This window comes from Pholcus phalangioides, unplaced genomic scaffold (genome assembly GCF_987345545.1).
Source record: "Pholcus phalangioides strain wild (caught in Gottingen) unplaced genomic scaffold, Ppha-v1.0 ptg000032l_1, whole genome shotgun sequence".
Lineage (NCBI taxonomy): Eukaryota > Metazoa > Arthropoda > Arachnida > Araneae > Pholcidae > Pholcus > Pholcus phalangioides.
Window position 1 is genome coordinate 9,094,441 of NW_028301622.1, and position 288,358 is coordinate 9,382,798.

The window sequence follows — 288,358 nt, forward strand, 5'->3', positions numbered from 1 at the left end:
CATGGCGCTTTTACGGCCGTATTCACCGTCCAGGTTCAGAACGCGATCCAGGTTCTAAACCGCGTTTCACCTCAAAATTGGTATTCACCACCCCTGAATCGAGATCTACGGACCAGCTTTTCGAGCCTGAAACTGAACCTCCGATATCGGTGATCCAGCAGGGTGGATCGAGTTTCAGCGCATGCGCAGTGAACATTATCATCGCTGCAAACACAAACATCGACATAGTAATGGCGGTCGCGCTGAATTGTTATTACGATGACCCAGAATGAAATAGGGAATTTAGAATAATTTATTAATTATAAGGTGATGAGTGACCGCGTTTAGGTATTAAATATATGTTAAGTAATTATCCCCGATCAATGAAAGCTTTCAACTACTACTTGAAGCCATCAACAAGTGACGAAAGAAGGTGAGTAATGATACTTTTCTATGATTTCCTTCAAATCTGAACTTCATTCGCTAACAAAATGATCATTATCAAATAATGATTATTTAATAATATGAGTAATATACTCATGTATTGATATTAATGACAAATTCGTCTTTATGGTACCTGAAACAGGGTCGTAGCGGGCAGTGCCGTCTTAAGAACACCATGGGCCCCCGCGCCAAGTGGCCTTTCTGAGGATCTACCAGGTAAATTACAGAAAATTTCAACCAAATCTCATTTTTGTGAGGCCCCTCTTCTCTCGAGGCCCCCGGGCCGTGCCCGGGTAGGTCCATCCGTTAAGACAGCACTGGTAGTGGGCTCTCTCGATGCAGACTTTTTTCTTGAGTGGGGGCCCCTGAAAGTATTATTATGTAAAATAAAGTGTACATTTTTGTGAGGGCCCCCATTCTCTCGGCCCTTGGGAAGTGCTCCGGTTGCCCCAACTTATTTACGGTCCTGCCCTAATACTGCCCTGATACGAGAAATTTTTCTGTGGTCCTACCTGGTAAATTCTAGAAAATTTCAACCAGATCTCATTTTTGTGGGGCTTTTTTTTCTCTTGAGGAGCCTCGTACATTAAGAACTCGCAAAATGTACTAGGCAAAAGCGATCATTACAGTAGTGCATTTTAATTCCTAAACAAAACAATATTCGACAACACTCTAAAATATAGATTTGTGTATGAAATGTTTCGTCTCTAATATGAAAATATTTATATTAATGCCAAGCAAAATATATTACCTTTTTTTAGCTTTTACCTCTTGGCAGGAATATATTTTGCTGCTGTGTGTAAACATGACATTTTCCTTCTATATTCAGTCGATCTCGCTTATAACATTCCCATGTATAATATTTTCCTGCTTAGTACTCAAATTAATTTTTTATTAAGATTTCCTGTTTAAAGCATTTTCCCCGCTTACATTTTTCATGGTAATTTTTTGAATAAAAAACCCTTTATAAGCAGAATCCACAGTATTTGCACAAATGAAAACACGTGCACAACAAAAAATATTTTCTGTGATGCACTCTTATTATCCAAAATCATATAATTATCAGCTCATTTCATTCTATTTGTGCATCAGTATTTTGCGTATAATTATCAGTTCATTCGTTTATTATTTACAGTTAAACCTCACTACAATGATACTTGATATAAAAATAAATCCCTCTACATCAATATTTTGAAAGTCTTGTTTGGAAATTCCTATAGTATAATGTTAAACTGCTGCCACTCGATTACAGATGTGAGATGAGAATATTAATATGAGAAATAACTTGAGAATAATTATTATTTTTGATAAGAATATTTCCCAGTAATTTATAAAAGTAGTCTTTCCAAAGAATATTCTCTAGGATATCATTTATAATTATATTATAAATAACTGGAGAATATTCTTGTTAAGAATAATAAGAATATTCTCAAGTTATTTACAATGGTAGTCCTTCCAGAGAATATTCTCCCTCGTGACAATATTCTCAAGAATTTTACATCTCTAATCTTAATACAACAGCAATCCCTTTACAATGATATTTTTTCTTGATTTGCAGAATATCATTTTATCGAGATTTTAGTGTGTGATCATACCTTTCGTGCTCAAAACAACAATTCAAAAATTCATGAAATTACTTTTTGGAACCTTATTTATGTGCAGTTCATGCCAGCATTGGGCAATGATTGAGTGAAATTTATAATATTTAAGTAATCTATCATTACATAACTAGTACCACGTGATTGCTGATTACATGTGCTTTATTCGTATTATGCAGTATGATTTCACTGTATTTGAAATCACAACACATGAGTATAATTTGCTTCATTCTTTAGGGAAATTTTTTTTCATGAAAACTATGTTTTTAATTTTTCAGATGAAACAAGTATTTGGGAGCAAAAGTAGGGTAAAAACACATCTATGATAAAATGTGGCCACTGAAGACGAGCTGACTCAATCATGGAAGAAAATCTCAATATTTATTTACAATGTTTGTGTGTGTGTTATACGTACCATTATTTTTTTTAGCAATCTCAAATACTTCCATATAAATATGAATAAATTATTTTGATAATTGATTTGTTGTTATTTCTTAAGTGAGGAAAATGTTAGCTTTTTCTTACGTAGTTTGAATTTGTGCCTTAATTATGTTCAAGTTACAGTGTAAATTTTGAAAGTAACGAATTTCTAGATTGTGATTATCATGTAAATACAGTATATATTTTTAAAAAAATCCAGATTTAACTACCAATCCTGCTAGTAAAAAGAGGGATGGAAAATGATTTTGTTGATGAATAATGACGTTGAATCTATCAATATATGTCAAGTTTTTTTTTAATTTTTAGTCTTGGCTGTTAGTTTACCCTTTAGTTAAACATGATTCAAAGGCAATGCATTTTACACATTAAAAAAAAAAATTGTCTATACACTAATGCTTGTATTGGCTGTCAGATTTGAAACTTTGTTTACAGATTTTTTATTTTTAAGAATCTTTCAGCTTCAAGGACGTCCTTTCAACTTATATTTAATAATATAATGAACTGTTTTGAACTGAATCTAACTTTTTATGTAAGCTAATCAAAAAACTGGTTGGAACAGTTTTTTGTTGAAAAGAAAACTGTTGGGTTTAGCATTTTATACATTGAGAGGGGGCACATCTTGTGTGTAGGAAGGATTGCATGCAACTATCATACAAGTTTCAACAAATTACAAAAAATCAGTCTCAGATATTAACTTATTTGGCTAATAGGAAATATAGCTATTAATGTTCAGTAATTTAATATTCAATGTGCATCACAAGAATTACTATTAGCACTAGTGCTAATTACTATTAGCATGAAAAAATTTTTTGGAAATCAAATTCACTGAATTTTGTACTTTTTCATTTTAATATGTGTATCTAAAAATTTGATTTCAGGTACAAAAAAATCATAATTTAAAAAATATTCAGATAAAAATTATTTTTTGATAAATTTCCAAATTTATTAGTATTTTTTAAAATATAAATTTTACGCAATTGCGACCGTCCTTTTTTTCCTTCATTTCATTCACGATTAATAAAATTTGTATGTGCTGATACATTTTTTTTTTCTTCAAAGCAATGAAAAGCGCATAAGCTGATTGTACGTGCGATATATAATTTATCTAATCTGAGAATATTAGCAATTCCGTAGCTAAATGAAAAACCATTATTATAGATATAGCGGGAGTAGGAAAGAAATGGAATTTCCATTAAAAAGGGGATGATAAAACCATATTTTGCTTATGGCAAAAAAAATTGTTGAAAAAAGTAAACACAAGAATCCAATCGTTGAGTTTTCTACTTCATTAGAAGATCAAAAACCCTTCATCCAATCAGCGTCGGATCTACTCTCACCAAGCTAATATACGCCAAATACTCGCCAACTGGAACGAGTTTCACTTGATACGCACTCGAGACCAAGGTTGGTGCTCGAGACTCACTGGTGAATGCCAAATTCGTTCTAAAACAGCGTAAGGCCGGCGTTACACTATAAAAGTTTGATAAAATTTTCTTGTATAAAACTTGGCAAAGATCTTTTACAAACTTTGTATTCAATTTTTTTTTTTAATTATTTTATAAAGGAAATGGACCACATTACACTATATAAAAGATTTATATGAAATTGTTTTTGCAAAAGTTTTCGTCCGTTTGTCAGTCTTCGTGAGGCTGGTATTACACTATAAAACTTTGATAAAAATTCTTTCATAAAATTTGAAAAATGTAACCAATAAACACATCTGTTACATTCGAGCGAATTTAACTGATTCGCCTATTGGTTGCATTTTTGAAGTTTTATAAACGAACTTTTATCAAACTTTTATAGTGTAATCCCGGCCTTAGTCTTGTGCTGTTGCTGGTAGTAGTTATGGATGAAGAAATTGTTTTACCATTTGCTATAGGAAATTTATCATTTGCAACCTCTGTAATGGCCTCGGTTTTAAAAAACATGAAACTTATGTGGATGATTGTATTGGATGGAGTAATTTGCGGAAGAAGCTAATTATTTTGATGCATTACATCTTTAGCTAGGAACGCAATTTAATGAATAATGAATATGTCAGTTTATGAAGAAGTTGAGGAATACAACGCTCAGAGTAAAAGTTTAGCGACTAAATTGCCCGTGTTTCATCATATTAATAATTTCATCATATTGCGTCTTATATGTAACGGTAAAATCCCAAAGACTCGGGTTTTACCAAAGCAAGTTGGTGAAAGTCCAAAAAACGCTTGTAAACGTTTTCATTTCGGATTTTTACGGAGTCAAAGTCCGTTTTAAATGAATCAGTTGATCACCACGAACTTATTAGTTCCTGATGATGATTAGTTTATGAATAATAATTCATTAATTATAAACAAATAATGAATTAACAAACGAAATAACCACCACGATGAGTTTTGTATGCTATTTAAGTGATTGATGCTCATAATTAATTTACTCCTACCAGTTAAAGCCCGTTTTAATTAATTTAACATCATTAACTCAATCGTTCCCCCAACCATCTTGATTAATTAATAATTGTTTAATAATTATAATTACTAGTGTGAATGATACTTATTGATGAATTAATAGTAATAAGTATTTAAGTAAAACTTATTTCGTGATGAGATGGCGCGCGGGGGTGCCGGAGATACGGGGGGGGAGGCATGGGGGGCATTGCCCCCCCCAGCATCAAAGATGAAGTCGACTAATCTAATCCATATATGTATAGATGAATTGACACATCATCATCATCGTGCCCCCAGACTTCCAAGTCTATCTCCGCCTATGATGCCGAGTGCGCTTTGCCCACTGATCCGCCTCTCCACGCATTGAGCGCATGATGACCCCGCACCCCTCTGGAAATGTCGGGACCCTAACTAATGGCCTTGAATACAAGTGAACCTAAACCTGGATGAAATGAGTAATTTTGTGGGAAGCGAAATAATCTAGTTGATCTATAGCAAAAGAAATGAAATTTCAAATTTATGGATTCATTACTTTTTTATTTCGTGAAGGGTTCGTTTTTCGGATACGGAATTTTGTAAAGCGGACCCAAATTTTGGATGAACAGACCCCTAGTAAGTGTAAATTTTTGTGCGCCACATTCGGCTCGGAGTCCTGGGACAGTACCCCGATTGCCTCAGCCTAGTTATAGATTCTTGCGTGTTTTTTTTCAACAATAAATATGATAGAAAATCAAGGGTTTTTTTTTTAATCCAAGAAATACACACGGAAAAGAATCTTTTTTTCTCCCCAGAGAAGGGAGTGGCAAGTGAGAGGAGAAGGTAACGTAGCAACTGGGCCGCAAATAGGGGGGGAGCAGGCGGGTCTGGAGCCCCGGGCGCTGAACCAGAAGGGGGTGCCGAATTCACCCTTTAACTGCTTCTACATTACAAGGGGCGCCAAAATGCCGACTTGCCCCGGGTGACAAAATATCTAGCTGCGGCCCTGCGTAGAAATAACAGGTTTTTGAAGAGTTAATACGTCACAGTGCGGGATAGGAAGTGCATCAGCATAACTCTTTTATCAAACATTGATGAGGAGGCAATATTTGATAAAAGATTTCCCACCTGATATTGGTTTACTGTCAACTATCTCAGATGATAATGAAATAAATGTATCATCTATATGAACCAACAAATCCAGTGATGTGTCAGTCGAGCCCGGATATAGGGAAGTGGCACGTGAAAAAAATTCGACAGATCCGATATTCGTGAAAACCGATACAACGTAAATATTCGAGTTTAATGAAGAAAACGGACTGCTCAACCTATTCGCGATAATGGAAGAGGTGGTCCTCGAACAGACTTAAAAATTTAAGAAAATTAAAATGAAAATTATTTATGTATGTGTCACGAACATTAAAGATGTTCACGTAGCTTTTGAATAAAATATTAATACCCGTGTACTGCAAGTCAGTTGTTCTCAAAGTGTGAGTCGCAGCTTCTATGGGTGAGTCACCAGCCTTCATCAGAGCCAAACTATCTATATTGATGTGTAACTGTTCAGTAGTACTGTTGAAGTAGTACTTCAAGTATTAAGAGAGCCGTGGGTAAACCGTTGACTGAGACAAGGGAGCCATGGAATCATGGCTGTAAGTGGTCCATTGAATTGTTATCAATATTTCAATGGTTCTAACGTTTACGAAGACTTTCTTTCAAACCTAGCAAAACTCTGGTCTATCGTCATGGGCAAGTTACTACCGAATGAGTTGTGCCGGAAATGTGGGAGTGTACCTAACAGTCTGAGTGCCTATCTAGTGTTGTCTGATTTTCCAGTGCTGCCATCGATATTTTAAATTTTGAGTGAAGCGTAATGATTGAATATTTGTACTGTTGTAGGACTGTTGCTCTCAGTGGCGCGACTTTTTAACGTGAGATCGATTAGCCTTCAGGGCTCAAAGTTGAAAATCAACCAACGCTGTGGTGCATTGGCTTACGAAGAGTGAGGAACTCTGACACAAATCTGTAGTTACGTCGATCCTTCTTTGAGTGGTTATATGGGAATGAACAAAATCAGAGCGTTGCGTTATCTAAAGCTAGAGATCGCCATCTAGCTATCGCGTTGACAAAACACACCCGACGTCGATTCTCGCAATAGTACGGTAGTGCTTCAGAGAGATATTCGGGCTTTTTTCTTCAAATACAACTTTCGATTTTATGGAACTTAATCCATTGAAAAAAAAATCGATCCACCAGTGTGGCTCCCCAAAGAAAAACTTGGAAACAACCCCGCCCCCTAAAATTTGAGGACTCGTAGATTGTCACCCACGACATGTAAGTCGTGGTAGCCCGGTCGATAAGATGCTCGCCTAAAGTACCAAAGGATGTTTAGAGGTGTCGCGAGTTCGATACCCAGTTCGTCCTTGTCAGAAAACTTTCCTGACACAGGGGTACAACAAAAAACGGCGACTTGACCGTAGCAAAAAATTGCTACCGCAGGGAGTCCCCCATCGAGGGGTTAGCGCACCAACCCCTCGACGAGTATAAAAAAAAACAAGCCTGCCGTTCGGAATCGGCAATAAATTGTAGGTCCCGGTCTAATTAGCCCTCGTGTGCAGAAAATGACCGTGGTGCGACAAAAATGATCAATGACATGTAACCTTCATTGACCCATCCAACCTCAATCTTGCTATAACCCATGTCTGTATAACTTAAGAGCATCATAAGGCCCTGGGCATGGCCCCCCACATCCTGAAGCAGGGCCCCTAGGCTGGGATCTTTCACGTTCCCCTTTATGATGAATTTATAGTTGAAAAAACAAAAAAATGATGAAAATCATCCCGGGCTCCTGGGCTGGAGCATTGTTAGTCCACCCCTTGTGGGGGCCACGGCCCCAGACCGAGTGATGTTATAGGGCTCCCACTACCTGATTGCAAGTACCAGAAGTATAGGGCCTAATTTACATAAATACTTTACTTTCGGAAATAATATACCATTTCATATATACCAACCAAATACCATAACCCAATTTCATATTTTCTTATCCCTCTATTTCTCAAACAATCATCACTCGAACTCCTTCCCCCCCCCAACTTGTCATTAAAGTCAGCAAACGCGAACCCCCCCCCAACTTGTCATTAAAGTCAGCAAACGCGAACCCCCCCCCCCCCCACCACGAGTGGTGACGTATTACTTGAAAATATGAGACCCCTTGTATCCCATATATATAAATAGGACCATTCGTTATAACGATATATTCAACATTATTTTAGTATTGCATTGCAGGTTCACTAGGACGGAATTGAATTCGTTATAACCGATAAGCATTCAACTGTTTGTTTCTGTTTTTGTAGGCTGATGTTCACATATACGGTATTAAGATATTTGTAGCTCCCACTGACTACCTTACAACTCATTTTCTAATTTCTTTATGAAATCATAAAGTATACCCTATACGTAAACTTCAGCAATTGAAACTGCAGTATAGAAAGCATCAGCATTAATCTTTTTTCAAATATAGGTAAGAGAAGGCTAAGTTTGATAAAATAAAACTTGATAAAGAGCGACTTTTATCGAAGTTGCCCATTACACTATGAAATTTTTTGTCAAACGTATTTTATAACTGATCTTTGACAAAGAACTTTCATAGTGTAATACCGGCCTAAGACACGCATTGCGAAGGTTGTGGATTCGAATCCCACTAACTCGACTGAGGCTTTTTTGTTTTTCTCATTACTAGCTTCGTTTTTTTAATGTATGATTAAATGTGATTCATTCATATCACCAGTATCCAATCAAAATAAGCATGCTTTTATAAATAAATGTTCTATTTATATTATGTCTGACATGATAGAATCAAAACAGGATGAATCTTACTTGTTTTTTTAAAAATCATATTAAGTTATTGTCAATAGTACACAGCCCAAGAAATTTTAAGGATCAAACCCCCGTTAAAGCAGAAAAAATACAAATAGAAAAAACATAAAACTTAATTGTTTCAATATTTAAATTGCAAAGGTAATTAATAAACTAAAAAAGTAAGGGTTTTAACGCAGATTTCGCATTGAATAGCGAGTATGAAATGACTTATAAAATTTATTTTTTTGTTTCATAGATTTTTTTTTTAATTATAAAAAAATCCATGTTTATAATTTTTTTGAAGGAAAACTCATTTGTTCTTGATGATTATATCCTCGTAACAGAAATTTTATGTTAAGTTTACGTAACAGAATGCACTTCTTTCAAATGTTCTCTGTAATCACAAAATGTTCTAAACTTTGCAGAACAGTTCTCTTCAAAGCAAGAAATGGAACCTTCACATAAAATTTTGTGGACATTTCTCACGTGTTTCCTTAATAAGAGGGGAGGGGGATTTACTTTTGAAATCCTTTTTTACAGACGCCACAAATTTCTCTCGCCAACATGACATACAAGTCCTTTATAGAACTAGAAACCTTGATACAAGTCGCCAAGCAGGACAAGTCACCGCTAAGCGAGGAAGGGAGGGGAATCTCCCTTTTTGGTGACGTCAAAATGATGCTTTTTGATTGGTTGCTGGTTTTGGGTCTACCGCAGGCTGCAGACGCACGTCGTTTCAGGACCGTGAGTGGTGAATACGGTCGTTAGTGAAATTTCTAGCAAGCCAAAATAGCGCTAAAGACGCCAAACGGGAAAGCGCCGTTGCTAATGCGCTATTCTCGATGGGCAGTTGCTTTACCTAAAAGTAAATAATAGAACCGTCCGACGTGAAGTAGCCAGTGTTCTTCTCGTGATCGGTGGACTATTACATTGTCAATCACGGAGCTATAAGTCAGCTGACCATATTTTCCAGAGAGAAATACGGAAAAGTGGGATTTCAAATACGGGAAAATACGGTACATTGCCAATTATTGCCAAGAACAACGCTAAATATGCACAAAGTTGACAAATATTGCTGAAATTACGGAAAAATTGCAATGGCGGGAAACGAAGCGTTACTGCGAATTGCAGTGGATTCAAATGAATTCCACGAAATAAAACGTTCAACGAGACAAATGTGGGAGATTAATGTTCTTATATATAATTGCAATTATCATAATATAATTTACAAGTTGAAAAATAATTTCAATTTTTGACTTCAATAAAGAATAAAAATTCAAGTAGGCGTAGGGTGACCATACGTCCCGTATTTCCCGGGACAGTCCCGGTATTTTCTGTTTTTTTGGCTGTCCCGACTTTTTGGCAAAAGTGTCCCGGTTTTTCCCGTATTTTTCACGAAGCCTATTTGAATTTTTGTTCTTTATTGAAGTCAAAGATTGAAATTATTTTTGAACTTATAAATTATATTCTGATAATCACAACTATAAATGAGAATATTAATCTCCCACATTTGTCTTAGTGAACGTTTTTTTTCGTGGAATTAATTTTAATCCACTGCAATTAGCAGTAATGCCGCATTTTCCGCCATTGTGATTTTTCCGTTACTTCAACAATATTTGGCGACTTTGTTCGGTTTTGGCGTCATTTTTGGCAATAATTGGCAACGTCCCGTATTTTCCCGTATTTGGAATCCCAATTTCCCGTATTTCTCTCGAGGAAGTATGGTCACCCTAAGTAGGCGTCATGTAAAAATCGGGAAAAACCGGGACGGCCAGAAAAAAAGAAAGAAAACCGGGACTGTCCAGGGCCGTCTCTATGACTTGACTTTGACTTGTTTTACGTCCTTTTGTACCAACCTAGGGTTTTAGGACGGGTAGAAAAAATAAATATACAAGGTTAATGTGTTAGTTTGTTAGTTTTTTAGGGTATTAAAAAAAATTTCGATACATCAACATATATGAAAAATACCATACATTTAGAAAATTATAAAATAACTGAAACATATATATAACTATACACATTTATTTTGTATATACCACCTATACAAAACCCATACCGGTACACAGCCTTATCACAAATTGTACAAATATTAAATCAAATTCACAATATATACAGCACAAGAAATTTTCTCGCATCAAACCAAATAGCTACATACAAGAAAAACAATCATACTTGTATGATCCAACATAATTATTCATAACAAAAATCACAATACATTTAGCAAAAAAAAAAAAAAACCAAAACATAAACAAATGTATTATAAAAAAATATATACAAGAATTATAACGATGTTTGCAAGACATGAGTAGATGGAAAAACAAATCAGTGATATTTACATCAGATTAATCAGGGACTTGAGGGGAAGAAGAAGAGAGAGAAAAAAAAAAAAACTTGACCATTCAAAAAAGGATGTATATCAAAATTTGAAAAAAAAAAATCAGAATCTATTATATTTAGATAAATCTGCTTTCAATCCTTTGACAAATAATTTTGGAGGAGCAATAAACATAGCTCTCCAATTACAATTCTGATTATTTCTTATACCAATACTTTGGAAAAAGGTATTGCGATATTTATTCCAATGTTTGCATATAGAAAAGAAGTGATCATTTGATTCTTGATCATCACAATAGTCACATTTCGCAGAGTCTTTCTGATTAATTCTGCACAGATAACCATTAGTTGGGGCTCTGTTTGACAATAATCTGTAAAATAATGTTTCATATTTTCTCTTCGTAAAGTAAGGTGAATATTTATTAATAGTATTAAAAAAACATGATGTAAGTGGATAAAGAAACTGATATCTGAAATATCGTTCAATGTGGATGTTCCAAGACTTCTCAAGCGAATTCAGCACATCTTCAACATATGCAAAATCTGGAAAAGTAGGGTTTGCATTATTAGCAGCAGTTCCAGCCAGTTTATCTGCAATTTCATTGTAGGAGATATTCTTGTGACCTGGTGACCAGACAATTGAAATTAATTTTGCCCTGCTAGAAGCATCTATTAAAGAGAGATGTGTAGTAAAGATGGCTGAATGTGACTTTGGATTTACGGAGGCTAATGCAGAAATTGCTGTCTGATAATATAACATAGTAACGTTTTTCAGATATAAATTTTGAAGCAGCAACAGCAATGGCAAGACACTCAGCTGTAAAAACAGAAGAAGAGTCATGAACTGTAGGGGCCGTCTCTATTCAACCGTAGGACTGTCCCGGGAAATACGGGACGCATGGTCGAGCAAGTGACCAACATCGGTGTTGTCAATCAAACTTCCCGTGTTTTTCACGAGGAAATATGGTCAGTGAAATCGAAGCTCAATTGTTGTGCCTGGGATCCTGGCAATACTAAATGTACATGATATCTTTTTTTTCCCTCAATCCCAATCCTAGAACGTAAAGAGCATCAGACAAGGATAAAAAACATCCCATTGGTTTATAACAGATGACGTAACAGTGACGGATTTCCTGGAAATCCCAATATCCGAAAAATGCACCAATGAGCGTTGTTGGCGACTCTATCGCGTAGGTTTGATATTAGTGAATCTTTGATGTTGACGTTTTTTGTTGGTCCCTTTAATTATTTTTCGCTTGAACGCCTCTCTATTCATTCGATGTAGGGCAGGTCGCTGAGAGTTTTTTTTTTAAAAGAAATTATTTCCTTGCCGGAAAAATTGAAAAGATAAATTCTTTTCGGGGTTCACCTAATGCAGTTGGCAAACTGCATTTCTCATCCGAAAAATAATCACGGCGGTCCAAAAGATGTTTAAGTTCGGTAGCCGTAAAGATGTAAACATTGAGTACAAGTGCACGATCCGATTACTAGATGACACGGAGGTGTTGCAGTGCGACATCAAGGTAATGACATTTGTTAAGTATTGTTTCAAATATTGTTATAGTAATAGCGTAATAATGTAATCGGTGTAAAATGGTAGGGCATGTAGGTCTCGGCGATGGAGTTGCATTGAGTGGTGGTGGTTCCGCTCTGATTATCCTACGGTTTGATAGAGGAAATGGTGATGGATTTCACATGATTCTATCCTCCATTTTAACGGAAAACCCATGTATGAAGCATGTTGTGAGTCATTAAAAGTGTGTGGGTGAAAGGTTTGTTGGAATCTCGTGGACCCCCACACTCTGAAACTTGATCTCTAGTCAGTGACGCATGGGCTCATCCGCCACCACACAAAAATGTAATCTGGGAATTGACCAGCTAGGGCCTCAAAAGAACCACTTGGCCTGGGGAACACTGACTCTAGCAGAAAGCATAAGCACAAAGCTTGTTACGTCACTGAAGCCGCCCATTTCACCTATAGTCATTGGGTATACTACAAAAAAAGTAAAGATTTTGCATATGCCAGACTCTATATCTAATGACTACAGGTGAAGTGGATGACTTCAGTTACGTCAAGTCTTCACTTGGTAAAGGCTTTCTGCTATAGAAGGTGTTGTCAGGGAGCCTATGATTCTCATAAGATGGCCCTGGGTGCACTTTGCAAGAAAACAGTCATACCTGTGCAGGGGGCCTCAGAAAAATCGCTTCAGGCGAGAGCCTATGATGCTCTTGAGACCACCCTGGAGCTATTAGCTGCATTGAGAGGCTGCCCATGTAGTCACATTTAATGCATGCATATTAAAGCCGGGTCCTTGCTCACAGCCCTCGAAAATTGATTTTTGAAGTGGAGCCGTGCTTCTTAGCTGGTGGCATCTTAACACATGAGCCTATTCTGAGGTGTTGAGTGCAGGGGGGGGGGGGGCACTCATGAGAATACATAATGTAAACATTTTTGAAAGTAAAGATGTTTCGTGAGATAGGGGGAGCCTCAGAAAAATCGTTTTGTCCGTAGGGCCTTAAGAAGTCCAGGATTTTTCATAGGTTCCTTGATAATAAATTTACTGAGTAAAAAAAATTGAAAACATCAGTGAGATTAATGCTGGATAGATTAATGGTCTGTTTACATGAGTCAAGTAGTTGACTGAATTTTAAGTCGTACAGTGCTCAAAAAACTGACCCAGCATAAGTAATCAAATAGTCAGTGCTTATTCGATAATACAAAACTGAACCCACAGACACATGCACATAGAGTCTACTTAACTAAAAAAATAGAATCTGTGTGTGTTCTGGTCTACTTGACAACTAAATGACTGTAAATGGCCCTTAATGTCTGCATACATTTTAAAGTACTTTGATGGCTTAAAATTTAATTAGCTATCAGACTACTTGATGTGTTTCATGAAACAGGCCTTGAGATTCCATAAGCAAAGTTGCTACCAAATTAATGATTTGCAATTGCGACAATGTTTCAGCTTCTTGGCAACTCAGAATTGTTTGTTTGCCAAATATCTGCAATAGTAGAGCCAGTGATGCTGCAGGTGCTTGAGCAGCCACAGTAATTTGTGCCATGGGTTTGAGCAACCTCAGAATTGATTCACTTATATATTACTTTATTGCACACCTACTCTGGTGATATCACCACATGGTAACTTACTACTGATAGAGTTGAGTCAGAAATGAAAGCACCATCTATCAGTGATCTCCTCAGGTTGGTGGAGAAAGAACTTGCTATCTACGTTCTTTCTCCAGGATCAAACCCATGGACTTGATAGAAACATTCATGGTTGTAGATGAGCATTTTACCACAGCACCACTTGGGTGTTCTACTTTTATGCTAAATGTTAATTAGAAAAAGGATGTCCTCCCCTCAGAGCCGCAACTAGATACTTTGTCAGCTGCGGCAAGCACTCATTCTTGCCCCCCATGTAATGTAGAAGTTGTTGTTGAAAGGGGGAAATTTGTGCTCCCTCCCCCATAGTCCAGTACCCTGAGCACTAGACCAGCCAACTCTCACTTAGTTGTGGCCCTGACTCTACTCATTAATAGGCAAGGACTGCCCACCATTTCAATTTAGCAACTTTCTCATTAACATTGTTCTCGCTAACTGAAATTTGACACCACATTCAACCAACACCGTAAATCTCAGGTCCTATGGTCAGCGCTGGACCTTGAATCCTGCAAACTACGTGGATGCAGGAGGTGCCAATGATATTTTATCACCAAAATATTATTTGCTTTCACTTGAAAAATTCCAGAGCTGACCCTGCATATTATTGGCAACATTCATTTCAAAATATTTCACTGTGACTAATTACAGTAAAACCCCTCTTTTGTAGATCCTGCAAATGGGGGGAAAAAATTGTGTGTAAATGGCGGGTGACCTTTAATCAGGCATTTGATATGCATACATAACTGAGATTATGACAAGGAAAATTATTATTAACCCAGGAGAACGTGCTGCGTGAGATTTTCTCTCGCATGCTTAATTTGCTTCCTGCTCAAAACTACAAAAGTTTAGAGTTTCCGCTCTTGTCTAGCTGGTAGTGGGGAGTAGTAGTAGCCTGGCACAGACATCTTGATAATCAGTGTGCTTCAAGTGACGGCAAGGATCTCACATGTGAGTTGTTGTGCACTAGCAAACTGGGTTAAGGCCGTAAAAGAGGGGTGACCATGAAAGAGTTTTACTGTATTTCATTCCTTGTGCAAGTCAATGGTAATATGATATTTTTGAATTTTCAAAAAACTTGTCACCCCCTCCCCCTAGGTTGTGACCCTGGAGGGATATACCTAAGATATGTCCCTCTCCTGTTGGTTCTGTTTCTACACCAAGTGTTTTATTGATTTTTTTTTTTCAGTGGGGCCAGAAAGGTCAGACACTGTTGGACTTTGTATGTGGTGCTTTGAATCTCATTGAAAAAGATTACTTCGGTTTGCGATATGTGGATACACATAATCAAAGGGTAAGTTAATTTTGATTTAATTGAGTACTTAATATGTAATTTTCTGACATGCGAAATAGCACTAGCTGAAATTAAAGAAACATTTTCATGCTAACCACATATTTCTATCAAAATTTTCAAATATTGAACTTTGTATTTAATCAGCGTGCATCGATTCGATAAAAAATTTTGGAGATTTTTGCACCTATAGTCCCTCCTCCTCAAGGATTCTGTGTTCTGGACTCTACCATGAAGCTGGGTTGGAAGAGATTTTGACAACTCGATAAGTCTATTGGCAAAGTTCTGGCATTCATTCAGTGCACCTATAACCCTGTTTACATATGCAAGATTGGAGGTTCCTTTGGTGATTATTACCTTCGTGGCAACTTTTTTTCCTCGTAGGGAAAAATAAAAGAAAGATGGAGAATCCTGAAAAGAAGTCTATCTTTTTTGCTTAGGAATGGTGGGTGGCTTCGAGCTCCTCTCCCATAATCCTTTGTTCCATGAAAACCACTGTAGCTCTTTTGTCAGCCATCTTTAGCCAACCACTTCCATTTAATTCATGTGACCAGTGATCAGGGGCGTAGCCAGAAATTTCATTCGGGGGGGGGGAGAAGTGATAGAACAATAGATTTGGTCATCTTTTTCCCTTTCTTCGATCACTTTCTCACATTTCAGGGGAACCAGACTCCCAAGTTCACCCCCTTGCTACGCCCTTGCCAGTGATGACTTCTGAAAAGAAGGTGGGGGGGGGGGAAAGAATACCATCATAACTAAACTGTAAATGGGTTTTAGCTAAAATACCTGTTATTGGTAACTCCCAGGATATTTTATTATCCATGTAAATGGGGTTTACAATAACTTTCCATGGTTGTTTGGCGTACATTTATTTGTATTCATATATAATGTTAAAAAAATAAAACCAAAACACAGTATAGGCTTCCCCCCAACCCCATTGGAGCGATGGCATCAACTGATGAGCTATTGGGGCAGCTGCAGATTGGAACATCATTGTAGATGGACAGTCATTGGTCAGCTATTCATCAACAATGCTGTGCAATATCTGAGCAAGGCATATTATGTAAAGCCTGTGGAGAAACAAGTAATTTAATTTTGTGCTGTCCTCAGGCTCAGTTCAGTTATCATACTTAGAAAATACATTGGCAAGTCCTGCCAGAATTTTTTTTTGCCCAGGTTGTCAAACATGATTGGTTTATAATTAATTATGATGTTGAAGGATGTATTAAGTCGCACCACTAATAACTATATGTTGTGATGTAACTCACGATATTTTAGATATTGCATGGGAAATACCTCATGTCTACGACGCGGCCGGAGATGTAAACGAACTATAGTTTGTTTCAGGTTAACTTTGCAGTGAAGAGGAAGCTACGAGGGAACCGCATCACTCGTTGCTATGACAACGAAAGCCTCTTAACCTATGTATCGATGCGCGGCCTCGGTAAGGTATGGCAGATTCTCGCCAATCTCGCAGAAAAAAATATTTTTTACGTGTAACGTAATGCTTGTAGAAAAAATTGCAGTCAGTTAGTGACAAAAAATTAGCTAATGAAAAAAAAAATCATTGTCGATACTTTCAGAAATTAAAGTGCGGTTTTTGAAATCATTTTTTTTTATTGAAAAGTATCTTAGTAACTCCTATTAACCCGGTTTTCACATTTGAATTTGGGAATAGCCCCAAATAATAATAAAAATGATACGGAAAAATTTAGAATTCTTTTACTCACTTTTCTTGCCGAAATTTCCATCGCTCACACACCCGAACGCATATACGTCGATGCCACTTGTTATCACTACAGTTTTAGTCATTTTTTACGGATTCCCATTCTATGGAATCCTCACTCGAAGTTGTAGAACTATCGGATTCTCTATTACTTATTAATTGTTGTTGCTCCAAAATGTGTTCCATCTGCAATCCAAAATTCCTCTTCTTTTTCAATTATTGCCAAAAAGATACAACTGTCACAGAAGAAAAAAATACACTGCAAGCCTAAACCATTGTGGGTCTCTCTCTTGCTTATTTATATTTATCTGGAGAGACACTGAAGAGGGCATCTGGAGAAACAGGCTCTGCTGTGGGGGAGATGGCGTTGGTGTGGGTGAAAAAGAGACATTACTTATGTCAACACCCTCCGCTATCGGCTATTGGAATTCAAAAACCACCCCTATCCTACGAACACGGCGATAAAAAAAATTAGGGGTGCCTGGAACCGTAACCTACACCCATAAAGAGAGCCTCTCACAACGGTATCGGCGCTGTCGTGAAAGAGGGACACTTCCTGTAATCTGTGAGTGAATATCTGAATTCGTTGGAGGTTATTTTCGGGAGAAAAAAAAACTAATTGAATATTCGTCTGGGTGTGTAGGCCTATAAACTACATGCAAAACTGAATGAAAAATTGTATCGGAAAAAAATCAACAAAATGACGATATAATATATAATAACTGTGCAATCAAAAAAAAAAAAAGCACGATAGTAATATTGGCGGGGAAAATTTCTTGGAAATCGCGCCAAAATGTTCTTGAGCTCGCCATGGATTTTTGATAATGGTAACCAATATTTTTCTAATTTAAAAATTTTAAACGAATATACATTGGTTCAAAACTGTATTTTTTCAGTATTTTTTACAAAATCATAAAAAAATTTGAAATATTGTATATAAATGATCATCATAAACCTCCGATGTATGGGAACTATATTTTTCGGTGAAGGAATACACTCTCTACCTTTCTCTCCACTGCAAAGTTAACCTGAAACAAACTATAGTTTCGTAGCACGACATATTATATATTACTAGGAAATTATGAACAGGACATTGCAAAAATAATAATAACCTTTCCAATTAGAGAATTACAATTTAATCTTATTTATTCATTGAAAATTACTTCGACACCGTGAATTTCACTAAACTCGATACAATTTATATTCAACATGAGCACTCTCACTCCACCAAATTAAACACACAATAATTATATATATAGTTTGAATCACTCACCGTCATCTCAGGGCAAGGTTTCTTGCGTCCCTTACATTGAGGGATCTCAACCTGGGGTTAAGAGGAGAGAGAGTGAATTAACGACTTTTCAAGCGTGGCATGTTGGTCGTCCAACCTCCAGCAATACTCTCTCGCAAAAGCCTCGTGTATTCCCAAACCAAGTTGGTGAAGATCCCTGCTATTGGTCAAAGGCAATCGCCTGATTTCTGTAAGGGTTTTTCATTGGCCCAGAGGCACAATGTCTGTCTGTAGAGTTGTGATGGTGTTATGTAATACATACTTATTCAGTGCTCAAGTGCGTCTTAGAAATACCTGGTGAGGGAAAGGGGAGCACACGTGTTGCATCCCATGCATGTATGTATGTATGATGTGTGGTTTGTGGTTTCTCGATGGGAAGGCGAGAGGGGGAGAGAGTGTAAGGTGCACTCGTGACAATGATTACCCCTTCCTCTGAAAACAGCACCTGATGTATGCTGAAATGTATGTCAGAATTTTATCTGCCTTTTTTTATTGGGTTTATCATTTAATGACTAAGTACCAAAAAATTACAGATTTTGTTCCAATAATCGGGGTGATCTAAATCCTCAAAAAGGTTATGCATACTGCATGAATCCAACAAAAAAATACTTGGATGAATGTTAGACTATTTCAGAAATAAACCTATTGGTGTGAAAAAAAAATTGCATGGTCATTTTAACATCACAAATTGGGATTATGAGCCGTTTAATTATTATTTTATTGATAGTATTTTCCCCCTCTAAGTATTGGTTTTGTTTCTGTATTTTTTAGCATTGGCTGGATCCAACAAGATGCGTCATGAAGCAAGTGAAAGGTGAATGTGAAATTTTTGCTTTATGAATTGCAGGGGGCATCTCACCTGGCACCCCCTAAAAGCCCTCCTCGTGGAGGGGGACTGATTTTGGGATCAACCTGATTTTTCACCTGTCCGAAGCCCCACACCATTATCTACACTGCAAAATATGCTTGACCTGCTTTTAAAGAAATTTTTCAGTTTTATTGGTCCAGAATTTAATAGTGGTTAAATTTTTTAATTAATCCAAATTTTTTTTAATAGAGTTGAACCTTGTTCTAGAGTTACTCGAACGCCAAAATACCTACTCCAAGGTTCCCGGGATGGAAACTGGGGGGGAGTGTAAAGAGGTTTTGGTGCTCCAGGCCCTGGAGAAGGGAGAACCTAAATTCTTTCTTTACCTTTATTTAACTGCTTTCAAAAAGTGATTAAGTATTTAGAGGGAGGCGGCCCCCCCCAAGTCATCAAATTTGAGGAACGAGTGGGTGAAGAAAAAAGAAAATGAATGAGTAGAATGGGAAAAGGATGGCAAAACCATGAATCTGCCAGTGGCGGGGGAGGGGGGGGGGAGAAGGAATGAAACTGTACACTTGTCCTAAGTCATAGAGTCCATTGTTGTTTCTGGTATTACGGCCCAAGGCCCTGCCTGTTCCCGCAAGTTTTCTTAACAGTTCCTATGTCAAGGGATGGCTCAAAAGAGTGACAGCATGTGGTGTTGTGACTTTTTATTATTCTATTATTCCAAAATTTCAAAAATTTATGTTTCTAAACAAAAACTTAGGCTGCTGCCTAGCTGCCCCCTGATGAATTGGACCACAGCTTCTTATCTCAGAACTTTAACATTTATCACAAGTTTATTCTGTTTTTCTCTTAATAAACAAACATCAAATGTTAAAATTTTGACCATTAATTAATCACATTTTCATGCGTTAGTTGTGTGTGATGAATATCCATTAAGGAATTTCAGCAAAACCTCGCTATCAATTCAATTTTTTTTTTTTTTTTACTATGATATGTAAACATAGAAGCGTTCCAGACCCTGCCATATGAAGTCAGCTTGAAAGAGATCTTGGAATTGGGATAAGTCTGGTGGCAGGGTTCAGAAATTTGTGTCATGTCAAGAAACTAATCTGAATCTGATCATTCTTGTTCTTTTACTGATTCATTTTCAAAGACATTAAAAAAAAACATATATATAAGCACATTTCATAATAGGAAAAAATTATATTTCAGGAATGAATCCCATTGTTTTTTGTTTTCGGGTGAAGTTCTATCCTCCAGAACCTCATCGTCTTCGAGAAGAAATCACAAGGTAAATATACTTTACTTCTTTCTTTTTTGTGTCAATTCCATACACTGAACATGTTAATTATTCTGTAAATAATTATTACAAATCTGGAGACACATTTTTTTGTTGTAAGAGATGTATTTCAATATTCCAGAGCTGCCCTTTGGGGTAGCGATAGGAGTGGTCACACCGGGCTTCATGGAGAGGGGCACATTTAAAGTAAAAATAATTTCTTTCGTAAATTCTGAACATTTATCAATTCTGGTAAAAACAGCCCTGCAATATCCTACTCTACTAAGAAATATCCAATTATGACCAATCATTATGTTTGAAAATTACTTTACCATGTGAACTGTTAAACTTCAGGGGGGAATCAGACCCCTCCCCAAGTTCCTCCCCCATGCTATGGCCTTGGTTTATTATTCCATATTTTTCATTTTTCCCCTCCCCAACTCACATATAAAATTTTAAATTTTTATGATTAACACATTTTTTTTCAAACTGTAAGGTGCCCTGGATGCATGAGATTCTTCCGATTTGTATAACTCTTTAATTATAAGCTTCTTTTATCACTAATTTCATTAAAAAAAATAAAATTTGGGGGATCGATGCATGTAAATTTTGAGGAGTCAGGAGCGCTGCTACTTTTTACAGCTGAAGTGTCTCTTTCAAAGCTGCTTGTATTGTTTGCAAAATGAGGCAGCATTGCTCGCAGCATACCCAAAGGATACATCCATTGGTATAATTGAAGCAGAGATGAGCATGAACAATCATTTAAAAGAAGCAATGATGTAAATGCAGATTGCGAGTCTTTTTTTTTTTGTCACATTCACCAGTGCCTCTGTCACTGCTTGCTGCACTTCTTCAGAACTTGAGAATCTTCTTTATTGAAGGAGAAAGGAAAAAAAGTCACATGGGGAATGATCAGGGGAATGAGATGGTTGTAGAAGTATTGGAATGTGATATTTTGAAGGGTAATCTGACACCAGGAAGGATTTGCGACCCACCACATTGTTGTGATGGACCCACGACTTGATCTTCCAAAGATCTTGTCACTTGCATCTCACCGAATCATGCAGACCTTTAAGGACTCGCAGTTCCCACCTGGTATCAGATTACCTGTCAAAATATCACATTCTGATGCTTTGCAAACAGCTTATTTTCATGATCTTGTCCTATGTGACATTTTCCTATTTTCTTGGATAAAGAAGTCGTTTAAGGGACAACGATTCTCAAGTTTTGAAGAAGGTGCAGTAAGCAGCAATGAAGGCATTAGAGGATGTGTCAAAAAAACACTCACAATCTGCATTTACATTTTTGTATGAACAATGGGAAAAATGCATAATTGCACAGGGTATTATATTACTTCGAAGAAAATACCAAACAAACACATTCCATCTGTATTTATTCTTCCTTAATAAAATAAGTCTTAGAACTTTTCGAACGTAATAGTATGTGCACAACTTTGAATATTTTTTTTATGTACATAGATTGAGAATTGTCTTAATTTCTGAAAGTTTATTAGCATCATAGATTCTTTGATTTTAACCTTTCAGGGAGAAAGTTTGTTTCGAATCACTTAGTTATGAACTGTATCTTCTAATTGAAGAGAATCTTAAGACCTTCCAGTAAGGAATGTATTGTTTTTAAAAAAAAATTCAATTTTATGGTAATTTCATTCCAGGTATCAAGTGTTTTTACAGCTGAGGCGTGACCTTCTTCATGGCCGCTTGTATTGTTCTCAGAATGAGGCAGCATTGCTCGCAGCATACATAATTCAATGTGAGTATTCACCTTATGCAAGAACAAGTGATCAATCATTTAGTTATGGGTAATTTTTATTTTTAAGTCAAATTCCTTATGTAACTTTTCAAATGCCTTTTTTGTCGATTTTGTTTTTTATTCTTTGTTTACCAGTCATTTGAATGTCAATTTTTTTAAATAAAAAATAGAATTTTATTTAAATATTTCTCTTACATCTGCAGACATTAGACAAACTTCTTGCCACCTTTCACATGTTTCTTATCACCATGGGGGGAAGGGGAAATAAATTTTTATGTGGATACAAAAAATGTTACTTTACGTGTTGAAAGTTTTGTTTTGAAAATTCTATCAATGTTGTTTTCCATATGCAGCTGAATTGGGTGATTATGACCCTGAAGAACATCCACCTAATTATGTGAGTGACTTCAAGCTACTTTTAAAACAGACTCCTAGACTTGAAGAGAAAGTCACAGAAATTCATCAGTCACAGCTCAGGTATATATTGTTCATCACTTTATTTAATTTTGCAATGAAAATCGATATATATTCTAGGGGGTTCTGACCCTGCCACCTGTGGCAGCCAACCACCCTCCTTTTTCTCTTCTCAACATATATGTTTATTTCGTCTGACTTCATCAAAGTGCTATGAAAAGTGACATGTCAAAGCACCAGCTTACTGATGAATTTTACAATAATAAAGGGGAAAAAAAAAGCAAATTTGATTCATCAAGTACCTCTAGAAAACGCCATGGGAGTCCCCAGACTGGAGCCCTGTTGGACCACGAGAAATTTTCACTTGTATTTATTTTACCAACAAATAAATTCCAGGGGCCCCCAATCAAGGACGTGGGACCCAATTCGCAGAATTTTAGCAGAGCCCAGACTGGATTTATCTTGGGTTTCCAATGTTGTAAATTTTACAGTGTGAAACAAAAAAACAGACTGATCCAGGGCCCCCAAAATGAAACCTGTTAACTACCACATAGGGCCACCAACCCAGAAGCTCGGACATACCCGCTGTGGGGGCCATGAAAAATTTTCACTTGTATTCAACTTACAGACAAATAAATTCACGGTCCCCCAATCAAGGACTCTGGACCGAATTCGCAGAAATTTAGAATGCAATTCATCCAGGGCCCCCAAAATGAAATGACATCCCCTCTGTAGGGTCACAAATTTTTCATTTGTATTAATTTTAAAACAAATGAATTCCAGGGCCCCAACCAATTTCCTGGGACCCAATTCGCATAATTTTAATGGAGGCTCCAGACTGGATTCATCTCAGGCTTCCACCGTTGCAAATTTTACGATGTTAAACAACAAAAATCTTTGAGACTCATTCAAGACCCCTGAAATGAAACCTGTCAACTTTCCCATTGGAGCCCGACCTGGAGATTTGTCGGACATCCCCCCGTGAGTGTCACAAGTTTTTATTTGTATTTATTTTAACAATGAATAAAATCCAGGGCCGCCCAATCAAGGAGCTGGGATCCAATTCGGAGATTTTTTTGGGGCCCCCAGACTGGATATATCTTGAGCTTACGTAATTGCAAATTTTTCAATGTTAAAGCAGGAAGAAAACAATGAGATCCACCAAAGGCCCCTGGGAATGAAACCTTTTAACTTTTCCATGAAGGTATATGTGCAACGCCACTCCTTGGGAACCCTGACCCTGTGTGTTGCGAGCACTGGTGATGTACATATATATATCACCAGTGCTATATATATGTATAATATACATATAGATACCTCTTGGCATGGCCTCCACAAGGGCCGGAATGATTCTTACCACTTTTTGATTTTTCACACTATGTTAACCCGTTCTGGTTTGAGACCGTTCTCGTTTTCCACTGCGTTGTGTATTTATATAAAGTACTACCCAGGCAAAAGTTTACGCAAAGTAGTCATGCATGAGATGCTGGAAATTAATAGTTTATTTACACTGTAGTTAATTGAATTAATGCCATTTGTATTTTTATATTACCATCCTTATTAAAAAAATTAATACATACTCCAAAAGTAATTCACAAATTCTTTTGTTGGCCCCCAAAACAATTAAATACGAAAACCTACACTGTAAGTCACATATAGGAGAGAGAATATAATCCATGCATCACTCACCATGTTCATTGAGAGATCCCTCTCCACTTAGTAGCTCATAGCAGCATTGCGTCTCGAGCCTTGATTTCCAGAGCTTCACACACTCCAGTTCTGAAATTTGTGTGACCACTTTCATTCTACTTCTCTGTTACTCCCTTTCTCTCTAATTACCTGTATCCAGATTTTCTACTGCCATTTATGATTTTGTAACGGACGTCCCAGTCCCTTAAAAATTCCACCCATTTGATTTGATATTTTACCCATCTCTAAGATTCTATTCGTTTCTTGAAGGTTTATTCATAAGATTAGCCATTGCAGATCCATCCCTAATTTCTTTGTCCATCCAAATCTCCCTTCAGTACCCGAGAACCCCCAGCAGCCATTACCTAACCTTGAACCTACTCAATCTTTCTCTTCCATTGAAGCTTCCCATGACTAACATACTCGGCATTTTAGATCCTCTGTTATACTTTAATTGCACTCCCTTAAATAAAGGGATTCTATTTCTACTTAAATGGCCATCTATTCTCAACTGTGTAATATTAGATCTCAAGATCTTCAACTGTGTAATCCAGGGCTCTTAAAATTTCAGGATTTTCTATCGGATGGCTGATACTGGGGAAAAAAATTTACATTAAAAAGAAAATGCACTATCTGATCATTTGTTATGGTGCCCCTTTTCTCCTGATGCCCTAGGCACGTGCTTATTCTGCTTAATTTCTAATCCAGCCCTGCTAATGATTGTGGCCATTTTAATAAACATTGAATGATCGTGATCAGGGAAAAATGACCAAATAAGATAAAAGAAAATTCTTTGTGCAAATAATTTTTTATAAAGGAATGTCTAGACATATAACGTTTCGCTCCTTTGTTGTGTATGAATTTAAGGGAATTCTGAGCAGTACTCATTATTCAGCACCAGTTAGAAAAATTTATTGTGCTTGTTTTTCTAGAAATTTATTAGTTTATTGCTAACATATCTTTGTTTGAGAAGACATTTTCAAAAAAAAACCATTTTGAACATTTTGATAGTGAATGAAATTGTATTTTCATCATAGATTGGCTCTAAAATCTGACTACTATGTATCATTTATTTCAGGGGACAGGTGCCAGCAATGGCAGAGATAAATTTTCTTAGGAAAGCTTGTCTTCTAGACACATATGGGGTTGACCCTCATCCTGTAAAGGTATGACAAAGTACAAAATATACGAGGTTTTTTGGGATATTTTAAAAATATTTCTTTACAAATTTGACTATAGTAATTTGATGCCCTTTTAAGTAGCAGCTATCACAGGCCCCATGGGGGCCAGAGGTTATGCACCTCTGCTTCAATATATGCAGAGCTCTCACTCGTCCTACTTTTTGGTAAAATGCCCTACTTTCTCAGTTTTGTCCTACTTTCCCTACTTTTTTATCAAAACCTATCAACAAAATTTTTATAATTGATTTTCATTGAGGTGGGAATCATCAATAAAATGACAAATAATACAAATGTAGTAGATTGAGAAATTGTATCTTTTTAAAGTAATTTTGGGGGGATGTATGTGGACCATTTGGTGATTTATTAATTTTTCATGTGCTTAGTTTCAGGGTTCAACAAGTAGAGTAGTCATTGCAAGCTTCTATCTCAATAAAAAAAAATTTAGTGCTTTCTATACTTCATGGTCTTGGGCAGTAACTAACATTCATCATTCAAAATTATGGTGCACATTTTGTGTATAGGTGGAACAACAGTTTGCATAACAAAGCAGTTAGGTACATAGACCTACTTTAGGTTATGTGACTCTGATAATACCCAATAGCATTCAATTGTCTTCTGTATTTTTAGGGCCTGTAGAGGCATAAAAAATATTTCCAATGCTCAGCAAAGAGCTAGAAATGGAAGTGCTTCATTGGTCAAAAACGATTACACTGGCACATTGAACACTAAAATTTAAACAAATCCTTTTTTAAAAAAAGGGATGGACAAGGGATAAAAAAAGGCAGTAAAGCCATCTGGTCCACCTTGACTTATTTATTTTGACTTGACTTTCAAAGTATAGCATGCATTCCGATTAAAAGCAAGAGGCCATTTCAAAGTACTGCCATTTTGTGTGCAATTAATTATCTTGAACATTCAAGTACTCTTCAGGGTCTGATATGTCATTCATGTTGCTAGAGGTTGTATGGCTATTAAAATTAAAAAAAAATTAACATTTTACACACTCCCGGTGTGCCCAAAAACCCAATTAGAAAGTTGTTGCCCTGTCTCTCATGATGCCAGCTGAAAAAATTTCACGTTTCTAAGTGCAGTATTCAGATATTCTAATTGAGATATTCGAATTTTTTTTTACTTTTTTAATTTGAATATCTCAATTAATATTGCACTTAGAAATGTGAATTTTTTTAGTTGACATCATGAGAGATAGGACAACAATTTTCTAATTCAGTTTTTGGGCACACAGGGACTGCATAAAAAGTTATTTTTTTATTTTAATAACTTTACAACCCAGTTGTAACATGCATGACATAAAGTACTGAGTACTTTGATATTTGGATGTTTTTCCAATGGAAGTATGACTCTAGGATCAACAGTTTGCCAATAAAATGCCATACATCCTGTATAATGTGTGAAATAAAATTGCAGCGATTTCATGTGAAGTTACAGTAGATAAATTTAATGAAGCAATTTTCATGACAAGATAAGCAGACCAATCGCTTGAATTCATATTACGATTTTGTTCCCACCCAATCAGAGAACTTTGACCGCTTCTTGAGCATTATATGCTAAAGCTTTTCTTCAAACAATTCACATTGTTAACTTCATTTTTGTATATTCCAGGACCATAAAGGCAATCAAATGTATCTAGGAATAAATCATAATGGTATACTCACATTCCAAGGGAGCCGAAAAACACACCATTTCAAGTGGTATGTAGATATTTGATATGATTTCAAGTTAAATTTATGAGAAATGCTTGGGTAAAAAGTATTATTGACTGTTTGTGCAAAGGGTTGCTTCTCTAGAATTAATATCTTGTGTGTCTTGAGTGTCCAAAGGGAATAAAAATTATATAGTCTGTGTGTGATCCCGATTTAACTAATTTCTTAGAAATCTCTGTGCATATATTTGTGTCAATGTCAGATTGGAGGTGTGCTTTATGCATATGCCAAATGTGACCAGGCGTCTGTCCAGCCAAAATTTGGGCCTGTTTTCCAGACCCTTCACAAAATTCTGTATCTGAAAATTTAATACTTCACAAAATAAAAATTTGTGAAACTATGATTTGGTATTTCATTTTGTGATTTGTTAACTATCTTATTTTGGTTCCTATAAAATTACTCATTATTCACAAAATTAAGAACTCTTTTCACAAAAGTAAGGAGAAAATTTTCATAAAACAGGAACCTACAAAAATCTGGGCAGACCCCCTGATGGTTCTAATCGATTGAAAGATTTGTGAGATATTTTTGAGGCATTTCACTAAATCTTTGCACCTTTTGAGCTAATACTTTTAAACACGTATATTTTATTATGTGCACACATTGGCATGAAGACAAACACACTACTAAAACAGTTCTTGTCTATTCAATTATTTCATAGGAATGACATTCAGAAAATCAACTATGAAGGGAAAATGTTCATCGTCCATTTACTTTTCAATGAGGTAACCCCCATGCCAGATTTTAAATAAAAACTATTCTGTTATTATATTATTATTTTTACATTAAATGCTTGTAATGATGCACTTGTTGTGACATCGAACTGTCTGACAACATTGAACATTACTATTTCATTTTTACTTCATGCTCACAGGACTCAAGGACAAAAGTGAGGAATTTATAGATTGTTATGCATTCTAAACATTTTGCTATCAATATTTCAATGATCTGTTTTGTTTTTAAATATCTGTCTATTCAAAATGTATTAGATATTATATGTGGTTTAACACAAATTAAAGTAGTGATAGGTGGGCCATATAGATGTAATTCAGAATCATTCAAACATTGCTTAATAGGGAAATCATGCTCATGCACGTGCAACATAGATAGAAATGTTGAAAAAATAATAATAATAAGCTCGTACCAATAACAGTCCAGAAGAACTTTTTCCAATTCTAACTTGAATCTCCTTATCCATACCACTATTCATAGAAATATTTTGGTAATTCACCCCAATAGAACCATTATTTTGTCTTTTAATGCTTCTGTGGTGTGAAATTAGTTTACATATATCAATATTCTGTATAGTCGATGTATATCTTTTACTCACATATATTCATTTATAAGGTTACCTCTTCCCATCATACTTGAGCACCACCAAAATGACAATTTTTAAACCTGTATATATATATATGCTGACAAATTGGTTGTTATTTAGAAACTCAGAGATGTATTGTCTCTTTCTTCCCATGATCAGAAAAAACATCTTATCGGTTTCAAGTGCCCATCACATGGCGCATGTCATCATTTATGGAAGTGTGCTGTTGAACAACGGTACTTTTTCACGTATGTATATGAATTGATCATTGATAATTTTATGGAGGTGTCATTATTATATTTATCAAATCTGAATACATGTTAGTTCCAAGTTTGATTTCATACTACAGTGCCATATATTTTTCTATGCCGAGTTTCTTCATATAACTGTCTCTTCATAATAATTTTTCAGTTGCCATAAAACTTTCACACTAGTTCATCAATGTAGATGTAAATAATTACATATATAGCATTTATGTTTAAGTTTTTATAAGTTGCCTAAGTTTTTATGTTTCACTACCTTACAATTTTATGTAGGATGAATTCTTCAAGTGAAGTTCCAAATATAACCACCGGTGGAGGATTGTTTTCCAGAGGCTGTAAATTTAGATACAGGTACATTAATTTATAATTGTTTCTAAAAAAATTGAATTCATTTCAACCATATATGGCATAATATAATGTAAGTGGGCTAATGTAGAAGATGCACCAGACTGTGGAAATTTTTTTACACATGTGATATTCTTTATAACTGATATGCAATCAAACAAAAAAATTTAATGTAACAAACCTCTCACCCACTCATATGCTGTGAAGCAAAGGATTATCATCAGGGAATTATCATGTTTTGTTTAGCACTAGTTGGAGTTATGACAGGAAATTCAGTAGAAAGTAACAAAGTTACAACCCATCATTGCATTGCGGCAAGTTTCATTTGTCCAAATTTCAGAGGGAGATACATGGTCTCATATCAGTCCTTTAACTTGCCATTGTGGTGGTCGAGTGGTCATAATGACGGATTCGCATCATAGGGGTCTCGGGTTTGAACCCTCCGAGTCTAGTTAAACAACTTTCAAGGTGTTCTTCTCCATAACTTAATTTTAAAAACTTTGTGCATTAAAATGCCCTGGGTAGTGTAAAACTGGTTCACAGAATGCCCGAGCTTATGAGCAGAGCTTTATGGGCTGTGTAGGTAGAAACGAACCAGTGTTTTACCAGGATGGGGGAGGCCATGCCAGAAGGAACAGCTGTACAGTGGGATCTTAAGGGTTGAATTAGTCAGGGCGATAGGAGTTTATTCTTTTCGGAGGAAAAAGGTCAATGAGAAGAATTAGTTTAGAAGACTTTGTACCAAATAAATGTAAACCAATTACTCATGAGCACCATGGTGCACTTTAAAACTTTTAAGAATGCTGGAGAACACGGAAGGTATTGACAAGTTATTTTTCAAAGCAATGCATTTAAAACAATTTTTGAAATGTTCTAATAACTTTTAATTTTGCAATACATTAACACTACTACACATTCTCCGATGTACTTGACAGGTATGCCTGTGCATGCATACTGTAACATCAATTGTCAGTTTTTTTTCTATTGATTAGAATCTACAGTAGCAGGTACTGTGAAGTCATGTTTGATCACAACAGGGGTTGGTTGACTTTTTTTGTAGGGTCCTGTTTTTGTGAAAATGGTGATTCATTTTGTGGGAAGCAAAATAATCTATAACATTCATTTTTATTTTGTGGATGATCTGTTTTTTGGATCTAGAATTTTTTGAAGGGTCCGTTTTTCAGATCCAGAATTTTTTGAAGGGTCTAGAAAACAGACCCAAATTTTGGCTGGACAGACCCCTGCACATTGTCGTAAATTTTCATGGCTTTCAGCAGCTGATTTTATTTGGTGAAGCATAAGAAATCTGGAACATAGAGGAAAACTACATCTCTTTAAAATAGTATTTCCCCCTCTAAAAATCTGTTCAGATTGAAACGGGATGATTCATTTCTACCAAAACAACACAAAATGTAAAATCATTCGAAATATTGCCAAATTATGAATAGCGTATATCACTGCTATAAACTTCTTTTCTTATCAATGCTCATAAGTATTTTCACATCTGTGTAAACATGTCGAACCAGTTTAAATTTATATGGTTCCTAATTTTTGATTGCAGTGGTCGTGTGGAGAAAGAAGTGGTTGAGGATACAAAATTGATCAAAAGGGACCAACCACATTTTAATCGTATGTTGACAAGGCCTCCATCTTTCCGCAAGCAGGCTGATGGTGGTTCGCCATCATCTTCCCCAAGGAAACTACCAAAAGGTAATACTTTACATATTTTTGATGAGAAAATATGTCATTGGATATGATTTTATTTACATGTTTGCTGTGTGACTGTCTATCTAATTTTCAGAGGTTTATGTACTAGAGAAACTGTAATGATGAATGTTATGTGCTTTATGAGTGCTGATGTGTATGGGAGAGATTCTGAGGTTTCAATAGAACATTGCAGATTGTGCAGAATGAATCTTGTCTTCATTAACTGAAGAGTTCGGCTGAACAATGGTCTATGTTGTGTTTTTCCAACTTTAGAGGAGAGGCAATGAAAGTCATTGCCGAAGCAGGGAATTTTTTTTTTTTTGCCTGAAAGTAGCATAGACTGTTATTCTGTCTGGGAAGGTAACTTAAGAAAATGAGCACAATAGCAACATAGACTGTTGTTCCAATTATAGAACTCACGATTGCAGCTGTGTAAAGTGTCATAGCAATGGCATATGCTGGTTTCTGCAGGAACTCACTTGAGTAACGTGTAATGGAAGCTATGTGAAACATTTAGTCAAAAAACTGATTTCAAGTCTAAATTTAATATAGATCATTATTCTGACAAACCCTTCAATTATTCTTATTTTATTTTTGAGAATGTACGACTCTGCATTAAATCAGATATGCTCAAGAATATCTGATCAAGCTTTCCACATTTTTTCTCAAACCAGTAGCAGCTGAAAGCTGTGTTGCAGGTTTGCGCAATCACTACTTTTAGAGGACATAAAAAATAGTACTGACTTCAAATTATATTATTACTTTTTTATCAATTTGTAGGTTTTATTTGAAAAATTAGAAAAACTCATATACAGTAGACACTAGACTATCTGGCTTGATATCATCCGGTTTATTTTGTGATTTTGCATGCGCTGAAGCATTTTCAACAGGTACACACACAGCTTAGAGAGAACAGTGCTGTGAACTACCATTGCCTTGAAAACTAAAAATTTTTTTAGGTTGAAAAGATTTTTGCGGGTTTAATGTCTCCTCTTCACCTTTTTCATGATTTCCGATTTTTAGAGGAGGATAGAAGCAATAGAATAATTATCTTATATGTCAGTGTTAGCAGGACCGGAACTAGGCGGGGGTAACTTCTCTGGTTGGCCAATTTTAGGTGGGAACACAAAACACTTGTTATAAAATGATTGAATTTTAAAGTGGTGGGGCAGCAAAACAACCTAAAAATCCTAGTTCTGGCCCTGGTTTAGGCCAGGATTACACTAAAGTTTTGTAAAAGTGCTTTTATAAAACCTAAAAAATACAACAAATAAACTGATCAGTTACATTCGAGGAAATGTGGCAGATCAGCTTATTGGTTGTGTTTTCAGGTTTTATAACAGCACTTTTACAAAACTTTAATAGTGTAATCCCGGCCTTAGACATATAAAATTTTTTATGTAGTTGTGGTTAAAATGTTTTTCACTCAACCACTTTTCCCATGTTTTGTTTTCCTGTGCAGCACTCTGTAATGATGTAGTTCATGCTAATCATTCCACTCCAAATACATACAACAACAATGTCACTGGATCAAAAAACTCTGATACTGTTATGACCTCAGAAAACGACATGGCTGCAGTTCCTGGTCTCAGAACATTAGATGAGGAGGATGCGGAAGCAGCCGATATGAATTCACGAGCAACTTTTGACGAGATGTCATCTACCGATGATCACACAATAGACGGAAGTGTGGGAACCATATCCGGAAACGCTGTGATCCACAGAGTCAATCAAGGCACTGACACGGAAGGAGAAAGCTTGTACAGCGACGAGGAAAATCTGGATGCCCCACAGACAACTCAGAACACAGTCCAATCACCGGCAGCATGCATCGAGGACTTCCTGCCTCCTCACATAAAGCTTCCAAAGAGACGTTTCCCTATTCCATCATCATATCCACTTCCACCACATGTCAATATTGTGCGAGTGTTTGTGCTAGCTAGTTTGTTTGTGTTGCTATTGCTCTCGTGCCTTCTCATTGTCGTGATGGAATCCGATTCATCGCTGTTCAGCGACATACGCAAAGTACCGGAGATGATCGTCCTGCGGCGTGAATACTACGAACCAGTTAAAGACTATGTTGTCAGTAATGTGAATTTCCTGTTCAAACGATAAATCATGCTATCCGTCGGAGTCGAGAAAGAATCACATTCTCAAAAAACATTTTTTTCCTTTTTTTTTTTACAAAATCTCCAGTCAATGTCTCTCTCTCGAATATCAAGGGCTCAAACATACTTCTTCTCCCTCCTCCCACTTCCTCTTCTTCGCACATTGAGCCTTGTGTTTTTTTTTTTTTTTCACTGCTGTGCGGATTTCTGCGTGATGTTTGTTGAAACTTTGTGTATGTCTACGTTTTGTTATTCGATGATGATTGTAGTTATATAAAGAAGTTATATAAGTGTACGATATATAATATATGTATGTCATATGTTTTGGTTTTGGTACGCAGCTGGATGTTATCTGCAAATTGTTAACGTAGCAAAAACGTTTTTTAAACTTTTATATGTATTTATAACCCAGTGAAGACTGAACATTGTTTTATTTAATATTTATTAAGAAAAGTTTAACATCTTTATATATTATATATATATATTGGTATATATACATATTGCTTTACCACCGTAGTAGGAATCTGTCTCGTAGTTCTCATCGTATATTCATTGAATTATATGAGTATTTCTCTTTTATCATCAGTTCCTCGAATGTGTGTAAATCCACATTCTCCCTAAACTATGTTTTTATAATTGATACTTTGCATGTTTTTTCCAAGATAACATTCCTATTCATGTTTTTTTCCACTTTAATATATATTTTTTGATGATTTTATTCAGAATGTTCCGATATTATCAAGAGGCAGAAGTCAAATCGATGGATTCTTAAAGCTTTTAAAAGTCATCATTCTATGATCTCTATAGATAGATCTGGTGTGTTGGACCAGAGAGGGCACATATTTCACTCTTAAACCTCTCTTTCAACATTACAAGTGGGGGTGTGTTTTCCTCAGCTGACCAAGCATCTAGTTGCGGCACTGAGTGGAACCCTATTTATACTCCCTTTCCTTTTATGTGTCTGCTTATTGATGTTCTATGGATTTTGGAATATTTTATTTATAACTACTCATTACCTCAAGTATACCTCGTTTTTTTATCAACTTAATCCACAAGTCCTTAATACCACAAAGTCTTTGGGGGGAAGGATCAGGCCCATATATTCAGGATTGTTTATACTCCTGTGCATTTAAGTATTTTACTTCCTTCATGCCCAACCACCAAACGTTTTTGCTAAAGGCACAAAATATCAACTTTAATAATGAAAATAAGACATAAAAAATAAGATATTTTCAATTAATCTTTACGTTCAGGCCTCAGAATAGGCAAGTATGTTGACCTTGCAATAGCGCTATGAAAATTGAAACACATTTTCGACCTATTAGAGTCCCTAAAAGTTTATAGATATTTAGTTAAAAATATATTTAGATGAAAACAAGTTTTTGGTAAATATATAAAATCAAAAATATAAGCATATTGAACAAAAACATGAAGCTTAAAGGGGAGGGGCCAATATTACCCCTGTAAGGTGTAAAAATATTTTGGCATAGTGGAGAATTTGCAGAATGGACTGCAAATTTCTGAATGCGTTAATTGCTAGCACCTCTCAATTGAGCTATAATAAACTTCAGCATATTTTTTGAACCAAAAATTTGCCATCTCTCAAATTTTGCAGCTCTTCAATGTGATGACCACATAACGTCAAAATTCCGCCATTTTCATTTCAAATAGGGTCTGTCTCAATGCATGGGCTCTACCTGGACCTCAAGAGAAAAGGAGTAATCAAAAAAAATTAAATCTAGTTGAAATTTTTGAGAGAGCATATATATTTGCAGGGGTGGGCCTTAGAAAAATCACCTGGTCCAGGGGTACATGACATAGCTGCCAAGTCTCCGGATTTTCCGGGAGGCTAAAGAATTTCTATTTCATCTCTCAAAAAATTCTTATCTTCAGAATTTCAACCGTGATTGTAAAAAGTCCCTACTTTTGGGGGAAAAAATATTCGTAAGGAATTTACTCGGGAAAAAAACAGTTGATTTTTTTTATGCCCCGAATTGTCACAAGCGTAATGTAAATTGTCACCATTTTGTTAAATCACAAAAAATATTTAATTTTGAAGGTGTGGGAATGGACAAAATTAGCCACCAGCGTCAATGCGACCTTTCCACTTCTGAAATTAGCGAGATGATTTGTATCTGCTTTGACTATATTTCCCATTCAGTCTATACGTTCCATTTCTGGCCGAATGGCATGTTTTTTTTTGTTCGCAAGATTCGATTTCAGTGGTAATGACAGGTAATTTGACCTACTGGTTGGCGACTTGGTGCTAATCAACAATGGTTTGCAGGATGTCACGTTTCTGTAAAGTGAAAAAAATCCCTACAATTTTACTTTTATTAATGAAATATCCTTTTGTTGTTTTTGAAAATCCCTTTTATATTTACTTTTGTGCAGAATTTGGATGCGCACGAAAATCTCATTCTCCAAAGTTAGCAGCTATGACATGATGTACTTAAGACAACCCTGATGGGAGACAGGAAAAAAGCATGAGTAGACCATGAAACAATCGTAACTCTATTATAAATATGTCAGGGCCACACATATTCTCAGAAGAAATGCATGTATCAATTTGTTAGAAAATCAATAGCGGAATGTTTATGATGCGCACAGTTAAGCAATAGTAGCCCTGTCCTTAGGCATTTGTGATAGGTGCGGCCACATTAGGTTTCACATTAGTAATAAAAATGATAAAAAAGCAGGGTCGATTTCCCCCCCCCCCCGCATTTTCGTAGATCAGGTGTCATAAGATTAACACAAGAGTGTCTGGTAACCTTTCTAGGGGTCATTGCAGCCCTGATTTGAGTTTAATCCAGGCAATGCTCAACTGTTTTGAAAGCAGAGACCAATAACTTGATTTGAAAAGTCAAATGGTTTGATAGACGATCACTGGCCACAACGAAATCCAATGTTTCATATAATTTTACTATTCATTTTCAAGAGGTACAATGACAGTTTTCAAACAAAAAACTAGGAATTATTATTTTCCATTGACTTTTGATGCACTACTATTCATCCGAGACTGGTTGCCATCAACAGAGTAGGAAATTGAATGCTCCAGTCAGGATATCCACTGTTTAATCTCAACACAGACAAAAAAAAGGTGAATAGCATTAGTGACTCTGTTTCCTGATTAGTGTCACTCATCTGTAATAGAGATTTTTAATCAACCCAGAATACTAATTATATGTGTCAGAAACTTAGCATTCTATTGTTAATAATCAAATTTTGAAAGATTTGAGGTCACAGGCCACATCAGAGGACTCTGAGGGCCTAATTTAGTTTGCATGCGGTAGGTAAGCATTCTGAGGATCCAGTGTATTCTAATGCTGGGTATAGCTGATGTGTGTTTGCGAACCAAAAAATGATGGTCTTCAGAATGTCATATAAACACTGTGCATTTTGGTTTTAGGATCACTGTTATACAGAATTTTTTGCCCTGCATTTTTTTTCCATGAATATGATATTTAAAATAGGTCTATTCAAGAATATATCTGTACCAATAACTAATACGAACATGTGAAATCATTTTTACTCTCACCGGACTGTCATATGAGCAGAGTATGAATATTTTGCAAACAGCGACCGGTGATTTGTATAAAACAAACAACAAAAATTTGATTGGAAGAAGAATCTCCTTTCATAATTTGGTTACAGATTTCTAATTTTGTGTTGTCATGCATAGCTTATCTATGGAATAATCAAGCTATTGATAGATGGCTCTTTTCTCGGCCCAAGATATCACAAATACATATTTTCTGGATATTACGCTGAAGTGAACTCTGAAAGAAAAGTTATCTCATCTCCGCCGGAACTCAAACTCAGGCCCTCTTTCATACCAGGAAAGTGCACTACAGCCCCGTTCACATGTGCAAGATTGGTAGCTTTGGTGATAATTACTGGCATGACAACTTTTTTTCTCCTCGTAGAGAAGAAAAAGCCCATCTTTCTTGGGGTGGATTAGTGGTCCACACCAACTTTCTCTCCCATAATCCTTTGTGCCGTGAAAACTACTTTAAGCTTCTTCATCAGCCATCTTGAATCAATCACTTCCGTTCAATCCATGTAACCGGTGACGACTTCCGGAAAGAAGAGGGGGATTACCGGCATAAACTAAACGTCACGTTTGTAGTAAAAATCCTCGTTACCGGGAACTTCCCGGGATGTTTTATTGCACATGTGAATGGGGCTTACCATATCTTTCCATCAAGGAAATATCCAAGGATATCATACTAAGGATCTTTCTGAGTTCACCTGTGCATAATATCCAGAAAATGTTTCCTTGAATCATGTTATTTTTGAAAATACTTTGCATGTAATCTTCTTTCTTTGTACGCAGCCAACCATGGCAGAATTCACGTTCTCAAAATCATGTATTTATTGATGTTGATGAATATTTTTCTTTTTTCCCCTCTAACTGTGATAGAAATGTCTATGTCATAAAAATATATATTTCCACTTTTTTTTTTTTGCATAATTTACATATTTCTATTAATGTTATTGTATTTCGTGTGTTGCTAGTTTGTATCATTTTTTATAGCATTGCTTGGACTTTATTTTGAGAAAAGACTTATTTCATTGTTGAACATAGATTTTGTTCAGAGATCATTATTATATTAATGTTATTATTCTTTGCTTCGACTGAAACAGAATAGCATTTTCAGATGTGAACATATTTTCTGCTAACAGACTCCCTTTGTCTGTTGTGGGTGGTGGGCTCCTTATATTGAGTATTCAAACACTAAGTATGACTAGTATCAGAGAGACAGTCTTTTCAAGAAAATGTTAAATTGTTATCATTGGATTATGTATGCCTTTCTTTTTCCCAATGTTGGGAACATTTTTGATGTGCAATTTCAAAGTTGTTTTCCTGTAACAAAATTTTATGCTTGTGAATTTTATGGATGAAATATTCCCGAAGAAACCCCCTCCCGCAGCCTCTTTTATCAGCCTCACAGAATACCGAGATGAAATTTCATGAGCTGAAACAAAGTACAATGACCACACACACAGAATTCTGTCTCATTTCCAAGAGAATAATTATTAAATTTATCATATTGTGGCATCATGCTTTTATGCATATGAGGGCTAATTAGACGAGTACGAATCTAGAGTACCAGTCCAATTTGAAACTCTATGAAACGTGGCTGTATACAAGATTCTGTCAGACCTATCTAGTTCGAAATTGACCTATATAAGTATTCATACACATCAGAGTTATGGCCAGTCCCCATTCCGAGGTGTTTCAGATACATCATATTGGGTCGCTATGCCCTGAAAAAGGCAAAAGTATTATTTTGAATCTTTTTCTTCAGGTGAAAAATTTGTTTCAGCACTTAATTTTTTTTGCGATTTGTCCAGCCCTGATACATTTTCGGGTTCCGACATATTCGGTATCCAACATGACATAATTATGGAATGTAGACATGAAAAATAATCAGGAATTAGTGAGAGAGAAAAGTTCCAGAATTTATGAAAGAAAAAATTTTCAGAACTCGTGACAGTTTAAATAATTTCCTCCCCCCCCCCCAATCAGATCATGGCCCTCAGAAGCCTCAGAAGCAATTTGTCTGCCGCTGGCAGACAAATTGCTCCATCACGATTAACTTTTTTTTTTTTTACGCTATAAATTCACCATAGAGGAGCCTGCCTGTTAGAATGCATGAACTGGTTTCACCCCTTTTTCTTTTTTGAAATGGAACATCGGATAATAATTTTATTTAAAGTAGACTAATGGGTCGGGAAGCTGATTGAAACATTAATGTTCGGTCGCAGCTGCAAAATGTTGGCCTGCTCTGGCACCTTAAAGTTTCATTTCCAACCACGCCAAGAAAAAAATTGATTGACTTGGTGTGTGCTTTACCACCTTTTCCAAATTTCAAAGTTTGGCCCCTACTTTTGGATTCTAAAAATTCATAGTTGCTATTCTCCCACGCATTTTTACATTTGAATTCACATAGAAAATGATGAAAAACCTAGGCATTTAATAATAACCAGTATCACTTCACTATCCAGTCTTTCATATCTAGAACCAGAGTCATGTTCAGGATCTACATGAAACCATAGGTCCATCATAAAATGATCTTTATGTAGCGAAATAAAACATCTCTTGCTCAAACAGGGGAAGCCAATATCTGCATTTTGAGAATCAAAGAGTTAATTCTTTAGTGATAAAATTTAGGTTATGTACGACTGCTTAAATTGGATTTGGCTTCAATTATTGGCTATAAGAATATTAAAATAGTATTGTTCGTTCCCCCTCTCCTCGTGAACTATAGGCTCAATATTTGATAGATCTTGTAGTTAAAGACTAAAAACTTAATGTCAGTAAGGTTTCTGGAACTCATAATCACGTTATTATGATACAAGCTAATTACATTGAAGAAATGAAATTTTCTTGCTCAAATTGTGAACACGCACAAATTAAAACTAGAAGGACCATGCCGGTCATTTTGACCATTTTCGAACTTCTCTCTCGATTTTCATAATGAACCAGATCATTTAGAATATTGAAATTTCAAGACTTTTCTTAAAAATGTATAAATATTACGCTGTCCAATTAAAAATTTAAAAAAAAATTGGCGGAGATATTTTTAGTTATACCACTGGTCATGATATAGGCATTTTCATAGCCATGTACTGCAAATACACTCATGCCCATAAATTAAGGATAATGCCAGCTCCGGCAAATAAAGGTTCAGAAACAAAACAAATGTTACTTATTCATAAAGTCCATTTATTAAACAAAAAATTAAGAACAAAAACGATGGTGTATGTATAATACCATTCATAAAACTACCATTTTTGCTCCCTGGAGCAATTGTAAAAAAAATATCTCCTTTACAAAAACTTACTATTACATGGTTGGTATGATGGTTAATACATTGTATGTCTCCCATGCGATGAAATACAGTCCGTACAACGCCTAGGCATGCTGAGTATCAAATTATCGATCTGATCTTGGGGAAGATCACTCCACTCAGCAAGCAATTCTCTCCGAAGTTCCAGTACACATGTAGGAGGTGGTTGATGGGCTGCAACTCATCGGCCAAGCATGTCCCACACATGCTCTATCACATTCAAGTCAGGTGAGAATGCTGGCCATTCCATACGGGTTATATCCTCAGATTCAAGGCATTCGTTTACGATGTTTGCTCGGTGAGAACGGGCGTTGTCATCCATAAACACAAATTCTGCGCCCATGGCACCCCTAAACAAACGTACACATTGTTCCAGAATGATGTCCCGATAAATTTGGGCTTTCATGGTTCCGGTTTGAACATGCAGATCTGTTCTGGAACCCAGTATAATTCCACCCCAAACGAGCAATGCTGCACCACCGTAACTGTGTTGTTCAATGATGTTGTCTTGGTGGTAACGGGTACCTGGCATTCTCCATATGAAAGTCCGACGTGAATCAGACTGCAAGCTAAACCTGGACTCGCTGGGAAACATCACACAAGCAGACTGTGACGATGTCCACATTGCATGTTCTCTACTCCAGGCTAATCGTTGCCGACAGTGAGTTGCCGTAAGCGGAACACATCTGACAGTCCTGCGAGCATATAGACCAATATCTCCCTAATGTCTGTACACTGTTTGCCTTGAAACTGTGGTACCCGTGGCTGCAGATAGCTGACGAGCCAGGTCGGATGCTGTGCTCCGCCTGTTGCTTTTGGCAGTTACTGCCAAATACCGGTCTTCATTCGGCGTTGTAACTCAGGGGGCGACCTGTACTGTAACGTCTACTGACATTTCCGTTATCTTGGAATCGTTGCCAAAGCCTAGAGATGACACTTTGGGCAATTCCAAGTTCCTCGGATACTTCCATCTGAGTACGCCCACATTCCAGGCGGCCGATAATTCTACCGTGTAAAAAATCATCCACATGCGTCCTCTGTGTCATAACTATTCGCTTATGGCACGCATTGAGCGCCTTACAGAACTCTTGTGAACAATTTCACTTTGCCACCATTCCTTATATACCCCCCTCTTACACTCTCGTCATCATCTGGTAGCTTCCTGAAATTTGCATATCATTCTTGCAGATGTGTGTGATAATTCTACAGGTGAAATTTTTACTTTAGATTTCAATTTCCGCGTGATTCTGAATTATTCTTAATTTATGGACATGAGCGTATTTTGTGGAATCATGGTATCAAATTTATATGAATAAAGACGTTCACCTCGGCTAATTATAAAATAAAAATACTTATACGACCAAAAATATAATACAAATCACTGACTCTTGACTGAGAGCTAGTAGAAATTTGAACTTGTGATGATTGTTTTTCTTCATCGGTACTCTGAAAAGACTAAAGCAAACTAATATTACCTTGATAAGTATTTTAATAATAAAAGACTGAATGGAAATTTCATATGAACTCCTTTGAGTTTCACCGTTCAGGCAGGAACCCCTTTATATGAAATGTGCATGTGCTTGACACATTTATACGTGAAGTTACATTTTGTGTTTCCTGGGAAAGAAAAATATTATTCTACTGCATTCAACGCAATGAAATATAATTGCAAAGTGATTTTTTTTTTTTGAAACCGTCAAGTCTTTCAATGAAACAAAGTATAGTGTTGATCAGATGGCGTGAAAGCATTCCTTTGCCAGTGTACATTTTCCCCACAACATTTGATATAGCCCCAGTAAATGCTTGATCAACTTGTAGGGGAAAAAATGAAACTAGGAAAGTTAATTCCCCCCCGCTGAATTTAGCTAAAACACTGAGGCCCTTATTTGTTCAGGGATCAGAATTTTGCTAACAACAATCGCTATTATTAAACTAGTGAAAAAGACAGCGATATCAGGTCCCGCTATGCCATAACGAAAGTGATAGATTTTCAATGCTTAAAATATGTTTCCAACATAATGAAGGTATTGAAAAGTGTAGAGTGATGTGTAAATAGAATTCTTGTGTTTAGAATGTAATTTTTTTTAATGCATGTAACAAGGAGCTTATGGGTATTATCCTCTTCAAACATGATAATTCTCTTCCCCCCCCCCCCCAATAGATTTGTTTGTTACATGCCAAAATAACTAATAAAAAGGGGGAAAAAATTGAATTAACTAATTTTTTAGGAATATACCCCAAGTCGTAACTTGAAAAAAGAATCATTTAAAACTGTTAAAAAATAAAATTTAATTATAAAATTTATTTTAAAAATCCTGTTTTTATATATTCATTCGCATCTGCATTCAAACATTAAAAAAAAAACTCGTGAAAATCCAGATTTTAGAATGAAAATCAACCTCCAGTCATTTTGATCGGTGTATTTGTCCTTCTGGTGTTACGAACAGATATATTTCACAATTAGAAAAGTGCGTGGATTTCTCAATTTCCTCCCCTGTGTGTTTACATAGGATTCAAATTTATATTCTACTTAAAAGCATTGTATCAGCAATTAATCCTCAATTTCTAACTCTCGATGGATTAAAGATTGTAAAAATTCTATTCACTCGATTATCTGTAATAATCATTAAGCATCTGATTTTTTATATTTTCCAGTATTACTTCTGTTAAAACCTTTTTTTAATGAACAAACACTTGCTGTTCTTGCCTTCCGATTGGCTAACCCATATAATGTATGTTTTGAATTTTGATTGTGTGAATTTTAATTTTGAGAAAATGCCTCTGAACACACCCCACAAATCAAAACAATTTGTTATCGCACATTTTTTTTTATAGCACATTGTGCTGTTTCGCTTAAGTTTTTCAAAAATTGTCATTAATTTGTTTTAAACGATTATATGTAATATAAATATGTAGCCTTTAACTATTTGGATATTTATAAAGAATTCTAACTCTTTTTAAGTTTTAATGCAATAAAATGAAATTAGAATAAAAAGGATGGTTTTGATTGGTTGTCGATTTTTTTTATAAGACACTGTGAATCTTCTATTTATTAATTCTGTCTTTAATCATTGGTTTTTGAAGCCTTAGATATCAAGTCACAATCTTCAAGAATTGAATAACAGTAATGCAAAAATGGGTGAGGAGCAAGGTTGTTTGGTTTAAACTGTTATTTTTTCCCCCTTCAAAAAATCACAAATATGGCTTAAATGTAATTTTTTTTCCCTTGGGGAAAAATATTTGAGCCATTTTAATGTTAGACAGTTTAGAGTGTCTACTATCAATGGTGTTTCAGATACTTCTTTTTTACCTGCAAACATGGGCAGACATACAACGGGAAGGGAGTTCTCTCCCCTCCCCCCAGCATCTGGTATAATGTACATGCAGAAAATGAAGTGGCATCATTGTGTCCCCCACCATGACTTTCCAAGTCTACTTCTACCTATGCTTGAAACAGGGCAGTCTTAAGAGCATCATGGGCCAAGTGGTTTTTCTGAGGCCCTACCTGGTAAATTCTAGAAATTTTTTTTGCCAGATCTCGTTTTTGTGAGGCCCTTTTCTTTTGAGGTGCCCGGATGGCCCCATGTGTTAAGACGGCACTGGCCTGCAAATAGATTTTTTATGTTTACCTTGGCCAGTAAAATGCCCGTGTCCTGTTAAGACTGCCTTGATCATGAATCAATGCGATTGATAAGATTATCATTGGCTATAGATTTTTAGAGTAATGAATTTACAGTGAAACCTCACTAAAACTATACTCAATATAATGATAAATCCCTGTACAATGATATTTTTTCAAATTTTGTTTGGAATTGCCTCCTACCCTTATCACTTTTAATTCTTGTAGCGGGAGTCAAAACGATTGTTTGTTTAGTCGAAAGCAATGATTCTTAACCAGGAGTCTTTAGGCGGCCCTTGAGTTTGGAGTGAAAAAACAACTCTGTTTTCACATTGTCGTATATACAGTATATTATTTTGTAAAGGGGTTCATGACCTTCATTTTACTCGTACAAGAGGGTCTGTGGACTTTATCTTACTGCTTCACCAACTCTGGCCATATCGCTATATTGTAATTTACTGCCATAACTGAGATGGGTTGGAAATGAACGCGCTGTGTATTAGTGGTTGCTGCAAGCTCATAAGGGAAAAACATCCTACCTATATCCTCTCTTGGGTTTGAACCTGGGACCGTGAAATCTACCACCGTGAAGGCTGCCTTCAAGGTGGTAGATGAGCATCTTACCACCATGCCACTCAGGCAATAACTTCATTTTACGGGCACAAATTGTTGGTGAAACACAAAAAATTGAGAGCCCCTGGTCAAAATCCTTCCAAAGAAAACAAATAATTTGTTAATAAATTATTTTAAAAGTATAAATTTGAACTGATAAAAAAAATTGTGGGAATTCTGAAAAGCCTACACACACAAGCCTCAATAGAAAAATTCATTCTCGAATTGCCTCCTCCCCCTTGCGGGACGTGGGTCCCACGTTGGGACTCACAGATGTAGATGTAACAGTAATCCCTCTACAACAATATTTTTCATTCGCCTGCAAGTATCAAGGTTTCACTGCATCTCTCTCAACCCTTCTCTGTGAATAAAATAACCCCCCCCCCCCACCCCAAGAGTACTATTTTGTTTTTGATTGCACAGTATATCTAGGAATTACTCATAAAAGTTTTTCACAACAAAAGGCGAGACATTTAGGTTCAAATAAATATATATTCAGACAGTACACATCTTTCGTATAAGGTTATGCTTCACATATTTATAAATATGTGAGCATCTATGTTCAGTGCTAAAAAAAACAAACAGGTGGCACGAAGGCGTCGGGCAAATAGGTAGCACGCAACAGCCTAAGCATCATCTCTCAAAGGTGTGGTTATTGATGGGTTCTTTAATTTTTTTTCCCTTGTGAAATCTTTTATGTACAAAATTTGACTAATCGTTTTCTAATGTCATTCTGGACCACCTCGCTGAAAAAAAAGAAGGGAGGTGGGGAAATTAGCATGTGATAGGAATATATAGAAACACACTTTAAAAGTACATAGTAAACAAAATGTAAGATTCTATTTAGAGAAAATTAATGCTTGAATTACTATTGCCCCTCCAAAACCAGCATCAGTGTTGTGTAGTATGTACGCTATATGTGGCAGGGGCAGCTAGAGGGAAAAATCGGCCTGCGCGAGATCTGGAAATTTTGCCTGCCCTGACCATATGAGTGAGTGGATGAACAAGTGATTGGGTGAGTAACCACATGAATTAGTGTAAGGTTGAGTACATGATCATATGAATGATCAAGTGAGTGACTGACTGTTGTTCACTTGGCCATTCGTATGATCACTCACTTGGTCATTCATATGGTCATTCGTATGGTCACTCACTTGGTCATTCGTATGGTCACTCACTTGGTCATTCGTATGGTCACTCACTTGGTCATTCATACTGTCACTCACATGCTCGCTCATATGGTTACTCACTCAGTACCCACTCTCATACGGTCACTTATATGGTCAAGGTATGTGTATGTAAAATGTACTGGGGGACAAAACATGCTGGGGGAAAATTTTATATAAACCATTTTTGCACCCGTGCTTACATTTTTCTTCAGTCTGCAAAGCTTTTTTGCCTTTTCAATTAGGTTTCACCGAGCCTCCTATTGGTACGTGCATTTATTGTGAAGCGTCTCAACAGTTAGTTGACATGCTAAACAAAGCTTGAGTTATCAAGGGAATCTTAAATTTTCAAGAAACAATGATGGCAGAAGTTGGAGGGGGGTGGCACAACTTTTTCAGTCTGTGGGGCCAGATATGCGGTAATTATCACCATGGAGAAACTTGTAAGGGCAACCATATGACCTACATTTTATGGGACATGCCAGTGATTTTTATCATTCCAACTATTTTTATCAAATGTCCTGTTTTTCCCTTTATTATCAACGAGGCTTACTCTAATTTTTGAAATGAAGCATTGAGATTATTTTAATTACTTATAAATCAATGCATTTGACCATTTTTTTGGCTGTGACTGGCAAATTTACTTCTCTTTGACAATTTCTTTGCTGCAATTGTCAACATTATTTGTCTTTAAAAATTTTTTAGCTTAAATTGGCAACTTTACTTCTCTTTTGAAAGTTTTTTGGCCACAATTGGCAACTTAACTAGCCTAAGACCTTATTTTTGATGATATCCTATATGGATCTCGATTTACCATATTTTTATGAAGAAAATGTAGTCAGCCTAAGCATTTATAGTGTTGCGTGTATTGATACACGTCTACTGGAACATCTCTCGCAGGCTGGAGGTTGTGCGCTCCCCCCTACTTTAAGGGAATACACTTTTGCAAAGAGCAGCTCTTTTATCTTCAAGGGTGGTATTTCATAATGATTGTGAATGCCATGTGGTGACGTTTCTGAAATCTGTAATCCCAGAATTTTCAGATTTTTAATTTTAGTTTAGCTTAGGGGGTCTCAAACTTTTTCCACGCATGACATCCCCTTTCCCCTAATAAATGCTTATCCGCAGCCCCCCCCCCTCTCAGAGCAGTTTAACAAAAGAGTTTCTTTGAGAAACCTTTGTCAAGTTCATCCCCACAGACAAAAGTTGGGTAGGTTGTTGGTAATGCATTTAGCTCAGGGGTGGGAAGTGACAAAGTCCATTTCGGAACAGCTTTGGAGCAGCAAAATTCAGGATTTTTGAGGATTCGGAGCAGTTTTGGAGCAACAAAATATAGGATTTGGAGCAGATATTTATAAATTGGAGCAGCAACATTAACAACAATATTTTCGTTAACCCTCACCCCTTTTCAAAATAAAACAACTGCACTGTCTTTTGTTATCAAACATCTTTTCATCAGCTTTTTTGTTTTTGGTGTTTCAGGCTTTTGACACCTTGTTTGAAAGAGCGGCTGTCATAAAATTTTTCGCACCAGTGTATTTATGATTTTTTCATACTGAGGGCACTATTTGCTGTCTGGAACAGCAGCCCTTCAAATGGGCTAAACATTTTCTAGTCTTTATAGATATTATAAATTTTCTATATCAAATTTAATTTGTTTATACTCAGAAAGAAATTGTTGCAAAATGGGAGAGAATTTCGGAAGAATCAACACGATGGTTAGTGATTCAGCACTCATTATTTGGCAAGATTGGCGAGCTGACACTCGTTATTTAGCAATCTTACTTGTTATTCGGCGATTTAACACACATTATTCGATTTAACGCTCGTTATTCGGCAAAGTTTCTAAATTAGCAATCATAATTCGGCGGACATGCTCTTTTCACTCCCAGAATATTTTTTTCATGAAAGACCGGGATTTGATGCAATGACAATCGACTACAGTAATTTCTGCTGCTTCCAGTAGCGACTTTTTTTTTAAAACAGAAACTGACTCGCATTTGCGCTTTAAAGCTAAAAGACCATTGCAAACCATCCTCAGTTGCACGATCAAGGATATTATTGGGGTTTCGCGATGGAAAGGCCGATAGTTGAAGTACAGTGGAATAAAACAATCTCTTTTCGGAAAGAATCGTTTCGCGGAAAGCAGGAACAAAAATTTTTTTGACGTCCTTTCCGAAATTCCGGGCATACTGAAGCAAAATTTGCTATTTAGCGCAGAAAAATACCCTATTGGAGCAGGATAGCGCAAGATGTTAATTTTGGCGCAGTGCGCCGCAATTGACGCAGAGTTTCCACCCCTGTTTAGCTTGATACAGCAGATGCTCGATTTTATGAACCAATTGTTCGAATCTGTATGGGAAAAATGAGCGAGATCATAATAAGATTAATTTATGAATATTATAATATTTAATGATGATCCTGAGTAGCAGAGCTTATACGGACCAGACTTACCTGGTCCCAGGTTAAAGGTTTCCCAACCTTTTTTGTCCCATTGCCCCCTTCTTCAGAAATTTTTTATCCCATCGCAATCTAACCCATAGGATCCTATGTTACACCCCTTAGCTTCTACTGCCCTCTGGAACATTCTATCACTCCCCAGGGGGCATTAATGCCCACGTTGGGAATCACTGACCTACAGCAAAAGGTGATGACGCCCATTTGGGACACCAGTGTAAAATTCACACAGTGAATTTTCTTCAGTGTACAGCTCTTATGGACTTGCATCGCGTGGACCCGGGCTTGAGCCTCACCGCTGCCACAGTGGTGGTCAGCTGCAGTTGGTTTTCTATAGTTCCCAACATCAAGGCGCAAATGCAAGCCGATCCCCCTGTTAAAAAGTCTCGTCACAGAGAGCAACAGGCCTAGAAACAGTACAAATATTCAATCATTACACTTCTGAAATATTAGATGGCATCACTGAAAAATCAGACACACCACTAGATACACTCAGACCGTTAGGTACACACACATTTACACTTCCGGCAAAACTCACTAGGCAGTAAATTGCACATAGATGGCAATAGACCTGAGTTGTGCCCCGATAAAGAAAGCGTATACAGCTTTTGTGTTGCATGCTGCGGCATCCATTGAATCAGTTCACCAAGATTTAAGGCATCTCCTGATTATCCAAACTTGGATGATCGGGGCCACCGACAAAAAAGAAAAAAAAAAGATATTTTTCCAAGCCCAATTACCTCTATGATTTCCATTTCTAAAGATGACAGAGACTTTCTATGGTACCTAGCCGGTAGCTCCCACTCTTCAATAGCAGATCCTTTTGATTTCGATGACGAAAGACTTGAGCTTGTCGGAACAGAGTTTGAACTGCCGCTAGAGTGAGATATGTCTGCAAAAAACAAAAAAATTCAACTTATTAATTTTTTCATGTATGAATAAAAAATTGTACAATTTTAAAAAATGCACAAGATATTACTTTATTGTAATAAAAATAAAATTTTGGCGAGCTAACAGTGTGGGCTCCTATCACTAGATGCATGGACCCGGAGAGGGGGAAATAATAGTGGAAGTCAGCATTCCAACTACTATGTGGCATCATCTCTTGCTCAGTTACTGCTTGGGTGTCAGAGACGAATCAGAAGGTTGCATGTTCAAATCACATCCGGGTCACCACTTTATGGACACCACCATTGTGGGTGGTGGTGCATTTGTGGTCCGACTACATAGTAACAAACGGTTGCAATTATGTACACCTCGTGATGCATGTGTCTCAGAGGTGAGAAATGGGGGACAAGTAGAACTGTTTCCCTCTTGGGACCTCATTCCTTTCAGTGTGTTGCTCATGTGCAGTTGGATATATTTTTGTCTTTTATAATGTGAAAATAAATCGCTTGTAAATGGTTTTCTGAAAAATAAATGTTCTTAATTTTCAACCATTTGTTAATATGGAGTCAGACTACAAATCAGGTTTGTCAAATTTGCTCCCCGGGTAGATACCCATTTGCCCCCCTCCCCAGGCTGACTTCGAAGAACTTTAAAGTAAATTTTTGTTATTAATTGAATAATTCTCACATAAATATCACAAGTCTGATCATTTGGTGTCGACCTGGCATGATCGGTAAACAGAAGTTTGACAGCATCTCCACTGCTGCCATGTTGCTATTCCAAGATGATGAAAGGAATAATAAATATAGGCAAATAAGCAATGTCATTGATGGTGCCAGGTCATATTTTCAGTATAAAAGAGAAGAGGCAGCGATAACACTATCTGTTTACACTTTTATTTCTGCTTGACTCTCATTCGGCCATAGTTTGTCACCTCGCTGGTAAACTCTACCTGGGGAGTTAGGATGTCATAGCTTAGAATACCTCTACAGTTCTCTATATTCCTGTACCCCCAGGGTGTTTTTTCATCAGGCCTACTGAGGTGAAAGAAAGAGTAGATTTTGAACATCCAGCTACGATGAACCAACTCCCGCTGATTGGAGATATGGACAGACGACTTGGTCATATCAATTTTCTAGAAATTCATAAAATTTCTAAATCAAATTGTCACACTATGCAAACAAAATCCAAATTATTCAGAGTTAAGATTTTCACACTTGTTGTTGCCTTGGATTTCTTCGTGGTACTCATTTAGATCCTGGATGTGACAAGTATTTTTCCACACTGCACTGTTGTATTGTTGAAATTAGTTTCCGTGGGGCCAATGCATATTGAGCTCAGTCTAACTTTAGTAAAGAATTTTTCCTCATTATTTACACTGTGTTAGGGTGCAAAGATAGTGCACGCTGGCTTTCGATTCTGTATCATCATGAATTGGTTAAAAAAACTCAGAAATTCAAGTTTTAAACTAATCAGTAACGGCCCAGATTTGCAGAATCAGAAACTAGCGTGCACTATGTTGGTACCCACAAACTACTTCTGTTGGGCCGAGGCTTCGCAACAACTTCAAGTCATGCGAAATTTATACAGGGTGTACATAAATGAATATCCCAACTTTGCAGGGCTATTGAAAGAAAATGAAACAAAGTACAAACTTGTTGTTCATTGGAAAATAAAAATAACATTTGAAAGTTTAAATTCGACACAGTTATAAGTGTTCAATGTGAGCCCCTTCAGTAACACGAAGGATATTGAGGCGGTATGATAACTCATCCCACACTCTTTTCAGCATGTCTGGTGTGACGGTTTGAAAGGCTGCAGATATACGTGTCTTACATTTGTCAACGTTATTTGGTAGTGGTGAAAAAAAACTAGCACAGAGTGATGTTAGGGTTGCGAGGAGGCCACTGATGAAGGGCAAGGTCCTGGGATGCTCAGCAACAAATCCACAGGTGTGGCAATTTGTCATTTAAAAACCCACAAACAGCTAAGTGCCAATAGGGTGGTGCACCATCCTGCTGTAGAATGAAATCACCTGATTTTTCTTCTAACTGTGGCGAGAAATGAATCATGTAACGAAAAACGTTACTTCCCAGATTCCAATTTTGTCTTTCCCAAAATAATTTTGCCAGACAGATGACAATAATGATATGACATGAGCAACCTTCAACCCCCCCCCCCCCCATCCACATCAAAAGTCAGCAAATCCAAAATCCCCCAATACTGACGTAATACTTGAATGACCCCCAACGATACGGAAGTTGTTAATGTGCACATTTTACCTAAGTAAAATGCGGAAAACTCTTGATTCCGCACGTTAACGGAACAAATCAGTTAATCTGCAGATTAGCTAGGTAATGTGCACATTAATGGCTTTTGAGCTTTAGTGGTAAAACATACACTTAAATTCTGTGTCACTCAGATTTCTTTGCAAGTTGTGCAATTCAGCCATATTGGTTTCATTTTCTTGCTTTTAAACTTTAATATTGTGGGCTACAAACTTAATATTCCCTGTCTTCTTATGGGAAGGGGGAGGGGGGGAACAGAGTATTCTCTCAAAGGACTACTATTACAAATTACCAGAGAATATTCTTATTTATTCTCAAGTTATTTATAAAGATTATTTATTAGAATGTTGTTACAAATATTCTTGAGAATAATCTCTGGAAAGACTATTATAAATAACTTGAGAATAATTCTTATTATTTTCTATAAGAATATTTCCCAGTAATTTGTAAAAGTAGTCTCTCCAGATAATATTCTCGAATTTTCTCCTCAATGAGAATATTCTTTAGCGAGTTTGGCAATAAAAAGTCGCCAAATCGCGGTAAGATTGGGAATTTACCTGCTTTGTTAACCTGAGTCAAACGATAAAGCCTACATGCAATCAAAATATTTTTATCCCATTTTGCGGCCCCTAAAATTTATCGGCCCGGTGCGGGTGCACCCTTGGCACGTGCCCAAGTCCGGCCCTGCCCATATTTTTATGGCAATGGGTGCATTAGTAGGTGTTGTATTTATTTAGGGCAAGGTGTTTATAGTGACCATCTCGAAGATTTAACATGTATAAGACTGATTTGAGACGATTATTGTTAGATATTGAATCGAAAGTTGCTTTAAAGTGATGATTAATTGAAATATAAGCACTGAAAACGGTATATAAATATTAGTTTCACCTGGATGTGGCTTGGCACCTTTCCGAAACTTTATCAGAGGTATATGTGGCTTCACCACCTGTAATATTAAAAACAGCGCGTTATTGGAGAGCACCATTCAAGCGACCTTCGAGCACCATTATAAACACAAACGGAGCTCAGTGTGACTCCCCCAAAAAACATATATATACTTACGGTCCACGACCTGCTTGCAGCAGCTGACATGACTTTGATTGAATGTAAACATTGAGAGTATTATGTAGCGTCCTGCACCCAAAGCGCTTGAAGCGCTTGACCTCTTCAAGCGCTTTGCCTGCACCTATCCAAATAACTGAGAATGGATCTCTCCTGAATAATGTAACCATACGACCCACGTATTACTGTTCATCAGCGAACGATTAGATTGACCATAATTTTATAGACAAAAATGCGGGCGATGAATGTGAGGGGGAAAATCGCCGAAGAGAGCTGAAATTGCAAAAAACTTGAGCGGAATAGAGAGCTTTTGCTAATTGCAGTGGAGTTAAATCCCCATGAACACCAAAAGACGGTAATTTTCCCAGACATTACGTTATTTCAAATCAAGCTTCCTTGAATTTTTTTTTTCACTATATCCAAGGAAGTAAAAAGATTTTTCGAGATTGATAATTATGATTTATGATTATAAACATGAAAATTCATCGCCTACATTTGCTATGATTTCTTAAACTTTTTTTCACTGGCCTCTTTTTGATCTCCGAGATTCATGACCAAAACTGCCACCTAGTGACAGATCTGAAAAGTTCGGTTTCTCAAACTCGTGAATAGATGACACTACCAGTGACGATTTGATAAAGCAATCCAAGAGTTAAAAAATTCAAAAACTTAATTTTACCAGACTTTAAATTCCTCCTAGAACTACCGGAGTTGTCAAATTGGCCACCACTATGTGGAAACATACAGCTATGAATGTGGATTTATTTTTAGATTTAAACAAGTCCCATATGTACTTTCTGGGATTGCCGGTCCCCCCCCCCCCCCACTCAAAGGGTTAAGATAAGGCATAACAATGAAGAGTTACTGGGGGACATAATCCCCACATTCACTGCCCCTAATCAGATCATGGCCCACCGTTCTGTCGCACTGAAGAGATTTTAGCAGGTGGCGAAGACCTGGTCCCACGCTGGAAGCTGTGCATGTACAGTATGTGTTGTGAACCTAACGTGAATTTAGTTTCTAAGCAATGCTTTGTTATGTGTAGTGCTTTCTTTCTTTGAAACTGAGCAAAACTCAGGTCTATCGCCATATGCAATCTATTTCCATAGTGAATTGCGCCGGAAGTGTAAGTACCTATCAGTCTGAGTGCGTATCTAGTGTTGTGTCTGATTTTTCAGTGTTGCCATCTATATTTCAGAAGTGAAGTGTAATGACTGAATACTTGTACTGTTTGTAAGCCTGTTGCTGTCTGTAGCGAGACTTTTTAATGGGGAGATCGGCTCGTATTTGTGCCTCGAAGTTGGGAACCACAGAAAACCAACTTCCGCCGACCGCCACTATGGCGACGGTGGGGCCTGAACCCAGGTAGCCGCGATGCGAATCCGTCATTATGAGCACTCGACCACCACAACGGCTATGTGTAGAGCTGCCGTCTGCCGTCAATTTTTCTAACTGAAGAGTGAAGTATAATGATTGAATAATTGTATTGTATTGTTGCAGGCCTGTTGCTCTGTTTTACGAGGCGAGACTTTTTTTAACGGGGAGATCGGCTCGCATTGTCGTCTCGAAGTTGGGAACCACAGGAAACCAACTTCAGCCGAACACCACTGGAGCGAAGGTGGGGTTCGGATCCGGGTCTTCGAGAGGCAATTCCGTCACTATGACACTAAACCACCACAGCGGCAGTCCCCACATCCTGGAGCAGGGCCCCTAGACTGGGATCTTTGGCGGACCCTGAAGATAGACTTTTGACTGGCCGTTTAAAAGTGAGTTTATAGCATGGGGGAAAAAATTATGGCATTATCGTTCCGGGCCCCAGGGCCGATGCCCCCGTCTGCCCCACCCTTGTAGGGGAATGACTGAGGATGCCAGATATTGCATGCTACTCACGGTGGGGAGGGGGGGGGGGAAGTATGTGCATTGCTTTGTATATTAATGAAATATTGAGGGAACTCGTCATTTGAAATTCTTGGGTGCTCAAGTTATTCTTGTCGGTCCCATCCCAGCTGGAGCAATCAAGAAAATTTTACGTTTGAAGCTAATACTCAAGTTACCAGCATAAAGAACGTGAGGTGATATTTTTTGCAATTTTGTCGCTTCTTTTGTTTCAAAATTGCTGCAACAGCCAAACCATTTTGTTACTTATTATACAATGGTATAATGAGCAAGGCGGCAGCTCGAGCTCACCAGTCGCCCGGATGTGAAGTCTCATGTTCCGCTCTGAAGACGACCTAGGTGGGAGTCTGAAATGGCTTTAGCCGTGGAGACTTTGGGATAAACCAGATTTTTTTTTTTTTTAACGTGAGAGAGATCCTCACGTATTCCCAAGAGATCAGCATGATCCGCCCAGGGAATTTGTTAGTGTTAGTAAACATCCATGCCCGAACCCAGACCTGCACAGTGAGAGGCTAGCTCCCTAACCACTCGACAACCAAGCGGCATTCAATTCATCAAAATTCATCAGTATTAATGAACAGCTGCGAATTGTTCACAAAAAAAAAATGTGCTTGACTATACGTCTCGCTTTTAAACAAGCTGTGCCGTTTTTTTGGTGCAGAATTATTAGCTCTCAATAATGCGAGATTTTTTTTTTATCTTAATTTTTTTTAATTTATTTATTTAACTTTAATCCTCCCCCCCCCCTCCCCACATCACAGCTCATATCGATGAGCTATCATATTTTTTCTTTTCTTTTTTTCTTTTGTAATTAATCTGAAATGTCCAACACAGTTGAACTTTGTTAACGCCAAAAAATACCTACTCTAAGAGATTCTCTCCTCTTATTTAGAACATGGCCCGCCGCGTTGTCTCAACGAAGATATACAGGGTGTTCTGTTAATGGACCGACAAACTCAGAGGGTTGTTAGTAGGCATCAAGAGGAACAATAATTGCAATGGAACATTGAGTCGCAAACCACGTTGAGAGGGTGAAAAACGCATGCAGGCTCTGAGTCAAGAGGAGACGAATGTTGGATGGCAGTTGATCGCTGAATGCGTTCGTGGCTTCACTCACCATATCTGGCGTAAGCAGCTTCGCGAAACGCATGTGCTGGGGCAGGATCACACGCTGCCGACGAATTAAATTAGCTCTATTATGCGGGCGTCATCCAAGCATACCTGGTATCTTCGAGCGCGTCCCGGAATCGTTTTTACGTTGTTGTAAACTGTGCAATGACGTCAGCGGCCGCCACTTCCTACAACTCTTGTAGGAAGTGGCGAAATAATTAATCAAATAAATATTTTTGTAGTTATTATTCTACTTTTTGTCGTTCCAGCGTGACGTCGAAACCCACATGCGTCTTTCGTGATTTTCACCCTCTGAACGTGGTTTGCGACACCATGTTCCTTTGGGGCCGCTCAAGTATTACGTAAGCAAACTTTTAGCCATTTTTGACCCCCTCCGCCCCCCCCTTGTCAGTAAAAGTAAGCAAAACTCTAACCCCCCCCCCCGTCAGCAAAATTTCGTCATCACTGCCCCCTACCTCCTAACGCATATTGGTGGGATGAGAAACGTACGTGGGAGGGGAGAATAGGGGCTCGTGTGCCTCCCTCCCCCTCAGACGAAAAAATAAAGTAATTTTTCAATGCAAAAAATATTTTTTTAAAAATTGAAATTTCGAAATTTAATACCTTTATATGTTATTATAATCGATTTCTGTTAATTGCAATGCTATTTGAAGGGTAAGAAAAAATTTCTCTTTAAAAAATTCAACCCTTTTAACCCGAGTCAAACGATAAAGTCTAAATGCAATCAAAATATTTTTATCCCGTTTTGCGGCCCCTAAAATTTAGCGGCCCGGTGCGGGTGCACCCTTCGCACGTTCCCAAGTCCGGCCTTGCGCATATTTTTATGGCAATGGGTGTATTAGTAGGTGTTGTATTTATTTAGGGCAATGTGTTTATAGTGACCATCTTGAGGATTTAACATGTATAATACCAATTTGAGACGATTATTGTTTGAGATTGAATTGAAAGTTGCTTTAAAGTGATGATTAATTGAAATATAAGCACTAAAAATGGTATATAAATACCATATAAATACCAAAGAGTAGAGAGGGAAATACTCCTAATAGCGTGGGATTTACTCGCTGTTCAAAGCAAAGAGTAGAAATGAAGTGGAAGTGAAGAACTCTTAATTTCGACTCTTTGTCTTGAACAGAGAGTAACTTCCGATATAAGGAGTATTTGCTACTGTAATGTCTACTAATGTCTTTGCCACTGTAGAAGGTACTTCATATAGTTCCGAAACGCGTCGAGCGGTTGTTCTCTTCCAATTTTGGGTAAACTTACGTTGGTTTTCCCTTGTATATTGTATTTTTATATGCCAACTTTCTCCCTCTTAATATACAATACATGACATCAGGAACCTTATTAACTATTCGCGCCCCGGAGGGTCTCTTACTTGATAAGACGGCCCCAGCAATGTATCAAATGCACAAGGCAGCCGGACTGAGGAATATGGAAAGCATCGTACAATTCTAAATTGTACTCGCATGTACAAAGAGTGTAACTCTCTGTAACATGCAGGCTGGATCGAATTCTTTTATTTCATTTAATCGTCTCTCAATGATTTTTTAGCTGCTTTTTAAAAATGGTCGGTGTACATGTGGTTCGAGGACCACATGTATTCCGCGGGCTATGCGTTGAAGAACCCTGTCTGAAAAGATAAAAATGGAAATCGTAGCCCTCCTGTAAGGAACAGGCTCACAACGACACAATTATTCAATCATTACATTCCACTCAGACTTTGAAAAATTGATGGCAGCACTACACATAACACGAATAAATAAATTTCACGTTAGGTTCGGAACACATACGCGGACAATCCAACACAATTAGAAGTTCCGCAAAGAAATGTGGACGAGGTGCACGCGTGTGGTTTAGTAGTAGCCCTCCTGTAAAAAGCGAAAGATTTACTCGCAGATTGAAAAGATACCAGAGCATTGAAAGGCGTCCCGTGTGGCGTGGTGGTAAGATGCTCGTCTCCCACCTTGAAGATGGCCGTCAGGATCCGGTGTAAAAATTTAGGTAACAAGATATTTTCCCCTAACCAGCATGAGGCGACCACCGATAGATGGCGCTTTCTTTCCGACTAAACTCTTTAGTGACGGTAAATTGCAGAGTAGCGACATGGCCGGAATTGGTGAAATAGTAGTTATTATCTTTTGTGTGCGCGCACACTCACTTGGATTTCCACCTTTAGCATTTCATGAACTGCTCTCGTAAATTATTGGGGATGTTCTGATTTTTTGAAACAAACTTGTATACATAGAGTTGAGGAAGTCACAGCGGTTATTACATAAAGAAAAACATCACAATACAATCAAAGCACAACGTGTATATATTTATTCATTTTTGTTTATACAATTACAGTTGATAAAATGTACACGTTCCAGCAACAAACAAACGGCATAAGCTACAAGTTTTGATATACAATGGTTGTGTTTTTTCTTTGTTTAAAAAATAATCGTCACACATAAAATTATGTTTGATTGAGATTGATATCGATTTTTTTTTTTTAAAACAGTGAAATGAATCGATTGAATCATCAGTCATCCAATGGAGAGAGTTTCAGGGAAACCGAAACTAACATGTCTATGAAATAAACTGTTTGGCAATTCTGATACGAGAGTTGTTTTTTATGTTACGACCGTTTGGACATATCTCTTTAAAACACGTGCGTTCGTAATATTGCGTACGTGCATTCCTCGCAGACAAGTTGGAACCATTTTTTTTAAAATCACGTACTCATGTAGATGTATGATGGGGGCTCTAGCCTGTGGGCCCGGGATGAACCTTATAGTGAAAAAAAAACTGATAAGTTTATTATATAGATTCATGCGAAATTCATTCCGCGTTTTGTGTCGTGAATGTCGGCCCAGAGCATATCGAATAAGATCCGTTACGTGCTTCCTAACAGCAAGAAATGCTTCTCTGGCAGAAATTTATTGCCAGATCTGTGAAGTGTTTCTGACGTCCGGTCCAAACGTGGTTCATCATGCATGTTGTCCTGGCTTTCCGATATCCACGACAATCTCACTGATGTATGAACTTTGCATTAAAGCACTTGGCAATGAAGGGAATGCAATGCACTTTATATATCCAGGGTTACCCTTACCAGACACGGGACCTGGTGCGAAACTAATAGCGGGGTCGGATGCGTCTCAACAATTCCGGGGCAACAAAAATTATTAATGATCACCCATCTTATAACCACGATTTTATATTATTTTGTATTAGCGGAAAATCAGCGATTCTAGAATATACAATAATGCGGAGAAAAACCCATAAAAAAAAATATTTGGACACGCAATTAAATGGAAGTTTACAAAAAAATTGATGAAAATTCATCACCGAGGGTAATGTAAACTAATGAGAGAAACAATTCCCGAAACCAATGAAAACTTTAGGCTCACTTGATTTAAAAAAAAGAAAAAAGAAAAGAATTCTGGGCAATGGAAATTCATAATTAATGAAAGAAAAAGAAATGCCAGAAGTTACGAAAATTGAAAATTAACGGGAAACAAATGCCAGAATTGATGAAAAATAAGAATTAACGGGAAAAGAATTTCTAGAATTGATGAAATACAAAATTAAGGAAAGGAAAAAAATGCCAGAATTTACAAAAATTCAGAATTAACGGGGGGAAAATTCCAGAATTGATGAAAATTCAGAATTAACGAAAGAAAAAAAATCGAGAACTAAAGAAAATTCAGAACTGTGAGATGCAAAAATGAATTTAAGAATTGGGGAAAGCCTACAATAATCTACCGCGAGTGCGGGTGCCATTGAGCAGGGGGGGGGGCGACACCCTAAAGATCGGCTCTGTATACATCTTGGGATGAATCTCTGCAGGTGACACATTCTTTGTGGTCAGAAAGGCAGCAATGGAACTTATTTCACAGGTGTCAGGGCGACCTCTTAGACCACCCTCACACCACCATCACCATGAGACTGTTCGACTGAACGACTCCTCGAGTAGTTGCCTGTTTTCCCTCACACGGTGCTACTAAAATCACTTGCGATTATGTGAAAGTAAGAAACTAGAAGACTGTGTCATCTTTCCTCGGGCTTTTCAATTTGGTTTTGAAGTGTTTTTAGTTGCTCTGCGCGACAGAAGACGAGAAACTCGAGTCCTTCAGCCTTATAGTATCTTAGTCTTCGGGCTGCTCGAGATCGATTCAAGTATCCTTAGAGGTTTTCATATCACATGATAGGAAACTTAAATAATACTACTCTACCGTACACGCACCACGTAGACATTACTCTGCGGAATTTCTAACGAATCGGTACTTACAGGAATGTATTGTGTATGAGTATATACGTGGTTCTAGCGTATTCATGTTTACAGAGTTGTGATTGTTTCGCGTTGGTTTTGCCATTTGTCTTGCATATGTTGAGGTGAATATGGTAAATGCTTAAATTTTCATGTTATGTAAGTAACATGCTGAAAGTCTGCCTGCTCTCTGTGGAGAGACTTTTTCAAATTGGAGACCTGCTCGAATTTGTGCCTCGAAGTTTGAAAACTACAGAAAACCAACCTCAGCCGACCACCACTGCGCCACCAACGGGATTTGAACCTGGAACCTCACGATCAGAGTCCAGCACGATGCTCACACGACCGCACAGCGACTGAAACACGTAAACTGTCGAAGTTTTTTCTAAGTGACGTCTGTTTGATTGCGAAAGATGCCGGAAGCCACTGCCCATGAGCGAAATTACGAACACTCGCGTTTCAAACAAGATATAATCTCAAACGGTATTCACATAGAAAATAACCTTCACGTAGGCTACAAGACTGTATACTGTACCATGATATGTTTCAGTTGGGTTTTGTCCTCAAATGATGAATGTAGTATCGATTAAAACCTATCGCTTGAATAATCGATATCGACCCCAAACAAATACAATCGATTGAGCAGAAAAAAAACCCGCGTTTTCTTTCTTTCCTTTCAAAAAATTGATATGACACACTGTTTTGTTCATTTTTAAATTCACGTTGTGTTTGTTGTGTCAAATAAAATCACTATTTGTGTGGTTATCGATAATCAAACTAAAAAAAAGGGGGTGATGATGATGATGAATAGGCGACACAGAGTATTAGAATATTTGATCTTCAGAACAGAACATATACATTTTTTCCTTTCTTGGCACGTTTTGTTCATTCTTAGAATGTGAAAAATAACCAAAACATTAACGAAAACACAGCAGCAACAACAACAACAACGATTAAACAATAATCACTTAAACCAGTACAGTTAGTACATGGTATAGGGTGCAGAGAGAGACACATACACACACACACACACAAACACACACAAGACGTATTTTAGGTGTAAATGTTTGGCTCTTCCATTTCCTTGGGGCTCTGCAGGCATCTTCTTCGGACGCTGCCTTGTCTCTGGACGCTGGTCATTCGCCTACGTATACTGGATCGACTGACAGCGGGGCAAAAAGAACGAATTAATTGAAATTAACAAAAAGTGTAAATGCAAAATTTTATGTCACATCGAAAATTTTGGCAAACTGTATTCCCGATTGGAAGCTTAGGAATGGCGACGAGGCCTGTGCATCAAAATTCAGGCATGCTCTTCAGTGGTTGAGTCTGATGTGACATTTTTGAAACAGTAAGCGATGCAATATATACAGGGTGATTCAAAACTCAACGTAGAAACTTTTATAGGGGAAGCAGAAAAGACAAAAACAAACAGTGTGTGCATAACTGTAGACGGTAAGAACTTTGAGTACTTGTTGTGAAATTCAACATGTACACGTACTGCCCTCGTGAAAAGTTTTAGCTTGTGATTTCTGCATCTTCGTTTATCCTCCAACTGATCAGGTTGGGATTTCCGGACATGCATTCCCATGTGATTCTGTTTCGTTTTTGTATTTTCTATCTCCTCTAAAAGTTTGTACGTTGAGTTTAGTTTTGAATCACCCTGTGATTATATTGTTGTATAGCTGCCACGATATATGGATTTTTTGATGTGTGCTTTTTGAAGATCTAATACGTGAAGGACCGGCTTACATTACACAATATGATGCATAAGCTATATCATAGTTTCCCAACTTTTTTGTCCCATCTCCCCTTCTTCAGAAATTTTTTTCTCCCATCGACTTTCCCCCCCCCAACGCAATCTAACTCATAGGATCCTATGTTATACCCGTAGCTTCTACCGCCCCCCTGAAAGATCCCATCGCTCCCCAGGGGACGTTAACGCACATATTGGGAATTACTAAGCTATATTATCAGTCGTGATCATACCATGCCAAATCTTTCGGAATTGGATCTTGCCGTTTACGTTGTTCTCAAAGAGGTAATATAACTGTCTTTTTTAAAAACATGCACATTCTTCTATAATTCTATGAAGAAATTGAAGAGGAAGTCTCTGAACGACTTTCACAACAACTGTATAACAGAATGTAAATCGAGTAATTCAATGTTTACCATCGGATAGTAAAAAATATCCTATTCATACACACAATCCAAAAACAGAGTTCAACTTACCACATCAAGTACATGGTCGCAGCCACGAAGACCACAAATGCGGTCCCTATTGATATCATAGCATACATCCATATGCTTACTTGACTGTCATCTGTAAGTCGAACAAACAGATATAAATTTTTACTTGAACTTCAAGCACCACAAATCAACTTATAGCATACATGTCTGAAGGACAAAGTAAAGACTAGCTTTCACAACAGGGAACGTATAAGAACGCAGAATGCAGTCAACGTTTTCCTTAGAGTAAGCAGTATTTATACCTGGATAGTATTTGAGAATTATTTCTTGAGTGGTCCCAGTAAGATTCGACGGATTTTTGGGCATCATCTCGATTTTCGGTGGTCCGCCGGCAATCGAGAGGCATTTCCTCGACGTTACAGAATGTACATCTGGTATTGGGACGCGACGCCCGTCCGGACGAAGGCAATAGCACAAACCTTTCGAGGTGTCGCATCTTCCACCCAGTCGGGCCTCGCATTCTGGCGAACAGGGTTTAGGAGTTTCTGTGCATGCACCTACACGAAAAAAACCAACATTGTCAAAACATCTTTTGGATACATATTATAAAGATCCTAAATTTGGTCCCGCATTTAGTATTCCTACAACGAGACTTGACATTGGAAACTATCTTTGAAATAGAATTAACCGGTGAGAAATGAAGAGAGAATTTTGTTTTAATTCAAATTCGTTTCCGTCGCTAAATCTATTATGACTACAACTGCTAAACCACGCATGTACTTCGTCCATATTCCTCTGCTGAACTTATAACGAATCGGTACATGTTGTTGTACGTCGTATTTGTTGCATCTATGATCACCCATGTATCATTCGCAATTCTTTTGTATCTTTTCATAATTGCATTGTTGTCTATATGCTCATATGTGTATATAAATATAACTTGTATAACTAGTTTTCGTGGGCCCCACTCATGGCCTGCAGGCGATGTGCGTCTCTGCACCTGCCCATGTTCCCCCATATCTTTCTACTGATATTTCATGTACAACAAATGGGGAAGTGTGTGTGTGTGTGTGTGTGTGTGTGGGGGGGGGTGAAGATGTATGAGGGGTCCTGCTGCTGGTTGGCTTGTGGCTTGGTGTGGCTGGTTTGCTGGTCTTGGATGTCATTGGATTTGTCCACCGTGGCCTACGTCTCCTGAGACTGGCCAGCTTATACCCCCTAGTTGGACAGAGCGGGGGTCACGGTTGGTCTGGTGGTGGTGGTACATGTTATTCGGGCATCAGATGTTGGAATTTGCGTGTACGTGCTGTAAACCTAACGCGGAGTTTGTTTCTCTGTAATGCTTGTTATATTGCTGCCATCTATTTTTCAAACTGTGAGTGAAATGTAACGTTTGAATATTTGTACCGTTGCAGACCTGTTGTTGTCTGTGGCGAGACTTCTTAACAGGGGGATCAGCTCGCGCATTCGCGTCTATTGCGATTGATTTTCTTAAATATGGGTGTTGCGCTTGGACTTGTATTCGTGTGATTTGCTGAGCTCGCTAGTAATGTGGACTGAAGAGATAAGTCATAGGAGTAATCGACGCGTGAGGCTCACATATTGTCCTCACATCAAAGAAGTTCGTTTCAAATCACTCCATTTATGCAAACGGCTCAAAGCTTCGTCAGGTGACAGGTTGCCGATGCTTGTTGACTTTCCACCAGATCCTTCCGAGAAAAAGTCAGACCCCCCCCCCCGCTATCTGCTACAGAATGGTCGTAGAGACCGAACGGGAATAATGAAAATCCAGATGTTTTCTCTTGCCCGAATGGTGCAGTGGTAAGATGCTCTTGTACAACCATGAAGATTGCCGTCTGGTTTTGCGGCTTCGATCCTGAAGAAGGACACACACGCGTTCTGTCCCTAAATGGACCCGAGTTAACCACACTAGAATGATAGTAAATTACCGTTAGACAATATGACCAGAGTTGGTAAAGTAGTAGTGGTGGTAGTAGTAGTAGTAGAAATGGTTTTTTGACCAGTGAGAACTAGTCTCAATCAAGGTTACTGTGAGACCTAACTTAACATGAATAAGACCAAACTTAATTTCATGCGGTACCAAGAGACACAAAAACGGGAATGTTTCAATGCGAATCACCGAAACGATCAAGGCCCTCCTCACATGGGACTACTGGTGTTACCTGGCTACCAAATTACTGTATCCCGGCGAACTAACACTTGTATTTATTTCTTTAGCTCGAGTCGGTCGAAGACATTTGAGTATCGCAGACTAGCTACGCGACTTGTTAACTAGGTATGCTATTCTTATCTTAAAAAGGGACCATTTCCCGGGCAGGGGGCGGCGAATTTCCTAAGAAGACTCTCTTCTCATGATCATGTGCCCCCCCTTAGAAGCAGAATAATTTTTTCTGTCTCCTAGGTTCTACGGTCGAAACCGCCCTTTGCTGATACGATAAGGTAAGATTCGGTTTTCAAAGTCAGTGGAGTCTGGTCAGTCTTTGGAGTCGAGGTTCAAAGTCTTCTGAGTTTTGAAATTTAGGGCCTACATGTGAGGGAGAACGGGTAACTTGAATCGTTCATTCTCCTGGTCATCAGGCTACTGAAGATCGAATTCAGTCTCGCCGTGTGGAGAGGGTGCAACTTTGTAAGACTTATCGACCAATCCACGTATTGTGCTGTATCCGAGTCCAATCTCATTGTAGGAGAGCTCTAAATGTATCTTTCAGACCCGAGCATTCTATTTCTGGCATTTTCAAAATATTTTTACACTTTTGATACCCAAAAAATGCATTAAAACCATAAATGAAAGCCTTTATTTAAATTTTTTTTTAATTTTCAATATTTTTTTTTGAAGAAATAATTCACTTCTTCACTTCGTTCAATTTCTTTTCAGCTAAGATGATGCAAGGTATATACATCTTTGCATACAAATTTTTACAGAACTTTATTGCTAAATTTATGTAATAAATCACGCTTTTCCTCGGAGGCACATCTTAAACCCGGAAGAAATTTTAACCCCTCCCCGAAAGTTCAACTCAAAGTGCTGCCCTCTGATGAAAGTTCATCACCGTATTTTTAACTCAAAACTTACTCAATCCTTCAAGTCAAGCCTTAACTCCCTGAGGTAACGAAAACAAAATTCTACAGCGAGAAAAGCAACCCGGTCATTTGTGGCACAAGGGTCTGAAAAGATTAAATAACAAAACGAATTTGAAAAAATCACCTCTGACAACGAGGCCATCTCCTCTCTCACACACCAACGTATTATTCTCATCGAATTTCCAACCGAAATCTATACAGTCGTATCCTATTCATCGGAATAAAAAATATGTAAGGAAATTTGCTTAATGAAAGAAAAATTGCATAATTTCTATTAAAATTTCGAAAACTTATTGAATACGGCTGTTATGTTGATGTAAAAAATACCCCAACAAGGTTTGGTCCTCCATAAGCTATGTTGGCATTCGCTATTCGAAAAGCTCTTCGGTTTCAGGATTATTCTGGAGCTTGTTTGATAACCAACTGCAATTATATAACAAAATTAAAACCAGATCATTTCTAGAACAGAGTTAAAGATTTTGTCGTATATATATTCCACATTTTTATCAGCACAAAGCGTCATGAATGAAATAATGTAAATCTTACTGCTCTGGCCTCCACGGCAATCTTTATGGCAATGGCTCCACTCCGACCATTCACTCACTTCGCAATCACCCGGACATGATACGTAGCATTCTTCTTCGTCCTGTGAAATATGCACGCATTCTGTTTCATTCTGATGCATTGCAGTTCTACGGTATTAAGGATAAATAATGGCATGCAAATCTAGTATAAAGCCATCCTCGCCTGTGTGCATCGAGGAGGGAAGTGGCTGCCGTGGATAACCAGTCAATGTAACCAGCAGTAGCTGTAGTGAATTGAGTCGTGAATAGTAGAGAAGGTTGCGCTCGTGATTCATAGCGAATCACGTCAACATTTATCGACGAGTGTCTTTTCTACCTATGCCACACTGGTAGGAGGCTGAAAATATCAACGACAGCCCCCATGAGACCATGCATTACTGATTGTAACTGTACGAGCCCATGGTGGCTCAGAAATGTCTTTGAATGTTCGCTAATAGCAATGTTTAGGAACTGGTGCAAGCCACTCTCAATCCGCTGCGGCTGACGAAAAAGAAACACTACCAGCACATTTCTGCACGCAGCAAGCTTGTGCTTGCCTGAATTACAGACAGCTGTAACATATGTTTGAAAAGTAACACCATCAGACGGTTTCTGCACGCAGCAGACCATGATTATGTATAACTGCAACCGATGTTTAGACGGTAGTACCACCAGTGCATTTCTGGACGCAGAAGACCCTGCCTTAATTATTGACAGTTGCGACTGATGTTAGAAAAGAATGACCACCAGACCATTTTTTCACGCAGCATACCCTGCCTGAATTACAGACAGCTGCAACTGATGTTTGGAAAGTAACACTACCAGACCATTTCCTCACTCAGAAGACCCTGCCTTTATTATAGACAGCTGCAGCCGATATTTGAAAAGGTAGGCCACCAGCACATTTCTGCACGCACAAGACTATGTCCGAATAATAGAAAGCTGCTGCTGATGTTCGGAAAGCATTACCACCAGGCCATTTCTGCACGCAGATGACCCTGACTAAATTATTGACAGTTGCGACTGTCAATAATTTAGTCAGGGTCATCATAGAAAAGAACGACCACCAGACCATTTTTTCACGCAGCATACCCTGCCTGAATTACAGACAGCTGCAACTGATGTTTGGAAAGTAACACTACCAGACTATTTCCGCACTCAGAAGACCCTGCCTTTATTATAGACAGTTACGGCCGATATTTGGAAAGCAAGGCACCAGCACATTTCTGCACGCAGCAGACCATGCCTTAATAACAGAAAGCTGCGGCTGATGTTTGGAAAGCAGTACCAGTACCACCAGGCCATTTCTGCACGCAGATGACCCTGACCGAACTATAGCTGCATCTGATATTTGAAAAGCAATACTAAAAGAGAATTTCTGCACGCAGAATTGCGTCTCTTGTGTGAATTGTAGACCGATCCACAGCCTATGTTTGGAAAGCAGTACCGGCGGTACTTTCCTACTCACAGCGCTGATCGAATCTATGCCTTGTTATGTGGCATCTAGTATGAGGGCGAAAATACCGTAATTAGATACTAGGTGGATTTCTCTTATTCAGTCAGCCACAAAATTAGAGAAACCTACCTAGGATCGAAGTATGAGTATGTTATGGTAAATTGAATTCTAGAATATAATATATTGTCCGCTTCCCTCGTTTATATTAACAAAAGAAGAGAAAAGTTCTTTAAATTCCACTCACCGCTTTTTCTTCCGCCCACGCCAGCCATTTCGGGTCCACCCACGTCTGCGGTGAAAATGTCAAGTTCGTGGCTAAGCAGTGGATTTTGTCCGTAGGCATGTCGTCGTACCGGAAACATCGGATGAGCCTCCGCCTGACTCCATAACCGCAGTCTGCACCCTGCGAACAGGTTTAAATTACACCTTTCGTTAGCAGGACGTGAAACGAAACACGATATCAATGATCACTTGTGCACATAATTTCATTTAATGGCTGTGGCCGTTGATGTTTATCAAACGGGAGAAAATTTACTTGCAAGTCACATTCGGACCAATCCGATATGTTCCAGTGGAAACAGGGTCTGTATGGGCAAGATTTGTATTGCTCCAGTTCCGATGGACAGGGTTGGCCTGCGGCACTGTTGGCCTGAATAATATGCCTTGTCCTCTTCATGTGTGCTGTAATGAAATTCAAAAATGATTTTTTACAATCATGTGGCATATCTTAAGATAACCATACAGTTCGTGTAGTAGAACAGTCAAACTCGGTTATAAAAACGATTGTAACAATACTTCGGTTAAACGTCAATAATTAGCATAAGTCAGCTGATTTCCATAGAAAATTATGTTCGGGCGTACCAACTTTTGAAATCCAGAAATCCGGAGATTCTACCGAGGGAGGTACCCCCCCCCCCGACACTCATAGACTCGATCAAAAAAAAAATCATTAAAAATTTTCGAAAAAATAGAAATTTTTTTAATCAATTAAGAAAAAGAGTTACATCGCCCCCTCCCAAGGCAGGTTCTGGATTACCCCGGAGCAGAATATAATTCCATGTCAGTCTTTCAATGCAGAATAGAGAAATCACATCTACATACTGCTCATTAAGTATAAGTGTTTCCTTTCGTGGATGCTATCAGTGATTGATAATCTTGGGTATATGAACTCTTAAAAGTTTTATATATTTAGCTTTATATAGCTTAAAGTTTTATATTTTCTTTCTGAAGATGTTTAATCGGAAGAAACAATTAAAAAAAATTCAAATTACAAAGCTGCCGACGAAAAAAACATGTTTACCGCATGGCTGTTAATGGAATACAATAACGATTATACAGGAATTTCAGCAACCAAGGTCATGCTGATAATGCCAAGGTCCCTGATAAATGGTTGCCGATAAACGCTACGAAAACGAAGTCGCGTCTTTGCCAGTTGCTTAAATGCGGTCACAGAGACTTTTTTAAGGCTGTTCGATGGAAATGACTACGGTTGTTCTCTATGGGTGTTTTCCCTAACGACGACGGTAATCATTGAAGCCCCGAAAACGTGAAAGCTCGCGTAAAATCTAATTTTCTGCCAAAATCCGGAGAAATTTTAACGAATCCGGAGAGCGGGAGGAAGGATGCAAAATCGGGAGAGTTGGCAGGTCTGTATGTTACTGAACCTTGCTTATAACGCTGATGAAAACGCTACGGACCTTGGATATAACGGCACATTTTTCGTCAATTTTGCTTCCGTATCATTGTTGTTTTTTTTTTTAAAGAAATTCAGAGCTTTAGAGCTGATTACATTCAAGGAATGTTAGTTATTCTATTCAAACCTAACGATGAAAAAAAACTCTGACTTGCTCACTGATATGACCCGTATACGGGACAATCCGATACATATTCTCATTTTACAAGAACTTTTGCACTTGAACTTTTTTTTCAATGTCCCCTTTTTTCAATAAAGCGTTAATTGTTAACCTTTCGTAGAAGATTTCGGATAAAGGTCATTATGAATTCGCACAGGTTATGAATTATACTTTGATACTATAAATATTCATCTCACCATCATTGGCCACACGTTCAATTTCTCCCCGATGAAATGTGAAATGCATTTAAATTTACTGCAGACTTGCTGTTTTTCTCACCAAGAGTTATTTATAACAAGCAATATTTGACAATTTCATTGACAATTTACAACATTTTTAGCGAGAGTTGGAGATGTCCCATGTTTATGATTCAAATCTCCTGTATTTTTATCGATCAGATATGGTCACTCCAATCATAACGAAATAACAACTTAATGCACAGGATTTGATTGCATTTGATTATATTTTTCGTCAAATAAGCCTTGAAAAATGCCAACCTCGTTTGAAATGACAACTCGATTGCAAAGACAAATGTCGTGCTATCATCAATGTCGTTATATCAGAGTTTGATTGTATTTAAATATCTAGCTAAGAATGCTGAGCTGTGGAGTACCATTCCAGGTTATAAGCAATTGTCAAGAGGGTGTTCATATCTTAATTTCAAACACAGTTATAAACCAGAATGTATAGTTCTTACAATTAAATACTTTAGGTTCGGACATACTTGATGTTCCGCATAACGTGCATCTCTCCCGATTCCAATCTGTCCATTGGCTGACCACGCAGTCTATCGGGCAGTCCACATAACAGGGTTTCGATAGCGGATGCTTCGAGTAAGACATCTCCTACGGAAATCGAGCATTAGTTTGAATAAATACAGAAAGGACTTATAATTGCATAAAAAACGATTACACATACAGTAGCAGTTCTTGACGCTGTGCGATCGTGTGGGTCATATCTGAGGGATTCGCATCGCGAAGACCCGGGTTTGAACCCCAACCTGTGCAACAGTGGTGGTCAGCTGAGGTTGGTTTGCTGCGGTTCCCAAATTCGAGTTGTGAATGCTAGTTGATCTCGCCGTTGAAAGGGGTCGTCACGGAAAGCAACGAACCTACATCGGTACAAATATTCAGTTAGTCTTCTTCACCCATAGTTTGAAGAACAGGTGGCAGCCCAACACTAGAAGCGTGCATGTGTGTGTGTGTGTGTGAGCTGATCTCTCATTTGAAAAAGTCTCTGCACGCGCACAAACACCTTCAACATGATGCTTACATAACATAAAAATTCAAGCATTTACCATCTTTACTTCAAAATATCGAATACACCAGACAGATGGCAGCACTAGCAAGAGCACGAGACAAGAACACAACTGACGACAGAAATACTCTAGGGCCATGCATGCACACATACACCCACACGACACTTTCTGACATGTACCGATTCGTCAGAAATTCCACAGAGGAATGTGTACGAGGTGCATGAACGATTAAGTAGTAGCGCAGGATTTGGACTGTCAGGTACACTTGTTCACTTCCGGCACAACGCATTCGGTAGTGAATTGCCAATGGGTGGTAGACCGGAGTTATACTAGGTTTGAAAGAAAGAAAGTAGTAGTCTTACCTTCCCACACTCCTTTGCGTCGACCTGCCTTCCATCGCTCCGAAGACACACCATAGATCTTTTCTGAAGGCCCTCGCCACAGATCGAACCTTCTGGAAGTATGCACGAGCTCCAGTTGCGTACCTGCCACGTGTGTTCGAAACACGTCCGATTTAACACGCAAGGTTCTCTTCTGACCAATGATGGACATTTATTCCCCTCTGGGCTGGGATTACGGAGAATTCTCCTCCTTTCCTCTTGGTGGTCTCCTGGTCTACATGGCTGCAACATGGCGGAGAAGAAACGCATCAGGTGAATGATCGGATTTTAAAATATTTTATTTTTTGCGTGATTTTATACTCTTCAATAGTAGAAACAGAACAATATATGTTTTTGTCGTACGTACCTCGGAGCAAGACTTCCACATCGCCCATTCGGAAACGGCGCAGTCGCCTGGACAATAAATTATGCAGGACCTCTTTGTGATTGGTCTGTGAAGAGGATCGCAATGGGTATCGTCCACCTCATGCTCGGTGCGTTTCTCTATGCATCTGAAAATCATTTGCATGTATTAAAACTTGTGAGAGAAAATAATCTTCTCCACTACTTCAAACATTTGAAAACTCGAGGAAAATAATTTCTCAATGTGATCAAAGCCGTCTATACACGTTAATGGGCATTTCAGCACCTCCTAGGTCAATCAAAACGGATCTAAAAACATTCGATTGAACCGGAGTCATTGCGCAACGGGATTTTTCGTGGTATTCTCATACTCTTGACACTCACTGGATCCTAACGGGAATGACCCCCCCCCCCTTCCTAACGTCTTGAATGCATCCCGTTTTGCCTTAATATCTCGAATGGAGCCCGTCCTGCTCAGAAACCAATGAATTTGTTCAAAGGTTTTGCGATGTGGCACGCGTCTTATCGGAATAATGTCCCACTGAGCTTCTAGTGCATTCCCGTCCGCGAATTACGGAAAATTCACCAACAGCAATTCACTGCCATGCTATCTACCCATAGGAAAATTTACCGATGAAAAAATCACCACTGTGGAAAATTCCCCAATAGAGTTCTTCAACAGTGTGTGAGTGATCGAGTAAGAGAGGGATTGTGTGAGCGAGGGAGTGATCGAGTAAGAGAGGGATTGTGTGAGCGAGGGAGTGATCGAGTAAGAGAGGGATTGTGTGAGCGAGGGAGTGATCGAGTAAGAGAGGGATTGTGTGAGCGAGGGAGTGATCGAGTAAGAGAGGGAATGTGTGAGCGAGGGAGTGACCGAATGAGTTTTCGAGTGAGTAACCGTATGAGTTTTCGAGTGAGTAACCGTATGAGTTTTCGAGTGAGTAACCGTATGAGTTTTCGAGTGAGTAACCGTATGAGTGACAGAGCGATTGAGCAAGCGAGTGGATGTGTGAGTACGTGACCGCATGAGTGACTCACTCAGTCACCTACTCCGTCATTTTCTCAAATGCTCACACAATCACTCATTTGCTCACGTGCTTGCTCATTTTCTCACCTGCACACTCACTTCTTGGTAATTCATCCACTTGCTCAGATACTAATACCTTCAGTTACTGATTTGCTCGTCTCTATTCACTCATTTGCTCACCACTTAACTTCCTGACTTCACTTGATCAATCACACACTCACTTGCTTACCAACTTACTCCCTTTCTCATTCACGTGCTCATTCCCTCACTCACTTTGTGGCGAATTTTCCCAGCGATAAATTTTCATTTCGGTAAATTGCGTGGCGGTGAATTGTTGTCGGTGAATTTTTCAGCATGAATTATTGTCCAATTGTTGTAGGCCGATGGGTGGTCGGTTGCAACACTTTCACCTGAAGGAATTTTCGATGACTACATAGAGAATGATCTTTTCCAACGGGAGGCAATTTCTTACCTGATAGTTCTCATTTGAGTTCCATGGCCACAGGGGATATCCGTAGAAGTCCCGAAATTCTGAATTTCACACTGACTCCATCCATCTGGCAACCATTGAAATTCCGAACAGATCACGCCACAGATTTCCGTCTGTATCTCCTGTGAATAATAACGACAAGCAGAAGTCCTCATAATGCACTGATGCAATAAAATTTCAAACAGAAAGAGATAAACGAACAATACCTACCGTACCGTTGACCAGATCAGATGGACAAGGGCGTCCGACCTCATTTGCATGTATCACGACCGTCCTGTTCCTTTTCCTATATCCTTGGCCACAAGGGATGTCGCATTCCGACCACGCGGACCAAATTGACATCAAGCAATCCACCGGGCAGTCCACTAGGCAGACGTCCCGTTCGAGACCTACGTAAAGAAAATATTATGTAATTCATTTTTTTTATGGAGAGCGCCTCTCTTACAGAGCAGCATGTGATTCTATGTCATTAGCTGTGGAAGTCGTACAGAAGAACCCCCGATAGCGAACACTCCCCGTTAACTGACACTTTTAAAAATGTATTTCGTCAATAGACAATCCTCGTTAGCTGACAGAAACCTCGGTCTCATGGGTATCCATTATCGAGAGGTTTCACTATAGTAGTCCTTCGTTAGACGGCGAGGTCGTGTGGACATCGTCCTGGACTCGAATCGCAAGGACAGGTTCGAAACCTTCTGGATGCAAAATGGTGATGAGTTGAGGATTTTTTTTTTCAAAATTTGAGGAGCCAACATTGTCCTACTTATAAAATGGCGGTTATTGAAAGCACGCTGACCTTCAACAAGAAAGTCACCCAAACAAAGAATGTTCAGGCTTCTGCCACTTTCAATTCTAATATCGAATAAGGATGGCAGCAAATCAAGTGCAATATTCACAGATATATTCGAATTCGAAAAATGGAAGAAATTTGGGTAAAAACAGCGTTAAAAAACGGGCTTTTCACATTTAACGCTGTTTTTTTTCCCAACTTTCCTCCGTTTTTCGAATTCGAATGCCTCTGAATATTGCACCTAGAAACGTGGATTTTTTTCGTTGGCATCAGGAGAGACAGAGCAACAACTTTATAACTGGCTTTCTGGGCACAGCAGGGGTGTGGGGGAGGGGGGGGGTTGCAAGAGATTCTCCAAAATAAAAGTTTCCAAATAAAAAATGCATTTTTATTTAAAAATACATCAAAACTAAAGAATGCCTTTATTCAGCTGAGCTAATTACCATGTATCATACAATGCAATTCCATCAATTTTTACTTGCACGATAATCAATATATCGGCTCCGTCATGCCGGAATCACCGAAATGCAATGTCCTTGCAAAAGAAAAAAAGAACGTGGGAAATGACGTTTGAATGTTCACTCTTCCCATGTTATTCTATTAGAAGTTATTTTCCTAAAATGTTTTGCAACGTGTGTTTCAAACTGAGATAGCAAAACCAGGTATCTAAACAGTTGATCAAAAAGAGAAAAAAATTTGTACATTCGTGCTTCTGGCATGCGGCGGACGATATCAAGTTGGTACTTTTACAGGGCGAATTATAAACACTGAATAGAATGATTATACGGGGAGAAATGTGTCCACGTTTTATGAAATTTTTTTTAAATTGTCGATTTCAAGTGTAGAATCATTTTGAAATCTTTCTTAATAACTTAGTACACGAAAATCAAGGCCCTGCTATACGGGGAGAGTAAGTAAAATACTGCAATAGCAATGTCACATTAACAAATTAATGAATGAGAAGGCAATAAATGAAATTTAAACATATATTATGAAATGAAAAATTAATTTAACCCGATATCAAATTTTTAACATGTAAATTGAAAATTGGTAATCGGGAGCACCAAATTCCTGCTCGTGGGTTGTTAATGGTGTTGCCGAGTTTTGTAAAGTGAATTGTTAACCTCGGACCAATGGTGCTCCGGGGATATAGAATGTATATATTTTTAACATGTAGATTGAAAAGTGGTAATCGGAAGCACCAAATTCCTGCTCGTGGGTTGTTAATGGTGTTACTCGAATCTTGTAAGGTGAATTGTTAATCTCGGACCAATGGTGCTCCGGTGATATAGAATGTATATATTTCTAACATGTAATTTTTTTTTTTGATTGAGAAAATAAATGCTCCCACCGGGGAACCCCCGTATGGGGGTCGGGGTAAGTAACTCATATCAAATAATAAATTAATTCGACAGGTTAATTTAAATGGAAACATAACTCGATTTGGTTATGTAGATAGTTAACATGAAAAGGGTGTAGATTCTATTCATTTTTATCTAACTTTTTCTCTTCTCCCTTCTATATTATTAAAACTTTGCCATTGATTTAAAGTAAAAAAACAACCATAGCATGAAATTCTCTTATATCTGCTTTTGGTTGCCATAAAATTGGGGGCATTGGCACAATTGCCAAACCCTATTGGATGCCAAACCCTATTGTCATAGGGTCGAAAGCATTTTACTAGCTTTAACTGCTCTCTTCCCTGTCCCAGCTTTCTTCATCACATAATGAATTAACTGTTCTACCGTGCCCATTCAAATATGTTTTTCTTTCTCTTTGCATTTTCTTTCAAATATTGTAAGATATGTAATTTTTAATTGTAAACTCTCTAATTTGTATAGTATTGTCATATTGACTGGGGACAAATAAATTATGTTATTGCAAGATATACAGAAAACTGGATGTTGTGAAGATATTTATTATTTGAGATGTTGATTTTTTAAGGAAGGAAAAAACTCCTCTCTGCCTCGAGTCGAACCCGGGTCCCTCGATTGCCGGACGAGTGCTCTGACCACTACGCTACAGAGGAGATAGAGCGTATATATGCCGAACGGAACCGTGAAACCGATCAGCTAATAGCTCATGGACGACGAGCCACCAGATGGCTATATATATGACATGAATGTCGCTCTCCACTTGTTAATACAAGATATACGGAAGACTGGATGTTGTGAGGATATTTATTATTTGAGATGTTAATTTTTTAAGGAAGGAAAAAGCTCATCTCTGCCTCTACCGGGAGTCGAACCCGGGTATCTCGATTTCCGGACGAGTGCTCTGACCACTATGCTACAGAGGAGATAGAGATTTCCCTTCGCTAGAGCGTATATATGCCTATATGATTATGCCTGTATATGAATATCTTCACAACATCAGTCTTCCGTATATCTTGTATTAACAAGTGGAGAGCGACATTCATGTCGTATATATAGCCATCTGGTGGTTCGTCGTCCATGAGCTATTAGTGATCGGTTTCACCGTCCATTGCACGGTTCCGTTCGGCATATATACGCTCTAGCGAAGGAAAATCTCAGTCTTCTCTGTAGCTTAGTGGTCAGAGCACTCGTCCGCAATCGAGGGACCCGGGTTCGACTCCCGGTAGAGGCAGAGAGGAGTTTTTCCTTCCTTAAAAAAATTAACATCTCAAATAATAAATATCTTCACAACATCCAGTCTTCCGTATATCTTGTATTAACAAGTGGAGAGCGACATTCATGTCATATAGATTATGTTATACTGCACTTTCATCATGCATAAGGGACTCTAAGTACATCAAAAAACAAAAAGGAAATATTTATGATATTAAAAAAATAGATATCTCTGGAAGTCGCCTAATTAAACATATCTCAGACAATTCGACGGACCTCCAACTTACAGAATGACTAGCGTAACCACGCGTCTGTATTTTTACGAGACATTCCTGTGCTTTTGTCCGTTCCGATTTCACGCAACTGTCCCGTTTTTCCTGTTATTTTTCTTTTTTCGAAGCTTATTCACGTTTGTAATCTTTACTTAAAATAGTGAATGAAGATAACTTTCATAACATATAAATTATACTATGATAATTATACTAAAAATATAAATACTCATCTTGGATCTTACATATTTTTTTATGTTCAACGTTTTTTCCGTAAACTACATTTCGATACACTGCGAGTCTCCCAATATAGTCCTTCACTTTTCACCACTGTTTCATACTTTTCAGCCATTTAAGCAAGAGTTGATAATTTTACCGACTTATGGCCACGTATTTGGTGATAATTGGCATTGTCCCATATTTTGCCGTATTTCGGATCCCGGTTTCTCATAATGAAAGTGGTCCCCAGCGATGATGAATTTTCTTTTCCCCTTGAATATATTTTCGTTTTCTGCGAATTTTGCTGCAGTCTTTTATTTTCCGAAACTTCTGCAATTTTAGCGAATTCGTCATAAGTTGAAATTTTTCGGTTACAATTTACTTCACATTTGATGTTGTGATTTTCAGTATCATCTTTGATTAGATGTGGCTGTACCTTAGGTCTATATGAAGGTCTATAATTTTTATTTGAACCTATGAGAATATTACTAACATCAATAAAATTTTTTTTCATTTAGTTAGAATTGAAATAATCAAGTCTGCCTGCAGACCACCTGTAACACCGACGCGGACCATAGGTTGAGAAATGCTGCTGTAGGAAATTAACGAATTCATACCAGAAAGTGTTATGTGTGTATATGTGTAGGGACCTACTATTTCTATGATGGAGTTATGCGTCTAATTTTGGTTGAAAAATGATTCCCCCCACCGGACCCTTCATACGTAGACACACCTTTATGGAGTGACCTTCTTATAAACACGAAGTGTAGTTTTCAAAAGGTTGCTTTAAGGTTAAAGTCTTTCGATGTTAAAGTCTAAAGTTATCATCTTCAAGTCTGTAAAGTTAGTGTTTCAATGAATTTCGTCGATACCTGGTTCCACTTCTGTCCCGCCCTCCAGCAACAGCCCGGCCCTGTACTTATATCCAGATCCACAGCTGTGAGGAACGACCTGGTCGTTGATGGTGGACGACGTAGCAGTGTCCGTTTCCAAAACGCATGCCGTCCACGGGGCTCCTTCGTTCATTATGAAGGGTATGAATGGACATTTCTCTTCGTGTATGAGATTGAAACGCGATTTGCAATCTTGATTCCTGTAGCTTCGACCTAAATACATTAAAGAAAAAAACATCAAAATTGTCATTCTGATTATTTTAAAGAAAATAATTGCGAAAATGGGGACTAATGACTACTCTTAGGGGAGCGAAAACTCACCAATCAACTGACGGATTCGGTACCTCTTGGCTTTGTACCGATGCCGGCAATGAGACCAATGGGACCAAGTAGACAAGCTGCAAGAAGGCTTCCCATCCCCGCAGTATATCTGGCATTTCTGGAAAGCGACAGGCACTATCATAGACGCCGAACTGAAATCCAGAAAGTCGAGTCCGTCCCTTATGCAATTGTGAATTTCGACTATGTTGTTGTCTGTATCGACACAACTGACATCTAGTGAAGGGTTGAAGAAAATTAAAATAAAATTCAGGTACTTCTTGAACATCTGACAGCACTGCGTGCAAATTAAAAATCTTAAACAAAAATGATTGTGTCATCTACTCACTCCGTACATGGAACCCAATGCCACAGGAGCTTCCATAGGAAGGCATTATGCAGCCAGTCCATCGTCCCAGTACCCATCTGGTCATCAGCCTCATTTTACTTGGTGGAGGACACGTTGATAAGTCGTCCTTGTTGCATGGCCTCGTTTCGTTGAGTGGTTCGGGACAAGGAGCGCCGCCATTTTTGGCGCTTTGCACGACGTATCGTTCCCTGTTCTGCAAAGAGCCTGACGTCAGAAAAATTAAAATAAGTCATCACGGATTCACGTTCTCTGTTCAAACATAATTTTCTTTTTGTCATTTCATATTTACGAATTTCTTATGTGATTATTATGCAGGGAGGTAACTATCGACTGCCAAATAACTGCGCACGTGATTACTTGTGGAAAACTAATATGGAAGGAATCACAGTTTTTTTTGATTTGCCCCATAATTACTGAGTAATCACGCTTTGAAAATTGATTATATTACTGGTGACAATTTTGCTAGTATAGTGGGAGAATTTATTACGTAATAACAAGGTTATAACATTACCCTTCACGAAGAGAAAAAGCGCCAATCGTGAAAGAAGACGATCGAACTTGGCCTCAAACAGGATTGAATATTTCAGTTCATTTTTGGAAAGTGGCAACCCACCCTCCCTCCGCTGAGGAAGAAATTTACTTTCGTTCGGTGCCTTTGCGCGTAAGGGACCATTCAAGTATTACGTCAGCAAAGTTTTAGCCATTTTTGACCCCCCCCCCCCGTCAGCAAAAATCAGCAAAACTCTGCCCCCCCTTTTCCCCTTGTCATCTCTGCCCCCTAACGCATATCGGTGAGATCAGAGACGTACACGGAGGGGGAAGGGGCATAGGGACGCTCGTGCTCCCCTCCCTCAGATAATCAAAAAATTATTATTTAATGCAAAAAAAAATACTTAATAAAAAAATTAAAATTTCGAAAGAAAATACTTTTATATGCTATTATAATAAATTTCTGTTAATTTCAATGCTATTTGAAGGCTAAGAACTCAAAACTTCTTTTCAAGAAATTCATTGCGACCTGAAGCTGATTTTAGTCGGTTGAGGCCCCGGGCGCAGGATAAAACATTGCCCCCCCCCCTAAAATTAGGAAAAAAAGTGTAAAGTTTGGGTTTTTGAGGCCCTGCGTGCGAGGCTGATGCGATCTCTGATGTGGCCTGACCCCCAAACCTAATTTTGTAAAAATGAACTAAACATTCACAGATCACTCAAGTGACTCGCGGCACAGTTCCAGAACACTAAAGCGATCCGTGGAACATTTAGAGATCCCTTGAGTGGCATGTGGAACATTTTTGGAGAACGTAAGCGGCCCTTAGTGCGGTTCTACATCACTCAAGTTACCCGCGGAACATTCCCAGAAAACTTAAGTGATCCGCGGCACATACAGGCACAAGGATGATTTGAGTGACGTGCGGCACAGTTCCAGAGTACTTGGATCCGCGATCACTAATGGGGCTCTATAGGGGACTCATCAATAGGAAGAATGTTAGTTCAAGTGTCCACAAACTAGCGAAAGATTTTCTCGTGTTTGGTGCACCGAGTAAGATGTCATTAAGAATATTTCATATTTTTATAAAGGGTGGTTGATGACGTAAGCATCCTTCAAACCCCCCCACCCTGTCATCAAAAGTCAGCAAATCGCCCCCCCCCCATCGATGCTGACGTAATACGTGAATGACACATAATTGACCGTTAGAAAAATGATACGTCGCAAAGTTTCAAGACTGTAACTCCCTTAATATTCGTCCGATCCCAAAACGGAAAACACTTTTCTGTATTTTTCTTAAGGAATCCCGCGTGTAATTATTGGTCGGTCGATAGTTACCTACATGTACACAGCGACTCCCCGACTTGCGAGCACTTTCGAAAGTCGCGATTGTGAGTTTTGAGAACACCTACTATATTTCACTGAAGTGTCCAGCATAGCGATTTTCAAATAATTGTGCCGAGGGAATTTAGGATGCCGTGAGATCTTCGTGGTATGCTTCGATATCATGAAATCAATGCAATCCACGTGACGAATAGCCTTGGCTTATTTTGTAATTGTCTCGGTGAACTTGCCTCGACGTGCCTGGGACCGGAAAATCAAAGGAATTCACGTAATGAATACGAATGAGTCACGTGTTGACTAATTTTTAGATGATCTCGGTGAAGTTGTTTCACCAAGATTCAAATTCAAGAAAAATAGCGGAATGAATGAGCCTTGGCGTATTTTAAAATGGTCTCGGTGGAAAGTACAGCTTGAGATGAAGACAGGCTGTTCCATGTCCTGTGCAGATCTTTGAAGATTTCTTATCCCAACGACGATGGTAAAATTTTTACGGCAATAAATTTGAACGGGACGCTTTGATTTGAACAATTTCAGCCAAATATCGCCAAAATCAGCCTAAAATTACAAAAGCAACGCAAACGTTTTTGTTCCTAACACTTTTAGAACTTCGTATATCAGGGAGTGGCTGTATACACGTTATGACGTTATGGCCCATGAAATATTTCGTCTTCGCGAAGAGGCCAGTTGCTGGCCCTTTCCCAAAGAAACTAGACCTGAGACCGTGACACAAACAAATTTTTAAATCGAATTTTCTATTTTTACCAGGAGGACATTCAAGTTCGCACGTGGACCACTCCGTGAACTCGGTCACTTTACAGTCTTGCGGACAAGGAATGTGACATATTTGGACATCTGGAGGCTTTTGGAGGTTGTCGCAGCTAAATCGAATTGAAAATGTACAAAAAAAAAGAAAGAAAATGAAATAGAATTGGACAAATTAAAATACGTAAACAGGGTAGTACAAAATTTCTAAAAACATAGAATTTTTCATGTAACTTACAGGCTAGGATCTTTATGAGTGTTGTTCCCTCTGGTGCACAGTACTTGGCGTTTCTGGACACCTTCACCGCAGCTGCGTTTGGCGTCTTGGACGATGCATTTGCCCCAAGCCAGCGATGTCCAATGGAACAGCGAGCAGCTGTGCCAGTTGCAGAACTCCTTCTGTTTGTGTCCACCGAAGCAGGGCTGTCCACCGGGGCCAGTTACCGCCAGGACCGTCCTGTTTCTGGTCATGACTCCACCTTTGTTTCCGGACGAACAGTGGCGGCTGCACGTTGACCAGTCGGACCATTCAGTGTACAGGCAGTCGTTGGGGCAAGGGATTCGGCAGTCCTCGACCGTCAACATCCTCGGTACGTGGAGGCGGCAGAAGAACTCCCCGAGCCTTTCCTGTTTAATGTGTAAGATATGTGAATGCCACGTCTGGCAACAGCCATAAATAGTAATAACTGAATTTTTAATATATATTGCTATAAGTACTCACACCCCGCCAGCTAACGCAGGTATAGTCACGGGTCATGGCACCGGTCCCACATTTCGCGGCAGGTTGTTCGAGAACGCATTCCGACCAGTTTCCGTATCTCCATTCGGACAGCTCAGCTTCCCAACATTCATCCATTTCCTCTAAGTGCGGACAGGGTTTCCCACCGGCTGCCGGGTTCACCACGATTGAACGACTCCGCTTCTTGAAACCTGCAAAATGTAAATGGGATACATAAATGCATGATATGGAATCGCTCTTCTACTTTATAGGACGATGGGAATTTTAATTTCAGCTACTGAAAGAAAGAGAACGCACTGGCGTTTGCAAGAAGCAGTCAGTGTGGGACGTGACAGCTCTTGGGCAACACGGGCAAAGGGATGGGGAAGGGGGTGCCAAATACGAGGTCAAAGGTCAAAAGAAAAGTTTTTGTTAAGAATTGTTTTGATAAATTGTGCATTAGGGGGTAGGCATAGGTTGCCACAATATGTTTGCACCGGTACTGGTAGAGATTTTGTCCGTAGCAGCCCCAGACTGTGAGGCATTCATACATACGAGCATCTCACTTCACACTCCTTGAAGAGAAGGCTGGCACCGCCAACACCGTCTATAGCAGAAGGGTTCCGCGCGAAGCTCGTAACGTCACAAAGAAGGTCATTTCATCTATAGCCATTGGATATACTACAAGAAAAGGGTGAAAATGGTGCATGCGTCGGCCTGCTATATCCAATGGCTACAGGTGAGATGACGTTCTTCAGTGATGTCACGCGCTTCGCGCGGAGAGAGGCCTTCTGCTATAGTCGGTGTTGGAACCGTCCCCGAAGAAGGGCTTTGGTTGGTCCATTACACTGGCCCATTAAACAAAGCCATCAAGAACAAATGACAGAATCATTTAGACACAGTGCTATTTTGTTGCAAGACGATGCTCTTTCTCATGTTGCGAGCATTTTTCAAGATGGGGATATATGCAGCTGCCAGGCAATTAGACCACGGTTCAAGGAAACCACTTCCTGATTATTTGTAACACATCACTAAGGGAAAGACCAATGCATGTAGACCAAAAATTGCAAAAAGTAACTACGGCTAAACGCGTTTCGGAACTATATATATGAAGTTCCTTCATCAGTAGCAAAGAAAGAATAGTGAAAATACTCCTTATAGTGGAAGTTACTCACTGTTACTCACTGTAGACAAAGAGTCGAATTCAAAATGAACCGGCAACAAGACCAAAGGAAGAGGAAAGAAAAATGAAGGTGCCAATCACAAAAGAGAATGTGATAGTGATGTAACACAGCGAGTAACTTCCGCTATAACGAGTATTTTCACTATTCTTTCTTTGCTACTGATGAAGGAACTCCATATATATAGTTCCGAAACGCGTTTAGCCGTAGTTCCTTTTTGCAATTTTTGGTCTACACGCGTTGGTCTTTCCCCAGTGCTCTTTAAAGTGTCGCTTAATCCATTCAAACAGGTTTGATTTGATCAAAATCCATATTTCTCACACATTTCCATGCTACAACGAGGTTTGACGGTAAATATTCTGCCATTGCTATTGAACACCAAGACAAAATTTTCAAAGTAGTCATGCGAAATAGTAGTGCACACAAATAATCAAATCGCATTAGCGTGATCACCAGCTCACATCTAGAAAAATGATTTTGTAATTTAAATAATTTGTTTGAATATTTCACAAACCACTCGATTTCAGAGTACTCTAATGCCCTGCCTGAAACACGACAATCGTTTCTTATTTGAAATATATTTCATTGAAGAAAGCTTGTTCAGCAGCGACCGATACATTTTCAGAATTCTTTACATTTCATCGTATATTTATACACAGACAACTGTCTTGGTGTAGATATAAGATGACATTCAAACACAACTCTTGCCTTATTTCATTAGCTTCAAAAAAATCAATGTCAAAGACAAGAAATGATAACAATTATGTGACTCGCGACTGTTGTGTATAGATCATTAAAATATATTCCAACCTAAAGTAATAAAACCGGAAAGAAAAATAAAAAAAGGAGCTGTTTATTCTTATATATTTTCAATTCCGTGAGAAATTGTTTTCCTAGAGTATATAGGATTTAAATTGACACTTCGAAGAATGTTTTCTCATTGTATACACTGTTAGCCACCCTAATGGTTGTTCGGGTGTCATTCAAGATAGAGAAGAAAGGAAAATCAGTACATGAGAATCTATTCTCAAGAATACTTCTCTTTTTTGTAAGGCAAAACCAATCACAATTGCAAATAAGAACGGAATAAAATTCCTAGAAAGAATTCGAGAATCTGAATATTTTCTTTCCTCTCTCCAAGACTAACATGGAAATTCCGAAAATTGCCACTTTACAACCACCAACGCGAACGGATATTTACGTCAAGTGTACTTACATACACTCACAGATACGTACAAAAAAAAGAGAAGAGTTTACTACTCTCTGCAACTCATTTGCGTAAACCTTTCCGTCAGGTAAAGAAAAACACTAGGAATAAAAGAAAAATAACACCTAAATAGTGTTTAACATTAATATTTATGAAGAGATACGCCTTTACCCGAAAAAGGATAAGAATATTTTATATTGTTGTTGCCACAAAATGAGATATAAGAAAAAAAAATTCATATATATATATATATACGCTAGCACTATTGTTCTTTTCCCTAGTCCCTAACACTATGCGTGTTAAGATCAGAGCGGAAAAGAAAAAAGGCTCGTTCTGTAGGAAAATTGAAAAGTCGCTTTGAAATGGGCCGTAATTTGCATAAAGACACTTTTCCTTCTGCTTAATGCGTGGCAGAAACACTTTCCGTTCTTGGATTTACTTATTTTTAAAAAATATCTCGAAAAGAGTTTCTTTCTTCAAAGTGTTTATACATGATATAATGTTTTTCGTTCGTTTAAGGGAAATTTTTTGGGGGGGAATTTTTTCCCTCGCTGCATCTTATACAGGGTGATTCGGAACTCGTGGGGCAAGGCTTTAGGCTACAGCCACACGGGCCTGAAGCAGGAGCGGGAAACAACAGCAGAAATATGGACTGTAGAGCAGTGGTTACCAAATTGCGATTCGCGACCTCCATAAAGGGGCAACAAATTTGAATTCTTTTTTTCCAAATTATATAATATTTCAGTTTTATCTACTGCTGTATTCAAGGTCGCGAGGTCCCTTAACAATCAGTGTGCTCCCATCATCCAGGGATGATACCGTAGTTGCGTGAATGCTCAATCATCATCAAGGAATGATTGCAATTTTTTCTTCTGAGATGAAATTCTTTAAATGACGTACAGATGGTGCACGCATAATAAGTACATTCCAATTTTATCTATTATTGCCTTTCTATTTTCTCACAGGTTTGCTTGTACTGTGTTGGATGGGTGTACGTTGTTGAGTAGTGGTAGAGACCTTGCTTACCCCAATCAGGACCGTTTTAAGGACCCGCATGGGTCCCTCGAGTCAAGTGATTTTTCTGAGGCAAATTTTCGAAAATTTCAACCAGATCTCATTTTTGTGAGACACCTGTCTGGGCCCATGCCTTAAGACGGTAATGACCCCAATCATACTATTTTGCCAGTGATTGTGGATTCATTGCAGATTCTCTGTTTAAATCACACCGTTCTTTTTGATTATATTCAGTTTTCAAGTTTGTGAGTTTGATTGCATCTATAGTTCACAAATTTCAACTGAAAAAAAGTTCTTTTTTTATTCACTGAGAGCAGCTTTTCTCCGGAAATTGCTGTTGCCTAATGGTTAAAAGTAGAGTAGTATGTAAAGTTAAAAAAATGTTAGTTTTCTTCCTTTTGCGGTGACTGCGTTTTTGTTTGACATAAGATCAGGTCATTTTTGTCAAATGACCTTACAGATATTCAGTATTATTTGAAAATTTTCTAGGAGTTTTCCCTGAAGCAAGACTTAAAGGCTTGCTTTCTTCGATCAGCCGTTTGATATCTGACGAACCTGGTGACGACCAGGGCCGTCCCAACCAGACGCGGGGGTCCTGTACGAAAATAATAGCGGGGCCCCTTAGTTGGCAGATTTTTTTCTTCTGTGAAAGAAGAGAATCGAAAATTCAGAATAAATGTAAGAAATAATTCCAGGAACCATGAAAATTCAGAATAACCTAAACAAATACTTCTAAAACATCGCTAAAAGTTCAGAATTCTGGAATTGATGAAAATTCAGAATTTATGACAAAAATCATTGTTGTGAATGCGATCCCCCCCCCCCCCCAGCAAAAAAGAAAAAAACGCGCGAAGATCGCACCGGCTTCGCGCGTTTAGGGCGGCTCCAATGATGGCAGTGAAAATACTGCCACCAACGGCGTCGCCCATGGGAATATTTTACGAACTTGTAATAGCAATGAATTACCTTTTGGGTTTGATAGTACAATTGAATAATCGACGTTCGATTTACCCAAAATGAACACGGCTATACGCGTTTCAGAACTATATGAAGTTCCTTCATCAGTAGCAGACACAAAGAAGAACGAAAAATATTGAGAAACTCCTTATAGCGGGAGTTACTCGCTGTTGTAGACAAGAGTCAAATTCAAAATGGACCGGCAATAAGAGAGTAGAGGAGGAGGACAGAAAAAAGAAAAATGACGTAGCCAATCGCAACCGAGAACGTGATAGTGATGCTGATGGAAAAGAATAATTATTGTAGAAACTGTTGCCAGATTTTTGAGAAGGGTGGTGTGCTGGCTAGGTCGTTGACCAAGTGGTTTGTGTTTTTGTTGATGTGGAATGATTCGAAGAAATCCATGTCAGACGGTGACAGGCATTTTTAAATGATTTTGGCAGAAGAGAAGTCAAATTTATAATCAAAGCACCAGCAGTGTTGGGCTATGGATGAGCGGTTAAAGTCTTGGTTGGTTACGTATCTTCTATGCTCATTTAAACGGTATTTTAGGGCACGTTTAGTTTGGTCTATATATGATAATCCGCATTGGCATGAAATGCTGTAGATGCCCCAGTTGTTGAGTGTGTCAATGGGATCTTTCAGTTGAGAGAAGCGAAGTTTATTGACGGGGGTGAAAACCACAGAAAAATTGTATTTTCGAAGGATTTTAGCGATGCGTTGGCTGGTTTTTGGGAAGAAAGACAAATTAGATAAAGTTTTTATGTTCAAGTTTAGGCTTGGTTTTGGAAGTGTTTTCAATCAGTTTGCTGTGTAGATTATCAATGAGAGAGCTGCGGTAGCCACGGTCGACTGCTATTGCTCTAAGGATATTCAGTTCAGAATCGAGTAACGTCGGTGAGAACCTACTCCAGTCGTTCAGTATCACATCAACACCAGTAATAGTTCACCAACAGCCTGTGTCTCCGTACAGAATGTCTCCAGCGAAAACCAAGAAGGGTCACAAGTGTGTCCGTGAATATAGGTGGCGCGCCCGAAATTCGCTCTCGTGGCAGTGGTGTTCGAGAATTGTTCGAACGAGGAAGTTGTTGTCATGGCGTCCACGCCGTGTTGTTTGTATTGTAGCCGCTGTTATCTCTCCCATGTAATTTGTGTTTTCCTTAAATAAATGACGTTCGAAACTGCGTGTGGCTACACTCTCCATTTGCAGCTGAAGATGCCAGTCTGCGGCATCATTCGTAGCTGTCTGCCTTCACTCAGGAGCGGCTCCGGGGGGGGGGGGGGTGATGGGAACGACCACCCTCCCAAGAGTCGAATAATTTGAGACAATTTGTCCGTAAAATATGGGACGATCAAGCGAAGTTACACAATTCACCCTCCTCCCGTTACATCGTCCGGCTTGTCATCATCGTCCAGTTTGTCGTCCCGTCACATTGATCCGGATCCTCACCTGTGGTGTTTGGCTTGAAACACAGTATATATTTTACTGATAATACTCGTTCAACTTACTCGTTCAACTTGAAACAGTAACGACTGATGAATTTCCAGAATTTTTACATCGCATCTTACACTGAAATGCCAAAAGTCATGGGATACATCTTAATATCGTGTGGGATCTCCTTTTACCCGGCGAAGTGCAGCAATATATAGAGGTATCCCATGACTTTTGGCACTTCGGTGTATATTCACGAAGTATACTACGACTCTTGCCGTATTTCATCAGCTTCAAGTTATCGATGCCAACAGTAAGTTGGTTATACATGGTAAGGTTATACATGCCCATATGAAGCGCTTGTTTTAGTACTTATCGTCATTTCTGTCTTGAGTTACAAAGCAAGGGAAAGGCAGACACACACGCATCTCATGCATGATGTTGCGGACGGCAACGCTCTGCCAGCCCAAAGACAACTGACAAAACGTGTACCATATCGATATACCGCTGAGAGATCGCACCAGTGTATGTGGGAAACGGGCTCATACACCACAAAACTTTTTGGTTCGGGGAACCACAAATTCGTTACGACGGCCCTTTTCATGTATCAAATGCACAGTATTACTATTGAATCTGGAAAGTACCTACGAGTTCTAAATACAGCAGTACAGATTTCAATGGCCAGAGCTCTGTAAAAGTTTTTTTTTTTTTTTTTTTTAATTATTCTATGTAAAACAGTTATTTTTTAAAAATGGTCGGAGGGCCACATTTGGCCGGCGGATTATGGGTTTAAGACCCCTGGGTAAAAGGATCGTTAGACATTGCCGTTAGAGGTAGCAAAGTCTTAGTCAGTTGACTTCTTGCAGATCCAAACCCAATACGCACTGAAGAGTGCGAACCGGGCATGTCGTAAGAAGCATCGGCATTATAAGTGCTGCTCGTGGAAACAGTGATAGTTGAACGCATTGCGGGTAAAACGAAGGATCTCAGCCGAGGGATCTTAACGTCGTGTGTTCTGTGGATCCCTTTGTGCCAGTAGCATAAAAAATAAACGGATCCCTTGTGCCAATTAAATGAAGCCTAAGGACCCTCTACAAAAATTTGATTCAAGAAATAGGTAATGTAAAAAAAATAACGATTCGCTAATTGTGTTTTCTCATCCAAGCTCACGGAATACACGAAATCACTCCAAGGACCCTAAATGATGTCCGTGGACCCCTGACCTAAGTGCATTTGATTATGGGTGAATTGTCGGGGCCTAACGTATCGGAAGTAAGCATGCACTGGGATTTTCACGTGCTACGATGTCAAGGTTCCATCGCGAACATCAGACAATTTATTTTTATGGCTTATGTTGCCAAGTTCGAAACCGGTAGTAATTCCAAACATCGTTCATAGTTTGGCAGCAGTGGTGTCATTTGCGATTCTACCTGGTGCTTTGATGTTAATGTGGCGGAAAATGATCGAACTATTAGATGGGAGAGGGCAGGACACGAAATCACCGCACACGCCTTATTACAGCTACAAGTGAAACTGGTGAAGTCATAGCAGAAAAAAAATGGTAATTTATGCTTAATTAATTTATGCTTTCTCATCGTCCTCCATATGATCGTCTGTTTTAACTTAATTTATTTTTCGAACTTACCACTTTCCAATGGCTGAAGCATGTCCGTCATGTTCTTACTGGGCAGACATCGACTCCACCGAGACCACTGAGACACCTGACAATCTCTCTTGCAAGGAATTTCGCATCTTTCTATTAAGTCTGGTGTAGGTTCCGAACAGAACGTGTGGTTTACTGGCACCATATCTGTAAAATATGGACATGAACCAATGTTATACATGACACAGGAACGAATATCTACGTTAAGAAAAAAAAAGGTGATTATAATCTGATTTACCTGATAGTCGTATACATGTCATGTTTCTAGTATGAACGCCTCCCCCACACGAGGGCTTGTGCACATCGATAGTATTTGCATGCCCATGTGTATACACTACGCAAGGGCCCCATTCGAGAGGCTGCCACACAAACCTTTAAAAACGAGACATTTTTCTATTACTTACGAGCAATTACGGTGAAAATAAATGAAAAAAAGGTTATTCCCGGCTTTTTTTGGTCGTGCTAATTCAGGATTTTGAGATTTCGGCAGTTTTATTTCAGGCTTTTTTAGGATTTGGGTAGTGTTATTCTGGAATTCCGGTAGTTTTTCTTTTTTGAGCATTCGGGGTTTTTGGGTAGTTATTGCTATTTCAGGTTTTTTGGGATTTCTGTCGTGTTGTTAGTTTGAAATTCCGGTAGTGTTATTTCAGGTTTTTGAGACTGGTAGTATTTGTTATTTCAAAATCTTGTGATTTTGGTACTGTTGTTATTGCAGGATTCTGTGATTTTGGCAGTGTTGTTATTTCAGAATCTTGTGATTTTGGTACTGTTGTTATTTCAGAATCTCGTGATTTTGGTACTGTTGTTATTTCAGAATCTCGTGATTTTGGTACTGTTGTTATTTCAGAATCTCGTGATTTTGGTACTGTTGTTATTTCAGAATCTCGTGATTTTGGTACTGTTGTTATTTCAGAATCTCGTGATTTTGGTACTGTTGTTATTTCATGCTGCGTGAATAATCGTCTATTTTCTCCTCTTATTTGGAAATTTGGAATGTAATGTTAAAATGCTGGTATTGTTCGGTATTTCGGCTGTCAGATTTTGTGTTGTTGCGATGAATTGTCAGAATTTTGTGCCATCGTGGTGTCCTAATTTTAAGTTTTTTGGGATCTCGGACTGTTAGGATTATGTTTGGTCATCTTTAGACGACTACAGTAGTCACTAGACACGGGAAAAGTTTAGAGCTAAAAATATCTCTGGACCAGCTTGTGTATTTCTTATTTCGATGTCGTTCGCGAGAACCTATTGTTACGGATTTTTTCAGTCAATAACTTGTTCGATATTTTAAAACCACTTCATGTATTTTGTGTTTGCAGAAGAACTTATCACATGAAAAGAACTTACGTTGTGCAAGGCGGCAAATTCCCTAAGACACCTCGTTTTTCGTACAGCCGGCCACACGGCTTGCCATTGGCCATGGGTGGTGAAACCAAGATCCGTTTCCTTATTCGTACCTCTGGTGTGATTTGCCCAACGGAGTTGACGCAGCCTTCTTGTGAAACCTGCCATTCCGTCCAAGGCGAGAGCTCACAGTCTTGTGGGACCACGCATCTCTGTTCTTCGACGATATTTACAGCTGGTCGGCAAAGACTATCAAACGAATAGAAAGGTCAATATCGATCATATTTTACTGAATGCAATATTTTTTATGATGGAAACTGCTATTAGAGATGGTGATACGAACCTAATATTAACTTCCTCGGCCATAGAATTCAAACAACTGAGTTTCCGCTTCGTCACACCAAGCTTTGGTGCGAGTCCCAATTCGAAGAAATCATTTTTCAAAACTCTCTGCTTGTATAAAGGCACGCAAGGGCCCCACTTACCCAGCTGTAAGAAAATAAGCTAAGTATTAAAAAAAATGTATTCAATGGCTTGATTTGTTCCGGGCGATATAAAACTGTTACCTACTGCACCAAAGACGCCCAGAGTTTTTCGTTAGAATGAAAATCGCTCAGTCCTTGTGCGAATATTTTATGGCACATAGGTACTATTATCGTTTTAAGAAGAAAGATGGTGGCAAGACAACCGCAAGGTACATTGCCACTCCGGGAAGTCCCCCCACCCCGACCGGCTAATGACCAACCTCTTATTAAAGTGAGAGATATGGAACAAGAAACTTTACGGAATTGGTTATAAACACAGTAGATTCAGGCCTGTGTAAGGCCTAAGAATTGGACCGGATAGACAGTCTTTTTCGAATTGATGAAAATCCAGAATGTCTTTTGATGAAACTCCAGAATGTCTTTTGATGAAACTCCAGAATGTCTTTTGATGAAACTCCAGAATGTCTTTTGATGAAACTCCAGAATGTCTTTTGATGAAACTCCAGAATGTCTTTTGATGAAACTCCAGAATGTCTTTTGATGAAACTCCAGAATGTCTTTTGATGAAACTCCAGAATGTCTTTTGATGAAACTCCAGAATGTCTTTTGATGAAACTCCAGAACGTCTTTTGATTGATTAGGCGAATCTTCTATAATCCATTATAATTAGGCTGACTATATTTCTGAGAGAAAAATGCGGTCAACTGGGATCCTATTAAGATATATCAGTATTTGTTAAACCCAGTAGAGGAAGGATTTATAACCGGATCATATGTTGATTTTTGGGATTTTTCATATGTGGAAACATCTGAGAAGACTCTGTGACTAAAGTTTGGGTCGTGACCCATAGGTAAGGAACTCTGGGTGTAAGAGAACTCCAAAAATGTCTGGGCCAGACATTTTCAATGGTCCATATAGCGTATATATCAATAAGTTTCAATGGTATACGTCCACCAGAACGGTCGCTACATCTGTCTAAGTAGTTTCAGTGTACTGACACTACTCAGACCCATGAAGCGTCCGTTCTGATGAAAATATTCCATCGAAACTTGGTGCATACGCTATATGGACCATATATAAAAAAGGAAAATGTAATGCGAAGAAGCGACACTTGTTCACCTGATGGTCAAAAATTGAACTACTTTTTATTTCATAAATCTCTCGCCCATGGTCTCATCCTGAAAATTTGGCTGCATACGACGTATATTCTCGGATCAGAAGTTTTCGAGAAAAACTACTCAGAGTACGGGAACTTTATGTATTAATAACCTTGTATTTTATATTTATACCTTACTATTATAAATACTGTACCTACGGGAGTCGCAAAGTTAGGACACCATCTGTTGATCAAAAAAGAAAAATCTGCTGGAATTCTTGAAATAAAATGATTGTTGGTTTTAAATAGATGTTATGCATGAAAATGAACAGCAGGAGCGTAACTGGGGGGGGGGGGGCGACAACTGCCCCAGGCGGAAAATTTAGGGGGTTGAACTTTTTATCGGGAACAGAAAACTTTTATTAATTATCAAATTTTAAAGTTGTGGGAGCGGGAAAAAAATATTTTTTTTTTCCCGGGCATCAAAAATCCTTGTTACTGCCCTGATTAGCAACATGGAGTATGGAACTATAAATTTATTCTTATTATGGATACCGGTATAAATATCCGTCACTATGTATTTAAAGTTACCGCAGAATCAATTTCTACAGCAAATATAAATACATAGTAACCGATATTTTGGCACATAAAATTTACATCAACAGCATAGAAATAGCAAATTTATAGTTTCATTACGCTACGCTGTTAATTTTCATGCAGAACATTGGTTTTTATTTACCAACAATATGGAATTTACAAACAATAATTTTATTTTAAGAATTATAACAGATAAATTTACTTTTATCCAATAGGTGGCAGGCCTCCCAGCGTACAAGTAATACATTTAGGTCCATTTATCTTTCATAGAAAAGTTACCGGCACGGGGAAGTGTACCACCCCTCCCCCACATATTAACCACCGTGTCCATTTTTTTTCTTAAAAACAATTTGATTTTATTGGATCTTCGATTAGTGTAGAGAAAAATCAAGACAAACCAGCTGTTACATTTACTGGTGAAAAATCGGGACGTCTAATCATCCTAGATTAGGATGAATTGATCCCATTATTATTTTTGCGGAAAGAGTTAACAGTTGACTAAAGAGTTGAAATTAACCGAGAAATTCGCAAAGAAAATCCTAGCCTGGGGAACCAACAAAGATTCCAGCCTATGAGCTCAACTGCAGAATATGAGGGCCAATGTCCACACCGTGCTGCTAAACATTAAGACCGTAAAAAAATACAAGGTGATTATAATTAAAGCTCCCATACACTGGGTATTTTTTTTTGAAAACTGCTTATCCAAATACAGCCAAATTTTTAGCATATCTTTGTGAGACCATGGAAAGATATTTATGAAATTTAAAAAAAAAAATGAAGTTTTGTTTAATTTTCAAGCACCAGGTGAAAACGTGGCGCTGTGTTATTGCATTTTACATTTTCCCATTGTCCATATAGCGTATATATAACAAGTTTAAATGGAATACGTCCTCCAGAACGGGCACCACATAGGTTCAAGTAGTTTCAGTATACTGACACTGCATCCCCCCCCCCCCCCATGGTTCGTATAACCTCCATACCCAGTTTCAACTAAATACGTCCACACGAATGGGTGCTACATAGGTTTGAGTAGTGTCATTTTAACTATGCCACCATGTACGTAACTTATGATTTGGTGTACTCGGATTTTTATGAACAAACAATCATAGAAATATGCAATCATTTATGGCCTAAAAACATAAAAATATGACCTTATAATTTTGCGACTTATTTTGCACGGCCTTTTTTCCATTTAATGCTTTTTATTAAACTAAAATCTAAACAGTAAACCTGTCAATTTACTTACTTTAAAAAATTCTAATGATTTTCAGTCAAAAAAATATCTGATTCAAACACTTATATTATGCATAATTACTATTCTTTTACAGCGTTCCGGAACTGTACTAAATTCTGAAATGTACTGAAATGTACTTACAATTAAAGTTCCCGTACTCTGAGTAATTTTTCTCAAACACTGCTTATTCAAGTACCGCCAAATTTGTAGGATATCTTAATGAGACCATGGGAGATTTATGAAAAAAAAAAGTTCAATTTTCAACCACCAGGGGAAAAAGTGGCACTTTTTTATTGCATCTTACATTTTCCCATGGTTTATATAGCGTATACAACAAGTTTCAATGTAATACGTCTACCAGAACGGGCGTTACATAGGTCTGAGTAATTTCAGTATACTGATGTTCCAGACCAGTGTAAGCAACGTTCAGTGTACTGACACTACTTCGACCTATGTAGCGTCCATTTTGGAGGACATATACACACACATATATGTATATATATATATATATATGCTATAATGGTCCGTGGGAAAAAAGGAAAATTCAATTTTTTTCACCTGGTGGTCGACAGTAATAAATCTCTCTTCCATGTTGTCATTAAGATATCCTAAAAAATTTACTGTATTCGGATTAGCCGTTTTTGAGAAAAACTACTCAGAGTAGGGGAACTTTAATTATGATCACCCTGTATATTCAAAATACGTTACCATTTGTATCATGGCTATCACAGAAATCATTTCTGTCGAATTCCACTTGGTGTGTAGGAGCACTTAAATCATCATCGATGAAAAAATTAAAATAAAACCGTAAATATTTAATTTTCATCTTCACATGCCCGCATACAAAAATACACCACCCGGTCGAAACTTTTACATGCCCGGAAACAGATTTGCCCGGATCTGCTAGGCAACGTCAGTCCCACCTACGCCTTCCAAGGGCTTTAAACCAGGGGCGTACAAAGAAGGATTTATGACCTGTTGTAATTATTAAGTGGATCTATACGACCTATCCCAGAAGCACCTGTGACCCAAAATTCTGTCACGACCCATTAGTTAAAAAAACCCCTACGTTGAAAGAAACCATTGAAATTTCGAATTTCCTAAAAAATTCCCAACGGAAACTATTTCTGTATCATATAACATTTTTTTCCTCATTTATCTCCGTATTATATATACTAGAAATAAAAGCCGAATTGCCATATATATATATATTTATATGTATTAAGCCATTTTTTCCTTTTTCAATTTACTAAAAATGGTATTTTAAAGAGTTTTTCAAGACGCATTCCGCAAGCCTTAATCTGCATTTATAGCGTGCGAAAATTAATGAAGTGCATTACAACGGAAGGCGTAAAGCCGAATTAATAACAAGGAACGAAGTCTTTACATTAGGGGGAAGAAGTAAAAAAAAAAAGAAGATAAATTATATGAGATAAGATAGAGATAAGCATACACATCGACATGAAACGAACATCGATTAATAACCAGGTAATTTAAGTTATGTTCAAGGAGCTCCTTCATCTTATATGCTTGGTCAGGTCTCGCTTAATCTTTGAGTTTTTTTTTTACCCCCTGAAAAAAAGTAAAATTAATGAAAAAATTGTTGAAAATTCATTAGTTTTTGCTCTCGATAAATTGAGTTTAAGGGGATAAAAGACAATTTTTTCTTTCATGTGAAGATAATTTTAGAAGTAAACTTTTATTTTATAATAAATGGTCGCAACAAGAACATTTTTCTTGCTATGTATCCGAATTTTAGTTTTTCTTTCATTCTGTGGAATATTTAATTATGTGGCTGTGAACCCGTTTTTATCGATAATTTTTTGATGGCTTTATTTCATTGCATTTTTCGTTTTACTTGAAGTTATTTATAGTACAGTCGAACCTCGTTAACGTGAACCCGCTTAACATGAAACTCCGGTTTTACGTGAAAATAATACTTGGTACCAGTGACGTCTTAACGCATGGGCCCACCCGGGCACGGCCCGGTGGCCTCAGGAGAAGAGGGGCCTCACAAAAATTAGATTTGATTGAAATTTTCTAGAATTTACCTGTTAGGGCCTCACAAAAACCACTTGGTCCGGGGGCCCATGATGCTCTTAAGACGGCCCTGCTTGGTACTGTCATTCTCTATGGGGGGGGGGCATGTTCAACCCGTTGCTCGCGAGCACCACGGTGACCCCTGAAGTACCCAGAGTGATAGATGCTCGTATTTAGATTTCCAGCTCGCGAGCACTTGATCGACTTTCCAATTAGAGCACCTTGTAAAAATTGCATTCAAGGATTGAAATCATCCCGATTTCATGCGTTCGTATGAACTTGCCGTAAGGGTGCTCTTCTTTCGATGACGGGTACAGGCAGTGCTTAAAAAAGCAGGACATGGGGCAGAGAGTGTCAAGATAATGTGTTTGAAACAAAGTATCGAAAATATCGTACAGTTAAAAGCAATTACCGCGGAAAAAAAAAAGGACATTACTTACACATTGGGTATGCATAAAATTACACTACTGGCACTACTGGAAAGGGGAAAAAACTGCATGACACATACTGAATATAAAAACTACATTGGGAAAAGATGCGGAAGGAATACAGAATTAGTTGCTAGGAGAGGAGTACACTTGCAAATCTGTTTGCATTCCAAATATCTAACAATACACTATTTTTACATGAGAATAGATGAATAAGGAATTCAATCGCAAACCATATGTAATACGCAAACAGCTAGGGGAAATTTTATGCACTTCCTAGACCATAGTCTCCCAAACTTTTTGTTCCATCGCCCCTTTCATCAGAAATTTTTTCCTCTCATTGCCCCCCAACTCAAGTAAACCCATAGGATCCTATGTTAAAAATATGCTTAACATGAACCTTTTAAATGGAAGATTGCTTAAAGTGCAGGGATTTGTAAACCTGAATGCAAGGGTTGGTTGAATATCGTTAATGCATCAATGTGGGGGAGGGGAGGGGGGACACGACGTTGTTGTTCCTGAGCGTGTTGAGGGGAGAAGAGTGACGTGTGCACTCTTATCACTCTGTCGGCTCGTTGTTGCCACATTTGCAAAAGCTGTTGCAAGGATATAAGATCATAGTTGGCACTGTGGCAGAATCAGATGATGCAGCTTTGTGTGAAAAACACTTATGAACTTTTTAATGGACCAAGAGGGCGCTTTCCTCCACTTCGAACTATTTGGATAAAATTGGAAAGTTTCTCCAACTGTGCCTCAAAGAAAATGAAGCTGGAGGCGTATAATATTACATAGCTAACGTATTTAGCTTTATCGTATAAATAATATATTTCCCTACATGTGAGAAAAGGGCTGTGACGTGTCCCTGGAATATACAGGGTGTCCTATAAATTCGTAAATATTTAAAAAATTCATAAAATTTGAAGGAATCTGTATATTTAAATACGATTTATGAAAAAGTTATTCTCACGAAGAGGGATTTTTGTGTGAATAAAAATTTAGTTACAACTTTTGTCGATAGAGGGCATTGAAGAAGCTTATCATTGAAAATGTGCAAATCAGAGTCCTATAAAATGCAAGATATATGATTGAAGGCTCATTGCTGAATTTCCCATGTAACCGACGCTCACATGAGTTTTTTTTATCGTGATGGCGAAGTTTTTGTATCTCAGCAACGAATAGCCGGCAGAAGCTTTACGTACGTTTTGAACACAGGAGAGATTGAAAAAAGGTTCAGATCCAATCATTCCTCCCTTATTTTCCTTGCAGTGCCCTCAATCGACAAAACTTTGAACAAATTTTTTTTCCTGTACCAAACTTTTTTTCCCATTTTGAGAATAACTCGTGCAAACCGAATTCAAATACACAAATTCCTTCAATATTTATTAATTTTTAAACTGTTCGCTTGCGGATTCATGGGACACCTTGCACTTTTCGGTTATCATGATTACTGTCTTGAAATGGCATCCCTGCGCCAATTTTGATGATTCATGAAAAATTCACCGTGCGCGACAAACAATTCATCGATGGGAAATTTCAGCTGTGCAGGGTTAACACTACAAACGTCTATAGCAGGAGGCCTCAGCTGCTATAGAAAACCTGATAAAAACTTCTCTACTTGCTTTGGAAAGTGAATCGAACCATCGCATATATCATCTGAGGAAAGACATTTTGAAAAGCAATACATTATTATTTGCTGTACCTATGTTTCTTGATGTGATTTTACTCTCAGTTCCTATGGAACGCACCTTGTATAATATTCAAACATGAGATCGACAAAACGTCCAAATCTAAGTGGATCAGAATGACCAACATTTTATTATTAGCCACTTTAATGCTCAAAAAATGTATTGTACTTCGGTGATTTAAAAATACGAAAAAAGCCAGTTGTGAACTCTTACACCTGCCGAGCCTAGCACCCTGGCTAGTCCAAAATGTAACAAAGGTTTCTGTAAAAATAAAAGCCCTACACACTCTATCTGTCGCTGCACTAGACCAGGGGTGGACAACCCCTTTTCCAAGCCGTGCCGCAATCAAGATTATTTTCGATGCGCGTACCACTCTACGAATTTTGACACGCAGACCTGATGCCCAGCTTTTATGGGACACGAGAATTTTCTCTCGATTTCTGTGAAATATTTTGATCGGCTGTTCTCTTATTTTCGGAAAGATGCTCAGCTTATGCCACTCCTTTGAGTACTAAATGTTGTTTTTATTTTTGAGTCATAAACATTACCGCAATGCAGATTGCATATGTACGTATGTCGGTAGATGCTCATCTTACCTACACCATGATGGTCATAGACACCGGAACTTGATGACTTGTGAGAGGGCTTAGCCCGTCTCCCCCAAGAACTCTTCATGAATATAGAATTTGATTGTATTATCAATGCATTTCTCCCATGTGGGCGACCCTTGTGAATCTCGAACACATGGAACAACGTCCATTAACTATGCCCAAAGATACATAACCTAACAGAAACGCATTGAATGTAAAATCATCACACACTCGTCATTATAAGAGTGTCTACCATGCTAAATATAGGTTTGGTATAGCCTACAAGACCATCATTCATAAAACAAGGATTGATTGAAAGTTAGAGAGAATTTCTTTGATTGTGAAAAACGGAATGGAATTTCTTTAAGTTTTGAAAAAAAAGCGTTCGCGCGCCACTCCTGATACCATGAAGTACTCGTGCCGCGGGTTGACCACCCATGGACTAGATGATCACATGAGCCGGTGATAGGTAAAGAAGTAGCGTTCTCATCTTCTCAAAGAACCTTTGTTACTTTCTGGACTAGCCAAGTGTAAGAGTTGGCGATACGTGCAGTTTATATATATTATTGCATATAGTTCTAACTCTGATTCACTACATTATCAATAGTTACTTGAATCGATTCGCCAAATTAAAGGGATCCTTTTATCAATACTCCATATTACACTGGTTTCGAAAAGTTAAGCACGTGGTGGCTAATATAACATAACTATACACCACTTTAATTTTGCTCCTCTGGATTGGACAATTAGTAGATTACCAACATTTGGTTCTCGGGCGTACTGTTCCTTCACGTAAAGACTTTGGCGCACAGTACTGGCAGATATCGTCTTACCAAGAGATGCTTCAACCACGGATGTAATAGTTGGGGAGGTCACTCGTCGATCCCGCTTGGTTGCTATAGCAATATACCGATTGATTCCATAATCGGTATATTGCAACAGTAGCCAAGCGGAATCGACGAGCGACCTCCATAACTTATACATCCATGGTTGCAGCGTCACTTAGTAAGACAATATCTGCCAGTACTGTGCGCCGAAGGCTCCACATGAAGGGAATTCTACGCCCGGCTATAACGTGTTTGCGTTCCACTAACCGTCCAATCCAGGGAGGGAGGCAAGATTTTTACTAATGTATTTTGAAATGATAAAATAGGCAAAATAGGATTTACTCTCACCTTCAGCACATAGTATTCGGCGGTCTCTTCCTCTCTTTCGTCATCGCACTCACCAGCCGAGCAGTAGAGGTGGTCCTGCAGCCTCGGACATTGCCTTCCACCTTGTTCCGGTGCAACGATGACCCTTTGGTAAAACACGTCCCGGTATTTCTGGCAGTAATAGCTGCTGCTGTCGTTACTGCACGAGTGCATGTCGAAGTCCGCGACGACGCAATCCTGGGGACAATCGATCGAACAAGTCTGAACCGAATCTGGTTGCTTCCAGTAAGTCCTACAAGCAGAACTTTCCACTTTCTTCGTGGGTCCGTTCGGGTCATCGTAAAGGCAATGGACTTCTCTCTGGGCTATTCCCGACATCATCGACGTTCGACAGGTCGTTGGCACAGGCCTCGTTGGGACACACGCTGACCATTTGCCGACTACCCACCTGAATTTGACAAAAATAAAGGTGAAGATACACATAAAATAAGTCAAGGGTTCTTAACCTGTTTCAGCCATGACCCAAAATCAACAGATCAGCTGATCAGCTTCGCCACCCATGGTACTGCTTGTTTTTGGAAATTAGTGAAAGTGCTAGAATTAGTGGAACAAAATTAGAGTCTGAAATTAGTGACAGTTCGAAATGATGGTGCGGTGACGCAATAAATGAATTTATAACGTGATTAAGGGGATTTCTACGACTCATCCAGGAAGCGGCTGAGAATCAGGTTTGGGTGGCGTGCGACACATAGCTCAATAATCCTTATCTGGATTTGAATTCATAAGACCCATCTCGGAAGATCCCCACAAATCAAGTTTGAGTCTCGACCCATAGCTCAAGAATTCTGGTGTGTAAGTGGATTTCTACGACCTATTTTGGAAGGCCTTAGAATCAAGTTAGGATCGTGACCCATTGCTCAAGAATCCCTGCCTGTAGGTGGATTTTTACACCCCATCTCGGTAGCCACCGTGAATGAAGTTCGGGTCTTGACCCATAGCTCAGAAACCCCTGATTATTGGTGGATTTGAACGACCGAATCTCAGAAACCCCACGAACCAAGTTTGGGTAGAGGTCCATAGGTTAAGAACCGCTAAAATAAAACGATCGGCAAGTAGATGGAAATGCTGAGTATGTTCTTTTTTTTACCTCAAGTATTTCGTAAGCTTATCACATGACTTGAAACATTCTTCCACCATGTTCGGTTTCGCTGACGCGCCGCACCTGGAATCGTGCTGCTCACGTGATTCGTAGTCCGTACATGTGACGTTTCTCTCACGTTGTCCGATCCCGCAACCTTGTGAACTTATGCATGGACCCCAGTCGCCTTTTAGAAATGGATAATATACAAATATATATATATATATCAATCACCAGTTAATCATGATGAACTGATAACGCTCATGAGAGAATCATGTTTGATACAGCGATTGAGAATGATCAGATGGATATACGCATGCTAATCGTCTTACCTGATCGCCACAGAAACATCGGGGAGTCATCACAAATTGGGAACTTGACGGCATAGCTCATTGCACAGCAGGTAAAGATCATCATCAAAAAGTAACTCGGGTAATTGCCAAATAACTTGTCCATAGTTAACGTTTTCTGGAAATAAAACGACACGAAAATTATTCATTTTACATGAAAGTAAAATTGCTTGATGTATGTTTTACGACCTATAGCAATTTTATGTATGATTATACACTGCTTGACAAAAAAATGATTTCCCTACTTTCACTATGCAAGTCTCAGGGGGATTGTGGGCTGATTTAGTTTCTGTTGTTTTGGAATAGAATTAGCAATAAAATGAGAGTCTGCTGGGTTATTTGGCATGCTTAATGATCGTGTTTATTCGTCAATGGACATTTTCTTCTCTGACGACGAAGGCGTGTTCCAGAATGACCATGTGCTTAATGAACATCTCTACCCGTAAGTGGGACGTTTTCTCTCTGAAGACGATAAGGGGTTCCTGAGTGGTGATAGCGTATTCCAGAAAGACGATGACATGCTTGATAATGAAAATGTGTTCCAGAAAGAAGATGACATGCTTGATAATGAAAATGCGTTCCGGAAAGACGATGACATGCTTGATTGTGAAAATGCGTTCCGGAAAGACGATGACATGCTTGATAGTGAAAATGCGATCTGGAAAGACGATGAAATGCTTGATAATAAAAATGCGTTCGTGAAAGACGATGACATGCTTGATAATGAAAATGCGTTCCAGAAAGACGATGACATGCTTGATAATGAAAATGCGATCTGGAAAGACGATGACATGCTTGATAGTGAAAATGCGTTCCGGAAAGACGATGACGTGCTTGATAGTGAAAATGCGTTCCGGAAAGACGATGACATGCTTGATAGTGAAAATGCGTTCCTGAAAGACGATGACATGCTTGATAATGAAAATGCATTCGGGAAAGACGATGACATGCTTGATAATGAAAATACGTTCCAGAAAGACGATGACATGCTTGATAATGAAAATGCGATCTGGAAAGACGATGACATGCTTGATTGTGAAAATGCGTTCCGGAAAGACGATGACATGCTTGATAGTGAAAATGCGTTCCGGAAAGACGATGACATGCTTGATAGTGAAAATGCGTTCCTGAAAGACGATGACATGCTTGATAATGAAAATGCATTCGGGAAAGACGATGACATGCTTGATAATGAAAATACGTTCCAGAAAGACGATGACATAATCCATAATGACGATATAAGCACCCGAATATCGCAGTGGTAAAATGACCGTCTTCCACTATGAAGGTTACAGTCAACGTCTATGGGGTTGAATATGGGCAAAAATATCAGAAACGAGTTCTTTACCTACTGAGCTTGGGGCGACCATCGATGGACGGTGCTTTCATTTCCCATACAAGTCCACTGGTTGGGAATTGCCGTATGGCGATATATGACCAGAGTTGGTATGTGGTAAAGTTGAATTACGATACTGTGCGCTACGAGTACGTATGACTCTCTTTAACCGTCAATGGACATTTTCTTCCCGAAGAGGATAACATCTTCTCCATTTACAGTGACGTGTTCTAGAATGACGATACCGTGCTTAAGGACACAATCTCCATCTTTACCCATCAATGGGCATTTTATTCTCTGATGACAATGCCGAATCACTTTTAAAGAAGAAAACTTTTTGTTACTGATATTTTTCTCAAAGCAGTTCTTTGTTTTGAATTGCAATAAAGTAGTGTCGTTTAGAAAAAATCACACCACTTGGAGAAACCTAGAGAATGTGGAAGCATGTGAATGGCCAAAAGAATGACCTGTTGAGCGTGCGACGATAACAGGGGCATAGAGGGTGTGAAAGCATGTGAACGACAAAAAGATTAACTTGAATGAACTCATATAGGATGGTTATAAATAAGCTGACACTTCTCAGACGTATGTAGTGCCTATTCTGACGGAGGTATTTTGAAGAAGCTTGATATATAGGATATATGGACTATGGAGAAAAGAATGATTCAATAAAAATAGTGAAATTTTTGACATCCCGGTGAAAAAATGGCGCTTTTCTATCACAGTTATTTTTTCCCGCATGGTCTGAATAACGTACATACCAAGTTTCAATGAAATACGTCCACCACAACGGACGCTACATAGGTAGGAGTAGACAGTAGTGTCAGTATGATGAAGATAATTATGTCAGTTTAATTATACTGACACTACTCCGACCTATGTAGCACCCGTTGTGGTGGATGTATGTCATTGAAACTTGGTATATAAGTTATTTGGACCATGAAAAAACGATAACTGCGATGGAATAGCGCCATTTTTTCACCGGGTGGTCAAAACTTTGAACTATTTCTTCATTGAAAATCTTTCTTTTCCCCACGGTCCACGTCTATTTTGTAAAATTTTATGTATAAAATAATATATATAAAATTGATTTTGTGTGTGCATATTTTCTATGTAAATCTACAATTTTTAGACCAATCTCTGCCAAATTTAGAATTTGTATACCACACAGGACCCGACTTGAACGATAGGACACTTTAAAAGTTCACCAGAGTTGGGTCAATGTCCGGAATGGGCGACAAACTGTCGGACAACAATGGTTTTTGGGTATCAACAGCGACTTTTTGAATGTTAATTTCGGTCACTGTGGTTTTTCAACAATGTGTTTGAGACATGTATACGCCTTTTGCAATGATTTGTCACTTCTTTAATGCTGCCAGTATATGGAGAAAACTCTATCACAGCAGTGTACTGAAGCTAGTAACCTATATATGCCAAATTCAAAACACCTCCATCAGATTGGGCGCTACTTCCGTCTGAGAGAGAAGTGTCAATTTATTCATAACAACCCTGTATAAGTACAGGAAGATGTCTTCTCCACTTTATAATACAAGATATATAGAAAACTGGCTGTGCTATATAGAAATATTGATTTTGGTAAAAAAATTAGAAAATTTCTTCTTTGGAGCGCATGTATGCTTAACGGTACCGTGCCGTCCGTTAACGGAACGATACCCTCCATCACACCGTAGCTTTCGTCATAAGGCTTTAAGGAAGAAATATTTATTTGCTTTTATTACGTGGTGGTAGCGCACTTGTCCGGAATGCGAGAGGGAGTGGGTTCGTGTCACCTTTTTTGACAAATGTGAATTTTTCTTTAGAAAAAAATCGGCACCTCTACATAACAGCCAGTATCCTATACGCATCTTGAATCACATAAGTTACTTAAATTATTTGCATTATTTTCAAGATAAGCGAAACTAATGCCAAAAATTTCCATTGTATCGGTGTATGGCAACAAATACATATTTACATATTCTCAGTTGCTTTTGAAATATGTTCATACAAACGCTGTATGGTTCCCTTAAAGCGCAGGTCTAATTATTCGTAATAAATGACTTGGAACACAAAATCAGCGTTCTACTTAAGTTTCTGTATTGCACTGAACTGTCTGACGTAACTGAAGACCAGGGGTGCTTTTAGAAGAAACGAAGGGGTGCGCAATGTAAAGACGAATAATTGAAGGTCTAATTGAGTACCTCTTATGAATTGAGCTCCTCTATCTCGCCTTTCCTACGGCAATCTCTGGAAGTTTCTGCGGAATAACAGAATCCCTTCCCATGTTCAACTTCTATTATCGAACAACCATTATTACAATAAATCAGGTGGAATCTAAGCCTATATTTACGTGCTCCGCGATCCGATCAACATAAATACATACATCTGAATACAGCTCCGCTCACTTTACTGTACCACACACACACACAGGCAAAAGGCTTCCTCTTCTAAGACTTCAGGAAAAGTTAATGGTTCGGGAAGGAACAGAGGCTAAAGGGTATATATAGACGCACACACACATAGACATTACCACCGAAGTTGGCTTATGAATATTCAAGAAGTTTCCTGTTCGACGGGGAATGTTCGAGAAACTCCACCATGGGGAGATTCCCCCTCCACTGTGCATTTACACAGACCTGGAACTTCCCACGGAAAAGTTTTGCCCGAAATGAACGATTTCCTGCCACTATTTTAATCTGCACGTAAACGATTTTCCAGTCGCCTTTTGCCTTTTCTATGGGAGTTTTATAAATGCCAGAGGGAAAAATTTGACTCGATGGCTTTCATGGAATTCCACTCCTTCCTTCCCCGATTCCCCGTTTTTAACGATTTCCCATAATCCTCTTATCACTAATGTCGAAAAGTATTTGCTCCAATTTTTACTGTTATCATCGTCATAATTATCATTATGGCTTGTAGTATTACGTGTGTGTGTGTATATCAGGAGTGAGGCTTATAATCAGGTTGTTTTTCAGGGGAATTATGGGGGAAAAAAATTCACCGTCAAATAATTCACCAACAACTGTTCACTACCGGTGGGTTGGCCGAGTGATTGAGCAAATGTGTGAGTGACCGGATGAATTGGCGAATGAGCTACCACTACCGATTAAGGTAGTGAGTGGATGAGTAAACGTGTGAGTGACCGAGCAAGTGCATGATTGAGTAATTTTATGTGACATGAGTGACCGAATGGGTAGGTGAGTGACCACATAAGTGACCGAATGGGTAGGTGAGTAACCACATAAGTGACCGAATGGGTAGGTGAGTGACTACATAAGTGACCGAATGGGTAGGTGAGTGACTACATAAGTGATCGAATGAGCAGGTGAGTAAGCGTATAAAATACCACGTGATTTGGCGAGTGGCAGTATAAATGACGGACCACGTGAGTGACTGTATGAGTGATCAAGTGAGCAGGTGAGTGGGCTATCAAGCGAGTGCACTTATGAGTGACCAATCCAGTGGGTAACTGGGAGATTGAGTAACTGCATGAGTGAACCGGCGAATGGTTGTGTGACTAAGTATATGAGCTATTGAGCGAGTCAGCGATCGTATCAGTGACCAAGTGAATAAGTGATTGAGCTGGCAGTGATCGTATGAGTAAGCGAGTAATCGTAGGAGTTATGTATATATACAGTATATATATATGATCGGTGGATGAGTAAGTGATCGATTGAGAGTGATTGAGTGAGTCAGTGACCGTACAATTGAACGAGTAGGTGAGCGACAGAGTGATTGAGTATGAGTGACCGAGAGAGTGACTGTCAATGATTTAGTGAGTGAGTAGAGTGAATGATTAAGTGAGTAAACGATTGAGTGACTGAGTTTTATATGGAAGTTTTATAAATACCAGAGGGTATTTCTGTGGTAGGACTTGATGACTTTCATGAAATTTCACTTCTTCCCTCACCCCAATTTCCCAATTTTCAACAATTTCCCATAATCCTCTTATCAATAATGTCGAAAAACTTACTTCCATTTCTATTGTCATCGTTATTATTATTATTATGACTTGTATTATTATGTGTATCGGGAGTAAGGCTTATAATCAGGTTGTTTGAGGGGGAATTATGGAAAATTCACCGCGCCACGCAATTCACTCTGATAGCAAAAAAAATTTACCGTCAAACAATTCACCAACAACTTCATCGCCAGTGAGTTAGCAAGAGAGTCAATGTGTGAGTGCCTGAATGAGTTGATGAATGAGCTAGTGAGTGAATGAGGGAAAGTATATGAATGACGGAGTAACTTTATATTGAGTTAATGGGTGATTGAATAACTATATGAAGGACAGAATGAGTGGGTGAATGACCGTATTAACGGCCATGGGAGTGACCATATGAGTGAGCATACTCTGAGAGGCCGAGTGAGTGATTGAACAAGTGAGTTATCAAGTGAGGGATCGAGTGAGTGGATGAGCTATCAAGTGAGGGATCGAGTGAGTGGATGAGCTATCAAGTGAGGGATCGAGTGAGTTAGTAAGCGAGTGATCGGATGAGTGAATGAACTATCAAGTGAGTGACCATATGAGTGACCAATCCAATGGGTGAGCGAACGATTAAGTAATTATATGAGTGAACCAGTGAATGGGTAAGTGACCGTTTGAGAGTCAGTTATCGTACTTCGAGGCACGAATACGAGCCGCAGAGAGCAACAGGCATAAACGTTACACTTATTCATTGATTACACTTCACTCACTATGAGTTGAGAAAAAACTCTATGAGTTTAAAAAATTGATTGCAGATGGCAGCACTACACATAACAAGCATTACACACAAACAAACGTCACGGAAGGTTCACTATACATCACTATACATTCCAATATGTACCAATTCGTTAGAAGTTCCGCAGAGGAATATGTAGGAGGTGCATGCCTGGTTTAATAGTAGTAGTAGTAGCAGTCAGTTACCGTATAACTGAACAATTGAGTAGGTGACTGACAGAGCGATCGAGTAACCGTATGACTGAACCGATGAATGGTTGAGTGAGCGATTGAGCGAATATGTGGCTAACGGCCATATTCACCGACAGAGTTTCAACTTCAGTCGCAGGTGAAAGGATTGAAGATCGAGACGGATTGGTGAAATTCTGGATTTTAAACCACAATCCGCGTCGATCGCTAATCCTTAAACCTAGGCTTGCAGTTTAAACTCTGTCAGTGAATACGGCCGTGAGTGAGTATTTGAGTGACAGACTGAGTGAACACCATGAACGATCTAGTTCATACTCGAGATATTGAGCAAGTGAGTAAACGAATGAGTAGCTGCCGAATAAACTAGTGACTCAGTGACAAGCATTGAGTGACTTAGTTTTCTCTCTCTCCATTGAAGTTTTATGAAATGCTTGAGGGAAAAATGGAATCTCACTCCCGTCCAATTCCCTCATTTTCAACGATTTCCCATAATCCTCTTTTCACTGCTGTCAAAAAATTTGTTCCCTTTTACTGTTATCTCATCATCATCATCACCATTATTGTTATGGTTTAGTAGTTTTCCTGGAAGTTCCCGAAAACCGTGTTATTGTGAAGCTTAAGTCGTTTGTTTTGAGTACGGATTACTTTATAAGAGGGGGCTACGAATGTGGATGGACGCGCGGAGGGAACTTATTCTAATTCCGGAGGTTATTGATGTAAAATCCTCGATTTTACGGAAAACCTTTAGGGAAAAATCCATTAAAGGTGATTAACGTATTTAAAATCATTTCCGTACTGCCGAGGAAATTTCTAAAATTCTGAGTGGATTTCGTTATAACCACCTCGTTCGAATAATTCGTTCAAACAGGGGGACATGTCCGTGTTAGACCAGGAATTTGTATTGTGTGATTGTTTTGAGGCATTATTGCTAGTTGACTCGGTATTTCGAAAGATTTACGGAAATTACTCGAATGACAAAATTACGCATGTTTTCGGAATTTCCCCTGGTAATCTTCGTGGCGCCAAGGTTTATGGATTTTTGAGGCCTTACGTGTATGGAAGTAAGGCTTAAATTCTGTGGACCCGGAAATTTCGCTTCTGACATTTCACCCGTCGCATATTTTGCCCCTGACATTTTGCCGTCCGTGACCGTATGATTGATCGCATGAGTAACTGCCGTGTGAGTGACCATATAAGCGTGCGATTGACTCAATGGGTGAGTGACCCTATAAGTGTGCGATTGACTCAATGGGTGAGTGACCCTATAAGTGTGCGATTGACTCAATGGGTGAGTGACCCTATAAGTGTACGATTGACTCAATGGGTGAGTGAGTGACCGCGTGAGTGTGTGATGGTGAATAAACATGTGAATGATCAAGAGAGTGACAGTATGAGTAATCAAATGCGGGATCAAGTGCACGACAGTATGAATGTCTAAGTGATTGACCGTATAAATGTCTAAGTGATTGACCGTATAAATGGCCAAGAGAGTGATCGTGTGAATGAGTGAGAGTGACAGTATGAGTAGCCAAGTGCGTGATCAAGTGCATGACAGTATGAATGACTAAGTGATTGACCGTATAAATGGCCAAGTGAGTGATCGTATGAGTGATCAAGCGAGTGACCGGTTGAACGACTTGATGAGTGACCGGTCGAACGACTTGGTGAGTGACCGGTAGAATGAACTAGTGAGTGACCAAATGAGTGAGCGATTGAATGATCAAGTGAGTGACCGATTGAATGATCAAGCGAGTGACCGATTGAATGATCAAGCGAGTGACCGATTGAATGATCGAGTGACCGATTGAATGATCGTGTGAGTGACTATGAATGACGAAGTGAGTGACCGTACGAATGACCGCATAAGTATGTTAGTGTGAGTGACCGTACGAATGACCGCATAAGTATGTTAGTGTGAGTGACGTATGAATGACTCAGTGAGTCATATCGCAGAGTAATAACATTTCAGGACATAATTATCACGAAAAAATACGCCAAAGGATCATGACTCCCGAGTCATGCCTTTTCTTTTCGGGATTTGGCCAGGGATCTCCAGCCACTTTGTGAACTGGCTACTTTACCGCACACCAACGCCGGTTATGTATCGTCATACGGCAATTTCCCACCAGTGGAGTTGGGTGGGAAATTAAGGGTCCACCCATCTGTGGTCACCCCAGGTTCAATAGGTAAAGAACTTGCTTCTGAAGTTCTATGCACGGATTCGAACCCATGGACCTTGATGGTCACCTTCATAGCTGGAAGACGAGCATCTTACCACTACGCCACTGGGGCGCTCCGTTGTGAACTGGCTGGTCAAAGACTGAAATTCGGACATTGACCTTATCTGTACTGTGTATTTTATATGTATTGATTAATTTTCTAATGTATATTTTGTTTCAAGCTTAAGTACATTTTATATATTCATTTTCTACCGGAAATTTCATTCATTTTTTTTCTACTTTATCTTTTATTTATCCATTTTATCTTTGTTTTATACATTTATTAATTTCCAACAATATATTTTATTCATTTTCTGCTGTATTTCTTGTTTGTTGTCTATTGCATAACATTTAATTCATTTATTATGTATTGTGTATTTGAATTATTTACTTTATACTGTATTTTACTCACTTTTTTGCTGCTGTTTATTTTAATTATTTATCTTTCTACTGTATATTTCAGTTCTTTATTTTCTACTTTATTATTTTATTCACTATATTCCTACTGTATATTTCAGTTATTTTTTCTTCTCTATGATTTTATTCATTTATTTTACACGTACATTTTATTTATTTTCCATTGCGGTTATGTACTTGTAACTCAATGGCTGTTCTTAGGAAAATGAAAATACAAACAAAAACTAGGCAATTAATCCCCTCATCCCCTCACCCAACATGAGCTACCGAGAACCATTCTTGGTAACATTCCATAAAATCCACAGACCCCACCCCCACACAACCAGAACTCTTACATACTCAGCATATGCAAGTCAATTATACATCCTCGAGGTATTAATGACCTGAAAACATGTGGGGGGGAAATGCGATGCGTTCAAATTTTACATCTACACCTACGTTGAGCAACACTTACGAGTTTTCCCATGATATCTAGAGCATTACTTCCCATCAATTCATTACCTCCGTTCTATCTTTAAGACCTATTAGGCTTTCAGGAGGAACCTCCCAGAAAAAAAAAAGAAGAGATACCAAAGAGAAATCTTTTTTTCGTTTTCTGGAAAGTTCTGGCAGAGAAGAAACTATAAAATGACTCATTTCGAAGCCACCTGAGTTCCGCAAGTACTCCTAACCACTTTCGATAGGCCATAATTCACTGTTACTTTTGGCAGGTAGACAGGCCAGAAGAGCTCAATGGATATAAATGGTTCGAACAAATGTTTCGGCGGAGAGTTTCGGAGATATACATATATATGTATGGACACGTATATATTTAGGGGGGAAATTCCTGTTTCTGATACTCGCATATTCCTTGAAACAGAAAATGAATGTTCCCTTCCGGTGTTTTATACGGTGCTAAAGGAAATGCAGTGCTTTCTTATTATTCCCAAGCCACTGGCCATTTTTCAAGTTTAACACCCACATCCCTCTAAAATTTATCATGCATCTTCTTTTATAGTTTTCTAATGGCTCGTTTTGTTTTGGGGAAATATTTCGGCTGGTGAAAATTTTCAGGATTTTTTCCAGTTTTTCTTTTTTAGCATAGGATGTTGTAGTGTGGGGAAAAAATGTGTGGAAGAAAATCTATTAATATGTGTTTTTGTTTCGTTCTTATCTAACAAGTTTAGGGAATTACGATAAACTGGTTAGAAAACGCATGTTCAACAGAGATTGTTGTGCATTGTTTAATAAAAGAAAATGTTAAAATATTATTTTATGTTTTTAAGTCAGTTTTTTTTGTTCTTTTTCGAAATTTGTAAAATTTGCAATCAGTATAAATCGGATCTGTGTAGTATCAATTATACCGAACTTTTTAGAAATTTCAGTTAAATATAAGACTGTATCCTTAATGTCGGCTTCTTCCGACAACACATATTATTACAGTGAAGACACTTATACAGGTAGACTACTTTTAACCCCCCCCCCCCATATTTTTTTTCACAAAAAACGGATCTCAATTAGTGCTGCTAGCATATTTTCAATGGAAACAATACACTCACACGACAAATTAATTAATTTCAGTGGATTTTTTGATTAGCTAACATTAAAAGTAACTGAAGTATACTATACAGTTTTCCTTGATATTAACGTTATCGATAAACAGACAAAATCTTAGAGAGATATAGATGGCTTCTTTCTCAGCCAGAGATATCAAGGAAACAGTTATTTTCCGGATATTATGCCGAGGTGAGCTCGGAAAGAAAAGTCATCACGTCTCCGCCGGGACTCGAACCCAGGCCCTTTTGCATACCGGGCAAGCATGCTACCATCTACACCACTGGAGACACGTGAATCTGCCTTCCTAATTTCACGCACTGTGTCGTGAGGCGCTGAAGTATGATGATGGTAGCAACTAAACCGTCCCACCCGGGGGCCATTTCCCGAAGTTAAGAGAGGCTACTAATGCCTCTACTTCAGCGCCTCACGACACAGTGCGTGAAATTAGGAAAGCGGATTCATGTGTCTCCAGTGGTGTAGGTGGTAGCATGCTTGCCCGGTATGCAAGAGGGTCTGGGTTCGAGTCCCGGAAGAGACGTGATGACTTTTCTTTCCAAGCTCACCTCGGCATAATATCCGGAAAATAACTGTTTCCTAGACAAAATCTTGTTTAGCAAAGTTGAATAGTTTTTAGTTTATATTTTATTTCCAATGACCTCAGTTTGGTGCGATTTTATGAATTTCTGATCACGTAAAATTTCAGCAGCTCATAAAAAATGATACCGATAAGAAATCAACAGTTTCTAGATTTAAAAGCAAAATTATTGTACTATTGCACTTATACAGCCGTATTTTGTACTGAAATGACACTAAAAGGTGTGCACCTTCTAAAAGCAAAATCGAGAAAAAATTAGTGTAATGCGTTTTTTGACCATGCATTTGCCATCTGTAATCAAATATATACAACAGACCATAGAGGGTTAAAGTTATTTCTCGAGTTTCGATTTTTATAATATTACGGATGTTACAATACGACGAAACGGGAGACTAATCTATGAATATGTGTTTTTGTGTTTCGTTTTTATCAAAAAAAGAGTTAAGGGAATTACGAAACATTTAAGTTATTATATTGTCATTATATTCATGATAAATAAAGATCGTATGCATTCAATAAATTTAAAGAAAATTCTTTTCACAATAAAATCTATTTCTAACGGTATTTTTTTTTGTGATTTCTTTTTTTTTAAAAATAAGTTTAGTTTTCGATCAGTACAAATGTCTCGAATTCTATAGTAAATTCGTCAGATGGAAGGCTGCATCCTTTATTTTGGCTTCTTCTCACACATCATTTATCAACTGTGAAGACTACTATACACAGGTAAATCGCTCTTGCTCCGTTTTCAACAGTTCAATTAATTTCTTAAGACCCCAGATGAGGGCCGTAACTTGAATTTTTTTTTCAACCGGGACAAACATGATTTTGCAGCCCCCACCTTGTGTTTCCAACGGATAAAGCGGTTTAAAAGCATATAACGCTGTTTTTTTCCAAACGTTTTGAAAAGCAACACAAGCTATGGCTCATGCATCCCAGCGTGGACATTGACGCAAATCAGGTTGTGCTGTCTGGTGCTGAATGCATTAAGCTGGCTCCTGGAACAGTAAAGATCTATACAGACGGCTCGAAGTCTTCTGACGGTACAGGGTGCGCTTATGTAGTTATAAAAGAAGATGGATCCATCGAGGAACAATGGAGCAGGCGGCTCGCAAAAGAAAACAGTGTTTTTCAAGCTGAAATATATGCGATTCTGAATGCCGTTTCAAGGGCACACGCCTTATCGAAACCAGTGCTGATCCTCTCAGACAGCGCTTCGGGCCTGTTATCAATCAAAAACCCACGTTCTGTGCATCATAATGTACGGGAGATTCGCCGAATTTTATGCGCCAACACGAGAATCCGATTGGCCTGGGTTAAAGCCCACGCAGGCATCTTTGGCAATGAAATAGCCGACAAACTTGCCAAGGAGGCCACAAAACTTCCGTCTCAAGACGACCAACTTTGGCCAAGGAGTTTGGTCCATCGGGTGCTTAAAGAGGACGTGTTGCAGGGGTGGCAGACCAATTGGAATACATGTGCAGCAAAGGACGCATACAAGATACAACGACGAGTTCAATGGCGTTTGAACGTATGGCCTAGAGAGAAAACAATCGCTATCACCGAGCATGGCCCTTTTCCGGTGTATCTTCTGCGTTTTAAACGTTCTAGTAACAGCGTATGCATCTGCGGTTCAAATGGTTCCCTATGGCACTATATAACCACGTGTCCCCAGACGAGAGACTTCCACTTTGGCCAACTGCCAGAGTCCAGAATGCTTGCTTGGAAAATGAGAATTCTAGACAGCCCTCTGAACTTTCAACGTTTGCAGAGGTTGATTCGATTCCTGGACCGCAACCTACATCTACTCCACAATAAGACACGAGCTGCGGGATCAAGGGGACGCAATTCGCGCTTTGAGGACCCGTCTTACGAGCCAACAAGAGAGGTAACACGGTTACCTATTAAAAAGTACAATTTACGGCCAAGAAGACATGCATCGGTTGTTTCACCGACATCTAATAATCGATACAATTTACGCCCAAGAAGACAAGTGTCAACTGTTTCATCTTTTTTCCGGCGGGTGTGAATGAAATGGAGATGCCAGACATATAGACGTCAATTTATATCTTATTACAGCTTGATTGCTGAGATTGGTATATTCTAGATTGGATAAACTCACTTCCAGATTTTATCACATACAAGACAAAAATTATTTTTTGATTATTTATATAAGGACTATTACGATTACGGACTGATTATCTGTGGATGATGCTATATGATCACAATTTGTACGATTATTTATTCCAGATTATTTATTGTATATATGTATATCATTGTTATTTTCACATAAATTAATAAATTTCCGGATACACCCATCCTCCGGGAAAGCTTCGATATCTCTCTGAGATGGGAAGCGGGGTGTGTCCGGTCCTTCAATGTTCAATGTTTTTTTCCAAACGTCCCACCGTTTTTCGAATTCAAATACCACGGTGAGTTTTGCATTTAGAAACATGGATTTTTTTGTTGTCATCAGGAGAGACAGGACAACTACTTTGTAACTGGGTTATTGAGCACAATGTCAGTGGGAAAAGTCATTTTTTTTATTTCAACAAATATACTTTTTTTTTTTCAAGCCGAGCACAACTCAGGTCTATTGCAATGGGCAATTTACTACCTAGTGAGTTGTGCCGGAAGTGTATGTGCACCCAACAGTCTGAGTGCGTATCTAGTGTTGTGTATGATTTTTTAGTGCTGCCATCTATATCTCAGAAGTGAAGTGTAATGACTGAATATTTGTACTGTTTGTAGGACTGTTGCTCTCTGTGGCGAGACTTTTTAACGGGGAGATCGGCTTGCATTTGCGCCTTGAAGTTGGAAACCACGGAACACCAACTTCAGCCGACCACCACTGTGGTGACGGTGGGGCTCGAACCCGGGTCCTCCAACAAATATACTTTTTTTTTTCAAACCGAGCACAACTCAGGTCTATCGCCATAGGCAATTTTCTACCTAGTGAGTTGTGCCGGAAGTGTAATTGTGTACCTAACAGTCTGAGTGCGCATCAAGTGTTGTGTATGATTTTTCAGTGCGGCCATCTGTATCTCAGAAGTGAAGTGAGTGATGTGTCGTGACTGAATATTTGTACTGTTTGTAGGTCTGTTGCTCTCTGTGGCGAGACTTTTTAACGGGGAGATCGGCTCGCATTTGCGCCTTGAAGTTGGGAACCACAGAAAACCAACTTCAGCCGACCACCACTGTGGCGACGGTGGGCTCGAACCCGGGTTCCCGCGATGCGAGTCCGTCACTATGACCACTCGACCACCACAGCGGCCAACAAATATGCTGGCTATTGCAACACGAATGACATACCTGAGTACTATACGTTAGTTGGATGCTTTTTCTAATTGGAAGCTCTAGGATTAACGGTTGGCCAGTAAAATGCCATACGCCCTGCTATCTATGCCCTCTGTATAATCGTATCAGAAAGTTTTGGTCCATAATTTGTATAGATTTTTCACTGACATTAATCTCTATAACACACATGTGAGCCTTAATCAGCGTGAATCTTACAATGGTCTGAACCTGTATGAATTTTGCACCGGCTTTATTCCACATATCATATCGCTCTCAGTTAGCACGTATCTTGCATGGGTCTGAATCAGTTTGCGATTCGTATTGGTATGGATCTGTATAAAACCTATATCGGCCTTAATCAGCAAAAATCTTAAATTAGTCTGAATGCGTATGAGTATAATACACTTTGGCTATTCAGCATGAATCTTTCACTAATCTGAAGCTGTTTGAGACTCATATGAAACTTGCACGGGTCCAATCTGCCACAGGATAATACAGCAATATAGTATTTTATATTAGCGTGAATAACCGTGAATGTTGCATTAGTCTGAAACTTTATGATACTGATGACGGCATGAATCCGTATGAGATTTATATCTATTTGAATCCGTATGAGATTTATATGTATTTGAATCCGTATGAGATTTATATCTATTTGAATCCGTATGAGATTTATATCTATTTGAATCCGTATGAGATTTATATGTATTTGAATCCGTATGAGATTTATATCTATTTGAATCCGTATGAGATTTATATCTATTTGAATCCATATGAGATTCATATCTATTTGAATCCGTATGAGAATCACATCTCTCTGAATCTGTATGAGATTCACATTTGTCTGAAGTGGCATGATTCTCACATTTGGCTGAATCCGCATGAAATCTATATATATATCAATATTCGTTATGATATTTTTCATATTGATTATGACCCATATTTTTCTGAAGGAATCTAATTTTCGCACTGTTGAATAATTGCTAAGCATCTCTAATCAGGATGTAATAATTTAATTTTCTACCTGTGCGGGAAATATGTTCATCTTCCATCTGATCATTCTGGTAGTCTGAATGCATTAATTTGAACAAAAAAAAAATGTCTTGTCCTACAAGACATAAATTCTTTATTGCGATGTTTGGGAAATGGACGGGCAATTTTTATGCCTTGAAAATAATTGACGTAAATTTTGTTGAAAAAAAATATAATCTATCCCATTTTTATTTTATAACGGAATTTTCCAAAAAAACAAAATTCTTTTCGGATTTACTTCCATCCGAAAGAAAATCACAGAAAAAAAAAAAAATCACAGAAGCCTACGGTAGTTATTGATGTGCGTGATCTTCGTAAGCTTTGCTTACATTCCACGAAAATGGCAACGGCAGCTCTTCTCGGAAAGAGACGGGAAAAAAAGGAAAATAATGATAAAAACCTGGTATTCTCTCCGAAAAAAAAAGAAAATAAGTGCAAAAAAACTTTTTCAGTTCTGTTTTGTCTCAAAATCCTCGACCGTGAAGGAGGGATTCACTGGTAATCCTCATCTCTACCGATAATGGATGACCTTCGATCCGATCACCAGGAAAGAAACAAAACTAAATTGGTATCCTAGAACAAGGACTTATTTGGTATCCGGATGAAGAGACAGTTGGGATCTTCATCCTGGCATCTTTCTGTGATTTCTTACTTTTCAATTTCATGTCAGAAATCCCAGGAATCAAAGGCTAAAAAGAATTAATTATTTTCCGGTGAGTTTTTAGATTCGATTCTGAATCCTACTGAGGACCTGAGGTGCTCATTATTCAATGGTATTTATATTATCAGAGGGTCATTAATCAATGGATAGAAAATTGGTACAATAATGTTACACAAAATATTTAAAAAGTAGCCCTTCGGACGGATTTGAAATTCTTTTATTTGTAATGTGATCATTACAAATTAGATTTATTTAGATTTTTTTACAAATAGGATTTTTTATGAATCAGCAACGACGTTTCATTTTTGGTGCATAAATCCTAGACCTAGGAGTTCTCGTCAGAGGCAGGAACTGCAAAAACCAGTCTGTAGCGGGATTGGAATAGCTAGGAAAGAATTTACTTTCTATCGAAAATCATAAAATATGCCTTAAAGTTGTGAAAATATGCTCTATCACGTAAAAATAGCGAAATATGCAAAGTCATGTTAGATTGGTGCAATCCGCATATGATTGTACGTCGTGACAATCTTTTTTGTGTTCATAATTAATTTATTCAGACTATCAGAATGATCAGATGAGGGATGAGAAATCTATATTTTCACGTCAGTGGGAAATTATTACTTCTTAAGCCTGACTCAAGATGAATAATGATTTGGAGCAGTGCGAAAATTAGATTCCATCAGGAAAATACGAGTTTCTGCATGACACATATCGATAACCTATATGTACAGATTTAGACCGATGTCAAAATCACACGGACTTGACCGCTGTGAAGATCAGAAAATCATACGGATTCAGACCGGTAGGAAATCATGTTGATTCAGACAGATGCGGAAATCATACGGATCCATTCAGACAGATGCACAAATCATACGGACCATTCAGACAGATGCGCAAATCATACGGACCATTCAGACAGATGCGCAAATCATACGGATCCATTCAGACAGATACGCAAATCATACGGATTCCGATAGATGCGCAAATCATACGGATTCCGATAGATGCGCAAATCATACGGATTCAGATAGATGCGCAAATCATACGAATTAATTTATACAGATGTGGAAACCATACTAATTCATTTAGACAGATGTGGAAACCATACGGATTCATACCAATGTGAACATCATACTGATTTCAAGGAAACAGTTATTTTCCGGATATTATGCTGAGGTGAGCTCGGAAAGAAAAGTCATCACGTCTCCGCCGGGACTCGAACCCAGGCCCTCTTGCAAGAGGGCCCGGCGAAGACGTGATGACTTTTCTTTCCGAGCTCACCTCAGCATAATATCCGGAAAATAACTGTTTCCTTGATATCTCTGGCTGAGAAAAAAGCCATCTATATCTCATCATACTGATTCATACCAATGTGAACATCATACTGATTCATACCAATGTGAACATCATATTGATTCATACCAATGTGAACATCATACTGATTCTCTCTCATACCAATGTGAACATCATATTGATTCTCTCTCATACCAATGTGAACATCATATTGATTCATACCAATGTGAACATCATACTGATTCATACCAATGTGAAAACCATACGTATCCAGACAGATGATTCAGACGGATGTGAAAAATCATGCGGATTGAGACCGATGAGAAAATCGTACGTATTGAAACCGATGAAAAAATCATAAGGATTCAGACAGATGAATAATTTAATAAAATGATGATATAATAATAATAATGATAATAATAATTTAGACAGATGATAATACTAATTCAGAATGATCTGAATCTTATACGGATCCAGAAAAATGTGAATCTCATTCGGATTCCAATATATGTTAAATGATACGGATTCAGACGGATAAGAACATGTAATTATGAAATAAATGAATCCATATCTACAGTATATGTGTGTATATATCCATATCCATATATAGATATGTATATATTCTGCATATGAACCCGTATTATGTATATGTAGAATATCATACGGATTCAGACATTGAACATGAAGAACCGGGCACACCCGCTTTCCATCTCAGAGAGATATTGAAGCGTTCCCAGGGTAAGGGGTGTCTCCGGAAATTTATTAATTTATATGAAAATAACGAACAACAATATTTCATATATACGTATATATACAATAAGGAATTTAGAATACAAATTATAATCATAAAATCGTCCACAGTTAATCAGTCCGTAATCGTATCGTTGTCCTTATGTAGATAATAGTACAAATAATCTTGTATCGTATATGGTAGAATGTGGAATTGAATTTATCCAATCTATATATCGAATATACGTCTAAATGGCTGGTGCCTCCATATCATTCACACCCACCAGAAGTGGATGAAACAGCCTATGCTTGTCTTCTTGGGCGCAAATTATGTCTTTTAATCGTTATCCGTACTACCTCACTTGATGGATCATAAGACGGGCCCTCTGAGAATGAATGTCGACCACTTGTGCCTACAGTTCGCATCTTATTATCGAGTAGATGTAGGTTATGGTCTAGGAATCGAATCAACTTGTGCAAACGTCGAAAGTTCAGAGGGCTGTCTAGAATTCTTATTTCACGGATTCAGACAGATGTTGGTACTGTTTCTGACTAAGGCAAATATAATATGTAGTTTATACACGAATAAAAGATTCATATAGATTCAGACCAGTGCAAGATTCATGCTGATTTGGGCATGTGTAATATTACGAAGATTTTTAACAGCTGGCTGATGCAAAGATGTATTTAGGGAAGAGAAAAATTCAACTGTACCTTTACAGAGGGGAATCAAAAACACGTCCTCTCACTTTCCGGGTGAGCGCACTAGACTACAAACGCACCGGCTATCTCAATCTCATGAATGTCTCAATCTGAGATATTCGTGCCTTTGTAGTCTACTTCACCAAATACTAACTCTGGCCATATCACTATATTGCAATTTACTGCCACTAATGAGATGGGTTGGAAATGGAAACGCGCTGTCTATTGATGGTCGCCTCAAGTTCGTGCGGGAAAATATCTCCTCTATATACTTCCTCGGATTCGAACCCAGGACCGACGAGCATCTTACCATCACGCCACTCGGGCATTGCCTTTGTAGTCTGGTGCGGTCATCCGGAAAGTGAGAGGACGCTGGTTCGATTCCTAGCACACACACACAAAGGAAGTTGAATTATATTTCTTTCTTAAACTCATCCTCGCGTCAGCTTTAGCAGTTAAAAATCTTCGTACGTATCGATTTGTTAGATGCCTTTATTGCCTTTATCATAATAAACTTGCACATAGGAATCAACCAGCAAAATGTGTCAAGAGTCTTGGATCATTTCGTTGGCCCTCTCACGAAGAAACTGCCAATAAACCTTCGACAGCTCGATTACATCGCGTTCAATTCCCAGTATTTTCTTCAATATTATTATTTTTTTTGGGAAGTTTTCCACTCGGATCTCTGTTCCAAATAAAAGATCCTACGAAAAAAATAGTATTGAATTGGAAGTTTTTGGACATGGCAGCGTGTGGAAACACCAAAGAGGAAGAGATGGACTTTTATTTTTCCCATTGCATTGCTCCCTCTAGACCGGGTCCTTTCTCATTTCAACTGTCAGTTTTTGTCAGTTTTATTTGCGGCTTTCTCCTTTTCCCGCTTTCTTTATATATTTTTCCTTTTTTTTTCCAGGATCGGACAAGTTTTGGTCCTTTTCTCCTCGAATTTTCTTCTCTATATATTTCCATGGATTTCTATGACTTTTATTTTATTTGGACCGAAAGAAAACGGCATCTCGAGAAGACAATTGAACATGATTTGATTTGATTAAAGAGGTTGCTGGTAAGTCTATAAACTCTTATTTTTTTACTGCTCGTTGACCATGCGGCTTTAAGGTGGGCACAGGGTCTGTGAAGGATACAGGGTGGGCAAAAAGTCTGTGAAGAATCTTGGAAATTGATATAAAAATGTAGGATTTGCAGTAAAATACTCATCCATAGCGTAGAGTTTTTTTTCTTACAATTGAAAAAAAATTAGAAATTTCAATACTAGATGGTGCTGTAACATAAAAAATCGGCATAACACATGAAAAGGGATATAAATAGTGTAGATCATTGTTCTAGTTTTTTTATGGCTGCGTAAAGGTGAAAATAGTTGAAGAAATTCACAGACCGGCTAAAATTAGAGAACTAATCTACGGATCTGCAAAAACTACGTAAATTTAAGAAATCAATTAAGGACCAAAATAAAACAAGATAAATATGAGGAAATCATTTGCGGACTAAAAATGTGAATGAGAGAAAAATAGTTTTCGGAGCGGCAAAATATGAATGAATGGCAGAAATGATTTGCGGACAAACAGAAAAAATAAATGGGAGAAAGAATTTTTACTTACAAAAAATAAATGAATTGGAGAAATCATTTGCGGACCAAAAAATTAAGCGGAAGAAATAATTTGCGGACCAGCTGTGAAAAATAAATGATAAAAATGATTTTCGGACCGGTAAGAAAAATTAATGATAGAAAGAAATGATTTGCGGACCGGCAAAAAAAAGTGAATGGGAGAAATAATTTTTAGACTAATGGGAGACTGTGAGGACTAAAAGTAAGCGGAAGAAATATTTTGCCGACCAAGTTGAAAAATAAATGACAGAAATGATTTGCGGACCGGCAAAAATGAATGAATGCTAGAAAAGATTTGCAGACTGGCAAAAATGAATGAATGCCAGAAGTGAGTTGTGAACCAAGAAAAAAAAAAGTGAATGTGAGAAATAATTTTTAAACTGACAAAAAATAAATAAATGGGAGAAATCATTTACGGGCCAAAAAAGTAAGCGGAAGAAATAATTTGCCTACCAGCTGAAAAATAATTGACAGAAATTATTTGCGGACCGGTAGGAAAATTCATGACAGAAATGATTTGCGGACGGGCAAAAAATGAATGAATGCCAGAAATGATTTGCGGACCGGCAGAAAAGGAAATGAGACAAATAATGTGGGGACCGGAATGAAATAAAGAAATGGCAGAAATAATTTTTGGACGTGCAAAATGAATGAATGGCACAAATGATTTGCGGACCGACAAAAATAAATAAAACAACTAGAGGAAATAAGTCGAGGACCAGGAAAAAAAAAATTGAAGTACATTATGTACGTGCCGGCAAAACAAATAAACGGGAGAAATGATTCGTAGACTGACGGCTGTAAGACCGAAATAAAAAGATAAAAACTATATTTAAATTAAACCTCCAAAATTTATTAGTGGTGTTTCCGAATTGGGAGAAATATTTCGCGGTCCGGCACCAAAATCCCTTGAGCGATTGCATCGGTGTCTGTGTAACTTGCACCAGTATCTCGCATGCCGCTGAAAAAGGAGCCCGCTTCGCACGCGTGTCATCCGAAAACATAGTCCGCACACTCTATGGCAGTGATTCCCAACGTGGGTGATGGAATGGTTCAGGGGGTGGTAGAAGTTATGGGTATAACATAGGATTCTATGGGTTAGATTGCGTTGGGAGAAAAAAATTTCTGAGGAAGGGGGCGATGGGACAAAAAAGGTTGGAAAACTATGGTCTATGGGCTTCTAGAGCAATGGATCTCAACCTTCTTCGCCCCCTCCCCTTTGAAACAGATTTTCTTCTCGTACCCCCCCCCCGTCTTTCCCAGGACCCCCTACCCTCAACCAGGGGCGAGATTCTTTCAACGTATTGAATTGCATTTTGTGAAACTAAATTTTTACAAGGAACAAAAACTATAATTAATAAGATCGATCTTTGGAACCCTTGGCCAGGCACGAATCTACATCACCCAAAAGTCAAACTAAATTATATGGGAAAAATAGGTGCGTGTAAAATACTGGGCAATCCGCACAATGAACCTATACAATAAATCGCTTCTCCCGACACATCACTATGCGTCCGCACCTACCTTGGTCTAGAGTTTCGTGAGCTCTTTTCTTGTAGGAGGGGGCGTTCTATGCCCGTTCGTCTCCCCCATCACTAGCCCCTGAGAAAAGTGATGTTCTGGGACTCATACTTAGCTGTAAGCAACCGTAACACCTTGCATATTTACAAATTTACTCTTCAAAACCATAACCAATTCAAAGGTAACAACCAATAATGCCCAAAAAACCCAATTAGAAAGTATTTGCACTGTCTCTCTTGTTGTCAACCTAAAAGATTCCATGTTTCTAACGGCAATATTCACAGTGACATTCTCGAGTTCGAAAAACGGAGGGAATTTGAGAAAAAACAGAGTTAAATGCTGGTTTTTCCGCACTAGCCCTTACAGGACACCCTGTACATAACAGTTTATGCCCTGCGGACTGAAAAAAAAAAAACGTGCACTCCTACTACATGGTGTTGAATTTTCCTCCCTCGGGTAGTGCATGTCCTCCAACAGCCGTGCATTGCCAATGGTTCCAAGAAAACTCCATCGACATATTCAATTATAATGATCTGGTAAATCAACTCGGTGATCCAGTTAATGATATCCTTCGTAATATTGTGCACCGTATCGGAACAATGTCATGTTTAGTGCACGCGTTTGTGTTGGACATCCCCGAGGAGTATCAGCCATATAGTATATACCCACCAATCCAATTAGAGTTGCAAGTTGCAATTGAAGCTCTCGTGTTATCTCGCTCATAGTTACACTCTATGAGATCTCCATCAAAACAAACATCGGAGTATAGATAAGCAATTGAAATCAATTCCAACCTCAAATAAATTTCTTTTTCTATTGAAAAATGGAATGCATGGCCGCTCTGATTGAAGAATTTCCTAATGTAAACACGATTCTCTTATTTAATAACGTCAAGAATTTCCTAGCTCGTGTTTGCGAAATTGTAATAACAGCTCTTATATATGCTCGAGATATTTTCGTTTATAAGGAATTTAAACTCCGGGAATCCCATTAATTAAAAATGTCCCCCCCCCGAAAATTTCCGGGAAAAATCCACTTTGAAATGGGAAAACTCCGGTATTGAATTCTCGCGTTTAGTGAACCGTATTAAAAATTTAATGAAATTGAATATGATTTTATTAAATTTTTCAGCACATTCTGATATGGTTTTTTTGTTTCGTAATTTTATTTGGGAGCGGAGAAATTTTGTTTGCATAATTTTGTTTTCGGATGGATTTGAATATTTTGATTATGAGAGGATGTTTTTTTGGAATAGAAAGAGAGTTTTTTTCCGGATTAGTTCTTTAATAAGGAGGAAAAAATCTTGAAGATCGTTAGGCAATTTTCCCGTTGCGACCGAGTTTATACAGGGTGTCCTGGAAGTGTTAATGTGGCCTCTATCTCATTAACCCTCCGTCGTAGACGTATATAGTTTCAGTTTAAAAAACTGCCAAAAAGCGTTCACGAATTAACCTGTACAATTTTTGAGAGTGAAAATACAGCGTGTCACAAAACGGGAAATTTAAATTTTTATACGTTCCCTGAGTCCTCTGACTAGAAAGTTGTTGCTCTGCTTCTCCTGAGGCCAGCCAACGAAAGGAATTACAAATTTCAACGCGCAATATTCGCTGAGATGTTGGAATTTAAAAATCGGGGAAAGTTGGGAAAGGATCGTTGTCCGTTTGTTTTTGCTGTTCTTTCAGCCCTCAACTTTTCTCCGATTTTTGACTTCAAATATTCTAGCGAATATTGCAATTAGAAACATGGAATTTTTTCTGTTGGCCTCAGGAGGTACAGGGCAACAACTTTCTAATTAGAAGTTAGATTACGAGGGGGCCCGTTTAAATATCTTGTGACACACTGTAGTTTACTCTCAAGACTGGTACTGAGTAACTTTTGAACACATTTTGAGCATTTTTCCAATTAGAATCATACCTCTGCGACAGATGGTGGCTGAAATAAACGCCACATTAGCACTTACAGGACACCCTGTATGAGTTTTGCTGTGTTAATTTTTTTTTATCGAACCTTTTTCGGCAAAAATACCGGGTGCAAAAGTTTGGACACCTTTAAAATATTAATAATAGATCCAACATTCGACATAAAAAGGGTGGTTTGTACTGAAAAACTTATCATTGCCTAGATTTTATTTTTTTGTTAAATTAGAAAAATTCAAATTTCACTCACATAGGACGTTGTAAAAACGATAAACTCGACACGACACATAAAATGTAATGCAAACAGCACATAATTGATGTTTTGACAATTTGTGTTAACGTAAAATACCATATTTCAACATGAGCACTCCTTCACCTGTTTAGATGTAGCCCCAAGCTGGAAAGGGGTGCTCATGTTGAAATGTGATATTTCTATGCAACGCAAAAGTCAATTATATACTGTTTGTATTAAAGTTTATACCGGGGTTTAGTTTTTACAACGGCACAAGAGTAAAATTTGATTTTTTTGCCTTTAATTAAGTGCAAACAGAGCACCTTTTTTTTTGCCAATTGGTTGATTTGTTATTACTTTTTAAAATGTATGCAGGACTTCTCTCGTCCAACCTGTATAATTATATGAAATTAAATACTGTACACACATGAAGTTGCTATTTCATTATCATTGGGGTGACCATATTTAATCGTTAACAGCACGGGACATTGGGATCATTTATTCGAGAAATCTCGCCGAAAATATTGAACTATTGTCAAATATTAATAATAAAAATATTATTGTACTAATTTTTAAACTACAATAAATGAGCTTAGACGAGATATACAAGATTTGCATAAATGGATGACATGATTTTAAAAAAATTACATATATTTTCAAATTTCTTGTGCCATAATATAATCTGTGATACATAAGAATAAAAAAAAAAATTCGCACTTTTCAGTATTGCTCAATAGATGGCAGCACTTCCGTAAACGCATTGTCGGAAATTAAAAATGGTGACAACGAGAGAAGAATATATTTGTGTATTAGAAGATTCACAGCACACAACAAAGGTTTGTTTCTGATACACTGCTGGCCACCCAAATTGCAACACCAAGAAAGACAAGAGATATCGCAACAATATTTATTTTGTAGATAACATGTTGACCAAGCATCAAATGATTAAATTTATAGACTTCTGTGAAGTGTGGTTACTGCCAAAATCAGTAGCCAGAGTAGCCGCCATTGTTGGAGATCACCGCTGCCATACGCCTCGGCATTGATTCAAAGAGACTTTGGATGTGTTCTTGGGGTACAGCAGACCAAGCAGCTTCCACGCGTTGCCAAAGTTGATCTGGTGTGGCAGCTGGGGATGTAATCTGGGTCAATCGTTGAGCAACCATGGACCACATGTTTTCTATCGGCGAAAGATCCGGAGAGCGAGCTGGCCAGGGAAGCAATTCAATCTGGCGATTGACGAAGAACCTTTGGACAATGCGTGCCACGTGTGGTCGCGCATTATCTTGTTGAAATATGGCTGTGGGCAAGCCCCGAAGGTAAGGAAGGACAACTGGCTCCAACACCTCGGAGATGTAGCGCTGGCTTTTTAAAGTACCGGCAATGCGTACTAGAGGAGTGCGAGGGTGATATCCAATACCGCCCCATACCATAATACCCGGTGCAGGACCAGTGTGGCGGTGCATAACGGAGCTGTTCAGCATCCTCTCTCCACGGTGTCTCCAGACTCGAATCCGACCATCGTGGTGTTGCAGACAGAAGCGTGACTCGTCAGTAAAGACAATTTCATTCCATTGTGCCGTCCACATCCTTCTTTCATCGCACCATTGGCGGCGGAGACGTCTGTGGTTCTGCGTCAAGGGTAGACGAAGCAATGGACGTCTTGCGGACAGACCCACTCTGCTGTAAACGGCGTCGAATGGTACGCGCAGACACTGGATGATGCGGTACAGACTGAATGTGCTGTGCTATGGTTCGTGATGTGGCTGAGCGATCCGTCACTGCCATACGCACGTCATCACGTGAAGTGGTGCACTGAGGTGGATGCGATCGAACACGTCGGTCCGTCGTACCCTCCTGCATCCAACGATCCCATATCCGCATTACAGTTGTTTGGTTTCGTCCAACACGACTACCGATTTCCCTGAAAGATAATCCACAATCTCGGTAGGCCACTATCCTTCCTCTGTCGAACTCGGATACTTGATCAAAAGATGAACGCTGTTTTCTATGAGGCATAATTGATCGTTTTTTTTGAAAAAACCACAAGAAAAACACAATTGCCGTACTTCAAATCGTCGAAATCTCCAAGCCTTAAATAGCACTTTGAAGTGGCGCCACAGGCGCGCGTGATGTGCGTCTGCGCTGAAATTCTAATCATTTGCATATCTCACCTCCGCTAATGCATGTTGTAAATTTCTTATTATTTGCATGCTTCCTTCAGGGTGTTGCATTTACGGTGGCCAGCAGTGTACTTCTGTGCAGCGTAAATGCAGAAATTTGAAACTGAAAAAAAAACAACAACAAAAGAATGGTTCATTCAATTTGAACTTGAGAACAAAAGACGTCATAAGCTTATTGTTGGGGTTTGTTACAATCCACCGAATAGGGATGAAAACTATATCGCCAAAATGCATGATGAAATTCCCTACATGTGTAAGCGAAAGAGGGTTCTCATACTAGGGGATTTCAATTACCCGGGTATTGATTGGGAGAACCTTTCATCTGGAAATCAGTATGAAAGAGACTTTCTTAAGTTGGTGCTCGAAAATTTTTTGTATCAGCATGTATCAGAAGCCACTAGGGGTACTGCTATTTTGGATTTAGTTCTTACTAGTTCTGAGGATCTAGTTGAACATGTTTCGGTGGGGGAAGAGTTTTCTTCCAGTGATCATCGTATCGTCAGATTTCTCTGTAACTTTTCCTCGGGTAAGGTTGATAACAAAAGACTGGTTCCTTGTTTTCGGAGAACTAACTTTGATGTTTTGCGAAGAAGGTTAGCGGAAGTTTTCAAAGACCGGTTGGAATCAGTAGGGGTGGTAAGTCAATGGGATGAATTTAGTACGAAGCTGTCCTCTGTTTTGCACGACGTCATACCCTTTGTTCGAAAAAAGCGTGTTTGTACATCACACCCTCTATGGTTCACGGATAGCGTGCGGAACCTTTATCTTGAAAAGAAAAGAGCATTCAGAGAGTATAAAAGTGGACGAGGTGACCTATCATTGTTTACTGATAAAAGAAGACTGTTGAAGAAAGCGATAAGGGATAGTAAAAAGCAAGTTGAATCTAGGTTGGCAGATAACATTGGCTCTGACCCAAAATCATTTTTTCGATACGTCAATAATGGATGTAAGGGGACAGTTGGCCCCCTCTCGATAGGAGGCTCAAAAGTAGAGAGCAATGTAGGCATGTGTAGTGCTTTCAATGACTTTTTCGCGTCGGTTTTTAATGGAGATAATGATATTCGATATACGGGTGTTGCATGGGGTAATAAAACGCTCAACGATATTCAAGTGGAACACGTGGAGGTCCTAAATCTTCTAAGAAATGTATGTGCAAGCAAAGCACCAGGACCAGATGATATCTATCCCAGGGTTCTCAGGGAAGGTGCTAATGAATTGTTGGGGCCAGTCGCACAGATATACAGGAGTAGTGTTGCTGAGGGTATCGTCCCGAGAGATTGGAAACTGGCTAACGTTGTTCCGATATTTAAGAAGGGTAGTAGAGAAGTGGTGTCTAATTATCGTCCAGTGAGTTTGACGAGCTCCCTCTCGAAAATTTTGGAAATTATCATCAAAAGGCAGTTTGTGAAGTGGATAGACGAGAATAATGTATTGTCGGATAATCAGCATGGGTTCAGGAAGGGGAAGTCATGTGTAACTAACCTCCTTTGCTTCTATGATTACGTGACTAAGGCTTTGGGTAAGAGCAAAAATGTCGACGTTGTTTACCTTGATTTCCAGAAGGCATTCGATCGGGTCCAACATGGCAAACTCTTGAAGCGTTTACACGAGATTGGAATAGGGGGCAACTTGCTGAATTGGATAGAATCGTGGTTAAGAGACAGGTCGCAACGAGTTATGGTGAACGGGGAATTCTCTGGTTGGACAGACGTCACAAGTGGAGTTCCTCAGGGAAGTGTCCTTGGCCCCATACTTTTTTCACTTTTTATCGATAAACTCGATCAGGATATCGATGGAATTACTAGCAAATTCGCAGATGATGTGAAGCTAATGGGGGTAATCGGGAATGAAAGCGATAGGGAGTTGCTCCAGACCAACTTAAACAAGATTGCAGCATGGCCAAATGAATGGAGCATGACGTTTAGCGTAGATAAGTGCATGGTCGCTCATTTTGGTTCGAACAACCCACGGTTCTCTTACGAGTTGAATGGTGTCACTATCCCGGATGCAACTAGAGTCACCGATTTGGGAATTCTCATTGACGAGCGACTTAGGTTTTCTGAACATTGTTCACGGTGGTGAAGAAAGCGAGTAGAATGCTTGGTCTCATTTTCAAAAAGGTCTCTTCGCGTTCTCCTAAAGTCATTCTTCCGCTTTTTCGAGGCTTAGTTCGTCCTGGACTGGAGTATGCTGTAAGGTTTTGGAGACCATACGTACAGAGGGACATAGACTTGGTTGAAGGGGTGCAGAGAAGAGCTACGCGTGTCCTTATTGGCACACAGGGCTTGAGTTATGAAGAAAGACTTCATTTTTTGAATATGTTTACATTGGATGAACGCAGGTGTCGAGGAGATATGATCGAAGTGTTCAAAATTTTCAATGGGATGGATAGGATGGACCATGAACTTTTAGTACACCGCCAATCGACTGCTTTTACAAGGGGACACCAGTATCGATTGGTGAGGGACAATGCGAGGTTATGGTGTCGCAGGGAATTTTTCTCCAATAGGGTTGTTAATAAATGGAATAGCTTACCCCCGGAGGTAGTAAATTGTAACACAATTGACACGTTTAAAAAGAAATACGATAAACATGTTGGGGTAAATCGAGAAGCTATCCATTCTTAGAATAAGACAACCATAAGTATTCTTTATGGGCATTGTATAATATTTTATCATGTGTATATATTGTTTGTAATTTGTGTTAATTGCATTTTTAATTGGGTTGCTGTATTTTTGAAACATATGACAACTATATTTTTATGGGCATCTTTTTATCAGCCACCTCGTTGGGCATTTTGCCTGTTGTGGCGTTGTATTTGTATTTGTATTGTATTTGTAATTTCAGTCACTGCGCTGAACTTAAGCTGCCACTGACGGTGAAAAAAAATATTTGAATGTTTTTCTTTATTTTCATGAATATTTCAGATTATATTATGTGTAATAGTTGTGAAAAAATACACATTTTTAAAATCGTGTCATTCATTTGCACGAACACTGTATAGAGAGAGCTGCAGTAAGCCTGCAGTGATTTAAAATGTATGCCTCACACACACACGCGCGCATGGAAAATTATCATATTGTAATTTAAAAATTATGCAAACTATCTTCTTCCCTGATTTTAGTAAGTATCATGAATTAAAATAAGCTTTGTTGAAAAAACAGGTCTTGTTTTTCTACCAAAAGCGTCAGGGAGGAGGAAATTATGAACAAAATTCCGGTAATGTGTGTTTTAATAAGCGAGATTCAGCATCAAACGTGTAATAAATTCTCGTTTTCAACGATAGATACCAATAGAAAAAGATTTAGTCATTACTCGAAACTGATGAGCTTCAAATGCAGGTATTTTTTGGAAAAACGTCATAAAAACAGAAGCAAAACCGACAAAAACCATCTTATTAAAACTAAGGTAACAGCATTTTCTTCGATGTTATAAGCAAGGTCCATTATCATTATTTTCTATAGGTATGAGTCCGGACCATCAGATATTGACGCTGAAGCTGAGGTGTCGTTACAACCGAGTTTGTCTGTATTCTATGAAAGAAGTATATTATTTCTCCGAATAAATATAATAGGACAAAGAACAAGGGAAAGTTCTCCATGGTTTGTCAGCGAATAAATCCGCCTCTTCGCAGACAGCTAATGATTAGGAGATCGAGTGACCATAATCTAGAGAGTTCGCGAACACGAGTGAGCGAAAGAGTAACTTAGAGCGTATATGTAAGCATGTGAATGACCAAAAGAGTAATCTGGAGAGTGTGAAAACATGTGAATGATCGAAAGAGTGATCGAGAGTGTAAAGAAGTTTATTAATGTCCAATATAGCGACCCAGAGTGCATGCCATTCTTTTGGTCATTCGGATGCTCGCATGCACTTTAGGTCCAAGAGTACTTGTAAAAATGTGAATGATCAAAAGAGTGTCGCATAATGCGAGGAACCAGGTCAGAGAGCAACCAAAAGTGTGGCGTATAGTGTGTTCAAGTATGTGAGTGACGAAAACAGTGTGCAAGCATCTCAGTGACCAAAAATATAAATTAGTGTGTGAGTATGGAAGTGACCAAAAGAGTGACTTGAATACACAATTGTACGTGCAAGAGGGGGAGGAGGCCAAGCAGGTAAAATCACAGGTAGCGAATTCGAAGAAAGTGTAATCAAGAAAATTAGACTAGAATTTGAGAAGGGCCGCATAATTCGTGTGGCCCCACAGGCGGAAATACTATAAATGCGCCTCTGCTTGTCGGGATATCGTACGATGTACAGAATCTTTCTTCTGTCGGACTTCATTGCGCAAGAACTCATCATAATTCCACCAGAAAAGTAATTTCATCACAAGCTCACGTGTTGAGAAATTTCACTTCGTAATATAACTTCCGCATTCCTCCGTCTCATAACGAGATATCTCGAAATAAATCACGATACAAACGTCACAGTAAACGTCGAGAAATAAAAAGAAAGAAAGAAAGAAATAGTAATATTTGATGAATTAAATTCCAGACAGAAAACTTAAAGAAATTCTTCAAGGAAAAATGAAATTTCTCTATATAGAAAGAAGATGAAAAATGAGTCTTTTCTTCAGATCAAAAACTTTATGTTAGTTTAAAATCCAAAATAATTCTTTTTCCCTTGAAATATCACGAGTAGATACGAAAAAAAGCAAATATATATATACATATATATTGACATTTGTGGTTTAGTAGGCAAAGGAATGGTAGAAATAAAATTGCTTGCACTTTTGGATTTTAAATTTAATTTCCGAAACTGTGGAAGAAATAAAAGCAAACTATATATAAAGGAGAGCGAAAATATTGAAAAGATATATATATATATATATATATACATATGGGGTTGTGCTTTGTTTGCGAATTTCGATGAAATTCAATTTCACTGCACACAAAAGAAAGAGTTCCGGAAAAAAAAAATAAATTCCTTAACCTAAATTTCTGCTAGACGGAAGTTTAGCAGAGAGTTTTTCTCTACCGTGGATCGCTTAAAATTTTATAATATATAATGCAACTCGTGACGTAAACTTTTCCCTCTCCCATGAATGCCTTTTCATTGATTCGTGTTACGGGAATAACATTTTTTGATAAATTGTTACGAAGTTATTGAATCTGAAGTTATGAAAAAGATTTTTTTTTCCCCGTAGAAATTTGTTAGATTTATAGTTTAATTTTTTTCTTATAGTTTTTTTTTTAGATCATATTTATTTTTTTCTCATAATTTATTCAAGATACCATGAATACAGGGTGTCCCGTGCAGATTGCATCAAGGCGCGAGATTCTTCCCGCTTGGTAATTGATGTCTGAGTAAATTTATAGTGTACAGACATTTTGTAAATGAGGTGGATCCGATCAGTGAGCTCCGTGCCCTGTCTCGCTGTTCTGTTTATAGAAAAAAAGCACACACAAAAAAAATTGTGGAAAACAAATTGAAAGATGTGTTGCGGCATACAATTAAAAGATGCTGTCGAAATATGTGTTGTGGCACCCAATTAATTAAAAGATGCGTTAGAAAAATATATGAACACACTATGTGGTACACGGTTAAGAGACGCTGTGAAAAAATATGTTGTGGTTCACAATTAAAAGATGTTGTTGAAAGATTTACTGTGGCACAAAATTGGAAAATGCCGTTGAAAAATGAGTTGGGACACACGATAATAAAAGAGTATATCAAAATATATGTTGTGGCACACAAAATATATTTATGTTGTGCAATGAAATGCTATTGTTGCGGCACTAAAAAAATAATTATACACGAAAAAAAAATGTTGTGGCACGCAGTTAAAAGAAACTGTAGAAAGATGTATTGTGGCAAACGATAGGGAAATGTTGTCGAAAGATATGACACGTTTCGAAGACGAGGTCGAAAGATGTGTTCTGGCAAATGATGGGAAGATGTTGTCGAAAGATGTGTTCTGGCAAATGATGGGAAGATGTTGTCGAAAGATGTGTTCTGGCAAATGATGGGAAGATGTTGTCGAAAGATGTGTTCTGGCAAATGATGGGAAGATGTTGTCGAAAGATGTGTTCTGGCAAATGATGGGAAGATGTTGTCGAAAGATGTGTTCTGGCAAATGATGGGAAGATGTTGTCGAAAGATGTGTTCTGGCAAATGATGGGAAGATGTAGAAGGATGTGTTCTGGCAAATGATGGGAAGATGTTGTCGACAGGTGTTCTGGAAAATGATCGGAAGATGTTGTCGAAAGATGTGTTCTGGAAAATGACGGGAAGATGTTGTGGAAAGATGTGTTCTGGCAAATATGGGAAGATGTCGAAAGATATATTATGACACACGATTCACAGACGAGGTCGAAAGATGTGTTGCGGCAGATGATGGAAAGATGCCAAAAAGAAATTACGACACGCGATTCGAAGACGAGGTCGAAAGATGTGTTGTGGCAAATGATGGAAAGATGTTGTCGAAAGATATTTTGCAGTACACAGTTAAAAGAAGCTATCGAAAGATGTGTTGCGGCACTCAATTGAAGTGTGCTCTCGAAAAATACGTTGCAGCAAAAATTAAAAGAAGATGTCGATAGATATGTTGTGATATGCAATTGAAAGATGCTGTTAAAAGATATGTTGTGGCACAAAACTAAAAGTATAATGTCGAAATGTATGTTGCAGTACTAAATTAAAACATGTTGCCATTATGTCAAAAGATGCGGTTGAAAGATATGTTGCAGCCCAGAAGAGAACGAAACACGATGATATATTTTATGACGCAATTAAATTTATGACACCCAGAAAATTTATTGTAGCACCAAATGATGATAAGATGATGGCTATATAATCCTATTTTACTAGATTAACACCCCCTCACTTGGTCATCCAGCTACCTTGTTATGACCCTAATGAATCCCCGTGGCCACTATTTGCACGGCATGCTCATCCACTCAAGATTGAAACAGTAGCATTGCATGCAATGCATATATCATTATACCGGACCACAGTCAGCAATATTATAGATGAGTCTTTGCTTCAGGCAAACGCGATGCAACAGTACAATGTGCATGTCGAAGGTCAGAGCGAGTGGCTAATCAATTCGTGATGTTCCATACATGTACGTCAGTTCAGCGCGGAATGGACGAATTAATAATAACAGGCGTAGGTGACAGAACTGGTCACCAGAAACGCTCGTGGGAAACGGGTTAACGATATAAGCTAGTTTATGCATATAGAACTGTGTTATACCCCCCTTCATTGGCGGAGTCTATGGCAATGTTGTGATACAATATAATTATACATGATTCGAGAGATTTAGTGCCATATAATATTCAACCCTGAATGAATCGGTCGCAGGAAATGAGTGTTTGTAACCAGGGCCATATAACAAGGGCTGTCTCATGAGGCGGTACCAGCTGCGGAACCGAGTGCATCCGCTTTGCTACCTTGTTAATTACGGTCGTTTGTACAATCGCTGTTCAGCGATTTTGCTGCATTATTTCAAAAATTATCTTTTCGATTTTTGTGTCGTTAGTATTTGTACATTTAAGGGCTTGCTTTTTTCAGTACTTTAAACATTTATAATAAGAAGATTTGCATTTGCTTACGAGATACAACTTTTTCAAAATAAATACAAATACAAATACAACGCCACAACAGGCAAATTGCCCAACGAGGTGGCTTACTTAAGAACATCATGGATCCCCGAGCCATTTTTTGGAGGCCCTACCTACTACTACTACACCACACATGCACCCCGCCCACACCCCCCCCCCCGCGGAACCCCCAACGAATCGGTACATGCGGGAATGTGCGTGTACGTGTAGTGAAACCTGACGTGAAGTTTTTTCCTGCTTCTCTGTAATGCTTGTTATGTGTAGTGCTGCCACCTGCCACCAGTTTTTCTAACTATAAGTAAAGTGTTATGATTGAATGATTTATCGTTGTAGGACTGTTGCTCTCTGTGGGCGAGACTTTTTAACGGGGAGATCGGTTCGCATTTGCGCCTTGAAGTTGGGAACCACAGAAAACCAACTTCAGCCGACCACTTGTTACATCGTTTTACCACTTGTTACTAAGTTTTTTTACATCGCCTTAAAAGTTATAAGCGGTCAGTAGCCGCTGTGGTGGTCGAGTGGTTATAGTGCCGGACTCGTGATGCGAGAATCCGGGTTCGAACCCCACAGTGGTGGTCGGCTGAAGTTGGTTTTCTGTGGTTCCCAACTTCAAGGCGCAAATGCGAGCCGATCTCCCCGTTAAAAAGTCTCGCCACAGAGAGCAACAGTCCTACAACGGTAAATCATGCAACCATAACACTTCACTCATAGTTAGTAAAACTGGGGGCAGATGACAGCACTACACATAACAAGCATTACACAGAAACAAACTTTACGTCAGGTTTCACTACACGTACACGCACATTCCCGCATGTACCGACTCGTTGGGGGGTTTCGCGGGGGGGGGGGGTGCATGTGTGGTGTAGCAGTAGTAGGTAGGGGCTCGGGGATCCATGATGTTCTTAAGTCAGCCACCTCGTTGGGCAATTTGCCTGTTGTGGCGTTGTATTTGTATTTGTATAATAACACTAACCAACAGCCATTTTGTATATGGCATGTGATGCGTGAATTCTTATTGATTTTTTTTTTTGGGTGTAGAATAAGAATATGTTATTAAAAATGTGCTAACACGTAAGGTTTTTATGTAATTAAGATTTTTAAATAATTTTTTTCGTGAAGTTTTTTGGGTTGCTTGTGAAGAGATTTCGGAACGAAATACATTTATGAAATTAAATCTCTGACTATCCTAAACTATGTGTAACCACACAGACATACTACACGGTGAGTGAAATTAGGAGAGATCACTGAATCATGAATGTCAGAGGAGAGTGAATCGGAAGACGTACGATATTCAGACGAGTACAGACCTGATTATGACTCATCACCTCACTTCAAAGAACAGAAGGACCTAAAATAATTTCTTGATTTTCTTTTTATAAGCTTTCTAGACACCAAACTGAATTTTTTGTTATGTTATGAGTTGAAAAGATGAAGCCTTCTGCTGAAGGAACAAATTCAAGTATCAAAAAGTGACTGTTTTTTCCCTACACATTTTGAAATTTCGGAATCCAATGTGTGTGTGCTCTCGACATAATACAAATACAACGCCATAACAGGCAAAATGCCCAACGAGGTGGCTGAGAAAAAGATGCCCATAAAAATATGGATGTCATATATTTCAAACACATAGCAACCTAATTAAAAATGCAATTAAAAATGCAAATAAAAGGACTGATGATGAAAATGGGTTGTCAGGAAGGATGACTATTTATTAATTCGAGTAAAAGCAGCATAAAAGTATTATTGCGTAATGGTAACGAATTTCAGTTCCCGTGGCTTATGCAGAGGATGGAAGAGAAACAAATGAGATAACTAAAACCGAAGCTCATAATTATTGGCACTGCCACCAGATGGCGACTTCTGATAAACATTAACCAGAAAATATCAGTTTAAACTCAAACCTTTTTTTTTTAATTTACTTAAAACCAGCATTGTTGCAATATTGTATTTTTTTTGTATTGTTGTGATAGCTCGGGGATCCATGATGTTCTTAAGTCAGCCACCTCGTTGGGCAATTTGCCTGTTGTGGCGTTGTATTTGTATATATATATATTAACCGGTTATTGTTCGTAATCGTCAATCGTCTTGGTAAGTTTGATAAATACTGAAAGCATTATCACTTTTACTATTTCACCAAACACAAACTCTGGCCATATCTCTATATTGCAATTTACTGCCATTAACGAGATGGGTTGGAAATGAAGGCGCTGTCTATGGTGGCCGCCCCGAGCTCGTAAGGGAAAATATCGTATCTATATCTTTCCTCGGGTTTGAACCTGGGACCGCGACAGCAACCTTCACGATGGTAGACGGGCATCTTACCACCACGCCACTCGGGTACTATTACCATTTTTACTGGCGATTATGCATAATAAACAAGTTTCGTTGGTGAATTTGATAAATATTTGAAGTTTATCGCCTTTATCTGTGATTATGTATAATTCCCTAGTGTAATTGGTGAATTTGATAAATATATATAATTCAAATGAGTCTACTATGTGTGATGAATATAATTGGATCCCGATATACTGAAAACAAATTTTACGATCGTACTCCTGATGTAATAATACAATACATGTATGAATTACCATGCATAGTATATATCATATAGTAGGATTTATCATGTTTATCGATGGCTTGACGCTTGGGTGTCATGCATAATCACCGTAAAAAGTGACAATTTTTTTGTATTTGTTAAATTTACCAGCGACGCTTGGGTAATACGCATAATCACCGGTAAAAGTGATAAATTTAGGATAATATATCAAACTTACGAAAATGCTTGGCGATTATGCATAATTAATAATTAACCGGTTATTATATATGATATAACCAGTTTTATATCACATTTTTTCTTGACATATGTTGGTCAACTCGAACGACATCATTAGCGAGAAATCCTCATACTGATTAGTCCCTGATTATTTTCAGAAGAGGTAAAAACCATAATCACACTCATTAATTATATAGAAATAGTTAACGGGAGAAATAATAATAAATTTTTTTTAGGGATATAAAAGCGTTTTCATCTCTCCTAAAACAGAAGGAAATTTTCAGGAAAATCGTGGATTTCTTTTCCGAATAAAAATCCAATTTCTTTCGGTTTCGGACATTAAAGTGGTTCTGTATTGAAAGAGAAATATTACTCCCAGATGATTGCGCCGTGTATAAAGATAATATTGTTATTATTATTAAAAAAACAATCATTGTTATTAAGGAGGAGAAAAGATTACTTGTTTTTCCCGGGGGAATTTTCTAAGAATAGAAAAATTCATTAGAAATTCAAAGAATGGGGCAATAATTTTGAATCAGAACTTGATGAATAAGCCGCTTAAATTGAAAAATAATGATGAAAAATTTTTTTTTCTGTGTAAAATTGTTTACTTTAATAACAACTCTTTATCCTAGAAAAAGAATCTGATCGTGTTTTTCTTTGAAAAATCTATCTTTATTAAAGAAGTTGTCATTCGATTTTGTTTCGCAATGAATTTTCATCTATGTCAATGAACATCTTATATATAAATGTGAAAGTATGTATGTATGTATGCTATTTATAAAAATCTACAGTTTTAGACCGATCGTCGCCAGATTTTGCATATATACCAAACAGGTCCGGGATTGAACCGTAGGCTACTTTAAAAGTTGGTCAGAGCTAGGCAAATGCCCGAAATGGGCGAAAAACTGCCAGACAACAATGGTTTCGGGGCCTCAACAATTACTTTCGGAACGTTTACTTTGGTTACCGTGGTTTCCAACAATGCGTTTCAGACGTGAATGTATGCCTTTACAATGGTTTGTACTTTAATTCTATTATTATAACAGTTTATTCATTTATAGCGGTTCGTCACATTTCCAATCGTCCCAGTAATTGAAGAAAACCCGGGAAGCGCCGGGTATTTTTGCTTGCCTGTATACAGGGTGTGCTAATGCGGCCTTTATCTCATCAACCGCCCATCGTATACAAATACAACGCCACAACAGGCAAATTGCCCAACGAGGTGGCTGACTTAAGAACATCATGGATCCCCGAGCCATTTTTTGGAGGCCCTACCTACTACTGCTACACCACACATGCACCCCCCCCCCCCAACGAACCGGTACATGCGGGAATGTGCGTGTATGTGTAGTGCAACCTGACGTAAAGTTTGTTTCTGTGTAATGCTTGTTATGTGTAGTGCTGTCATCTGCCCCCAGTTTTTTTTCTAACTATGAGTAAAGTGTTATGGTTGAATGATTTACCGTTGTAGGACTGTTGCTCTCTGTGGCGAGACTTTTTAACGGGGAGATCGGCTCGCATTTGCACCTTGAAGTTGGGAACCACAGAAAACCAACTTCAGCCGACCACCACTGTGGGGTTCGAACCCGGATCCTCGCATCACGAGTCCGGCACTATAACCACTCGACCACCACAGCGGCATAGGTATAGTTACAATTTAAAAAATGCGTAAAAGGCGTTTGAATAATATTCGCTGCACAAGCAGGACGTATGACGTCGCTAACAACAGAGAACAACAACTACGCTGACAAAACTGGGAATAAAAATGTTCAACGCCAACTGATGAACTCAATGCTTGCCTCAAATCATCAACACTCTGGCACGAAGTTAAAAAATTATCATTATCCACAAACATGCGAGTTCAACTGCAAAATGACTCAGCACTGCTATCATTTTCACATCAGTTGACCAATCAGTAGACACAAGCACTGGACCGATTACGTTCCCAAATGAATTTTGCCAGTTGTTAAACTCAGTTCAAGAACTTGCAGACAAAGTCTTCCCAAACATTCAACAAAATGACCAAAACCATGAGTGGCTTTCTGAGAGCGATTCTGGCACCGAAGAATGACAGTGTGAACAAGATCAACGAAAAAATCCTAAAAATTATTCCAGGAGACTCCACATCTTACAAATCGGTTGACACTGTCACAGACACGGCACAGACATTTAGTTCTGTATCCTGCAGAATTTCTGAACTCCTTTGGATATTCCGGGTGTGCCACCACACAATTTGACCCTCAAAGTCGGAGCACCTATAATGCTTTTAAGAAATTTGGACACACCGAGACTCTGCAATGGCACCAGACTCTGCGTGAAGAAATTGCTCAATTGCATCATTGAAGCAACGATTCTAACTGGATATGACAAAGAAAAATGTCTTCATTCCACGTATCCCAATTATCACCGAAGAAATGCCATTCACTTTAAAGCGATTACAGTTCCCGATTGGTTTAGCTTTTGCCATGACAATCAACAAAGCGCAAGGCCAGTGGTTAGCAGTGGCAGGTATCAACCTACTTGAGCCCTGTATTTCTCACGGACAGCTTTTCGTCGCCTGTTCGTAATCCCAAAAATTTGTACGCACCAGATGGAAAAAGAAAAAATATTGTGTATCCACAAGCGATTGCCTGAAGATTTTAATTAAAATATTTAAAAATAAAATTAATTTTCTCTTACTTGATGCAGAATTTTTTTTGATTAAGCAATAATTAATAAGCTAAATATAAGTTTTTTACGGGGCGGGCAACGTCGCCGGGTATCAGCTAGTAATGAATATACTGGATATAAATGTATTTAGAAGAATCAGTTGTTGCTGTCGTCATGCAATTGAATGATGGAAACATGTTTTTTGGAAAATTTTTGAAGTAATTTGATCCACATTCTCGTTTTTCACCCTTTGAATTTTGATTTATAGAGATATTTTGTATAGAAATTTCAGTCTATGCAGTGGAACTTTCTTTTTGAGTGATATTAAAAAGAACGTATCCAACGTATTGCATTTGCCTCCTTTATAGGATTTCTGGGAAATGGTTAAATTGCATTTTCGTTGGGAAGATTCGTCGCCCACTTTGCTGTAGTTACATTTTATTGGTTCTTTTCTACAGAATTTTGCACAGATTCCCAGATTTTACACATGTCTCTAATCTCATTTGAAAAATGAGGGAATTCTCACTTCTCTCTTCTTAAGTGAAGATACGTTCCATAATCTCTTGCGGTTGCATGCAATGGAGTTCCATCAGTTCGTCTACGGCCAACTCTTGGACTTTTCCACCGTGGCCCACGTCTCCTGAGACGGACCAGCTTATATCCCCTAGTGGGACAGAGCGGAGGTCACGGTTGGTCTGGTGGTGGCCAACCCCTGACCAAGCAGAACTTATTGGAGAAAAAAAAACAAGCTCACATACGTGTGGTTACAATGCGACATACAGTTTCTTATCGCAAACAGTCGCGCTCGTACGGATGTTCATTTTTCGAGTGAGGCGCGCTGACCGTAGACTGCGTGGGAGAATATTACCCACAATTCCACAGTGTGTATGTGTGTGTGTGCACACGCGAAAGCGAAAAACCACTAGCTCAGTTACGATAACGTGACAATAAATAAACAAAGCGCAAAATATTTTGCTCGTAATGTGAATCATTGCTCTTAATTTTTACTCGTTATGCAAATTGTTCGTTAATCGAACCGCTCGTTAACTGAAGTTCCACTGTATTTGATAGGGAGTTCACACTTTTCCCGGAGCCACTTTCTTCTGGAAGTCATATTAAAAACCCCCGGAAATTTTTCAACTTTAAGTGCTGCCCTCTCATGAAAGCACCATATATAATTCTATATAATATATTCTAGTTCCTTGAAAATATTTCAAGTAGTATGTTTCCGTAAACCCGGAATCCGCAGCATACTTCAATTCACTATAAAGCAGTGTTTCTCAGTTCGGGACCATATGGCCTCCCTCGCAGTTCTGGGCTATTTTAAGGAAATCACTGGTGAAAACCAAATCAAAGAAGGACTACAGAGGGCTGTGAAAAAAAATTCAGATACTAAGAAATGAAGCTTTCAAATGTAATATGCTGGGGCAATCTCGCGACAAGTTTCATAATCCAGTAGGAACTGACCATAAAACCTGGGGCATCTTAACCAATGGGACACCTAGGCAAGGCCTCATGTTAATATGTACATTAGTAGCTTCAGATTCAGATTTGTATGCGACCCGAAAGCATCACTTTTCCCGGGAGGGAAAGCATGGTGATGAGAAGGCCCTTGACTAGAATACTGTTTCTCAACCCTTTCCACCCATGATCTCTTTGAAAAATATTTTCTGGTCGTGCATCCTCGTCTTATCCATGGCCTCTACCCGCATCCCAGAACGAGACCCTATTTACTAATAGAAAATTGAATTCAATCAAAACTAAATTTAACAATGAACAACAGTTTTATAAATGAAAACGATCTCTGGAATCCTGAGCCAGAAAAAGATCTAGAAGTGGAGGGGGGGGGGAGATCATATCCCCCAAGAGCCGATTTAATGTAAAAAAATAGGTTTGTGAATGAACGATCCGACGGGAACCTACAATGGACCCTCCCGGCAAATCATCTTGAGTGCACGCGTACCCTGGGCTAGTTTAGTGAGCGGCTGATAGTGGGGGTATTATGCATTGCTGTCTCAACATAATGGGTCCCGGGGCAAACTGATGAAACTCCTTACGTAGATGGATGTAACTGCTTACTTAATTACATACATTTGAAACTCGTAGTATCAAATATCATCACGCAGATCCCTATCGATATGAGGCCCATGAGTTTATTGGACCCTAGTGCTATGGCCAGGTCTACTGGATTCTGGAAGCAGTAACATTTTCTCGCACTATATTTCATTCAGAAGCTCCAATGGAGTGCTGCGATGAATTAGTTCTTCACAGCACTCCATGGTCCCCTTCACCATCTGTCGCGGCTCCCCTTCATCCGATTTTCTCACATGGACCCTAGAATATCCCACCCAGGATCACAGGGGGGGGGGGCACGTGGCCATAGGTTAAGAGCCAGTGGCGTAGAACCCTTACTAGAGAGACGTTTACTGAATTCTGGCTCAGAGGTTTGAACGAACCCCTGCTTTAAACGACTAAACGATCACCCTCAGATACGGTCATGCACGCTATTTCCACCATTAGTTTCATCGGACTAAAACCACTAGACGGACACGAATAATTACGATTTTGTTTCAAATTATGCTCATCAGATGGCAGCACAAGTTATAACATTTGATCCATTTTGTAGCTACTTTTCAATTAAATTTCGACTTGAAGTTTGTTGGTGAAGAATGGTAAACGTGAAAAACAACAATGAAAATCTAAATAATAAAACCTCATGGAAAGCGCCAGTAACATAAAAATCCAGAAATGAGCTGTAAATTATACAGCCAGCTTCCTCTACCGTTAAAAATTTGAACTAAATTCTTGCTGTACCAAAAAAAAAAAAAAAAAAAATCACCCTTTGTGAGAATAGCTTTTTTCGCACAAAACGGATAAAATATTGAAATTCTTTCAATTTTTATGAGTTTCAAACTAGTTGGGAATTTATGGGACACCTTGTATATTCACATACACCATATGCCGATTTAGAATACTGATGCCTGAAACATGCATATTGCTACGTACGCTCTTTCTCTCTCCTTATCTTATCCAACCTTGAACAAAAGCTGACTCCACCCACTAGCAGTTGGTTAATTGTATGGGGGAAGATGGAATATACATGTTTTTTTTTTTGTTTTTTTTGTAAAAACAACTTCAACGCGTTTTTAGAGGACGAGATATTTCGAAGTGACTGAAATAGGGTAGACCAAGTTTGACGAGATATCTCGGTATTGCCGCTAAAAGGTTTAAGACGGTAATGAATTGCTTCAATGGCGATAGACTCTGGGTTGTGGACTGTTGAGAAGAAAGACCGCAAAATAATGAATCCCGATTTAATGGTTCCCCTAATTTAACGAATTTTTGTGAAATTTTCTTCATATTGTGTTTTAATCTCAACCCCACCCTCCCAATATAATAATTTCCCTTAATTTAACGGATACATATGCCAGTTTTATCTGATTTGTTGAATTGTGGTTTGAAACTTTGATCATATTGGAAATGAACAAAAACTTTTAGATTGAAGCGTCCTAAAATGACTCACATTACGTTAAATCTCATACTTTTCCAATCGATCACTCCAATCCCATTCCAAGAAAACGAATCTCGGAAATGACAATCCATGGGGGGAGGGAGAAAGAAACAGAAACAACAATAACGACGTCTTAATGAAAAATGGTAAATGTCAAAAATAACAATAATGACAATCTAAATAATGACAGTGAAAAATAATGGAAAATACCTTCAAATTTAGGGATGGGAGGGGGACAAAAAGGGGATTTCTATTCAAGAGGTTTAATGAAAAGATTTCGAATCTCTCTCTCTTTCTTTCTCCGTCAGTATTTTTGCCTCGAAGCCATCGTATTATAATTTGAATAATACGATGGGAAGGGAATGAAAAATGGGAGAAAGAATGAATCTCCCGAAGTCACGCCCCCCCCCCAAACCTCCTTCATTCATACGCCTATGGCTTGATGAATTTGAAAAGCTTCGACTTCAAAGCCTCATAAATATGCATACATTTTTAACCATCGAGGAGAAAGATTCCGCCGAATACCTGGGATTTTCTGGGAATTCCTCCAAATAAGTCTTAAGTATGACGGATAATATTCAATTATGTCCGGTTTTATTTTGAAAATGAATTTCGGAAATTTTTGAATATATTAAAGATATCGCTTATAATTGATATATATATTTTTTTTCTCCTTATTTTTCAGGAAGAGATCCTTACAAATTTGTTGATTTGGTTGTTGTTTTTTTTGATGAGAAGTTTGTTAATTATCTTGTTTGGTGCGATTGTTTTTCAATGAGTTTGATTATTAACTTATAATTGGAATGAAGGAATAATATTGTCTTGGTTCGTATAAATTATGCGCCATTTTTTTTTTTTGTGAAGAAATATTTTGGCATTTTAGACTGTGTGGTTTGCGAGGTCATAGGGATGGATTCTTTTCTCAAGGACAAGGGTTTGAACTCCGCTGGCGGTACAGTGGTGGTCGTCTGAAGTCAATTTTCTGTGGTTCCCAAATGCAAGGCGTGAATTCAAGCCGATATAATCGGTGAAATGTCGTCGAAACGAGCAACGTAGCCGACAACGGTATAAATATTCGATGGTTACGCTTCATTCATAATTGAAAATACAGATGGCAGCATCAAACCCAAAACTAATATGTAGAGCCCGGAAGTTTAGGCACTCAAAATAGGCAAAAAGGCATTAAAAATGCGTAAAATAAGCACTAAAAAGCGTTTATAATTAATGAAAACAAGCAAAAGTAGCTAAAAGCTACTATATCAAGGTCCAAAAATTGACTAAAATCTTGACTACTACTACTAAACCACACCTATACCTCGTCCATATTTCTCTACGGAACTTATAACGAATTGGTACATGTTTGAATGTGCGTGTCCGTGTTGTGAAGCTTGTTTCTGTGTAATGCTTGTTATAGTGCTGCCATCTACCATATATTTTTCGAACTATGAGGGAAGTGTAACGAATCAATAATTATACCGTTGTGTGTAGGCCTGTTGCTCAATCGAGACTTTTTAATGGGGAGATCGAATTGCATTCGCAGCTCGAAGTTCAGAACCACAGAAAACAAACTTCAGCCGACCACCACTGCGTAAAATCGTGACTGCGTTCACTGAATCGTTTGCTTCAATAATATAACATAATAATTTCATTGTATGAGTCAAATTAATTATTTGATGTTATCATGTCAAAGAAATAGTGTTTGTGGTCCCTCAAAATTAGATCAGAGTTCGATTCTATCGAATAATTAAAATGTTAATTAATTATATTATAATTAGCTTTATTTAATTAGCTAACATGCAAAAATATAGTGCTGGCTGAAATTAAAAATATCAAAATTATAACGTTTTCATATAGAGTTATTTAAAAAGTATTTTTATGATAACGATACATTTTCTGAAAATTTTCAAATACAGTTGAATTGCGTTTTAACGAATACCGTTATAGCGAAATTCTCGTTTTAACGAACACTTTTCTAATTCTTCAGATAAGTTTACATAAGAAAGATGCAATAACATAAGGAACAATGCAAACAACCTGAGATTCCTTTATGACGAAATTTCATTTTAACGAAGTGATTTCTCCGGTCTCTTGGAGTTCGCTATAACGAGATTCGACTGTATCGAGTTATGTATTCGATTGGTTTGCATCTATTATTTCGGGAATCGATTATTATCTTGAAAAGATTTCGCAAATTCGGGAGATGATTTTTCCACATCTAAAATAACTGACCACGATTGTTTGCAGTGCATTTATTTTGTGTAAAAAATTAAATCGAAATAACATGAGATCTTGTGCTAGAGCCCTATCAGCTCCCTCTCCCCCCCACTATGGTGTAGCCATGAAGTCAACCAATGGCCTATTGGGACAGTCACTCTGGTCAGCTATTCAACTACAATGCTGTGCAATGCATCAGCAAAACATGTTAAGCAAGTGTAAAAACAATCTTCTTATTTATTTTTGGCTTTTCTTATACGTAGGGTTGCTTTCGTGTCTGAAACTCTCACAATCTTGATGCGAATTCGACGGTACGTTGATTTCTATCTGAAAGCTACGTATAACGTGAGATATATGGCAAAGATGAAAAATCTGTCACTTCTAAGCCCAACACCGATTTTGCTAGCTCTCACGCATTTACGCCTATTTGATCATTTTTCTCGCACCACGGTCATTTTCTGCACACGAGGGTTAATTAGACCGGGACCTACAATTTATTGCCGATTCCGAACGACAGGCTTGGTTTTTATACTCATCGAGGGATTAGCGGACCAACCCCTCGATGGGGGACTCCCTGCGATAGCAATTTTTTCTGGTTTCACGTCGCCGTTTCTGTTGTACCCCTGTGTCAGGAAAGTTTTCTGACAAGGACGAACCGGGTATCGAACTCGCGACACCTCTAAACATCCTTTGGTACTTTAGGCGAGTATCTTATCGACCGGGTGACCGCGCTCGCAATCGTCATATACTGGAAGTTTTGTTTTTAGCTGAAGGAATAGTCAATTTCATTTAAGGAAACCCAACTGAATAGCTAAAAGAAGAGAAGTTTGGTGTGTTGGAATAGTTAGTACGAGAAATGATGATATGGTTCAGGGCTGTAAATCAGGTGCCCTAAAATATTCCATCGTAAAACTTGGAAAAGCAAGACGAGGCGCGAAAGCCATTATGTCGTTCCCGTTTGCTGGCTGAAAATATAATGCTACATAAAAACAACATATGCGCAGAGAGGATACTTGACAGCCATTCGCTTCTATTTGGGCGTCATCCATTCAAATTTTTGATGGGAAAAGTTTTTATGAAGAAAAGTCACTTTTATGACCAGAAAAATACGGAAACTATTTCTTGTGAAACTAATAAAAAATGAGTTTTCAAGTTGAGTATGTAAACTTCTCATTGAAAGAATGGGGGACTCCCTGCGGCAGCAATTTTTTTTTGGGGTCATGTCACCGTTTCTGTTGTACCCCTGTGTCAGGAAAGTTTTCTGACAAGGACGAACCGGGTATCGAACTCGCGACACCACTAAACATCCTTTGGTACTTTAGGCGAGTATCTTATCGACGTGGGCTACCACGTTCCGTTTATGCCTATTTGCGTTTAAATGGCGCCAGGACGACAAAGGCTTTTTGATAAAAATTAATATTGAGTGTTGATATACCTTACATGGTATACTATGCTAGTGTCTAGTAACGTAAGAACAACGTCATTCGCGATCAGTTAATTTCGGATCAGATCACAATATAAACAAGAAAATACTCTGTAAATATTTATTTAAATTTTTTTTCAGGCCTTCTAACCATTTTAGGCCTGTTTGTTGCAGACAGAAATAAATTTGTTGGCATGTGTTAATAACTGAATAATTAATACTGTAATTTTAATAGAAACTCAATTAGAAAAAATATATTAGAAAATCACAATTTTTGAGAGTATTCCGTGAGTAAATAAAGATTGAAAAAAACGCTGCTGTAGAACAACAAATGTTATTTGTAATGTGGATTCCCCTAGCTTTCCGGTTCTTTCTCCACAACTTTCAGAACGATTCGCATACTACATAATTGAAAATCCTAATTCCTTATAAATGCCAAACATAAACATTTTTGAAAAATTAACACGAAATAGAACTTTCCTCTTGACTCCATAGCCTCGAGCATATCCGGAGGGATATTTACATTCTTAGACAAGGGAAATTTGATAAATAACACAAAGCTGAACTTGTTTGAACCTCGAGATCGAACACGCCAATCAATTATTCAGTCTCAACGATGGCGGAAAGAACTACAAACGCCGTAGAATAGAAATTCCTAAACGATAATCATAGGAGGAAAAAAAAACCAAACTATATCATTGGAGCTATGATCAGTTAATAAGCTAAATTAATTAGTCATTCAAGACAATTCTAGCCTTGGATTCTGTCACTGCGACTCGTATGAATATTTTATATTTAATTAAATATCACACTCCAGGGCTTTTGTGTCATTCGTTGAAGGAGCAAAAACGCTCTTCTATCTATTAATTTATCTCTCGCCATCTTAATTAACTTATTTAGATAATCTTTTCTTTCGGTTTCCTTTTTAGGAAAGGGAATTGATTGCTACGAGCGTAATTATAGTTATAAGGATTATCGAAATGCATATTCAAAAATTTTTGGATTGTTTTTTTTTTTGCCAATTAATGATTTTTTTTGGAAGCATTTTACGTATATGTTAAGGATTATAAATTAATTTATTTGCTTTATGTTGTTTTATTTATTCCATAATAGATAATTTATAATAGATTTATTATAATGGAGTGATTTAAATTGATTGAATTTATTTCTATTGAAATTTTTACGCGCAGTATTTTAATTCTCAAGTAAATATGAAATATATACACTCGCATGCAAAATTAAGAGAATTTGATCAATTTGTCTAATTTTGTCTATTAGAGGCAACGTGTTGGACGGCCGCACACCCCTCCATGTGTTTGACAGAGTATCCCTGGCTGCTGGGAGGTATAGAGAGGAGGTCTTATGTTCGACTTTTCAGGGCGCAGTTGGCCCTCGGTTCCTGTTCATGGACAACGCTCGTCCACATCGGGCTCATTTGCTTAGCAGTTATCTGGCAGGTGAGGATATTCGGCGTATGTATTGGCCAGCCAGATCTCCTGACTTATAGAGCATGTCTGGAACGCCCTTGGAAGGTCAATTGCATCTTGTCATCACCTCCGAAAACCATTTCGGAGTTGAAAACTGCGTTGCTGCAGGAGTGGGACCGATTGCCTCAGGGACTCCTCAACTGCTTCGTGTCCAGTATGCCGTCGTGCTGTGCGACCTGTCCGATTGTGAGAGGGGACCATACCCCATATTCGACTCATTATCGGTTCGATTGCGCAACGTGGATTTCGGACATTCTTGCAATGATGAGATTTACTGACAATACTGACAATCGTGAGTACGTACTATGAATTTTTTATGGCACATCTTTTTCCCTATTATAACTGTGTACCAAATTTCATTAAAATCTGCCCATTAGTTTTCAGAAATTCGACATAATGTGCTAATTTTCTTAATTTTGTACACGAGTGTATATATTTCATATTTAAGATTACAGTTTTACCATGAAGCCGTTCTATTATAGCGTAGGCCTCACTATGGCATCTAATGCTACAATAAAGTTAATGAGTTACCATGTCGAAATGAATGGGCTATTTGAGTGAGTATGTCTTAAACTTCTGAACGGTTTACGGAAAATTCATCACCAACAATTCACCGCCATGCAATTCACTGTTGGAAAAATTCACCGCCAGGAAAATTCACCGGCTAACATTTCACCGACAACACTTCGACACAAGCCAGTGAGCTAGTAAGTGATCCAGGAATGACTGAGTGAGTGAGTGAGTCAGTAAATGATACAGTAGTTATATATAGTGAGTGAGTGACAGAGTGCTTAGCGTTGGTGAGTAAGCAAACTAGTGAGTGAGTGATCTAGAGATAGAGTTAGTGACCTAGTGAGTAAGTGCGTAACTTGGTTATTGAGTGTGTGCAGAAAGAGCAACCTAGTGGTAGATTAAATGATCTAGTGAGTGGGCGAGTGTCTATTGAGTGCGTGCGACATAGTTGGTGTGACACAATTAGTGACCTGATGACAGAATGAGTAACTTAGTCAGGGAGTAACATAGTGAGCGACTTAATTAGTAAGTATCGAGTGAGAGTGAGCAACTCGGTGAGTAAGTGACCCAGTGAGTAATTGATATAATGAGCGACTCACGAACACATTTACTCACTCACTGACTCATAAGCTCGCTCACCAAGTCATTAGCTCTCTTGCTCACTCATTTTAGCGCATTCACTGACTAATTTTTTTCACTCAGTGAATAATTTGGTCACTTGATCATTCATTCACCTAATCATTGATTCGCTCATTCATTCACTCACTCGCTCATTTGTTTACTCTTTCAATCTCTTATTCATTCACTTACTCGTTCGTGCAGTCATTTCCAATTGTTGTCAGTGAATTTTCCGGACACGCTTCCGAACAGAATATGGGAGAAATACGGGGTGATTGTAAAAAAACTATCCCGACATATGGGCCCCTAACTATCATACCATTCACAGAAACTGAATGAAATTTTGGCATTAGGTATTTTGAGGTATGCGCTCAAGAATGATATGGAAAACAACAGTATCACTCTAACAGTTACGGTTACAGTGAGAAAATTTCGAAAATATCAAATGGCAACACCAAGTTTTTTGTATTGGAATGCTATCTCCATACTGAAAAACACTAAATAGCGTTGGAATGTAGCACGAAAATCCCCGGAGCTAGGCAAGGAAAAAGTAAAAAGGACTTTTCCTTGCACCAGAGCATTAATGTTCGTTTCATTCGTCACACCGTTTCTTCGGCTGAGATCCCAGCCTGATTAGTCCTCCACAAGGTCATGTGGAAAATTTGTGAACACACAATAAAATGCTTTATTTTATGCTGCTTCTCTGTCCTTATTGGTTGTCCTCACTTTTAGCCTATCTACCGCCGGTGATTTTCATGCTACATTTGCCGTTCGAACGCTATTTAGGGGTTTTCACAATGGAGATCACATTCCAATACAAAAAACTTGGTGTTGCCATTTGATATTTTCGAAATTTTCTCACTGTAACCGTAACTATTAGAGTGACACTGTTGTTTTCCATATCATTCTTGAGTGCATACATCGAAATACCTTATGCCAAAATTTCATTCAGTTTCTGTGAATGGTATGATAGTTAGGGGCCCATATGTCGGGATAGTTTTTTTTATAATCACCCTGTATATAAAGAACCCCCAGAGACTAAAACTCTGTGAAGCAATGTTTGAAAACTTTTTAGAACTGTGGAGAGGATTAATTTGCAGGCTAGTAAAAAAAAAAACATAAATAACAAAAATAATTTGAGAAATGACAAAAACCTTAGGAGAAATAGCTTGCGAAAATGAATAAATACGAGAAATAATTTGCTGACAGGAAAAGGTACAAAAGTACATTAATAAGAGAAGTGATTTGCTGCCCGACAAAAATAAATAATTAGGAGAAATAATTTGGGAAATGGCAAAAAAAAAAAAAAAAAACACAAATAGGAGAAATATAATTTGCTGACCGGCAAAAAATATATAAATGGGAAAAATGATTAGTGGGTCGAGAAAAAAATTAATAAATGAGAAAAATAGTTTAAGGACCGGCGAAAAATGAACGGGGGAAAATAATTTGCGGACCCGCAAAAATTAGGAGAAACATGTTTTGAACCATCATGAAAATAAATGGGACAGATAATTCGCTGACTGGCAAAAAATACACAAATAAGGAAGATAATTCATAGACCTGGTGACTGATAAAACACAAATAGGAACCAATATACAGACTGTATTTCATTTGGTGAATCTGAAATTATTTATTAATCTGAAATTATTTATTAATCTGAAATTATTTATTAATCTGAAATTATTTATTAAATGCTTACAGAATCGGGTGAAATATTTCGCGGATCGGCATCGGTCGTAGAGCTATATTATAAAGCAGAAATCTTCCACCTTTTTCCAGTCGCGAGCACTGCTTGTAACCCATTATCAAAAGATGAGCACCCATACGACAAGTTCAACATACGAATGCATGAAATGATGATTTCAATCCGTGAATACAATTCCTCTCCAAGGTGTTTAGTTGGAACATTGATCAAGTGCTCGCGAGCACGAGATCGCAAGCAAGCATCGAGCACTCAAGGATTACTTCAAGGAGCACCCATGGCGCTAGCGTGCAATGGGGCGAAGATGCCTGTAATAAGAGATGTTCCATCACACAACAAGCTGACATTGCTCAAACAGAACTGAGCGTGCACATGAGAAATTATGATAATTTGCATAATCGCTATGCTACCCATTTTTCACTGAATTCTTCCTAAATTATCTTTACGATTATTGTCATTAGTATTCGTATATTTATTGGCTTGCTTCTTTCAAACATTTAAAGTATTTAAAACAAGAATTTTCTCATTTACTTATGAGGTAACTTCCACTATAAGAATGTATTCACGGATCTATTTCAGTTGAATCACGTACGTTTGTTTTACTGGGTTGATTGGAAGCCTATTCGAGACAAATGATTACAATTATCTTCGGAACTTTCTGATAATTTTTAATTATCTTTTTTGTTTTCATTCGAATTAGACGTACGCAGCTTTTACAAGTGTCGACTTGGTCATTACAAATACAACTGCAACATAAAAAGGCAGGAAGCAAATATATAAAAGAAAAATTCTGATGTACAATGTTTGAAGTTGTTATCATTATTTATAATGCTAATATCAAAATACACTTTAACTCATCAACTATTTCTTGGATTTAATACATTTCATAGCCAATAAGATTATAAAAATACCACACGCACACCTGTGACACTAAAACAATACCATAAACGAGAGAAAATTCACTTGAAACAATAAAATAAGCAACTGAATTGTAATTCCCTTAAAACTGAGAAAAGCTCCGTCAAATCAGCACGTTCCATGTGCTGATGTCGTCTGCTAAAAAAAAAAGTAAAAAAAGTGCTCGAGAAGGACGCACATGATTGAAAAATTGATAGCAGATGGCAGCACCACACATAACAAGCATTACACAGAAACAAACTTCTTAGATTTACAACACGTACACGCACATTCTGCCATGTACTAATTCGTTAGAAATTCCATAGAGGCATGTCTACGAGGTGCATTTAAGGTTAGATGGTAGTAGTATATATTGTATCTCCGAGACTACGCCCAACTGAGGCAAGGCAGAGAACGCGACTTCAAAGGAATTAAACAGCCCTCTCATACTGTATAGCCAGCTTCTCCTAGAGATAGATGGCCTCTGCACTGTTTGCCATAAACGTCATTCAGACTACCTAGCAAGTTTGCCACATTTTGAAACACAGCATCCTATTTTGTTTCTTCTTATCTTGGAGTAGAAGGATTATCTTGGAGTGGAAGGATCAGAATCTTCATGATTGGCTCACAAATACCGCATAGTGATTGGATGTGAGGGCATAGAAATCGGCAATTCTGAGCCCGATCATTTTTTTTCCTCACAACGATGATACTGGCACGAGCAGGGAATAGTTTGTCCCTGAATATTCTGAGGGAAAATGAACTACTTACTGACGTCACAAGCAGACTGCAGTATAGCCCGGCATCGGCCGATGGACCAGTACTTGAAGAATACTACTCTACAGCAGTGTTTTTTAACCCATGGTCCCATTTGAACCATATTTTTTTCCTCGTGGCTCCCCTGTCTTACCCATTGTTTTCGACCCTCATCGAGAAGCAAGATCCTTTTTACGTATTGAATTGATTTTTTCAGTGAATTTGTACTGAACGAAAATTTTGCAAATAAGATTGGCCTCCAGACCACTGGCCTAGAATTCATTGAGCTCCCCGCAAGTCCGTGTTATATTCAGGGCCGTCTCAACATCATGGGCGCCTTAGGCAAAGTGATGCTATGGTAGTCCCATACTTAGCTGGAAATAAACAGCCTACATATTTCCTACTTATTTTAAAAATTTATTGTACTGTACAAAATATCATAAGGTGGGGTCACTTATGGACATGAGACCCCCGGGCACAAAAGTGGGACTGACAGAGCTGCAGCCCGGATATGGTTTTCATCATTTTTTGTTTCACACGATAAATTTAATATAGAGGAGGGGTCTGTGTGTGAAAAATGTAGCTGGGGGCCTTCGAAAAACCCCATCCTAGGTAATCTGCTGCAAAATGTAGGCGGTGAGGCCCGGGAGGGTCCATGCCCTAAGACGGCCCTGGTTTTATGGGTGGTTTTGTTGAATTCTGTAACAACACACAGGGCAACATAACATAGTTGAAAGTTCAACGCTTCTTAATACACAGTATCGCCTGGAGGAAGGGGGGTGCGAGACGCAGAATCACCTCGCGGGCCAGCTGTTGGCAATATACGACACACGATAAAATACTCGAAAGTTCAAGTTATCGATCGGAATCGGACTGCTTCTGTCAGAGGAAAAGGACTTTCTTTTCAAAACCTTAGACAAGGATGATTTCTCATCCTTTTTCTTATTCTTAAGATCGTTTACGTCGTATAGTCAATATTTCAAGGATGAGAAAGAACAACACAAATGCCCACCTCCGTAGGAAAGTGAACTGCATCAAACTCTACAGATAATCCTTCGTGATCTCTTTATATAAGACTTTATAAATTGTCTATTATTACTGTGTTGTTTTATATATATATACTGATTTTTTTTTCGCCATTTTAGTAAAAGAAGAGATTATCCAGAGTTTGTTATTGGATTTTGTTTTCGGAGAAAAGAGCTTTTGTTTTTGTTTTTTCGGTGTTTTCAAGAGTGATTTCCCTGGTTTTCTTTTTGCCCGCCCCCGATAGCAATTCTATTCGTTGATCGTTGGAGAGACTTAAAAATAGGATAAAAATACACCGATAGCGAATACGGAAGAATGCAAATAATGCAAGATTATGTGGAGTTTATTCTGGACATTTTTAAAATTGATAAAGTTATCTTTTTATTTGAATAGATTGAATTTTTACTAGGTTGTGAGTTTGTTATTTGAAGCAATCAATTGTCGGGAGATAGATATATTGATCTCACTGAATGTTTTTGTTTTGGATTTTAGCTGAGAAAATAATCTAACGTTTAAAATAGACTTTTTTTATTATGTTGTTAAAAATTTACAGTGTTTTTCGAAAGCCTGAAATTTACCCATTGACAGGCAAAAAGATCCTCTACCAGTTCTTTTGATAGCATCAAACTGTCAAAGGCAAGTAGAGTTCACACAATAAAAATTGGCAAGTAAAGTTGTTTTTTACAGTAAAAAAAATCCACGAAAAAAAAACACCTATATGTGTGACAAGTATGTAACATGAATATATATATCACTATATTATCACTATATTATGATATAAATTTTATTATACAAATACAACGCCACAGCAGGCAAAATGCCCAACGAGGTGGCTGTAAAAAAGATGCCCATAACAAATATGGATGTCATATATTTCAGAAATACATTTAGTCATAATTATGATAATTATGACAAAGTTATGACAATAATCTTAATTATTTATTTAAAAAATTCCATGAAGAATTGTTGAAATAAGGGAATAAAAACGGGTCATTTTATAAAAAAATTAAGACAGCCAAAATTACGGGTCATACGATCACCAGAAGTATACAATTTTCTGACCCGAGAGTGGTAGAAATACGGCATATCTGGCCCGCGGACTGTAAAGTTTATGTGACCCTGCCTGAAGGTGGGTAAACGATGTTTGTTGAAAAAAACCTATCTGACCATAATTTTTCGTGAATAAACCAATATGGCTATTGAGGCGTAGTTCGGTGAATGTATGTAAACGATCCTAGTGCGCATGCTTGAACGTTTATTTTGCCTGCCGGGAGAATGCCGATGAGTGAGTGTGAGTGAGCGTCGTCGCATTTTTGCTTTTGACAAAAAATTTCAGTCAAAACTTGAACAAATCTACCACATTGAATTTTGCATGAAGCTTGGTGATTCCAGAGTGGAAATAATCCTCAAGATTCAACAGGCCTTCTTAGATGAAGAAATTGGCACCACGCTGATAAAGGAGCGATACAGCCACTTCAAAGATAGCCGCACATCGATGGAGACGGAAGCGCGTTTTGGCAGGCTCTCAACATCTAGAAATGGAATCGTTATTGATTAATTGGGTATAGCATTGGATCCGTTGATTTCAATTCGACAGACGATTTGGTATTCAGAGGACGCAAAGTCACGCTACCGGACTCATAACACCGACTCCTGACTCGTGGCTCATCACGAGTACGAACCACGCGGCACAATCATCACCAAAGGGGTTCTGCGTCGTGATTGGCATGTCCATCGCGATTAATGCAGTAACGTTGCTCAAGTTAATTCTCTGCCAATTTTGTCAAAACGAAAATGAGATAGTGCTTACTTACACTTCCTCACTCATTGGCGGTCTGCCAGTGACTGGCAACCACTGCACGCAGGAGAAGATTCAAACAGCGCACTAGGATTGTCTATATACAGTGCGTGCACCAAACCACGCCTATCGGCTATCACACGAAAAACAGCGGTCCGATACAAAATTCGTAAAATATGAGAGACCTGTAAAATTGTTTTCCACTGTATTTCACGTTAAAATCACTCAAATTGATATATCGAGTAACATTCTAAACATAAATTACTTCTCTTGCAATAATTAATTTCTTCTCTTGATGAATCTGAGGTCGAATAACTTAATTTTAGTGATCGTCCATAGTGGACCACAGGGAAAAGAGGCACGGTGCCCACCAGTTAGTCCAATAAAAATAGGTGGCAAGTCTACGTGATACAAACAGCAAAACAGAGAGCCCATGATCCGATTATACCACACGGCGAAAAGTGAAAAGAGGCTGAAAGCCCACTAGCTGCACAAGAAAAGAAGCCAAGAGCTCACAGCTACCAAAGCATTATTATTTTTCATTTTAAATATATATAATGCTATTACTAGCTATAATACGGTTTTCTTCAATTACTGAGAGGATTGAAAAAGTGACAAACCATTATAAAGGCATATGCATGTCCGAAACGCATTGCTAGGGAGCCACGGTGACCAAAGTAAGCATTCTGAAAGTGATTGTTCAGACCGAGAAACCATTGTTGCACGACGGTTTTTTTGTCCGTTTCTGGAATTTGCCCTGCTCTGAAAAATTTTTAAAGTAGCCTATTGCTCAATCCGGGACCCATTTGGTATAAATGCAAAATTTGGGGACGATAGATATAAAATTGTAGATGCTTATAGAGAGCGCGCACGCGCGCGCGCACGCGCGCGCGCACGCACGCACGCACACACACACACACACACACACACACACAGGGAGGGAGAGAGAAATCAATTATATATATATATATTTCATTATTTGTTTTTATTATTTTCTCATTATTTTGTTTTATTATTTTCTCATTATTTTGTTTTATTATTTTCTCATTATTTTGTTTTATTATTTTCTCATTATTTTGTTTTATTATTTTCTCATTATTTTGTTTTATTATTTTCTCATTATTTTGTTTTATTATTTTCTCATTATTTTGTTTTATTATTTTCTCATTATTTTGTTTTATTATTTTCTCATTATTTTGTTTTATTATTTTCTCATTATTTTCTCATTATTTTGTTTTATTATTTGTCTATTATTATTTTCTCTATCTTTCCTCTTGTTTTTTCCTTTTCATGTTCCCTCGCTTACACGGCCGGACCGACAGCTGGAGTTTATTAGGCACGGCCGCGCACTCCAGGGGTACAGAGCTTATATCGCTGGTGCGGCAGAGCCTGGTCGTGCTCGGTTCGTTTAGTTTGGTTTAATGATCCTTACTTTACATACATACCTTTTAAGACCGGGAACACCCCCTGTTCCGGTCTTAAAATTTATTGATCACACTTTATCCAGGTATGGATGATCCAATATCAGGGAAAAATGAAAATAGAAGGAATCAACTTTCGTGTAAAAATATTCTAATCGATACATACTTTATTAAAAGTAAAATACATCGAAATAAAATTTATAATTCTGGAAAATATTAAAAAAAACGAGTTGTCAAGAATTTATGCAAATACGAAACCTTATTTTTTAAAGAAAAGACGAAATCATTTTTCCTTCGGAATGATCTTCACTGTGGAATATTACAAATGCATATTTTGTGAACCAGAGTTGAGTGTGTGTGTGTAACATACTAATTACAGAAAACCATTAAAGTGTAAATTACTTCAAATAATGATAACAGTAGCAATAATAATGCACACGCAATCTACATAAGTGCATTTCGCTCGGTTATTAGAAGAGGATATTTCTCAAGTTCTATTTCGATAGGTTCGTATTCCTTTTAGGAAGATTGCTCGAGGCTATGAATGAAATCTTGACGATGAGAAAATCGGAATAAATTTTCTATTTCCTTAAGTATATCTGCGTTCCTCGTTCTGAATACAAAAGCGATTCGCATTCGCTATATTAATATATCCTACAAATTAGATGGCATTTTAATTGCTTCGTGGATAATTATCGTATCGGATTACGATTTTTTTTTGGTCATTATTATGGTAGGAAAAATAAGAATTCGATGATTTTCATTCTGAGTAGCACGTTTACAGATTCCCATCATCTCGTTATACTTCATCGTTTTCATACGTAGGCAAATCAGATATAATCCGTAATTAATTAATAACAATTTCTTTTAAAGTAATAAAAGTTATACAAAGACAACATTAATAGACATGTATAAAATATATTTCTGAATCAGAAATTTTGCATTTATTCATGAAAAAAACATGACTAATAAAAAAACAAACTAATAGAATCCGGATTATACGCAAATGCATATGTGCATATGTATTTGTACATTTTGGCTTTTTTCAGCATTATACAAACACAAATACAAATACTGCGCCACAACAGGCAAAATGCCCAACGAGGTGCCTGAGAAAAGGATACCCATAAAATTATTTATGGCATTAATGCATATAAATCCATAAAATCGAAGAGTTTTCAGAATAAGTGCACATTTGTGAAGGTTTATTGAAGCTCAATCACTTTTTTATAGTTTTTAAGATGAAATATTTAAATTTTCAAATAAATATTTGAAAAATTTTAAATTTTCAAAAAAAAATTCAAATGAAATATTAAAAATTTCTCACAATATTTTCATAATATCGGGGTTTTTTTTCTCGCAGGTGGGATTGTTTTTTCCAAACATCAACTGTTTCATTGTAACGCTGTTTCTAGAGATAGCGTCAAAAGTGTTCAATTCTTTTAGAAATAGCTTCGAAATTCTTTTTTACTGGTACAATCGAATCCCGTTTTAACGAACACTTTTCCAATCCTTCAAATAAGTTTACATTGGAACAATGCAAACAACCTGAAATTCCTTTATAACGAAATCTCGTTATAATGAAGTGATTTCTCCGGTCTCTTGGAGTTCTTTATAACGGGATTCGATTATATTTCGTTACTAAGCATAGCCACGACTAACTAGAAATTAAAAATGCTTAAATAAAATATATTAGAAGTTATTTGAAAATGCAGCATATATACATGTGTGGATATTTCTTTGTAAATGAATATGCACTAACAAATAGAAAATATGCATTTTAAAAACACATATTTGCTCTGTTTTTGCATGGTGATTTTTTAACGCGTATTTTCTCATTCTTGCTGCATATTTTGGAATTTTTAATTTTTTTCTCTCAGGATTTCTTAAATACAAACACAAAGACCAGAACAGGCAAATTGCCTAACGAGGTAGGTGGCTGACAAAAAAAAATACCCATACAGAATATGGATGTGTGTGTAAAGATTTTTTAAGTGCGCATTTTAGAATTTTTAAATGCATATTTTTGTATTTTCAAGTGCATATTTTAGCATTTTCAAGTGCATATTTTAGCATTTTCAAGTGCATATTTTAGTATTTTTAAGTGCATATTTTAGCATTTTCAAGTGCATATTTTAGCATTTTCAAGTGCATATTTTAGCATTTTCAGGTGCATATTTTAGCATTTTCAAGTGCATATTTTAGCATTTTCAAGTGCATATTTAGATATTTTCAAGTGCATATTTAGATATTTTCAAGTGCATATTTAGATATTTTCAGAGCATAGTTTGCCACTCTTTAAGTGCATATAATCCGGGCTCTACTAATAAATATTCAAAACAGGGAAGTATAAATTAGAACAGTTTTTAAAGTAACATTTATATAAAAAAATAACATTTCTACGTTAATAAATAAATCAATTATCATTAACAGAATTTTCCTGAAAACACATTTCATTTTTTTCTTCCACATTCACAACACGAATGAACCATTGGAAGTAGGAAAGGGAAATAAATTCTTAATTAGGGACTGGCGAAGCACATTCACACAAAATGTCTCTCTTCTTTAAGTAAAAATAATTTTATTTTTTAGGAAATTGTTTTTTTCATCAATAATAAATGCAGTCAATCCCACAAACAAACACATTTTTCGAACTTCCGAAACAAAAAATAAATAAATAAATAAATAAATAAAAATAAATTTATTTATATTTTTCTTCTTTTCTTCCCTGTAGAAATAAGAAATAAAACCAGACACGAAACCAAAACTGATGAAATAGTAATTACATACAGATGCTGTTTCTTTTTTTCCTCCAGATTTTGCTTGAAAGGAAAATGAAAAAAAAAGAGAAGTAAACAACTAAAGATTTTTTTTTCCTAATTTTTTCTTCGAGGATAAAAATGAAAAAAAATTCATGAAAAAAATGGGCTCCATCTTCGTCGAATTTTTTCTGGCGTTTCATTCAGTTATTAATGAAGAGCGGTTTCGTTCTGAAATGATTTCTGGAATGTCTCTAATTAATTCCGTTGTGCTTTTCAGTTAGAGTTCATTGTATGTTGATGAATTTTTTTCATGTTTTTGTTTTTTACCTTTTCATAGTAATCTCGGTAATTGCTTCTCGGTTATACTGGGTGGGCAAAAAAATAAATAGTCACTATAAACATCTAATTAGGGAATAAATATTATACTTATGGTTAGTTTCTTCTCGTGATCACCTGAGACTATCCAAATGGTAAAGCTTTTAGATGCAAGAATATGGATTTTTCAAAGAGATTTTATCGATAAAAATTTATTGACCAAATCACTTCCCGAGTCGCTGCGAATTTGCGAAAATAATTCCGAATTTTAAAACTGTAGATCGCTTATAGGAAGTGTTAGAAAATAAAATGAAATCACTGAAATTCATATAAATTTAAAAAAAAAATTGAAAACACTTTTTTTCACTTATAAGGTCCCAAGGTGACTTTTCAAAAAATTTTGAAAAATTACTGAAGATTCTATTCATTTAAATATGCGCAAAAATGTGGAAAAATCCGGTGGAATTATTTTGGGTCACACACAAACAAAAAAATTAAATATTAGTATTTTGAATGGCAACACAGGCCAAGAATGAACTTGCAACCCTAGAGTGTTAGAGTGACGTCGTTCAAACAACACATGATCAGGTACAGCACAGATAAAGAAAGAGAGAGAGAGAGAGAGAAAAAAAGAGAGGAAATAACTAATTGTTCCTACAACAGAGAAACTGGAGGAAAGACAGGAAAAAAAGTGAAAATAAGTTTTTTTACACATAATTAACCAAGAAGCGGGAGAGAAACTTATTAACCGACTGTTATCATTTTAATAAGCTTTTGGGGATTTAATAATTGCATTCCGCTGCTAATTTGTTTTTATTTGTTTCTGTTGGAGATGAATGTGCTTACATTTTTCCATAATTTTTTGAGGATAACACCTGTGAAACCTTTCTTTGTTCGTTCTAAAAGTTTACATGATACTGCACCTCCGACAAATATAACTTCATGCTGATTGGCTAAAAAAAATCACTTTTCTGGACTTAAATTCAGGAATTACGGGAACAAATAGATCTTTTGGTGCAGTTGATTGGTATACGGCAGGTGTTTCTCAAACTTTTTTGAACCGTGTCTTCTCTTTCGACAAGAATTTTTTTTCGGTGACCTCCCGTTCGACAAGACTTTTTTTTTCGGTGACCTCCCGTTCGACAAGACTTTTTCTTCGAACACGTTTTTGACAAGACTTTTTCTTTGACCACGTTTTTGACAAGACTTTTTCTTCGACCACGTTTTCGACAAGACTTTTTCTTCGAACACGTTTTTGACAAGACTTTTTCTTTGACCACGTTTTTGACAAGACTTTTTCTTCGACCACGTTTTTGACAAGACTTTTTCTTCGACCACGTTTTCGACAAGACTTTTTCTTCGAACACGTTTTTGACAAGACTTTTTCTTCGACCACGTTTTTGACAAGAATCTTTTGGTGATCTTCCCCTGGCAAGAATTTTTAGGTGAGCGCCCCTCACTTTTAGGCAAGGATTATATCGATTACCAGTCTCTTGACAAGAGTATTTTTTCTGACTCCCATTCGTGACAATAATTTTTTTTCGACCCCCATTTTTGACAAAAATTTCATTAGTGACCCCCCTTTGGTACATCAATTTTTCTTTGGCACCCCTTTCTTTAGCAAAAATTTTTCGGTAATCCTCCTTCTCCATCCCTTCCTGTGGTAATCAACTTCATTTATGCACTGTCATCGAATAGATTCTTGATATGGCCGGCTCAGAAGCTAATAAGTGAAAATGAATTTTCTAGAAATGACTTTCTCATTGCAAGTGCCTCTTCATTGTTAAAACTTTCAGTTGCCATAGCACTGAAGTTGTTATCTTTATACTGAAACGGCAGGTATCGCTACGTTATACTGACCATGGAATAAAAAGATCATTTAAAAGATTCTTTCATCTCCTTTTTGATATTTATTGACTCATTGGCTTCTGAGCACTCTATGTGAAGCTGCAGCGAAGAAATTTGTATACTCGTTTGCGGTTTGTGAAAAAGTTATTCGCACGAAGAGGGGACTCGTTTGATACAAAAAAGTAGTTCAAAATTTTGTCGATAGAGGGCGTTGAATGTCAACCCGGCAAAAGTTTTTGGACCGGAAACTTCCTTTTATATATCTATATCTGAAACATTCGTAAGGGTTCAGCCGGCGATAAATGACATGAGGTAAAACAACTTTACCAACATCGCAATAAAAGCATTGAATAACCGAAAAATTGAAAATAAAACCTAAAACTGGTACAGGGTAGTTTTTAACCGGAAATATACCTCCACGACGTACGGTTGATGAGATAAAGGCCGCATTAGCACTTGCACGGCACCCCGTATTGACAAATTGGTAATATAGGTTCGGTTGAATGAAGGATTATAACAGCGATTACTTAAAAGATAATTAGAGAAATTCCATGAATTCGTAGTAGGATGTATCGAAAACTTCACAATATTTTACTCTATTACTTCATAGTATAGTGTAAGTCATCGTTTCCTCATAGGATATGTAAAAGAGGGGTGACTGTAATAAACGGGGTGATCCAATTAAATTCTTCGAAGTACAGGGTGGGCAAAAAGTCTGTGGAAACTACGTACGTGAAAATACATACAGTGTGTAACAAAATAAATCTAAATTTTCATACATTATCTCCGTCGTCTTAACTTCCAGTTAAGCCCTGTCACTGCCCTAGTTGTCCTGTCACTGCTGAGGCCAACAAAGAAAATTTCAAGTTCCCAAGTGCAATATTCGCTGAGATATTCGAATTCAAAATCACAGAAAGGGGAACGAACAGCATAAATAAGTGGGAAGGAGCGTTGTCCGTTAGTTTTTGCTGTTCTTTCATAACTTCTCTCCAATTTTTGAATTAAAATATCTTATGGAATATTGCATTTAGAAATATGGAATTTTTTCTGTTGGCGTCAAGAGATGCAGGACAAAAAATTTCCAACTGGAAGTTAGAGGGAAAAGGGGGGACCATATAAAAATTTAGATTTTGTATTTTGGTGCACACTGTATTTACACTCTCAAAACTGGTACAGGGTAATTTTAGCATTTTTTTTAAATTAAAAGTATACGTCTACGACGGACAGTTAATGAGATATAGGCCGCATTAGCACTTACGGGACACCCTGTATATCGCCTAAAGCTCACATTACTACCTATTTGTATATTTATAAATGGAATTAAAGATTTATTTCTATACGTCAATCATTATATCGGATCTTGAGAAGTTCCACTGTATACGTAGTGTACATGTACAGGCCTTATCCTCGACTGAATGTTTTACAACCAGCGACTGGAATGTTCCAGATTTCACTTTCCTTCTTCCAACTTATCCGTATGTATCACGTATAAATATTCTACTTATCCTTACACGATTCCGAACGAAATTCACCGAAGCTTACACAACTGTGTGTCTATACGCAACGGAAATAAGAAGAAGAGAGGATACGCCAGGGGAAAAACCAATTTATCTCATGGTTCTTAATCCTCTAACAAACATTTCCCTTCTACCGTTGAAGGAGTTTCCATCGTCCAGGGCAAAAAGGTTTAGAGCTAACGAGACTTTTCCGCTTGCTTACGCCACTGGCTCATGTAAGTATAAGGAATACGAATAAGGGAAACTCGGTAAAGGTATATTCACACACAGAGACATATATGTGTGTGTGCGTGTGTGTGTATTTACCCAATTGATAAAATAAGCAATAAATGAAGCGCTCGTGGGATCCGATAGGAAGAACTTCTTGTGTATCTAACTGCTTCCCTGGATATAAGTCATTCCTTATATGAAGTTTACTGTATCCAATATTGTCAGTACTGAATGAAGTTCTTGTGTGTGTTGATAATCTTATTTCGTTTCTCGTGTATTATTTATTCCTTCAGGTGTGTAGTGAATAAATGGGAAGAATAACAGATATATACAAAAAAGTTCATTTCAATTGAAAACGATTAAGAATTTCAGCATTGATTTAGTCCGAGGTTTACCTTGTTAATTTTTTTTTTAGAAAAAATGGAAAGTTTTATGCCTAAAGTTTTATGCAATAGAAAAAAAAAAAAATTGAAATTGCCATTGTAATAGAATTTAAAATATGCCTTTATGTGAAGAAATGCCATTCCTAATTTTGTTCCCCCAAAATTCAAACTTCTTGAGGTTCCTCATCGCCCCTAAAGTTTTACGCACGTGTGGAATTCTGTAACATGGCACCGCGGAAGAGGCTTTCCTATTCCCCTGAACACGTGATTCGTTAAGTGAACTGGATGCTTTTCCCTTGTTTTCAGTATTCATGTGCAATCTTACCCCTTAACTAAGAGGGTGTATACCAATCAAAATGACGACCAGAAGCTTTTATTGTGACATTTTAGAGAGTTGGATTCTCGGGTCTTGCCCACCTATGGCGATGTTATGCTTTGTTATTTGCTGACTCAACGCAATATGAAGGCACAACAATTAAGAAAATATCCAGCTATTGCAGACATTCTTGAAATTATCGTGCTAAGATAGAAAATATTTGGAAAATTGCTTCAATTCTTACGGTTTCTCAACAACGGATATGCAAAATTTTCAAAGACTTTTACTGTAAATACAAGAATCTTCAGAAAAATATGAAAGCAAGGAAGGATTCTCAAACTTTCAAGTTGAACTTGAAATCTTTTCAGTGCGAAGCACGGAAGTTGTTCGACATTACAGCATGCAAATGTGATTTTGAAGACTTTAAGTATGACAAGTTGAGAAAGGTCCCAAATTGAGAGCGAGATTTCTTGCCATATTAAAGAAGTACACGCAAGATGGCCATTGGTCGAGTAGATGTCCTAATAACGAAGAAATTGAAAAACAATGAACAAAGGAAAATGAAAATGGTATCCCATTTGAAGTCATCTCAAGAAGAAACGGCGGAAACTAGTTCATCAACCACTGAAAACTCATCTATATCCTACGATTCTGAGGAAAGTGATCTATATGAGCCAAAACACAGTTTACCGTTGAAGTTAGCATTTCCATCTACCAGTACTGAAGCTGGTCCATCAACTGGTGCCGAAGCAAGTACTTCATTTGCTTTTGAAGTTCTACCATCATCCTCATAGATGAGAACTAAATTACCAAATGTTGCTCTTGCTTGTGATGGAACTGGTGTGTCTGATCTATCAGCTGCAATTATTGCGAATGCTGTGCTGGAAGATATTGGGTTATTGATGGGTCATCGACGGAAAATGTACCACCAGCAGTTCATAGCCGGAAAATTCACCGCTGGAAATATTCATCGGCAAACAATTCACCGACATCAATTCGACTCGAGTCGGTAAGCGAGTAAGTGAGCGAGGATTGACCGAGTGATTGAATCAGTAAATGATGCAGTAGTTAGTCAGTGAGTGACAGAGTGCTTAGTGTTGGTGAATGAGTGAGTGAGTGACGGATTGGGTGATCTAGAGATAGAGTAAGTGACCTAGTGAGTGAGTGGGTGATCTAGTCAGTGAGTGTCATGATGAGTGACTCAACTGAGGAATCTAGTGAGTGAGCGAGTGACAGTATATGAGTTACCTTATGTGTATGTGCGTGACCTGATGATTGAGTGCGCGTGACAAAGTGAGCGACTCAGTGAGTATGCGAGCTACAGAGTGAGCAACCTGGTGAGTTGGTGATAGAAAGAGTGACCTAGTCAGAGAATAACAAAGTGAGCGACCTAGGGAGTAAATGAGTGGTCTAGAGTTCAAGTGAGTGGCCTAGAGTTCAAGTGAGTGACCTAGAGTTCAAGTGAGTGACCGACCTACTGAGAAAGTGATCGATTGTGGATACTCGGCATAATAGTATACTATATGTTATCCATAGCGTGCGCGCGAACAACTAAATAAAGTGAACAAAAAAGACCGTTATATACACATAAAAAGGTGTTGTACTGTATCAGCATTTATCTGCATAGAAGACACTGCATACATCACCAAAATGGGGCAATGTACGATGCGATGTAAATTCAATGTTTATCTTTTTTCCATGGTAAATCTTGTCCACAGTTGCCCTTTAAATTTTCATATTTATAGTTGAAAAGTCATTTTATGGACATCCTGTACGCTTAAGAAAAGCCAAATTTCTCGAAAATTTACAAATAAGAAATGTGGGATAATGTTGTTTTTGATTGAAAAAAAATTTAGTGATTCAATATATAGCACTAAAAAGAAGCAGCAGTAAAAATGACTGCCATCGACCCTCTTAGGTATAATGTATAGTCCGGCTCTTCTAGTGCTAAAACGAGTTCTTGAAATTTTTGTTCCAGTTATGTTCTTGTGTAGGCCTACATTCCACAATGTAAGTTTAGACTGTCAGTCGCTCATGTCGTTTAAAATCAGTGTTGTCAGTGTGTTTTGGCGGAGTTGGATTTAATAGCGACTCTCTTGCGCGACAAAGTATTATTCAGACTGGTGTGTGTACAATGTGTATTATGCGTCGTTTCAAAGTAAGTATAAGAGAAACGAAATAGTCGAACATTTTTAGAGAAGTACATAACATTAAGAAACATTTGGCGGAAAACTTTTTTCGATGTTGGTTCTCCAACAGCTGCCTTGCCAATAACTCATTCAGTTCACGTTTTCTCCTGGATCAAGGCGAAAACTGGGAAATTTAGTGATTTGGTGCATTGCCAGGATAATCATGTTCTGGTTATTTTCCTAAAGGGCAATATCAAGCAACAACGGACATCGACATTCGAATAACAAACCTCGATTACGGGATCAAAAAAAGTTGCGCATCAAAGCCACTATATTACAGTAAAACCTCTCTTTTGCGGTCACCGGCGGAATAAAAAAAAAATTCGTTCGTAAATGAGGGGGGGGGAGGTGACCTATAACCAGGGGGTTTGAAATGCATACTTTTATTATGCAAGGGGAAATTGTTTGGCCGTTAAAGAGGGGTGACCGGATCTGAGGGGTGTTCGTTAAGAGGGTTATACTGTATTATGCCCTACATTTTTTTCAGATACGGTTATGTTTGGATATAAACGTACCGGTCACTATCGGATTTAAGGAAAATTCATCAACGGTAATTCAAGCCACGCCATTTACCAATGGGAAAATTTACCGACAAATAGTTAACCAACGGGAAAATCACCGCTGGAAAAATTTACCGACAGCGGTTCATCGCTAGTAAATGACCGAGTGATTGAGGTAGTGAATTTTACTTGTGAGAGAGCGTCTGACCGAGTAAGTGGGTGAGAGAGTAGCCGCATGAGTGGCCAAGTGGGTGACTGTATGAATGACAAGATGAGTGAGTGAGTAACTTTATGAGTAACCGAGTGAGTGACCATATGAATGACTGAGTGAATAACCATATAGGTGACCAAGTGAAGGGGTGAGTGAACGATTGAGTGACCAAGTGAAGGGGTGAGTGAACGATTGAGTCACCAAGTGAAGGGGTGAGTGAATGATTGAGTGACCAAGTGAGTGGGTCAGTGAATGATTGAGTGACCAAGTGGGTGAATGAGAGATTCAGTGATCGTATGAATGCATTGGTGAATGAGTGAGTCAGTGATTGAGCGAGACTGAGTGACAGTGAGGGGATGAGTGACAAAGTGAGTGAGTGATCGTATGAGTGACAAAGTGAGTGAGTGATCGTATGAGTGACCGATTGAGTGAGTCAGTGATCGTATGGGTGACGTATTGAGTGAGTCAGTGATCGTATGGGTGACGTATTGAGTGAGTCAGTGATCGTATGGGTGACCGAATGAGTGTGTGAGTCAGTGACCGTATGAGCGGCAAAGTGAGTGGCAGAGTGGAGTGAGTGAGTAACCATATGAGTGACTGAGTGTGTGAGGAAGGGACCGAGAAAGTGAGTGATTGTCCGTAAGATTGACTCCTCGCTAATTTGTTCACATGTTCCTGACCCACTTTATCAGTCACTCATTTGCTCCCTGATTCACTCACAAGTCCCTATCAGTCACTCATTCGCTCCCCGATTCACTCACCCACTACATCATTGTCGATGAATTTTTTGTCGGCGAATTTTCCTAGCGGTGAATTTTCACGTCGGTGAATCGTTGGCAATGAATCTTTCTCGCACATCCCTATCGACATACAGGTAACAAAAAATTATGAATATGAAGATATATACCACATTCCTCCCAAGAAAAATGACTTATCGATAAATAAATTCAATTTAATTTCAAACTAACAAAAGAAAAAATCGTTTAGGGGGGCCATTCAAGTATTACGTAAGCAGATTTTAAGCCATTTTTGACCCCCGCTCCCCCTCCCTTGTCAGCAAAAGTCAGCAAAACACTGACCCCCCTTCCCCCCGTCAGCAAAATTTCGTCAGCAGCTTAGAATATTTCATATCTTCAAAAAGGGGTGATTGATGACGTAAGCAACCTTCAAACCCACCCTTCCCCCCGTCAGCAAAAGTCAGCAAATCCGAAACCCCTCCCCCCATCCCCGTCAGCAAAATTTCGTCAGCAGCTTAGAATATTTCATATCTTCAAAAAGGGGTGATTGATGACGTAAGCAACCTTCAAACCCACCCTTCCCCCCGTCAGCAAAAGTCAGCAAATTCCGAAACCCCTCCCCCCCCCCCGTCAGCAAAATTTCGTCAGCAGCTTAGAATATTTCATATCTTCAAAAAGGGCTGGTTGATGACGTAAGCAACCTTCAAACCCCATCCCCCCCGTCAGCAAAAGTCAGCAAATCCGAAACCCCCCTCCCCCCTCGATGCTGACGTAATACTTGAACGACCCCTTATTGAAACTTCTACCGATATGCTAATAACATAATTCTAAGAGATCCTGTCCAAAATATTTCTACGATTCTGAACGAAATTTCCTTCAAGTGAATCCCGCACATAATAAATTTACTAATTTGATAAAAATCCCCGGGATTAAATTTTCTTTTCCACGGGGATATCAAGATTAATAATTAGTCTCCTCTTTCCCTTTTCTCGACACGTTTTAGCTAAAATTAAGATAATTAGTTAATTTTTTTCCCCTTATATATATATCTCTTATTATTTCGGCAGAGTTCACCTCAATGAGTGCAAACAGTTAACGTAACATCACCCCTTGCATATTTAACACTTAATGAGGAGAGAAAAGCAATTTTTTTTTTGATTTTTTCCAGAAATTCCTTAAGAAATGAGACAAATTTCTTCTGAATTCTTTTGAAAGCGTTTTTTTCCCTTCCTTCTAAATTTGTTGTGAAATTCTAAAAAGAAAAAATTAATGGATAAATTCTTAGAAAATTCCGAGATGGGGTGTAATGGTAATGAATCGAAAAAAAAAATGATTCAGTTTCTGGATAATGTTTTGAAATTTCCTAAATTATGGAAATAATTATATTTTGAGTTGATATACTGTGTATATAGTTTAAAATATTTAATTATTCGCATGACGAGTATGTTGACGTAGCGATGCAGCATTGAGAGACATTAAGGAAGTAATAGTCTATCAAGAGGAGATGAGCATGTTTTTACAGTGTTGGGGAATTGTTTAAATTGAATAAATGATCTTTCAAAATCATTATTGAAGCCAACGAATCACTGTCACTGGATAGTTGTTTTTTTTTGATTTACGGAAAATTCACCGACAACAATTCACCACAGTGTAATTCACCGACCAATAATTCATTGACGGAATACTCACCACTGGGAAAACTCACCGACACGAATAAGTGAGCGAAGAATGACCGAATGAGTGACTCAGTGAATGATACAGTACAAGTTAGTGAGTGAGTGGAAGAGTAGTATATAAAATGTTGGTGAGCGAGTGACACATAGAGATAGAGTGATTGACATAGTGAGTGGGAGACGTATTGAGTGAGTCAGTTGGCGACCTAGTGAGTGAGCGTCATAATGAGTGACCTAGTTGTGGGCAGGGTGATCTAGTGATTGAACGAGTGAGCGACTAGATACAAATACAAAGCCACAACAGGCAAATTGCCCAACGAGGTGGCTGACTTAAGAACATCATGGATCCCCGAGCCATTTTTTGGAGGCCCTACCTACTACTGCACCACACATGCATCCCCCCACCCGCGGAACCCCCAACGAACCGTTACATGCGGGAATGTGCGTGTACGTGTAGTGAAACCTGACGTGAAGTTTTTTGTTGTTTCTCTGTAATGCTTGTTATGTGTAGTGCTGCCATCTGCCACAAGTTTTTCTAACTATGAGTGAAATGTTATGATTGAATGATTTATCGTTGTAGGACTGTTGCTCTCTGTGGCGAGACATTTTAACGGGGAGATCGGCTCGCATTTGCGCCTTGAAGTTGGGAACCACAGAAAACCAACTTCAGCCGACCACCACTGTGGGGTTCGAACCCGGATCCTCGCATCGCGAGTCCGTCACTATAACCACTCGACCACCACAGCGGCAAGATTGAGTGTGTAACGGAATGAGAGACCTAGTGAGAATGAACGATGATATAATGACCGACCAAGTGAGTGAGTGATCTAGTGAGTGACTGACAAAGTGAGCGACCTAGAAAGCGAAAAATATATTTAGTGAGTGGGTGACTTCATTCACTCACTCAAGCCATGATTCGTTCACTCACTCCATCCGTTATTCATTCGCTCACTGAATCGCCTATTGATTCACTCACTGAATCGCCTATTCATTCACTCACTGAATCGCTTATTCATTCTCTCGCTCGCTCGAACATTCACTCATGTCGAACTGTTGTCAGTGAATTTTCCTAGCGGTAAATTGTTGTCGGTGAATTTCCCGGACATGGTTTTTTTTGACATGCTTGGTAATTTTTTATGTGAAATTAATTGTTTTAATATCGAAATAATTTTTTTTAATATCATTTTTCACTCTTTATTCAACATTTTTCAATTAATTTTTTTTTGTAACATCAAAAGAATTGAATAAAAATTAATGTTTTTTTATGAAATTTAAAATTATCCTTTTTGTTTGAAATTCAATAGTTAAGGTCAAATTAATTATTTTTTTTGAAAATTATCATTTTTTGAAATTTAAAAGAATTTCTTCGAAATTATTTTTTGGAAAATAAAAAAACATTTTCTTTTCAAATTTATGAAATTTATAAAGATTTTTTAAAAGTCAATCATGTGAAATTAAAAGACATTTTTAACAATGAAATTTTTTTCTTAAATCTATCAAGAAGTTTTAAAAGAAGTGAAATTTTTTTGGGATTTATATTAATTCTATTATGAATTCTTTAATGATATTGATTTTCTTGTTTTCCTGAAAGTATTATTTCATAAAAGAAAGTTGTTTTTTTGTCAATCAAATCATTTTTTTAAACTTAAACATCAGTTTTCAATGAAAATAATCTTATTAACCAATGGGATTTTCTTAGCCAATTGAGTTAATGCTCCGGTTTACCCGCGTTTAACGCTATTTTTCTCAAAACTTTTCTCCGTTTTTCGAATTCCATAAATATGTATATTTATTATATATAAATGAATATTACACTTATGAGTTTTTTTTTTTGTTGGTCTCAAGTGATGCAGGACAAAAACTTTGCTACTAGAAGTTAGAGGGGAAAGGGGGACCGTATAAAAATGTAGATTTCGTATTTTGTTGCTCACTGTATTTTCACACTGAAACTGGTAAAGGGTAATTTTTGAAGGCGCTTTTGAGCATTTTTTTTTAAAATTAAAAGTATGCTTCTACGACGGACAGTTAATGAAATATAGGCCGTATTAGCACTTACGGGACACAGGAGAGACAGGGCAACAACTTTCTAACTGGGATTCGGGGCGCACGGGGAGTGTATAAAAAGTTATTTTTCTTTTATTTTAATAACTATACAACCCTTTGCAACATGAATGATATATCTGAGTATTTCACGTCATTTGGAAATTTCAAGTAATAGTTTAAATTAGTTAAACTTTAACTAATTTAAAGTATACCTCTACGAACTACGGTTCAACAATAAAATGCTGTGCGACCCCCCCCCCTTCCCTCTTTGCTATGCACCCTGTATACAACTTGTATACTTATATAGCATTAGAACTATTTAAAAATTTTTTAGTTCAAAGTTTTAATATATCTGAAATTTGTTTCCTGTGGTTCCCAACTTCGAGGCGCAAATGCGAGCCGATCTCCCCGTTGAAAAGTCTCACCACAGAGAGCAACAGGCCTACAACGATTAATTATTCAATCATTACACTTCACTCATAGTTAGAAAAAGTGGTGGTAGATGGCAGCACTACACATAACAAGCATTACACAGAAACAAACTTCACGTCAGGTTTCACTACACAGACACATTCCCGCATGTACCAATTCGTTAGAGGTTCCGCAGAGGAATATGGACGAGGTACATGTGTGGTTTAGTAGTAGTAGTAGTTCAAAGTTTTATAGTTCAAAGAAATTTCACCATAATATATGTGTTCTAGATTTTCTAACATACTTTTTCCCGTCAAAGAAACGCATCAGGTTGCATCATAAATCAGCGGCGCCGAACCCTGACGAGCTGCATGTGGCTCAGAAAGTTTATTAATTCGGTGAAACAAACTATTTCAGACAAATGAAAATATATAGTTTGATACAGTTTCGGATGTAGTTTTGATATGCCGTTTACATTGAAGTACAAGGAAAAGAGCTTCGATCATTTTATTTTCGACGTAGGGGCCGTTCACGTATTGCGTCAGCAGATTTTTAGCCCCTTTTGATCGCCCCCACTCCGTCAGTGAGATTTCATCTTCTCTGCCTCCCCAACCTTCTAACGCACATTGGGGTCAGAGATGTACGGGGGGGGGGGGCAAGCTCTATGCCTACCACCAGACGAGCAAAAAAAAAATTTTTTTTTAATTAGAAAGTCCGAAGAAAATACCTTCATAAGTTATTGTAATGAGTTTCTGTAAGTTTCAATGATATTTCAAGGCTAAGAGAACTCAAAATTTGTCTTCAAGAAATTCATTGCTACCCATCCTTCAAGGCTAAGGCTCATTCGTTCAACTCATGGCTTGCGGGACAAATGTGGCCCTCGGAGGTTATTTGATGTGGCCAGCCACCACAAAACATTATAAAAATGAACTAAGCAGCACATTTACACATCGCTTAAGTCGCACCTGGAACAATCCCCGAGGATTAAACTGCCCGTGGCACATTCACAGATGACTTGAGTGAATGACCTGCGGCACAGTTACAAAACACCTAAGCGATCCGCGGAACATTTAGAGATCACTTAAGTGACATGTTTTAGAGCACTTAAGCGGCCCGTAGTGCAGTTCTACATCACTCAAGTTATCCGCGGCACATTCCCAGAATACTTAAGTGACACGCTGCGTAATTACGGATCACTTGAGTGATGCACGGCGCAGAAATAAAGCACTTCAGAGCCCCTGTCAGATTTCCAGACCACTTGAGCGATCCGCGGATCATTTAGACATCACTAAAGTGGCCGTATAGAAGACTTTCGAATAGTGAGAATGTTAGCTCGGGTGCCCCCAAACTAGGGAAAGGTTTTTCTCGTTTTTAGGACACCGAGTAAGATGTCATTAAAAAATATTTCTAATTTTTATAAGTGGGGTTGTTGATGACGTAAGCATCGTCTAAACCCCCGGTCCCCCCCCCCGCCTCGTCATCAAAAGTCCGCAAACCCCCTGCCCCCGTCGAAGCTGACGTGATAGTTGACGTCTTATAGTAATGAATTCGGCTTCTTTGTGAAATCCACCTATCCGGTATCGTTTTTTTTGGCCCAAAATCGCATTCTTTCCCCCAACGCGGCCAAAAATGATATTTCTTCTAATCTGGCGCAGGTGACCAAAATATCGGACACCCCTTACTCCCTCTGTTATAAAGCTTAGAAAAAAATGTCTTCACGTCCAAAATAATTAAAAAAAAAATTATTTGTATTCAATAATGTATATAAATTCTATAAATGTTGAAAATCGAAAGATAGTTCACGCTTTTGCGAGTTTATCAACATATATCATCTTTTATTTTAGATCTCTACCCATTCATTCTACGAAGATGTATATTGGCCAATAATTGTATCTTTTATCAAATTTTCAAGGAGGAAAAAACACGTCTCATGTGTTTTTATGATGTAATAATTTTTACCATATTTTCCGAAAAACGTATCTGAAGAAATTTTATGATGGAATGGTTTTTTAACAGATGTTCATAAAATAAGAGATTTTATGATAAAATAATTTTTATCCGATTTTCAAAAAAAAATTTTACCCGAAGAAATTTTACGCTGAAAAATTTTCTTTTATCTCATTAAAAAAAATAAAACGTATCTGAAAAATTATTATTATTTTTTGAAATTTCCAAAAAAAAAAAAAAATCTGAAGAAATTTTACGATAAAATTATTTTCGAGAATTTTTCAAAAAAATTGTATCGGATGAAATTTTATTATGAAATAATTTATGAAATTTTCAAGAAATCGTATCTGAAGAAAATTTTTTTTTATGAAATCAAAAAAAAAAAGCATCTGAAGTAATTTTATGATGAGAAATAGCTTTTGTGAAATTGTTGAAAAGAAAAACCGTATCAGAAGTTTTATCATGAAATAATTTATCAAAATTTCACAAAAAAGCATACCCGAAGAAATTTGAGGATAAACGAAATATATCAGAGACTCATGGGGAAATATTCAAAAAATGAGACACCATCTATATTCACATTTCTTCAATATTCAACACCATAAAAATGTATCATATACAAGAACTTTCTCAACCCCATGTAGACAGAGAACAATGAAGTCAAATCGGATCGTGAATATTAACTCCTCACGTGTTTCTACGCAGGAAAATCTCGAAATAAATTTTGTTCACATGACATAAATTAGGCAATTAACTTACGCATTGAGATAAATAGCTCAAAAGTTTCACTTACTTGTGGTCACGCGGAACCAAAACTCGTCAAGAGGGAATATTTCAATTAGACAACACGCAATTTCTCACCACCAATGATATCACTTCTACAACGCGTCTGAGAGAAGATATCCACATTTGAGCGACCGTTTCCCACGTGTGGGAGAGAAGGTAGAATTTTTTATGTATGGATGAGAGAGTCAGAGAGCAGAGAGATATAAATTATGAGTTTGAGCGAGAGAGAGAGTCAGAGCTTTTTTTTCCCCTGACAAGACACAGAATGTGTGTCCTGCACGGACTCCAAAGTCGATATGGAGCAGCAGCAGCAGCGGTTGATCAAAAGAAAAGGATGCAATACCTGGTAGGAGAGAAATGCCAAACGAGAGAGTGTGTGTGTGTGAGTGAGAGAATAGGACGCTTGCGCAAAAGAAAGCATCACCGTTCTGGGCCATCCAATCGCAGCGCTTGCTAATATCAAATACGAAAAATTGGGAAGTGGTAGTGTGAACGGTACTCCCCTCCCCATGGGTCCGAAAATTTTTATTTATTAATTCATATGTTAGATTTTTAATTTTTTTTCCTCCGATAGATGTCTAGACTGAGTTCCTGTGATTTATCATTTATACGGTATCTTTCTAATGATTGTTTATGAATTCGAATGATAATTGGTTAATGATTGTTTCTGCTGATTGATTGTTGTTGTTATGTACAGTGAAAGATGAGTATGATGATACTCCATTTAACGATAAATCTCTTTCTCCGAAAGTATTTTTCATATTTCTAATTTCTCTCTCTCTCTAAGTTTTATCGTTGTATCTTAAACTCTAGATACAACGATATAAAACTTTCTATAACGTTTTTTTCTTAAGAGATTATGAATCCACTGAAAGAGTGATACTTAACCACACATCCGCGGACCCGTTGGGGGTCTTTGGGAATGTTTCAGGTGTCCTTGAAATTGAATAAGAATATAATTGATTTTTTAAACATTATTATAGGCTAATATTATTCTATCCTTTGTCTCATTGCCACAAAGGGTTCGTTATAAAGACCTCTTAGTTCCACGGAAAACAGATGATATAAGTTGTGTTATACCGAAACTTTGAAAACATAATTAACTTCTTAAAAGAATTCATATTTGGACGGAATGAATAACTATATTACTATTTTTTTTCATTATGTAAGCTGTTGCATTAAAAATGCGCCAGGTTAGAAAATAATAAAAAATTGTAATAATTAATGCCATAGAGAACATTGGAACATTAGACGAAATACACGAATTTTATACATATTTTTTTGCAAAAAAACGCATTGAATGGTCTTATGCGTAAAATAATGTGGGGTGAAGAGCGAAAACATTTGTAACTTTTCGTAACAACCATTATATTGGAACGATCATAATAATCGTTATAAAGAGCGTCGAAAGTATCAAGAACTCTTGCACTAAAATAATATTTTTTAAATGACACCCTTCAGTACATTTTTAAACACCTCGCCGGTTTTTGATCTTCCGAAGGCGTATGATAATATTGGCATTTTGCACCACGTTAGCCCCAAAAATGATGATAAGGTTGGCAGTATCGCTACTTTGTGTGTAGTGCACAAAGCTATGATAAAATAAAGTTCTTTATGAAGTGAAACACCTTTAGTTGAGTTTTATTAATCAATTAATTAGCCAAAATGATCAAATTTTGCGGTAGATAAAATTGCATTTGCGGTACTTAAGTTTCCGATTTAGAAGCAACATCAACAACAGCGTAAACATGGTGGTGCGTGATGATGATATTGTTCCGGATAATTTTCCACAAGACTTCGAGGTTGCAAAACAACAAGCGGTTCGACGGACAACACAGATTTATTTACAGAACAGCCATTTACACGTATTTACAGGCTAGAGAGCTAACAACTTTCTTGCAAAGTTCAAACACAACTGACTGTTCATCGAATCTCTCTCTATTCAGGAATCTCTTCGAGCCTGCCATCTTGTGAGCGCCAGACTATTTATAACCCTGGCAGAAACTTCGAGAAATAGAATGTTCTACCAAATTCTATTTTACAGTTTCCAATTTGGCGGCACCACCATACGGACTGTCTGGAGGGGCGGCACTTTCGAGAATGTTCTTCCAACCTTCCGCTAGTTCTCAGCCAATTGCAACTTCTAGCGCTTACCGCAACCGGTATCAACTCTCGTTGCCAACAGAAGATCGCGATAAAAGAATTGCGACATCTATCGTCTATAGTTCGTAACATTATTACTTGTCGATATCCCCTCTACAATGGTAATTTGATCCTCTGAATATCGTTATATTGAAATTTTACTCTATCGGTAAAATTCATAAATAATTAACTAAAATATGTAATGAACTGCCTTTAGGTGTTATTTTCGTTTCCGTACACATCACAAAAAATGCAGGGTGTCCTATAAGTGCTAGTGCCGCCCTCCTCAGAATACGGCATATCGTCTTCATCCTATCCTTATTCAACTGTTGAGGATACTATTTTACAAAACAAAGAATTTGATGAATTGAAAAAGGTGAAAAGGTACATAGTTATATAGGGTATCCTGTAAGTGCTAATGCGGCCTTTATCTCATCAACTATCTGTCGTAGAAATATAATTTCAATTAAAAAAATGCGCAGAAGACGTTCAGAACTTACCCTGTATCAGTTTTCAGAGTGAAAATACAGTGTGTAACAAAAATAAAAAATCTAATTTTATACGGTCCTCTACTTCGAATTAGAAAGTTGTTGCTGTCTTCAGGACCTGTCTGTCCTGAAACCAACAAAAAAATTCAATGTTTCAAACTACAATATTCGCTAAAATATTTAAGTTCAAAAATTGGAGAAAAGTTATGAAACAACAGCAAAAACTAACGGACAACGCTCCTTTCCCTCATTTCACAACTTGTCTCCAATATTTGAATTCAAATATCTCAGCGAATATCGCGCTTAGAAACACGGAACGTTTTCTGTTGGCCACAGGAGATACAGTACAACATCTTCTTGAGTGAAAGTTATATTACAGGGGTACCGCAAAAATTTAGATTTCTCGTTTCGTGACGCACCGTATTTTCACTCTAAAAATGGTGCTGGGTAATTTTTGAACGCCTTTTGAATATTTTTTTCAAATTGAAAATATACCCCTACGACGGACGGTTGACGAGCTAAAGCAGCATTAGCACTTACAGGACACCCTGTAAATAGTAATGCTGCCTGGAAAGTCTATTGTCGTATATATTGTACTACAATTCAACCGCTTGGCAAAGCAAACTGGATACATACTGGTCATGTACAGAAGCCAAACGATTTCTCACCGTTGAATCCTATTGGGGGAAAGGGGCGTCACCTATTTTTTAACAAGATGAACAAGAGTTCTCTAGTTGAAATGCTGCATGACTTGTCTTCAAGGATTCGGTTGACATAATGTGTAAAATTATGTAACATCCTCGTTTGCAACTGAAATGAAATAACAGTAAATCAATTGAAAATAAAGTAAGTAATTTAATAATACTTAAATAAATAGAGTATTACGATGTATATGCATTATTTACTCATACGTAGAAGAACAAGAAGAAAAAGGGAAATATATATAAAATATGTATATCTAAAATTGATTTTCTGTGTGTATGTTCTCTATACAAATCTAAAATTTTAGATCGATTGTCGTCAAATTTGGCATATATACGAAACAACACTGGATTCAACGATAAGCTACTTAAAAAGTTCGTCAGTGCTTGGACAATGCGCGAAATGGGCGAAAAATCATCGGGCAACAATGATTCTTGGGTTCCAGCAATCACTTTCGGAATGTTCACTTTGGTTACCGTGGTTCCTTAACGATACGTCTCAGACATGTTTGTTCTTTACAATGGTTTGTCACTTCTCTAATGCTGCCAGCATTATGCGTGTAATAGTATTCCGGATAACGGCTCACAGGCCCTTGAAATGATCTGAGGATGAAACAATTTGCAGGGCGTCACAGATTTATTCACACGAAAAAGCTATTTAGAGTTATTTACAAGAGCGAACTACAAATAAGAATCTCGCATTGAGGATAAAGTCCAACAACTCTGACCAACTCTCTCTCTTGTTATCACAACACTATTTATAGGTACGGTAGAAAAGCTTCGAGAAAAAGAAGATTCCAGAAAACTGCATTTCACAGTTTTCAAATTGTCGGCACCACCTGACCGGCAGAAAAAGCAAAGTTCCAGAAAAATCTGGATGTTCCGCGCTGTACCTTCACATTTATTGTTTGGCGACAGGACATCGACAACTCTATAAATTTTGAGGAGGGGGTTCTCAACAAAATGCGCTATCCATAATTTTCGTAACAATAGTTTATTCCTTTATAATGGTTTGTCCCTTTTCAATCCTCCCAAAATTACTGGGTATTATAGCTGGTAGAAAATATAAAATTGAGATGGTTCGAAGGTTACGAATGCCGAAACATACAAAACATGTATATACTCTATTTTCGACGTACGTACAAAGACATATGGCAGTTACATATTCATCGATCACAAATTGTATAATAATAATGTCAATGTCTGTAGCCAAATCAATACTATTTCGAAACTAAGAAACTCGGGGAAAATTCGGGTTGTCACCGCACTAAGTTAGTAAGAGGTTTTGGGTCTCATATGCGTAATCACTTGCCATTTCCATTTGTTGTATTATTTCCACCTACGCCTCGCTCCATGCTATATATCTTGCTGTGGCCTCTTCAATCATAAACTGTCTTGTTATTATCGTAAGTGATTTATCGTTGCAGAGATCGAATCTAATTGAATGTATATCATCGTTATGAGAAATCTCTTAAAGCATAGAGTATTTCTTTGGCTCTTCTTTTCGGCTGTTTATATACAGGGTGCTTTGTAAGAACAGTACTAATGCGACTTTTATCTCATCAACCGTCTGTCGTAGACAGTGCCGGAACTAGAGGGTGGCAGGAGGGATAACTGCTTCGGGCTGCAAAATTTAAGAGGGGGTAGCAGTTTTAGGTGCGAACGAAGAGCACCGTTTCAAAATGATCGATATTTAAAGTTGTAGGGGCGGAAAAAATCCTAGTTACGGCATTGGTCGTAGACGTATGATTCCAATTTAAAAAATGCTCAAACGAGGTTAAAGAATCTCCCTGTACAGTTTTGAGAGTGCAAATACAGTGTGTCACAAAATAAAAAAATCAGGATTTTTAGGTGGTTGCCTTGTCCTCTAATTTTTAACTAGAAAGTTTTTGCTCTGTCTTTTCTGAGCCCCCCCCCCCCCAAAAAAAAAAAGTTTTAAATTGCAATATTTACTGAGATATTTAATTATATTTAAATGCAAAAATCTGAAAAAACAGCAAAAAGTAACGAAAAATGTTTTTCCCCCTTTTTGCAGTCTTTCCCAACTTCTCTGGTATTTGGAATTCGAATAATATTCGAATTATCTCAGTGAATATTGCACTTGAAAACGTGGAAAAATAAGTTTAATAAGATTAATAATAACGTTAATAAGTAAAGTAAATAAGACTTCAGGTGAGGCCAACAAGGGCAACGACTTTCTGATTGGAAGTTTGAGGATAGGACGACCGTTTAAAAATTTATATTTTTTATTCTGTGATACACTGTATTTTCACTCTCTGGTACAGGATAATTACTGAACGCCTTTTGAAAATTTTTGAATTGAAATTATACCTCTACGAAGGATGGTTGATGAGATAAAGGCTGAATTAATGTATGTACAATCATTTTTCTGTTGAATTTCTCTAATGAGTTGGTGCATTCCGAGAAGTACAGTATTATGCGTGCGCTATGGGTGTCTTTTAACGTATCAACGATGTCAGAGTTTTGCGTGTTCAAAAAGTGCAGCTATCTGCGTGTTATATTGGCCGACATCCATGAATTTGGCATATAAGAGTACGAACGCAATGCGTGCATTCTTGTTCTGGAAATCCGCGTAATTTCTGATTGGTAAAAAAAACCAGTATTTCTACTTTTTTTTTATTTTTCATATCTAGGACGTTAAAATGATAAAAATTCTTAGCATTTCCGATTCTGGCAATCAGACCAATCCGAATGGGAAAACGCTCCGTTCATTTGCATAACATGTCGAGAAGCAGAAAAGTCACAAATTCCACGCTTGTCGAACTAGTGCTTGAACTTTGGGATTCTGACTCCACTCTGACCTGATTATAAGACGACTTGTCAACAATCACCACATTAATTTATTTACAAAAATTCACACACACGAAAAAACATCAACATGTTACTTACACTGACACGCAACAACTGTATATTTTTTCTTCTTCCTGTCGCTTGGCGCGCGCAATCTGCGTAGTCACTTTTTACGCCAAGCGTTGTGGAAACTACGTTACAGAACTATATTGTGCCCCTCCTAAATGTTCTACTTGTTACAGTGGTGACACTACTTTATATCTGGACCTCTGTTTGAGTTTCCCTAATATTCATCGTAGAATTATTTGGTCAGCAACTTTCTCTCATCTATCTATATATATAAAATTGATTTTCTGTCTGTCTGTGTGTATGCTCTCTATACAAATCTACAATTTTAGTTCGATCGAAGTAAATAAAACATGTGTTGCCACAAATAAAGCATTAAAGTATATCACGGTTAGCAGGTAATTTTTAAATATTCAATATTCCCCCTAAAATTAAACATGCTAACAAATAAAAAAAAAAAGAAAACAACCAATACATAAGCACAGATGCAAGAATACTGAACGGATACAAAAGGAAAAAAATATATATATAACGATACACAATGCAACACATCATTTTTCCTTCAATGCACACATCCCTATCATTTCTTTCAAATGATTAAACCTTCCACAAATAAATCAGCAGCTTGCTCTTGAGTCGAACAGTTATGCACATCTAGCTGTTCTTTCTGGTACAGTTCTCGAATGAACTTGTATCTCACATCAATGTGTTTGGTTCTGCTGTGAAACTCTGGATTTTTTATGAGTCTGATGGCACTCTGGTTGTCGACCTGTAGTAAAGGAATACCACTTGAAATACCAAGTAACGAAGCCATACTATTTCTTTTGCAGCTTGACTCGCCGCCACAAACTCAGCTTCAGTTGTAGATAGAGACAGGCATTTCTGACGTTGACTCTTTCATGTTATTGCGCCACTGCTGCACAAAAACACCATGCCTGAGGTTGATCTCCTTGACACAGGATCCCCTGCGTAATCTGAATCACTGAATGCTTCTAAAGCACCAGCTTTGGAATCGGGTGAGTACAAAATACCCCAATTCACTGTACCCTGTAGGTATTTCAATGTCCTTTTCACAATATTCCAATGACACTCTTGAGGTTTGTCTAATACCCGAGAGAGCATACCAAGCGTGTAAGCTATATCAGGTCGAGTGACCGTAGCTAGGAACATGAGGCTCCCAATAGCCTCTCTGTAAGAAACATCAAGGGCTGGAGCAGCAGACATCTCTGCTGTTAAACAACACTTTTCAATAGGTGTGCCTACCGGATTTGCATCTGCCATATTGAAACGGGCTAAAGTTCGTCTGCAATAAAATTCCTGATGGATGAAAATCGATCCATCATCCAAATAATTAATTTGCATACCCAAAAAGTACTTGGCATTTCTATTACAACTGCAAATTTAGATCTGAGTTGGTCAAGAAATATATTTAGCATATTCAAGTCCTTGGAAAATATCAGACCATCATCCACATAAAGGATAAGAAAAAAGGTTTTCTCTGCATTAGCAAACAAGCATGGATCTGAACTTGAAGATTTTAAGCCATGATTTCTTAGAAATTTGCTGAATTTTTCATTCCAGCACCTGGGGGACTGTTTCAGTCCATAGATGCTCTTCATATATTTGCAGACCTGATTTGAACCATTCTCGAAACCTTCTGGCTGGTTCATGTAGATTTCTTCTTTTAGTTCTCCATGAAGAAATGCTGGTTTGATGTCAAACTGAGCAACCTTTAATTTCTTCTTAGCAGCCTCGCTTAACATCGTCCTCACAGTATCCCAGCGAACAACTGGACTGAACGTTTCAGTGTAATCTACACCAGGTATCTGTCCAAATCCTTTAGCGACCAGACGTGCCTTATATCTTGTCACTGCACCATCTGCATTTTTCTTAGCTTTGAACACCCATCGACTTCCTATGGCTTTTCTATCACTTGGCAAATCCACCAGCTTCCACGTCTTGTTTTCAATTAGAGAATTCATCTCTTCTTGTAAAGCAGCTTGCCAATGACTTGAATCCTTTGATGACATTGCTTCTGTGTAAGTGACTAGCTCATCACATTCTGCCAGCATGACATAATCATCAAACTTGGATGGCTTCTTTAGCTTCGACCTGTCTCGTAAATTAAACGTATCTCTGTCTGGCTGTGATTCAACTTGCTTGGAACCATCTGTCTCTTCGGTAACTTTTTCAGTAAACTCTGGATTGTTGATGAAAATCTGTTTGCTCGTGATTTCATTCTTGAACACAACGTCTCTCGAAAGCACTATTTCATCTTTACTGGGTATCCATACCCTGTAGCCATCTTTATCGCCACAATACCCAACAAAATATCCTTTGTGAGCTTTCTTATCAAATTTTTTCTTTTCTGTTTTGGAACATGCACAAAGCATTCAGCACCAAACACACGTAAATGATTGAATGGTGACTCTTTGTTATACCACAGTTCATAAGGAGATTTTTCCTCAACATTACTCGGTCCAGTTCGGTTGATAACATAGGCTGCGGTATTAACAGCTTCTGCCCATAGCTTTTCTGGCAATTCCTTGACGTGTAGCATAGTCCTGGCGGCTTCCACAAGAATCCGATTTTCCCTCTCAATTGCTCCATTTTGCTCTGGTGTGTATGGCATTGAGTTTCGGTGAATCAATCCAATTTCTTTTACAGTGGATTCAACTTCGGAATTCTTGAACTCTGAACCACCATCAGTTAGTAGCTCTTTAACAGTATGACCTCGAGTTCGTACTTCAGCAAGAAAATGCTTCACCTTTGAAGGAACTTCAGACTTTGCCTTCAAGAAGTATACCGATCTGTACCTCGAGAAGTCATCCTTGAATACAACATAATATCTGCTTCCACCCAACGATTTTTCAGGCATCTGCATGGATCAGTTCACCAACTGTAGTTGGCCTCGTTGTTTTGGTACCGAAACTGAGTCTATGCATTTTACCATATGCACATGCATCACAAAAATTTCGACTGAACTGAATGTCCATACCTTTACTTTTGAGGAACTTCTGTACATGTTGATTGTTCTGGTGACCTAGTCGCTCATGCCACAATTGAATATCAGAATTTTTCACAGCAAGACAAGCTTTAGAAATTATGACACGCATCAAAAGCTTGTACACACCACTGAGTTGACGAATTCCAACAGCAACAGTCTGCTTCCCATTTCGGAACTCTCTTGTGCTTTGTGTAGCAACTTCGATGAGACCATGATTCAGAGCAGATCCCGATGAGAACAGATTCTGGTCAGATTTAGGGACATACCAAGCATCTTTCAATTGACCTGGTTTCCACTTCCCACATACCAAGCATCTTTCAATTGACCTGGTTTCCACTTCCCACATACCAGCATTTCCACATCAATCGTGCCGTATCCTTCTGCATACATGAAAGTTCCATCACCGAGACGAAGCGGTTTTGGCTCATCAAAAGGAACATAAGAAGAGAAGAAATTCCAACGAGTCGATATGTGATGAGAAGCCCCCGAATCAATTATCCAACAGTCCTTTCTAAAATCTGTGACAGACATGAATGCTTGTCCCTGACAACTCTGGTCAGAAGTTTCATAATCTTTACTTGCACGGCAGTTCTTTTTGATATGACCGACTTTCCTGCAGGAGTAGCACTTCACAATTTTCTTCTTCGGCTTTCGAGTTTTCGAAGCTTTTTCTTAGCCGTCGAGCTAGCATTTTTTGCAATAAATGCTACAGTGCTCGTTTCGGAACTGCTAGATCTCTGTTCTTCAAGTCTCTGTTCGTGAAGCCTGAGACGTTCAGTCAAAGTCGCTACACTTCTTTCGTTATGCGGAACTGACTCCCAAGCGTTTTGGAACTCCAGGTACTCACTCGGAAGAGTATTGAGTATCCTATTCAGTAACATTGAAACAGGAAGACTTACATTTTCTTCTTTGAGCTCCTCTTGCAAATCTTGCCAAATTCGTTGCAGTTTTGATACATGGGAGGCGATACTGTCAGCTGGATCCTTGGTGTAGTTAAATAGCTGCGGATACAGTAAGTCCAAGCGTCTCTCATTTTTCTGTTCGTATACAGTGTGCAATGCATTCCACATATCTCTACCAGATTTGCAGGTAAGAATATGCTGCTTTGACTCACCACGAACACTCGACCCGATTATATATCGTGCAATAGCATCAGCCTCCTCAAACGCTTTGACATCAGCGGCAAACTTCGTGCGTTCAGGCTCGGTTGCGTTTTCATCTAACGAAGCAGGATACGTGACTTGTCCCGAAACGACCGGCATCACTTTTTGGATTGTCAGCTGTAGTTCCACATCGAATTTCCAGCTTGTCCAGTTCTGTATACCTTCCAACTTATCGATGGAATGAAGCTTCTCCATTTTCCCACTTGAATTGGAAACTTAAGCTCGAAAAGTAAACAGATACTAAATCTCGTTTCCGAAGTCAAAATTGCCTCAACCGTAGACACACGACCATTAAACAAACTCACTACGAAGTGGAGGGGGAGGGTCACTGGGCCCCTAACCTATTCAAATTATTAAAGTACGAGTGAGCAGAGAAACGAATTGAAGTTTAATGGATACACAAAAAAATAGCCGTTCGAACTGAACGAACGCAAAACAACGAAAGTAAATAAAACATGTGTTGCCACAAATAAAGCATTAAAGTATATCACGGTTAACGGTTAGCAGGTAATTTTTAAATATCCAATATGAAGATGTGAGATTTCATCCCACAAACATGAAGGTTGACTTCGTATTGAATTGGAACATGAAGGCTGTCCAAAATTGATATTTATAAAGGATACAGTATTTAAATTCAAAAATTGGAGATAATGTATGAAAGAACGACAAAAACGAACGGACAACGCTCCTTTCCCTTATTTGTGCTGTCCTTTCCCAACTTTTCTCCAATTTTTGAATCCGAATATCTCAGCAAATATTACACTTAGAAACGTGAATTTTTTTTTCTTTTGGCTTCAGGAAATACATTGCAACATCTTCTTAATTGAAAGTTATATTACAGTTGTACCGTATAAAATTTTTGATTTCTGGTTTTGTGACACCGTATTTTCAATCTCAAAAATGGTGCAGGGTAATTTTTGAACGCCTTTTGAAATTTTTTTTAAAATTGATAGTATACCTTTACGACGGATAGTTGATGAGCTAAAGCCGCATTAGCACTTACAAGACACCCTGTATACAGTAATGCTGCCCGGAAAGTCTATTGTCGTATATATTGTAGTACAATTCAACCGCTTGAGAAAGCAAACTGGTTTACGTGCAGAAGCTAAACGATTTCTCACCGTTGAATCCTATATTTTGGGAGGGGGACACCTATTTGTTAACGAGGTGAAATGAAAAAGAGTGCTCTAGTGAAAAATGCAGTATAACATGTCTTCAACGGAATCTCAGGGGACCGAGATTTTTTTCTCCGTTGAACACAGGTTTCCGTTTGATAAAGATTCCGTTAACATAATGTATAAAATTATGTAACGATCTCATTTGTAACTGAAATGAAATAAAAATAAATTAATGAAAATAAAGTAAATAATTTAATAATACTATGCAGAAAGAGAGTAATACGATGTATATGCATTATTTACTCTATAATTACTGAATGTTTATCACTTTTAATATGGCACATTATTATTTTAAAATACAGGGTGTTTCAAAAAGAATCAACCGATTTAAAAAAATCATGACTATTCAGCTTTTAATCCGTTTTGATAAGATAATGTGTAGGTAGAAAGAGGGGAATCTCGAGTTTTAACGCAGTTAGCGCCAACGCTCTTCCTTCGGCCGCCACTTCAGTGTTCGTCAAGATTGACTTTTCCCACAGTTATAAACCGATCCGGATGACTTCATTTTCCAGCAGCACGGGGCACCACCACACTGGCGCTTGGACGTTCGAGAACTTTTGAACAATCGCCTTCCTGGACGATGGCTCGGCCATAGAGACTAGTTTGAAAAGAGTTCAAATTAATAATTATATATGTTACTACCAAAGCCCGCAAAAATGGACAGTTCGAGAATTGGCGAATTTCGTTGTAAATCGACCCTGCCAATGTTCGCCTGAACTGAGTTTGGCTAGCCAGTTCACGAAGTTGCCAGATATTCCTGGCCAAAGTCTGATAACGAAAGACTTACAAATACAAAGGCCACAACAGGCAAATTGCCCAACGAGGTGGCGGATATGTGTCGGGGGTCATCGCCATTTGAAGTATTATTTCTTGGTAATTACAGTCGAATCCCGTTTTAACGAACACTTTTCTAACCCCCAAATAAGTTTACATGGGAACAATGCTAGGTAACTTGGAATTCTTTTATAACGAAATTTAGTTTTAACGAAGTGATTCCTCCGGTCTCTTGGCATTCGTTATAACAGGATTCGACTGTATCTCCAAGTAAGATATGACAACCTATCAAGCCACACAGTCACAATGCGGTAATCATTTTTTTTCTTCAAAACTTTACAGGAAAACTATAAGTGTCTATATTATTAGCCAGTCGACTCTCGTTATAACGACCCCACGTTATAACGACCATTCAATTACAATGACCAGTAGGATAAGTCCCAGATTTTTTCATGCAACGGATATCATACATGTTTTACTTTCAATATGATGACGCTCCCAATGTAACACCCATTTTTAACTGGGCAAAGGGGGCCGTTATATAGAGCATCGACTGCATATATATTAATAGTTTTTTCACCCAAATTTCTCTCCCCCCCCCCTCGTCAGATGAAGCTAATCCAATACAGTTACTTTACGTACTTACTATAATATACATGGCTATCTATACTTTTTTTCATCGCCAACGTGTTACATATGCGTTTCTCAACCACCGGGTCTTAACACTAGTCATGTGAACAATCAATAATAATCATTCACCGGGCAGTGAGTGATTCGCAGTTTCATTTTCCCATTAATTTCTCGTCAGTTGTATGTGTGACCTGACTTTTCACTTATGCGAAAGAGATTCACCGGGCCGCAGGCTTCCCAAGGTTGAGAACCACTGACTTATACACTATATATAGCACGTTGGCGATGAAAAAAGTTGATTTGGCACCAACAAATCTGTCTTACATCAGCACATCGAACTTTTGACAGGCATCAACGGTCACTTCAACAATTGGCGGGCCAAATCGCGATTCATTTGTGGAAATCGGACTTTGGCCAATGCGCGAATTGGCCACACTTGGCAATAACATACACGATGACTAAAAAAATAAAACTTTTTAAAGCAATAAATAAGTCAATTAAAATAAAATATTTCTTCTAACCGAGCCGACCACAGGAAAATGACCACATTCCATGTCGTCAAATACTACATTACGACCTAAAATCACAGCCGAATGACTGTGTATAGGATTAATTTTCCCCAGCAACATCATTAGAAATTTCAACATGAGCATTATTGGAACTCGAGACAATGACAGTTCCTATATGTTTCGGTCGTCATTGAAATATTCAAAATAGCGGCAGAAAATTTCCCTCCCAGCATTATAATTAATAGAAACTCATGTACAAACGACAAGGACACAACAACTGTCGCGAATCCAATGCCAAAGTTTGAAAAGTGGAAAAGCTAAAAGGACGTATCCGAATACCCTTAGGGGAAAAAGTCTGCAGATCCGACTTGAAACAAATTCACAGAACGTTTCGGAAGAATCTTCAGGGTATTCGCAGAATTTCAAATATTTCAAAAACCTAACTAATCACAAATACGCTCGAGAACTGTTCTTCTGTGTTAATAATGGGGGTGAATTCTGATGAAATTGCGTTTCTAGACACTTTTCCCATTCTAGTCTAATTTTCCTGACCACTCATTCAGTACGTACGTACGCAGGAGTGACCTTCAGCAGGCACACACCGGGTTTATGGGGCCACAGTTATACATAACCTTCAGTTTCAACTGTTTAAAAACTTTTAAAATAAAGCCTGCTTAGTCCCCCGTCCCTATATGTGTGTGAGTACGCCTCTGGGAACAACTTCGGTATAATCCGTGTCTTCCTTTGTCGACTTATTGTCGGAAAAAAAGCCGTCAAGGGAAATGGCGGATTATACCGAAACCGGCATAATGCCGCTGCGTTACCGTGTTGTTTCTGGATCTTTCTATCCTTCTTTTCCAGGTGGAGCTAGTTACTGTTTCCTCTCTGGCTTCTTCTAGAAGAGTGGTGCACAAACTTTTCAAAGCGCGCGAGCCCCACCTCCGACCAAAAAAAATTATAAGCGACTCCTACATAGGCCTGACTATATGTCCCGGAACCGGGACATTTCGACTTTTGTCTTTAATAAATATGCAGTCCCGAAAGCAGTTCCCAGAACGCGTTTCAATTTTAATTAGGCGTTATTGTTATTCAATTTTTTTAACATCGTGTGAATATTTACTTTGTTTTTTGATGTACTTAGAGTCCCTTATGCAGGATAGAAGTGTAGCGAGGTGTATGGTCCTTGATTTTCGTATACAGGGCGATTAAGAAAGAACCATCCCATTTCAAAATGATTCTACGCTTGAAATCGATCATTAACAAAAATTGTTCATAAAACGCAGACAGATTTACCCCCGTATATCCACATAGTACTTAATATGCAATTTTGAAATATTGGGTGGTTCTCTCTAAGTCACCCTGTAAAGGTACTAACTTGCCAGAAGCAGGAATGTACGAATTTTCGTCTTTTTGATCCGCTGTTTGGATACTTTGTTTTGATATCTAAATTGTGACTAAAACGTGAATGTGTATCCCTGTTGAAACACACGTTACAAAGCATTTTAAGGAAATAACTTCCATAGAGCAACATTGGTAGAGTAAATATTCAACCGTAATTTTCAATGTTCTGCAAGGGCAGAACGCTGAAGGACATTGCACATTCGTCATTCTGGTATATGGATATTCTGGTCATACACGGAACAGATGTATTGATTCTTGTACAAGTAGAATTTGATAAAATTACATTGTATAATAAATACATAGTATTTAGCTCAGCTGAAAAGAATTCATTCTTTAGTTTCAACATTTTTTTAAAATAAAAATGAATTTCTTATTTGGAAATTTTTGTTTTGGAGAATCTCTCGCGATACCCCCTAACCTCCCCCCCCCCCCCGTCGCGATCTACAGTTTGCGCACCACTGTTTTAGAATATTCGATATAACTAAGATCACTATTCGAAAACTGAGAAAGGCGGACGCCTGCGCGCGCACCCTTGATAACGTTATTTCCTCCAATTTACGCAATAGATGGCGTCACTTTTACGCCAAAACACACACGCACAACACCACCCCTACAATAATTTTTCCCAACTAAAACAGAACCGCTATATATGTTCCTGGAATTTAATAACTACTCATAATAACCGTCTATTCATGCACAGTTAGCAGCCATTTTTATAAGTTTGACAAATTTTGTTTTTCACTTTTATCGGTGATTATGTGTAATCCCCAGTTCGTATTGGTAAATATGGTAAATCATCAATAAATTATTTAAATTGACGGGAAATTTTGCTCAAATTGCAGTTTAAGATGATGGATTTTCTATCAGTGCTTATGTTTAAAAATGTGGGCAGATGTGAAGAAAGCTAACATTACAACTAACAACCTTATCGAAACATACATTACGGGCCAACAAGTCGTGCACTCGGCTTCCCACCGCACTCTGGGGGCACTCCGTCCACTCTGCCTGGCAGAAAACATGGAGATCTTTCACGGAGTTTATCTGTGAATATACATTTCCTTTCCGGCATGATGGGAATTCGTCTTAATTGAAAACATGATAAAAAACATGTTTTTTAACCTTAAAATATTTTACAGGTAAAATTGTAATATTCCTATGTTTGCTTGTTTTAATAGTTATGAATATAGATCCCGTATTATATGCACTTAAAAGTGGCGAAATATGCTCCAAAATTATGCTAATTCACACTGAAAAAATGTTAAAATATGCACCAAAAAACCCTCCAATAAAGTGGTTAAAATTCCAAAATATGTACTAAAACTTAGAAAATATGTATTTGAAAATTAAATACTTTCAAAGAAGCAAACATGATTTTAAAATGTTTGAAAAATTCTCATACAAATTATTTCTACACGTTTTTTATTTGGAAATTTCTAGTTTCTCGTGATTGGTGAGTTGATGATACATAGTAGGGATGCCAGGGCCGCAAATAGATATCTTTTCAGCCGGGGCAAGAACGCATTTTGGCACCAACATGTAAAGTAGAAGAAGTAGTTGAAGGGTTCATTAGGCACCCCCTTTCATCCAGTCCCAGGGGCACTAGACCCATGGCGCCACAAAGGGGGGTGGTTGCTGACAGTGCTCCAGCCCTGGGGCCCGAGACTGTTCTCATCATTTTTTGCTTTTTCCGCGCTATTAATTAACTACAGAAAGGACCCATGAAAAGTCTAACCGGGGGCCCACGAAAGATACCAGCCTAGGGGCCTCGCTCCAGGATGTGGGAGCCATGACTGGACCTACCTAGCTACGGACCTGAGTGATGGCCCTCTATAATTTATTATTTCTTTACACAGAAATTTATTCGTCTTACATATTTTGAAAAATCCCCGTGGAGAATTTTAATACTCGCTCTATCTTTACCAGGATGAAATAAGTAAATTTTTTAATCCGGCTTGAGCATCGGATATCATCAAAGATTACAAACACTTTTGGTAATTCACTGAAAAATCCTTTCTCTAAATGCTGTTTATCTTTCAGGTAAGATACGAACACTTGCCAATTGCTTATTATTCATGTGCATTTTTAAATGCAATACTCATCCGCAAAAATTATAAGAATGTGATTATGAACTTTCGTCTAACTTCAAAAGAATGCACTTATTCTAGAATTCTTCAATTTCATACATTTGTGTGCATTAAAAGTGAAAAAGGTCAAAATTCGCAAAAGCATACGCACGTATGCATTTGCGTATAATCCGGGCTCTAGTTAGGGCTCTTCGTTCAAGTATTACGTCATCATCGATGGGGGGAGGGGGGGGTTTGGATAATGCTTACGTCATCAACCACCCTTTATGAAAATATGAGTTAGTTTCAGAGAGGCAGAGCTGGTGACGAAATTTTGCTGACAAGGGGGGGGGGGAGTGGGTCAGCGTTTTGCCGATTTTTGCTGATGGGGGGGGGGTCGAAAATGACTCAAAAATTTTCTTACGTAATACTTGAACGGCCCCCTATGGAAAAAGTTATTCGAACTCACCCGATAAGTTGTCAACAAAGAGAGGAACAAATATTAATGGTATAGCAGCTGTTTGTGACGTAGAACCGTCATAATATGGAGAAAGTAATACGTCGCTCCTACAGTTGTCAAGCTTATTTAATGTCTCCGTCTCCATTGGTTAATTTTTTTCCCCCATTCAGGATTTCCGACCAGGTAGAAAAGGGAAGTAGGATGATGATGATGACAGCCAAACAGTCTTGGACTTGGAATGGCTCGACATTTTGACGCACCTCTAGCACAGACATTAGGGGTTGGAGCAAAAAAAAAAGTAAAATTAATAATAATAATGCTGATGATGATACCTCTCCCCTCGCTTGAATTGTGTCCACCATTTGGTCAGTTTTATTACTTCGCGGGGTTGCAGCAAGGAGGGGTTTTCTTTCCATACCCTCAAAAATTTTTTCTTTTGGGAAAGTTTTGCTTTTTTCAGCCGAAGGAATCGGAACTCAGTACTGTTTGCATCATATTTTCTTTATTGCTGAATGAATAATAGGTACCCCCTCCCCACTTCAGTACTCAGCTGTCGGTGAGTGCAAGCAATGGTATTCTCGAAATCAATATTGCGGCTCTCTTCTTCCAGAGCTGTTTTTTCGGACTGTCTTTTTTATGTTATCTTCAGGCAAGTTGGACCATGGTTAGAATAGCTCCTGAGGGGCCATTCAAGTATTACGTAAGCAGATTTTCAGCCATTTTTGATTCCCCCCCCCCTTGTCAGCATAAGTCAGCAAAACACTGACCCCCCCTCCCCCCTATCAGCAAAATTTCGTCAGCAGCTCAGAATATTTCATATCTTCAAAAAGGGGTGGTTGATGACGTAAGCAACCTTCAAACCCTCCTCCCCCCCCCTGTCATCAAAAGTGAGCAAATCCGAACATCCCCTCGATGCTGACGTAATACTTCAATAACCCCTGACCTGCTTGAAGGCACTTTGGATTCGTCTTGGTATTTCTAGTGCGTAAAATTCGGAAATATATGATTCAGATTTAAAAAACAAAAACAAACATTTTCCTGAAAGAAAAAGAAAATGATTCTGTAAGCCAAAAAAAAAAGGAGAGCAAAAGAATGAATTTTCCGAAAAGTAGGAGGACGCTCTGAATGATACCAAAAAGGAGGACGGTTGGTACCCAGAGATATAATCATTTGCTCTACAGGTGGCGCTAGTTCCGCGGGGTTTTCAAACGGGTTTTGTTTCTTCTTTGTTCGACCGCGCACTTTGAAATATGAAACAGTCATTCCATTGTGGCGTTTTTTTTTCCAGTGTGTCAGTTGCCGAGGGATTATCTCTTTCCCCCGTCGTGGGAGGACAGGTTTTGTCGTTTAGTTATTTTTTGCCATCATTTGTTGTCACGCCTTCTGTCTTAAAAAAACTGATAGAGTCAATGCCTTTTTTTGGAGATCTCTCAAATGGGAATATTTCAAAACATCCTTCTCTAGACCAGTGTTTCCAAAAGTTGGCAATATCGCCGCGATGGAATGGTCTGGGGGGGGGGGGAATTTAAGTCAAGAGCGGCGGTCCGGGTTCCCTTGTTATTGGGGGGCGATGAGACAAAAAAATTCTGATGATGTTCCATGTATGCAATGGAACTAAAAGTTCGAGAAACTATGCTGTAGAGACCATAGTTGCGCAAACTTTTTGTTTGTCGCCTCCCTTCTTCAAGAATTCTTTTTTCTTATCGCCCCCCCCCCCCCCAACTCAAGCGAACCCACAGGATTGTGTTATGTTATACCCTTAGCTTCTTGCCCACTTTGAGAAAGACTACTCTAGACCAGTGGTTCTCAACCTTTTTTTGTCCGTGGCCCCCTTTCAACCATTTCTCATTCCTGTGGCCCCCTCTAGCGAACGTGAATAGTTTTCTACTCCCCCCCCCCCACCCGTTTTTCCATTAGAAGATAGTTATTCGAAAATTGTCTGAAGTATATAAATATGTTTGAATTTAATTTGATTAATTTTTAATTTATTAAAATAACGAAAGAGAAAAATGAACGTAATAGAATACAGTAAAATATATATATATATATATATATAATAAATTATTTTCAATCAATGTAAATTCTGAGCTTGAAGACGGTATAATGTCACCAAGTTACTGTACTGGATGAAATTTGTATTATTTCAAATTAGTTTATTTTTGTGTAAATTATTATGGTTTCGTTGAGAAAATGTCAGTTGTAGCTTCCAAAATACGCATTCTTGTAGTGATAGAAATCGCAAAAAGTGATAGCAAGCAGTTTTATTAATTTTATTCTCTTCAAGCGGATAAAAGTAGTATATAATGAGGGAGTAGCCACACAGAAATGAATCACAATTGAAAAGTTCAACCTTTCACATCGTTTTCAATAATGTATCAAGGATATAGATCCATGTTGTAGCCATACTATGAACTTAAAAGGAACTACAATACGTGTGAAAAGTTTTTAAATATTTGTTTGAAACATTCATTCCAGAGAAAGTCACAGGGCCGGATTAACCATTAAGCAAAATAAGCACGTGCTTAGGGTATCAGTACTAAAGGGGCACCACCAAAAAGATATCATATGGTATTTTATTTTTAATGCACGATTTTTTATCAGCATCCATCATCCGATAGAAGATCCTAAAATTGTAAGAACACTTGATTGTATAGTTGAAGATCATTATCACAAGAATGGCAAGAAAGATGAGAATCTAATAATATTGCAAACTAGACTTCACATTATTGCCAAGTTTTTCGATTAGCTTTTCACAATTTTCATAAAGCCCGCCCGGGACTGTCTTAACATTATCATACGCCCGCATACAAAGCGACTTTTCTGAGAGAGGAACTACTACCATGCTAAAAATTACTACCTACCTATTTGCATATTTACTCTTGAAAATCGGAACCAGATCTAATTGTCACTTGGTTGCCAGAAGTTCCTCAGGTGGGCCCACGCAGTAAACCAAGTTCTACAAAATAAGGACATGATTTTTATGTGTCATTAGTGGATGAACTGTGTAGTTTGATCCATAGAAGTAAAAGAAATGCTACCAGGTGTAAATTACAAACTTCAGAATGTATCTAAAAGAAAAAGTACCCAATATAACGGCGATTCGTCAGAAATAAGATACCTATTGGCAGGGCCGCAACTGCGTAACTGGATACTTGGTTAGCGAGGGCAACTACTGGTACAGCCTTTATCCATCAACCGTTCGTCGTAGCGGTATGGTTATAATTTTAAAAATTCTCAAAATATGACCAAAAATCACCCTGCACGAGTTTTGAGGATGAAAATACAGTGTACACGAAATAAAAAATGTAAATTTTTGTACGATCCCCCCCCCCTAATTTCCAATGAGACAGTTGTTGCTCTTTCTCTTCCGAGTCCAACAAACAAATCACATGTTTTTGACTGCATTATTCCCTGAGATATTTAAATTCAAAATCGGACACAGGTCCGGGCTCGGAAGAATTTCGCGGCCGAATGCAAAAAAAAATTTTTGCGGCTCCCTCTAAAAAAATTCTATGTAGTTGTTCCCGACTTACAAACTTTTCGAGTTGCGAACATAAATCTTGGAGGGAAATTTTTTTCCAGAAAGAACGCATTTTATTACTCTAATTTTTTTCATTATTTCATGAATGCGTTGATAGTCTGTGTCGTAATCAAACACGACCCATTGAGAGAGAATGACATTTAAATTAATTTCACAAAATTCGTAGATCATTAATAATAATTAGCGCGTGGTCCAGCTGTTGACATCGTGGCTTGAATCATATTGAACAGTCATAACATTTCGTCGTACTTTTGAAGCGCTTCATCATCTCTTTATCAAATATACGTTGCAATTCGATAACTTTGATCATTTTTCGAATTTTTTATTGCTATTTTTGTGTAATTAATGTAAATTAATAGAAGTAAAGGAATCAATTACTGGAATTCCATGATTTCCACAAGAGTAGGAGTGACGGGCAGGATCGTCGTAATAGCATCATAGCCCCCCCCCCCCCCCCCCGAGCCAAGGGATTTTTTGGAGGCCCTACATGGAGAATTCTCGTTTTTCTGAGGCACCTCTTCTCTTGAGGCACTTCGGGCACGGCCCGGGGTGGGGGAAGCATGCGTTAAGACGGCACTGCCTAAGGTTCGCACCAGGCGTTCCCCTTTTTCAGTTTTGAATCTGGTAACCCTATCCGAAGACCACATAATCCGTGTTTTCACTTATTTGTTCGATCACCCATATTTTCCGAATGATTTTGTACAAAGAAATCATTATTTTTTCTACATAAAATCGATTGTTGCAAATCTACGAATTTTGTTACCGAAATTTTCGTCTCATAAAAAAATGTCATGCCAAAAAATGACAAAGACTATCTCTCTTTCATCATCTCATGAGTTGCCTGAAATTTCGAGATTAAATGGCAGCACCAACAGTATATAAATCAAGCCTTTGGAGAGAGTAGGTGGTCTCCGCCTTGGCAGTGCTGAGAACTGTGTCCCCCAATATCTTCCGTCGGAACATCACGTGGCTCGGTGAAAACAAACACGACCCCTCCCCCCCCCGTTATTTTCTTATGGCATAAATAGGAGTTTAAAACAAGTTAGGAGTGAAGAAAGCTAACATTACAACTAACAACCTTATCGAAACATACATTACGGGCCAACAAGTCGTGCACTCTGCTTCCCACCGCACTCTGGGGGCACTCCGTCCACTCTGCCTGGCAGAAAACATGGAGATCTTTCACGGAGTTTATCTGTGAATATACATTTCCTTTCCGGCATGATGGGAATTCGTCTTAATTGAAAACATGATAAAAAACATGTTTTTTAACCTTAAAATATTTTACAGGTAAAATTGTAATATTCCTATGTTTGCTTGTTTTAATAGTTATGAATATAGATCCCGTATTATATGCACTTAAAAGTGGCGAAATATGCTCCAAAATTATGCTAATTCACACTGAAAAAATGTTAAAATATGCACCAAAAAACCCTCCAATAAAGTGGTTAAAATTCCAAAATATGTACTAAAACTTAGAAAATATGTATTTGAAAATTAAATACTTTCAAAGAAGCAAACATGATTTTAAAATGTTTGAAAAATTCTCATACAAATTATTTCTACACGTTTTTTATTTGGAAATTTCTAGTTTCTCGTGATTGGTGAGTTGATGATACATAGTAGGGATGCCAGGGCCGCAAATAGATATCTTTTCAGCCGGGGCAAGAACGCATTTTGGCACCAACATGTAAAGTAGAAGAAGTAGTTGAAGGGTTCATTAGGCACCCCCTTTCATCCAGTCCCAGGGGCACTAGACCCATGGCGCCACAAAGGGGGGTGGTTGCTGACAGTGCTCCAGCCCTGGGGCCGGAGACTGTTCTCATCATTTTTTGCTTTTTCCGCGCTATTAATTAACTACAGAAAGGACCCATGAAAAGTCTAACCGGGGGCCCACAAAAGATACCAGCCTAGGGGCCTCGCTCCAGGATGTGGGAGCCATGACTGGACCTACCTAGCTACGGACCTGAGTGATGGCCCTCTATAATTTATTATTTCTTTACACAGAAATTTATTCGTCTTACATATTTTGAAAAATCCCCGTGGAGAATTTTAATACTCGCTCTATCTTTACCAGGATGAAATAAGTAAATTTTTTAATCCGGCTTGAGCATCGGATATCGTCAAAGATTACAAACACCTTTGGTAATTCACTGAAAAATCCTTTCTCTAAATGCTGTTTATCTTTCAGGTAAGATACGAACACTTGCCAATTGCTTATTATTCATGTGCATTTTTAAATGCAATACTCATCCGCAAAAATTATAAGAATGTGATTATGAACTTTCGTCTAACTTCAAAAGAATGCACTTATTCTAGAATTCTTCAATTTCATACATTTGTGTGCATTAAAAGTGAAAAAGGTCAAAATTCGCAAAAGCATACGCACGTATGCATTTGCGTATAATCCGGGCTCTAGTTAGGGCTCTTCGTTCAAGTATTACGTCATCATCGATGGGGGGAGGGGGGGGTTTGGATAATGCTTACGTCATCAACCACCCTTTATGAAAATATGAGTTAGTTTCAGAGAGGCAGAGCTGGTGACGAAATTTTGCTGACAAGGGGGGGGGGGAGAGGGTCAGCGTTTTGCCGATTTTTGCTGATGGGGGGGGGGGTCGAAAATGACTCAAAAATTTTCTTACGTAATACTTGAACGGCCCCCTATGGAAAAAGTTATTCGAACTCACCCGATAAGTTGTCAACAAAGAGAGGAACAAATATTAATGGTATAGCAGCTGTTTGTGACGTAGAACCGTCATAATATGGAGAAAGTAATACGTCGCTCCTACAGTTGTCAAGCTTATTTAATGTCTCCGTCTCCATTGGTTAATTTTTTTCCCCCATTCAGGATTTCCGACCAGGTAGAAAAGGGAAGTAGGATGATGATGATGACAGCCAAACAGTCTTGGGCTTGGAATGGCTCGACATTTTGACGTACCTCTAGCACAGACATTAGGAGTTGAAAAAAAAAAAAAAGTAAAATTAATAATAATAATGCTGATGATGATACCTCTCCCCTCGCTTTAATTGTGTCCACCATTTGGTCAGTTTTATTACTTCGCGGGGTTGGAGCAAGGAGGGGGGTTTTCTTTCCATACCCTCAAAAATTTTTTCTTTTGGGAAAGTTTTGCTTTTTTCAGCCGAAGGAATCGGCACTCAGTACTGTTTTCATCATATTTTCTTTATTGCTGAATGAATAATAGGTACCCCCTCCCCACTTCAGTACTCAGCTGTCGGTGAGTGTAAGCAATGGTATTCTCGAAATCAATATTGCGGCTCTCTTCTTCCAGAGCTGTTTTTTCGGACTGTCTTTTTTATGTTATCTTCAGGCAAGTTGGACCATGGTTAGAATAGCTCCTGAGGGGCCATTCAAGTATTACGTAAGCAGATTTTCAGCCATTTTTGATTCCCCCCCCTTGTCAGCATAAGTCAGCAAAACACTGACCCCCCCTCCCCCCTATCAGCAAAATTTCGTCAGCAGCTCAGAATATTTCATATCTTCAAAAAGGGGTGGTTGATGACGTAAGCAACCTTCAAACCCTCCCCCCCCCCCTGTCATCAAAAGTGAGCAAATCCGAACATCCCCTCGATGCTGACGTAATACTTCAATAACCCCTGACCTGCTTGAAGGCACTTTGGATTCGTCTTGGTATTTCTAGTGCGTAAAATTCGGAAATATATGATTCAGATTTAAAAAACAAAAACAAACATTTTCCTGAAAGAAAAAGAAAATGATTCTGGAAGCCAAAAAAAAAAGGAGGGCAAAAGAATGAATTTTCCGAAAAGTAGGAGGACGCTCTGAATGATACCAAAAAGGAGGACGGTTGGTACCCAGAGATATAATCATTTGCTCTACAGGTGGCGCTAGTTCCGCGGGGTTTTCAAACGGGTTTTGTTTCTTCTTTGTTCGACCGCGCACTTTGAAATATGAAACAGTCATTCCATTGTGGCGTTTTTTTTCCAGTGTGTCAGTTGCCGAGGGATTATCTCTTTCCCCCGTCGTGGGAGGACAGGTTTTGTCGTTTAGTTATTTTTTGCCATCATTTGTTGTCACGCCTTCTGTCTTAAAAAAACTGATAGAGTCAATGCCTTTTTTTGGAGATCTCTCAAATGGGAATATTTCAAAACATCCTTCTCTAGACCAGTGTTTCCAAAAGTTGGCAATATCGCCGCGATGGAATGGTTCGGGGGGGGGGGAATTTAAATCAAGAGCGGCGGTCCGGGTTCACTTGTTGTTGGGGGGCGATGAGACAAAAAAATTCTGATGATGTTCCATGTATGCAATGGAACTAAAAGTTCGAGAAACTATGCTGTAGAGACCATAGTTGCGCAAACTTTTTGTTTGTCGCCTTCCTTCTTCAAGAATTCTTTTTTCTTATCGCCCCCCCCCCCAACTCAAGCGAACCCACAGGATTGTGTTATGTTATACGCTTAGCTTCTTGCCCACTTTGAGAAAGACTACTCTAGACCAGTGGTTCTCAACCTTTTTTTGTCCGTGGCCCCCTTTCAACCATTTCTCATTCCTGTGGCCCCCTCTAGCGAACGTGAATAGTTTTCTACTCCCCCCCCCCACCCGTTTTTCCATTAGAAGATAGTTATTCGAAAATTGTCTGAAGTATATAAATATGTTTGAATTTAATTTGATTAATTTTTAATTTATTAAAATAACGAAAGAGCAAAATGAACGTAATGGAATACAGTAAAAAAAAAATATATATATATATATAATAAATTATTTTCAATCAATGTAAATTCTGAGCTTGAAGACGGTATAATGTCATCAAGTTACTGTACTGGATGAAATTTGTATTATTTCAAATTAGTTTATTTTTGTGTAAATTATTATGGTTTCGTTGAGAAAATGTCAGTTGTAGCTTCCAAAATACACATTCTTGTAGTGATGAAAATCGCAAAAAGTGATAGCAAGCAGTTTTATTAATTTTATTCTCTTCAAGCGGATAAAAGTAGTATATAATGAGGGAGTAGCCACACAGAAATGAATCACAATTGAAAAGTTCAACCTTTCACATCGTTTTCAATAATGTATCAAGGATATAGATCCATGTTGTAGCCATACTATGAACTTAAAAGGAACTACAATACGTGTGAAAAGTTTTTAAATATTTGTTTGAAACATTCATTCCAGAGAAAGTCACAGGGCCGGATTAACCATTAAGCAAAATAAGCACGTGCTTAGGGCATCAGTACTAAAGGGGCACCACCAAAAAGATATCATATGGTATTTTATTTTTAATGCACGATTTTTTATCAGCATCCATCATCCGATAGAAGATCCTAAAATTGTAAGAACACTTGATTGTATAGTTGAAGATCATTATCACAAGAATGGCAAGAAAGATGAGAAACTAATAATATTGCAAACTAGACTTCACATTATTGCCAAGTTTTTCGATTAGCTTTTCACAATTTTCATAAAGCCCGCCCGGGACTGTCTTAACATTATCATACGCCCGCATACAAAGCGACTTTTCTGAGAGAGGAACTACTACCATGCTAAAAATTACTACCTACCTATTTGCATATTTACTCTTGAAAATCGGAACCAGATCTAATTGTCACTTGGTTGCCAGAAGTGACCAGATGGGCCCCATGCAGCAAACCAAGTTCTACAGAATAAGGACATGATTTTTATGTGTCATTAGTGGATGAACTGTGTAGTTTGATCCATAGAAGTAAAAGAAATGCTACCAGGTGTAAATTACAAACTTGAGAATGTATCTAAAAGAAAAAGTACCCAATATAACGGCGATTCGTCAGAAATAAGATACCTATTGGCAGGGCCGCAACTGCGTAACTGGATACTTGGTTAGCGAGGGCAACTACTCATTTAGGCACCCCCCCCGTAATGCTGAAGGATAGGTTGAAGTTGCGCCCCCTTTTGTAATGCGCCCGGGGCACCAGACTCACCTGCCCCCTCCCCCCCAGTTGCGGCCCTGCCTATTGGTAATATTATGGCCATTATAAGATTCAATGGTTTCTCCTTGGAGTGTTGGTACAGCCTTTATCCATCAACCGTTCGTCGTAGCGGTATGGTTGTAATTTTAAAAATTCTCAAAATATGACCAAAAATCACCCTGCACGAGTTTTGAGGATGAAAATACAGTGTACACGAAATAAAAAATGTAAATTTTTGTACTATCCCCCCCCCCCTCTAATTTCCAATGAGGCAATTGTTGCTCTTTCTCTTCCGAGTCCAACAAACAAATTACATGTTTTTGACTGCATTATTCCCTGAGATATTTAAATTCAAAATCGGGCACAGGTCCGGGCTCGGAAGAATTTCGCGGCCCAACGCAAAAAAAAAATTTTTGCGGCTCCCTCTAAAAAAATTTTATGTAGTTGTTCCCGACTTACAAACTTTTCGAGTTGCGAACATAAATCTTGGAGGGGAATTTTTTTCCAGAAAGAACGCATTTTATTACTCTAATTTTTTTCATTATTTCATGAACGCGTTGATAGTCTGTATCGTAATCAAACACGACCCATTGAGAGAGAATGACATTTAAATTAATTTTACAAAATTCGTAGATCATTAATAATAATTAGCGCGTGGTCCAGCTGTTGACATCGTGGCTTGAATCATATTGAACAGTCATAACATTTTGTCGTACTTTTAAAGCGCTTCATCATCTCTTTATCAAATATACGTTGCAATTCGATAACTTTGATCATTTTTCGAATTTTTTATTGCTATTTTTGTGTAATTAATGTAAATTAATAGAAGTAAAGGAATCAATTACTGGAATTCCATGATTTCCACAAGAGTAGGAGTGACGGGCAGGATCGTCGTAATAGCATCATAGCCCCCCCCCCGAGCCAAGGGATTTTTTGGAGGCCCTACATGGAGAATTCTCGTTTTTCTGAGGCACCTCTTCTCTTGAGGCACTTCGGGCACGGCCCGGGGCGAATGATTTTGTACAAAGAAATCATTATTTTTTCTACATAAAATCGATTGTTGCAAATCTACGAATTTTGTTACCGAAATTTTCGTCTCATAAAAAAATTTCATGCCAAAAAATGACAAAGACTATCTCTCTTTCATCATCTCATGAGTTGCCTGAAATTTCGAGATTAAATGGCAGCACCAACAGTATATAAATCAAGCCTTTGGAGAGAGTAGGTGGTCTCCGCCTTGGCAGTGCTGAGAACTGTGTCCCCCAATATCTTCCGTCGGAACATCACGTGACTCGGTGAAAACAAACACGACCCCCCCCCCCTCCGTTATTATGGACGAGATAATTCCAAAATTAATGAAAGTTATAATCATTAATGGAAGAAAATATTGTAGAATTAATGTAAGAGATAATTACAGCATTGATAAAAGCGATAATTCGAAAATTAGTGAAAGAATTAATGAAAGAGATAATAATAAAATTAATGAGAGATAATAATAAAATTAATGAGAGATAATAATAAAATTAATGAGAGGTAATAATAAAATTAATGAAAGATAATAATAAAATTAATGAAAGATATAATTCCAAAATTAATGAAAAAGAGATAATTCCAAAATTAATGAAAAAGAGATAATTCCAAAATTAATGAAAAAGAGATAATTCCAAAATTAATGAAAAAGAGATAATTCCAAAATTAATGAAAAAGAGATAATTCCAAAATTAATGAAGGAGACAATTCCAGAATTCATGAGATATCAGAATCAGAAAATCAATAAAAGAAATAATTCCAGCATTAATGAAAGAAACAAATCCAGAATTGATGAAAGCTATTATTTCAGAAATAATGAAAGAAATAATAATTAAAGGAAATAATTCCAGAATTAATGAAAGAATATTCAAAAAATAATGAAGGAAAATCCAAGAAATGATGAAAGAAATGATTCCGGTATTAAATAAAAATAATTTAATCTTTTTTCACCTTTAGATGAGTTCTTTATCCTTCTTTTAATCTTTAAAACCCAATATTTAGAGACCGAACTGTACATTTCTATGGAAAAATTGCCAGGCGGGAAGTTTGTTTTGACCGGGCCACGTAATTTCCCTGCATTTGATGTCGCTGCAATCGCTGTAGCTGGATGCTCCCTCCAGTAATATATAATCTCTGTCGTCTGCTTCTCTCCAGGTTACTTGTTTTGGGCGTCTCCTTGTGTTCTGAAAAAATAACCGAACTGGCAGTACAAACTTCCAGTTCTGTTTGTGAGCTAAGCTTGTAAGGAACCGAACAAACCGACTTGTTGTCTGTCGTCTGCTCATTCAGAGGTTCTTTGTTTTGGACGCCTGCTTATGCTCAAATAAAATAACCGAACATATAGTTTAAATTTCCAGTTCAGTTCACGAGCTTTGTTTATAAGGAACTGAGCGGAATAAAGAATATAGTTTTTTTAATTTAAACTTCATCATCACCACATGAGTCACTTTTAAATTTGACATTAGATGGCAGCACATTACTATAAAGTGGAGTGTGGGAAAATTCACTTTTTACGATCTTACCTGTCTTCTGTATGTGTCGACGTCCTTTGTTTTGGATTTCTCTTTGGGTCTTGAAAAGTTACTGAACAGGAAGTTTGATCTTTCAGGTCAGTTTATAAGCTTTCTTTATAAGGAGCAAAGTTGAATGAAGACTTTAGTTTTCTATACCTGAGCTTCGTCATCACCACATAAGGCACTTCTGATTTTGAAGTAGGTAGCAGTACCAACAATATTTTCAAAAATGAATGTCTTAAAGTGTATTCTAGAGTATTAAATTAATTTTAATTCCCTTAAAATTGTTAGTGCCATTGTGAATTAGCTGCAAATGCTACAAGGCAAAAAAAAAAACTGCTTTGGCGGACGGCGTAACATTTCAAGTCACCCGGTATATACGGATTTTGTCATTGTGTAACGCAGTGACAAAACTGTTCATATGAACATAATAATGATTCATTATCAGGATTTCAAGCCCATTGGAAAATATAAATAAGGGGCCATTCAAGTATTACATAAGCAGATTTTCAGCCATTTTAGACCCCCCCCCCTTGTCAGCAAAACACTGACCCCCCCCCCCCTTCCCTCGTCAGCAAGATTTCGTCAGCAGCTTAGAATATTTTATATCTTCAAAAAGGGGTGGTTGATGACGTAAGCAACCTTCAAACCCCCCCCCCCCTTATCATCAAAAGAGTCAGCAAATCCGAAACCCCCACCCTCCCTTCGATGCTGGCGTAATACTTGAGTGACCCCTAATCAGATTTTCAAATAAGAAAATTATCAATTTTTTGACTTGAATTTCGATACGGTGAAAATCTGATATTTCACTGGATGTGTGACAAGCTACCTTCAAGTGGATTTTTGGTTCATAATGTGACCGCTCTCTCGCAGGCGAACGAAGCAACGTGCTAGTTGGCTTAAACACAACACAATATTTCACATAACAGTCCGTACTATGTTTAATATACAGGACGCTTAGGTAACGGGGCATATGGCATTTTACTGGCGAACCATTGGTCATAGAGCCATACTTCCAGTAAGAAAAATTACCCGAATAATGTGTTGTACTCAGATATTTGATTCATGTTGCCAGGGGTTACAGAGTTATTAAAATAAAAATGTTAACTTTTTATGCGGACACCCTGTGCCCCAAAACCCAATCGGAAAGTTGTTTCTCGGTCTCCAACAAAAACATGCATCGTTTCTAAGTACAATATTCACTGAGATATTCGAAGAAAGTTGGAAAAAAAAAACAGCATTAGATGCGAGGAAACCATTTTACCAGTATTTAATGCAGTTTTTTTTTTCCCAAATTTCCTCAATTTTTCGAATTTGCATATCTCGGTGAATATTGCTCTTAGAATCGTGAAATTATTTTAGTTGTCATCGGGAAAGACAAAGCAACAACGTCTTAATTGGGTTCTTTGGCACACGGGGATGGTATAAAAGTTGTTTTTTTTATTTTATAACTAGACAATCCCTTACAACATGAATGACATATCTGAGTTGGACACGTGATTTGGATACTTTTTCCAGCTGGGTATGTCTTTAAGACTAACTGCTCGCAAGTAGTGCCATACGCCCTGTTACCCATGCAGTCTGCATACGCACGTAAAAAAATACTTCGAGACGAAATACACTCGACTCTCGTTTTAACGAATACCGTTATAACGGAAAAAATATCGTTTTAAAGAAAACTTTTCTAATCCCCCCGGATAAGTTTACATAGGAACAATATAAAAATCTGAAATTTAACGAAATGTCTTTATTACTCCGGTCTCTTGGAGTTCATTATAATGGGGTTGACTGTATCCCCAGCAAAAAAATCTGCAATTTGATGTGAAAGCAGTCCTTTTTATAATGATTATGTCCTTTTTACTTTCATAAATTTAGGAAGGAAACAAAAGGAAGAAAGGGTGGGGGGAAAAAAGTAAAATGGCCAAGAGGGGCTCGGTTGTGCGTAAATGCCTCGAAATTCCACTTGTGTGCAAGGGGATTCGGGCCTTACACTCAGTTTTATGACAAAATTTCACATTTATGAGACGTTTGACTACGGTCACGATTAATTTCTATATATATATATAGCTTTCAATATTAAAATATTTCATTTATACGAAGCACAATTTCAATTATTTGGCATTTTCATTTTGTCTCGAACTCCAAATCTCTGGCATTCAGACATCATTTCCAACTATCAAATAAAACGAGGTTTTTGAAGATTGTGAAAAATGCGTCGCTGAATTGGTTTTGCATGCGTATTATCAACACTAAAAACCACAAATTTTAGTTTGACAGATACAGACCAATACATTATCTGCTTGGATTGCATATAGAAACTAATCAGCAAACCAAATGACGTTAAGATCGTCGTAAATATGTTTAAAATCACGTTTTTCCTGTTAAATTGAAATGAATGGCACATGAACACTTGCGATTTCGAAGCAACAGCAAATTTATGCAATTACTGTTTCTTAAGTTATACAGCAATGTAGTTTTAAAAAATTTAATTTCGCGGGTATTTTTTCTCGTGTATGATTTGGTCTCTTGGAGTTCGTTATGACTGAATTCGACTGTCCCTCACCAATCGATACTGGTGTCCCCTTGTAAAAGCGGTTGATTGGCGGTGTACTAAAAGTTCATGGTCCATCCTATCCATCCCATTGAAAATTTTGAACACTTCGATCATATCTCCTCGACACCTGCGTTCATCCAATGTAAACATATTCAAAAAATGAAGTCTCTCTTCATAACTCAAGCCCTGTGTGCCAATAAGGACACGCGTAGCTCTTCTCTGCACCCCTTCAATCAAGTCTATGTCCCTCTGTAGGTATGGTCTCCAAAACCTTACCGCATACTCCAGTCCAGGACGAACTAAGCCTCGAAAAAGCGGAAGAATGACTTTAGGAGAACGCGAAGAGACCTTTTTGAAAATGAGACCAAGCATTCTATTCGCTTTTTTGACAACCGCTGAACAATGTTCAGAAAACTTAAGTCGCTCGTCAATGAGAATTCCCAAATCGGTGACTCTAGTTGCATCCGGGATAGTGACACCATTCAACTCGTAAGAGAACCGTGGGTTGTTCGAACCAAAATGAGCGACCATGCACTTATCTATGCTAAACGTCATGCTCCATTCATTTGCCCATGCTGCAATCCTGTTTAAGTTGGTCTGGAGCAACTCCCTATCGCTTTCATTCCCGATTACCCCCATTAGCTTCACATCATCTGCGAATTTGCTAGTAATTCCATCGATACCCTGATCGAGTTTGTCGATAAAAAGTGAAAAAAGTATGGGGCCAAGGACACTTCCCTGAGGAACTCCACTTGTGACGTCTGTCCAACCAGAGAATTCCCCGTTCACCATAACTCGTTGCGACCTATCTCTTAACCACGATTCTATCCAATTCAGCAAGTTGCCCCCTATTCCAATCTCGTGTAAACGCTTCAAGAGTTTGCCATGTTGTACCCGATCGAATGCCTTCTGGAAATCAAGGTAAACAACGTCGACATTTTTGCTCTTACCCAAAGCCTTAGTCACGTAATCATAGAAGCAAAGGAGGTTAGTTACACATGACTTCCCCTTCCTGAACCCATGCTGATTATCCGACAATACATTATTCTCGTCTATCCACTTCACAAACTGCCTTTTGATGATAATTTCCAAAATTTTCGAGAGGGAGCTCGTCAAACTCACTGGACGATAATTAGACACCACTTCTCTACTACCCTTCTTAAATATCGGAATTTATTTTATTCCATTTTTTTTCGAGTTCATCAGATAATTTTACACATTATGTGAATTGACCCTCTATTAAGCGGGAATCCGTGTACAACGGAAAAAATCTCGGTCCCTTGCGATTCCGTTGAAGACAGGTTTTAATAATCCAAGTATTAAATCAACTGTATTAATAATCCAAGGAAGGGAGGGGGGGGGGGCTTACGTCACAGCTTAGTTTTTTTATACTGTTGTAACGAATCTATTTTACTCAGTGTGGATATTTCTCTCTGTGGCCTTATACCACATAATGTATCTTGTTTGTTTATACGTTGTTAAAAGAAGTTGAGAAGAGAAAATCTATCTTCCAAGAGAAGAGAACGTGAGTTGGAATGTGGCTTCTCTCTGTCCTGGGAAGGTTGTGTGTTTTGAGTGTGCTTTGAAATAAAGTCTCTTCTTCGTTAAGTTCCAGTTTCGTTCGTTAATTGGAAACATCTCCAATATGAAGTGTCTAGGAATATTCCGCCACCTGACGGAAAAGAAACGCACCTCCGCCCGACGTCGTTTACATTGTTACATTTCTCTTGTGTTTTATCTGGAAAGTGATATTTTTATCATTTATTATTGTTATGCTTGTTGGTTTTCATTATTGTTATTATTATGCTTTTTACGCTGGAGAATTCGTTTCCATTGCGTCAGTTTGACGACTTTTCGTTTGGCCGTTGGACGTGTTTGGAGGCGAAAAAAAAGTCGTCAAGTGGAGATTTATATCACAACTGTTCGCGCCTCTATTTTACTCAAAGTTGGTAACTTTGTAATCACTCATTTTGTCACTCACATTCTAATTTTTAATATCCACATCTACTTCCATTTCCACGCTCTTTGCCACTCTTTTTGATCCGTCACTGCCTAGGTCACAATTTTAGTCACCACTCGCTCACACATTCTTTCTAGGTCTTTCTTTTGATCAATAATATGCTTGCACACTCACTATGTTACTTTTTTGGTTACTCACTTGGTTCGACATTGGTTACTATTGGATTTGGTTCCTTGCACTTTGGGTGATTTTTTCGATCACTACGCTCACCCGCCCTCCACTCGTTCATTTTATTTACCTTCATGCTTACACGCGCTCCATATCACTCCTTGGTCACTCACTCACCTGGTTACTTGCTCTTTAAATTTTTCTCACGGTTGCACGCTCTCTAGGTAATTTTTGTTCACTTACATGAGTGTAAAATCACTAGCTCACTCTTTTGTTCACTTACATGAGTGTAAAATCACTAGCTCACTCTTTTGTTCACTTACATGCGTGTAAAATCTCTACGTCACTCTTTTTGTCCCTATCATGCTTGCACATGCTCTATGTCCCTATTTTAGTCTCTCACTCGTACCTTCCTCAGTTCAAGCCATTTTTTTTGGTCACTCCCATAATCATACGCTCTCCAGGTCACTCTTTTAATCCCTTACAGGCGTGTATTATCTCCTGGCTACTCTTTTAGTCATTCACTTACTTGGTCCTTCATTCTCTGGGTCATTTTTTCAGTCACTCTCATGTTCCCGCACTCACCAAGTCATTTTCATTCAGGCTTGCACATGCTCTATGTCAATACTTGGTCACTCACTGACGTGATTCATTGCTGTTTAGGTCATTCTTATGGTCACTCTCATGCACACACTCTCTCAGATTAACTCTTTTGTTCAGGTACATGTGAAACTCTCTAGCCTACTCTTTTGGTCAATCGCAAGCTCACACAAATTTGATATTACTCTCTTGGTCACTCACTGATCTAGCTCCTCGCATTAAACCAGAGGCAGATTTATGTATGGTTTCATGTGGACTATACAAATTTTGCCCTGGGCTATAGCCCACTAAACCCACCAGTGATTAATTCTTTCGGCTAGAAAAAGGACGAGTAAACAAAATGTCAAGATATATCAGTAAACAGGACCTTTCCTGAAAGCTTTCTCGAGTATCACCACCAAGTTACTTCCAATTACTGGAAACTTCAAATACTAGCAAATACTAGATAAAACTGTCCCTTGTGCAGCGGCCATTTCAAAAAACGACTTTCCAGAGACATTTTTTTCTCCTTGAACACCGACCAACAGAAGGATGGGAGACATCTCTCGGCGTAAATGTATGTGTTACATGTGCATGTTTCGATTTTGACTCGTTTCGGGATTCGGATCACGAACTTTGAAGGGAGCTCGCAAAATTACTGAAAAGGCGCTCACCAAGAGTTTCCTATAATGTGTATATATAGATAGATGTGTATATATATATCGGTTGTGCGTGCTCAGGATTTTCTGGTGAGTACGTGTGTGCGTTAATGTGTGACGTTGTGAGACTGAATTGGAAAGGGCACACAAATCCCGGAATTTTCTGGATACGAAGCTTGTACTGATTTAGTATTCGATAGCTGTCACTTTCTTAATACACTAGAAAACTTCGGGACCTATCGCTCAATGTTTCACGTTCCCACGGGTAAAGGAGGAGTGCTTAGCAGGCTATAGCTCAGGGTGGCAAATGAGTACTAGACTCATTGAACTCGTCACTCCGCTCTCTAGGCAGAGGCGAATTTATTGTTTTACCGATAATGAGCCCTACGAATTTTTTTTAGACTACTCATTCTGTTAATTTCCCGTCCTAGGCTATAGCCCATTGAGAACCCACTCCTATAAATACGGCTCTGTCTTCCGTTCACTATTATTTGTCTCATATTTGCACACGCCCTACGTCGCTCTTTCGGTCAGTCACTGACCCGGTCCCATAGTCCCTAGCTTACCCTTTTAGTCATTTTTATGCTCGCACTTTCCATATATTTTTTTTATAGTCATTCCCACGTTCACACACTCTTTAAATTACTCCTTTGGTGGCGTTCCTATACAAACAAACTGCCTATGTCTGTCTTTTAGTCACTCCCTGACAAAGTCACTTGCTCTCTAAGTCATTCTTTTGGTTACTACATTGCTCACACGCTCTCTTGGTTACTACATTGCTCACACGCTCTCTTGGTTACTACATTGCTCACACGCTCTCTTGGTTACTACATTGCTCACACGCTCTCTTGGTTACTACATTGCTCACACGCTCTCTTGGTTACTACATTGCTCACACGCTCTCTTGGTTACTACATTGCTCACACGCTCTCTTGGTTACTTCTTTCGTCACTTTAATGATCAAACAGTCTCCTCAGAAGACCATTCTTTTTGTCCTTCACATGCATACATACTTTTAGGTTATTCTTTTGCCCATTCCCATGCTTAAACACCCTTTAGGCCACTCTTTTCGTCATTCCTATGATCGGGCACTTTCTAGGTCGGATTTTTGGTCACTCCCATGCTCACACACTCCTTAGGTACAACAACGTTCAATCGCTCTCTAGGTACTCCCATGCTCTCTAGATCACTTACACGATCAGATACTCTTTAGGACATTCAATATGGTCACTCCCCTGCTCACACACTTCTCATGTGACTATTTCAGTCACTCACTGACCCAGTACCTTGCACTTAACCCATTCTTTAGATACTCCCATGCTCACACGCTTTCTATGTCAGGCTTTTGATTACTTATATGCTTGAAAAATCTCTAGATCACTCTTTTGTTCACTCACATGCTTGAAAAATCTTTGGGTCACTCTTTTCTTCACTCACGTGCTTGTAACAATTCTAAGTCAATATTTTTGTCCGCTCACATACTTGTGATATCTGTAGGCCACTCTTTTTGTTATTCACATGCTTGCATACACTCTATTCGTCACTCACTGACCTAGTCCCTCGCTCTGTAGGCAGAGACTGGTTTATTGTTATACTGTTTGTGGGCTATACAAATTTTGATGCCTTCTCCCCATTCTACTTATTATATTGACCACACATTCCTCGATTTCGCTGCCCTGCGCTATAACCCACTAAACTCCCGCCAGTGAATACTTCTTCTGGCTAGAGAAACGACGACCAAAGAGGAAGCCAAGATATATCAGTAAACAGGACCTTTCCTAAAAGCCTTCTCGAGTACCGCCACCAAGTCACTTTCAATCACCCGAAATTTCAAATACTAGATAAAGCTGTCCCTTGTGTAGTGGCCATTTCAAAAAACGACTTTCCAGAGACATTTTTTTTCCTTGAACACCGACCAATAGAAGGATGGGAGACATCTCTCGGCGCAAATGTATGTGTTACATGTGCATGTTTCGATTTTGACTCGTTTCGGCATTCGGAGCACGAACTTGGAAGGGAGGTTGCGAAATTACTCGAAAAGGCTCCCCCAAAAGAATTTCCTATAATGTATATATAGATAGATAGATGTGTATATATCGGTTGTGCGTGCTCAGGATTTTCTGGTGAGTACGTGTGTGCGTGAATATGTAACGTTGTGAGGCTGAATTGAAAATAGCACATAAAGTTCCGGAATTTTCTGGAGAAGAGACTCGTTCCGATTTAGTATTCGATGGCCGTCACTTTCTTAATACACTAAGAAACTTCGGAACTTATCGCTTGATGCAGGCGGTTTTCCAGGGTAGGTGTGGGGGAGGGGGATTTAACAGACGGCAGTCTTGGGCGGCAAGTTCGAAATGGTGGCAATTTGAAGAATGAGTTGGCGAGAAAATTAGTAAAATGGTGTAATTATGGCAAAATTTTTGTCTCCCACAGGATTAAATTTCCCTTGCCGAGAGAGGGAGGGACTAGGTCAGTAAGCGACCGAACGAGTGACCTAGAGCATTACTTAGAATGTCAGTGAACAATGAGTGGCATAGGCAGCGAGACATAAAGTTAATGAAAGACGGAAAGAGCGACCGAAACAGTGTATAAGCATGTGAGAGACCAAAAGACGGACCTAGAGAGTTTTTGATCATGGCGGTGACCTGGAGATAGTGCAAGCATTTGAGAGACGTGTAAGCACTCAAGGTGACCTAGAGATTATGCAAGTATGTGAATGACTAAAAGAGGGAACTAGTGAGTGTGTTAGTATGGCGGTGACCAAAAAAGACGTCAAGCGTGTCATGCGAGTGGCCAAACCTTCGAATGAACGTTCCGGAACTACTTGAAAATACTCACCAAGAATTTCATGTGATGTATATATATAGATAGATGTGTATATATATCACTTGTGCATACTCTGGATTTTTCTGTTGAGTGCGTGAATATGTGACGGGGTGAGAAGGCATTGAGATAAGCTTTTAAAGTCCCGGAATTCTCTGTAGAAGAGGCTCCAACTGATTTAATAGTCGAAGGCCATCATCTTCTTAATACTTTAGAGCCAGGAGGCACCCAGACCACATTGCTTTACGGCGATATCGGCAATTGTCCTTACGAACACAAATACAAGGTCATAACAGGCAAAATGCCCATCGAAGTAGCTTAGAAAAAAGGAAGATGCCCGTTGAAAAAGACACCCATAACAAATATTTTTTTTAGACAGGAAAACCTCAAAAACAGCCGATAGGTGGCACTGATGTTCCCAAGTCAAAGAAAAGATACGCAAATAACGAACAGAATGCCCCCAAATCGTTTATTACAGCAGTATATGTTTCCACATGACCACCACCACAGGGGATAATGTATTGCAGGAGTCAAAAATCCAGCTACGGCAGAGTGCATCAGGTCCACATACACGGTTTGCAACGATTGTGGATTAGGAGCGCAAGTTCTTATAAATTGATCATAGCAGCGCCACCTATCGGCTGTTTTAGTTGTTTTTTCCTGTAAAAAAATTCTCGTTACCTAGCGATGCTAACCCTGCAAACCGTTTTTATTTCCGTTATTTTTCCAGTTTTTTATTGATTTTTAAAGTTTCTACGGATTTTTCGCCCACCCTGTAATCATGTATTACGTATTTTTTTTCCTGACTTTTCAACTTTTTCTTTCTTTTTCTAGAATGGCGTTAGCTTAGGAAATATTTAATTCTCCACATGACCATTAATTGAAACAGCAAGCTTGTAATCACGATGAATGAGAGGAGCTTTATGCCAATGACGTCACGCATCCATCTTTATATAATTTATATTTGTCAAACAGAGATCATCCGAATTTCTCGTCAATCGCTTGTAAGTGAAGCGGTTAAAGGAAAGATATTGTAAAATACCGATGTTATTAGAAACCTCAAAGGAACAAAAACTGATGAGGAATTTAAAAATATATTGACGGTGATTTTGAGTGGAATTTGAAAAATATCGTTGTAGCAATTTCAAAATCTTTCGGAAATTAATCGTTATAGAGAGATTGATCGTAATAAAGGAAATCGTTGTATCGAGAGGAGTTCAACATAAGACTATAGGTAATTTTAAGTATGATTTGAAAAAAAATATATGTATATATATATTTAAAATTATATATATTGTTGTAAAGTAGGGGGGAGCACAAACTGGCGCCCGCCAATTGAGTCATTCAGGCTAGCTAAAGTTGTTCCAGTAGAAAATTATGAATACCTACAACACGATACTTAGCTGGGCTAACCATATCTCTTCCAAGATGTTGTCAAGGCAAGTAAAGTTGTCGATTATAGTCAAAAAATTTTTTTCAAAGACTTGTGAAGTTGCGAACTGTTTGTAAAATTACTGAAGAATCGCCAAGAGTACTGCAAATCAAAATGTAATTCATCATAAAAAAGTATAAATTTGACAAATATAGAAGATGAATGTCTTTATTTAAATACTATAAATAATGATAGAAGTCATAATTATCACATAAGTTATGAAAATAATCTTCTTGATTAATTTCAAAATTCAACTGAGCCTAATTGAGAACAGGGAGGGAAAAAAACATCACATATTTCATAAAAAGGTTTGGACGGCCAAGATTGCAAGCCGTAATCACGTCTAAAAAGAACATTCAACTTACATGGAGAAGATGCAGAAGAAGTGTATGTATATTCAACGATCTTTTTTTTTTTGTTGCATTTTCTTGAGACGATCAGGATCATTAAAAGTTTCTCCACATGACCATTAATTGAAGCAGCAAGCTTGTAATCATGATGAATGAGAGGAGCTTTATGCCAATGACGTCACGCATCCATCTTCGTAATGATTGACCGAGCGGAAGACCATCAATTTCATTGCTTCAGAGATTCCCGAAAATAAAAAGAATATCTATATTAAAGTTCTAACTTCTCTCTCATGTGAAGATCATGCCAATGATTTATTTTCTGCTTAATATTCACAAAAAAAAAATTGTAAGAATATTTATCTTTCTTAGAAGTATTCTAAGACGGAGGAAAAATTCATAAAATTATGGAGACACGGGTTGTTAGAATATGCAGCTTGATGGCTTCCTATAGGAACGACATTAATCCGTCAAACGCGACATGACAGCTTTCTTTCTATTCCGAGTGTTTATTTTGAAAATATTTCCCGATATTGTAGGCGTGAGAAGTGGATATTACAAAAACAACCCGCTGATTGGTTCGCGTTCAGTGAGAGTACTTTTTTCTCCGTTATTTGGTTCCCTGATTCAATTCTCGGATTATGTATATTTTTATAAGGATCAAAAATAACAATCTTCACCGTTGACGTTATTGTTATCTTCGAACAATATATCCAGAAATACTTGCCTTTATCAGCGATATGGTGGAGGCGTGAATTCATTCGGATAATGTGCCTTTATTATTGTCAGTATTTAGTTCATTGCAGTAGAGATGAGACCATTTTTTCCTTCAGGAAAACCCTAAGTTGATATTCTCGGCAGATCTTATAAGTATGTAGATTTTGTCCTTACAATTGATGCATATATGATCGAGCATACGTTTACCAGGCCATACGCTAATTCAGTAGCTTATAGGTCGCGACCCAAAGGTGGGTCATCAGGACTCCCGAGATGGGTCGTTATATAAATCTACTAACAACCAGGGACTATGGGGTCCCGACTCAAGCGTGATTCATATTGACTTCCGAGAAGTACAGCAAAAATCCACTTGCAGCCAGGGATTCTTGATCTATGGATCATGACCCAACCTTCATTGGTTAGGGATTTCGAGTTCGGTCGTAAAAATCCATTAAGCTAGGGAACGTGAGATGTGGGTCACAACCCAGACTTCATTGGCAGGGCCTTCCCTTCCAAGACGGGGGGGGGGGGGGTCATAGAAATCCCCTAACAACCAGGGTATTTTGAGCTATGGGTCACTAGCCGGACTTGCTTGGCAGGGGCTTCCGAGATAGGTAGTAAAAATTTACTTACAGCCTGGGGATCTAGAGATCACGGGCCAAACGTGTTTCGCAGGAGCTTCCGAGATGAGTCGTAAAAATTCACTTACTTCACTGTTATAAATGAACTTATTGCGTTACTGGTTTCACTAATTTTGAAAAACAAAGTCACATGGGTCGCTGATCTTGTTGCTGATTTTGGGTCGCGAAGTTGATATTGTTCCTGATTTTGGGTCATGAAGCTAATTTTGTTGCTGATTTTGGGTCGCGAAGATGATATTGTTGCTGATCTTGGGTCGCGAAGTTGATATTGTTGCTGATCTTGGGTTATGAAGCTGATCTTGTTGCTGATTTTGGGTCGCGAAGCTAATCTTGTTGCTGATTTTGGGTCGCGAAGCTAATCTTGTTGCTGATTTTGGGTCGCGGTTGAAAAAATGTTTAGAACCCCTGCCCGAATTAGTCCATGAAGTTGAAAAGAAACCTCCGTGTGGTTACATGCTTTCATTTTCATGTGAAGATCATGCCAATGACTTATTTTCTCCTTGATATTCAGGGGAAAAAAAGATAAGAATATTTATCCTTTTTTTAGAAATATATTCTAAAACACGGTGAATAATTTGTAAAAATTATGGAGACACGGGGTTGCTGGAATTCAGCTCAATGGCTTCCCCCATAGGAATGAGATTAATCCGTCAAATGCAACATGACAGCTTGCTTTCTGTTCTATGCGTTTATTCTGGAAATATTTCCCGATATTGTAGCCGTAAGGGGGAATTACAAAAACAAGCCGTTGATTGGATCGCGTTCAATGAAAGTACATTTTTCTTTGTTATTTGGTTCCCTGATCCAATTCTCGGATTATATTTTTATAAGGAGGAAAAATAACAAGCTTCAACGTTGACGTTATTGTTATCTTCGAACTATATATCCAGAAACACTCATCTTTATTAGCGATGTGCTTGAGGCGTCAGTTTGTTTGGATTATGTGTTTTTTTTTATTATTATGGTCAGTTATTTACTTCCATGTAATAGAGATAAGTTCTTCTTCAGGAAATAAAAATGACCTGAAGTTGATATTAGCGGCAGGTTTTATAAGTCTGTGGATCAAGGCTGTATCGTACCTTTTCGGGGCCCGGGAGCAGACATTTCTTTGGGGGCCCTTAAGAAGGAAAAAAAATACACGAAATAAGTGTACATTTTCTGTGAGGCCCCGATTTAGCTCGGAGCCCAGGGGCAGTGCCCTGGTTGCCGCTAGCCTAGTTACGGCCCTGGTGTGGCATCTTTTCTGTGCAATTGATGTATGTGTGATCACTCATAGGATTTCAAGATATCAGCTGACTGATTGGAAGATGAATTCAGGAAAGAAAAGGGGTTCCAGATTAGAAAACTGAGAAAGGAGATGCTCGTGCGCACCATTCGTAACGCTGTTTTCCCAATTCTCACAAAAGATTTTTCACAATTATAACCGAACCACTAAAAAAATTTAAAAAAGAAACAGAAAAAAGGGGAAAATACTGATCTGTCTCACTTCACTCACAATGGATTGTCCTCACCCCCTGCTCAGTTTTATTGCTTTATGACATTTTCCTGAAGCAAGGCGAGGTTTTTTCGTAGCCTTGTTATAGCTCTACCCGCAAAATATTTCCTTTTGAGCGCATTGCTTTTTTTTTTTTGCCAGAGGTGATTTGCCATTGGAATCATCATTGGGTGTTTTTTGCAACCCATTTTCTTCTTTTCTGAATGAAGAGAAGAGGTAATACCCTCTCCCTCCCTACTTCAGTATTCGGCATTACCTGTTGGTGAGATTGGCCGAAAAACGTGTAAACGTGGGGAAGGACACACGCGCACGCACGCACGCACGCGCACGCACACACACACACACACACACACACACACACACACACACACACACACACACACACACACACACACACACACACACACACACACACACACACACACACACACACACACACACACACACACACACAAAACTGCCTCCACGACGAATCGAACCGACGTTCTCTGGCATACCGGGTGGGAGCCCTAGTGAGTAGATTACAAAAGATTACAAAGGCGACGGATCCTCTCTCTCTAGAGCTTTTTCCTCGCTGAAAGCGGTCTTGGACAGTCATACCTAACTCGGGCCAAAGCTTGCAGTACTAACACTGCCGCCAGGTGACTCTCCGCCATTCCTACGAAGGTTTCGACAGCTGATTCATGCGAAGATAAACCCAGGAAAGAAGATTCAGCTGCCTCGGTGGTTAATGGAGTCAACACAATCTATAGCAGAAGGCCTCCACGCGAAGCACGCCACGTCACTGACGAATTTATTTCAACTGTAGCCATTGGATATAGCAAGCCAATGCATGCGATGTCATTACCTTTTTTTGCAGTATATTCAATGACTATAGGTGGAATAACTTCTTCAGTGACGTCACGAGCTTCACGCGGAGGAGGCTTTCTGCTATAGATGGTGTTGATCGAGCCCATGTCTTCCCATTTGTATGCTCTGAACGGGATGGACAGTGCATGGGCAGTCATTCCTAACTCAGTTAAATTAGCTCACATATACTGACATTTCCCACCAGGTGACTGTGAGTGGACACGTCTGGCATCTTTAGGAAAGAATATTCAATTGCCTCCACGACGAATACTACAGTGCTCCTGTAGTGGTCCTCTAATGAAGATGATGTCACTCTTCGCAATTCATACCTTCTTCATACGAGCCGCAATCTGGTGAAAGTAAATACTAGTATGGAGTAAAATGTTTATGTACGATCCCGTTTAGCCTATACATGTTCTGACGAATGTGCATTGCTCCTGTAGTTTAGTGGTCCAACGTACTCACCCAGCCGCCATGCGAGAAGACTGTGGCTCGATCTCCGACGGAGACAGTTGGATTTTCCTTTCCTTAATTCATCTTCACATCAACTAGCTATTAAATCCTTCATATACATAGCGGAGAATGACATTTTCGTCACCTGGTGGCTGAGTTAGGTCTCTGTCCATGTACGGTGCCGTTCCTCGCCTACAAACTCTAAGGAAATAAGTTTGCTTCTTCTGTTCCGTTATGGTCTTAGCGCGCTCCTCCGGCATGCCAGGGAACTTCGGTTCGATTTTCCGTATAATCAGTTGAATTTTCCCTCCTGAATTCATATTCGTATCAGCAGCTGTTAATAACGTTCGTTCGAACGTTTTGTTTGTGAAATTTATTTAAATCCACTGCAATTTCAGTAGCTCAAGTGTTTCCGGCAATTTTTTATAAACCGCTATATCCGAAAACAGTGTGTTGGGTGTGTGTGTATGAACTTGAAAAAAACCATCAGTGATGCATTTTGAACAATTTTTTGCGTAAAACTGCAAAATGTGTTGAATGAACTTGATCACAGATTAGATGTTTCTCGTGTTATGAAAGGTATGTACATCGAAAATTTGCAACTGAGAAAAAAGGAAAAATTATGAATATGTTTCTTCATTTTTATGTATCACCGATTATATTATGTATAATAGTTTTGAACATATAGATTTGCAAAATCGTGTCATTCATTTGTGCTAACCCTGTATAATTATTTCACTGAATCAATTTTACAACAGAAAATTTTCAGAATTAATTAATTTCAAAAAGTTTGTCTATGCGAGGAACTGAATGTGGGAAATCATTTCTTTAAATTTACACAATTCACTGAAATAATTGACGCTGTGTTACTGGTACGAACAGTGAGAGCCATGGAAATGTTGGTACAGTTCAATCCCGTTATAATGAACTCCAAGAAACCGGAGAAATCACTTCATAATAACGAAATTGCGTTATAAAGGTATTCCACATTTTTACATTCTTCTTATGTAAATTTATCTAGGGAATTAGAAAAGTTCTCATTAAAGCGAAATTTAGCTGTAACGGTATTCGTTAAAATGGGAATCGACTATATATGCATATCCCACCATACTTGGCGTTTCTACCATTTTTTCTCCAGGTCACACCGGGTAATGTTTCTTCTGTAAAAAAAAATCAAGTTTAAAAACTGCTATTTCAACATGTAGGTATCCATCTTTCCAGAATCGCATGTTCAATCCAGGCCTTCTAACGAAATTACTGCGAAAGAATCTTCCGAGTTAATCACTTTGGAAAGAGCAAAATTGAATTTGGTTATTAGATTATGATTCTCCTTAACGTTATATGTAAGTAACAAGCATGCATGTATATGGGGCGCTAATCAAGTTAATAGCAATGATTCGAAGCGTTTTATCGGTGAATTTCACTTAAATTTCTTGCCTGAATCCATGTGCAGCCTTCTCTGAAATCGAATTTACTGCGTACGGTCAAGGGAAATTTTTCCTTCGGCGATGTATTGCACGAGGCTGATGTTAATCTTATTAATTATAAGAAAGTGCTTCACATTGGAAAATTGCATTACACGTCTTCCCATCTTAAACTCGGTAGGAAGACTTTCGAGGATGCTTTGTTGGCTTTTTTCTTACTATTTGAGAGGATAGTAAAGGTTTGAGAAATCAATAGAATTATTCATTTCGTGTATGAAATTGATTATCTACCTGGCAAGCTCAGTTCATGTTAATGTTGTTGAAAATGAATGCTCATTGACTTGAATCTATGCACATCTGAGTGGAAACTTCTGATATACAGTGTGTTTCAGAACTCTACCACCATAGCGAGAAAGAGGCAGTAGTGCATGTCAAATCAAATAATAATTTGTCCTTCGGATCCTAGGATCGCCAATGACTTTTTTGTTTAGCACACGCTGACATGCGCTACAAGCCACAGCTTTGTACCAAAAAATGAAACAATAATAGATTATTTCAGATACAAACAACAATAAAATATTCCAGATACAAACAATAATAAAATATTCCAGAAACAAACAACAGACTCTGTAGATACAAACGAAACAATATCTCCAGAAACGTGCAACAATAAACGGTTCCAGATACCAACAAAGAACTTTGTACACCCAAATGAAACAATGACAGAGTATTTCAGGAACAAATAAACAATGAACTATTCCAGACACAAACAATAATGGACATATTTCCAGACAGAAACAACAACAAGGTGCAGTCAAACCAAAAAAATTATGAAATATTTCAGAACTATGCATATAACTGTATCGAATATAATCAGCAAAACAGGGTACATAATAGCAGAGAAGAAAGTCTCCCCACTTATTAAGTGACTAAGAAGATAGTTAACACTGCATAGTGAACTGGAATCTCTTTAAGTCAACGGGCTAAATAAAAACGTAATTGGAGAAAATGTCAGTTTTGGTGACTTTATTCGGTACTTCATGCTCGAGATATTTGCGGGTGAGTAACCTTAAAGTATAACTTCCATAGTCGATCTTTAAATCTGAATGATTATCGACCATTCTCATCGATCGAAGTGAAAAGAAGAAAAGGTTGTACGGTAAAAATGAGTATCTTTTGATGAATCAATCGAGGTAGGAAATCTTCGATATTGATTCGACCTACCATTACCTGCATCTGGCGAAAGAATTCGGACTTTAAACCATAAAATCAGATAAAAAACAAAGAGAGAGAGAGAGAGAGAGAGAGAGACATTCAAAATTAATGAGAAGACTTTCGGTGCTGCATAAGTAGAGAGAGAAATATGTATTTCACCAAATAGAAATTTTTTTTTCAAACTTTTCAGAACATGAAAATTTGATTTTTTTAAATAAAAAATTAATAGCTTTAAAATTGACCAATAGTGAGTTAAATTGATGCTGGAGAGAGGTGTACGCAGAGGAGGGCACAGGAAGCCCCGTGCCTCCCACGAAACCGACAAAAAATTTTGAAAAAAAAAATGAACATTTCGGTGAAAATATTAAAATATAAAATGTCAATACACTTTCTATGCGCTATTAACGAATTTCTGTTAATTTAAATGCTTTATGAAGGGTGGTAACTAAAATTTTCTCGGGAATGAAATTTTTGTGCCTCTCCCCCCTAAGCCTTTTGTGCACTCTTCAAAGGTCATCCTGCTTACGCTCCTGGTGCTGGATGTTGAGCTTTTATTCGAAATGAAACCCAAATACTCTCGCAAATTTTAGTTCACTACAGAATCTCTAAACGTGTAACTGGATATAGATAAGAACTGATTTTTAATTGAAAAATAACAGTAAAATATTCTAGAAGCAAACAGCAATGAACTCTTCTGGAAGAAACAAAAGCAAACAATAATGGGAATATTCCAGAAGCAACATAAGCATGCAGTAATGACCTATTCCAGGAGCAACAGAAACAAACTATAATGAACTATTCCAGAAGCACAACAATTATAGATTATTCCACGAAAACGATGGATTTCGTACATCCAAACGAAACGGTAATGAACTAATCCAGAAACAAACAACAATGAACTAATCCAGAAACAAACAACAATGAACTAATCCAGAAAAAAACAACAGTGAACTATTCCAGAAACAAACAACAGTGAACTATTCCAAAAACAAACAACAATGAACTATTCCAGAAATGTCAATGAAATTTGTACTTCCGAACGAATCAATAATAAACCATTCTATAAGCAAATAATTCTTTCTATATTCATTCTATAAGCGTATTGAACTATCTCAAATGCAAGCAACAACGAAATACGCCAAAACTTAACAATTATGAACGGCTTCAGAAGCAAACAAGAACGAGCTGTTCCAGAAACAAACAATAATAAACTTGATACAACTAAGCGAAAATAATAAACTATCCACAGGAAAAAAAAAAGCAATGATCTATTCCTTAAATTAACAACAATGCACTTGATAAATCTAATGACTTTGCAATAACGGCATTATTAATATTGGCGGCAATGAATAATATTGAGGTGACGCTACAGACAGCTCAGCACACACCATCTTTTATTACAGACATTGTGTATGTATACCAAATTTGGCGTTGCTGGGGCCAACACTTTTTTATAAACATAGAGCAACAAATACCTCTTCAATCAGGATCATCCTGTATGAATCAGAAATCACGGTCTTTGAATAATCTCTTCCAGACAAAGCATTTGATTATTATTCAGACAAACATATTATTATCCAGACTAAACATATTATTATCCAGACTAAACATATTAATATCTAGTCACATCAGTTGAGAACGAATATAACCACAATACAATAATAGTACTAACCAAGCTTGGTAGTCAACTCCACTGCTGTCAATGTTTGTAAAATAGATGGATTAGGAACAAAGGCTACCAGGCCAAAAACGGAAATCCATCACATTTTTAAGGACCGGTGATAAATAGCTCTGGCGTTGGAATATCGACCATGATAACAATGGCGATGATAATTGTGGCTGAAACTGAAAATGAATTAATATATCTTTTTCCTACACCAGAATTTTTCACATCATGGAATCTTTACGAGTGTTTTAAGGTAATATTTCTGTCTGATTACTTATTAATGAGAGAAATGGAAAAAAAAGAATGGTTTCATCGTTCATTAATAACGAAAGATAAAATAATAATGATGAATATGATATAGAAATGCTGGGAAGAGAGAAATTAATGTGGTCGTTAAGCCTAACGTATTGCAATGTGGTATCTCTGTATGATAGTCTATTTTTTTTCATCCTCTTGCTATAATGTGGAACATATCCCGGATTTCTAGAAATTAATGACCCGGAAAGGGTAGCGAACTGGAGTCGGTGGGTAATCAATGAATTCTTCATTGCTTCTTCGCATGTCATTAGCTTCAACATTACCCCTACACGCGAATATTCGCTTCAAACCGCACTTACATTTGAATATCCGTATGTGATCCTAGTATGGAGAAGAAAAAGAAAAGGGGAAAAAGCTTTCTGGAAAATTCGATAAGGATTATAATTCATCATCAATGTGTCCCACATTTCCATAAATTTTGGAAGTATATTCTGAATTAAATTCTCTAATAAAATTCTTGAAAACGATTTAAAATAATAAATGACGTAAATAATTGTCGAAATTTTATACCTTTGATATTGACTATTCACCATTTCCGTTGGAATTTCTATGAAAGAAATATTGTTTACATTAAACTTTGTCTACAGAGAACTGCCTATGATCAATTTGCAATACTTTAGGAATATGTAGAAATGTTAGCCTAGGAATGAGGAATTCTATTGCTGAGTCTACACACGTGTGGGAAATTAAAGTTTTTTAGTCATAGTCGAAATTTCTCAGTCAAAAAGAATTAGCGACAAGAGAAACAAATATGTCTGACGGTTTCGAGACGAAGAAATGACTCTCGGAAAATATACAAACTTTATGTCAAAAACCCACGGTGTATGAACTCTACTACTCTAAAAAGAATAATAAACTATGCAAAGAGGAACAAAAACGAACTACGACGGAGATTATTTTTCGGAGATCCACTGAAAGGACACCATAATCCCTTGGAGTCATAGAGTGAATGTTTCTAATTCATGTATTTATGTGTGTGTGTGTGTGTTTCTGTGTCTCTATTTTTGTCTCTTTGTACCAGTTTGTACTTGTTATTGTGTTTTTGTCAAATAAAGAAAAACAAAAAATAGTAACAATAACTAACTATGGCAAAGTGGAACAATAACGAACTACGCTGAAAGGAATTAAAACTTTACAAAGAGGAACAATAAACTATGCAACGAGGAACAATAAACTATGCAACGAGGAACAATAACGAACTACGTCAAAAACAAATTTACGAAGCAGAGTTGCTTTTAGGGTTGTTGAGTGTGATGGGTGCGACCACACCTGGCTTTGCACTTTGGGGAAAAGAAACAATTACGGTTATGACAATTGAAAAAGATAAGTCAATAGCTGAATTTTTTTTTTCAATACTTAGAAAAATCGGCTGCATGTCAACTACGAAAATGTTCGTGAATATTCGGAATAACAAATATAATAATCAAAACGGCATAAAATAATAAATGACGAAAATAATAATTGTCGAAATTTTATAGTGGCTGGTACCATTGCTAGTAACCCAGCGTCTAGTATGGACCGCTCTGCTATGCAGGAAATAACTATATCAAAAATCAAACAATAAAGATTTATGGTTATCGGAACGACACAATAATGAACTTCGTGCATCCAAGAAATGGTGAAGAACTTCGTGCATCACGAAGCAATGATCATCTATTGTGGAAACAAACAACGATTAACTATTCCTGAAAAAAAAACAACAACAATTCAACTGTTACAAAAACAAAAAGCGAAATTCAAGGAAAAAACAAAGATGAACTATTCCAGACACGAACAACGATAAACCATTCTACAAACAAAAAACTATAAACTATTCTACAAACAAACAAAAATGAACAATTCTAGAAGCAAACATCAATGCACTCTTCCAGAAATAAACGGTGAACTCTGTTACATCTAAAAGTAATTATAACTATTCAAGAAACAGAGAGCGATGAACTATGTACTGTCGACATAGCGACTATTGCATTGCACCATACAGTGGAATAGTCCCAAAGGATTTTATGTAATGACTATCCATATGTTTTACTTTCGATATAACGATCTCCCAATGTAATAATCCGTTTTCCGTGGAAAGATTGGAAGTTGTTATAACGAGAGAGCATCTATACTGTATATCCGATCGGAAGAATTATGAACTTATCCAGGAACAAACGAAACAAAAATGAACTTAAAAATTAATTATAAACTAAGAATTAATATTATTATGAAATATGAACTAATTATGAACTTAGGGACTAATTAATTATGAACCATGCCGAAACTAAAGAATTATGAACCGTTCCGAACCCGGAAATTGTGAACTATAACGTAACTAAAAAATAATTTCGAAATAATCAGTAACTGGGTGTTGTACATTTTAAAACAGAATAAAATTTTCAGTATTTCAAGTGAAAATACTTATACTGCAAATTGACAATATGAATATTTTTTTCACAGACGATTAATTGCCATCAAGGGGGAAAAATAAAATATTGAATGATTTATTAGCTCGTTTGAAAATTCTTAGTCATTGCCACGTGATCCATGATAATCTGAATATTATTTAGTCAATAAGTTTAGTCATTTATATGGATTTTTCCCAAGTAAAATGTAGATATGAAAAAAAAATGCAAAATTGTATTTTCTAAAAACATTCAATTTATGGATACTTTAAAATATTTTTAAAACTAATTTAAAAAGGAGGAAAAAAGGAACAGAAGAAAGGCTGTTTTTATATTTTCTGGAATCTTCTAAGAATTCCGCACAGCTGTTCGTTATTGTTCACGTATGAACGGATTTCAATGATGTGTTTGAATGCTGAAATTTTGACATAAAATATTTATGTTTCGTTATCAATTAAATTTTACAGTCGATGATTTTGCATTGCTTTAGCTGCTTGTTATGAGAGCGATTACGACATAAAAGCCGAAATTGTTAGATTCGAGAGTGTCAAATATAGACTGGATCCTTTTTTTCCCCTCTGATCGTCAGAAACTCCGGTCTATCGCGATTAAGGCAATTTACAGTATTTTTGTTTGAGCGTTGCCGGTAACAATACGGCTCGAATCCATCGCTACTGAGAATATTTCCCAGAAATCAACTTCCCAAAACTGTACACATGTGTAGTTTTCAATAAAAGTTCAGAAGTTTTTGTTTCATTTCCACAATAAGAGAAAAATAAGTAAACATTAAAAAAATAAATTATTTTATCCTTTTTTAGGAGTGAATGGTCCCATACTCGTTCCGGATATCTTCTAAGGAAAAACTGATCAGGAAGACTTGTCGAGATTTCTGGATTCTGCCTGAATACCCCCTTCCTCCACACACGCTCCGGAATGCCTTTCAGTTCACTGGTTTGTTATGAACGCAACGGACGATAGTTTGGTTCTTGTCAGTTTTGCATTGGTAAGACAGTGTATTCTTAATAGAACTCGCAAGAAAAATCGTGTCAGAAAAATACGGTTCAAAGAGTGGCTGCAGAAAAGGGAAGGGAAAGGGCAGAGAAGGGAGGAAGCAGAATTACTTGCGGATGTACGAAGCAGCTAATTTAAACGTGCTAGAACTCGTTGCAGCAGTTATTAAACAAAAAATATACTCTATTTCGAATGACTATTTTAGGACGATCGCCTGACATCCAACAACGTTTGCATTGGCCCAACAGGCACGTGTACAGTAGCGTGATCTTCTTCCTTTGTCTGTAAGAATGCTGAGAGAAACCCATGTGCGTTGCAGCTCTTGTACGTGTTTCCCATATGAAAAAAAGGTGTGCGTCGTAAGAATTCCTAAATTTTTTCGTTGGGTTATTTTCTCATCAGGCCACCAGAACAGTTCGCCAAATCTGCGCAGTTTTCCACCACACGCGTTCCGGAAATACCGAAGGCCATGACTGCACTGTTTTGCTTAAGAGAATCCACATCCCACACTCTATTACGAATTTCAAATCGTCTATTAATGGACTTTTTGAGGTACGAACCGATTTGGTGTTCTTGGGTTTATGGATTGAGAGTACTGTATTTTTTGGAAAAGAAGTTTCAACCACACCTTTCACTCTTTATTTCTGATCCGAAATTAAGGAACTCACTCCAAAGTTGCGTGTATTTCATTCACGGATGATGGTCGAAACGGATCATGTTTGAAAGTAGAGTAGATAAACAGATAGAACCGCTCACAACCCCGGACTGATGCAAAGCACCTTACTTCCGTTACCTCAAAAGAGGCAGTGAAAGTAGAGTAGTGGCTGCAATTCCGGGGTCTTCAACCTTTCAGACATTGCGGCCAAATTAAACTTCCTACGTACCCCGCAGGCCACTAACTTTTATTAAAGTATTCTCGGTTATTAAACGGATTAAAACATTAAAACCGGTTATTAAACTGAAATCGATGACAGTTACAAATTGTCACTATAAAGTATAACAAATACAGTTTAAAATATTTTTAAAACATCTCGTTGGTGCTCTCTCTCTCTCTCTCTCTCTCTCTCTCAGCTTTCATTTTGAAAATTGGGGGGGGCCAAGATTTTTATGGGAAAAAATCAAGAAAAACGAAATAAAAGATTATCTCTCATTGGGGCAACAAATTCGTAGTCCCAGGACAGCGAGAGGCTAAATTCCGTCTCTGCTGTCAGTCCGGCAACCACTCCTTGAATACGCCCTAGAATGAAAATTCATCTAACAAAAATTGCCAAGATCTGTGCAAAAATCATGCAGGCTGAAACAAATTTAGAAGTGGCCAAAATCTTTCTTGTACAAAGGTAATGTAAATTTATTAACATTTCAGCGAGATAAAAAAAAATCAATTGCAGTCATAAGGAAATGAAAAATCTTTGTTGCAACATGAAGAATTCGGTATCAAATGTGACTGGAAGAAAAATCAATAGCAAGAAAATCTGAACCCTCTGCTATTTTGAATACGTCAATTCGTAAAATAATTAGTTTGATTCAAAGTTTCTGATTGAATCGTTGTTATTATTTTATTGTGTGCACCAGTTACACCTTCCTCAAGCTACTATATGAATTTGTACATTCTCCACTAAAGATTTTTTACGCGTATCAGTTTCGATGAAATTTTTAAATTGCTGAAAAAATATTGCCCTGTTTTACTGAAAAAAATTGATCGCGCAGTAAACACCGTGCACACTGTTTGCAACTTCCCTCAAAAAGATCTGGCTTGATAGTGAAAGAGGGAAAATTACCACATTTTGGCAAAAAACTGTTGATTTTGGTTGTGTGTGATCAATTCTCAAAAACCTCTCATTTGGGTACCGTAATTTCACACAACTATGGTCCAAAATAACATCATTTTCTACATTAATCATCATAACTTTTGTATATTCAAGATATTCAAAAAAATTTTTTTTGCTGATATTACCTGTAGAAAGATTAAGTATTAACGTAAAACACTTTTTTTATTCCTCATGTAGCTCAAATATGGATTTTTTAGAAATTTAAATTTTGGACCATAGTTTTGTTACGAAGTCCCAACTATAGTAAATCAATGGAGTCATGAGGGGTTCAAATGCTACATGGGGGAATTATCGACGAGTAATTTCAGATAGCCAAATCCATGCGAGCGAAGCTGCGGGTAACAGCTTGGGGTCTATAAAAATGGTTGGATCATAGTTGAGAGCAAAGTACAATTTTCTATAATTTTTCCTATAAATATTTTTATACGCACGCAACAGAAAAAGTACTAATGTACCTGTCTAACTAAGTGTAAGTACTAAATTACCTGTCATACAAAAAAGCTTGTAGTAACTGTAGTAGAAAAATTATATTTATATCAGTATTTATTGCGGTATTCTAGAACAAAGCTGAATCTGATATACACGATTTTAAAAATTTATATGCATTTACAAAACTATTACACATAATAAATATACACTGAAGTGCCAAAAGTCATGGAACGGCTCTTTTTTTAATATTGCTGCATTTCGCCGGGTAAAAGGAGGTTATCCCATGACTTTTCGCACTGAAGTCATGGGATACCTCTTAATATCATGTGGTACCTCTTTTTACACGATGAAGTGCAGCAATATTAAGAGATATCCCATGACTTTTGTCACTTCAGTGTAATCTGTGATACACAAAAGTAAAGAAAAAACATTCAAAATTAATTTTAAAAATGACTCAATAGATGGCAGCACTTCCGTAGAACGAAAAAGGATGACAATGCGCGACAAAAGTTTTTGTGTATTACTGTAAAATATGCAAGGTTGTTTTCCACTACTTCTGTGCAGCGTGCATTTAGAAATTTGTAACTGAAAAAAACAAAGGAATAATTCAGTCAATTTCAGTTACTACGTTCTACGGAAGTGCTTAAATCTATTTAGAGAAAACTCTTTGATGTTTAAAACACTTTGAATGTTTTTCTTCATTTTTATGTATCACAGATTATGTGTAATATGGTACGGAAATACAGGGTGATTATAAAAAAACTATCCCGACATATGAGCCCCTAACTATCATATCATTCACAGAAACTGAATGAAATTTTGGCATAAGGTATTTTGATGTATGCGCTCAAGAGTGAAAACAACAGTGTCACTCTAACAGTTACGGTTACAGTGAGAAAATTTCGAAAATATCAAATGGCAACACCAAGTTTTTTGTATTGGAATGTGATCTCCATTGTGAAAACCCCTAAATAGCGTTCGAACGGCAACTGTAGCATGAAAATCACCGGCGGTAGATAGGCTAAAAGTGAGGACAACCAATAAGGACAGAGAAGCAGCATAAAATAAAGCATTTTATTGTGTTTCACAAATTTTCCACATGACCTTGTGGAGGACTAATCAGGCTGGGATCTCAGCCGAAGAAACGGTGTGACGAATGAAACGAACATTAATGCTCTGGTGCACGGCAAAGTCCTTTTTACTTTTTCCTTGCCTAGCTCCGGGGATTTTCGTGCTACATTCCAACGCTATTTAGTGTTTTTCAGTATGGAGATAGCATTCCAATACAAAAAACTTGGTGTTGCCATTTGATATTTTCGAAATTTTCTCACTGTAACCGTAACTGTTAGAGTGATACTGTTGTTTTCCATATCATTCTTGAGCGCATACCTCAAAATACCTTATGCCAAAATTTCATTCAGTTTCTGTGAATGGTATGATAGTTAGGGGCCCATATGTCGGGATAGTTTTTTTATAATCACCCCGTATACATAAATTTTTAAAATCGTGTCATTCATTTGTGTAAGTCCCGCACTGTTGGACTATTTCAAGTCAAATATTGACACGTACAGACAATTATTATTATGAAAATATTTCATCATGAATAATTGTACTTCAAACAACTTCGTGTATTTAACAAAAGCATCATCACCGTTGTCGTTGTTCACGCGGAAACTCATTTATGGACTTGGTTCGTCCCATTTATTTCTTCGTTACTGTAATTTTTAGCGCGATAAAACTTTCCGATTAATGCTTCGCCAACGAAGCTCAACATGTTAATTGACGGCAAAGTCTTTGGACCTTAAATAACGACATGCTTTAATTTCATTAGAATTACTCGGCGAGCGAAAACAGTTCAGACAAGCGACAAAAATCGATCGATCGCAGAAATTCTTGACGAAAGGTAAAATTTTTACTCGCTAAATATAACTACCAGATATAGTAGTTGCTTTCAAAAGGTTGTCTGAGAACCCCGCTCTCTTTCAGAACGAAGCAGGAATTAACAGTGGAATACAGTGCGTACCGTATTCTAACGTGTATAGGGAACCCCCTTTTTTCCAAAAAATGAGGTCCAAAAAAATGTGGGCAGTTTCTCTTATACATGGGTGTAATATATACAACTTTTTCAACTTTTTTCCAAAGTTTAAGCTCAAGGAATCCGGGAGCTTCTTATACACAAATGTTCTTAATACACCATTACCACCATCACCAAACATACTCCCACTCTGTTTCCATGGGAGATATAAGCTGTTACCCCAAGGATTGTGAGTATGCTGGAAGAACCGGGCGATGTAAAGGCCCGTGGATTGTTCCGCGCAGGATACTACAGCCACGTCTGCCACCTCCGTATCCACAAGCATCAAATTATAACATATAAACAAGATGAACTTTTTCACCGCAGGGCAATTGGTTGTGATCACAGGTGGGCTCCACTCGGCCTTATCTTTATCTATTATATTTATCTATCTTTATCTATTATCTTTATTACGTTCCTTATACAGGGTGTTCTGGTAATGGACTGACAAACTTAGAGGGTTCTTAGTAGGCATCAAGAGGAACAAAAACTGCAATGGAACATTGTGTCGCAAACCATATTGAGAGGGTGAAAATCACGAAAGACGCATGCGGGTTTCGACGTCACGCTGGAACGACAAAAAGTAGAATAATAACTACAAAAATATTTATTTGATTAATTATTACAAGAGTTGTAGGAAGTGGCTGCCACTGACGTCATTGCACAGTTTACAACGACGTAAAAACGATTCCGGGACGCGCTCGAAGATACCAGGTATGCTTGGATGACGCCCGCATAATAGAGCTAATTTAATTCGTCGGCAGCGTGTGATCCTGCCCCAGCACATGCGTTTCGCGAAGCTGCTTACGCCAGATATGGTGAGTGAAGCCACGAACGCATTCGGCGATCAACTGACACCCACCTTCCGTCTCCTCTGGACTCAGACCCTGCATGCGTTTTTCGTGATTTTCACCCTCTCAACGTGGTTTGCGACACCACCTCCACCAGACCAACCGTGACCCCCGCTCTGTCCCACTAGGGGATATAAGCTGGTCCGTCTCAGGAGACGTGGACACGGTGGGAAAATCCAATGACATCCAAGACCAGCAGACCACCCACACCAAGCCACAAGCCAACCAGCAGCAGGATCCCTTATACAACTTCACTGCCCCACACACACACTTACCCATTTGTTGTACATGAAATGATACATCAATAGAAAGATATAGGGGAACATGGGCAGGTGCAGATACACACATCGCCTGTAGGCCACGAGTGGGGCCCACGAAAACTAGTTATACAAGTTATATATGTATATACACATATGAGCATATCAGGGTGAAGCCCTTATTTCAAAATTAAATATCTCTACAACAAAGATCAATAGAATTATGCGGTAAACGGCACGTTTATTAGCAAAACTGTAAAAATGTTGTACAGAAATTTCGAAAATTTAGTTTTTTTTTAATTTTAAAAAATTAAAAAAACAAAACTGGAGATTTTGGGGTTCCGAAAATCCTCATTTGTGTGAAGAGAAACCACTGCATTCGCCTAAAGTTACTGCATGGATTTCGGTATGCGCCAGAGGCATTATCGGCCCCTTCTTCGTGCGAGAAACGATTACTACTGAACGTTACGTTACAATTTTGGAACAATTTGTCAGCACACATGGCGCATACCGCAGCCCATGCAGTAACTTTAGGCGAATGCAGTGGTTTCTCTTCACACAAATGAGGATTTTCGGAACCCCAAAATCTCCAGTTTTTTTTTTTTTCCTAATTTTAAAAAATTAAAAAGAAACTAAATTTTCGAAATTTCTGTACAACATTCTTACAGTTTTGCTAATAAACGTACCGTTTACCGCATAATTCTATTGATCTTTGTTGTAGAGATATTTAATTTTGAAATAAGGGCTTATTCGCTGATCACCCTGTATAGAGATTAATGCAATTATGAAAAGATACAAAAGAATTGGGAATGATACATGGGATAGATGTAACAAATACGACGGACAAAATCCAAAAAAAAGAAGTCTAAAAAGTCAAAAACTTTTGATTTCAGCAAACAAAAATACAACGAAATATAACGAAGGATCGACGGAACTTCAATATTCGGTCTAAAATTCAAGAATTACACTTGCTGCATGATCACATTCAAACCATTCAGATACCATTCAGATGGCAAAATCTTATATTGATATATTTTAGTTTATTACTGATTGGAATAGCGTGGGATTTCCATTTAAGATTTCTATTTAACGTTATTCCCAGATATTTCATTTCATCAACCTCAGAAATCGTGGGGCATACGCAATGATGAAAAGGACAGCCTGATTCGTGACACTGCAATTTCAATTGTTTTCTATTATCATTATAAAGTTGAAAGTTGATATATGTAGTTTTAATGTAAGCTATTTCGACACCTTGTATACATTCCTAAAAATAACGTTAAAATACGTAAGAAAACGAGTTGAAACTGACGTGGTGTGGTGTCTAAGACTAGTGTCTGTGTTACACGCCGCAGGTACTGATAGAATAACAAATTATCTCGGAATATTCTCGAATACTAAATCAAATTTTTCTGCGAAAAAGTACAGGATGTGCCAACTTTGATGTGCCCGTTTGATACAATTAAAAATTAGTTACAATGTTTTGCAACAGATGGCGCCGTAGTATAAAACAGAAATACTATATAAGATAAAATTTCATTTGCGCAAATTTCCTGCAGTGGTCTTCAACGCATGACCCTCGGAGCTTTTTGTCGTGGCCCGTTTATAATTTTCAGAAAATGGATGAAAACATTGGAGGACGATTAATTCTAGTATTAAATAAAAAAATGATGAAAGAAATTAGTATGGAAAAATATTTTTTTAGAATTAATGAAATACGTAATTACAGAATAGATGAACGTTTGGTTTAGTTTCACTGAAACAAATCATTTTTGAGTTTTTGGAACAAATAATTTCAGAATTAGTGGATAAAGTAACATTTCAATCAATGGGCACAAATATTTCGTAATTTCTGGCAAATTATTTCACAATCCATAAAAGAATAATTGCAATCCAAAGAAATGATTTCAAAATATTATTCGATAAGAAAAATGATTTCAAAATACCAAAATAAATAATCATTTGAAATGAAAACCAATGTCAGAATTACGTCGGTTAGTAGTAATCAAAAACTTTTTAGTAATAAGTTCAAAAAGTTATTTTAATATTAATAATAATTGGTAATTATTAGAAGAAATGATTTCGGAATAAATAAAAGCTTTCAATTATTTTTCCCACTGTTTAATTCAGGGCTCAATTGGCTTCCTTCTATTAGATAGCAGTAAATTACAAGTGTTGGTGGCCCTTCGGCTTCATGGAAAGTTTCAATCTGGCTAGCTGTGTTTGAAAGGTTGAAGGCCTTTGCGCGCTGTAGTACAAGAAAAAAAAGTGAAATAATATAATATCTGACGATAACGCACAAGAAATAATTCAGTCAAAAAGTATAAAAACACATAGAAATCAAAGCCACAGAGACGAACAAGCAAAACAAATGTAACAGAACATGAACCAATTGTAGCAAAAATAGGAAATTACTAGTGAGTGTATCATGGGAGTGTTAATGTGTTATTCAGCTTGCAGAGGCAGAAAACGGTATGTATATGCCCTGGCGATATTTTATCAAAATATCCCCCATTTGCAGCAATAAAATGGTGTAGTGTCTCGAAACCCCTATATTCGCAGAAACCCCTGAAAACGTCTCAGCCGGAATATCAAAAATATTCCGTATTTTAAGGAATTTTCAGTCCGAAGCGCTATCTCTTAACGAACTTTGTATCTAATTTCGAAATCCTGTTTATTAAATATTGGGATTTTCCCAAGCACCCAATAAAGCAAACGATGTATTTCTATCGCTTTCCATAATTTTTTAAATAGGCCCGTTAACTTCGAGACACGCTGAACAAAATTCAGGCAAATTAACGCAATCTCAAATGGGGAGTTGGAACAACTCTTATATCGCAACTCTACTGTGAGAAATTTGTAATAATATATAAGGGCTGTATAAATCTATTGAACCACATGGTCGGGGCATGTAATAATTTCCACCGGCATATCCGACGCGGCCATACGAGGACATTAACGCTGAGTCCTGCTCTCAAAGCGCAGGCATATAAAGAAAAAATTGAACACTTCCATTTTTTTTTTAAATTTTTCCATCGACGGTAATGCAAGTGTTCCTGCACATGTGCGTAGAATTTCACAGGAATGTTTCTTTTTCGTTGCCATCATGCAAATGTGTAGTCGACGTATTTTGATCTATTTTTGTGGTTGAAAAATTTAGAAACCCTATGTGTGGTCATGAATCCTCGTATACCCCAACTGGGCTCTTCTGCTCTATTTGATAACATCAGAGCAGCAATGTGCGAACGAAAGATGTTTGTTATGCATTACTCCCAATCATTTCTGTTGGTGAGAAGAACAAATTACGCTCCCTTGAACATTGATGAACAAATGAGAATTCTATTCGCTTTCCCGTTCCGATAATTTTCGTGTGGAAGAGAACGCACTTTTGGAAATTGCTTGAACGCTAGGACTTCTGCTGCCACCTATTAGATAAAAATAAAACTATCTGACATGATTCTTGAAATAAAATGGTTGTTGATTTTAAACCTATGCAGTATAAAACTATGTATTTTTTTTATTTTGATGTTTATTTTAGAATTTATACCGATATACGACATAAAAATATGAAAATTACAGTTTAATACCACAAATTTCCATGCTGAACATCGATATAAAACCAACAACAATTTTATTTTGAGAACTATAACAGATAGTTCTGTTTTTATTCAATAGATGGAAGGAGAGATATATTTCTTTTCGTATCTGTAATGGCTACGTAAAAATAAAAACTATAATAAGTCAAAGAAGGTTAGAGAATTTTCCCCATAATTGTTTTGTAAGCCGGTACGCAAATTAATTTTCCCATTTATGTCGGTTCATGTGGAAATGTTCATCTAATTTCAGCGGTAAGCAATGTGAAAAGGGTTGAAAAACGCTGAACTAAGCCATACATAAGGCCTAGGTTTTTAGTGCCAATATGTAATTACTGTAAAACCTCGTTAAGTCGTCGTTTTTCTTCAGACGTGTCCAACTTTCATAGACCACAATGTTATTAAACCCTCGTTTATTCGTCGCTAATTTCGGTTAACTCGTCACCATGAAAAAGTTGTTCGAGCGAGAGGAACAGATAATTTCTATGGTTTTTCCTTTGAAAAAATAGCTTGTTAATAGCATTGCCATACGCATAAAATCGTTATGTATCGAAACGGAACTGTTCAAGTAACGAAAGTAACACTAGGGAAGTACCTTTGTCGACAAAAGTTTTTGAAATATTAGGGACTGTTCGAGCTAGACCTGATTTCTGCATGGGCCCCACTAATTTAGGGCATAAAATTTAAACTTAAAAAAATTTAAAATTTTATTGAAAAACCAGACATTTTTTTTTCCAAAGCTGAGATCTTCTAATGTGGGCTTTTCCCTACCCCGGGCCCTCCACAAGTCCCTCAAAGTGAACCCTGTGTTCGAGATTACCTTGTAGTTAGCATGTGAAAGATTACCTTGATAAATTTTACCAAGATTGCCTTGTAGTTAGCATGTGAAAGATTGCCTTGTAGTTGTTTCATGAACTACTGATAAAGAATTAAAACACTAGAATTAAATTTCATCTATATGTAAAATTGATGTGCAGTATTCTGTTGTGAAGAAAAACTTACTAATCTAACAGTTGTTCTGATTAGTATAAATTAAAAATTACTAGTATAAATCAATGTGTACCAGTGTATTTTAACACAATAAGTAATAAGAGCTCTATAAAAAAGACAAATAAACAATCTATAAATTTTCTTAATATTGTAATTTTAATTAATGTTTTAATAAATGTTATATTACTTTAAATTTATACAATTTTCACAGTACTGCACATTCAAACTGACAGCACTTCGCTTAAGTCGTCACTCCACTTAAGCCGTCATAATTTTTTGATAACATGAGGTGACGATTTATCGAGGTTTTACTGTATATCCATTGCTTTACAATTTGACACTATAATGCCGTCTGATAATTTTTTTTTCAAGATGTCCCGGTTTCTCAAACGAGTGGTTTCTTTAACGAAATTGAGGCGACCACCAATAGATGGGGCCTTTATTTCCAGCCCAGCTCGTAACAGCGACAGTAAATGCAGCAATATGGCCGGAGTTGGTGTGTGGTGAAGTAGTGTAGACGAGTGGAACTGTAATCTGGTGTTTAGTCCTACATGTCCGACCCGCCATGTAAATTTTTGGAGATTTGCCCAGCTCTGTAATACACCGGATTAAAATGTGACATAATGTCCAACGAAGTTTTTCAAGTTTCTAATACAACTTATTTTCCTCGTGGAAAAAAAATTCAAGTTTTACTCGAAAACTATGGGTCGTAGAACAATTGTTCTTTGTGCTCATATGCTATCAAAAAAATTTACATAGATTCCTTTCCCTACGACCCATAGTTTATCTGATATAAGCAAGGATGATACACGGGGTGCCATTTCTAAAAATTGAGAAGTCCTTCTTGATTTCTTAGCTTAGAAATGACATAACTTGGATACAGTGACAGATAGAAAGATGAAATAAATAGTACGTTTTTCGATGGGCCGGCCTGGAGTTTTTAATAAACTAGTTTTGCGATACTCTACATAATTAAAATTTTCAACTTACATGTGACACCACAGTCATTTATTTTTCAAATTACTTCTGTCGAGTCATTTGCAGGTCATTGTTAACAGTAAGAGTCCTCAAACGCTGCATCAGCTTGAACAATGCATACGAGTCATACGAATCCGCTGCAAAAGATACATTGCAGGAAAATCGCTTCTAACTCCAGTCTTCGCTTAAGCAATGCCTAGCAATGACTCAGTTAAGCTGAGTCATTGCTAGGCAAGATGAATCCGTATATTTGTGATTTGATCCATACTTGTGAGGAACAATATCACCGTTTGAAGGACTGTGGATCCATCTATCAGCCAAAGTCGTAACTAACTGTTTGCAAACAAGTGTTACTGAAATCCTGGGCTTGCCAATTAAACTAATTACTCGTTTCATCTTTAGATCTATCACTGTTCCTAAGTTATGCCATTCCAAAGTTACGGAATCCTTTCTGAGTGTAGCACACTGCATTTATTAGGTTTGGTTTACAGTTCCGTTTGGTTTCACATGTTTTGCATATTCTTTGTTTTTGTGATAATCTATCCACAATGTTTTCTAGGTAGGTATAAAATGTAAATCAACAACCATTTAGTAAAAATTGTACATAATTCATCGGTGCCCATCAGTGCATAGCAAACAGTTGTTTTCCCTATGCCAAATGCATCCGATGTCTTCTGGGTGTAAATACAAAAATGTAAACTGCCTTTATATTCATCTGTATCCACCAGTGCATACAAAACTATATTAACCTACGTCAAACGCATCCGATGTCGGACATAATTTATATCATCTTGTCGGATAAGACTCAATTGGTATTCGGACATTTATAATTAACTAAAGCTACACGACGACTGCTTCACTCCATACAGATGTATGCAAGATGCTTATACAGGATTACGGTGAGAGAAAACCGTTCGCGAATATCGTCTCGCGATTAGCTTCGTCTTAATTAGATGTTACCCGGCAAAACGGACTCGAGGGGGTGCGCTATTTATGCATAGTTAAGTGAAGAAGCCGTTTATTGGACTTTCGGGAGATGCATCTGTGGCTAATGACTGGTGACGTTGTTTTGGGAATCGTCTGAAATCAGAGAGAGCAGCGTCCGAAAATGTGGAAAGGAGATTACTCCTTTCGTGCAAATTTGCTTCGTGAAACTAATTAGTTCTGACGACAACAGCGTGATTTGACGGATTTGGATCCAGAATGACGTCGATTTACCTGAATTTGCTCTACGTGGAGAACTTCAATCGAGTTCAAATTTTCACTTCCACGCAGTCACTCAGTCGAAGCTGCTCAAGACGTCACTTCACTGGTGTGTCAAGATGGAATATTTTAAGCCTATAAGTGTATCGACTTGATGCAAATTCGTTACGATAACTTTGTGCCATGCCATTCGCTAATAAACATTTTTTTTCTTATGAAAATCATTTTAACACGATGAACATTTACTTAATAACAAAAAAAGAAATGTTTGACAGTAGAAATCGGATGTAGAAGTTCCGAAGAGGAATATGTATGCGGTGCATGTCTGGTTTAGTAGTAGTAGAAATCTGATCAATCGTCAAAAGTACGGCAAGGATGCAGGGATAACTTGAAAAAAAACGGATGAACATTAAAAAAAACGGATACGTTTCAATATTGAATCATTAGGATACTGATGAAGATGATGGTTGGACAGAAGCAACTACATCAATTGTGAACACAAGGAAATAGATCAACTGTGAAAACAGAGAAATAAATCAGGGAAATAAATCAATGACTACAGGGAAATACGAAGGTTTTAACAACTGGCTGTTGCGAAGATATATTTTGGAAAGAGAAAAATGATATTCATCCTTGTATAAGTCGCCATCTGGTGGAAGCGTCAGAAGATGTGAGCTTGGCCTGAGTCTGGTCCGGCCGTCCATGTACGGTCCCTTTCAGTGTACACGAACTCCGAGGAAAGATTGAGAGATTCGGTGCCTCTGTAGTCTAGTGGTCTAGGGCGTTCACCTGGAAAGTGAAAGGACGTGGGTTTGATTCCCGCAGGGGCCGCTGAATTTTCTCTCTTTCCAAAATATATCTTCGCAACAGCCAGTTGTTAAAATCTTCGTATGGTAGCGAAAAGTGACGTCATCCTTGTACAGGGAAATAACTTGGTAGATATGTGATATGCACTATGGGAAAGAGAAAACTGCAATAAAAAGTGCCACTTTTTCCACGTGGTGAAAAATTGAACTATTTTTTTATGAAATTTTTTCAATTCTTAATTCAATTTCACTTTATTGTTCTAATGTTTTACACGAATTCAAGATGCGAAAAAAATCACCCAAGAAAGATCAAAAGACCTATACTGGTCGATACAGTGCAAGTTTATAACGAATAATAATGTGAACGCAGTTGCTTTTCCCCATAGTGCATATAACATGTCTATGAAGTTCCAACGAGATGCGTCCACCCGAACGGGCCCTACATAGGTCTGAGTAATGTCAGTTTAATTATAACCACCCTTGGATAAATGAGATAAAACCATAATAATAATCTCCAGCCTGTATCAAAAGATAGCGCGAAAAACATCTTACGAGGCAGCCGTTCTTCGTGTATTTTAAAGAAATTTCAACTTAATCCCTTTATTTGATTTAGAATATTAACTTTCCGCATTTTGAAACTTACAGTAATTGATAAAATCCATTTAAACTACCGTGAGAATATGTGCATTCATGCATACGAACGAAAATTAAATTTCTTTGCTATCCACCCGGTAATTTTAATTAACTTATAGGGAATTGTGATTAATTAATGTATATATCATGAATATTTGATACTATAGTGATGAAATAAATTACAGAACTGTAGTTGAAAATGAATTCCTACGAAGAAAATATATATTGGCCTATATTTCTTGAATTAGATTGAGAATCAAGTTTCTTCACAAATTAAGAACAAGCGGAAATTGGATAGAGAAGTTTTCGTGACTTAATTAATTTATCAGTGATTTAAAATGAATGGAGTATACAGGGTGATCCCATAATTCCCCTTGTTTCATTTTATTGGCAAAACCGTTGATCCTAGATACATGATTACAAATAAAAGAAATTATCCAAATAACTTGTAAGACTCAGATATGCCATTCATGTTGCAAGCGGTTGTATAGTTATTAAAATATCAAAATCATGTTTATATGCGGACACCCTGTATTCAAAAACCCAATTAGGAAGTTATTGCTCTGTCTCTTCAATGAAAGGCGAACAAAAAAAAATGGCACGTATTTAAGTGCAATATTAGCTAAAATATTTGAATAAGTTGATAGTTGGGGTAAAGGTTGAAAACAACGGCATAAACAAGGAAAAGAAGCGTTGTTTGTCAGCTTATTTTGTTCTTTCCGAATTTTTCTTCGATTCTTCAATTCATATACCTCAGCGAATATATCAACGGTCCATTCGGTGAATATATGCTCCTCCAGCGTGGCTTCGTTAACCGCTTATATCCCTATCTTGAGACAGAGTAGGAGCCATGTTCTGGTTTGGTGGTGGTGAAAATATGCAAAGGTTCACAGCCAGACCAGCACGTATAGATGCGGACATTCGGCAATCGTGATACACTGTCACACAGTGTGAGTACACAAAAGGATACCATTTAGAAGCACCACCAAACGGACGGGAGATCTTATGGAAAGGGGAAGTTATTTTACAAAGATCTGCAACAACAAGCCTTGAACTATCTGGTGAATAGTAAAGAAACTACTTTGATAATAACTGGATGCAGAGAACATATATCACTACTGATTTGGAAGTAGAATTTCAAACAGACACAGATTCAATGTAAAGGTGCACACTTAAGCTTCTATACCATATTATTTAAGTAATACACACTGTATAATTTATGATTAGGAATCAAGGACGTGTGTGTGTGCGTTAGCTAATTATGGAAGTAAAGAATCAGTACTTTCACACACCTTATCATAAAGGCGACGCACTCTGCGACCCTGCCGTAAACAACCGGAAGAATAAACAAATGTTTTAGTATATACGCTTACATGGTGTGATAATAATTTTGTAACCTTTGAATATTTGTATGAGCTCATAATGACATTTGTTCCCAATATGTATTGCCTTCATAGTAATGTTTATGTGAAACCCCAATTGTATAAAAAAAGAAATTCAAGTATGAATGCCCAGCAATGTGAACGGAGGATGTGTTTGATTATTCCCGTCGCAGTGCAGGCTCTGTTTTCATCTGTGTGTGTATATTGAATAGTCCGCAAAGAGAAAGGGAATCAAAACTGTGGACGGAGGTTTCTTCTTTTTCCGTCACAATGGGGGCACTGTATATATATTTTGTATTTATTGTGTATTTATGCCATTCTAAAATCTGTATAGAAACACTTCTTTCATTTTACTCACTTTTGGTATTACGTCGAAGACCTTTCTTCCAGTTGTGCATATTTGCCAATGGTGTTGCCATTTCTCTGACGCTTCTTGCGAGAGCAGATTTTTAATGTAGGATGCCGGTAATTTCATTAGGTGGTTTCATGTTGATGTTTTGTAGCCTCTTTTGCGAATTTATCAGTCATTTCATTCCCCTCAATGCCAACATGAGCTTTCACTCATCGTATTGTAATCTTCTTGTTGTCCATTAGTGTTTTTCTAATGTCATACACTAGTCTATGAGGGGATTCTACGTCTCTTATTGCCTGTATACATGACATGCTGTCGGTCTTTATAGCTGATTTTTCTGCAAAATCTTTGCATAATTGACCACCATCCAGATTGAGCATAACTCTGCTTGGGAAACAGTGTTGTTATTGAGCAATCGGCAGTTCCATTTGTTCGTTACTTCACCCATGTATATACTTATATAGGCGGCTACTACGCCGGCTTTGAACCGGTCTAAGTATAAAATTTCACCTTTTTTTAGTTTATAGACTCAATATCGAGTAAAATATACTCGCAGATATCGAGGGGGGGGGGGGGGGGGCACCAAAACTATTCAAGTGCTTAGATCCTTTGAACGTCTTAATCCGGCCCTGAGTGAACGACGACGTACGTGGATAACGTTGTTTAATAAAAGTAGTTTTTTTAAGTTTGGAAAAAAACTTAAAAGATTAAAAATTTAAAAAAATATTTATATTTAAAATAATTTTAAATATTTAAAAAAATTAATGTTTTTAATTAAATTTAAAAGTTATTAAAGAGTATTTAGTTACTTAATATTCGTAATGATTTACAGAACGGCTAATAATTTTGGTCCCGTCAGCGGCCGTTGTTGACAGGTTTTTTGTATAAAATTGTAAAATATGGACAAAAGGCAGTTAAAGTTGCTATATCTTCTTCATCTCAGAAGAAAACGGAGGGATAGACGTATATGGGTACATCCTATTGATGAACAGGGATCTTTATATGGTGTTTTTAAGGGTACTTATGGCAAATAATTAAAAAAAAAAATTCAGTGCAAACTCATCTTTAAAAAGTCGCCAAAGATGCGGTCGAATTCAACCCGCATCCGCGTCGTGTGAATAACTCCGAATAACCAAATGTATAAAACTGGTGCTATGGTATACTGGTATATTGTAACTAAAGCTATTGTATGTGCGGTTGCGGAGCTCGCACGTAGGTTTTGACACAAGCGGACAACATCTGGACCCGCATGAACACTTCGAAGTTGCGGGTGAATTTCGCCTGGTCTGAAAGGCTCCGTATATACCAATTGTTAAAACTTCGTCCGCATCCGCTCCGTGTGAAAGGGCCCTTAGGCTGCGGTCTCCAGCCCCTTTATGTGCCACTGGGAGCACGTGCAATTTTTCTCCCTGGTCGTTTGGTTCAGCTATACATTTTTAGTCAAATGGCGTGTACGTTACATGGCTGTCTTCATGGGAAGAACGATCCGGGACCTGGCCTGGCCACGGCGGAGGCTCACCCGTGCCAACAAGCCAATGAGGGAAAACGTGGTTCAGGGCCTGGCACTTGGCCACATAGAACAAAAAAGTGCTCAAGCTCAATAGAGCTACAGAGACACATCAGAAGAGCTCATCGAAATACACTGAAGAGCCAAAAAAACTGGTAGACCTGCCTAATATCGTGTAGGGCCCCCGCGAGCCCGCAGAAGTGCCGCAACACGACATGGCATGGACTCGACTAATGTCTGAAGTAGTGCTGGAGGTAACTGACACCATGAATCCTGCAGGGCTGTCCATAAATCCGTAGGAGTAAGAGGGGGGTGGAGATCTCTTCTGAACAGCACGTTGCAAGGCATCCCAGATATGTTCAATAATGTTCATGTCTGGGGATTTTGGTGGCCAGCGGAAGTGTCTAAAGTCAGAAGAGTGTTCCTGGAGCCACTTTGTAGCAATTCTGGACGTGTGGGGTGTCTCATTGTCCTGCTGAAATTGTCCAAGTCCGTCGGAATGCACAATGGACATGAATGGGTGCAGGTGATCAGACAGGATGCTTACGTACCTGTCACCTGTCAGAGTCGTATCTAGACGTATCAGGGGTCCCATATCACGCCAACTGCACACGCCCCATACCATCACAGAGCCTCCACCAGCTTGAACAGTCCCCTGTTGACATGTAGTAGGGTCCATGGATTCATGAGGTTGTCTCCTTACCCGTACACGTCCATCAGCTCGAAGCAATTGGAACCGAGACTCGTCAGACCAGGTAACGTGTTTCCAGTCTTCAACAGTCCAATGTCGGTGTTGTCGGGCCCAGGCGAGGCATAAAGCTTTGTGTCGTGCAGTCATCAAGGGTACACGAGTGGGCCTTCGGCTCCGAAAGCCCATATCGATGATGTTTCGTTGAATGGTTCGCACGCTGACGCTTGCTGATGGCCCAGCATTGAAATCTGCAGCAATTTGCACGTCTGTCACGTTTAATGATTCTCGTCAGTCCCGTTCTTGCATGATCTTTTTCCGGCCGCAGCGATGTCGTAGATTTAATTTTTTACCGGATTCCCAATATTCACGGTACACTTGTGAAATGGTCGAACGTGAAAATCCAAATTTCATCGCTACCTCGGAGATGCTATGTCCCATCTCTCGTTCGCCGACTATAACACCACGTTCAAACTCACTTAAATCTCGATAACCTGCCATTGTAGCAGCAGTAACCGATATAACAACTATGCCAGACACTTGTTGTGTTATATAGGCGTTGCCGACCGCAGCGCCGTACTCTAATTGGTTCCATATCTCTTTATTTGCATACGCATGCCTGTACCAGTTTTTTTGGCTCTTCAGTTTAAATTGTATAATAGAAATATTTAAATCTGTATATAAGCTTTTTTTGATAATGTGTTTTTATATTCATGTGTTTTATACGCATAATAAAGCGCCCGACAACGCCTAGCCCTCTCATCCAGGGCAATGGCTAAAATTGACAATGGTCGATAGAGCCTGGGCGATGCACGGTATGAAATGAAATGGTTTTTTTTTTCGTTACGAGAAAATATATTACGACATGATTTACAACATCAGCCAAAATCTTACACCCCCCTTACTTTCCCTGCGTTATTAAATTATATTTTCGTTTTAACGCTACTCCCTTTATTTCCAATAAACAAACAAAACTTTTAATTAAATTAAGATTAATGAAGAAACTACTATAATAATTCAAACCATGTTTTTTCATCATAACACGTCTTAAAATATCATGTTTTCAACTCGACGTAACGTTCAAACAAACGAAATTCATAATCACGAAGAAAATAACTTGATGCCTCGTATGGATTAGAACTGAGAAAAAACGGTGTTAAGGATAATGATGCGTAGCTTCATGTTTGTACTGGAAAATGAAATTTTTCTAACTTGACACATGCATACGTGTTATAAAGACGACATGATCACCATTTATTTAGGAAATAAATGATCTTTTTAATGAGAAAAAAATCATTTTGTCAGGCACATTGTTCTGTCTTTCTTTTCAATCTATGCCATAATCATGATAATAAAAGTAAAAAAAAAATTCTAGTGTTTATCAGCTGATTCTTCAAAGAATATATTAATTTTTGTTTCAATGCTTTGATTTCGGTATAAAATTTGTGAAGCAAAAATCTACGCAGTTTGTTTTTCAAGTGAAATTCCGCTTAATTCATCATTTGGTTTACATAAAAACCTCTCAATGAAGCTCTCAGTTGATTTTCCAAATAAGTGAATGAAACTAATAACTCGTAGGTTTTAATACTGTCTAATAGTGTAAAAATTCTGAGGAAAGAAATTATTTTCATACATCCCGGTGAGATATACAGGGTGTCCTATAAATTCGTAAATAGTTGAAAAAAATTGATGGGCTTAGCATATTTGAATGGGATTTTTATAAAAAAAAGTTTTTGTTCACAGGGGAACATTTTTTAATGACAGAGAAATTTTTGAGTTTAAATCTTTGTCGATAGAGGGCGCTGCGCCAGTGAATATCGAGGGTAACTGTACCTGAATCTTTACTCAATCTATTCTGTGTCCGAAACGTTCGTTGAGCTTCAGACGTTGATTCGTGGCTGAGTAAACAAACTACACCAATAATACTTTATTAACCAGTGTCAAAATCAGTGAAAACGTTTTTTAAGCTCCAGTAATAGGAAATTTACGAAATTATGGGACACCCTGTATCCTAGGTTGTTTTCCTGCCCTATTAGAATTTTCAGAATATTTTTCATTTTTTCATCTTTTGCTGTATTTTAAGATTTTCCAAGCCATTTCCACGAAAATAATTAAAGCATTTGACCATTTTGCTGTCAGGTACTAAATTTTAAGCAAAAAAAAAAGTCCTTCATTTTAAGAAAAATGCAATTGTAAAGTTTACAGCATATGATTTGTGTTATTATTTTTTTATAGCCCTCTGTAACTCCGGTCTATCCTATATTCAAGCACATTTTTCTTTCATTCCCTTACCCCCCAGGAGAGAGTATGGGGCCGTTCATGTATTACGTAAGCAAATATTTAGCGCTGCTGTGGCCGCCGCTGTGGTGGTCGAGTGGTTATAGTGACGGACTCGCGATGCGAGGATCCGGGTTCGAACCCCACAGTGGTGGTCGGCTGAAGTTGGTTTTCTGTGGTTCCCAACTTCAAGGCGCGAATGCGAGCCGATCTCCCCGGTAAAAAGTCTCGCCACAGAGAGCAACAGGCTTACAACGTTACAAATATTCAATCATTACACTTCACTCACAATTTGAAGTATAGATGGCAGCACTGAAATATCATACACAACACTAGCTACACACTCAGACTGTTAGGTGTACACACTCACTTTGTTCCAGACTCTGCCACGATGCTGGGCTGGAAGAGATCTCGGCAACGGGATAAGTCCGGTGGCAGAGACCCTGGCGTTCATTCATTCAGCCCTATTGGGCCCCCCCCTTGTCAACAAAATTTCGTCATCTGCCTCTCTGAAAACTAACTCATATTTTCATAAAGGGTGGTTGATGACGTAAGCATTATCCAAAACCCCCTCTCCCCTTGTCAGCAAATCGTAAACCCCTCCCCCCCATCGATGACGACGTAATACTTGAACGGCCCCTATGTATTTAGAACTTGAAATGGAACTTTCAGGGATTTTTCAAGATGACTTCCAGGAGAAAGTGCCTCCGGGAAAAGTGTGATATATCACATAAAATTTTTGCAATAAAATTTTGGAAACAATTGGATTTGAAGATAAATATACCCCTGAATCATCTTGTCTGAAAAAATTTGAATGCGAAGTGAACTATTTCTTCACAAAAGAAATTAAAAATAAATATTTACTGTCATTTATTGTTTTCAATGTATTTTTTGGATATCAAAAATGCAAAAACGTATTCACGGTTCCACTCAATTTGTAACTGACGTTTTCCGATAGAAGCTAGTTTTTTAATATATTTAATGAAAATATTTAAAAAAACAGCTTTTAGATGTGTATGCTGAAGAAAACTCCCAAAACTAATTTGGATCGTATCAAATTTCCGAAATAATTAGTAGCTTTTATTAATTTCCATAGATGTTAACAACAGCCTCTTACATCACGAGGTATCCAGCGCGCAGTTTATTCTGAAAAATTCGCAATAATAAATTGGGAAACAAATTGGAAGCCTTGTGTGGATTTTTCTTAGTGGAAATAACATGATACGTTCTAGGAATAAAATGTTTTTTTAAAACTTTCATTTTGAGTTGAAATCTAAATCCGAATCCGTCGGAGTGGAGTCGAACATCAGTCTATTGCTGGAGCGGGAAAACTAGATGGTTCCTCTGGAATGTTCGGAAGAAATAAAATAAGAAATAGCTCTCGTTGTGTGTTTGCTTTTAAGTTCTCCTGTTTCGATAAAAGCTTACAGGTATTCTTTATTTCGTTCCATTCAGCAAAGATTTCTCGAGAAGTTGAGACGTCGTAAACAAACACAGAAACAACTTCTTTCTCAATGGCGGAAAAATAAAATCTTCTTGGAAGTTTTCGTGCCCGAGAAGGATGGACACGTGGTGGAGAGAACTGTTTACTTGTTTTTCTGCGTCTCGTTTCTTTACCTTTGACGGACCTTTTCAATAATGTATGATAGAATTTCAACTTGAAGGGAAGAAAAGAGGAGATGAATGATCGCAGATTTTTTTTTTATTACGAGAAGAAACGGAAATTCCAAACTGAAATAAAATATAAGGCTTTAAGCTAAAAGTTCTAGTAAAGGCACTAGATGTCCAATAGTCACAGAAAAAGGGAGAACTCAGTTATGTGAAAGGTACAGACCCGGGGTTCTTAACCTTTTTAAGCCTCGACTCAAAATCAGCTTCGAAACCCATGTAACTTTGTTTTCCGAAATAAGCGAAAACTGTCGAAATAAGTGCATTTTGTAACAGCACTGTAAGTGAATGTTTACGACACATCTCGAAAGCCCCCCTGCGAATCAAGTTTGGGTCGTGATCCATAATCTCAAGTATCCCTGGCTGTAAGTGAATTTGTACGACCCATCTCGGAAGCCCCTGCCAATCAAATCTAGGTTTCGACCCGTAGCTCGAGTCCCTAGCTTAGTGAATTTTTACGACCCAACTCGGAAACCCCAACGAATGAAAGTTGGGTCGTGATCCATAGCTCCAGAGTTCCTAGCTATAAGTGGATTTACACGACCCTTCTCGGAAGCCTATGCTAATCACGTTTCAGTCAGGGCTCTATAGCTCAGAGTCCCTGGCTGTTAGTAGATTTTGATAGCAACCCATCTGGGTAGTCCCGGCAACCCAAGTTTGGGTCGGGACCCATAGGTTAAGAACTCCTGGTAGAGAAAGTAGCATGATGCGGTTTTCACTGGAAAAGACATGGGTTATTATTTTTTTAATAATCAAAAATGTGTATTGACACAATAGTTACCCGTGCCAATGACCGATAGTAATATAGTTATCATGGTGCTACTGCCAGCCCCTATTTAAACAGGTCCGCCACCGTGCAAATACTTGACGAAAGGACTTTCATCTGATTAGCTGTAAGCCGTGATGTGGGCACCGTAGTTAGTGGCAGTATTTTGCTGGTACAGGCCTACAAACAGTACAAATATTCAGTCACTACACATCACTCACTTCACTTCTAAGATATAGATGGCAGCACTGAAAAATCATACACAACACTAAATATGCACTCAGACTGTTAGGTACACACACTTACAATTCCGGCACAACTCACTAGGTAGTAAATTGCCTATGGCGATAGGCCTGAGTTGTGCACGGTTTGAGAAAAAAAAAAGAAGAGTATGTTGCTGGTTCATTAAGAGCGTGGATATTATACATTAAGAAATTCGACATTCTGTACTATTAATTATAATTTCTACGTTTCTATACATTAAAATGTATTGTCCAAGCTCAAAACTACAAATAACCACCCATCCATAACTTCGTACCGTCGCAACAAAATTTAATTATTAATGCAACACATCGTGGTATAGATAGATAGATAGCACCGCTCACAACCCCGGACTGATGCAAAGCACCGTACTACCGTTACCTCAAAAGAGCCACACACACATTGGAGTAAATAGATTTTACTCTACATTGGACGATTTCCTACATGTTCATTCTAGTGGGGGAAACACGAATATCGTACTTCACTAGTTTGTTAAGTTTAGGCTGACCATATTTCCTCGAGCGAAATACGGGAAATCGCGATTCGAAATACGGGAAAATACTGGACATCGCCAATTATCGCCAAAAATGACGCCAAAACCGAACAAAGATGCCAAATATTTCCGAAGTTACGGAAAAACACAAAGGCGGGAAATGAAGCATTACTGCAAATTGTAGTGGATTAAAATGAATTCCACTATAAAAACGTTCACCAATACAAATGTAGGAGATTAATATTCTCATATATAGTTGTAATTATTATAACATAATTTATAAGTTGAAAAATAATTTCAATCTTTGACTTCAATAAAGAATAAAGATTCAAGTAGGCTTCGTGTAAAATACGGGAAAAATCGGGACACTTTTGCTAAAAAGTCGGGACGGCCAAAAAAATAGAAAATACCGGGACTGTCCCGGGAAATACGGGACGTATGGTCACCCTAGTTAAGTTCTATGTTATTAAGGAAACAGTTATTTTCCGGATATTATGCTGAGGTGAGCTCGGAAAGAAAAGTCATCACGTCTCTGCCGGTACTCGAACCCAGGACCTCTTGCATACCGGGCAAGCATGCTACCATCTACACCACTGGAGACATTAATCTGCCTTCCTAATTTCACGCACTGTGTCGTGAGGCTCACCTCAGCATAATATCCGGAAAATAACTGTTTCCTTGATATCTCTGGCTGAGAAAAAAGCCATCTATATCTTTCTATGTTATTACTAGAGCTGGGAACCAATTACAATTTTAAACTGGTTAATCAAAAAATTTTAATCGATTAATCGAATATCAATCGAATATTTTCAAATGCTAACATTTTATGGCAAACTTATTTGCCAACTTCTTTGATTATTAATTATAATGCTACAAAAATATATTTAATTAATTCCACTCACCTACTCGCTAGATGAAAGAAGATATTATAATTATATTAAGATATTAAGGCCATGAGATCGAATCCATCATAATTGAATTTTACATCGAATTGATCGAGTCGATTGATTTAACTAAATTTTTTGACTGAGACTAAAATTGATCGATTAGCCGACCCGATTAATCGATTATTGCACCAGCACTAATTATTACGCGCTACTCCACTATGCATTCATGGTATTGCCTTATCTTTCACAAACTACACTGTACATTTGTGAATGGGTTAAGAAGTTTGGAGAAAGCATTACGACCACGAGTTGACGTTTAGATGGATTGTCCTATCACAAGCGCCTGTACCTGAAGGGCAATAGAATCTTTCAGAGTCGTTGATAAATAGGCCCTCGGTCATTTTTCATGTTTCTCAAATATCTGATTCTGATCATTTGATTACTTGATCTACCACAGTGATAAGTTCAGTATGTTCATGATGGTTGCGTTAGAAAATGTGGAATGTTGCACATTTTCAGATGCTTCTCAATTTTCCGGTCCCAAGATGATTGATGAACCTACCATAGTGATTATTTAGTTGGATATCACCACGACGATTCCATTTGGCAGAATTTTGGTGAGTCTCAATTTTCTGTCCCCTATTAGTTGGTATATTAGACTTTCCGCAGCGGTTATTTACTTCAGTATGCTCACGGCGCTTCTGTTTGCTAGTGTGGACCGGGACACATTTTCATATGCTTTCAATGCTTCTAAATTTTCCGGTCCCGATCCGTTGAACATTGGCCCTCCTGTAACAATTTTCAACTACAATGTGTCCACGACACTTCCATTTGGCAGTGTGGACTGGTCCATATTTCCACACTATTTTCAATTTCCCGGTCCCTATCACTTGGATTTTCAATCGTGGCCCATGTCTCCTGAGACGAATCAGCTTATATCAGGGGGACAGAGCGGGGGCACGGTTGGTCTGGAGGTCCCTATCTCTTGATTGTTTCGCTTACCGCAGCGATTATTTAGCTTAATATGCTGATGATGCTTTCATTTGACTGTGTAAACCAGTGACTCCCAACGTGAGCGTCAACGCCCCCTTGGGGGCGATGGAATGTTCCAGGGGGCGGTAGAAGCTGCGGGTATAACATACGATCCTATGGGTTAGATTGCGGTGGGGGGGGGATGAGAGAAAAAATTTCTGAAAAAGGGGGGCGATGGGACAAAAAAGGTTAGGAAACTATGGTGTAGACCGATGCACATTTTGACGACCCTCTCAATTTTCCGACCCCTATCAATTGATATAGTGGACCTTCCGCAGCGATTCTTTAATTCAGCTTGATCACGACACTTCAGTTTGACAGCGTGGACTGGGACACATTTCCATTCGCTTTCAAATTAATTCCAATTTAACGGTCTAGCATTAGATTATAGCACTACCGCAGCGATTATTTAGCAGTTCAGTATGTTCATGACACTTACGCTTCAATTTGGCAATGGGGAACGGGACACATTTTCCATACGCTTCCTAAGTTTTTCTCTCAATTTTTCGCTCTTGGCCGGGAATGAAATGAAAACTCCCACACGTTTTCAAAGGCGCTAACATCGAAATGGTGTGTTCTTGAATATATATATGTTACGGTATGTGTGATAAACGCGGTTATCATGCGTATTACCATGCATTTTGGTTTGATAAATCTCCCTAATTTTATCACTTTTACCGGAGATTATTCATAGCATCCAAGCGTCGTTGGTAAATATGATAAATTTCTCTAATCATGTTTACCGGTGATTATGCATAGTACCCAAGCGTTGCGTTGTTGGTAAACATGATAAATAGTACTATATGATATACTATACATGATAATTCATACATGTATTTTAGCATTATATCGAGGTACGATCGTAAAATTTCGTAATAATCATCGTATCGGAGTCCGAATGTGTTCATCACACATACTAGACTCATTTGGAATTTTTTCATATTTATCAAATTCACATATTACTCAAATAATGTGAAGAACATTTCAAATACTTACCAAATTTACCAACGACGCATGGGTATTATGCATATTCGCCGATAAAAGTGATAAATTTCTCAAAATTACCCAGACGATTGGTAAATAAGCATAATAACCGGTTAGCATGTCCAATAACCGATTTATCATATTTACCGTAGCATATATAAATTCATTTCAATGATCAACATATGTGAGAAAAAAAATTATGCTATTTTAATCCAATTTTTGTGCACATTTCATTCTTTCAAACTGAAAATTCATTCTTTTTGGATTTTTTATCTCTTTCGAGACGCCATTAAATCCAAAAACAAAGGGAAAGAAAGTAGTATTATGGAAAGAAATGATAAAATTATACGAGGAATCTCATGACCAAAAATAAATGTTTAAACATGGTCGGATGACATTCAAAAAATGCCCATTATCATAAATTTTACTCTGTGATGAAAAAAATAGGAAAAAAAAAAATCCTGATAACGTGAATTCGAATAAAAATGGAATAAACACGCGATTTTCAAACAAATCTTCCTCGTGATAATGGTATAGGATTTTGTTTTTCTCTTTGGAATATTGGAAGATTAAATAAAAAGAAAATAGATAAAACAGTATATTGATCTGAATAAAAAGATGTATTGATCTGGTTTTTTTTTTTAAATAGAGCACTTTTCTCTAGGGTTATTCTCACTATTGTTGCCTGTATTGATTCCATAAATAACATACGATTTTTTTTTTTGGTATCTGGTCACGGAGAATCGATAAAGAATACGAATTTCCAAGTACTTTTGATGCAAGACACAAAATCAAAAACTGATGTGGTTTTTCTGAAGCCCTTTAAAAGAATATTCGGATGTTTCGTGAAAAAATTTGAATGTTCAAGTGAATTATTGGGAGAGATTTTTTTTTTCTCATACGAGGGTCGTTTGATAAGTAAGATATACAAGGGGTGTTGCCGTTTTCTAACGTATCGGATGGATTCCCAAAAAAGTTGCGTAACGAAATAATTAAAACGCTCATATCTCAGCAAGTATTCAGAATATATGAGTGGTTTTTATATGTCTGAGGGTAGTAAAGACAAATCCAATGATACCACTCTGGTCTTAACATCTCTTCCGATCCGGACACCAGACACGCTTTCGAAATTGTTTAAGTTATTCCTTGAGCGATGCGCAACATAAACAGAACCTGATGGTGATGTCTGATAGATGTCTGAATTTTTGGGACACATCTAATAATGCTGCTACTCTGATTTTAATACCTCTTTTGGTCTAGGATCCAGGCTGGCGGCCCGCTTTCGTAACGAAATTGCTTTATGCTATATCTCGAGAGATTCACAACGCAAATACATGCCCATGACGTCGTCTGATAGGCATTTGTGCAGACAATGACAGTGGTACGATTAAAATGATCAAACGAAATTATTTTACGCCATATCTCAGGCGATTCGCAACTCCTAAGACGGCATTGGTATCGTATGGTAGCGGTTCCAAAGACAAATCTGATGATACCAATTTTATTATGTTAGTACATGGCCACCAGGCTCGTAACTCACTTCAGTAACGAAATTGTTTTACGCTATATCTTGAAAGGTTAGCAACGCAAACAGAGGATAATGGTATCATCTAATATATATTCTTAAAACGAATCCAATTACATCACTATGACTTTTTGCAATTGTGTTAGAATTTAATATCCCGAAGGTAAGCTATTCACTTAACATTCTGTTAGCTTTTTAGACCACCACTGAACAGTGTTCTGAAAACCTCGGCCGTTTGTCTATAAGAATATTCAGATCGGTGATTTTAGTAGTATCCGCGCGCGCGCGGAATAATAACACCACTCAAATCATAAGTGAATGTTCGAACCAAAATGAACGACCATGCACTTGTCAACGCTAAACGTCATGTTTCATTCATTTGCCCATGCTGAATTCTGTTTACGTTGGTCTGGAGCAACTACCTATCGCTTCAATTTCAGACAACATCTATTAGCTTCACGTCATCCCCGAATTTTATAACATTTCCATCGATACCATTATCGAGTTTATCGATAAAAAGTGCAAATTGGGGCCAAGCACACTTCCTTGAAGGACTTTACTTGTGACACCTGTTCAAACAGGGAATTCTGTTCACCATAACCCGTTGTTGCCTATCCACGATTCTATCCAATTCAGCAAGTTGCCCTTAGTCCCAATCTGGTGTAAATGCTTTAAGAGTTTGCCATGTTAAACTCGATCGAATGCTTTTGGAAATAAAGATAAACGATATCGACATTTTTGCCCTTTGTCAAAGCCTTAGTCGCGTGATCACAGAAGCAAAGGAGGTTAGTTACACATGACTTCCCCTCCCATCCTGAACCCATGCTGATTATATTACAATATATTATAATCGTGTATCCACATTACCAATTTCCCTTTCATAATAATTTCCAAAATTTTCGAGAGGAAGCATGTCAAGCTCTCTAAATGACAATTGGAGACAGCTTCTCTACTACCATTTTTACATATCGGGACCACGTTAGCAAGTTTCCAGTCCTTAAGGACGATATCCTCAGCAACGCTGTCCTAAAAATCTGTGCGACTAGCCCAAAACAATTCATTAACACATTCAATAAAGACCATAGGAAAAATGTAATCAGGTCCTGCTTTGCTTGCACGTACATATTTCAGAAGATTTCGGACCTCCACATATTTCACTTGAATATCGTTGCGGGTTTTATTGCCGACACAACATTGAATATCGTTTTCTCTGTTAGAAACTGACGAGAAAAAATCATTGAATGTTCTACACATGCATAATTCTCTATTATAGACTTGCAAACGCGGGGGGGGGGCAACTTTTCCCATACGTCCACTATTTACACACCTGAAAAATGATTTTGTTTCAGCGTCAATGTTATCTGCCAACCTAGGCTCAACTTCCTTTTTACTATCCATTATCACTTTTTTCAACACCTTTCTTTTATCAGTAAACGAAGACAGGTAACTTCATCCATTTTATCCACTTTTATATTATCTTTACGAACAAAGGGTATGATGACCTGCAAAACAGGGAACGACCTTGTACTAAATTTTTCACCATTGACTTACCACCCCGACTGATCCCAACCTTTCTTTGAAAATTCCCGTCATTCTTTGTCTCAGAAGATCAAAGTTGGTTCTCTCAAAACAAGGAATCATTTCTTCGTTATCAACCTTCCTGAAGAAAAGTTACAGAGAAAACTAAGCACACACGATGATCACTGGAAGAAAACTCGTCCCCAACCGAAAAATGTTCAAGAACATCCTCGGAACTTGTAAGAGCTAAATACAAAATCGCTTTACACTCCTTGTTGCTTCTGACACATGCTGATACAAAAAATTATCGGTCACGAATTTAAGAAAGTCTCTTTCATATTAATCTCTAGTTGAAAGGTTCGCCCAATGAATACCCGGATAATTGAAATCGTTTAATACGACAACATTCTTATGCTTACACATGTAGGAAATTTCACCATGAAGTTTGTCGATGCAGTTTGGATCTCTATGCGGTAGATTATGAAAACCCCTACAATAAGTTTATGTATTTTGTTTCAAGCGCATCCCAAGTAGTTTCAGTATCATTACACCCTGCAGCCTGCAAACTGGATTTCACGGAAATCAAGACTCCGACCCCCCCTTCTTGCCATATTTATTTCTGAAGAGATTAAGAGATTATCATATCCAGAGATGTGTAAGAAGGGTTCACCCCCCCCCCCCCCAGTCATTTTCCCAAGATTGTGTGATAGCTATAACATCCAGGTTCTCCAGAGCTATCATAGTTTCTAAAATGTCTATCTTACTACTCAACCACCTGGTGTTTATTAGTGCATATTTTACTTCACCCTCTGATTTAGTGCCAATCGAGAAGGCATACATATCATTGGATTCGTCTTGGAAATGCTTGCCAGACAACATCATTGGCTTCTATTTGTATTGCTAACCTCTCTCGAGAAATTGCGTAAAACAATTTCGTTACGCAATCGAACCACGGTTCTGATGCCAAGATTGGGAGAGGTATTAAAGCCAGAGTAGCATAAATGGTCTTGTCTTAGTCATGTTCATTGAACGACGTCATTGTGTTTTGTTTGTGTTGCCTACCTCTCAAGATAAAGCGTAAAACAATTTTGTTCCGAAAGCAGATTGTGAGCCTGGTGCCCAGACCTGAAGAGGTATTAAAACCAGCGTAGCATCATTGGTTTCATCTTCCAAATGGCTATTAAATAACGTCATTAGCTTCTACGTACTTGCACTACAAACTTCTCGTGATATAGCGTAAAATAATTTCGTTACGAAAGTGAACCGCGGGTCTGATACCAAGTCTGAAAGATGTATTAAAACCAGAGGGGGTTATTATTGGATTTGTATTAACGAGATCTACCAGCACACATCAAAACACTGATATATTCTGAATACTTCTTAGCATATGAGCGTTTAAAGGTTTTCGTTATACAACTTTTGGGAACGCTTAGTATCGTCAGGTAATTTAAAAGAAGTATTCATGTCAAAAATCGAGAATTGAAAAACATCGAACAAGCGGGAACGTAATGACCATGTTATTTAGTGAGCCATCAATCGTGTAATAATTGTATTTTCAGCATTAGGCATCAATAAAATAATAGACTAAAACTGTCTCAGGGATTATAATTTTAGAAATTTCTTGGGAAAACGCTATAAAAATGCAATAAAAATTATTCTCATAATCATCGTTTCCACATGAAAAGAAACGCATATGAGTATTAGCATTCAGAACAGCCAATTAAGAAATTATATGTGTGCATCTTTGTCTTATTGAATTAAAAAGATGCAAATTCTTAAATTTAAAAAAAAATTATGATGTATACTTGAAATGCGAGGATCTGCTTTTGTTCGTGGAAATAAATTTCACGACGGTATTCAATTAAGAGCATAATTTTCATTAAAAAAACAATTATTATTTTTTTTAAATAAAGTGCTTTTGGTGTTTTCTTTATGCTTTTCATATTGAATCGTTTATTCTTTTTCGTCAGGGGTTTTCTTATTTTTGCCAATTAAAAGGATATGTCTATCTCTAGTGCAGCTAATTAAAATCTTACGAGCGGGGTTCTTTATCTTTATTATTTCTAAAGATGCAAATTATTCTCTCTTACGGTTCATCTGTTTTGTGGAAGTTGCTTCGAGTTACAGAAGCTAAAAGTATTGGTGGCAGAAAAATGTATATAACATGATAAACCGCGTACGTAGATATATATAACGGGAGAAAATCTTCGGTAGAAGCGCCGAAGGTTATACTGCATGCAATGCGTTGAAAAGAGACAGGCAAAATCAAATTTAAAAAAAACCATTCAAATGAAAGATACCGAATAAAATAAAAACAAACTAAATTGTGTGTGTGATCCAGAAACATACCAAAATGATCAAACAACGTACCAAAATGATCCAAAACATACCAAAATGATCCAAAACATACCAAAATGATCAAACAACGTACCAAAATGATCCAAAACATTCTAAAATGATCAAACAACGTACCAAAATGATCAAACAACGTACCAAAATGATCCATAAACGTTCTAATATGATCCATAAACGTTCTAAAATGATCCATAAACATTCTAAAATGATTCATAAACGTTCTAAAATGATCCATAAACATTCTAAAATGATCCATAAACATTCTAAAATGATCCATAAACATACTGAAAAAATTAAAAAAAACACACCAAAATGATAAAAAAAAACAAACTGAAAGAAACAAATTTTATCCAAATAGAAGAATTAATAATGAAACAAAACACACTGAATGATCCAGAAACAAACACGATCCAAATACAAACAAAATCGAAAAAAAACATACTAAAATGATTAAAAACATACCAAAATGATTAAAAACATACCAAAATGATTAAAAACATACCAAAAACATAAAAAATGAGTCAAAACGATCCAAACACAAAAACAAAGGAACACGAATAAAAAATGAAACAAAACACTCTAAACGGTCCAAAAACAAACCGAATCGATCGAAATACAAACAAAATGATCTAAACACAAAAATGAAACAAAATCTACCAAATCGATCCAAGAACAAACGAAAAGAATGAAAAACATAACAAGGAAATAAAAACACGTCAAATTCGTCCAAAAACAAACCAAATCGACCAAGCAAAGAAAAAAAAACCTCACCAAGTTGATCCAAAACCAAACCAAATCAAACAAAACAACACAAAAAAAACAAAAAACAAAAAACACCGAAAAAGAAACAAAAACAAAAATGAAACAAAAACACACCAAATCAATCACTGAACAAGTCAGTGGTCTGAGAACATACCACGAATAATGTATAATTATATTTTCTCAGAACGTACTGCATTTTAGAAATACATCCGTGACATTCACAATAATTTTGTTGAAACTAAAATCGTGGTCAATAATTGAAGACTTGACTTGACGTTGACTTGAGAGAAGAATCAACACGAGTAAAATTTGTGTTAACATCCTAAGAATGACAATATGACTGCCATTTGAATAAGGGCTAATTGATATTCGGAACATTTCTAATTAACATTTCCAACTCGAGGACTGCCTAATACATTCAGATGAGATGCTTATTCGGGGCTATACCGACAGAGAGAGGCAATGTACCGTTCGCACATAACCTCGTGATTAGCTCCGTCTTAACTAAATGTTCTTTTCACAAATTAAACTTGAGGTGGGTGTGAAAGATATGCTTATTATTAGAGTTTTACAAGATTTCATCAGTGCCAAAGAGACTGGTGATGTTTGCTCAAGAACTCATTTGAAAATCAAAGCGAAGAAAAATAGAGGTTCGAAAATATTTGGTAGAACTTCACTCGTGCATTTCGATAAAACTGTCACGTACCAATACGATCGTCCTTTTTAGCTCGGACTGCATCTGAACGGGTGAAAGGGTGCTCATGTTGAAATATGGTAGTTTTTGGGGCCATTCAAGAACCACGTCAGCAGATTTTTAGCCATTTCTGATCCACCCTCCGCCTTTGTCAGCCAAAGTCAGCAAAACTCTGATCCTCCTCGCCTTCTTGTAGTATATATTATTAAAATTCAAAGTATAACTCTCTCAGCAACACAAAAGATTCAAGTGAGAACTTTAATTTAAAAAATGATATATGCTAATCCAGTCTAAATCAGCAAATCCTTTTCGTATTCATCAAATGCACTTATATTAACACCTTACAATTATTCAAATAACTTTTAAATATCTCTGCAGAGATTTTATGTAATTATATCTGATGTGCCTGGTCTTGACTATAGCGCAAGGTGGGCCCCATGCCACGCAAAGTCAAGTTTTTCAGTTGGATAGTAAATAAATGCACAGAGATGCCATTAACAGTACTTAGTACTTTCATAAAGGGTGATCGATGACGCAATCATCGTTCAACCGTCATTAAAAGTCAGCAAATCCGAAACTCCTCCCTCCCAATATGTTGGCGTGAAACTTGAATGAGCCCTTTCATATAATTTTCATTAACATTTTTTACTCAATGTTTGTGTTGCGTTTTAAGTGTTCTGTCAAACTGTTTGTTCTACAGTCCAGCCTGTGAGTGAAATTTGAAATTTTTAAATTAAAAAAAAATTCTAGGCTATGACTTCTTAGGCCAAGTATTTTAGAGCAAACTGAACCTTTTCGAATGCCATTTGCTTGATTTGTTAGACATTTTTAAAACGTGTCCTGGATTTCTCATACACTCTGCATGTTAATTCAATAAAACCAGTTTTTTTAGGATTTCTTGATTCTCTGATACAAAAGAAAAAATATTTTGCATTTTCTATAGCATTAAATACCTTTTATACAAATATTTCCCCACAGGCGTGCTAAATGGAGAAGAACAAATGAAAAGTTTTAGCGATATATATTTTTAAATTAGGCCTTTTTTTTAGACTTTAGCAAATTATGAACTGTTTTTGGAAGTTTCTTGACAGTTGAAATTTTTCTAGTTCAAACAAAAAATTTGCAATTTTTAAAAAAAATAAATTCGTTCATTCCTACTGTTTTATCTCATATACACTGTAAGGAATAGTCTCAGTATTTACGTTTGGTTTGCAGCTGTGCTATATCCCAGACGTAATACTTAAAAAGAAGAGATCTCACCCAGGCTTATTATTTAAATTTTCGAGACGTAGAATAAAAATTGTTACGCAAAGAAAGCAACAAAAGCCAAGATCTGCATAGACGGGAATTAGTTACGAACTTGCTCTCAAAGAAAATACGGGTTTTGGATTATATTTTCCCGAAGGATTCGTTTCATAAAGAAAGTTCAAATCTTACTATAAGAAAATCTTAAGGGAAATTATTGCGATGGGAAAAAAAATGAGGAAAACCAGATCGCACACACTCTAGGAAATATTTCACGAATATTGAATTTTCGTTTTTCATTAGATCCCGAATTTCCATAATTCAATCCAGCTAAAGCTGAAAGTGCTGAACTTAAAAAATTAAGTTTCAAAAATATGAATTTTCTGCACAAAACCTAGGAATATGTGACTGAAGGATATCGTTTGTCACAAATTTATTCCTTGAGAAAGTCGGAATAATTTCAAAAATGATGAGGAAATAAAATCTGGCGTGAAGTTCCGATGAAAATTTGGAATTGAATTGATGAAATGTTTAGTATGCCTGCCATAAAATTAAAAAAAATTTAATCTATTGATTCTTTGGGATCATCGGCAACTTTCTTGTGAGATTGATGTGTGATGTGACCACGGTGTGGATGTTAATTTTAAAAGTAATTCACGTGAGCGTCTTTCCTCGTGACACATAACCTTTTAAGTGTGATTTCTATTCTTGGAATTTCTATACAGGCTGTAGAAATTGTTCCGTTGACTTAGAAACAGAAAGTACTCAAATGACGTGCGGTTACTGAAAATGTCTTAAATTTCCCAAAGGACGGTACGCATAAAAAAATAGAAATATTTACTTTTTATATATGTTACTGGCGAAGCCCGAATTTAGCTAATTCGCAACGGGGCCGGCCACTTCGTGAATTGGCAAATTTCGTTAAATATTGCCCGCCCAATGTGGACATTGGCTGGTCAGTTCGCGAAGTGGTCATTGATCCCTATCCAAAGTCTGATAACAAAAAACATGATTCTGGATCATCGTCAAATTGGAGTACTTTTTCGTGATAATTACGTTATGGCAACCCATCAAACCGCAGTGACGATGTGGTAATAATTTTTTTTTGCTCCAAAATTTGGCAGAAAAAAAACTACATGTTTATATTATTATTTTTATAGTTTTGTTTTTCTTAAATTTCACTTTTTTTTGCTCTCTCATCACATAAGAGAAATCCAAAAAACGGCTGTTATTATGTATCACACGTTGGCGATTAAAACAATGGATATATCTCCTACCAGAGAGATATCTGGCCGCTGTGCGAAATGGCCGTTCAAAGTCCGAATCATTTCTGCAATTCGGCTTTGGCTGAAACTCCTCGCCAGTTCTGGAAATGGCCGCACTTCGGGCTTTGGCAGTAACATGTAAATCATTTGTGCAAAAACTTCAATTGGTGAAATATAAATGCTACTGTGAGACGCCCTTCATAAAAAATTGCATATTTTTAAGTACAATATTAACAGAGATGCTTGTGACTTTGAAGTTTTCAGAAATAATCTCCTACGATCGAGGGCTTTAAGCAAAAATTGAGAAACGTAAATTGAATTCAAAGTTTTAAAAATTCTGTAATTGTACATAATTGTCGGGAAATGTAATTGTTATTTATTGGGGACAAAAAATAGAATGGTTGTTCATTAAATTTGTGTAGTCCGAAAAATGCAGAAAACTGACAATTTTTGAGTCAATGAAAACCCATCAACACCATGATAAGTTGCCAAAACATAGAGATTATATATAGTCGGCCACACTTAATCGGATATCAGAGATTTACAGCACACAATATCCGATCATGCGGAAACAATTCGATTGTCATTTTACAACTTCAGTATTGAAAACTCATATAGGATCAATATTAATAAAGCTTCTCGAATAGATCGGACATCCAAAATGAAATAATAATTATGTTTAATTACAATGATCACAATAACTAAGATTTTTACTTCCCATTAAGAAAGTTAGCGTCCTCCATTGGCTCAACACAGAACAAAAATAAAGTAATTAAATGTACATATTGAAGACAACTTGAATACTTGGGAAGGCCAGTACTTACTCTCAATAGCACCTTTTTTGTTTTAAATACAGTCAAATCTCTCTTTTGCGAAACTGATAGGAAAATTTCGAGATAGAGAGTTTTCGAGAAATATAGTTTTTTGTAAGAAAGGAAAAACACACACATGCCAAAAATGACGAAAAATTCGATTGATTAGAAACAAAAAAATAACGTACTATATTTTTTACTAGATATTGATGAAATTTATTGGTTAAGTTACACAATCAATATTCAATCACACCATATGCAAATACACTTAAATACATTCGAATTTTTTTCAGCAATGCCCTTAATGTTCTGATATTCCAATTTCAACATTCTTCTGAGATTCGTTGAAATTCGAGTTGGTTCACCAGATCTGATTAATTCATCAATGAGATGATGATTGGTTCAAAACCCGTAGTTTTCTTGAAGCAACTTTGAATTGTCTGTTGGCTGGTTTTTTTCCATGTTGAACAAGTCATTCACACATGACATCCTACCCTCCGTCAATCACAGTATCCACCTATTATCGACAAGATCCATGAACACAATGCGCTGTAATACGAATAATTCTTTCTTATCAAATTCTTTTACCTCCGGAGAAAAGCAAAAAAGGAATTTTTTTGTTCTATTTTTACTATCATTGGGCTTGGCCTTCGGATTTGAATTCAAGTGAAAATTACTTCGAGACAAAGAGATGAAAATTCATTGATTTAGTACAGAAAATGAAATGATTTTTTTTAATATTTCGAGAAATAGAGTTTTTTGAGAAATAGAGTTTTGAGAAAAAGAGGTCTAACTATATTAACTTTAATTGCAACTAATTATCATATTAAGCGAGGGAAAGTCATTGCAATTAGCATATCAAGCGGGGAATTTTAGCATTGTCTCTAGGGGGGAAATTTTGGTACCGGAGGGATTTTACCCGCGTAAGCAATTGCAACAATCAAGACGGACCACCCCGGTAAATGTAGGTGGCACCGAGATCCACTCTCGTATCGAGTAGAGTTTGAGACTTGTTCGAACGAAGAAGCAGTTACGATGTCGTCCATCCGGTGTGTGTTTGTTTTTAGGCACGATTCGCCACGATGTAAATTTCTGCTCCTTTCCTGTAAATAAATTTAGTATACCCAACCGTGCAAGACTACATTTGTATATCCGATCCAGCGGGGCCCAACTATTCAATATTTCGATAAATATCGCACTTGAAAATATGAAACATGGAATTTTTGGCACATGGCTTTCCAGAGCGGTTCTACATTTCAATAGTTGGAAGTTTTACTTTTTAGGTTTTGGTGTACCGTCGGGTACAGCATAAAAAAGTTAATTTCCTTTTTTTATTCATGTAGGCCTATACTTCCCTACAATAAAATTTTGAAATTTTAAGTAACTAAACGTCACTTGCAAACAATTTGCAGTTCAACGGTTGCAGAGACATCTGCTGCGCAAATAATTTGGGACAGCCTGTATATCTAACCACTTGGTAACAGTCCGAGCGATAGCTTGGACTAAGCATCGCTTCTTAATTTATGCTTGAGAAAACGATTCGTTGTGTGCTGTCCTGATAACATTAACGGCCGGTAATTATCGGAAAACGATTTGTGATATACGATTCTCGAGGAGAGTTAAGAAGAAACTTTGTTACCCAAGTTTGGCCTAACATTGTTTATGGACAAGAAGAATTCACCCAAGAAAAGTAAAAAAGAAACTATCCCAATGTATAGTGTACTTCTGTTTTTATATGTTCAATAAAAGCTACTTTGGAGTTTTATGGGCGTTATCAATTGAAATTATGCTCGAGATTATAGTCAATTACGAAATTTTATTCACATTTTTTGTGAATCAGTGGAGGGAGCGTCAGTGAAGGAAGATTTTTTATTTTGAGCTCCAGTCGCGTACCCATAGCACACACAGTACTGTGGAATCTCCAATAACGGACACTCCCCGTTAGCGGACACCTTTCCTTTAACGGGTACTTTTTTGAAAATTGTCAATGAGCTTTAATTTATACAGAGTAATTCCATAATTTTTCCTTGCCGTATTTTACTGGTGTACCGTCGATCCTAGAGACATACTTGGGATTAGAGAAAGTATCCGAATGACGTTTAGAACATACATACAGCATGTTCTTTATGTTGCAGATCTTTTATAGATATTGAAATATATAAAAAAAAAATCTTTTCATAAGGTCATCCCGTTTGGAAAAGAAACTCCGAGGGAGTTGCTCCAGACCAACTTAAACAGGATTGCAGCATGGGCAAATGAATGGAGCATGACGTTTAGTGTTGATAAGTGCATGGTCGCTCATTTTGGTTCGAACAGCCCACGGTTCTCTTACGAGTTGAATGGCGTCACTATCCCGAATGCAACTAGGGTCACCGATTTGGGAATTCTCATTGACGAGCGGCTTAGGTTTTCTGAACATTGTTCAGCGGGGGTCAAAAAATCGAATAGAATGCTCGGTTTCATTTTCAGAAAGGTCTCTTCGCGCTCTCCTAAAGTCATTCTTCCGCTTTTTCGAGGCTTAGTTCGTCCTGGACTGGAGTATGCTGTAAGGTTTTGGAGACCATACCTGCGGAGGGACATAGACTTGGTTGAAGGGGTGCAGAGAAGAGCTACGCGTGTCCTTATTGGCACACGGGGCTCGAGTTATGAAGAGAGACTTCATTATTTGAATATGTTTACATTGGATGAACGCATGTGTCGAGGAGATATGATCGAAGTGTTACAAAGTTTCAATGGGATGGATAGGATGGACCATGAACTTTTAGTACACCGCCAATCGACTGCTTTTACAAGGGGACACCAGTATCGATTGGTGAGGGACAATGCAAGGTTACGGTGTCGCAGGGAATTTTTCTCTAATAGGGTTGTCAATAAACGGAATAGCATACCCCCGGAGGTAGTAAATTGCGACACAATTGACACGTTTAAAAAGAAATACGATAAACATTTTGGGGTAAATCGAGAAGCTATCCATACTTAGATTATGACAACCATAAGTATTCTTTATGGGCATTGTGTAATATTTTATCATGTGTATATATTGTTTATAATTTTTATTAATTGCATTTTTAATTGGGTTGCTGTATTTTTTTTAAATATATGACATCCATATTTTTATGGGCATCTTTTTCTCAGCCACCTCGTTGGTCATTTTGCCTGTTGTGGCGTTGTATTTGTATTTATTTGAATAACTATATAACTACATACAATATGAATGACGTATCTGGGTTCTACACGTTGTTTGGATAACTTCTATAATTGGAAGTATGCCTGTCTCTAGGACAGGGTTCTTCAACCTTTCAGAGACTGTTGGCCAAATAGAATCTTCCCACGAACATCGCGGGCCCACCAACTCATGTAATGTAGTGATATTTTTAATAGAAGGGGCCAATGGGGCCCCGAGTTGAACAGGGACAAAAGTAATTGAATACTTATTTAATCTGAAATTATTGATTTTATCATCAGTCTTGGTTAATTAGTGATGAAATATTTTTTTTCGTGATTCTGAAAACGTTTTTGATTGACTACTAATTAAATTGAGATTAATATTAATCTGAAATCACTTTAAATTATACTTTCGTCATTTATTTCGGTAATTCTGAAATTATCTTTTTCCTCAATATTACTTGAAATTATTTTTTTTTCAATAATCAAATAATCATGCGAAATTTTCTTTTACTGATTGTGAAATAATTTCTATGAGAAATTATGAAATCATTTCTCTTATCGATTACTAAGCTTTCCACTAATTCCTAAATAATTTATTTCATTAATTCTGAAAATTTTTTCTTTCATTTACTCTAGAATTATTTCTTTTATTTATTTTAGAATTATAGCTTCCATCAATTACGAAATTTATTTCCTTCACTAACTCTATGTAGAATTATTCGGTTTTCAATGTTTTCAACATTTCTGAAAATGATCGGCGGACCACGACAGAAAAGCTCCGAGGGCCAAACGTGGCCCGCGGGCCATTCGTGGAGAATCCCCGCTTTAGGATCAATGGTTCACCAGTAAAATGCGGCAAGGGGGGAAACGTAAGCAATCATCCCCTGTATATGAAAGAAAGGCAATCAAAACACAATTAGTAATCGGGAATTTTCGCAACTAACTAGTTATACAATTCCGGATGTTGTGGTCTTTCTGACTGCGTTTTCAATGACTCCGACTGAAGTTGTTGACGTCGCATCAAAAAAATCTATCTGAGGCCATTCCGCTTAAGCCGAATGATGAACGCATTCTGTTTTCGAACTGTATTTCACTGCTGACCTCGGTCAGATTTGAAAAAAAGTGGGGAAAAAAAAGACCGTAAAGTTATGGTAAAATAAATTCCGAAAGATAACACTGAACGTTCTCGGATATAGAGGCCGTATATATAAATATATGGCTGTAATAGTTTTCCATAAATATTTATGAGGCCTTTTGAATATAAAATAACGCGCTTCGAAATTTCCGCTTCCGTTCTTTCACCGCAGCGAGATATAAATTCAGACGAAAACAGGAAAAATCTCGCATAAAAGCTACTGCGTAAAGTTCGAGTAAAACGTGCAACATACAAAGGATTACATATTTTATAAGTTGTAGAAACTGGAATTTTATGAAACGTCGGTGATTTTTTTATATAAAGTATTTATTTATTTTTTTGTTCGTGATTTGTTTTCCATATTGTTGAGAAAAAGATGCCATATATTTTAATCGATTTCGGCAATGAATGCCAAATTCATTGAGCGTTGAATAAATTGGTGTTTGAAAATGAGAAAGTTGTAACAATGCATTTTTTGGCGTTTATATTCCAGATTATTATGTTTTTGTATTTAGTTTATTGTCACATATACTTTCGTGTATGTATATACATATATATAAACACACACACTTGATACATACATACATACACTAAAGTATATGCGACAATATATATATAAATACAAAAAAAAGATTTATTTTAAGGTATCCGAGACTACCTTTCTTGTCACTTTTCTTTACATTGGTTCTGGAGTGAACTTTAAATACATTTTTTGATAGAAAATGTCTCGAAATGGTGAAAACAGTGACAAATTTTGGTCTATCTATTATATTTTCTATGAAAAAATCGTTTTTATGTCAAATTTTAGGTAAAATTCATGTGATATTCAAAATACGATTGCAAACAATTTTATTAATGAAATGATTTGTAATTTTCACAGTGCATTCAGCTAGTAATGTTGCAGGTTATGAACTAAAAAGGATTGCATGATATGTTCATAAGTTACACCAACATATGTTTAAGTACGTGTGAATTTTTTGACATTTCATCCTACATTTTGTCTATAAAACACCGTAATTCAAAAGATATATGCGAGAGACCTTAGATTTTGGTTTATAACCTCAACAATATATAGCAAAATATCACATTAAAATTTCGTAAAGATACAATGCATCAATTTTTACAAATCATGTCACAAAGTCAAGTAAAATTTCAAAAATCGCATTCTTCGTAAAACACGTTTAAAGTCTTCATTCACGTATTACTTCTATGTAAAAACGCAACACTAAAGTGAACGTAACTTTGATTCTAAGCATCATATAAACAAAACAAGGCCCGTTTTGGAATCACAACAAATAGGGCTTTTACAAAAAATAAAAAATGAAAATCCATATTTTCTTCCAAAATGACTTTTTCAACGTAGTCGGATACCTTAAGAAAAAGGAAAACAAAATTGAATTTTATGAGAGTGAAAATTTATGCAGTGGGTCGTCATCAGGGGAAACTCCCATGCATGGTTCGAAAAGTGTAGGCGTTTCTGAAGGGTGGCTATGCCTAATTGCATTAAAAATGCCAATCCTTGTCCCCGACCCCTGCCTTCTCATAAACATGTTGGACGAAAAAAAGACAATGAAAAAATGTTAAAAATACAATATTACAAAAAATATATACGGAGCTTCAGATTATAAGCTCAAAGAAGAATGAGAAAAATATATACAAATTTACAGGAATATGATAATTACAGTGAATATTTTACAAGGATTTCAATTCTTTTTCCTTTTTCTTAAAGTAATTATTTTTTTTGTATCCTTGTAAAATATTCACTGTAATTATCATATTCCTGTAAATTTGTATATATTTTTCTCATGCTTTTTTGAAGCTTATAATCTGAAGCTCTGTATATATTTTTTGTAATATTGTATTTTTAACATTTTTTCATTGTCTTTTTTTTGTCCAACATGTTTTTGAGAAGGCAGGCGTCGGGAACAAGGATTGACATTTTTAATGAAATTAGTCATAGCCACCCTTCAGAAACACCTACACTTTTCGAACCATGCATGGGGTTCCGCCTTATGACGACCCACTGCATAGGTCCTATTTCACTCTCATAAAATTCAATTTTGTTTTCTTTTTTCTTAAAATAATTCTTTTTGTGTGTGTGTGTGTGTGTATATATATATATATATATTTTTTTTTTTTCGCAAAAATTTCGGGGAACTGATGGTAATTTTATGCCTTTTCTTGGCTTACCATAATCAGAAACATTTTTTGCTGCTTGGAACAATGTGAAGGGTTCCACCTTGAGAACGATCTCCTCATTATTCCATCCATTTTTTATTTTTTCATATTTTCATTTTATACATACATTTTCATTTCATCTTCAAATTTATATATATATATATATATACGTTCAAAAAGAAACACTGAATTTAAAACCAAATGTGTTGAAAAATTCAAATTCAAAATTAAAACATTTCAAAAGCCAGAGTATATTGCCCAAGGCAGCTGTATACACGTAACTTGTATTTTTTTTCATTCTCTTCTAATGAAACTCACTGAACTATATCTGCATAATTTCAGTTTTTTATAATTCACGGAATGTCTTTTGTGGAATTTTTAACGCTAATTGTATTTTTAATGCTGGCTTTTTTGTTGAAAAGTGTTTTATTTGTCTTAGGGACATGATATATTTTAATATGCCTGTCTGAATATTTCGATTTGGTTTTTTTGTTAACCAATTATTATTTATTAATGTAAATTTTAAAATCCTGTACATATAATTTTGCCTGAGTGTCAATGTATGGCATTCTATTTTATTCGGATTAGAAGAACTTATTATTTGATTTCTTATTCTACTGTATGTGTTGTTCAGTTGATATATTTTGCTATCGTATGCTTCCACCGTCTCCCCCCCCCCCCCAAGCACAAAATCCATAATTCACAATGGAATAAATCCTTGCAAAAAATACATCTTTGAGAAATTTTTATCAACAACTTATTTAAGTTTATACAAAACAGCTGTAAAAATTCTTAGTTTTTTAATTACTTTCTCGCAATGCAAAGTCCATTTCAAATCGTCTTGTGCTATCATGTCCAAAAATAATCATATTCCGATACTCTATTTCTTGACATTTACAATGGGTTATTATTTGACAGTGGAAGTATTTTAATGCAGATGTCTGTGTTAGCATTTACGTTTCTGGTTTTTAAACACGTGTATTTAGTTTTCTTTTTTTTTTAATTTTAGTTTATGCTTGACTAGCCATAAATTGATAGCCATGCTTGACAAGTCCACTTTTACCTTTTTTACAACACTTTCTAATTCGGAATCTTCAACATATAGCACAGTATCAATATGTATAGCCATAGATGTATAGCCAGCAATATGTATAGCCATAGATGTATAGCCAGCAATATGTATAGCCAGCAATATGTATAGCCATAGATATATAGCCAGCAATATGTATAGCCATAGATGTATAGCCATAGATGTATAGCCAGCAATATGTATAGCCATAGATGTATAGCCATAGATGTATAGCCATAGATGTATAGCCATAGATGTATAGCCATAGATGTATAGCCAGCAATATGTATAGCCAGCAATATGTATTGCCATAGATGTATAGCCAGCAATATGTATAGCCAGCAATATGTATAGCCAGCAATATGTATTGCCATAGATGTATAGCCAGCAATATGTATAGCCAGCAATATGTATTGCCATAGATGTATAGCCAGCAATATGTATTGCCATAGATGTATAGCCAGCAATATGTATAGCGATAGATGTATAGCCAGCAATATGTATAGCGATAGATGTATAGCCAGCAATATGTATAGCCAGCAATATGTATAGCCATAGATGTATAGCCATGCACAGTACAGCCATAGATATCAATTTGCCATTTAGCTTCAATTTACAGGGGTCATTGATATAAATGAAGAACAAACAAACGTCCTAGAACAGATCCTTGTGGTACTCCTTTTTTGACTTCCTGAAAAGTGCTTATTTTTTTCATCAATTTTGACAACGTGTTGTCTGTTATAGTAATAGGTTACAAACCATTTTAACATATTGCCTCTTATACCAATTATTGATAATTTTCTAGTTAGTATATCCAAGTCCACAAAATCGAATGCTCTTAAATCTAGAAAAACGTTACAGAATATTCATTGTTGTTAAATCCTTTATTTAAGTAATCATTTAATTCAACTATTGCCATTTCTGTATTTTTATTTTTTTGAAAACCATACTGATTAGGAGCAAAAAAATTCTGATGGTTTAAATAGCTGATTAACTGCGTTTTCATGCATTTTTCTATAACTTTTGAACCAAAGTTTAATGCCGAAGTTTGCGATTTTTTTTGGAAGCCTTCTTCAAGCGGTTTTTTGGAGTCGTTAATGGGAAATAATATACACCACAGTGATGCACAACCTTTTCAGTCCGCGGGGCAGGTATGAGATATAATTCTGCCTCTCGGCGAGCCAGAAAATTGTATATATATATAAGGTGACTATATCACCTGTATTTCACAGGACATTCTCGTATATATATAATTTTGGTCGTCCCAAATTTTTTTTTATAAAATGCGTCCCCTTTTTGACCTTATTTTCAACGAAGCTTATTTTAATTTTTCAAGTTAAGAATCGAGAATATTTTCATGACGAAAAACTATAATGTCTTCGATACGTTTTTTTGCTGTAATATGTATATTACTTGCCTTTGATAATTTGTTTTAGCTAATATCGGCAAGTTTACTTTACTTTGACAATTTTTTTGTCCTGGCAAAGACATTGTCTTTGACAGACCAAAAAATTTTCAAAGTAAAGTAGAAATGTCAAAGTAAGATAGTATCTTTGACACTGGCTTTGCAATTTTTTTGTCTGTAATTGGCCGGTAATTTGTGTGTAATGAGCCAATTACTTAAACAATTTTTTGTCTGTAATTGGAAAATTTACTTGCCTTACACAAATTTTTGGCTGTAATTGGCAACTTTACTTGTCTTAAACAATGTTTTGTCAGTCGGAATTTACTAGCTTTTGACAACTCTTTTTTGGCTGCAATTGGCGAGTTTACTTTCTTTTGCCAATCTCTTTTGACCGAAATTGGCGAGTTTACTTTCTTTTGTCAATCTCTTTTGACCGTAATTGGCTACTTTACCAGTCTTTGACAATTTTTTTGTCTATTATTGGCAATCTTGCTTACCAGTACTTCGTATAGGCACACTACAGTACACTACTATACACTACGAAGCTGGACTGGAAGAGATCTCGGCAACGGGATAAGTCTAGTGGCAAAGTTCTAGCGTTCATTCGTTCATTGCCAATTTATACAAGTGAAATGTCAATCAAGACTAACTATTATTTGTCTGTAACTGGTCAATTTACTTGTCTTAGACATTTTTTGGCAATAATTGGCAAATTCACTTGCCTTAGATAATGTTTTGACTATAGTAACTTTGGAAAATATTTGCGATAATTAGTAATATTCCCCCAATGGATCAGGATTTCACGTATTTTTATGAAAGAAATATGGTCAGCCTAGGCTTTTATGGTGGTTTGTGTTTTGATACTGTTTTGCCGGAACACCTTTCGCGAGCCGGATGGAATCCCTTGGTGGGCCGCATCTGCCCCGCGGGACTCACGTTGTGCACCCATGGTTATACACTACCAGTACCAGTGAAAGAATTGGTCCGAGGCATAATCATTAAAATTAAACGAATTTCTCAACTTAAACAATTATAATGAAGGCCTCCTGATGGGATAAAGTGCTTGCAAGTCTAAATTTTGGCTAACTAAATAAATAATAATAAATAGTGATTACACGACCAAATAAATAAATAATGACCGTCATTCTTCCCGACCGTATGATGTATTTAAGCTCGTATAAATTCTGTTCGCACTCAGTAGAAAATATATAATGATCTTAACATTCTTTTCTCTATGTTTTTAGAGGATTTTCCTCATTCTTTTGCGACAGAAAAAAAAAACATGTTATGACATGATTTATAGCACGAGCTCAAGTCGAATCCTTATCTTACGTGCGATATTAAATTAGATTTTCATTAGCGCCATTCACTTTCCACCTCTCAGTGAGCAAACAAAACTTTTAATTAAACGATGATTAATGAGGAAGTCATAATCAGTGAATTCGCAGCATGTTTTGATATTTAGGTCACGTACCATAATGCGCCTTGAGAGATCATGTTGGGATCGAGATAATGTTCGATTTAACGGTATTTATATCGTTGATGGGAAAAGATCCCGATGATTTAGGATCATATCTGAGAAATATTGCGTAGTATAGGATGGGGGATGGGGGGTCTTGAACTTTTCGGATATTGAAAAAAATATATTTCCCTGAAGTCCGAGGGCCAATAAATAATATTGGGATATCTAGGTTCACGCAGTTGAGTCTTGACGGTTGGGGTTGTTGAGACCCGAGGCCCCGATTGAAACCGGGATCGTGAGGAAATTTTTCCATTAAATATGAATTTTTATTGATTCAGAAAAGTTGTTTTTCGTTGGTTATTAATTTTATTAAATTAAAAACATTTTTTCATCAGACATCAATAGCCATCAATTCTGAAATTATTTCTTCTTAAATATGATTTTTTTCATTGGTTCAGAATTTGTTTTTCATTAAATACTAATTTCCATTTTTCCATCGAATTAGTAATATTAAGAGATTATTTTCCCCATTAAGTTGTCAATTTTCATTAATTCTGATTTACTTTTACATCGAATATCATTAATGGAATCATTTTTTCATCACAGATATGAATTTTCATTGATTCAGAATTTTTTTTTCATGAAATATGAATTTTCATTGATTCAGAATTTTTTTTTCATGAAATATGAATTTTCATTGATTCAGAATTTTTTTTTTCATGAAATATGAATTTTCATTGATTAAGAATTTTTTTTTCATGAAATATGAATTTTCATTGATTAAGAATTTTTTTTTTCATGAAATATGAATTTTCATTGATTAAGAATTTTTTTTTTCATGAAATATGAATTTTCATTGATTCAGAATTTTTTTTTCATGAAATATGAATTTTCATTGATTCAGAATTTTTTTTTCATGAAATATGAATTTTCATTGATTCAGAATTTTTTTTTCATGAAATATGAATTTTCATTGATTCAGAATTTTTTTTAATGAAATATGAATTTTCATTGATTCAGAATTTTTTTTTCATGAAATATGAATTTTCATTGATTCAGAATTTTTTTTCATGAAATATGAATTTTCATTGATTCAGAATTTTTTTTCATGAAATATGAATTTTCATTGATTCAGAATTTTTTTTTCATGAAATATGAATTTTCATTGATTCAGAATTTTTTTTTTCATGAAATATGAATTTTCATTGATTCAGAATTTTTTTTTCATGAAATATGAATTTTCATTGATTCAGAATTTTTTTTCATGAAATATGAATTTTCATTGATTCAGAATTTTTTTTCATGAAATATGAATTTTCATTGATTCAGAATTTTTTTTTCATGAAATATGAATTTTCATTGATTCAGAATTTTTTTTTTCATGAAATATGAATTTTCATTGATTCAGAATTTTTTTTTCATGAAATATGAATTTTCATTGATTCAGAATTTTTTTTTTCATGAAATATGAATTTTCATTGATTCAGAATTTTTTTTTCATGAAATATGAATTTTCATTGATTCAGAATTTTTTTTTCATGAAATATGTATTTTCATTGATTCAGAAATAGAATAAAATAATTCTGAAATAAATGCTCTCAATAATTAAAAAATTATTTTATCAAAAATTATAAAATTATTCCTCTTAATAATTAGAGAATTATTTCTTCAATCAATCGTGAAATTATTTCACTAATTCTGAAACATTTTCCTACGGTAAATGCGAATTTGCTTCTTTTATGAATAGTTGTGGAATAAATTTTTCTGTTGACGTTCTTCCAGCATTTCTATAAATTTAGTAATTATATGAACTTTTTCATGTGTGGCAGTGCACAAAAAGCTTTAAATGCCATACATGGCTCACGGGCAGTACTTTGAACGACGCACGTGACCCCGCCCGCCATGCTTTGAAGGCCATGTATTGACGAATGGTGAGTAGCAGCATACAGTAAAATTCCATTATAGCGACGTCGAAAGTTTCGTGAAATTTTGTCGTTATATCCAATGCGTCGTTTCAACCGACGTTGGCGTTTTAAAGACAGTTATTGGTTGCAAATATTATCAAATACAATCACATGGATTTATTATTTCATCACGATTCGAGAGATGATTTGATTTATAAAAATACGGTTATCATGATTCTCTGCCAAAAACAAGCTAAAGGGAATGCATATAGAAACGTCCTCTCCACTTGTCAATACAAGATTCATTGAAAGACTGGTTATTTGTGGAGGTGAAGATTACAAGGAAGAAAATTCTTCACTGCCCCCACGGGGAATCGAACCCCAGTCTCTCGCTGGCCGGACAAGTGCTCTACCAAAGGGAAGCTATGTCATGTTGTTGGGGGGGGGGGGGTTCAGAACAAGAGCGGCTCCAGACAGAATTCTCACCCCGTGCGAGACATGGTTTATGACACCTCTCCGGCGTTAAAGCCACTCCAGTTGGACATCAAAAACTCGCAGTTGTGTTAGATGAATTATCCCATCCAAAAAATTTCAATTTTACAGACAATTAAAATTTTCTGAAATTATTTTACCCCTGATTTAGTAATAATCTTGAGCGTTTACACTGGAATTTAGGGTCACTGCAAATCAAGGGTGTGTAGATACACCGTGTTCATAAATTTTACGTTCATGAAACTATACTCAAAAAATCGATTCTATAAGTAAAAATGGTCTCGCGCTTGAATGAATATGAGTATGCTTTAGGTTAGACGTGTGTGTATGAGAAAAAAATATGGTCCAAAGGGGAAGGGGCTTGGCAAAAAGAGGCCTCTACCACCTATGCCAACATTTTTGGTAATTACATTTTGTTTTCCCTATATTTTCTATGTTTCGAAGTTTTTTGCTGGTCCCCTATTTGCACGAAAAATATTTTGATATCTTAAATGACTTATGCCCCGACCTTCGCGTTTATAAGAGAACACCGGATTCCGATATATTGATGTATTATTATTTTTTTCACTTTTTTTCAGTAACGTAAGAGAAAATCCAGGTACAAAGGAAAGAATCATGTCTCATCATCCTAAGCCGAGTTACAATGAGTGTTTCACGATCCGAAAATTGCGTGTTTATTCCGTTTTTACTGAAAAACTCGAATCTGTTATCAGTCCCTTTCTTCTTCTTCACGAAATGCAATTTATGTTATCGGTGACAGTATTTTTCTCTTGATGTCTGGACGTGTTCGAACATTCATTCTCATATATATTCATGAGACTCGCACTATTATTTTTTTATGATAGATCTTTTACATATTTCTGGAGTCAGAGCTTATCTGTGTGGGGTGAAGAGGAAGGAATGATAAACTTGATGATACTCTCGCTATGGAATCAATACTTGAATCGACCATAGAAGATCGATAACATTTTGCTTTTCCTATGTAATTTTTGAAGTGGTTAGTTTCGTTTATCAGAAATTTCGTAATCAGTGAATTTTTTTGTTAGCGTCTTCTCTTGCCTTGTCCGGCATGCAGTATAATTATGAGGACATCGGCTTTTTTAATGTTGGAGTCTCGTCCATTTCGGAAATGAGTTTGAATTTTTAGCGTTCTCCTATCATCCAAGGATGATAAGCGTAGCAGCGGGCTCCATCATCCTGTGATGATACGACTTTCTTTTTTTAAGGCATTTTTTGTCATGACGTCCCTAAAATGACGTATAGATGGCGTACGCATATATACGTATATTATAGTTTTTTTCTATTATTTTTCCATTTTTCCCACAGGTGTGCTTGTAATATGTTGGATGATTGTACATTGTTGAGTGATTGCAGAGTGCCTGCCTTTCCCCAACACTACTTTGTTGGTAATTATGGTTTGAACCCAGAATTCTTCATTTGTATCGTAATTTTTTTTGTATTGCGCAGTGAAACCTGTACGCACGGTACTTAAAGAGACTTAAATAATATACCTTTTTAAAGAGTTTTCCATTTTGTAAAGGTGTACATACACGTAAAAGCATTAATCGATGAAGGGACGTTTTTGATTCCGACCCATGCAGTGTCTGTTTTGGATGGGTTTCACTGCACGATAATACCTCGGCTTACGAAGTTTTCGGCTAACGAAGGTGACTCCAAAACGAATTATCTTTTCTTCAGCCGAGGTATCACTGTATTTGCGTGTTTTGTATTCCATACAATCAGTCAATGTTTTGCATTAATAAAAGTTGACTTTTTAGTAATTGGTTGCTCTAGTTTGATTATTATCAACCTAATAAGAAATACTTAATTTTTTGCGTGTTTTTAATACTGTTTCTTCATGTTTAGATTGGGAAAAAATGCTCTTGCTCTTGAATTAGTTATTGATATCCATAAATATTTTGAATCAATTGATATCAATTAATGTTTTGAATCAATTGATATCAATTAATGTTTTGAATCAATTGATGGCAATTAATGTTTTGAATCAATTGATATAAATTAATGTTTTGAATCAATCGCAATCAATGTTTGCATCAATTGCAATCAGTCGATTACTTCGATCGCAATTGGTCACTGTTTTGCATAAATTGTGATAAATAAACGTTTTGCATCTGTTATTGAATTTTTCACTCTGGTTATTCCAATCTCAAACACGTTATAGGGGGGGGGGACCTTCGAAGTCCACTGATGTTTCTATTTAAATCAATGTCATCCACGCGATCCGATTTGTGCTTGTCATCAAACATTTTAAATGAAAAATCAAGAGAGAGAGAGAAAACCACCTAACTATCTCAACATAATACTTAAAAGTATTATGATTCAGCGGCTCGAACGCATGATGGTGTCCCTTACTATTTCCCGGCATGCCAGCGAATACGGGGGGGGGGAAATATGATATAACCATTTTACGTGGTGGTTACTGGTGCAGTGCCAAAAAAATGAAATAAACGATTTCACACCCATAGAAAAGAAGTGTGTAAAACGGTTTGCACTGCATTAAAATGTTACCTGAGGTGAAACCAATACTGAGTATCTGATTTATGTAAGTTTAGAAACCATCATTATCAATGATCATGCACAGGGATGCACAACTTTTTTAGTCCGCTGGCCAGATGTGCAGCGTTTCTGCAGCTCGCGGGCCAGAAACTTGTATATATAGAGGAGTGACCACACGGTGAACTGGAATGTGGTCGAACTGGAAATTTGACTAGAATGTCCCGTATTTTACGGTTCAATTTTTTAAATGAAATATCCCGTTTTATCTCCTGTATTTTCAACATTCGGTTGAATTGTTGAAATCAAGAATTAAGATTATTTTCATGACTTATAAATTATATTATAATAAATTTTACACTATCGTAATTAATTTCGTCTAAAAATATATTTATCTCACATATTTATCAGATATATATGATTTTTTGGTGAATTACATTCCGAATTTCATCATTTTCGGCGATTGGTGACATTCAGCAATTTTAGCGATAGTTGGGAACTTCACTTGCCTTTGACAATTTTCAAGGCTATAAATTGCAGCCTCACATGATTGACAATTTTAAAGACTATAAACTGCAACCTCACATGGCTTTGACAAGTGTATAGGATTTAAATGGCCACTTCACTTGTCTTTGACAATTATCTTGGGTGTAAGTTGCAACTTCATCTGCCTTTGACAAATGTTTTGGCTGTAAATAGCAATTTTACTTGCCTACGATAAGTTTGTTTTCATCTGCAAATGACGGTCCTTTTTCATTGTACTTAAATTTCATTTTTCACACGAAGGTAAAGCGTAACACACAGGACACTTGAGAAAAACGAATACGCGAGAGACGTATGACTTGAACTACTAGTTCCAACATCAGCTACTAAAGATAAGATAATGAGGTATAAGGGAATTCAGTGAATCTTATCTATCCCCCTGCCGTGCAACTAACTCATCTGATAAGAAACGAGTCCAGTGCAATTGACCCTCGGATTTGATTGACAGGTTTTGCGAACAGTGCAATTGAGCCTCGTCCCTGGGCTTATCATTGCCGAAATGAGAGAGTTTAAAGGAGGCGAGATACTTCGTGGTTGCAGAAATAAAAGACATCAAGTTAGGTGAGATACCTCGTCATTTCCACATGGTTAAAATAGGAAATCTTTAAATCATGTGAGGATATTTGATATCGATTAGGATACATTGAACGGGTTTTACGTGTTAACGCGTTTTACACTGAATTTGTATCAACATGACTTTATTGTCATACTTGTATCAATACCTAAGATAAAGTGACGGACTTATTGGATGAAATTTGATTGATTGTATTTAGATGATTTTAAAATTCAAACGTGAAGACTACGTAATTTCCTGAGACTTATGTGAGATGTTTATTTCGAACCATACCTTCGGGAGAGAGCCGTTTGCACATCGTCTTGCGATTAGCTCCGTCTTAATTAAATGCTTTTCTAACAGAGTGGGCTTGACGAAGCGCTAAATATACGTGTGCCTGTGAAGAAACTGCCGGTAGATGCATGTCAGAATAATGAGTGGTGACGTGGTTTTAGCATTATCGGATAAATTAGAATAGAAATGTTCATAGGATATTTCTTGAGAAGAATCTGCGTCCTAAAATTCGTTTTCAATTGTTGATGGTCTCAGATCTGGATCGACGACCATTTGGATTTTTTTTCTTGGCTTGGCCAGTGGAAGATGTGTTTTATAGTGTCGTGTTTTTATGTATATTAATGTTGTGTCTCTATATAATTAGTGAAGTTCCTATATATTTGCGTTGTTTTTTCTGCAAATTCATTCTTTTATTTTTTTAATAATTATTTTGTATTTCAATGTATTGCATTGTGTTATTATGTATGTATTATACGTAAAATTTCTTAGAAAACCGTAGCCAAACCATCTTTTTTACGGTAAAATTTGTGTTTAGCAAACGGAATTGCTTAAGAAATGGTCATTTTTGTTTCGGACGGAGAAACTTAAAATTTATTATTATGTGTTACTGTTTGAAAACTATAAGAGATGCTCTTAATGCCCTGTGCAAGCGCAATGCAAAACGAAAGTACATGACAAACGCTAATAAATGAAATAATTATGCTGTAAAATATTTGCATTTCTATGTATTTTTGTTTCTTCTATGCATTTGTGTTGTGTTTTTATGCATATTAATATTGTGCTTCAATATTTTGGTGAAGATTCTACATATTTGTGTCGTTTTTTTCTTATATTTTTATTTTGTGTTCTGCGTACCTATGTTGTGTTTCAATGTACTTTATTGTGTCAATAATAACAATGTATATTACTTATATTAAATGTGCAATTTCGGAAACAACCTTAACTGAAACAGCTTTCTTATGGCCAAACTCGTATTCAGCAAACCGAGTTATATAAGAAATGGTTACTTTCATTTCGGACGCTGGAACTATTAAAATTTATTGCTCTGTCTTAATCAAGCATTTTTTATGAGAAAAAGTTTAATTAGAAAATATTTAAATGGTTCAGAAGGTATTCGAAGTGATAATATAATGTTATAACAATATAGTATTCCCTCGCATCAGGTGGTATGCCGGGAAACGTCGAGAGTGACCAGCATGCCGACAAATTCAAATCACAGATTCTGGAATATTCTTAAATATCTATTTTTTCCAAAATCCACGAAATTGACTGAATGCATATTGCGATCCTTATTAAACCTCACTTTTCCCCGGCATGTAGTGAATGGACCAGACCGCAACATTCAAAAATCTGGTATCCCTTGAGTTTGGCGACATGCCGGTTAATGCGGGGAACACGGAAAATTATTGTTATCTTTAATCTTTGGTCTGTGCATTGAATGAGAGATTTCGAGTTTGCATATGACATTAGTTATAATACCTTCTTTCAAAGGATCTCATAGTGTTTGAATATTTGGATACGAGATTAAAAATTCTCTCAATGAGAATAGTTTACATACTGAACTTGAAAACTCATTTTTTATTAGTTTCACAAGAAATAGTTTCCATATTTTTCTGGTCCTAAAAGTGATTTTTCTTCATAAAAACTTTTCCCATCAAAAATTTGAATGGATGACGCCCAAATAGAAGCGAATGGCTGTCAAGTATCCTCTCTGGGCATACGTTGTTTTTATGTAGCATTATATTTTCAGCCAGCAAACGGGAACGACATAATGGCTTTCGCGCCTCGTCTTGCTTTTCCAAATTTTACGAGGGAATATTTCAGGGCACCTGATTTACAGCCCTGAACCATATCATCATTTCTTGTACTCACTATTCCAACACACCAAACTTCTCTTCTTTTAGCTATTCAGTTGGGTTTCCTTAAATGAAATTGACTATTCCTTCAACTAAAAACAAAACTTCCAGTATATGACGATTGCGAGCGTGGTCACCCGGTCGATAAGATACTCGCCTAAAGTACCAAAGGATGTTTAGAGGTGTCGCGAGTTCGATACCCGGTTCGTCCTTGTCAGAAACCTTTCCTGACACAGGGGTAGTGACAGTAGTTTTTGTGACACAACAAAAAACGGTGACTTGACCGCAGCAAAAAATTGCTACCGCAGGGAGTCCCCCATCGAGTGGTTAGCGCACCAACCTCTCGATGAGTATAAAAAAAAAGCCTGCCGTTCGGAATCGGCAATAAATTGTAGGTCCCGGTTTAATTAGTCCTTGTGTGCAGAAAATGACCGTGGTGCGACAAAAATCGTCAATGGTATATGACGATTAACAAACACTATAATCATAATTTTCGAAAGAATCATAATTATAAGTTCTGATGTGTGTGCCTTGAAATACATCGATAAGATAAAAGGAAAATACGATGTTTCTGCAAAAAGTATCCAACCATAACTTTTTGTGCGTGAACCAATGAAGCTAAGTAAATCTGGTTTGGTGTGCACGTATAAACGAAATCTTAGGTGCGTATTCTTGAAATTTTTCCCTGCTTGCAGAAGCTGCCAGCCGAGGGCAGACCGCTGAGTAGTGAGAAAGTGTGACAGCCGTCACATTTTCGTTTTTGACAAAATGGAAAGAAAATCATGAACAATGCTAGTGCATTATTCGTGATGCAGTTGCCAATTGAGAAACAGAACCTCTTGGTAGTACTTCTTGGTGATGGTTACGCCGTGACGGTACGCACTAATGATGAAGTATGCCACTGGAGACAAAGAAGACGGTCAGCACTGCTTTCACATTTCATCTCCTGAAGACCAAATGGTCAGTGAAAATGTAGCAGACGGATCCAATGCTAATGCTCACCTCGTATTCAAGTTTTCTGATCAAGATTCCATGATCCTGCATCACAAGCGTCCTCACTTTGTCAATGAAGATCTCATTTCCGGATGTTGCGAACCTACCAGAACGTGCTTCACTCTTTATTGATGCACGGGCATCTTTCAAGCGTTTGTATCACTGCGCTTTACCGGTGTGATGTCTGTGGCTTTTCATCTACAAGAGTCTATTGAATATTGCGAATTATTTCCTTTCGGGAATCACAAAGCTTCACACAAAATTCAATGCAATAGCGATGTTGAAGTTTTTCCTGATATTTTGTTAAAAACTGAAAATGTGACAGCGCTCTCTTACACTTCATCACTCTTCCGCTGTCTACCAACGACTGACAGCTTCTGCAAACCGGAAAAATTTAAGCACACGCAGTAAGATCACCTACATACTTGTGCCAAAGTACGTCTCCCTAGCTTTATTGATTGATGGGAGGAAAAATTATGGTCTGATATTTTTTGATCGAATAAGTCAGATTCACATACCCGCGCAAGTTAAGGTAAAAAACTGATCACAAAAAATGAATCAAACGCTCAACAACAATAACATGCAAAAATGGGTTTGAACATTTACTGTATAACATTTATACAGTGTGAATAGTAAAGAACAAATACACCCCTTTATATTTTGAACCATTGGTTACAGAAACATGCTTATACGAGTACTTAGAAAAAAAAGGTATCCATATAACGTACAATTTTTGATGTCATTTCTTTTACTCAGCACCTACCGAAATACAAAATTTAACTTTTATGCGTTCTCCTGTTCTCTAATCTACAATAAGACAGTTGTTGCCCTACCTGTCTCTTTTGAACCCCCAAACTATGCATTGTCTGACAGCAATATTAGCCGGAACATTTGAATTCAGAAATCATTGGAAGTTAGGGAAACATCAGCATATACGTGGAAGAAACTCGGGAAAAAAGAAAACGTGAGAATATTCCAAAAGCTCTTCGTATATAATTGCAGCTTATTAAAACTTTTCTAAGCTCTGAGATGACTCTGAAACTTTTAATTAGCAATATCTTAGATAGTATTACCCAAGATATGTGGAATATCGTTTGTTGGGGGTCTGTAGAAACAGGGCAACAACTTCCTAAAATTTAGAATTTGCGGATAGAGGGAAAAACGTACAAGAAATTAATTTTTTTTCTCGTTCAATATACGACCTCTTAGCAAAATAAATGGCATATCTGAAAATGGGTATATTATTAGAATACTGTTATATAGAAGATGTGAATGCTGTATAGAAAGCAGTATTCAAATAATGCACAGTATTTGAATACTGTTTTTAATTGGAAATGTGTATGAAATCGTTGGTTCAAGCTGTTAAATGGATGTATAAAGAATTTACTATGCATATACCCGGAATGATTCCGTATAATCGACATGTGGAGAAAGCAAGAAATCGTACGTATCATTTATGATACCTTTGGCGCATTCAGTTAAGCGCGTAGTCTCCCAACTTTTTTTGCCCCATCGCACCCTTCTTCAGAAATTTTTTTGTCCCATCGCCCCCCCCCCCCCAACGCAATCTAACCCATAGGATCTTATGTTATACCCGTAGCTTCTACCGCACCCCTGGAACTTTCCATCTCCCTCAAGGGGGCGTTAACGCCCACGTTGGGAATAACTGAGTTAAGGTATCCGACTAGCTTTCTCGTCACTCTTCTTTAATATGGTACTGCAGTGAAATTCGATAACACTTTTTTGATATAAAGTGTCCCGAAATGGTGAAAACAATGACAAATTTTGGGCTACCTGTGTCATTTTCTCTATGAAAATGTCTTTTTTTGTGTCAAATTTTAAGAACAATTCATGTAATATTCCAAACACGATTGAAAAAAAAATCCATTAATAGATTATTTTGCTATTATCACAATATATTCAGCGTGTAACGGTGCAGGTTATGAATCAAAATCTAATTGATTGTAGGGTATGCTCATAAGTTACAACCGAATCTGTTAATTTGTGTGTGAATTTTCTGAAATTCCATTTTAATTTCGTCTATAAAACACTGTAATCAGACGAATACATGTCACAGACCTTAGACTGAAAATATTCGCAGCATAATATCATATTAAAATTTCGTAGTTATACAATGAATAGATTCTTATATATCATGTTTCAAACTCAGGTGAAATGTCAAAAATAGTATTCTTCGTAAAATGAATTTGAAGTTTTTATCCCCTGTTTACTTGTATGTAAAATCCCAACACTAAAGTGAACGTAATTTCGATTCCAAGCTTCATATAAACAAGGTCTGTTTGAAAATTACAAGAAATAGGTCTTTCACAAAAAATGAGAAATACATAAAAACCGGTATTTCCTTCCAAAATGACGTTTACAACACAGTCGGATACCTCAATATCCGTAATTGGAATGTCGAAACTAAATCGCACATTGCTTGTTTACGAGTTGCTGTTTCTGATAGAAAGTTGTCTCTGATGAAAGGGGGAATCGATAATGTTCCATTTGACGTTCGCGTGTGTTTTGCAAATTACTGCAGAAGTTATTATTTTTTTAACGTTTCTACATTCACTACTCTCGGGAATTCTATACCTCTTAAATGAATGCAGAAAAGAATTCTGGAAAGCATCAAAATCACACACGTGTCTTCCTAAGAAAAAAGACACGTGGGGTGAAAAGAGTTCGTGTTTCTCCTTTTCTTTTATGACGTGCCTTTTCAATATTTACAGTGTTTTTTTCCCGGAAACGCGTATCTGAATAATAAGAAGAGAAATGGTCATGGCTTTTCGTACTTCGAGAAAACTGAATCCACACCCCGAAAAATGAAATATAGCGTCTGAAAACGTTCGGAATTTGCCTGAATATTTTTCTTCAGTAAAATACGTTTTCTGCACTAGGTATGAAAAAATATTTGTTCTGTCAATCTTCAAATATTGAGAGCAATGATGAATAGAGATAGGGTCGACCGGGATAAGAGTGTGGCAGCAGGCTGTACTTTTTTTAAGTAATGCTATATCTCGGTATCAAATATATTTTACTTTATAGTAAGTTCTGTAAAGTCTCTATACAGGGTGTCATGTAAGTGCTAATGCGGCCATTATCTCATCAACCGTGTGTCGTAGAGGTATGATTCCAATCCAAAAAAATGCTGAAAAGCGTTCAAAATTTTCCCCGTACCAGTTTTGTAAGTGAAAATACAGTGTGTTACAAATTAAATTTTTGTACGGTCTAACTTCCAATTAGGAAGTTGTTGCCCTGTGTCTTCTGAGACCAACAGAAGAAACTCCACGATTCTAAGTGCAATATTTGCTTGATATTTGGGTTCAAAAACAGGAGAAAAGTTATCAAAAAGAATAGCGAAAACTAACGGACAACGCTCCTTTCCTTCGTTTAAGCTGCTCCTTCCAAACATTTCTCCGATTTTTGAATTCGAATATATCAGCGAATATTACAGTTAAAAACATAGGATCTCTTTTGTTGGACTCTCAAAAGACAGATCAACAACGTTCTAATTGGATGACAGGGATAATGGGGATATATATATCACAAAAACAAAACAAAAATCTTTATTTTGTGACAACTGTATTTTCACTCTAAAGACTTGTACCGGGTAATTTTTTAACCTATTTTGAGCATGTTTAAAATTGAAACCATACCTCTACGACAGGCGGTTGATGAGATAAAAGCCCCATTAGCACTTATAGGATATTCTGTGTAACTACACTGGTGAAATAAATTAAGAGAATTTGCATATTTTATCGAATTTCATGAAACGAACTGAACTGAATGTAAAACCACTGCTTCTAGACAAAAATGCAAATCTTGTACGTCAAATACGTAAGCGTACACGTGTGTGTAGGCGGAGCCAGTAGAGAAACAGGCTTTATAAGCGCGCGTAAGTTAAGACGCATTTCGTTCGCTAGCACACCTCGGCGAATTTCTTGGTGTTATTTTGCAGCAATCGGTTAATTTCAAATTGTAACAGTAAAAATGAGTAACCACCAACGTTTAGATGATGGAATGAATTGTGGGGAGGCTAGAAGGAGGCCAATCTCAAGTCCAGATTTGTAGAGAGTTCAATTTAACGCCCAGCGTCGTGTGTAACTTATGGAAACAGTTCCAGGATACCGGATCCATCGAGAGAAAGCCTGGGCAAGGTCGTCCAAGAGCCACGACGGCCAGAGAAGATCGCCATTTGTCGATTATAGCGAAGTAAACAATCCGAATAAACAATTTTGCATTTTATTGCAAAAATATTTTTGAAATCAAAAATTTTACATTCATTCGAAATAAAAATGCCGAATCAAAAATTATGCATTTATCCGCAGAAATAATTTTCGAATAAAAATTTTTGCATTGACCCGCAACAAAAGTTCTTATAATACAAGATTTTGCATTCATGTGTACTCTTGATCATAGACGGATAGAGAGAAGGGACAAAGGGGAGAATGGCCACTCGCTCCGTTCAGTGGAAATATTTTATTATTGGGAGAGAGGGAGTCGGGATGATCGAGGTGGACATTTCTTCCTCCCCCGTCATTCAAGTATTCGCTTATACCCTGGATCAGTGTGCTTCAACCGTTTTGTAACTGCTGACCGGTGAAAACAGTTTAACAATTTCGAGGATCGGTGGAGGTGATAGAAATAATTTAAACATCGGTGAAAAGTAAGATAAACAATTTGAGGAGCGTTAAAAATGCACAAAAATACGAGAACCACTGCTTAACAGTGTTCGGAAAATCTAAACCGCTTGTCAATAAGGCGATCCTTGTTGCATCCGGAATGGCACCACCATTCAACTCGTAAGTAGAACGTGGGTTGTTCGAACCCAAATGAGCGGTCATGCACTTATCAACACTAAAGATCATGTCTATTCATTATACCCCTGCTGCCGTTATATTCAAGTTCGTAGGGACCACCACCCTATGACTTGGATTTCCGACTACTCACATCAGCTACGCGTCATCTGCGAATTTGCTAACAATCCCATCTATACCTTGATCGGGTTTATCGACAAAAACGGAAAAAAAGTTATGGGCACAAGGACACTTCCTTGAGGGACTCCGTTTTTAACACCTGTCTGATCAGATAATACCCCGTTCACCATAAATCGCTGTGACTTATCTCTTAATCACGATTCTATCCAATTCAGCAAGTCAACCCCCCCTCCCCCTCCTCGTGTTAACGCTTCCAGAGTTCACCATGTTTGATCCGATCGAATGCCTTCTGGAAATCGAGATAAACTACTTCGACGTTTTTGCCTTTTCCCAAAGCCTTAGTCACGTGATCATAGAAGCAAAGGAGATTGGTTGCTCATGACTTGCCCCTTCCTGAACCCATGCTGGTTTTTCGGCGTATTATTTTCTTCTATACTTCACCTTGTATATAATAGTGTACAACCAATTTGTATAAATTAGTGTGTGTTTTTCTTTGGTACGTAATCATGTTTCATTTTTTCATTTTCCTTTTATGTCAATCTTGATTGAATCGTGCTCAATGTTTTCTGATGGATTGTTTCCACAGTATGTATATAATAGTGCATAGCTAATTAGTGCAAATTAGCGTGTATTTAATACAAATACAACGCCACAACAGGCAAATTGCCCAACGAGGTGGCTGACTTAAGAACATCCTGGATCCCCGAGCCCCTACCTACTACTGCTACACCACACATGCACCCCCCCCGGAACCCCCCAACGAATCGGTACATGCGGGAATGTGCGTGTACGTGTAGTGCAACCTGACGTAAAGTTTTGTTTCTGTGTAATGCTTGTTATGTGTAG

General features: G+C 37.6%; 3 protein-coding genes across 4 annotated transcripts; 1 reads left to right on the forward strand and 2 right to left on the reverse strand.

The window, feature by feature from the left end:
* Positions 1-12,251: 12,251 nt before the first annotated feature.
* On the forward strand, positions 12,252-33,436 carry Frmd5 (FERM domain containing). 2 transcript variants are annotated; one of them, XM_089253128.1, is made up of 14 exons: positions 12,367-12,582; positions 15,415-15,519; positions 19,305-19,347; positions 20,560-20,638; positions 22,299-22,396; positions 22,750-22,873; positions 25,578-25,665; positions 27,301-27,389; positions 28,063-28,126; positions 28,276-28,290; positions 28,879-28,967; positions 29,256-29,333; positions 30,889-31,037; positions 32,497-33,248. In XM_089253128.1, exons 1-14 carry the CDS (start codon positions 12,487-12,489, stop codon positions 33,147-33,149), a joined length of 1,770 nt encoding a protein of 589 aa, XP_089109254.1. In that variant the 5' UTR covers positions 12,367-12,486; the 3' UTR covers positions 33,150-33,248. The 2 variants fall into 2 exon arrangements, with proteins under 2 accessions (XP_089109255.1, XP_089109254.1); XM_089253129.1 differs by lacking the exon at positions 28,276-28,290 and having other exon boundaries at positions 12,252-12,582; positions 32,497-33,436.
* Positions 33,437-44,702: 11,266 nt separating this feature from the next.
* LOC149066937 (alpha-ketoglutarate dehydrogenase component 4) lies at positions 44,703-52,215 on the reverse strand. The gene is made up of 4 exons (XM_089253142.1): positions 52,092-52,215; positions 51,918-51,975; positions 48,594-48,745; positions 44,703-44,976 (listed from the first exon to the last, which is right to left on the reverse strand). Exons 1-4 carry the CDS (start codon positions 52,119-52,121, stop codon positions 44,959-44,961), a joined length of 258 nt encoding a protein of 85 aa, XP_089109268.1. The 5' UTR covers positions 52,122-52,215; the 3' UTR covers positions 44,703-44,958.
* A 5,199-nt stretch (positions 52,216-57,414) lies between these two features.
* LOC149066938 (thrombospondin type-1 domain-containing protein 7B-like) lies at positions 57,415-175,150 on the reverse strand. Its single transcript, XM_089253151.1, has 27 exons — positions 174,810-175,150; positions 100,379-100,514; positions 100,056-100,233; positions 98,930-99,356; positions 89,943-90,088; positions 89,603-89,848; positions 88,497-88,630; positions 88,241-88,405; positions 80,808-81,016; positions 80,325-80,713; positions 80,087-80,202; positions 77,476-77,700; positions 77,130-77,363; positions 76,788-77,021; positions 72,260-72,438; positions 72,032-72,171; positions 70,537-70,681; positions 70,152-70,412; positions 69,256-69,376; positions 67,214-67,359; positions 66,923-67,081; positions 65,206-65,305; positions 64,987-65,082; positions 64,784-64,867; positions 61,860-62,114; positions 61,600-61,690; positions 57,415-60,529 (listed from the first exon to the last, which is right to left on the reverse strand). The coding sequence occupies exons 2-27, from the start codon at positions 100,500-100,502 to the stop codon at positions 60,421-60,423; spliced, it is 4,713 nt and encodes a 1,570-aa protein (XP_089109277.1). The 5' UTR covers positions 100,503-100,514; positions 174,810-175,150; the 3' UTR covers positions 57,415-60,420.
* Between the last annotated feature and the right edge of the window lie 113,208 nt (positions 175,151-288,358).

What these genes read in the sequence shown, in the direction of transcription:
- Frmd5 (XM_089253128.1), top strand. Translation starts at nt 12,487, where the DNA reads ATGTTTAAGTTCGGTAGCCGTAAAGATGTAAACATTGAGTACAAGTGC. An exon ending in CGCAGCATACATAATTCAAT is followed by an intron (nt 22,397 to 22,749) that starts GTGAGTATTCAC and finishes TTCCATATGCAG; the next exon opens with CTGAATTGGGTGATTATGAC. An exon ending in AAAACACACCATTTCAAGTG is followed by an intron (nt 27,390 to 28,062) that starts GTATGTAGATAT and finishes ATTATTTCATAG; the next exon opens with GAATGACATTCAGAAAATCA.
- LOC149066937 (XM_089253142.1), bottom strand. Translation starts at nt 52,121, where the DNA reads ATGTCAGCTGCTGCAAGCAGGTCGTGGACC. An exon ending in CTGCAAGCAGGTCGTGGACC is followed by an intron (nt 51,976 to 52,091) that starts GTAAGTATATAT and finishes TTAATATTACAG; the next exon opens with GTGGTGAAGCCACATATACC. An exon ending in AGGTGCCAAGCCACATCCAG is followed by an intron (nt 48,746 to 51,917) that starts GTGAAACTAATA and finishes TGTTTTTTGCAG; the next exon opens with ACATATCTCACTCTAGCGGC.
- LOC149066938 (XM_089253151.1), bottom strand. Translation starts at nt 100,502, where the DNA reads ATGGACAAGTTATTTGGCAATTACCCGAGTTACTTTTTGATGATGATC. An exon ending in CTGATCTGGTCAACGGTACG is followed by an intron (nt 72,172 to 72,259) that starts GTAGGTATTGTT and finishes TATTATTCACAG; the next exon opens with GAGATACAGACGGAAATCTG. An exon ending in TTGCCGTGGAGGCCAGAGCA is followed by an intron (nt 65,083 to 65,205) that starts GTAAGATTTACA and finishes ATATAATTGCAG; the next exon opens with TTGGTTATCAAACAAGCTCC.